The sequence below is a fragment of the Stenella coeruleoalba genome (assembly GCF_951394435.1).
Source record: "Stenella coeruleoalba genome assembly, chromosome: 7".
In the NCBI taxonomy this organism is placed as follows: Eukaryota; Metazoa; Chordata; class Mammalia; order Artiodactyla; family Delphinidae; genus Stenella; species Stenella coeruleoalba.
In genome coordinates, this window is record NC_137153.1 from 102540085 (window position 1) to 102822339 (window position 282255).

The 282255-nt window shown below is 49.7% G+C and overlaps 6 protein-coding genes across 19 annotated transcripts; 3 read left to right on the forward strand and 3 right to left on the reverse strand.

The window, feature by feature from the left end:
• The first annotated feature begins 3909 nt into the window (after positions 1-3909).
• Positions 3910-24470, forward strand: BSPRY (B-box and SPRY domain containing). Its single transcript, XM_079926531.1, has 6 exons — positions 3910-4337; positions 7531-7629; positions 12637-12867; positions 14012-14037; positions 21784-21908; positions 23091-24470. The coding sequence occupies exons 1-6, from the start codon at positions 4101-4103 to the stop codon at positions 23615-23617; spliced, it is 1245 nt and encodes a 414-aa protein (XP_079782657.1). The 5' UTR covers positions 3910-4100; the 3' UTR covers positions 23618-24470.
• Positions 24471-26225: 1755 nt separating this feature from the next.
• Positions 26226-28939, reverse strand: HDHD3 (haloacid dehalogenase like hydrolase domain containing 3). Its single transcript, XM_079926517.1, has 2 exons — positions 28797-28939; positions 26226-27313 (listed from the first exon to the last, which is right to left on the reverse strand). The coding sequence occupies exon 2, from the start codon at positions 27136-27138 to the stop codon at positions 26383-26385; it is 756 nt and encodes a 251-aa protein (XP_079782643.1). The 5' UTR covers positions 27139-27313; positions 28797-28939; the 3' UTR covers positions 26226-26382.
• Positions 28940-36720: 7781 nt separating this feature from the next.
• ALAD (aminolevulinate dehydratase) lies at positions 36721-47261 on the reverse strand. The gene is made up of 12 exons (XM_079926046.1): positions 47138-47261; positions 41782-41968; positions 40774-40824; positions 40199-40295; positions 39693-39828; positions 39502-39585; positions 39313-39401; positions 39036-39091; positions 38861-38948; positions 38686-38772; positions 38183-38312; positions 36721-37534 (listed from the first exon to the last, which is right to left on the reverse strand). The coding sequence occupies exons 2-12, from the start codon at positions 41892-41894 to the stop codon at positions 37476-37478; spliced, it is 990 nt and encodes a 329-aa protein (XP_079782172.1). The 5' UTR covers positions 41895-41968; positions 47138-47261; the 3' UTR covers positions 36721-37475.
• Positions 47262-53834: 6573 nt separating this feature from the next.
• On the reverse strand, positions 53835-55511 carry POLE3 (DNA polymerase epsilon 3, accessory subunit). The gene is made up of 4 exons (XM_079926242.1): positions 55301-55511; positions 55115-55200; positions 54643-54761; positions 53835-54370 (listed from the first exon to the last, which is right to left on the reverse strand). Exons 1-4 carry the CDS (start codon positions 55364-55366, stop codon positions 54198-54200), a joined length of 444 nt encoding a protein of 147 aa, XP_079782368.1. The 5' UTR covers positions 55367-55511; the 3' UTR covers positions 53835-54197.
• A 49-nt stretch (positions 55512-55560) lies between these two features.
• Positions 55561-74850, forward strand: LOC307188719 (uncharacterized protein C9orf43 homolog). 7 transcript variants are annotated; one of them, XM_079926233.1, is made up of 13 exons: positions 55561-55694; positions 58369-58568; positions 58672-58822; positions 62142-62199; positions 63772-63863; positions 65475-65541; positions 66298-66452; positions 67127-67277; positions 67657-67717; positions 67989-68047; positions 68491-68578; positions 70792-70871; positions 74730-74850. In XM_079926233.1, the coding sequence occupies exons 1-13, from the start codon at positions 55690-55692 to the stop codon at positions 74745-74747; spliced, it is 1185 nt and encodes a 394-aa protein (XP_079782359.1). In that variant the 5' UTR covers positions 55561-55689; the 3' UTR covers positions 74748-74850. The 7 variants fall into 7 exon arrangements, with proteins under 7 accessions (XP_079782359.1, XP_079782358.1, XP_079782360.1 ...); XM_079926232.1 differs by lacking the exon at positions 74730-74850 and adding an exon at positions 71800-71955; XM_079926234.1 differs by lacking the exon at positions 74730-74850 and adding an exon at positions 71800-71955 and having other exon boundaries at positions 68491-68551.
• A 13599-nt stretch (positions 74851-88449) lies between these two features.
• RGS3 (regulator of G protein signaling 3) lies at positions 88450-217609 on the forward strand. Of its 8 annotated transcripts, XM_079926692.1 has the most exons (23): positions 88450-88567; positions 104448-104498; positions 107155-107213; positions 108277-108371; positions 109346-109414; positions 117328-117388; positions 118583-118673; positions 119238-119293; positions 125730-125811; positions 126574-126679; positions 127464-127815; positions 128671-128710; positions 133887-134083; positions 136655-136738; positions 142012-142123; positions 148265-148308; positions 154107-154229; positions 200088-201053; positions 210451-210515; positions 214268-214369; positions 214736-214797; positions 215417-215583; positions 216658-217609. In XM_079926692.1, the coding sequence occupies exons 1-23, from the start codon at positions 88465-88467 to the stop codon at positions 216841-216843; spliced, it is 3273 nt and encodes a 1090-aa protein (XP_079782818.1). In that variant the 5' UTR covers positions 88450-88464; the 3' UTR covers positions 216844-217609. The 8 variants fall into 8 exon arrangements, with proteins under 8 accessions (XP_079782818.1, XP_079782811.1, XP_079782812.1 ...); XM_079926685.1 differs by lacking the exons at positions 88450-88567; positions 104448-104498; positions 107155-107213; ... (3 more) ...; positions 118583-118673; positions 119238-119293 and adding an exon at positions 121725-121798; XM_079926686.1 differs by lacking the exons at positions 88450-88567; positions 104448-104498; positions 107155-107213; ... (3 more) ...; positions 118583-118673; positions 119238-119293 and adding an exon at positions 121725-121798 and having other exon boundaries at positions 127464-127710.
• The last annotated feature ends 64646 nt before the right edge of the window (positions 217610-282255 follow it).

Here is a 282255-nt window from a genome sequence, read left to right on the forward strand (position 1 = left end):
AGGCAGTCAAGGGCTGGGTCTGCCATTAAAGAGCAGGCCTGCGGGAGAGTAAAGGCCGGGAATTGTCCTTTCCAATAGACTTTCCCAAATGTTCACTACTAAAAAGTTAAAAAGAACAAAAGACCAAAACCAAATGTCATAAGCAAGTGAAAAGTCATATTATAGAGCAGAATGTACAGATAATCCCAATTTTTAAAAAATAAATACGTTCCGGACTTCCCTGGTGGTGCAGTGGATAGGAATCCGCCTGCCAATGCAGGGGACATGGGGTTCGATCCCCGGTCCAGGAAGATCTCACATGCAGCAGAGCAACTAAGCCCGTGCGCCACAACTACTGAGCCTGAGCTCTAGAGCCTGTGAGCCACAACTACTGAGCCCACGTGCTACAACTACTGAAGACTGTGCACCTGGAGCCCATGCTCTGCAACAAGAGAAGCCACCGCAAGGAGAAGCCCGCGCACTGCAAAGAAGAGTAGTCCCTGCTCACCACAACTAGAGAAAGCCCACTCACAGCAACGAAGACCCAATGCAGCCCAAAATTAAATAAATAAATAAATACTTTCCCACCTATGTCATGTAGTAGGAGCTAATGAATATTTTATCATGTGTGAGGATCTGTAAATATACTGGTAGCACCGTTTCAGAATGTAAATTGTGTACGGTTCTTTGGTGAGGGGAGAGAGCAGAGTTCATGGTATAAAAGGAAATTTTGCCCTTGCTTGTCCCTCTGTATGGAAAGCTCCTTCCCCAGATATTCTCACAGTTTGCTTGCTGTCTTTATCTAGGGCACAGTTCCAGTGCCACACCTTCAAGAGACCTCCTCCATCATCCTTTCTAGATCAGCACCTCCGTCAAGCCCTCCTTCCTATATCATGTGAGTCTTTTTCGTAGCTCTTATCACTTAACAACATTATATTACATATCCATGTGTTTTATTTGTCCTGGAGAGTAGACTTTGTTCTTCTTTCCTATTGTATCCTCAGTGTCTTAAATATGGCCTGGCACATAGGTAGATGTGCAATAAATCTGTTGAATGACTAAAATGTAACAAAGGTGTCCATTCTTCTCTGTCCCCTGCTCACTGTGTCCTGTCTAGGCAAGCCCTAAAGTTCAAATTCAGCCCTCCCCCTCCCACCAAGGCTCCAGAGGTCACCTTAGAGCAGTAGCTTTCAAACATTTTTGATCATGACCCTCAGTATGAAATATATATTCAATCCCCAGTGCTCACTGAAACAACCAAAAAACCCTTACTATGAGCAATGTTTTCTGCTTCCTTTCATTCTTTTCTTTCCTTTCTTTCTTTCTTTCTTTCTCTTTCTTTCTTTCTTTCTTTCTTCCTTCCTTCCTTCCTTCCTTCCTCCCTTCTTTCTCTTTCTCTTTTTCTCTTTTTTTAAAAATAAATTTATTTATATTTTATTTTTGGCTGCGTTGGTTCTTCATTGCAACGAGTGGAGGCTACTCTTCGTTGCAGTGCACAGGCTTCTTATTGCGGTGGCTTCTCTTGTTGCAGAGCACGGGTTCTAGGCGTGCGGGCGTCAGTAGTTGTGGTGTGCCGTCTCAGTAGTTGTGGCTCACGGGCTCTAGAGTGCAGGCTCAGTAGTTGTGGCGCACGGGGTTAGTTGCTCCGCAGCACGTGGGATCTTCCCGGACCAGGGCTCAAACCCAAGTGCCCTGCATTGGCAGGCGGATTCTTAACCACTGTGCCACCAGGGCAGTCCTCTTTTTTTTTCTTTCTTGTCTCCACCGTCTTAGGGCAGTGTTTCTAGGAGCAGCCAGAGGGCACATTTGTAGCCTAGTCTCAGCACAACTGCCACAAATGCAGATTCCTGGGTCCATGACAGACCTGTGAATGAGAATCTTACTGGGAAGTCTGTATGCTTAACTACCCCTCTCCCCTGACCACTCCAGGTGATTCTGAAGTCTGATAAAGCTTGAGAGCCACCACTTGGGAGTTTATGAGTATCCTGAGGCTTCCCATGGGGACATATGTTGGGCAGGGCCTGATACACATTAAGGGAAGGGGCTGATCTTCCAGTTCCAGTCTAACTCAGCCCCTGAGTGCTGGAACACATGATTCTAATTTTATGAAAGTAAATTCATTCCCACCTAAGCCCCTTTCACTGTCTAGTCCCTCTGCCTGGGAGCACTTCTGGGGATTTTGTCCCTGCTTTCCTGCCTCCAGTCCTCCTAGGGCTACCACAGCTCTAAGGCCACACCCAATGAAGGGGCCCCACTTTCCCCAAGGACCTTAACCCCTTCTTCTCCCCCTGCTCTCCCCAGTCTCTTTTCCCTCCACACAAAATCACCTTCTGTTTTATGTTTAATAGCCCTCTGCTGCTTCAGCCCTTAGAATAACAACAAAAAATTCTAGCCACAATGTCTGGCTCATTTCCATCTCCATCCCCAGATGAGGGCAACACTGTTACAAGGACTTCACCCTTCCACTGGGATGCACTAGAAACTTCTTTTCATGCCAGGAACACTGCACCCCCTTAGCTGAAGAATCTCACACAATTTTCATCCTGAAAACTTGCTACAAGTATATTTACAGATCCTTACATGTATAATAAAACTTTTATTAGCCCCTAGGATATGCCATACACCCAAGCTAAGCACTTCGCAGATAAGAGCCCATTTAATTCTTGAAGCAGCTGTCAGGGATAGATACTATTATCACCCCCATTTTAGAGATGAGGAAACTGAGGCACTAAATAATCTGACCAAGTTCCCATAACTGTAAGTGGTGTAGATCTGGGGCTGAAGCTGTAGGCGCTGAGAGAAGGGAAGGATTCTCTTCTCTCTGTAGAGCTGTCGCTTAGAGGGGCCTCGGGGTTGAGGTGCCTGAGCTCCAACATGCAGCAGGATGTAGTGATGTGTTTCTTTAGCATTTCCTTCTTACAAGTGTCCAGTTTCTGAACTCAGAATACCCTCTGTCACCCGAGGCCTGGCCCCTTCTCCCTTTGGCTGAGTTCTCTCCTCAGCCCTCTGCCAAGACCTCCTAAAGTAGAGATTGGGGGCTGGGGAGCTGCACTCTCCCTGTATACCCAGGCAGACTGGTCTGGATCCCTCGCAAAGGGTTCTTTCTGGCTTTAGATTCCGTTATCAAATCCTAAGGAAAAAAGCCCCAGGACAGCTCAGGTATTATTAGCAGTAGTTCCTTCTGGGGATGGGTTTTTCATCCATGTGCTTATTTGCACATTCTATTTTCTTCAGTAAAGATGCATTACTTTTTTCAATACTAGTTAAAAAATTTTTTTCAAATTAAGAAAACTTGGATGTAAATACTTTGTGGAAATCAGCCTAACACAGATGTTCCTCCTTGGGCCTTGATATGCAATTTAAAAAGTATGAATCATATTACCACAAGTCAAACTGCCTGAGTTCCAATCACACTACTACCAAATAGTAACTCTGACCACCCCCCCCCCCCCGCCCCCGGCAAGATCCTAAATCTTCATAAAAATGGGGATCATAGTAGTACTTTCCTTGTACTATTAGCAGACTCTTAGCACTTGCAGCCACTGTCTGAGCTCCAGATACTGTTTTGTGTTTTAGTTCATTTAATCCTCAGCACAAGTCTGTGAGGTAGTTACCCACATAATGCCCGTTTTGCAAGTGAGACACTGGAGGGTACTGAGCCAGTAAGCAGCTAAATGGGATTTGAGCTCACACAGTCTGACACCAGAACCTACCTTTAAACAACTTGTTTAAAGTTGCCTGTCAAAAGGAGCTGTTGTATTACATGACGGAATGCTTGTAAAGCGCTTAGCAAAATCCTGGCACTTAATAAGTGCTCAATTAATAGTGCTCAGTTTCCTACAATCACATAATATTTTGTGTTTTATGTTTATTATAAAACAAACACACACAAAACGCGATTTAATTCAGCAAAAAATCTAAAAGACTGCTGAAGCGGGCGGGGTCTGTCCCGGGGTGGGGGCGGGGTGTGGGCGGACGCCCACCCGGCTGCACGAGCCCGGCAGGAGGGAGAGCCGCGGCCAGCGTGCCGGGCGCTCGGCGGGGCCCGGGGGCGGGGTCAGGGAGGCCCCGCCTAGCCGCCACCTGCGACAGGTGGAGCGCGCGGCGCCGGGCGCTCGGCCATGTCAGTGGAGAGTGCGGGGCAGGGGCCGTGGCCCGGGCCGGAGCAGGGGCCGGGGCCGGGGCCGGGGTCCGAGCCGGGGTCCGAGCCGGGGTCGCTCTGCCCCGAACACGGCCAGGCTCTGAGGTGGTTCTGCTGCTCTGAACGACGGCCCGTGTGCGTCGCCTGCGCGGGACTGGGCGGCCGCTGCCGGGGGCACCGCATCCGCCGGGCCGAGGAGCGCGCGGAAGAGCTGCGGGTGAGCTGACGTGGGAGCTGGTAGGCGGCGGGCTCCTCTGGAAGAAGGGGGCACCGGCGGGGAGGCGCTGGGCGAGACCCAGCGGGGACCCAGCAGCGGGTCCGGGAGTCCAGGCTCCGCAGTGGCACTGGCTGTAGAACGAGGCGGTTAAGGGTGTGGCTTCTGGAGTCCGGCTGACCTGAGTTCGATTCCCACCTCCATCAGGTCCTCCCTGTGAGTCTCGTAATCTCTGAGCCTCAGTGTCCTCACCTGTAGTTTGGGGGCATTTATTAGAGTTTTTGTGCGATGGGGCTGGCCTTGGGCAATAAAGGGCTTCACTGCTCCAGTTGCCTGGGACAAGATGTTCCCCAGCTTCCGCCCCGTTAGTAACTTGATAAAACTCGGCCCCTCCTCGCTCCTTTGCCCCTCGACTCAAAGCCCCTCCCCTCATCCACCCTTCAGCCTTCCTGGTAAGGTGGTTTCTTTTCCGTTTCAGGATTGGCCTGGACTGTACTTCAAGCCGATTTCACTTGGGTAAACGGAGGGGGCGGGGAAGATATCGGGAGGTTCCTACTGGAACCCTTCACCTAGGGTTTCTTTCTCCCCACCTCCACTTCCAGCTTGGCTCCAAGCTAGCCACCTTCCTGTCACCAACCTCCCCTGAGATTGGAGAGTCAAGTCACCATGGGGCTTCCTGCCTCCTTCCACCCCAGCTGTGGTCCCTGGGGGTTTCCTTGCAATTTGATTACCCTGCTTGATTCTCCCAACCTCTCCCTGGAGTTCTGCCCAGCTGTGAGGCCAGAGGGCTTAGACTGGACAGTAATAAACATACCTGACAGGGTGCTGGGACGAGGGATTCAGTTATTCAATGGCACCTGAAGGCTCCTGGTTGGTCCTACTTGTCACCACTTTCCCCATAGTGATAATGAAAATAAGCTTGGATAATGTGGTATAATGAACTTGCACAATGGATAGAGACTTTGCAAGTTCCAAAGCACTTAAATATCCGTTGCCTCATTCCAACCAGACCTTTGAAGCAGCGGCCCTACATTTTACAGATGGGGGAACGGAGGCCCAGAGAGGGGAGTAACTTTTTCAAGGTTCCTATTGTTCAGGGCCTGAACCAGGGGAGTCATTGACTAGGCCAGAGAAAACCACCTCTGCTTCAGTGGTTGGAGGGAGGAAGTGATGCTAATGGGAGTGAGAATTTAATAAAACCTTAAAAAAAAATGTTTCCATCAAGGCTGAATCTGAGTGGTAGGAGTGAAGGCTGGGCCAGGGTGGCAGGTCTGCTGCTTGTTTTGCAATGCACTCTGCCCTGGAGCAGGGCGCCTTCCCTGAATCCTGCTGAGCTCCTTAGCATATTCATCTTCTTTTCCTGGAGGGATATGTGTCTTGCCCTCTCTCCCTCCAATTTTGAGTAGACTGGCTTTTTTGCAGGCTTCCCGTCCCTCCAGCCAGCAAAGAAATTTTGCCCCAGGGCAGGATTGTTACTGAACTGGGCAAAATCAGCCCCAGTTCAACAACCTGCCTCTTACCTTCTGGATACCTGCCCTGTAGCTTTTCAGAAGCTAGTCTCAGTTCCCTCGGTCCTACGGTGTGTGGTGACCACAGCTTCCTTCCAGTCGACTCAGTTCTTTAACTGTGTATTTGGACCGGTGAAGTGTAAGACTGATTCCTAATTGTGGTTGGAAGGATTTGCAAGAGCTGCCTAGAAGAGACAGCTGAGTGGCCCTTTGGCAGATGGAACTGGGGCAATGCTCTCAGGGGAAATGGTGGAGGAACTGCCGCTTGGAAGGGCTCCAGTTGTTACCTGGAGAAATGGAGTAGCAAAGCAGGGGCCTGGCCATGTAACTTCTCTGTGAGCCTTGGCTTCTTCATTTCTAAAACTCTCCCCTGCTTTCATGGCCGATGCTCACAGCTTCGGGAGCTGTGAGCTGCTGAAACTCTTGTGACCAAGGAAGTGGGTGTTAGTCATTCAACAAATATTTATTCAGTGCCTTCCATGTATAGGAACTCTCTTCCAGGTCATAGGACATAGAGAACAAATCAAAGTCATGGTGCTTATGTGCCTGAGGTGGGGGGGTGGCAGATACCAAAAACGGTAAACAGACCCATGATATACAGTCAGAGAGTGAAAACTCAATGGAGAAAAATAAGCTAAGTAAGGGAATGGGGTGTGGGGATGGTCAGAGAAGGCTTCTGAAGAGGTAACATGGAGTCAGGGAGCAAGAAATATATGGGAGAAGACTGCTGGAGACAGAAGAAACAACAGGTGCAAAGGCACTGAGGTCAGGACAAATTTGGTGTGTTTATGGAATGGTTAGAAGGCCAGTGTGGGGGGTAGTAGGAGGTGACATTGGAGAGATATGCAGATATGCAGAGTCCCATCAGGTAGGGCCTTGTTGGCTAAGTTCTCACTGTGGGGGTATTGGAAAGCCATTGGAGGGTTTTGAGCTGGGATGAGACTTGATCTGATTTCCTTACCAAAGGTGGCAGTGGCCAATGGGAAGGGGGGGTGGGCGGTGGTCAAAAATAAAAGCCCAGTTAGGAGACTCTAACAGCAGTTCCTGTGAGAGATAAAGGTGATCTGGGTGGAATAGCAGAAGCAGAGGAGACCAGAAGTGGCCAGAGGAGAGACAGAATAATAAAGGGCCACCAGATTTAAGGATAAAGAGGGAAGTGGGGCCACAAAAGGTGATGATGGACAGTGAAAAGTGGTAAGACTAATGTATTGGTGACTCCATCTAAGCTGAATTGTTGGAATGGAGATTCCAGGGTACGTGATCTAGAAGGATGGGAAGTGGTGGGCAGGGTGCAGGATCCTTGAAATGAAGATTTTGGAAGTTGTATAGTTTTCAATAATGATGAGGTCTGAGATAATGACCGTGGGAGTGGGTGGCTGAGGTGGGGTAAGAGGAAAAAAGTCACTGGAATGGAGTGAATGGACCAGTGTGGATCAAGCTCGTGGGAAGCAGTCGCATAGCACAGGGAGATCAGCTCAGTGCTTTGTGACCACCTAGAGGGGTGGGATAGGGAGGGTGGGAGGGAGGGAGATGCAAGAGGGAAGAGATATGGGAACATATGTATATGTATAACCGATTCACTTTGTTATAAAGCAGAAACTAACACACCATTGTAAAGCAATTATACTCCAATAAAGATGTTTAAAAAAAAAGAAGAAAAGACACCATGGGTGTCATTTGTGTTGCAGAACAAGATTGTGGACCAGTGTGAGAGGCTGCAGTTACAGAGTGCTACCATCACCAAGTATGTGGCTGACATCCTGCCAGGGAAGAACCAGAGAGCAGTGGTAGGTAATTCTTCTGCTTTCCCTCCTCCTCTGGGCCCCCTCCTAGGATAAGACCTCAGCCTTAGGGGCTTGGACAAGTCTATGGTCCCTTCCCAACCTCACAGACTCATTGTACTGTTAGCAAAGTTGGATGCCCAGGAAGGATGGTTTCCCCTCTCTCTGAGCCTTGGTTTTGCCATCTGGGCAGAGTGGATTATTCCCAGCACATATTTGGTACAAAGACTCCGATAGAAGATGACTTGCTTCAGGTAAAGGATCAGGAAGGGTAGCATTCCCTTACCATCTTAATTATTTTGTGCTCAGCCCCAGTATTATAAAATAACCTGTGGATTTTACATTGCATATTCTTTATGACAATCTTATGCAGTAGATGGTAGTAACATCCCTGTTTTCAGATGGGGAAATGGGTCCCATAGAGTTTAAATGACTCACAGCCTCCTGCCAGAGTCAGTTCTCTGAGCTGGGTCTTCTGACGCTCAGCAGGTGATCCCTCTGCAACACCTCACTGCGGATCCTTTATTCAGTTGACTCATTGCCACTGCTACATCTTTACTCTCAAGTATGCCCTTCAAGGGCAGGGGCTGTGAATTTCTTCCTGCACATCCCTCCCTCATTCCCCCAAAGTACATGGAGCAGGCTTGGCACTGTTTTAGTATTGGGCTGGCCAAAAAGTTCATTCAGGCTTTGCCATACCATCTTACGGAAAAACCCAAATGAACTTTTAGGCCAACCTAATTAAAAAAAAAATGATTTTGATTGCAAGGAACAGAACCCAGTTGAACTGGCATAAGCGAAACAGAATTTCTTGCCCTGATACAAGAGTCTTTCAGAACCTAAAGGGGACCAGAACCAGGAACGAGGAAGCTGCTAGAAGTCTAGGCGGCTCTTCTGTGTACATCTCTGCTTTTCTCTGCACGACGATTTCTCCCTCTCTCACCCTCTTTTTCCTCAGTCTTTTTATTTTCTTGTCTTAAATGCACTGGCTAAGACCTCAGTACAATGTCAAATAGAAGCTTTTGTCGGGGAATACTTACAACATTTTGCCATTTATTTAATTATTTAACAAATCTCTGTGAGCACCTACCACACACCAAGCACTGTTGGTCTATGTGCTAGAGATTCCACAGTGAACAAAACATTCGAAAGTTTCTGTTTTCATGAAGCCTACATTCTAGTCAGGGGAGAGGGGTAATAACAAATAAAATATATGCTATATCAGAAGGTGATAAGTGCTATGGAGAAATATAACAGGAAGGGGGATTGGTCATGTTGAGGATGGGGGTTGTAACTGCATATGCTGTGATCAGGAATCACCTAGTTAAGAAGATTGATATTTGCACAGAATTTACGGGAGGTGAGGGAATGGATCATATATCTGGGAGAAGAGTGTTCCAAAACGGGGGAAAGGCAAGTGCAAAAGCCCTGAGGTGGGGGTGTACCTGGCAAGTTGGAGTAGCAGCCAGGAGGCCTATGAGGCTGAAGCAGAGTGATCCCACATGCCACAGGGCAATTAAGCCTGCGTGCCACAACTAGAGAGCCTGCGTGCCACAACTACTGAGCCCACGTGCCACAACTAAGACCTGACACAGCCAAATAAATAAATAAAAAGTGGAAACAACTTAAAAAAAAAAAAGCAGGGGTCCAAGGACTGAGCTCTAGGGCACTTCAACTTTTAACCATTGAGAAGATAGGAAGAGGCAAAGTAGACCAAGAAGTAGCAATCAATGAGCTAGGAGTAAAACTAAGAGTGTTGTGTCCCACAATAGGTTTCAAGGAGGTGGAGGAGATCATTGGTGTCAAATGTTGCAGAGAAATCAAGTCAGGTGAGAAATGAGAATGGACTATTTAGTAACATGCTCATCATTGGAGATCCTGACAAGAGGAGTTTTGTAGAGCATTGCCTTGAAAGTTTGATTAGCGTGGGTTTTAGAGAGGATAGGAGAAGAGCAATTTGGGATAGTTGGCCTAGATGACTCTTGAGGAACTTTGCTATAGAAGGGAGCTGAGAAATGGGATGATAGCGGAGGGGGATATGGGATCAAGAGGGTAATATGTTTGCTTTGGTTTTTTTTTTTTTTTTTTTTTTGTGGTACGTGGGCCTCTCACCATCGCGGCCTCTCCCGTTGTGGAGCACAGGCTCCAGACGCGCAGGCTCAGTGGCCATGGCTCATTTTATTTTACGTTTTCTATGCTTTTTTTCTTCCTTTCCTCCCTTCTGTTGAGTTAATCAACCCCTCCTCCCTCCTTTTTCCCTGTGCTAGCTTGAAAGTTATACCTTCTATTTACAGTCTATTTTCGGTCCCCTTAAGATTTTAACACAAATAAATAATGTCTAAAATGAATCAACCCGAATGATACAAGTACCATAAGAATGCTTTCAGTCAATAACCCCTCAGGTCTTACATGTCGTTGTCCAATATTTTAGTTAAAGTACATCTTTTAATAATTCCCTCATTCATAGGAAATTTTCCATTTTCATTTATTTATTTATTTAGGCTGCACCAAGTCTTTAGTTGTGGCATGTAGGATCCTTTGTTGCAGCACACAGAATCTTTAGTTGCAGCATGCAGGCTCATAGTTGCCACATGCGGGCTTCCCAGTTGTGGCTTGTGGGCTCCTTAGTTGCAGCATGCATGCGGGATCTAGTTCCCTGACCAGGAATGGAACCCAGGCCCCCTGCACTGGGAGCATGGAGTCTTCCCCTGGACCACCAGGGAAGTCCCAGAAGTTTTCCATTTTTGATCAGAGAGGTCTTTATTGTGCTCTAATTTTTGCATGATGGTTTAGATGAGTATAAGATTCTAAAGTAAATCACAAGCCCTATTCAGGGCACTAGTTGAGTCCTCAGCTCTTGATTACACCAGTTTTCAGTTTCCTCTCTACTTTTGGACTCCAGGGGATTTCCTTTCCCGAGCTGCCAGAGTAGCTTCACTTTTTTTTTTAAATTTTATTTATTTATTTATTGGCTGCATTGTGTCTTCGTTGCTGCGTGCGGGCTTTCTCTAGTTGCGGCAAGCGAGGCTACTCTTCACTGCGGTGCATGGGCTTCTCACTGCGGTGGCTTCTCTTGTTGCGGAGCATGGGCTCTAGGTGCGCAGGCTTCAGTAGTTTTGGCTCACGGGCTCTAGAGCTCAGGCTCAGTAGTTGTGGCACACAGGCTTAGTTGTTCCCCAGCATGTGGGATCTTCCCGGACCAGGGCTCGAACCCGTGTCCCCTGCATTCGCAGGCGGATTCTTAACCACTGTGCCACCAGGGAAGCCGTAGCTTCACTTTTTTTTTTTTTTTTTTCTTTTGCGGTACACGGGCCTCTCACTGCTGTGGCCTCTCCCGCTGCAGAGCACAGGCTCCGGACGCGCAGGCTCAGTGGCCATGGCTTATGGGCCCAGCCGCTCCGCGGCATGTGGGATCCTCCCGGACCGGGGCACGAACCCGTGTCCCCTGCATCGGCAGGCGGACTCTCAACCACTGCGCCACCAGGGAAGCCCCTGTAGCTTCACTTTTAAAAAGGATGTTTTGAGCTATTTTCCCAGCACTTCTGTGTTTTGTTCTGGGAGGGATTTTAGTTTATTCAGGCATATCTTTGGTGAGCAAAGTTTTCTTTTTTCTCTGCTATTTTTTTCTGGGAATGACTCAAGAAACATGTTGAAATTGACTGCAGGCTTCTTGTCTGGGAGTATCTGGTGCATATTGGGTCTGTCCTTGATCCTGATCACAAAGTACAAATGTGGCTGCAGAGACCCACCCATGGGAAAGGCACTGAAGTGGCATAGAGAGAAGAGCAATACCTAATGTAATCAAATATTTATGTGCTGGGCCTTGTTCTATTTACTTTATATGTATTAACTCATTTAATCCTCACAATAGCCTTATGAGGTTGGTACTATTATTATCCCCATTTGACATATTAGAAAACTGAGGCACAGGGAAGATAGTAATATGCTCAACGTTCCACAGATAGTAAGTGGAACAGCTAAGATTTAAACCCAGGCACTGTTTCTACAGCCTGATTTCCTAACCACTGCGTTATGTTGCCTCAAAAGAACACTGGAGTTGGAGTCTGAATCTCTGGGTTCACTTGGCCATTCAGTTAGCCACTCTCTCTTCTCCATTGGGCAAATTGTGGGTCTCAGTTTCTTCTGAAGCAGGTCTTCAGGGGCAGGGAATGAGGAGAGCTGCTGGCTACCTGTGACTTTCTGGCATGAAGGAAACAGTTCTGCTCTCACCTGTCTGGCAAGAGTGCAGGAGCTTCACGCAACAATGCCTTTGAGGAGGATTGGTTACCAGATGGCATTGGTACAGGGGAATAGTGTTGGACTGAGAGTCAACAGAACTGGGTTCTAGCCCCTGCTCTAGCCATTGGCTTGGCATGTGAGCACTACCAAGAGATTTTTTACTGGTTGGAAGGAACTTTCCCATTCAGTCATTCAGTAAATATTTGAGCACCTACTCTGTGCTAGATGCTGTGCTACCTGCTAGGGGACACATGTTAACTTCATTGACTTACAACTGATTTCAGCCCTCCTGCATGGAAGGTGAGAATTCTATCATGGAAGCAGTTAGAATGAACAGATTTGGGAAGTAATGAGCTTTTTGCCCTCAGCCATGGCCAGAGTATTAACTGGACTACTGTTGATGTGCATGCTGTTGATGGGGAAGACTTTTTAGTCCTTTCTGCTCTGCAATTCTATGACTCTCTGACCTTGGTCTCTTGACCTTGGGATTTCCAACTGTGAAAAGCAGGTGATTCCAGCTGATCTGTAAGTCCTGCCCAGCTCTTTCATTCTGTCATCTTAGCTCCATGAGATATGGCCTGGATGTCTGGATCTCAAAGTTCTTTACCCTAAACCACATTTGGGAAATCTTAGGGCTCGGATGGTTTAAGCACTGCCTTTACTGTACCCATGGCAGACATTGCTAATCAATCTCAGCACTCCTTCCGGCTGAGCCCAAGCCCTCCTAATCTTGACTGGGGCTCTGCCAGGACTCCTCATTTTACCTTTTGTCAGAGCACAGCCAGTGCGGCACGGGAACTGGTCATCCAGCGGCTGGGTCTGGTGAGGAGTCTGTGTGAGAGCGAGGAGCAGAGGCTGCTGGAACAGGTGCACGGTGAAGAGGAGCGGGCCCATCAGAGTATACTGACACAGCGAGTACACTGGGCCGAGGCACTGCAGAAGCTCGACACCATCCGCACCAGCCTGGTGGACATGCTCACCCATCTGGATGACCTCCAGCTGATTGTAAGTCAGGCAAGGGTGAAGACACAGCCAGTTGGCCAGACTCCCCCAAGGTCTGAAAACACCGAGAATGTTTATTGGTAGGAAGTAGGTGGAAAATGATAATTTGGAAAAGGGATGAGACAGGGCAATAGAACTATATGGATTTTTTTTTGCACTTGGTAATTGTTCTTTCAATAGTGAGCAAATATTTACTGAGTGCTTGCTGTATGCTAAGCATTGTGCTATGGGGTGGAGGTATAGGATACAGCTGTCAGCAACCCACAGCCTTATGGAAGAGACAAATGTATAGAACTGATAATTAGGATATGGAGGGATACGTGCTATGGTAGAGGGCACTACTGGGATGTGGGGCCCCTGCAGTCCAGCCTTGAGGGAGTGGTAGTCAGGGAAGGCTTCCTGAATTAAGCAACTTAGAAGCTGATGCCTGAAAGACAAGAGTCACAGCTTTATTAAAGGAAGTGGGGAGGATGAGAGAGACCAGAAGCTTGAAGAGAACACTGCACTGACAAGGGGTCCACTGCAAATACAGAGCTCATCCTCACTCCTAACACCCAGAAATTACCATGGCCAATATGCTGGTACATATCCTTTCAAAGTATTTTATATACCTATGCAGGTATCCGCAGTTCTAAGGTGGCAGTGCTCCATCTGAGTAGATGTGCCAAGCAGAGAAATGAGAATGTGGAACGACCAAGCTGTCCCGCTGCAGTTCAAGGGGGGCAGTTTCTGTGACTGTCCCAGATTGTGCGTTTATTTCATTACACAGCTTCCATGTGCCGAGCACATTCTGCCCCAAACCTTGGGACAGTCACAGTAGAAGATTCAGAAAGAGTCCTAGCCGTTGAGCCGGTGACAGGCTTGGTGGGGGATGAAATGTTGAGTAAATATGTGATTGTCCTGAAGTGTAGCTGAGGGAAACCCAGGATGCCATGGGACACAGGGGACAGAGGGGATCGCTGATGGGGGAGGTATGTGAAGAAGGATCCATAAAGTTTTGTGCGGGGTCTTAAAGAAGGAGTAGACGTTTGTATTCTAGAGTTTCTGTCCACGTGGAGCCCTCCATGCAAGTTGATTATATTTAAGTCTTGATGACTGCCTGCTGGGTTTCTGGTGCCAAGCCTGACTCTGCTTTCTTTTCTCACAGCAGAAGGAGCAGGAGATTTTTGAAAGGTGAGTATGGCCCCCGGTATTTGCTTGGGCAGTCACGGAAACCACGGCCTTAGGCCTCTACTTAGTCCATTGCCATCAGGCCCGCTGCTCCTGGGAGGAAGCTCATGGCGGGCAGCTGAGTACCTTCCCTGAAGCCAGGCTCAATGGACAAGGGTCTTCCTGCCCCTAGCTTGGAGAGCCACTTTAGACCCATGTGGAAGGGCAGTGAAATAAATAATGAGTCAGAGGCTTGCCATGGGCTTTCTTAAATATTATCCTATTAAAAAAACGTACAGTCACCCTGTGGAAGGGGTTTCCCACCCTCATCTACAGATGAGAACGCTGAGGCTCAAAGAGGGGAAGGGACTTGCCTAAGCCCCAGAGCTGGGGCTTGGACCCACACCTGACACCTGACCCAGTACTGTCTTCTCTACCTCACTTCCCCTTTCTCTGATGAAAGAATCTTTGAAATTTAAGTCTGCATTACCACTCAAAACTTCATTTTAATTATGCAATAATAAAAGAATTTCACCAGACCCTAACTGAGTTCTGAAAGGTTCTGAGATCCAAGAGCCTGAGGAAGTGACCAAGAGGGTGTAATTTTCCAGGCAAAGAAATTAAATTCTTACACTGTGTGTGTGAGATTTCAGAGCTCTACTTGGGGAGCACAGTCTATTCTTCTTTATTTTTATATTTAAGTTCAATAGCAATACATGTGCATGGGAGAAAGAAAAAATTTTTCACCAGTTTAAAACCATTTAAAATTAAAAATGTCTCCATCACCTCTTCCCAATCCTGTTCCCAGTGGTGATCAGTTTTAACAGTTAGATGTGTGTCTTGTAGGCTTTCCTGTGTTTAGTCATAGAAGAGTGTGTGGGATTCTGTTTTCCTCTTAAAATTTTTTTTTGAAAACGTAGATGGGATCGTTTTATACTTGTTTTATAACTTATCAGGCTATCTATCTTGGAATCTTTCCATATCAGTACATTTATATTTACCTCACTTTTTGGAAAGTCTTTGAACTATTCCACAGTACAGATGTTCCTAAATTTAATTTGCTATCTCCTTACAATCTTTCCATGCTTCTGCTAGTCTTCTCTTTCTCCTTTATCTTCATCATCTTCCTTTAACAGTCTGCCCTCAATACCAAGCTGATCTGATTTTTGAAAAAATGTTTTATCTTTATTTTTTGTTTTGAAACATTTTAAACTTACAGAAAAGTTGCCAAAATAGTATAATGAACTTAGAAATATTTTATTTATTTATCTATTTACTTTTGGCTGCTTTGGGTCTTCGTTGCTGCGTGCGGGCTCTCTCTAGTTATGGTGAGCGGGGGCTACTTTTCATTGTGGTGCACAGGCTTCTCATTGTGGTGGCTTCTCTTGTTGTGGAACATGGGCTCTAGGCGCACAGGCTTCAGTAGTTGTGGCACGAGGGCCTCAGTAGTTGTGGCTCATGGGCTCTAGAGCGCAGGCTCAGTAGTTGTGGCGCATGGGCTTAGTTGTTCCGTGGCATGTGGGATCTTCCCGGACCAGGGCTCGAACCTGTATCCCCTGCATTGGCAGGCGGATTCTTAACCACTGCGCCACCAGGGAAGCCCTGAACTTAGAAATATTAATTGATAATATTTGGCCACATTTGCTCTCTCTGTTTCTTATCTGTCTCTTTTTTCCTGTCTGTCATCCTGTCTGTCTGACTATCTATCTATCTAATGTATATATAAAACAACTTATTCTTTTCTGACCTATTTGAGAGTAAATTGCAGAAAGCACGACTTTTAATCCCTAAATACTTCAATGTGGATCTCCGAAGAACAGACCTTCTCTTACATAACCACAGCATACTTATTTATTTATTTAATTTTGGCTGCGCTGCACAGCTTGTGGGATTTTAGTTCCCCAACCAGGAATTGAACCCGGGCCCTCAGCAGTGAGAGCACGGAGTCCTAACCACTGGACCGCCAGGGAATTCCCCCACGGTGTACTTATTAAATTCAGGAAATCTCATGTTGATGTAATACTATTATCTAATATATAGTCTGTATTCAAATGTTGCCAGTTGTACTAAGAATGTTCTTAACAGTGTTTGGATTTTTTCCCTCTGATCCATCTGGTCTTTTTAAATCTGTAATTGTGCCTTAACCTTTTATTTTCTAAACACTTTTAAAGAGTCTAAGGACAGTTTTATAGAATATCTCGCAATTTGAGTTTATTTAATGTTATCTCATGATTAGATTCAGGTTATGCATTTTGAGCAGGAATATTTCATAAGTGATGTGTCCTCAGTCCATCATACCAGGGGACACATAATGTCATTTTGTCCCATTATCAGGGATATTAGGGTTTTTTTTTAATAAATGTATGTATTTTATTTATTTAATTTTGGCTGCGTTGGGTCTTCGTTGGCTGTACGCGGGCTTTCTCTAGTTGCGACTAGCCGGGGCTACTCTTTGTTGCGATGCACGACCTTCTCATTGCGGTGGCTTCTCTTGTTGCGGAGCACGGGCTCTAGGTGCACGGGCTTCAGTAGTTGTGGCACGTGGGCTCAGTAGTTGTGGCTCGCGGGCTCTAGGGCACAGGCTCAATAGTTGTGGCGCACGGGCTTAGCTGCTCTGCGGCATGTGGGATCTTCCTGGACCAGGGCTTGAACCTGTGTCCCCTGCATTGGCAGGCGGATTCTTAAACACTGCACCACCAGGGAAGCCCCAGGGATATTAATTTTTTTAATTGAAATATAATTGACATACAATATTATATTAGTTTTTTTTAATTGAAGTATAGTTGATATACAATATTATATGTTACAGGTGTACAATATAGTGACTCAATTTTTAAAGGTTATAATCCAGTTATAGTTATTATAAAATATTAACTATATTCCCTGTGTTGTACAATATATCCTTGTAGCTTTTTTTATACATAATGGTTTATAATTCTTAATCCTGTACCCCTATCTTGCCCATCCCTCCTTTCTTCTCCCCATTGATAAACACTAGTTCTCTATATCCCTGTATCTTTTTTGTTATAGTCACCAGTTTTTGTTTTTTAGATTCCACATATAAGTGATAGCATACAGTATTTGTCTGTTTGACTTATTGCATTGATCATAATACCCTCCAGGTCCATACATGTTGTTGCAAATTTCTTTTTTTTTATGGCTGAGTGGTATTCCATTGTATATATGTACCACATCTTCTTTATCCATTCATCTGTTGATGGACACTTAGGTAGCTTCCATATCTTGGCAATTGTAAATAATGCTGCTATGAACGTTGGGGCTCATCTATCTTTTTGAATTAGTGTTTTGGTTTTTGGGGGGTATATACCCAGGAATGGAATTGCTGGGTCATATAGTAGTTCTATTTTTAGTTTTTTGAGAAACCTCCATACTGTTTTCCACAGTGCCTGCACCAAGTTATATTCCCACCAACAGTGTATAAGAATTCCCTTTTCTCCACATCCTTGCCAACATTATTTGCATTCTTTTTTTTTTTTTTTTTTGCGGTATGCTGGCCTCTCACTGTTGTGGCCTCTCCCATTGCGGAGCACAGGCTCCGGACGCGCAGGCTCAGCGGCCATGGCTCACGGGCCCAGCCGCTCCGCAGCATGTGGGATCTTCCCGGACCAGGGCACGAACCCGTGTCCCCTGCATTGGCAGGTGGACTCTCAACCACTGCGCCACCAGGGAAGCCCCATTTGTTTTTATTTCCTTTGCTTTAGGAGATGGATCCAAAAAAATATTGCTACAATTTATGTCAAAGAGTGTTCTGCCTATGTTTTCCTCTAGGAGTTTTATGGTTTCCAGTCTTATATATAGGTCTTTAATACATTTTGAATTTATTTTTGTATATGGTGATAGAGAATGTTCTAATTTCATTCTTTTACATGTAGCTGTCCAGTTTTCCCAGCACCACTTATTAAAGAGACTGTTTTTTCTCCATTGTATCTTCTTGCCTCCTTCATCATGTGGGTTTATTTCTGAGCTCTCTGTTCTGTTCCATTGATCTATGTGTCTGTTTTTGTGCCAGTACCATACTGTTTCAATTACTGTAGCTCTGTAGTATAGTCTGAAGTCAGGAAGCATGATTCCTCCAGCTCTATTCTTCTTTCTCAAGATTGTTTTGGCTATTTGGGGTCTTTTGTGTTTCCATAAGAAATTTAAAATTATCCTAGTTCTGTGAAAAATGCCATTGGTATTTTGATAGGGATTGCATTGAATCTGTAGATTGCCTTGGGTAATATGGTCATTTTAACAATATTCTTCCAATTCAAAAACACAGTGTATCTTTCCATCTGTTTGTGTCATCTTCAATTTCTTTCATCAGTGTCTTATAGTTTTCTGAGTACAGGTCTTTTACCTCCTTAGGTAGGTTTATTCCTAGGTCTTTTATTCTTTTTTTTTTTTTGGTATTGTATTCTTTTTGATGTGATGGTAAATGGGATTGTTTCCTTAATTTCTCTTTCTGACAGTTCATTGTTAGTGTATGGAAATGCAACAGATTTCTCTATATTAATTTTGTATCCTGCAACTTTACCAGATTCACTGATGAGCTCTAGTAGTTTTTGGGTGGCATCTTGAGGATTTTCTATGTATAGTATCATGTCGTCTGCAAACAGTGACAGTTTTACTTCTTCCTTTCCAATTTGGATTCCTTTTTTTTTTTTTTTTTTTGCGGTACGCGGGCCTCTCACTGTTGTGGCCTCTCCCGTTGCGGAGCACAGGCTCCGGATGCGCAGGCTCAGCAGCCATGGCTCACGGGCCTAGACGCTCTGCGGCATGTGGAATCTTCCCAGACCAGGCCACGAACCCGTGTCCCCTGCATCGGCAGGCGGACTCTCAACAACTGCACCACCAGGGAAGCCCTGGATTCCTTTTATTTATTTATTTTGTTGCCTGATTGCTGTGTCTAGGACTTAGTTTGCTTGTTTATTCACTTATTTAGTATCAATATAGACTCACTGATTCTTATTTTATTCAGTGCATTATAATCTGTTAGTACTATTATTAATTTTGATCTTCAAAATCTCTCAGATTTGGCCAGTAGGAGCCCCTTCAAGCCAGATCTTGTGTCCTTTTGACAACTTCTCATCATTCTTTGAGTACTTTCTTGCTTTCTGGCACAAGAAGATATCCTAGGCTCAACGTGTTCTTTTCCTGCCTCAGCCTGGAATCAGCTAATTTCTCCAGGGTGTCTTGGGTTTTTTTAGTGGGGAATCGTATTTAAAAACCAAGATTGAACCATTAGGTGTGTTCATTGCTACTAATGCGTCATTGCTTCCAGGCCTTCCCAGTGGACAGCATACAGAGCTAGGGAGTGTGTGTGCATGTAACTTTTTTATTCCTGAGTTTGTATCATAACTTCTAATTCCAATCAAACACCACAGGATTTTTCCTTTCCGATATATTTATTCATCTGTTCAGTCCTGTGATACATGCAATGTTGTTTGAGAGTTGCTAAACCCATAGTATGATTGACAAACCTACTAGTAGAGTTCAAGATTTGCTTGTAGTCCTTTGTGCCTTTGTGTCCTTAGACTGGGGGTTCATACTCTCAAAGTAGAGTCGGCCCTCCATTTCCATGGTTTCCCCATTCATAGATTCAACCAAACATGGATTTGAATGTTTTTGAATCTGCAGATGGGGAACCTCGGATACAGAGAGCTTGACTATAAGGGACTTGAACACCCAATGGATTTTAGTATTTGTGGGGGGTCTGGAACCAGTCCCCCAGGATATGGAGGGATGACCGTACTGTTTTCAAAACCTGTTGTTTTGGCCCCCAAGGTTATTTCCACATCTGTGGCTGAGCTCAACCCTGGCCTGCCACGGCAGCAGGTCCCCCTGCACAGACTGGGTATACTGGTCCTGGCCAGGGCCCTGCTGTGTCCCAGCCCCATTTCACTCCCGCTCCTTTGGGGTCACGAGTTTTCTCTTCTGTACCATGAGGTACCTGGACCAGCTGTTTCTCTAGACTCTGGTGTCTACGACTGGCCTCAGATTTGCTCTGATGATGATTTAGCACGGCTGACTCCAGCTCCTATTTCCTCCTCACCTGTTGGCTGGGGATTCTCCAGAGCTAGCTTCAGTGCTTTGAGGAGATGGCAACAGAGCCTCTCTTGTCCTGACCACAAGGAGCCTTTGTAACCAAAGCCTGCTTTCAGCTTTTCTAGGGCTCTGTTAACCTCGCTCCTCCCAAGCCAGAGCAGTCAGTGTCAGTCTTAAAAAAAAGAGCTCACATCTATGAGGAGACATGCCCCACCCTCTCCCCCCATCCTCTGTTTATGGACAGAGCCACAAGATTTGGGGAAGAGAGTGTGTGCTGTCACTTCTCTGCTGCCTGAGCTCAAAGGCCATCTTTGGGATTAGAGACAGTGGGAACAAGAGAAGCCACTGCAATGAGAACCCCGCTTTTAATATATTTTCTACTAAAAATCAAGCTGTCAAGACAGGAAAATATTACTGGCTTTGTTATGACAAGGGAACAGGTAAGAATTGTGAATTCATAAAGGATGAAAACACAAGACATTGTTCTCATTATACATACAGTATACATAAGCTGATTAGCTGTGGACTATTAAAACATTTAAGACGTCACACACACATGTACATTGAAACAAGAAACACAGGACAATTTTAATCTTTGATATGTCATAACTACCAAGAGAAAGAACATCACTGATTTGAGTCTAATTGTTTTCCTGGCATACAATCATTATATAGGCCAGGCCTAAAGCATACTGTATATTGTTAAAGACATCTTTAGGCAAATATAAACATTCTCATTTGGGAGCTTTTTCTCCCTACCCAAACTGGCTTTCTCAGAAGCCAGTTCAGAGGTCTGTGAAGCCCTGTGGCGAACCCTCACTTTGCCCCACACCCCTTCAGATTTTACTTCAAGTCAGGGGAAGGATTATGTTGAATGGTGCCTGGATCCCAGCCTGGGTTTGTTCTGTTTTTGCATGGAGGCAACAGTTGAATCCAGGTCTTCTTTTTAGCTTGGGTGCTTTCTCTGAATCTCCATTCTTTCCTGTCAAATGGAATAACAACTGCCTCCCAGGTTATAGCAAAGATCATATGAGATTCTCTATAGAAAACAGCAAGCCCAGAGCCTGGCTGCTTAATAAATGGCAGTACTCCCCTCCTAAGCATCTTCTGTTCCCAAATCCCTTCCAACAAAACCCAGTCCCCCCTGTGAGCTGAATAGAGGTAGTTATTGGGAGCAAAGTGCTATGACTACTTTATGGTTGGGGTGATCACTGATAGTTCCTTCTTGCGTGACCCTTCGGGGCTGTTTGCATTTTAAGAGGAGAGGAATGGCTCTACCTTCTGACCACACCAGTAGATTTTGCTGCAATAGGTTTTGTAGGAAGGCAAAATTTTCTCCACGCAGGTCGGTGGAGCGGAAAGACTACGGCACAAGAGGCTCAGGTCCTCCTCCCAGTTCTGCTGCTAACTCACCAGAGACACTGGCAAGTTGCTTCCTCCATAGAACACACTGACTACAAGTTCTAATACTGGCACCAAGTATTTACCTCCCTGTAAACCGTGTGCCTTGCTGGAATTAAGGCTCCAGGGCATAGAGGGAATGCCCACCTTCTCTTTTGGCTCCACCCCCCTTTGGGGGCTCCTATGTGGGGCCTGGCTGCCATTCTTTGTGTCACCCTCGTGGGAAGAGGATTTGACTTCTGTCCCCATCCTGTATTGATCCAGATACATTTCCAGAACCTTCCTAAATCTCTTTTTTTTTTTTCTTTTTTCCTGCATAAGGACGGAGGAAGCAGAGGGCATTTTGGATCCCAAGGAGTCGGAAAAGTTAAACTTTAACGAGAAGTGCACTCGCAGCCCACTACTGACCCAGCTCTGGGCGACAGCTGTTCTCGGGTCCCTCTCAGGTTAGGAGCTGCTGGAGCCTGGCACCAGTTGGAGTAACTGGGCTTCTGTCTGTCTGGGGTTTGCTGCTGGGTCACAGTGGGGACTGGTGCATCTGGGATCTCAGGTTAAGCAACCAGTGATACTGGATGCAGGCTTGTCTATGGAGTCAAGGTTCTGGACAGGCCTGGGGCAGCTGGGCCAGGTCCTCCCTGTTTCCAGACCAGCCTGCTCTGTGCTTGGGTCTGGGATAAATCTTGTTCCTGGAAATTACGTCCTCCTTAAGTCCTGCCCTAGTGCAAGAGCTCAGTATTATTTCTTGGAAACCTAGTTTCTCTTTAAGAAGATATAATTGATGGGCAACTGGAGAGCATCTTGAGCGAGAATTGAGCTTCCCGGATTCGTCTCACTTACTAACTTAACATTGATCAGGCCAGCTAACATGGTCTCCTGCCTCCAGGAATTCCCCGAGTGGGAGGGTTCTCAAAGCAGGCTTCCCCCAAGCTAGATGGAAGCTCCCACACTGCCCGTTGTGGTATTTTCACAATTCACAGAAAGGTTAGGTTAATGGATTGAATTTTCCTCAGTTTTAATCCTCCCTCCCTGCACGTTATCCCTAAAACGTTAGTACAAGCTATAGCTCATCTCTAGATTCTGGTGTCCAGTAGTGCCTGATCTGCCAGCAGTCCCATTTAGGTAGTTGTAGGAAACTGCGTATCTGATGCTTCCAAGCCTCCAGGAACCGTGTCGCTAGGACAAGTCTGATCTGGAAACTGCAGATATGCCCAACTGGAATGCGGTATGATCAGTGTTAGATGCTAAATGTAGGAACAACATGCTGGGTCTTCATTTTGCCCCTGCCACCAACTTGGTGTGTGACCTCGGGCAACTCGCTTCTCCTCTCTGGGTCTTATATCTATCAAAGTTAACAGATGAGCGTCTTGGACTATTAATAACTACTGTGGTCATGGCCACAATTTATTGAGCACTTACTAATGCTCGGCACTTTACATGCATCATCTCATTTGATCCTCACATCCACCCTGTGGTAAGTCCTATTCTGATCCCCATTTTACAGATGAGGAATCTGAGGCTCAGAGAGTAAATGGCTTATCTGCCAGTGAGTGGTGAGGAAGCCCTTTGCTACGTGGCCAGGTTAGGGCTGAGGGTGGGCCTTGGGCAAGTCTGAGAATTCTTTCTGGCAGGCACGGAGGACGTGCGTATCAACGAGAGGACTGTCAGCCCCTTCCTGCAATTGTCAGATGATCAAAGGACCCTGACCTTCAACGCCAAGAAGTCCAAGACCTGTGCAGATGGCCCGGAGCGCTTTGACCACTGGCCCAATGCCCTGGCCACCACTTCCTTCCAGGCTGGGCTCCATGCCTGGACGGTGAACGTCGAGAACAGTTGTGCCTATAAGGTGGGTGTGGCCTTAGGCCAGCTGCCCCGCAAGGGTTCTGGCAGTGACTCTCGTCTGGGCTACAATGCCTTCTCCTGGGTCTTCTCCCGCTACGACCAGGAGTTCCGTTTCTCACACGATGGGCAGCATGAGCCCCTGGCACTGCTGCGCTGCCCAGCTCAGCTGGGGGTGCTGCTGGACTTGCAGGCACAGGAGCTGCTATTCTACGAGGCAGGCTCGGGCACGGTGCTCCACACCCACCACGCGTCCTTCCCTGGGCCCCTCTTCCCAGTCTTTGCTGTGGCTGACCAGACCATTTCCATCGTCCGCTGACCTTTAGCCATGGGGAGACCAGGTCTACCTCCCCACCACTCTTTCAGGCCATATTTCTACCCAGTGTCTTTTTCCCAGATGTTGCCTGTGCCCAATGGGCAGCTTTTAGGAGGGGTTCTGGGTACAACCATTAAAAGCCAGGTATCTGTGGGGAACCTGCTACTCCCTGGGCCTTGGTTTCCCAAATGCACTGTGCATCTGCCCCTCTGAGGGTGTCTTGTTCACCACTTTCTCTCTGGCATCCAGCATGGTACCTGGTGCATAGTAAGCGTGCGATAAATATTTGGCCAGCAAGTGGACGGATGGACGGATGGATGGTGGATGGATGGGTGGACGGACAGGTGACTGGATGCACGTGGTAGACTCTTCTGGAGCAGCACTGCCCCCAGTAGATGCCGTTCTCTGGCAGAAAAGCCTGTGGCTGAAGCTCGTCATCCCCTCAGTTCAGTGTTTCTCAGTCCTTTTCATGACACGGCATACAGAGGAAATATTTTTCTAGCACAAGGACAACCTGGAAGGGATTCAGAACTCCTGCCAGGCTGCTGTTGGCCAGAGGACTCCGGCCCGTAGGGCTGTGTCCTCACCCAGGTTTTGCATAGCCACTGGGAAGACTGAGGGGACCCTGTCTCCAGGTAGCCTGGCTGCGGCACACCCATCGGCAGGGCTCCAGCCAGCACCCACCCGTGGCAACAGGAATGAGCTTTGTCCCCAACTGCAGCTGATGTGTGCTCCCAACTAATGCCTTCTCTAACATAATGTGGGGACCAGGGTGAGGCCTTCAAGCCAGAAAGGGCTGAGGGAGTAAGAGGGCCAGCCTTAGGGAACATGTACATTATTAAAGGTTTTCAAAGACTGAAAATTTCTTCCATGTTCTTTGTTGGTAATTGGGCAAATCTCCCAGGTGCCAGCTCAGATCTTAGTGGTATGTTTGCTGGGAAAGGGATATTTTCCTCACCCCCATCCCCGTTCTCAGGTATAGGTGGGAGGCAGCTCAGCATACACAGCTGAAAGAGCCTGGAGACAGGGTTCTGTGCCCTGCATTGTGGGGACCAAGGGCAAGTCCTCTGAGGAGGTCACTTTAGAACAGTGGTCCTCCCATTTTGTTTCATCTGGGAACACAGTTCAAAGGCAATCTTACCTGCAACTTACCTATAAGGCTCTTGGGCTCAAAGATGGGGGCCAGAGGGCTTCCCTGGTGGCGCAGTGGTTGAGAGTCCGCCTGCCAATGCAGGGGACGTGGGTTCGTGCCCCGGTCCGGGAAGACCCCACATGCCACGGAGCGGCTGGGCCCGTGAGCCATGGCCGCTGAGCCTGTGTGTCCGGAGCCTGTGCTCCGCAACGGGAGAGGCCACAACAGTGAGAGGCCCGTGTACCACAAAAAAAACAGAAACAAAAACAAAGATGGGGGCCAGAGCCCTCCCCACTCTTCAGTTTGCTCAATAATTTACTTGAAACACCGGGTGGATCAAATCAACTTTTTCAGTTGACATGACTTCTGAGGCCCTTGCAGCTCTGAAACCACAGCTCATGACCCATCTCCTCACTGCCTGACAGTTGGGAATTAATGTTGGGTCACCTGGCCTCAGCACCAAGCCCTAGGAAGAGAGACCCACAAGAGGTTCGGCCAAGTCTGAGAAGAGCTTCCCTGCCTTTGCCTGGGCACAGTCTCTGCTCAAACCTGGGTCAAAGCCAATTTCTTCTACTTGGCACCCAAAGGCCCCCAGGACATGCTCCCCCAACCACCAGTCCAACTCCCCACAGCAGTCTTCAGTCCACAGTTTGTGGGCCCACTGCCAGGAATGCCCCTCTTGTCCCTCTGCCCATCTACGGGCCACCCCCAGCTCAGGGTCCACTCCAGAGTCCTCCCTGCCTGTTGGCACCAGAACATACACTGTGTATGCCTGTTTGTGTGCTTTTTACTTGTGGTACCCCCTGTGCCTGGCACTGGGCAAGGCACAGGTGTCCAGTAAATACGACGTAGAGAGGTGTGTGAAGGGGGAAAGGCAGGAAGAGACGTGGAATTTTAAAAGCCTAACCTACTTCAATCTCCAGTGATTCCCCCCATATTCCCTGCACTCCTGCCACCTCGTGTTCCAGTCCCTGTTCCCTGTGCTTTCCCACCCCCAAGCTATTCCTATGACTGGGGCGCCCTTCAGGACCGCCATCCTTAGGACACCTTCTCTGTTCTCCCTGGATCCCCACTGCATTATGCCTCGTGTGACATGGATCCCATTCTACTTGTAACCTCGCAGTCAAGCCAGTGGGCTTCGGAGTGAGACACGCCTAAATGAGAACTCCAGTACCCGCAGGTACTAAGCTCTGATCTCAAGCTTCTCAGCGGAGAGTCGCAGAGGCTTCAGGGCCTGAATGAAGGGCCCCAGGACCTCTGCTTCAACCCTAGCAGTTTCTCATTTTTCCTGATTTGCATGTTGGGGTTCCACATAAGCTCTCCCATGACGAAAGGCCCTGCTGCTAAAAAGAAAGTTTGAAAGTGTTGGTTTTGAAGCTAGTTGGGCCCTCATGAATCTTGTTGGAGGTGAGGGGGGACTCATCGTAGAAAATGGACACAGGTGTGAGGAATGAAGCATCTCAGAGACCAGGAGCTGGTTAGTGGCGCAGGGTTGAATGCCCCGCATTCACTGCTTTATAGTCGGAATGCATTATGGAGGCTGCGGGGGGTGGGGGGGGTGAAGGCCAGATCTCAGGGAAGGAAGGAGCTCCCTGTCTCCAGTGTCTGTTGGGCCTGACCGCTTCCCTCGCCAGGCTCAAAGCCCTGGGGGTGAGCCCTCCAGGCGGTCAAGGGCAGGCAGGAGATGGGACAGTGAGGGGAGGATGTGTTCTTGGGGTACAGAATCCTTGACCGCAGGGTCCAAAGGCTCAGGGCCAGCCACCAGGAAGCTGTGCATACCCACGGCCCGTGCTCCCTTGTAATCACATTGGTAACTGTCCCCAATGTGGGCTGCCACTGCCGGTTCCACCTGAGCAAGGCGCAAGGCCTCATGGAAAATGCGGGGATCAGGCTTGGGCCAGCCGGCAGCCTCGGAGGTCAGAACAAACTCGAAGTGTTCCTGCAGACCAAGACCCGCCAGGATGTCCTCCAGTCGTCGGTCAAAGTTGGAGACCACTGCCAGCCTCAGACCTCGTTTTCGGCACCCCCTCAGGGTGGCCTCAGCCCCCTCCAACACCTGCCAGGTGCGGGAACTGCTGAAGTCCTCGTACAACTGGTCAGCGATGGGGGCCACAGCCTGGGCATCCCGAATGCCTGCCTGGTGGAAGGTCTGCAGGATCACATCCAGCCACCACTGGCGGGAGGTGAGGCCACGGCTCAGGCCATAGCTGGGGAAGCTGTGGCTCTGAGCCCTATATGCCCGCCCGAAGGCCTGTCCCAGGGCCGCGGCCTCCACCTCCAGCCCGTGGGCCCGGGCCTTGGCGGCATATTCCTCCCCCACGGGGTGGCGGAGCCTGAGCAGCGTGTCCTTCACATCCCACGTCAGCAGTTGTAACTGGAGCCGACGCGCCATGGGTCTGCAGGAGGGGGGCCAGGCCACCCCACTTCCACCTCTGCCTCAGGTCCGGGGGCCTCTAGGGGAGGTGGAGCTGGACGGCACCGCGCCCAACAACCTGATGGTCTTCTCTTTCCAGGCTTCGTGGGTCAGATCTGCTGGCACTTAGGTAACGTCTTCACAGCAGAAGATCCTGGAGTGTGAGGGCAAGTGAGGTGGAAGTTCAGGCCTCGGAGTCTGAGACAGACTGGGTTCAAATTCAGACACTGCCAACTCACTGTGTGACCCTAAGAGTGTCACTCTCTGAAGCCCAGTCTCTTCATGTGTAAGAAGAGCACAGTGACTCAACCTCGTAAGACTGTTGGACTAAATGAGATTATCTGTTCACTCCACCTATTATGTGCTAGATGTTGGGAAAGGACAGATTTCTAGGCCTCATGGCATGCACAGGCATTAAAGAACAGAGGATACAGCTATCGGACAAAGAACTACATGAATACTTAAGCATAATGAAGACAGCATGTACCATGAGGAAGGATATCAATCCAGAAACCCGATTTAGTCTTTGTTGTCGGGGAACTTCCTAAGCAAGTGACGCGTCAGTGGAGATCTGAGAAAGCCTATTCAGGAAATGGAGATGATTAAATATTCCTGGCACTGGAAACAGCGAGTGCAAAGGCCCTGAGGCAGGGCAAGGAGTCTGGTGCTTTGGGTAGATAGGGGCCAGCTCAGGCAGGGCCTCGTAGGTCAGCTAAGGAAACAATTATTATGACTGCTATTACTATTGTTCGGAATATGAAAGACAGCAGAGTCTTTGCAGACCATCTGACCCACCCCTTGACTGTTCAGCCGGGAAAGACTGAGCCAGAGAGGGGCAGATATTCGCCTAAGGTCACAGGCAGCCAGCGGCACAGCCAGGACTAGAACCCAAACCTCCACATTCTCTGGCCAGTACTCCCTTCCACTGCTTAGACGTACTTGGATTAAAAAAAAAAAAAAAATCTGATTTTAGTGAACCTGTACAGCCCAGGACAAAAGGCAGGACAGAGCAGCCTGTTCCTACCTGTCTTAAAGCCTCTCTCAGCCCCAGATGATGACGCCTCCCTGGGTGGAGAGCCAGTGAAGGATTACTGACCCAGTGCACAGAAAACAAATTCCTCAGCCTAAAGTCTAGAGGCTGGACGCAGCTTCTTGCCCCAGACGGAACTGATTCCAGACATGCAACCTGTTCAGCTAAAACTTGAGGGACCAGAGTTCAGAGTGCTGCCAAGTTGTTGCTGAGGGACGGACTTGGCTGGTGAATCTGGGGACAAGCCCTAGAGGAAGTTTATCAAGGAAATGAATTTAAGTCAGTCTGGAACTTAGGGAGACCCGTCCAAAGACCCTCTCACTTTGCAGATAGGTAGACGGAGGCCCAGAGAGGGGCGGGAACTCGTCCAGAGTCACGCAGGGAGCCACTGGCATAGCTAAGACTAGAACAAAGGGCCCACAGCGTTTTCCATTTCTGGAAGCCGAAGTTGGGGCCTCCGGCTGCAGGCCTGAATTGCTCACTCTCCCTCCCCACCTCCAGGGTTCGGTGAGGCCAAAGTCCAGGTAGCCTTCTGCTAGAGCGACATCTCTACCCCTGCGGTATGCAGCGGAACCTCCCGCGCCAGTCCCCGGGGCACACGACCCACCTGCCTCGCGGGGAAGCCGGTCAAGAAAGAAGCCGCAGCCGCACGCCCGCTCGGGAAAGGGGGCAGCAGCTCAGCGGCGACCCTCTTCTCCCGTGTCCCAGCACTCCGCCGGCCTCCTCCGCCTGCCTCCTCCGCCTCGCCTCGCCCCGCCCCCTACGCCTCGCCTCGCCCCGCCCCTACGCTTCGCCCCGCCCCCTACGCTTCTCCCCGTCCCCTACGCCACGCCTCGCCCCGCCCCGCCCCCTCCACTTCTTTCGGTCCTCTCCGCTTGTTCCCGCTGCACCTTCGCCTTCCTCAACCCGGAGCTCTAGTCCCCGCTCACCGTGCTCCTTTGCCCTCCCCGTCCCTTCCGTGACCCTCTCTGCCCCTTCTGAAGACCCACTCCTCCTCCCAAGGATCCGGACACCGCCCCCCACTCCCCGGAGGTAACCAGCCTGATTTGGGAGGGGGGAATTTGGGTCCCGGTCTGGCTTGCTGAGTGCTGGGTAAACTTGGGCAAGGCGCTGCCCCTCTCTGGTCTGAGTTCCCCGTCGGTACTAGGAGGGAATTGCTTTCAGGTGGAAACCTGTCTTAACCCAAGACAATTTGCTGAGGGTAGAGTCCTCTGCAGTAACCTGCTGATTTATTTTTTCTTTTGATGAAAAAAAAGTTGTCGTTCATCTCAAAAACGTTTGAAAATACAAAGTGTACAAAGTGAAAAGCAAAAGCCCAACCTCATTCCTTCACTAACTGCTTATTGAACATCTACTCTGTGCCTGACCCTGTTCTTCACGGAGGATATAGCGAGAAATAAGACGGGGTTCCTGCCTTCATGCAACATGGCATGGCAGACAAAAATCAAGATTTCAGAAGTGGTAAGAGCTATGGAGGTAGAAAACAGTGGTTTCATGAGCAGTGACGAGGGACCTCTTTGGATGAACCAGTTAGGGGAGGAGCAAAAGATCTGAATGGCAGCCAGGTGAAGCTTAAGGACAAGTACAGCTGAGCAAGGGCAATGGCCTCCCCATTTCCCAACCACCTCCCAGGGATTGCTGCAGTTTTGGTTGTTATGCTATCAGACATTTTTCTAGGGCACACAAATATGCATGCAATCTTCTTTCTTCCTTCCCTCCACCCCCCCCCCCTTTTTTTTAAAAATAAAAACAACACATCCTTCTATATGCCAAGGCTGGTCTGTTCATTTCATTCAGAACTGCCTTACCCTCACTGGGCTCAGGCCTGTGAGGAAACACAAAGGTCAGAGTCTCAGACCTTGCCTGGCAAGGGAGAGCCTGACTCCAGTCCTTTCTTTCTCTGAGTAACTTTTTCAGCTGAGAAAAGGGAACCTTACATGTCACAGGAAAGCCAATGAGAGGTCCTGCTATTTTGAAACAAGCTTCTTTTTGATTTGTCAGTTCAAAAATGGGTCCACTTCCTGGGTATAGTTTCCTTCCTAAGGCAGATGACAAATTCCTAGGGGGTTTCATCCTGTGATCTACCCTGTGTGGACTCTGGCCTGGTGATTGCTCCTGGAGGGACCTGGCCTGTCACAATACTGGCTGCTGGCTTAGGTTATTTCTCTTTGAGAAACCAAGCTTCTTACATGAGGGCTTTTTCCTTGAGATTCTCATCCAAAAGCACTAAGTAAACCCAGGCTGGGCCCACCACACACACATCTCTCTCTCTTTAAAATTTCATTTAGGGAATTCCTCGGTGGTCCAGTGGTTAGGACTCCATGCTTGCCAAGGGTGCGGCTTCAATCCCTGGTCAGGGAAGATCCTGCAAGCTGCGTGGCGTGGCCAAAAAAAAAAAGAAAAAAAATCGAATTTCATTTACTTATTTTTTAACTTTTATTAAAATATACATAGAGAAAAGTGCAAAGAAGTGTATATGTCCTTGAATTTTTATGAAGTGAACATACCTATGCAGTCAGCACCAAGACCAAGAAAAAGAACATCTCCAGAACCCTGGTGTCCCTGTCCTCTCCAAGTCACTTACTCCCATGAAGGGGAACCACTACGCTGTCTTCTAAATTCATGGTTATACTTGTCTTTGAACTGTATCTAAATGGAATAATACAGCATGCACTCTTTTGTCTTGCTTCCTTTGCTCAAAATGTTAGTTGTAACATTCATCCATGTTGCTTTGAGTAGTTACAGGTCATTCATTCTCCTTCCTGTGATATTCCATTATATGAATACCCCACATTTTATTGTTGATGGGCATTTGGGTTATCTCCAGTTTTTGGTTATTACAAATATTAGAAAATGTTGCTATGGACATTCTTGCACACATCTTTTGGTCACATGTGTACACATTTCTGTTGGGTAAATCCCTAGATGTGGAATCACTAGGCTATACATATGTGTATGTCCAGTTTCAGTAGATGGGGCAAGTTTTCTAAAGTGGTTGTACCAGTCGTGTGAGATTCCACTTGCTCCACAGTCTCAAAAATTGGCATTGTTGGGCTTCCCTGGTGGGGCCGTGGTTAAGAATCCGCCTGCCAATGTAGGGGACACGGATTCGAGCCCTGGTCCAGGAAGATCCCACGTGCCGTGGAGCAACTAAGCCTGTGCACCACAACTACTGAGCCTGCGCTCTAGAGCCCGCGAGCCACAACTACTGAGCCCGCGTGCCACAACTACTGAAGCCCACGTACCCAGAGCCCGTGCTCCACAACAAGAGAAACCACTGCAATGAGAAGCCCGTGCACCACAATGAAGAGTAGCCCCCGCTCACCACAACTTCCGTGCACTGCAAGGAAGACCCAATGCAGCCAAAAATAAATAAATTAATTTTTTTTTTTTTTTTTTTTTTTGTGGTACGCGGGCCTCTCACTGTTGTGGGCTCTCCCGTTGTGGAGCACAGGCTCCGGACGCACAGGCTCAGCGGCCATGGCTCACGGGCCCAGCCACTCCGCGGCATGTGGGTTCTTCCCGGACCGGGGCACGAACCTGTGTCCCCTGCATTGGCAGGCGGACTCTCAACCACTGCGCCACCAGGGAAGCCCAAATAAATTAATTTTTAAAAAATTGGCATTGTCTATTTTTTAAAAAATTTTAGGCATTCTGATAGATGTATGGTGGTATCTCATTATGGTTTTAAGTTTAATTTCTCCGTTGACTAGTGAAGATAAAACCTTTTCATGTGTATTGGCCAAGTTTTCACTTAATTTACATGAATAACACATGAATATATCCTTGTTAGATAAAATACATGAATATAAAAATGCACTTCAAGCTAAGGTAATACATAAAAGGAGAAAGTCCCTCTAAAAGCAATCCCTCACCTCTACCCCTTGCAATCCCTCCCTGACTTTTGAGCACTGGGCTTGGAGTTAGGAGACCTATATCCAGCCTTGGTCTGCCACTGACTTGTGTGAATTTGGACAAGTCCCCTTTCTGAATCTGTCTCTCATCTATAGAATTAGAATGGTTACTTAGTAACCTAAGTGGTTACTTAGGTTACTAAGGACCTCTTTACTTTGATAGTCTGAGCACTGTTTCCGTGATTACAAGAAACTCCATGTGTTGGGAATGGCCATTTGCCTGCATATCCATTCTCTCCATCTTCCTTAGTAATTGAACCCCTGAGTTTTAGCTGAGTACAGGGCTGCCCCACCAGGCTCTGTTTTCCAGCCTCCCTTACACAACTAGGTGTGACCCTGTGACTAAGTTCAGACAAGGGCAGAATGGTGTGTACAACTTTCAGGTTGGGCCCTTGTAAAGAAGTGTCATGCCCTCTTGCCCTTCTCCTCTTTCACCTGACTGAAAAGAGGACCTGATGGTGGGAACTGGACGCTCCATCTATGATCACGAGATAGAAGCGGAGATGTGTTGAGGATGAAGAACGAGGCAGGAGCCGTGACCCACCACCCCATATAGCTGACATAGCCTGGACTACTTAGAGAGAAACGTATTTCCATCTTAAGTTACCGTTATTTTGGCTTTTGTTATAATTACTACACTTGAATCCTGACTAACACAGGGTGACGGGGGAATGACTTTCAATTGGGTGTCAGGGCAGGTTTCTTTGAGGACGTGACACTTAAACCAAGATTTTAACAATGAAAAGGAAACGGCCATACAGATTTTGGGGAAAGCATTCCTGGCAAAGGGGACGACCACAGGTGCAAAAGCCCTGAGATCCCACCAGCCTTCCGTGTAAGGAGGGAGACCTTGTCAATCATGGTGCCACATCTCCCATTCCATTGTTTATAGGGACTGAACGGAGAGGCTGGTTATGTGACCTGAGCAGAACCAATCAGAGACCTCCAGAGATTTGCTATGTGAATAATGGGATAGAAAGGATCTTTCTCTGGGATTAAGGACCATCTAAGGATCATGTGCTGTTAAGTGGCAAAAGCCCATTTTAGAATAAAGCCAAGCTGAGGCAAACACATCTGAGAGCTAGGAAGGGACAGAGGTCTCCAGGAGAGCCTTTGACCCTAGATCCAGCTACACTTGACCTTATTACAGCCCAATTATAGAAACCAATTACTTCCTTTTTTGTTACTGAATTAAGTTTCTGTCACTGGCAACCAAGAGTACCCAGAACAATGTAGAATATAGGGTGTTATAAGTCACAGGCCCTGATATGTGGAATTGGCCGGCAGAGTCCACATGGGGCATATAATAGGTCAGGACTCCCCCTTCCCAAGTTGGGAAATTGGTAGTAAAATGTTTGGTTAAAATGCCTGTTGTTTTGGGGGACCCTCAACCATAGGCCCACTGAGGTAGTTTTAGGGACCTTTTTTTTTTTTTTAAATAAATTTATTTATTTATTTTTGGCTGCTCTGGGTCTTCGTTGCTGCGCACGGGCTTTCTCTAGTTGCGGCAAGAGAGGGCTACTCTTCGTTGCGGTGCGCGGGCTACTCATTGCGGTGGCTTCTCTTGTTGCGGAGCACGGGCTCTAGGGCACGCGGGCTTCAGTGGTTGTGGCACGCGGGCTCAGTAGTTGTGGCTCAAGGGCTCTAGAGCACAGGCTCAGTAGTTGAGGTGCACAGGCTTAGTTGCTCCGCGGCATGTGGGATCTTCCTGGACCAGGGCTCGAACCCGTGTCCCCTGCATTGGCAGGTGGATTCTTAACCACTGTGCCGCCAGGGAAGCCCAGTTTTAGGGATCTTAGAGAAACAAAAAGTGAGGACGATGGAATGTGTCGGCTATTTGTGGTGGCCTTCAGGATGTCCCAGAGACAAGCTACCGTCCACGCTGGCACATCTGAGAGGGAAATAAAAAAATCAAATCTTGTTGAGAGAGGCCCTTAATGCTCACCAGATGCCTGGAAATCTGAGAATAAAATGCCTTGTTGATTGTTAAAAACTGAGTTCTCTGCCCAAAGATAAAATTACGACTAGCAAGAAGAAGGCACACAGCAGGAGACGGGGACTATGGAGGAGCCAGGCCCCCCAGGACCACCCAGATCCCTCCAGCTGCCTGCCTGGTCATTACTGCGTTTGTAGACAAAGCATAGAGGGGTGGGGGTGGAGCAGACAGTAGGCTGGTACCTCAGGTGCCGAGTCCTGACTCCAGAGGGTGCCACTCACATAGACCATGATGCCTGAAGGCAACCCCATTACTGGAACTACTAATAGCATAATGTTAGGGCCATAATTTTGTTAGTTTATTAGGAGGTGGTATGGCACAGTGGGTAAGGGTAGAGGCCTTGGAGTTGGGCTCTGTGAGTTCAAATCCCAGCTCTGCTGTTTTTGGTGACTGGGGTTCTAGACCCAGTTCCGCCACAAACTTGTTGAGTGGCCTTGGGAGAGTCACATAAACTCTGTCGATAGAGCTTCCTCATTGCAAACCCAAGCTCAATTTAGGATTCCCCTTCCAAGCTTTCCCACCTCAGTAAATGGCCTATCAGCCACCCAGGAGCTCAAGCCAGGTTCGTCCTTGACATCTAAACTACCTTCTAAATCCATTCCCTTCTCCATCCCCACCGTCACCACTCAGTCTAGGCCACATTTCTTATTTGCACTTTGCCACAGTGCTGTCAAAATGCTTTTATAAAATGCAAATCGAGAGCCACTCATTCCCCTGAGTAAAGCCTTCAGATGGCTTCCCTTTCTCCGGGAATCATGAGAAGGCTCTCCCTCTTCCTTCAGCATGGCTTCTGAACCCCGGCACGCTCTGGCCCTGGTGTCTCTCTGCTCAGTTCAGGCCTCTCTTCCCCATCCTTCCCTGTGTTCCAGCCACACCAGCCTTCCAGCTCATTTTAGCCCCAGGGTTCCCTCTGCCGGGAATGCCCTTCCCTAAACATGTCTCAGCTTGGTGGCTCGTTCTCCAGGTCTAGGTTTAAATATCAGACCCTAGGGGAAGTATTTTCTGATCTTCAAACCAGGTCAGGCCAGGTGTGGCCTTCACAGCACCTGTCACATCATTGGTAACAGGTCCGCCTCTTGGTTCTCCTCAGGAAGACTCATCATCACTCCACTCAAAGTTTACCCCTGGGGGCTCTCGACACGGTTATGTGCTCCCTGAGGGCTGTTTGTACCTAAAAGGCAGTGTCTATCTCCCATCTCCATGTGCCTAGAACAGAGCCAGGCCCCCATATGTGCTCGGCAATGATGAATGTAGGATGGCCTTGAAGGATGTTCCCTTCCACACTAACCAGAAATGAGCTCAGGGGCCAGGGGCCAGGAAGCCAAGAAACCAAGGTGGCGGAAGGGTCTGGTGTGGCCCAAGCCCTGAGGCCCATCAATGGCTGATCTCCCATGAATGTTTCAGGCCTCTAGGTGACTCTTCAAGTCCCAAAGGCTGAGGACAGAATGAGCTCAGATCTTCAGTTACGTCGGCCACAGCTCTGGGGAAAACTAGCAGGAGTTAGAGGGGAGCTGCTTCTGACTCATATAATTCCAAATTTTATAACATCCAAACTAACCTTGCTTTGACTCTAGAGTTGGGATTCTGTCACTTTGCAGACAGGCAGGTGGACTTACAAACTGGCACCTCCTTAGCTGGCCCTGATCCTTCACTGGGGGGAAACATTACGTCGCGTCACCCTCAGAATGAATGGAAACCAGCTGCCCAAGCCAGAAACCCATGAAGGCATCTGTTGCCTCCCATTCCCTCCCTCAATCCCCCCAATGTGAAAGCATCAGCAAAATCTTATTCTATCTCCAGAGTGTATTCTGAATATATTCTGCTTCCTTCTCTCTCCACTGCCACCACCCTGGTCCAGGCCACTGTCTTTGCTCCAGGGGGTCACCAACAGTCTCCCGACCAGGCTTTTTCTGGCTCACCCCTCCATTTTTTTTCTTTTTTTTGCTGTACGTGGGCCTCTTACTGTTGTGGCCTCTCCCGTTGCAGAGCACAGGCTCCAGACGCGCAGGCTCAGCGGCCATGGCTCACAGGCCCAGCCGCTCCGCGGCATGTGGGATCTTCCCGGACCGGGCACGAACCCGTGTCCCCTGCATCGGCAGGCGGACTCTCAACCACTGCGCCACGAGGGAGGCCCCTCACCCCTCCATTTTTTTCACAGGAGCAGAATGGGGGAAATTGGAACACATACAAGTCCTGGTGAAGATCCTTCAGATGGCTTTCTATCAGATGCAAAATAGAACCCAAGTTTCCTACAAGGTGCAGGATCTACCTTTCCAACCTCCAGTCCTGCAGCCCACCTTCCTCTTCCTCATCTGGCTCCCAGCGGCCCTGCCAAGCCCCTCCCACTGCAGGAGCCCGTGCACTCCGTCATTCTCGCAGCTTCTGGTGTCTGCTTCCCTCTGTCCTCTGTAAGGGTCTTTCCTTGTCCCTCAACCTCATGGAGGGCTTCTCAAGTGAGGCCCATCATCTGTTATTCTCTGTCTCAGACCCTTTCTTTCCCTAGAAGCACTATTACAATGTATAACTGCCTCGTCTGTTTTCTTGTTGTTTTCTGTCACCCCTGTTCTCCTTGTATAGATTCCACTCAGAGACAAGCTGAGGTCTGTCCTGCTATACCCCCAGGACCCAGCATTGTGTGTGGGCACAAAGCAGACCTTCTCAAAAAACACCTCTTCAGTAAAAATCCTTTTTGGTGGTGGCATCTCCAACCGTCAGGAACTCTCTCTTTGCTTCCGAATTTCTATCCTTAGGCAGTGTTCCTGCTTGTTAATGAACAATTCTTTTCTGCTCGTTAATGAGTAATTCTTCTCTGGGGTTATGGCTCAGAGAACAACAGGAGATCTCAGGCAGCCTGGCAAGCACTGGCCTGTGTGGGAATCGCCTTCCAGTGGAATCGCAGCAAATCTCAACTCTAAACCCAGGGTGTCAATCTAAGCCTCAGTCCCAGTGTGCCCAGCTCTGCTGCCAGAGGCCTCGAGCTTTCCAGAGCTTCTGAGGGTCCAAGATTCAACTGCCCTCCTTTTCCTTTAATGCTCCAAGCCTTCCTCCCAGGCCCCACTGAGCCAATGCCCCTGATTCCTGGTGGCTTTCAAGCTGAAGCCGCCCCTGAGGAAGGAGCTGGGGTGGCAGAGGTGAGCCTCAGGGTTGACCCAGGGGAGGGGTAGGGAAGCCTAGGAGAGCCCATGAGGATGTGGCTGTGAGTGGGGAGATGTGGCACTCTGGCAGAAACACCCAGGGCTTCTGGGTGCCTGCCAGCGCGTAAGCAGGAAGCGGGCACGAGCACACAGTTCCAAAAGCATCGTTTACTTTGGTTTTCACTTCTCCAAGGCTCAGGAGTTAAAAAGTTCTAGTTCTTGGGTCTTGCACGTTTTCTCCATCACTCCTTCAGCCACTGCAATAGCTGAGGCGTGTAGTAGGTGATGATGACGTCGGCACCTGTGTTGGGAGAGAAGCGGGAAGCAGGGGGAGGGCAGGGCGTCAGCTCGGGGAATACCTTCTGGGAGATGAGGGCCGGGGGTGGGAAGAAGGCTACCATGAAGAGGCACAGCCCACGGGTGTCACAACCTAAGCCTGAGTTCAGTTCTGGTGAGTCCTAGCTCTGTACGTTGTGTGACCTCGGGGAAGGCATTTTCTCCTTCTGGGCCTCAGTTTGCCAATGTATAAGACTGCACAGTGGGGGAAACAGGTAAGCTGTGAGTTCCCTCCCCACGCTGTATGCTTTACCAACAAAACCAGCTCCCATTTATGAAGTGACAAGCATACGCCAATTACACGTAGCATCTCATTTAATCCTCCTGACAACCACGCACCAGCTATCTTATCCCTAGTTCATAGGCAAGGACACTGAACTTAGAGAAGTGGCTGGGCCAAGGTCTCAAAACCAAAAAATAACAGAGGGCTCTGCGTACTTCACTGTTCCACATTCTGTCCTGCGGTTTCATGTCTTTTCCCCAGCCTGTCTAGATCTCTGGCATTTCCAGGCATGAGACTCCAGGCTGTCTCATGACTTTATTTCCCTATCTGGTCAAAGTGCCTATCAGTCCCTGCGGCACATGTCAAAAACTCCCACCCCTGCTTGCTCACCTGCTCTGCGGAAGGCAGTCATGACCTCCAGTACAGCAGCCTTGAGATCAAACGCTCCGGCCTGGGCTCCATGCCACAGCATGGCAAACTCTCCAGAAACGTGGTACACGGCGAGAGGGAGCTCAGGGTGCTGGGGAGAAGCAGCGGGGGGCAGGCAGGTTGAAGTGGGGGTGGGCATGCCTCTGGGAGTATCCCTTCCTCCCTGCTCAATGTGTGACCGTCTTGAGCCCCAAGCCCTGAGTCACTGCTGCTGCCGGCCTGGCCCATCCTCGAGCTGTTAAAGCAGAACTGTTCAAAGGCTCCTGCGAGCCCTGGCGCAGAGGCCCACAGTGGTTCCCGGGCGGGGACAGGGACGGGGGAGGGGGAGGGGGGTTGCTGGGGATTCCTGTTCCTGGGAAGACTGCTCAACTCCGAGATTCTGCAGTCCCTCGATCAAAGGACCCAGAATCTGTGGACACACTCTCATCTCCCCGAGCCCCCTCTGGCCTCTGCCCTGTGCTCACCTTGTTCTTTACCTCCCGCACGATGTCCAGGTAGGGCATTCCTGGCTTCACCATGAGCATGTCAGCTCCTTCCCGTACATCCCGGTCCTAAGGGATGAGTTACGGTGTGGGCAGTGCCTGGGAGGCGAGGTGACAGGGGGACAGGCCGGGTGGGGCTGGCGCTCTGGTCACTCACCACCGCGCGGAGGGCCAGGCCTCGTGCTCCGGGCGGCAGCTGGTAGCAGCGGCGATCTCCAAAAGCTGGGCTCGACTGAGCTGCGTCCCTGGGAATCAGAGACACCAGGGTGGGCTCCAGCTTTGGGTTAACGGGTCAGGGATTCAACAGCAGACCCCTGCCCATCCCCACTCACCGGAAAGGTCCATAGAAACAGGAAGCGAATTTGGCACTATAGCTCATCACTGATACCTATGGGCAGATAATAGGGGTCTCGGCTCAGCCAGCCCTCCAGATGTCCCAGGGTGAAGTGACAGGGAGAGAAAGGACCCAGGCCGGAAGTAGAGGTGTGTGTCCTAGTCCCACTGGAGCTCTGGGCCTTGCTTTCTCTGTGCGAGGTGCAGACACGGGGGCAGGTCTGGTCCAGGCTCTCTTACTTCCTCCCCACGTGCTGCCTGCGCCCCTGCCCCTACCCTGTTGCCAAAGCCATGTGCCATCAGAGCCTCCTTGATGGCTTCCACACGTCCGTCCATCATGTCCGACGGGGCCACCACCTGACATCCTAAAGGGCAGAGGGTGGCCTTCAGAACTCTGGGACCCTCCTATCCACCCTGCCACCTCCCCGACCCAGGGGTGCCCATTTCTGCTGGTGGCTCACTCACCTGCCTTGGCATAGGCCAGCGCCACCTCTGCCAGCCGCTGGCGGCTCTCCTCAGCTTGGAACGACCCATTCTCACTCAGAAGCCCTGCAGGACACACAGCTGGGTTTGGGGGAGCATCCTGGGCTTTGGCCCGTCTCCACCGCAGTGGGAGTGCTGGTGGCAGCAGGGCTGGTGGAAGGAGGGAAGCTCACCGCAGTGACCGTGGGAGGTGTAGGGGCACAGGCACACATCGCACGCCACCAGGAGGCTGGGGAAATTCTTGCGCAACAGACGGATGGCTTCGATAGTTGGGGAGTCCTCGGAGTCTGCCGCAGAGCCTCGCTCATCCTAGGGACAGAGGAAGGACAAAGCGGAAGGACAAAATCACAGGAAGCCTTTGGGAGGCACGGTGGCCAGCCACCAGGGCACAGCCCCGGCTCTGTCCTGTATCACCACGACAGCCCCTGGATGAGGAGGCACGGGGAGGACTGTTCCCACTTTGCAGAGGGAAACCTGACTTGACCATTCAGAGCTGCAGCCCTACTTAGCTTCCTGATCCTACATGGCTGCTGTTTCAAGGGCAGTGGCTGTGTCCGTTCACCGGTGGCCCCAGGGCCGGCACAAGGCTGGAGCGAGGGTGTGATCAGCGTGCAACCTCAGCTTATCCTCACGCAGCCTCCCCCTCCCCTTCCCTCTGACCCCTCCTCTGATCTGTCACCTTGGGAACTCTGCTGGGGACGCCGAAGACTAGGACACAGCGCAGGCCCTCCTCCACCAGGGGCTTCAGCATCTCTTCCAGCCGGTTCACACCATACCTGCATGGAGGGGCTGAAGTGAGGCAGGTCCCAGGCTAGGGTCCCCCCACGCCTCTGGCCTGCGCCTCTGTTAAGAGTCAAGGTGCACATGGCACCAGGAGGGCTCAAGCCTCACAGTACATGGAGAGGCAGGAATGCACCCACCAAACAGATGGGAAAACCGAGGCCCCACGTAGCAGAGCTATGGGATTCAGCTGTGGAAGGCCCCCTCAAGGTTCTGTTATTGACCTCCCATCTGAAGTTCAGTCCCTCCCATCTGAAGTTCTCTGCTGTGGCGCCTCTGGTGACAGGTAGCTCATTACTGACCGAGGCTGCCTCTTTTGTTGTGGAACAACTCTGCCCCCCGAGACAGTCCTTCTGAGCTGAAGTCAGCCTCTCTGGATCTTCTGCCTCCTGGGTCTGCTTCTGCTTCCTGTCACCTCCACCTGTGAAATTGCTCCCTCCATCATAACCCTGCCCTCCCCACTCCGTCTCCTACCTGGCCACTCCTGGGAGGCTGGCGATAGGCTGTTTGTCATCAGGAACATCCCTGCAAGAGCGGGGGATGGGCTATGGATTGGTAGCTGTGGGAAGGGCCAGTGGTGAGGGGGTGACTGGGAGAGATGGTTGGGAAACTCGGAAGGAATATGGAGGTGGAGATGGTGGGAGGAAGATGGGATCCAGTGTCTGGTTCCCCTGCCTGGCCAAGCCCAGGGCCTGAAATAATAATAGGAACAACAAGAATAACAGTGACAACAAGCAACTGTACTCAAAGAACAGTACTCCTAGGAAGGAGTCAAGTGGTTAAGAACTTGGACACTGAGATCAGAAGGTCCTTGCTTGCTATCCCAGCCACTTACTGACTGGGCGACCTTGGCCAAATGGTACTCTTTGAGCCTCAGGGCCTTCATCTGTATCCTGGGTCAGTTCATTCATTCATTCAACAAATATTTATTGAGCACTTATTATGTGTCAGGTACTGTTCTAGGCTCTGGCAACACAACAGTGAACAAAACAGACAAAAATCCCTGCCCTCGTGGAGATGACATTCTACGGGATAATATCCGTATTTTTCTCATATGAATACTGTCAGGGTGGAATGAGATAATATACATCGGTGCTTAGCATACTAGTACCTGGGACACAGTAAGCCCTCAATACGTATCAGCTGTGCTATCATGACTGATCATGACTGCCACCCCTGACATGTACACAGTACTTTACAGCCAACAAAACATCGTCTCGGCTTCTGTCTTGTTGCAAAAACTCAGGATGAAAAAGGCAAGGGTTGTTTTTATTTTCCAAATGGGAAGACTGTATTCTCTTCAAGGTTTGTTTTTTTCTTAATGGCTGTCCTTAACCCAGTAGGCCACTTCCAATACCTTGAGCTCCAAGCTGACGGCCCCACTTTATCCCCGCAACACAGACACCTGCTCTGTTCACGTGCATGCACACACACTCAACCCACCCGCTGCCGATCAGAGACCTGGCTCATTTGCGGACTCACGTGACAAAGATGGGGTAGATGAGGCTGGAGGCACTGAGGCTGGTGGTGGTTGCCTGCCAGGTCCGAAGTAGTGGGTGGAAGTAGCCGCTGTGCAGAACTGACTGGGGCTGCATGGTGGGCAGGGGGGACAGAGGGCAGCCGGGTGGCTGGAACTGAGGGCTCTTGGGGGTCTGTCTCGTGCTCAGCTCTGTGAGGGCGACGAGAGGCGCATGAGACGTGGTCCCTGGCACCGGGAGGTGGTCACATACCCGCAGAGTTTTCCAAATTCCTGCTTCCCCTGCTCTCTACCCCAGTGCTACTCCTAGTGGGGTTCACCAATCCCTGCCGGTGTGCACCAAGATAAACAGGCACTTTCATGAAACTTCAGAAACTTCCAGAGCAAGTTGAATCTAATAATATAAAATCTGGGTTTGTATTTTATTTGGTCTCTTTTTTTAAAACAACATGTCTCTATTAATTCATTTTCATTGCATTTTATCAAAGAATCAGTCTAGGATGGACTGGACATTACTATGAGAAGCCCTGATCTAGCCACCACTTAAACTTTGCCTATTCCATGAACAATGTCCATGGCCATGGCAGAAATTTTAGAAAAGTACAGATAAGCAAAAAGAGAAAAATTTCCTGTAATTCTACCTCTAGGGGAAAACTGTTAACCCCTTGGTACACGGACACACACTAAGAGGATTAAATCTCACCGTGCCGACAGACAGACATGCCTGTGGAGTGGCCATGGAGGCTGCTTTTCCAGCCCGAGAGCCTCCTGCCGCTCCCCAAGCACACTTGGCTGCGTTCCGCTCACCCTCTTTCCCTAGGGGGCTGGTGCTCTTTCCACAACTTGCCCATCCCCAAGTCCTACCAGGTTGTTCACCAGGCGGCCCCTCCTTCCCTCTCCCCTGCAGCATCTCTTCTTGCCCAGATCACAGTCTCTCTTATATACCAGTTCTCTGTGGCCTTATCTTATCTCGTCCCAGTAGGCGGAGCTTCTGCAGGGCAGGGTCCACACTTAGTTCACGTTTGCCTCCTGCACAGCACTCTGCCACACAGTAAATACATTTACCCACATGAAGTACAAGACAATATGCCCTAAATGCCAAATAAGGGGTGTAAGACGGAAGCTGGGGCATTAACGTTTGTTTCTTGAGCACCTACTATGTGCCAGGCCATGCTAGGCACTCGCACACATGATTTCTCATCCAGTTGGCACCGCAGTCCCAGGGGATCGGGCTGACTGAGCGCATCTCGGAGAGGCCGAGCCTACCATGAAGGAACCATGACTTCCAATGTGAGTTAGGAGGTCAGAAGCTTGTTGGAAGAAGACAGGACTAGAACTCGGTTTTGCAGGATGAGTGGGCTCGGCTTGGCAGAGGGAAAGGGGAGAATGTTCCCTCCGGAGGGGAAAGAAGGGGCCAGGAGGACGGGCTGTGGACTGCTCTGAGGACTGAAGAGGCAATCGAGGATGTGTGTTTGGAGGGGAGGGGCGGCCAGACCTAGGACGGGGAAGATTTCTGAGCAGGGGGCGGGGCAGGGGCCTGCTCAGAGCCTGGCTTTAGGAAGATAATTCTTGCATCCTGAGCAGAGCTGACTAGAAGCAGAGGAGGACAGAGGCTGTGGGGCGAGAGGGGTAGGGAGGAGGGGCCATCCTAAGGCGGCCAAGAGGCAGTCTCTTGGGGCGGATGCGCTAGCTTGCTTGACCTGGAGGGCAGCGGAGACAGGGACAGGCAGGAAGAGGGCGGGGGGAGGTGAGCTTGGAGAGAGAGGAGGTGGGGAGCTCCGTTTTAGACGCTTCCTTTTGGAGGTGCCTAACAGCCAAGTAGGGGGAAAACAAAGAGCCACCAATCTCTCCTTGTATGAATGGGACCTCAAGGCCCAGAGAGGGGCAGGGACTTACCCACGGCTGCACACTCTCTGGGCCTGGTGGGGGGTCCTTCAGTACACTGATGATGCCTTCCCCTCCCCCTGTCCTCCAGCCTCCCAGGCCCCTTGGCTCCCTCCCAACTAGCTCAGGGGCCTGTTTCATCTGATCCTCCTCCTTGGCGGGGTTGGGGTTATCAGGAGCCGCACAGGATCCACTCCACCACCACACCCCTGGGCCAGCCGCATCATCTGACCCAGGGGCAAGCCAGGCCTCCCCAAAGATGTCCCAACTCCCATATGAGCAATCATTTAGCAGATACAAAGTCCTGAGTGCCCATTTTGTGCAAGATTTTGCTCTTAGGTCTGCCAAGGATTAGCCCAGCTCAGAGAGGTTAAGTCACTTGCCCAAGACCACACAGCTAGTGACTGAGCCAGAATTTGAGTTTGTTGTAGACAATGAGTGCAGGGTTTTACCTACCATACCCCATACTACTGATAAACACTTGATTCAGTAGGCGTTGCTCTGCCTATACTATCTCTGCCTTGGGGAGATGGAGGGTATCAGAGAAAAATATACTGAGTGTATGTTGTGTGCTGGGCACTGCCCTAGGTACTTTACACATATATATTATCCCATTTAATTGCAGAGAATTGTTCTAACTTTTAATGATAAGGAGACGGAGGCTCAGAGAGGTTAACTGACTTGCTCAATGTCATTCTAGAGTCACATCATATTTTGAAGGTAGGTCTTTGGGTCTCTAACTCACTTTCCAGAGAACCTTTATAGCAGCAGGCCCCCAGCTTCTGGAATCCAAAGCTGCATTCCACTGGCTTCAAACCCACATTTACTTTAGAAGGCTGAGAAAGCGAATGCCTTCTGCTTATCAGAAGCGAAAGGGCAGGGCTGCCTAGGGGCCTTGCAGTCCAATTCACCCGGAGGAGACTGGGGGTTTGGGGATGGGGTTTAGAGAGTGGTGAGGGGGAGGCCTTACTAGGGCAGTTCCACTTTTATCTGTTTTTTTTTTTTTTAATTTTAGGATTCAGAGAGAGATTTGAGAAATGGGTATTAGTGCTGAAAAAAATAAAAAAGTTGAAAATCACCAACCCTGTTTAATCTTTTACATTCTGCTGTGGAAAGTAGGGCGCAGAAAGGAGACAGGAGTTATTTGACATCCACAGCGAGTCAGGTACAAAGCTGGGCTTGACCATGGGTCTCCTGGCTTCTACTCAAGGGCCTGTACCTGCCCCACAGGTAGTCATTCTGTTACATACGTGCTTAATAAACAAACATCTGTTTTTTTTGTTGTTGTTTGTTTTGCTGTGCCACGTGTCACCTTAGTTCCCCGAACAGGGATCGAACCCGTGCCCCCTGCAGTGGAAGCGTGGAGTCTTAACCACTGGACCGCCAGGGAAGCCCCAATAAACAAAGAACTGTGCAGTAGAACAACACCCCCTGAGCAACAGAGGTGCTTCTCTGTTTGCAGAGCCAAATCCAGGTGGAGGTTTTGCTTTGCCAAAAGTCCCTGAAAAATTGGAAGATGTTCACATACTTGGAAGGGGCACTTCTCCCAAATTAAGGGAGCCCGTAAGCCACAGCTTAAATCCTGTGACACCACACTGAAGACAAGGGTAAGTCACCATGGGATGCAGAACAGCTTAGCTTAACTGGAAGGCTGTAGCAGGCAGTGCAGAAAGAGTAATGTTTCAGGGTCAAACAGTCCCAGGTCTGCTCTGTGCTCTGTGTATGACTTTGGGCAAGGTTGCAGAATCTTCATTTCGTAATCTATGAAATGGGAATGATACTATCAAACTTGCAAAGCTGCAGAGAAAATCAGAGATAGTGAAGAGGTGCATGCCTGGCACAGTAGCCGCTCAGTAAATAGGCAGCTACTTTTACTATCATTAGGAGTAGAAGTGGGCTGACAAGACCTCCTGGAGTGGATCACAGCTGTGTCCTCTGCACCACACCCAGAAGGGAGAACTTTCACTCAAACCTGGATGGGCCACAGGGTCTCCCAGGATATCTGAGGTGGGGTCCTTGCCTTCCAGCAGCTTATGTGGTGAAGGAGAAATAGTCACCATACAGTTGCTACAGTAGAGGGGTGGACTATATGCTATAGGAGGGACCTGTGTCTCTGGGAATCAAGGATGGATGGCTTCATGGAACAGGCAACACTGAGGGATAAGTAAAATTTCAGATTGATTGTGAAAGTATCTCCTTCCTTAGAAGGTAACTTCTCCAACTTGGGAGTAACCTAAGCTGGGCCCTGAGAACTACCACCCGGAGGGGCTGAGAAGAGATGCAGGGCCTGATCCCCCCATGTTGTGCTCCACTGAGGATTCCAGAGGCTGTGGTCTTGGCACAGAGGGTTGTGAGCTGCTGCCAGCGATGGCAGGCTCTGCCACTTGCAGGGGAGGGCCAGCTAGGTAGAAGGTGGCCAGGGCTGAGAAATCCAAACCCCCAGAAGGGCCCAGGACAGCAGCTGTCAGGCAGTTCTGAAAAGGAGCCAACTGGCTACCTGTTTATTCAAACTGCATTTCCTGAATATCTACTCTGGGCCTGCCCCAGTGCTAGGAACAGGGATTAAAGAGAAGGAGACCCAGGCCTTGACTTGGCTTTGAAGAGCCCAAATCTCCTCTGGAGCTAAAGGAGAATCAGCCAGTTCCACAAATTCCTAGAACGTACTGACGAAGAGGTTCCTTAAAGCTTGCTGACTATATTATTGAAATGATGGTGATACTGGGCTGACATTGGTCCAAGATCCTGCAGGGGGTCAGTGGCAGATCTCGGGGAGGAATCCAGGTCTCCAGCAGAGAAGTCCTCAATGTCCACCATTACCCCTTGATACTTTAAGTATAGATTTCAAAGCTGCTTATCAGCGGAGCTGGGCTCCTGGAGAGCTCCGGGTGAAGGGGGTGAGGGAGGAAAGAGGCAGAACGGTGACTCCGGACCTGGCTGCAGATGGCAGCATGAGGGTTACGGGTGTGGGTTTTGGAGTCTGTAGATGTGGGTTCAAATCCTGTGTCTGTCACCTTCCAGCTGTCTGACCTCAGAATCCTCATCTGGTAAATAAGGACTTGAACAGACCTCAATGGGCTGTTGTTAAGACTGAATGGGCCAATGCATGTAACTTATGTACAATCCTAGCACAGAGCGGCTGTTATTGTTTGCACCTCCCTCCCCCATCCTGCGAGGCACCTCGGGCTCTCCACTGATGGAGACTACCCAAGCGGTCTCCAAGGGAATGGACCCCAGCCAGGAGACTCGGAGCCCAGACCCGGGTCCCCAAGGGCAACGGCCACGCAGAGACCTCAACCCCGCTGCAGCAGAACAATCTACCTCTAAGAGCCTAAATAGGAGTCCCAGAGTGACTCCGTCCCCGGCTGCACCGCCAGCGCTTGTGGATTACAGCAGAGTCTGGGTCTGGGGACGCAAGACTTTGATGCCACAGCCCCTGCCTCCAAGTCCGCCATCTCCCCGAGTCCAGTCCCCACTCACCTGCCTCCCTAAGGAATCTGAGACGCCACTCCCGCCAGCACTGCCGCGCGCTCTAGTCTCCCAGGGCCCACGTGGGGGCGGGGCGGCTCTCCCGGAAGCAGCTCCCTCTCTCACAGCCCGCCCCCTACCGCGTGCAGGCCATCCCCCCTGCGGGCACTTGGCCTGAGGTCGGCTCCGGTCGATGCCACGCCCACTGACGTCAGTAGGCCTGGCCAATCGGGTTGCCGAAAGGCTGAAGGGCCCGCCCCTCCCTACGCTGAGGTTCGCTCCTGAGCTGCGGAAGTCCCGGGGGAGCCCACTTGGGGGCGCAGGAGCGGCGCGGCAAGGGTGCTGCGTGTGAACCGGCCTCGAGGTTAGAGCCCTGAGGTGTTCTTTATAGCTCCTCTTTTCCCAGCCTAGCGCATACTTGGCACTGGTTGTTTATTGAAAGAATAATTAGATGTCAAGGACATTAAAACAACACCATAGTGCCTAACACAATAACAAAGTCCATTTTTGCGGACTGAGCATTTTAAAGTTGTTGAGTTCAGCACCAGGCTGCCCTCCAAGTTTTCAGAGAAAATTTATTCCAGCGTAATTTCTCAGGGCTTACTCACTCTGTACCATAGTTTGGGAGATGTGATGTGAAAGACATGGGCACTTTGGAAAGGCTCCAAGTCTGATAGGGGCATCAGACCTGTCTATTATGGGTACAATGAGAGATTTGACCAAAAGTCTGGGGGGGAAAGATGGGGCAGGAGGGCTCTGGTGAGGCTTATGGGGCTTGGGTGAACTGGTAGCATTAGATGAGTGAAATAGGGGTCAGGATCAATACCCTAGCAAATTAATTCCTTTTTCCCCCCCTAAATATTTACTTATTTATTAATTTGGCTGTGCCGGGTCTTAGTTGCTGCACGCGGGATCTTTAGTCGTGGCATGCGGGATCTTTAGTTGTGGCATGTGGGATCTAGTTCCCTGACCAGGGATCGAACCCAGGCCTCTTGCATTGGGAGTGTATTAACTGCTGGACCACCAGGGAAGTCCCAGGAAATCCTTTGTGAAAGTGAGAGGGGGATTATTGAAAAGTCGACTTTGAACTGTGAAGAATGTCAGAGGGTTGTATTACACTTATTCTCAGATTTTATTTCTCAAAATCTGTACCCCAAACCTGTTTTATACCGCCTTATACTCCAAGTCTAAGAGGCAGAGAGGCTTAATGCTAGGAAAATATGACACTGCTTAGTTCCCAGCTGATAGAGTTCTGATCTGTGTTCCAATAAGGAAGGTGGTGGAAAGAAAGTAATGCTTTTTTGTGCATTAAAGAGTTAGGGACAATACCATACATTTTACATTCACTTACCTAATTTTGATGACAACTATGTTACTATCCTCATTTTATAGACTGGGAAAATAATTGCCAGGAGATTAATTTGCCCCATGCCACACTGGGACTTCTCTTCATTGCCTGCGAACCATATTCCTTCAACTCACAGAGGTAATTACTATTTATTTTTTTCCCCAGTTTAGATCCCCTGCCCAGCAGGTCTTTCATAACACCTCTCCTGGACTTCCCTGGTGGTCCAGTAGTTAAGACTCCATGCTTCCAATGCAGGGGACATGGGTTCAATCCCTGGGCGGGGAAGTTCCGCATGCTACATGGCATGGCCAAAAACAACAACAACAAAATACCTCTCCTATCTCTGAGTTTATTGATAACTAAAAATAATTAGTACCATTGGATACCTCCAAGATCCCAAACAGGGTGGAAAACTTAAGAATGTTGCTGTTTGGTGTAATCTATTTTTCCCATGTCACTCTTATTCTTGACTGAGAGACCTGTTCCCACTTCTAGCACCCCCCCCCCTTTAAAATATAATTTTACCTTAATCTGTCACTCTTATCCATAAAAAGTATTGTGAATGCAACAACATGACTCTTAAATGTAACGCTGAGCAAAAGGAGTCAGACACAAGAGAACATATTGTATGAATTCATTTATATGAAGCACAAACCCAGGCAAAATTAACCTGTGCTGGAATTCAAGATAGCGACTACTACTGGGGAGATAGGAAGTGACTGGAAGGGAGATTGAAGGTTCTTCTTAGGGTGCTGGTCATGTTGTTTATTGATCTCAGTGTTACTTTCATGGATATGTTTAATTAATTAATTAATTAAATTTTTTTCTTGGCTGTACCTGTGCTGCTTGTGGTATCTTGGTTCCCCAACCAGGGATTGAACCCGGGCCCTTGGCAGTGAAAGTGTGGAGTCCTAACCTCTGGACCACCAGGGAATTCCTTCATAGATGTCTTTAGTTTGTGAAAATTTATCAACCTCTACTCTTATTTGCACCTTTTAGTATGTATATTCTACTTACTAAGTAAAAAGTAAAAAAAAAAAAACCCAAACTCCCACTTTATTGAGTGCCTTCCAGGTAGGTACATGGCACTGGGCTAAATGCTTGTGAAGAGCATAAAAAGAACCAGATATTAGTGGTTGCCAGGGGCAAGGGGAGGGAAGCATGGGGAATAACTGCTTGACTGGTATGAGGTTTTATTTTGGGGTGATGAACATGTTTTGGAACTAGATAGACGTGGTGGCTGTGAATGTGCTAAATGCCACCGAGTTGCTCGTTTTAAAATGGTTAATTTTGGGCTTCCCCATTGGTGCAGTGGTTAAGAATCTGCCTGCCAATGCAGGGGACACGGGTTCGACCCCTGGTCCGGGAAGATCCCACATGCCGCGGACCAACTAAGCCCATGCGCCACAAGTACTGAGCCTGCACTCTAGAGCTTACGAGCCACAACTACTGAGCCCGCGTGCCTAGAGCCCGTGCTCCGCAACAAGGGAAGCCATCACAATGAGAAGCCCGCGCACCACAACGAATAGTAGCCCCCGCTCACCACAACTAGAGAAAGCCTGCACGCAGCAACGAAGACCCAATGCAGCCAAAAATAAATAAATAACTTTATTAAAAAAAAGGTTAATTTTATGTTCTGTGAATTTTATCTCAATCAAAAAAGGAAATTGGTTAACCAAATTCAATATGGGTTTTTTCTTAGCTTTGACAAATGTACCATGGTTATGTAAGATTAACATGAGGGCAAATTGGGTGATGGTTATACTCTGCTACTTTTCTGTAAATCTAAAATTGTTCAAAAATAAAGTTTAGTTAACAAAAAAATAGAAGCAAGGCAGTGGACCACTGGAACGGAATCCCAGCTTTTATAAATTAGTGGTAAGTCACTTCTCTCTGATGAGCCTCAATTTCCCATCTGTGAAAATAGGAGATTTTTTGTAATTTTGCATGGGTAAGGATGGTAATCCTCCCACCCTCCAAATCCAAATCAGAATCTCTAAGCATGAAGGGCTGTGCTTAAAAACAGAGGAGAAACATTACCTTGGCCTAGTAAGGAAACGTCAAAATCCGGATACCACTACAGGATTGAGAGAGGTGTGGTTGGGAAAAACTGGCGGATGACCTCAAAGATTCTTCCCAGTCCTTGAATTCTATAGTTTTAAGTTATAGTCCCCACTCGCAGGAAACATGGTTTTTCTTAGGTAGTCATAGTTTGGTAAGAACTAGGGTTGTGTGGAAGAGTTCTTTGGGGGATTCATTCTTGACTGGGGTAGAAACATGTTACAGAAGGTCAGGTGAGCCCACCTTCAGCAGGCTTTGAATAACAACAGGCCTAGGTATGGATTTGACTTAACAGAAAGCAGTGAGGGACTGCAACACAGCAATGTTCCAGGAAGATCCACTTGGCAAGCAGTACACAGAGGAAGCTAAGGGAAGCAGAGATGAGGCAGGAAACTGAGCTCAAAGGAAGCCACAGAAGTCCAGATGGGACTTGAGGGCTTGGCTGTGTGGTGCTCATGGGAATTAAGAAACGATATGTTAAAAAAAGAAAAAAAAAGAAACGACATATTTCTAGGGACTTCCCTAGTCATCCAGTGGTTAAGACTCCATGCTACCACTGAAGGGGGCTCAGGTTCAACTGAGATCCCACATGCTGTGCAGCACGGCCAAAAAAGAAAAACCAATATATTTCTAGATATACGCCCCTATGTTCATCGTGGCACAGCATTCTTTACAATAGCCAAGATATGGAAACAACCTAAGTGCCCACCAACGAATGGATAATGAAGATGTGGTGTATATATACAATGGAATACTATTCAGCCATAAAAAAGATGAAACCCTGCCATTTGTGACAACATGAATGGACCTTGAGGTTATTATGCTAAGTGAAATAAGTCCTGTGGAGAAACACAAATACCGTATGATTTCACTCATATGTGCAACATAAAAAACTAAAACAAAACCCCAAATAAATTAACAAACCAAACCAAACCTACAGAGAACTGAGCAGCAGTTACCAGAGGGGGAGGGGCAAGGAGGAGGGAAAAATGGGTAAAGGGAATCAACAGTATGGTGATGAATGGAAAATAAAATTTTGGTGGGTAGCATGTTGTAGAGTATACAGAAGTAGAAACAGAATGTTGTACACAAGAAACCTATGTTATAAATCAATATTACATAAATTAAAAAATTACACAATTAGAAATGAATATATTAATATAGAATGAGCAAACTGAGGTTAAACTTGAACTATTTTGGTAATCCTTAAATAATATTCTTCTGCTCCAAAAGCAATCAAATACTTGGTAACAGTGCCTATGTCTAGTAGAAGCCACAGAGATTAGTCTTTATCACACAGAGTACAAATGTTATGCTGTGTATGTATCCAGACTTTACATTCTCCTTAGGCTACTATTATGAAAGAAAACAGATTATCTTCGACAAGATTATAAAAATGATTTCTTTCCTATTCTGAAGCTGCTCTGTTAATTCAAAGGGAAATGAAAATATGTATGGAAGAGAAAAACAAAAATAAAAACAAGGCCTTGCTGTGTACATGCCACTGTGCTAAAAGTCTTGTTATCTTTCAAAATTCTCCTTTTAAGGTAGGTATTAATACTGCCAATTTAGAGATGAAAAAACTGAAGTTCAGTGTATTTAAAAAAAAAATCATTTGTACAATAACCGACTATGAAGGACTCAGTGTATGCTGTTTTCCCAGAGACATATACTGTGACATGTAGAACTTGTAGAACTTGTAGAAATAGCATCAATATAAATTTCAAGGGAGAAATAAGAAATATATTGAATAGCTTTGTCTTTCATACAAATATAAATGTGAGAGACAGGAAAAAAAAAGAAGCGATGTTTCTGCTGTGGAGAAGGAAAAAGCCACTGGACCTAATGAGCGTTGGGCTTGTGTATCTATCTGTGAATTATGATTTGAAACAGTTACGTAATCTAGAGGTAATACAGTGTCATAGCTGAAATCATGGAGATATCAGCGGTGTTCCTTCATAGGATTTAAGAGTTAATACTTGAAAGCATTTAAAACAGTGCCAGGAACACAGCAGGGACTCAATAAATGTTTGGAGTTGTTGAGCATCTACCATGTATAGAACCAGCAGAGACATGGGAAGCTCTCACTGTGGTTGAAGAGCAGCAGCGCCCCTTCTTGTTAATGAGCAGCATCTGCTGGTCATCCAAGGTGACGCAGGATCCCATATTTATAAGGGTCTGGCTCAGTCCACACCCCAAGAACTGTATAGAGCATGATCAGTGGTCCTCCCCAAAAGCAAACTTACAAACAAGAAGGATTAAAGAGGAGTCATCACTTTTAACAAGAATTTTTATTTATACAAAGCATTATAATTTTCTCAATATTCTTCACTCATTTATCAACAAACTTTCCACTGTATTCATTTAACAAATTAACAGTGTCACACTACATTTCACTACCTTTCAACCTCCAAGCACTCAACTTAGAGACGAACAAAAAAGTGCTTGAAGCACCAAATGGAAAGAGGAGAAAACTAGGAAAGGTCAACAGAGATCCTTCAGAAGCAGTTAAAGGGGATGGCTTAGGGGAGGAATTAAGATTCCTGAGCACCATTAGATTTCCCTTATGGTTCAGAGAGGTTTACAAAATCATTTTTAAAAGACATGAGATTAGAACTAGGGAATCAGAGGAAACCACACTTTGGGATATTAAGCAGGTCATCCAAGTTCCTGGATTGGGAGAAGTGTGAAAAAGAGGGACAGAGAAAGTGGGAATGGGGAGCAGAGGAGAGGCAGAACAGAGACAGGAGGTGAGAAGCACAGAGGGAGAAAGTTGTGCCTAGAAGAAATAAAGTCTGGAACTTGTCATGAATTGGAATAATGAAAAGCCAAGTCACAAGTCTAGGAGATGGACTACAAGAAGAGAAAGCCTGGAATTTTATACCTTCCAGGAGGTGACAACAAATCCTGAAGCTGTACAGTCGCAGGCAGTGAGGTGCATTTAAGACTAAACCATCTGTTTTACAAGAGTTGGCAACCTTACTTGACTAATTCTACTCTGTTGATTTAAAAGCGTTATGCGCCGAGAACATAGCCACCCAAGCAGGTAACATGCCTATAGGCAATATAGAAGGGGTCCAAGCCAACTGAGTCTGTAGAAACCAAAATTCAGTTAATGTTACTGTCAAGTGAGGAAACAATAGAAAAGATTTCATTGTTCTCTCGAACCCTTATAGTAATTTCCTAAAGCTAAGCCATTCTGATCACCTGAAATAAGCTAGTATTGCCCAATACTGTACAATCAAATAGGCTGACCATGATCAAACCCCAATTTTTCCTGAGCCTTGGCTGCCTCTGTGATCTGGAACACAGTCGGCAGCATAGAAGTTATTATTACTTTTTTGGGGGGTGGGAGGGAACTGGGGATCAACAACCGCCTAACTATACGTGTAAGTAAACAAGATCAAATTGACCAATTAAATTAGCTGTTCAGAATCTCTCTTGCCAAAAAGTCATAACCTTGAGACTGATTAAGCAAAACAGGATTCCGCTACTCAGATGCTCCGAGTCTGGGAAGCGCTGGTTTTGATGATAATTCTGATGATAATTCAGTTTTTATTTCGATCTTCTGCCTAAGACTACTCTGCCCAGCACGAAAATGCTTCACACAAACGTGTACGGCGTTTCAGAGTGGTACCTTCCGAGCTACGTCTCCCCATCCTCTCAGTTGTCCACTTCCTCCTCTTCATTCTGTTCTTCTTCCTCCAGCCTCTCCTCATCTTCATCGTTGTCCTCATCCCTGCTCTTGTCTTGCTCTTCTGAATCTGTTTTTTTGTCTTTGTCCTTCTTCTTTTGCTCTGAAGCTTCCTTCTTGCCTTTTTGCTCCCTCCTGTAAGCTGTAAGGATGAAGGGGAGGGAGTTAGGAGGCAAGACTGAACCAGACTGCAGCAGCTAACTCCACTGCATAATTGGAAAAGCTGAGGCACAGAAGGAAAAATAACCCGCCCAGCACCACAAACAGTTATGCGGTGGTGCCTGCCATCGGAGTCGCATCCAATACTTTGCTTACCGGACTTAAAGGCACCCCAGCTGATAAAGGCTTAGGGCCAGGTGAGCAGATCATACAGGATGAACATCTACTTGGATGAGAAAACGAAAGGGCAGTTACCTTCCAGAGCTTCTTTTAACGGGGTCACGAACCGCTGAAACTCCATCTCCTCCATGGCGGAGAGCACATCGCTGGCATTCAGTGTCTTGCGTTTCCCTTTCATCGCAAAGTTGTTGGCACTGAAAGAAGAAAGATTAAGGGCTGTCAGATGCCCTCTTGCCGCGTACGGAGTGGGTGGGAAAAGGAGCACCCAGAAGTGGCACGAGAAAGCCTGCATGCACGGATTTTTGTGACACGGTAAGTCCCTCCCTTACCTGTACAAAAGGGTTAAAGCAAAGTTACTGTTTTCTTATTTTGTTTCAGAGATTGCAAGACCTGGACGAGGGCTCTGAACCTCCCTCCACTGAGGTAGAACATAATTCCTGGGGGTTGCGGGCTCCAGGCCACGAACTCCGAACCAGTGTGTGTGTGTGGGGGGGGTCTCTTTACGCCTTATGCCCAGCTAAGCTCTGCCTAGCTCTGTCCGCCTCACCAGGATGTGGCGTACAGCACGAAGACGCTGGCGGCGCGGGAGATGGCGCTCCGGGCCTCCTTGGAGATGCTGACACCGTCCGGGAGCTGTGAGAAAAGCGTGGGTGAGCAAAGCTACCGGTCCAGGACCTGTTTTCCCCTGCCCGCTCGTCCGCCCCTGGCCCGTCTGCCAGCCGGAGCTGCTCACCGCCTCCTTGATGATCCTGGTGATGACGGCATTGGGCAGGTTTAGGTCCTCGGGCCTCTCCGCCATTGCCGCGGCCGGGGCCCAGGCCTCGGACCTCCTCTTCAGGCAGCTACAGCGTCCGGACTTCCCGCGTCGACACGGTCTGACCCAACGAGGCTTCCGTCGCGCCCCGCGTTGCCCACACAGTGTCCCACAGTGCCCCGCGCGCCATAACCTTCCTCCTCCTCCAGCCCAGCTTCCGCCTCCAGTGGCTGGTGCTTCCGAGCTTTGCACGCTGCCATGGTTTTGGCTCGAGGGGGTTTCCGTCCGGCCTCACCGGCACCTGGCGTCCCTTCCCAGGCTCGTTTCTCTGCTTCACGCCACCACCGTCTCTGGAACTTGCTTAGCAAATGAAGTATGGCTCTCTGGGCTTCCGTCCCTTTCCCATAGTGCTCTGCGCTGCTGCCTGGCGACGTCGCAGCCTGGTGGCTAGCGTGGGAGACGGAGGCGTGGACTGAGCTGGTGGGGCGGGGCTCCTCCCGATGAGAGGCTGGGCCCGTCGTTCACTTCACCGCGGGTCGAAGAGTGGCGTTTTTCTGTGGGCTTCGGCCGCTTGGCTTCCGCTTTGGTTTCGCGGAAGCGCGGCCCTCCGAGGCTGCATTCTCCCACTTCCCTTTTCCGGAACGAAGCGGGAAATCTTTTTTCAATTCTGCCGGCGCAAATGGTCACCTCTAATGTTTTTAGCCCTCTCGACTTTGTAGTAATGGTATTAAGAAAAACTATTACCTAAAAATTTTTTTTAACGCTCACTACTTTGCCAGCACCGTGCTAGGGCTGGCGACATAGAGATGGGCATGACTAGACCTCGGGGCTCAATTCGGGCTGGTCAGGTAACAAAAGGGCAACACGCAGCCGGTTGTAAGAATAATGTAACATTATATTCTCATTGAAAAACAAACCCTCTTACAATTGTATTTGCTTTTTAGTTAATCGAATTGTTTATCGTGCATCTTTCCTAGTAAAAAAACATTTCCATGGTTTTGCAGTGGGTTTTTTAAAAAAATTATTTATTTATTTTTGGCTGCGTTGGGTCTTCATTGCTACACGTGGGCTTTCTCTAGTTGTGGTTCTCTTGTTGCGGAGTACGAGTGTGGGCTCTAGTGTGGGCGTCAGTAGTTGTGGCTCATGGACTCTAGAGCACAGGCTTAGTTGCTCTGCGGCATGTGAGACCTTCCCTGACCAGGGCTCGAACCCGTGTCCTCTGTATTGGCAGGCGGATCCTTAACCACTGCACCACCAGGGAAGTCCCTGCAGTGGCTTGTTGAGCTCTACCATTTTCCTATTACATTTGTAGCAATTGTCCTCACTCCCGCAAAGCAGAAACGCTTTTTTTTTTCTTGAAACCTGCTGTTTCAGGCCACCCATAGTTTTCCTGTTTTTGACAGTGACATGAACACGGAGAAATATTTCCCTATTATAAAAAAAAAAACAACAGCATATGAGATGATAAATGGCAACTGAAACTGCTTCAGTTAGAGATTATAGGGTTTGGTGGGAGAACTGTCCACTTGGCTAGAATACACCTGGTTTAAAGATGTCAGGAAGTGCTCAGCTCCAGCCAGTTGCTATCTAGTTGGAATTGGGCCCCTGTGTTGTTAGATATTTTAATTTTTAAGAGGAGCCAGCAATCTGGACATTATGGACTCTTTTCATCTCTGCGTAATGGCTCAAAGTGCAGGCCAAACAAAACAAATCATAGGCCAGGTGCAATCCCAGGCCAATAGTTTGCTATCTTTGGTATAAATTATAAGCACTTTAGAACAGGAACTTATTTTGTTCTTTATTGTTCTCTATGCCCATAACAGGTCTCCTCACATATTTGGTAGTCAATAAATGAGTAAAAGAAAAAAGAAATGGACACAGTCCTTAAAAAGTTATTAGGGATCAGGTGGTACTGATTGCCTAAAACATTTCTAGAGAGAGAAAGATAACATTTATTGAGCACCTGTTGTATACCATACATAAAAGTACATTATTTTATTTAATGCTTCTATGATGCTACTTAGGGATTTCCCCTTCCCTACTTTATATGAGGAAACAGGCTGAGGGAGGTGAAGTAACTTGCCCAAGAGCATACAGCCAGTAAGTGAAAAGCCAGTGGCTTCTGATGCAACTGTGGGTCGACTGATTTGCTGTTTGAGCAAACCCATTCATTTCTGGTGGGTATTTTAGCCGCCTGAGTGAGAACTGGAGCATACTGAAAATTGAAGCATCTCTTCCAAAAGTTTGAGCCATCTATAGCACTTCTGTGACTCAGCCGTCGCTCAGTATCCACAGAGGATTGGTTCCAGGAGCCCCTGTGTATAACAAAATCTGAGGATACTCAAGTGCTATGTACATTACTTATAATTTGATAAGGCTTTTTGGAGATGGTGGCATCTTCTCCCGAATGATTAATGAAGGGGAAAAGGAAAGGATGCTAATATTTATTTTGAACTATATGCCAGAACTTTTTTCCTCTCTCCCTTTTTTTTTTTGCGGTACGTGGGCCTCTCACTGTTGTGGCCTCTCCCGTTGCGGAGCACAGGCTCCGGACGCGCAGGGTTAGCGGCCATGGCTCACGGGCCCAGCCGCTGCGTGACATGTGGGATCTTCCCGGACTGGGCACGAACCCGTGTCCCCTGCATTGACAGGAGGACTCCCAACCACTGCGTCACCAGGGAAGCCCTATGCCAGAACTTTTAATGTCCATTAATTAATTGTTGTGGTGATCCTGTGAAATAGACTTATCCTCATTTTGCAGCTGAGGAGACTGAAGCGCAGATTGGTTAAATCTCAGGTCACTCAGTTATTAATTTAACTGGTCAGTTAGGAGACCTTCTGGAGTCAGTCTGAACCCAAACTCTTATCACTCTACTCCATGCTGAGATAATTTCATGCTTGCTTGTTACCCAACTCCTAATTATCCTGTGACCACCATTTATCTATATGGTTCAACAGAAATATTTCATGCTTTGAGTGCAAATTAATATCTGGACTGCATGGCTAATGTATAGTATTCCCTAATTATGTGGTGATTGTTTTTCCAGAGGGCTAGAAAGCTGCAAGATTGGCTTTTGTCCTAAACCATTTGTAGCTATGGACTTGCCAGATAAAAGCCAGTGGGATGAAACTACCTGTGACCTGGCTGTTTGTCAGCATCCACAATGCTGGGCAACTCTCCGCCGAATTGAGAGGGGCCACCCTCGAATTCTGGACTCCTCCCGCAAATCTCCTCCAGATGCTGAAGGTGAATTAACCATCCCTGTCTCCTTCCGTACAAGATCCTTGAATTGTTTCTGTTTGGCTCCCTTTTGACATGTTACCTGTTTTCCTCTGGTCTGGTCTTTCAGACAGACTCCCAGTGCTCACCATTGTAAACATCACAGATTCCTGCTTCCAGGCCAAGAGACTTGCTTGTGGTCATTCATCAGGATTTACCTTCCCCAAGGCTCACTCTTTATTGTCTCAACGTTCAAAGTTTTACTCCAAATTTCAACGCAGGTAAATTATCATGGAATCTTCCTTAAAGGGCTTATGACCTCAAAATTCTGGGTTAACTTCCTTTGCTCATGTAGTAGACTTTGAGAAAGCTAGATTAAAAACGAAACATTAATGGGAGTTCCCTGGTGGTCCACTGGTTAGGACTCGGCTCTTTCACTGCTGTGGCCCGGGTTCAATCCCTGGTCGGGGAGGTGAGATTCCTCAAGCTGCATGGCGTGGCAAAAAAAACCCAAACTCTCACTTAAAGGAGTGATGAATAGTTAGTGGGAAACAGAAAGAAAGTGTTCTTTTTTATTTTTTTTTTTAAATTATTTATTTATTTATGTTTGGCTGCATTGGGTCTTCGTTGCTATGCTCGGGCTTTTCTCTGGTTGCGTCGAGCAGGGCTACTCTTCGTTGTGGTGCATGGGCTTCTCATTGCGGTGGCTTCTCTTGTTGCAGAGCAGCATGGGCTCTAGGCACGCCGGCTTCAGTAGTTGTGGCACGTGGGCTCAGTAGTTGTGGCTTGTGGGCTCTAGAGTGCAGGGTCAGTAGTTGTGGTGCACGGGCTTAGTTGCTCCACGGCATGTGGGATCTTCCCGGACCAGGGCTCGAACCCGTGTCCCCTGCATTGGCAGGCAGATTCTTAACCACTGCACCACCAGGGAAGTCCAAGAAAGTATTCTTACTTGTCTTGTAGGAGTTGGTTAAAAGAGGGGAGAGTGTATTAGTTTTCTACGGTTACCATAAAAAATGTACTATAGACTGTGGGTTAAACAACAGAAATTTATTTTCTCACAGTCCTAGAGGATACAAGTCCAAGATTAAGGTATTGGCAGAGTTGTTTTCTTCTGAGCCCTCTCTCTTTGGCTTGTAGGTGGCCATCTTCTCCTTGTGTCTTAGCATTGTCTTCCTTCTGTGTGTGTCTGTGTACTGATCTCTTCCTACAAGCACACCAGTCATATTGGATTAGGGCCCACCTATATGACCTCATTTTACCTTAATTATCTCCTTAAAAACTCTATCTCCAAATATAGTCAAATTCTTTTTTTTTTTACTTTTTTTTGGCTGTGCTGGGTCTTAGTTGTGGCACACAGGATCTTCGTTGCAGCACACAGACTTGTTTAGTTGTGGCATGCGGACTCTTGGTTGCGGCATGCATGCGGGATCTAGTTCCCTGACCAGGGATCGAACCTGGGCCCCCTGCATTATGAGCTTGGAGTCTTACCCACTGGACCACAGGGAAGTCCCCAAATACAGTCACATTCTGAGATACTGGGGGTTAGGACTTCAACATAAGAATTTTGTGGAACACAATTCAGCTCATAACAGGGAGGATCTCATCAGCTTATGTGGGTCTTGAGAAAACTGTGTCCATATATGCTGTTTTTCTTATCTTTTATTTTTAGGTATGAAATTATTTGTAAGCTCTCGAAGGCAGAAGCAGTGGTTTCCTTTTGAATCTCCTGCAGAGTCTAGGCACCCAGTTAGAGCTTGCTGATGTTGGAAACTAAGGGACGTGTGTCTGTGGAAAACGTAGACTTAAAATTCAAAGGCCCTGTTGCCTGGAATCAAAACACTAATGGGGGCCCTTATAGTGGTTTCTTATTCCTGTTTGATTTAAGCAGCGCTTGATGATTTCTGTTAGGCTAAAAAGGTAGTATAGGAGAGGGTAGGACTACTTTCTGGTTTTCTAAGACTTGAACGCTGAGAAAATGGTGGCTTCTTGCAGTCAGGGCCTGTCAAAGCAGACTATGACATCATTTGCTTAGTTGCTCATTGAATTCAGAAATATATCTTAGTGGGGTCACTTTATTGTGTGCTGGGGGTATTATGGTAAACAAGATACGGTCTTTACCTCCAAGGGGCTTTCAGCCTAGTTGGGGAGACAAAGAACCATTCAGTGTGATGTGTGTGGTGAGAGGAGTGCCCCTTTGGTATGTGGAAGCACACAGGTAGGGCTCCTAGCCCAGGGCACTGTCTTCTGTACAGATGACATCTGTGCCTAGACCTGAAAGCAGAGCAGCCTAGTAAAGTGGGGCTTATAGGTGGGTAATGCATGGGAAGAGAGTTCTAGACTATAGCACATGCAAAGGCCTGGAGGCAAGAGGAAACTGTTTACATATCAGGAAAGTAGCTCATCGTGTCTAGAACAGAGAGCAGGAATGGTCAGAGATGAGGCTGGGGAGCTGGAGTAAAAAGTAGGGGCCTGTGTCTCAGAGGACTTGATAAATCAGGCCAAGGAGTCAGGTCTTTATCTTATACCTCTTTGCAATATTCATTCATTTATACATTTAACATGTTTTAAAAAAAATAAAATAGTAAATGATATGAAAATGTAAAGGGTTGATATTCTTTTTTTTACTGTGGTAAATATACATAACATAAAATTGACCATTTTAACTATTTTTTAAAAAAAATTATTTATTTTTGGTTGCATTGGGTCTTCGTTGCTGCGTGGTGTGTGGGCTTCTCACTGCGGTGGCTTCTAGTTGTGGCATGCGGGCTCAGTAGTTGTGGTGCACAGGCTTAGTTGCTCCGCGGCATGTGGGATCTTCCTGGACCAGGGCTTGAACCCATGTCCCCTGAATTGGCAGGTGGATTCTTAACCACTGCACCACCAGGGAAGCCCTTAACCATTTTTAAGTGTACAGTAGCATCAAGTACACTCAACAGTCTTGTGCAACTATTGCCACTATCCACTTCTAGAACTTTTTCATCATCTCAAACAGAAACTCTGTGCCCATTAAACAATAACTCCCCTTTCCCTCCTCCCTGTGGCCCCTGGTAATCTCTATTCAATTTTTTTGTCTCTATGCATTTGCCTATTCTAGGTACCTCATATAAGTGGAGTCATACAATGTTTGTCCTTTTGTGTCTAGCTTATTTCACCTTGCATAATGTTTTCAAGCTTCACTCCTGTTGTCACATTTTTCAGAATTTCATTCCTTTTTAAGGTTGAAAAATAGTCCATTGTATGTCTGTGCGCCACATTTTGTTTATTTACCGTGTTTTTGAACATCTACATCAAAGTAGCTTAATAAATTTTTATTGATGGTGATGTAACTATCTGTAGTTGGAGAGAGAAGCACATAGGCTATGAATTCAGTTTGATGCAACAAATAGTTGTGAAGTGTTTGCAATGTGCAATGTCTGGAAGCTGTTCCAGGAAAAACAAACAAAACTTAAGGCGATGCTGAGACCCTGCATTCATTTGGTAGGAATTAAGCCCAAGGGTTTCTGTATATAAGTAAGAGGCTTTTCCTCATAGCACTAATTTTATCATTCCAGTTAAGTCTTTTGTGACTCTGTTTCATGTTTGGAAACTCTCATTTTTTAGGCCTTGGAAGGATTTACCTGACAGAGACTTAATACACCGTACTAACAGATCTCCCAAAGTAAGTCACAGATTAAAAAAGGTACTTCCTCAGCATTTTCTCTTTACTAGTGGGAATAAAATATTTGCCTTTATTTAACATTCAGGATGACTATAATCTGAATAATGATGATGATCACTATCTAATATTGGGCCCTTACTGTGTGCTGGGCTCTGTGCTGATGCCTTTACATGTTACACTGTTTTTAGAAATCCCAGACACAGCAGGATTGATTTGTGGTAGTTTGGCATAGGTGAGAATTTCCTATGTCTGTCCTGCATAGAGCATGTTCAGCTACTAAGTAAACACTGTCATCTCATAACACAGGGACATTAGAATGCCGGGATGTCAGATCTAAAATAAGCCTCACGATCGTCTACACTCATGACTTTCAGAGTTTTTTAGCTATGACCTATGGTAAGAGATACACCTTACAACAAAATATCATGGAACAGTCTTTACCGTAACTATGAGTGATATACTCTGAAATTTTCTATCCTGTTCTATTTCACTTTAAAACAGTGTAGGCTGTGATTCACAAAATTTGATTTCGTGACCTATGAATAAGTTGCAACTGCAGTTTGAAGAATATTGCTATGGTCTATCTCATATATCTTACAGTTGAGGAAACTGAGGCCCAGATAGGAAGTGATTTGCTGAAGCACAGCTAGTTAGGAGAAGAGCTAAATTTTAAGAAGGAAAAAACCCTTCTACTTGTCTACAATAGAGATTTACTAGTTTTTGCAGTCCTACTGGATGCCTTATATTTCTCCCATAAGATCCTTCACTTTTCATGTGGTGGAGAGTGTAAGGGACCAAGAGAGGGTAGATGGGTTTGAAAAGATGAATGTACAAATCACTTACCTCTTTGACCTCTTCAGAATGAGAGGGTTAGATTCAATTAGTTTTAAGTTAATTGTCTAGGATAATACACGCGCATGGTTCTAAATTCAAAATGCATAAAAGGGTTTATGGTGCAAAAAAGGTCTTCTCTGTTCCCCCAAGCCAGTTAGTTCCTTTTCATGGGGACAGCCTTATTTTTAATAGTTTTTTTTTCCCTGCCTGAATCCTGCCAGAGGTATAGACTAGATGATTTATAAGATTTCCTTATAAATCTAGGATCCTAAATAGTGAAATGTGAAAAAATTTATGACTTTAACTTTTATGTAGATGCTTATAATTGTAGACAGGCTGTAAAAGTAGAAAACTTGCTTCTGCCTCTATCGGTTCTCTCCCTGCTCCCAGACTGTGTTGTTTTATCTGCAGGGGATCTAAGTCTCTGTAGTGCAGTGGGCAGAATGAGTAGTGTTCCCTTAGGTAAGCCCCAAGGTATCCTCCTATGAGGTGGGGTTGGGAGTTGCTAAGTGCTACCCTAATGTGGCAGGGAGACAGGGGACACTATACACTTACCAGTGCTCACTCTTGCAGAGTACCTTTACTGATACCTAGTTTCTCGGAGGAGCAGTATGAAGATATTTTGGGGATCGGAAATGTTTTTTTTCTTACCATCTTCTGAACCACCATACCTTTTGGTTAGCATGATGATTCAGTCCTTATCCTGGTACATACACAGGCTTTATATCTTTCTCTTAGCTATCAGTGCTAAATTTGAATGAGACACAACTTCCTTGTCCTCAAGATGTAGGAAATATGGATGTAATTTGGATCCCAGAGAAGCATATGAGGTGAGTATCATGTCGAGAACTTGGGAGTCTTCAACTCTTGTGTTCTACAAATGCCTATCGTCCTCTACAGACCTTCTCTCTGTGACTTTTTCTTTTCTTTTTTTAAAATTAATCAATTAATTAATTTTTGGCTGTGTTGGGTCTTCATTGCTGCATGTGGGTTTTCTCTAGTTGTGGTGAGCGGGGGCTGCTCTTCATTGCGGTGCGTGGGCTTCTCACTGTGATGGCTTCTCTTGTTGGGGAGCACTGGCTCTAGGGCACAGGCTCAGAAGTTGTGGCCCACGGGCTTAGTTGCTCCACGGCATGTGGGATCTTCCCGGACCAGGGATCGAACCCGTGCCCGCAGCATTGGCAGGCGGATTCTTAACCACTGCGCCACCAGGGAAGTCCTCTGTAACCTCGCTTTTAGCTACCTCATTGCAAGAAGCAGGAGGTCAAGCAGAGCAGAAGGCTATGGTCTCTTGTATTTGCCTCTTGCTACACTGGAATTCTTGTTAGTACACTTTGAGATTCATGCTTTGGGAGTTTCCTACATAAGATTCTACCTGACAGTAAATAGCATGAAGATAGGGCCCAATGTATTTGTGAGGTTTGATTAAGAAACAAATGCCTTCTGACTATCAGTTTTTCTTATTAGCCATCAGCAACTAGTAAAAAAGTTTTCAGTGAAGGCTGTGACTCTTTGGTGTCAACCCTAAGAACTAGCACACTGGTACAAAATAAATAGCATATATATAGAGCTTGTGTACAAAGCAAGCGTGATGAAGATCATCTGGCGAAGGTCCAAAGGCTTGCTAATATTGGCAATCATTGGAAGAAATTGGTTTTTCTTTCGTGACTGCTGAGGCTTTCAGATTCTTTTTGAGTGACTGTTTAGAGATGGTGAGACTTTATTTTCTTTAAAAAATTCCTGTGTATGCTTCTTTATATGCATTTTGTGTGTGAATATGTATGGTGTAAACAAGAAACCCCTAAGGATTTATTTCCTTACATGTAAAAGAAGCCCAGAGTTGGGTGGGCCAGGGCTAGTATGTCAGCTCCATGAGGTAACCAGAAGCCAGAGCTCCTTCTAGCTTTTTGGGTCGTCATCCTTAGCCCATGGCTTCCATCTTCTTAGGTGCTTTCTAGGGGCTTTCAAAGTCTAAGCTGACTGCTAGAGGTTCAGCCATCATATCTGTGCTCCAGGCAAGAAGGAGGAGGGAGATGACAAAGCCAAAAATATTTGAGCACCTCTGTGCTAAGCAGTGGAATTCAGTGGAGAACTAAATACTTTGTCCCTTCCTCCTGGAGTCTTATGGTGGTGGTGGGATTCAGACATTACAGACATTGCTGCACCTAAGTATATAATTACTAATTTGGATGAATACTATGAAAGTAAGTAACTGGATTGTATGAGAGAATGGTGGGGAACCTAGTTCAGATGTGAGGGCGAGGTGGGGGTGGGGTTCTTGTTTTTAGCAGCCTCTGGGAAGCAGGTACCCCTGGCTTCCCAGCCAGCTGTCTTAGAGTACTGGATGGAGGATGGAAATCTTCATGCTCATCATTCATACATATCCCTGATGTTTCTGTGTAAGATGTCTGGGAATAAGTTGTGGTTATTCTTATTTCAAGTCCAGCTGAGAAGAAGCATATTATTCGCAGCCAGGATGGGGAGATGAAAAGAAAGAAATCTACAGGGGTAAGTTTGCTGTTTTGGCCAAACCTTCATGATATTACTCCGCAGAATTTATTTTTGTTTTCCTTTCAGGTATCTTCCCCATCCCCCCATTCTCTCTTTAAATGAACAAAATCTGCCAAAGAAAACCCCTCTTAAGGAAGGAATAATTACCAAACCATCTTCTACTCCGAGACTCTTTCCCCCTACCTCCTCCTTGTAGGAAGGTAAAAGAACACCTTGAAGAGATGTTAGGAGGAACTGTTGGGTATTCAGAGGGAATTTTTGGTTGATTAAAAGCTAATTTTCATTGTGATGGGAATAGAATTTCAACAGACTAGAAGTTATAATGGACCTGTGCTTCTAATTCTAATTCTGCCATTTATTGGGTAAATGTAGCCTGGGGTAAGTCACAGAGCTGGCAGGTTGCTGTGTCCAGGAGAATAGTGTCTTGGCCCATTTTGTTTGTTGCTGAATCCCCAGCCCTAGCCCTATGCCTGGCACATAGTTGGCCAATAAGTATTTGTTCAGAACTTTTTGGGGGAAAAATGACACAAAACAGCTAATCCTCGTATTTTCTGAATTCAACAGTAGGATTGAAGAGCCAGATTGGGAAAAATGTGGTGGGTCTGGTAGCGTAGAGGAGGTGAGGATGCTGGAGTAGGTCTGGAAACAAGAGTTTCCCATGGCACCGTTGTACTGGGAAGCTGGAATGCTAATGGGACAAAGTGGCATTGAAGAGAGTGCTTCAGCGAGTTCTTTCCATCATTTCTCTTCCAGAAACACAAGTCATCTCGGGACACAGAAGCACAGTTGGGACTTCCAGGGATGATTGTGCCTCCTCCCTCCCCAGTACACTTGTTTGAAGAACTAAGTTCAGAACGTGTACCTTTATGGAAGCAGTATGACATGTTACCTCAGGATCTACTGAAGGAGTAAGTACCATGTAAGCCTGTGGGAGAACCAGAGCATCTTCTTTTTTTCAGAAGCTGAGAAGGGTCTAAGCAGTGCGCTCTTTCTGAGGAGGGAGGGGAGAAAACTGCCACCCTACTTGGTCACTGAGTTCTTGGACTTATCAGTGTGCAGTGATGACAGTAATCACCCCCATTTATTAAGTACACTTACATCTGCCAGGCCCTGTGCACACTGTGTATCTTCTCTCATTTAAACCTCCACCAGGAGGTAGACATGCTCTTCTTTCTGTAGATGAGTTACGGGTAAGTGGGAGGCAGAATGGATATGTGGTTTGGAGCGAGACAACCTTTGAATTTTGTATTGAAATTTACCGCCTTTGTGAATTTTGACTATTTAGTTAGCATCTTTCGTCTTCATTTTCCTCATTTGAAAAATGAGAATAATAATACCTGTCCTTAGGGTGTGGTAACGATTCAGAGGTATAAAACACATGAGCCTGACATATAGTAAACACTTAATCCATTCAGCTACAATTATCATACTTGCATCTCAAAGCCATTACCGAATGAGCACCTGTTGGTACAGCCTTTTAAGGCCCAGAGTGGACATGTCTTCACATTTGGAGCCTTTTCATCTCTTTCTCCTCAGCCAAGAAGAGCTGTTGCTGACTTTCTGCTGTCTCTGTTCCTTGCAGCCTCTTGCTGGATAAAGGGAAAACCATACCTTATCTGGAGATGCAGACACAGTTGGCCCTGATGAAAAAGAAACCTCCCCTGGAAAAGAGCCGAACTTACAGTGCCATTTCTGCTAAGATGCATTTATCTGTACGCTGCCTCACCCAGCAAGTAAGAGCTAGGGAACCTCAGAGGAAGAAGTCTGTATGCAAGTCCAAACTCATCTCTCCTCAAGGCTGGAGGAGTTAACATTCTATTTCTTCTTTCTCTTCTATCCTTCCACTCTGGATCCAGGCCCCATAGAAGGGCTGGGCTGTATGTAGGTGAAAGCAAATGTACAGGGAAAGGTTTTAGGAGAGCAGCGTTCTCTATTTCTTCTGCATTTTGCTTTCCACAACTTTCCCCTCTCCAGAGCCCCTGGTACAATGCTGCACACATTGGCTTCTCAAAAAATGTTTGTTGACTAGTTGGATGAATGCATTTGGGGATACATTTTGGGAAAGGGAAAGACCTACAGTAGAGATTTTCTTCTTCTTTTTTTTTTCTCTAGAGACCAGCATTGAGATACCCTGAACATTTGAAGAAACTATATTACAACCTGACAACAGAAGGTAGGTTTTTCTCGTGCTGCTAGATCTCCAGGTACCATTCGCCATCAGCCCACATTTCTTATACTTGATCTTGGTCCCATGTTTGTGGCCACAGTCTTATAGGGTCACATGTAGAACTCAGAAAACTGCAGCTTCAAAAAGCACCCACTCCCGGCTTGGTCCTGACCAGAGAGAGAGTGTCACCATTGGGTAGCAGAGCACAGCAAGCAGCCCCACGGAAGGGTGGGAGCTGTCAGGGAGAAGAGGATTGAGCTGGCTCTCTGGTCACCAGGTTACAGGAAGCAGCAGTGGCAGCAGCAGAGGAAGGTGAAGACAGCTACTGGGAAACAGGTAGAGTGGCAGCGAGGGGACCCCCAGGACCTGCTAGGATTTGAGCAAGTGGGTGATGCCTGGAGCAGGAAGGGATGTATGAGAGATGGGATTCTCCCTGGTGTCTGCTGGTTGTAGATGCAAAGTTCCTGTATGGTTATAGATACTAACTTCCTTCCTTTAAACCCTTTTTTTTCGGCGGTACGCGGGCCTCTCACTGTTGAGGCCTCTCCCGTTGTGGAGCACAGGCTCCGGACGCGCAGGCTCAGCGGCCATAGCTCACGGGCCTAGCCGCTCCACGGCATGTGGGATCTTCCCGGACCGGGGCACGAACCCGTGTCCCCTGCATCGGCAGGCAGACTCCCAACCACTGCGCCACCAGGGAAGCCCCCTTTAAACCCCTTTTGAAAAGGTTTCTTCACTTCCAAAAATCCTAATTCAGTTTCCCCTCATGTTGGTTTCAGGAGGCTAAAAAGAAATCCAAGAGTGAACCAGGGAGCCACAACGCCTCGCATAAACGTTCAGGTGCCATGGTTTATGACCCATGCTGTGGTAAGGAGAATGTATGGGTTTGGGAGTGACAGAATCCCAGGACCTAGCTGAGGACAGGAAAAGCTGAACATGTTTATCATTTGAGGACCTGCCTTTATCAGGCACTCGGAATTCCCCTTGGAATGCTTTGGTTTGGCTGGTCTACCATGTATCATCCTTCCATCAAATATTTACTAAGCAAGCGAGCTGGTCCAGGTGTCTGCTTCACATGGGGATTTGAGAGATGACCATGAACATGAGTCAGAGTCACTTTCCCCTCAGGTCCTACTTTAGTAAAGGCAGCGGTTTGAGGATGAAGAGCTAGCCCAGGTTATTGAAGAGAAGAGCCCTGAGGGCCCATGGCCAGTAAGGCAGGGAAGAGCCAGGGTCCCTCACCAGAGGGCCGTGAGAGTTCTAAGCAAGCAGAGTCAGCCGCTTCTCAGCCATAGGTTAAAGTCTCAGGAGGCTCACACTATCCAGCCCATCCAGCAGGCAGGGGCTAATTCTTGACAGGCGATCCTTTTCCTATGGTGTTCATGCCAGAGATAAGAGATTCCCCTTTTTGGAGTTCTTATCATGTCTGAGCTGAAGGATATACTTGCCCTGGTCCCTCTGACTTTTCTCAGCTTGAGTGCAGAATGGGAGGGAGGGAGAAAGAATCCCCCTAAACCTTGGAAGATTTTTCTGCCCTAAATAGACTGGACATTGCTGTCTGTAATGTGAAAATAACTGTTTAATCATCAGAATTCACTCTGCAACCCTGGGGCACTGAGGGCTCGGGTGAGATGTTTCCTGAGAAGGATGCTGTTCTTGGTTTATCTCCCATCCCACTGAGCTCTCTGATACCTAAAGTGTCTTCTAACATGAAGATCTAAGAAGGCTCCTGACCTTCACATGGGAGGTAGACAGAACTGGGGCAGAGGTACTTGTCCAAGGTTAGCCCTGCATCCAGGGTGATAACCAGTCCCCCGAGTTTCATTCTGGTGCCTCTGTTCCTCTTCCTGGTGCCTCTAATAGGAGCAGCTTTGCTTGGATGACTGGGGGCCCTTTGAATTGTGTTCTTAGAGCAGTGGCTTGTCTTCCTTGATCTGAGAAAGGCCTCATGAATGAGATGATTTTTTGTTTCTTTTTGTAAAAAATTTTTAAGCTGCACCATGTGGCATGCAGGATCTTAGTTCCCCAACCAGGGATCGAACCCGTGCCCCCTGCCCTAGGAGCATGGAGTCTTAACCACTGGACTGCCAGGGAAGTCCTGAGGTTATTCTTGCGTTGGATCTTGAATATGTGTGAGAGTTTTTCCAGTATGGACGAGAATTCCTGGAAACAGGAATAGGCTGGGTAAAGGCATCTTGGAGGAGCATGGCTGCAGGGAGAAGCATTGAGCAGTCTGACGTGGCTGTGGGGTCAGGTGTTTAAGGGAGAGAGGTAAATCAGGCCGAAGAGCCTGCTGAGATGTTTGATCTTTATCGTCGGTGATGCTCTACCTTAACGGTGCCCTGAAATCAATTGAGGAGCTTTTAAAAACCTAAAACCCAGGCTGCACCCCAGACCTGTCAAATCAGAGTTTCTGGTGTTAGTATCCAGGCCTCGGTGGTTTTTAGAATGCCCCAGTGCTTCCAGTGTGTGGCTAAGGTGAGGGCTAGTGCTGTTAGGGAGCCAACACAAGTGCCGAGCAAGGGAGGTCCTTGATTAGCGTTCCCTTTACCATCATACCTCTGCTGGCAGATTGGAAGATGTTCATTTAAAGCAAGGGAAACTGAGAAAGGAAAGAATAAGTGCATTTAGGGACTAGTTGGGGAAACATCTGATACAAAAGAATCATAGATCTAGAGTTTTTTTTTGGAGGGAGGATGTTCATTTTCAGAAGCCAATATAGGTACATAGGGATGGCACAAGAAAGTAAGAGCAGTATTCATAGACTGAAAAGGTAGACTTAGAGGTTCTTTTGCTACTATGATGTACAGGCACCTGCCCCTTAGGTTTCATGGAGGAATCCTGGATATTTCAATACAGACTTTATCTTAATCGCTAATTCTGTAATAGGTGTGGTCACAGTCCCAGGTCAACAGAATCACACGTAGAACTCAGAGGGCTTAACTCCCTTTTACCTGCCTCTAAGGTTCTGTATTGTCCTGGATGGGGAGTCACCTGTAGACTAGGGATCAACTAGAAGTCCAACAATGGGATATGAAATACCAATAAGAAGAGAATTGCATTGATTTTGTGGTCACTAGGTCACAGAACTCTACCAGGTCGGGAAAGTGACAAAAAACAGCAGCAGCAGATGAAGATAGAAGGCCCCACTTCGAAACAGGTGAGAGTGTCTGAGGGCCATTCTGCTAGGGCTGTTTCAGTTGTCTGTCACTGTATAACAAGCCACCCCAAAGCAGAACCATATTGGTTTGCTATTTCTCATGGTTTTGTGGGTTGACCGGACAGTTTTTCTGGTCTTGCTTAAGGTCACTCATGCAGCGGCATTCAGCTGGAGGCTGGGTTGGGGCTCTTGGCCAAACTGTCTTAGTTCTCTTCTATGAGGCCTCTCCATGTGGCTAGTTTGGGCTTCTTGACAGCATAGTAATCTCATGAAAGCACTTTCCTAGGGATGGGCCTGGAACTGGAGCAGTATCACTTCTGCCACATTTTATTTGTCAAAAAAATCACAAATCTAGTCCAGATTCAAGAGGAGAGGAAATCAACTCCATCTCTTGATGGAAAGAACAGCATGTGCATACAGGAACGGGAGGAATTCTTGGAATCCACCTTTGGAGGCAATCTACCCTTAGCTGACAGCTGGAAATGGGGGAAACTGGGCTCTGGCTTCATCTGGTCAGCCTGGAGGTCAAAGAATGCGTGGCACGAGCTTCTCTCTTCAGTCTCAGGAGGCGGCATTTTGTTCTGTCTTAGATATTAATTTCTCCAAGAAAAGCATCTTTTAGAAAAGCCCTTTGTTTCCTAAAGTCCTGATTCAAGTTTCCTTACACGTATGAATTTCAGGATTCCACAGAGAGACCACAGATGGACTGCACTAAGAAAAACCTGGATTCCTTCCCTGGTAGGCAGAGTAAGATACTAGGGTGGAGGAACCTTAGTAAGTGACTGAGGACAGGGAGAGCTGAACCTGTGCTGACCAGGATGGTTCAGAAGGGTCCTAAAGACATTCCAGCCCTTCCTTTGTCTCTTGATTTTTCACAGTTAGTTGGGAGAAGGCTACAGGTGCAATTAATGGCTGGGTCTTTTTTTAGGTCCTGAATTATCCACAATAGAATGCACTAACAAGGACATCAGGACTCAGATGGGGATTTTGCTGGAAGCCCAAGAGAGGACCCCAAACAGTACTTCTAGAACAGCTGGAACCCTGAGCTCAAACTGCTGAGGATTCTTCGGGACACTGATGAAGAGGATGAGGAGAACCAACCCTCTGGGGCACAGAGTGAAGAGTCTCTGGAGGCATAGGCGGAAGGCATCATGGGGCAGCCTTATTCCAGAGCAGGATGCTTGGATTCCTGAGGACAGTGACCTTGGACATAAGGGCCGGAAGGAGAGGGGACTTCTACTTCCTGGAGCCTCTACCGGGGTCTGACCTTAGGGATTCTGTTTGCTTCATTCACTTCTACTTGCTTCTAAAATAAGCGAGGGAGAAAAAGCCCCACCCCTTTCTAACTTAGACTCTTTCTCTTCCATTAGGGCCAGGATAATTTTAGTGATTAAATACAACTGCTGCTTATCAAAAGACTCATTTCTCTGTTTCTGGGTCACTTTTATCTCCTCTCTGAAACTGAAAAGTTTCTAGTTACAGGAAGATGAATTTGGCCTCTGGGAACCCCTACTGTGTTGCTTTTCCTCTTATTCCCTGGAAATGGTTTATTTTGAGGATGGCATCTGCATCATTATCAAATAACATTCATTGTGCTGTGTGGTATGTGTAGTATTCTTTGTGTGATAGAGGACTCATATTCACCTAAAAGAGTCTAAGGATCCAGTTCCTAAGTACTGAGTCTATGGGAAAATTTCAGTGATGTTCATAAAGACGCAGAATTTCAGAGTCTCAGGGTTGCTTGTACTTGGTTTTTGGAAGGATTTCTAAAAATGTTTTTGTCGTTAAACTTTTTAGTACAGAAAAATTTCAAAATTACGTAAAAGAGAATAATATAAGGAAACTCAGGATTTAAGTCGTGATGATTAGTACAGAGTTACCTTTTTTTTTTTTTTTTTTTGTGGTACATGGGCATCTCACTGTTGTGGCCTTAGATTTGGGTAATAAAAGCCTGGGCTCCATGCCCCATGAGTTGAGGTAAGGGCAGTTGGGGCCCCAGTATTCTCAGCAGCTCTACCCAAGGTAGAGCTTCCCTCCCACAGTTAGGGTCTGGGTGGAAGAAGAGAGACTCCGCCTATGGGCTGTACTCACAGAACTTAGTCTCAGCGACAGGTAGCTAGGGGCAGGATGAGAAATGATGACATTCTGTTCCTCCTGGAAAGTAGCCCTCTGACTTGGAACTAGGGAGTGAGGGAGCCCTGCATCCTTGGGCGCAGCAGTCTGGAGTCGAGTTGTCCCACTGAAGTGGGGGGAAAGGACGGGGGAGTGGGCCTAGGGTCACATACCGTAGACTCTTGCAGTTCTTACCGAGGTTTTGTAGATTTTCTTGAACAAGTGTTTCTTCATTTGTTGTGTGCACTTAGAGCCATTTCCAGAGACTTAAATAAATTAAAATAATTTTCATTAGTTTCACTGGAGAGCTGTTTGTGGAGCTCCTTGCACTGTGAGGCAAGAAGTGGAATTCTGGACTGGGCCTGTGAACTTTTTGTAAAGAGGAACTTACCCCTCATCAATTATTTGGTTACCCTAAGTACAGTTCGTACAAGAAAGGCAGATTAAATGTTCTACCTTTTTTTAACATTGTCTCAAAACAGACCAAATTAGAAAGCTAAAACTGCTGCCTGTCCATTCTTCATCTTTTCCAAGCCAAATCAAAATTATATGACATCATTTGTGTTACTAGACTGAACCATATTTAGCTGAATCTTCGTGATGAAAGGAATCCAAGAGGCATTATATAGGCTGTTTTTCTGAAAATAATTATTTCTCAAATGTACATTACATTGCAGAATGACTCCTGTGGGCTAACTTAAAAATTTACAACTTTTTCCACTTCTCCGTAGCCTACCCTTAGACCTGTCCTTCTGAGCAAACCGGATTTCCAATGGTCACTAGTGGGGTTGAGGATGGGCAGGGCTTAGCTTTAATTTGCTCATTTTATCTGAAGACTTAGAGAAGGTCTAACTATAGTAAATTTACTCTCAGAAATTGGAACATTCGTTTAAGTTGTGATGATTAGTACAGAGTTACCTGTTTTTTTTGTTTGTTTTTTGCGGTACGTGGGCCTCTCACTGTTGTGGCCTCTCCCGTTGCGGAGCACAGGCTCTGGACGCGCAGGCTCAGCGGCCATGGCTCACGGGCCCAGCCGCTCCGCGGCACGTGGGATCCTCCCGGACCGGGGCACGAACCCGCGTCCCCTGCATCGGCAGGCAGACTCTCAACCACTGTGCCACCAGGGAAGCCCCAGAGTTACCTTTTGAATCATGACATATTTTGAATGAGAAGATATTTGCTATCTGAATACTGGCCTTTGCTTCTATTTTCAAAGAGAGAAAAAATATTGTAGGCTGAAACTTGTTTCATCTTTGTTATGCCAGTCCCTCAAATTTGGATAATCATAAACAGAATTTAGGGAAATATCATCTACATACCACATTACAGTTTTCAAGGCACTTTATACCCACTATTTTTATTGGTTCTCTGGCCAACTCTATAGGTAGGTGTGGATTGTCTCTGTTTTATAGTTTAAGAAACTCAGGCTCAGAATAAAGGGCTGATGATAGCCCATTTGGAGCCTTTGGGTGAATTAGAAAAAAGGGACCCTTTAAGACACTTTACTACTACCTGCTAAAAATTATTTCAATGAATATACAAATCTACGGTGATTACAATTTGAGCAACACCAACACCCCTAGTGTTGGTCCACTGCACAACAGTACCTGGTGGCCTTGCTGGAGAGGTTAAGTAATTTGCCAGAAATCAAAGGCCAGCAAGTGAAGGGGGTTGGGCTTAGAACCTGAGTCCTTGTCTCTTCTACTGTGTTCTGATGCCTCTCTGATTCCCTCTCTTTATGCACAGCTGACAATCTTAATCTGAAAGGAAGGATGAGGCCCTGTAGAAAAGAATCGACTGATGGGGAGGAGCCCTCATGAACCCTTTGTTTCAGCCTCCCAATGTTCTGAGAGAGAAGGAGCCAGGTAACTGTTGCTAACTGCCGTTTCCCCACCATCTGGGCCATAGGAGTCAGGAGAATCGAGGCCTAATAGCCAGGAGGCTCCAGCCAGAATCGCTTGGAGATCTGCTCTACGCACTTGAGCAGACAGGAGGACTTAAGACTTGGTCTGTTTGAGTACTGTCTGGCGAGACTTTTGTTCCTAAGAAACTAGATTCTGTTTTGTTGTTGTTGTTGTTTTTATTTTCTACTTTCTGTGTGATCTCTACTAGGGATAGGCCACTTTATTTGCTCGCCTTGGTTTTCTGAGCATACTTCCCAATGACACCTGGCCCAGTTTGACCTGTGTGCAGAAGCAGAGTCAGTGAAAGCATCTTCAGACATTCTGTGCCCACACTCTCATCCTTGCAGAGCCAGCTGTCTTTTGTTTTGCTATTGGTCCTGACATCTGGGGTAACAGACTCTGTTCTTCATTGTTTTTGGATTACAGAAAGCTCCCTTTGGAGGGAGGGAGTCAGGGTTTTCATTCACCGTGGCAGTGACCCTTAAAAAAATCAGTGTATTCAAATGTGCCTAAAGGAATTGCTCGCTAAATTAAGGACAGAAATGCCTCTTGCTTTTAGATGAAAATGATTAGAGGTTCTTTGGAATCCAGAAGAATGTGGGAGAAAAAAATTATAAATTTTCAATTGCTATAAGGTACTAAGGTATGAAATTAATTTGCTCTTCTGTTTATACATTTATTTTAAAAATATTAAGTACTTATTATATGTTAGAGGATCAACCCCTAGATTATCTTGATAGAGAAAGGAAATGTTCTGGAGAGATGGTGGGGAGTCATTCATAGGAATATAGCTAGAAGTTTCACCGGAGCAAATGTTAAAGTTGTTTGAGACCACTAGGTGGTGATATTACATTATGAAAATGATATTCTTCTAAGACTGGAGGCCTCTGGTTGTTTCTGAGAGCGTCTGTATACACAGCCAAAGAGACTTCTTTGTGAGTAAATGGAGGAAAAGCTACATTTCACCCTTTACATAAGTGATCTAATTTAAGTGCTCAAGGGGACTGGAAGCTCCTGGAGGGATTGGGCTGTGTCTGTTGTGTCATGCTTATAGCCCCAACTTATAGCTCCAGCATGTAGTAGGCACTCAGTAAATGAATGAATGAATGAATGAATCAGCCTTTGAACAATTTAGATTCTCATTAGAAGAACAATTTCAAGAGTGTGGAAAATTCTGGAACATGCACAGAGGCCTAGGATTTGGGGAAGTTGGGGACTATTGATGGTCCTGACAGATCATCAGCTGGGCAGAGACTCAGGGAGGCAGCATTTGGGCAGGTAGAAGCATCAAAGGCTATCTGAGGCGCTTATATTGCTTTGTGTCTCCTAAATTTATCTTGATGAGATTTCCCCTGCTTAATATAGGGACGGTGTAAACCAACAAATTTGGATTTTTTTCTTGCATCTGTATTACTTCTAATGATGGCTCTGCCTTGGAAAGGATCTCCAAAAATAACTTACTCTTCTCTGCCTCTCATTCATTGGTACAGTTGTTCATTCAGTAATTTATTTATTGTTCATTCATTCAGTCCACAAATATTAATTGAGCACCTATTATGTGCAAAGCAATGGTCTAGGCTATGTGATCATCTCTGACCTTTTCCTATCATGGCCCCTTTGAGTTCAGGGAATCACCAAATCCTATTAGCTATAGAATCCAAATTTATGCTCCTCTCTGTTCCTTCTGCTCTTACCCTAGTCCAGGCCTCCATCTTCTTTCATCTGGGTCACTGCATCAACCCCTGCTCCCATTCATTCTCCCGTCTTTCCAATGTGCAAATATGGTCATGTTACTCCTTTCCTTAAAACTCTCCCTTGGGGACTTCCCTGGTGGCACAGTTGTTAAGAATCCGCCTGCCAATGCAGGGGACATGGATTCAATCCCTTGTCCGGGAAGATCCTACATGCTGTGGAGCAACTAAGCCCATGCACCACAACTACTGAGCCTGCGTGCCACAACTACTGAAGCCCACGCACCTAGAGCCTATGCTCCGCAACAAGAGAAGACACCACAATGAGAAGCCCACGCACTGCAACAAAGAGTATCCCCCGCTCGCCACAACTAGAGAAAGCCTGCGTGCAGCAAGAGGACCCAAAGCAGCCAAAAATAAATAAATAAATAAAATAATAAAAAAAAAACCTACCAAACAAAAAAACTCTTCCTTGCCCTCAGGGTCAAACCCAACCTCTTTTGCTTGTTTTACGAGCCTTACAAGATAGGGCTGTGACCTGGTTGGGCCCTACTTGTTTTCGGTAGCCCCAATTCCCTCAACTCTCACCTCCTTCTGTGCGCTACAGTCAGATTTTTTCTTTTGGTTCTTTTATTAAGCCCTGTCCTCTCTTACCTTCAGACTTTTTCTTCCCCCATACTCTTCCTTTAACCTATCAAATTCTTTTCTTCCTCCTTCTGCCTGGCGACTTTCTACTCATTCTTTAGATCTCAGCTTGTGTGTTATTATTTTGGGGAGCTTTTTCTGAGCACTGTCGTGGTGAGGTTCTGCTCTTTCCCCTTTCCTCTCATACCCTTTCCTCACAGCTCATCCGTTGCCACCCTCCACTGCCAGACTCTCAGTTCTATGACTGGCATCTGTCTTCACTGCGTATCTTTACCACCGGGTTGACTGCCTGGCACATTGTAAATGCTCAATAACATATGCTGAATGAGTGAATGAATAAAAAACACAGTGACATATCTCCTCCACTGGGGTACATTTAATGTAGCAGTGTGAGCTGAGTGGTACAAAGAAGGAGCTATAGTGGTAAGAAGGAAGGGGTACCTTGGGTACTCCCATCTGAGGCTGAATTAAGTTTTGGCAAGTGGAGATGTTTGTGGAGGTGGCCTTTAGGTAGAGGGAAGTGGGAAAAGTTTGGGGGATAGGCAAGGGGTGTAGCGTTCCTGTCTGGGAAGAGTGGAATGTAGGACTGGAGATAACTTGTGACTAGATAGTTTAGGGCCTTGAATGCCAGCCTGGAGAGAGTGGACTCTATCTGATAACACTGAGGGCTTTTGCACAGAGGAGTGATAGAACTAAATTAGTGCTTTAGAAAATGTTAATCTAATGGCAGTGAAACAAGAATTGGAGCGAGACCAGCTCTGTGTCGTAGGAGGCTGTCATAGAAGTCAAGATGGGAGGTGACCAGGGCCTGGATCATGTATGTGGCAGTAAGAATGGAGACAAAGGGAAGTTGTGCAGAGGAAGAATTAAGAAGCTGGAAAGTGGAAAGAAAGAGTGAGGGAGAGGGACGAGTTGAATTTTCAGCCTGACAGTGAGGTGCTGTCATCAGAAATTGTGAAGTTAAAAGGAAGAACCAGTTTAAGGGAAGATAAAGGAATTCATTCATCAAACCTTTCAGTGGAGTCCTGGCTATCTGTGCTTTTCACTTACAGAAATTCAGTCAGTGTGCGGGGCTCAAACATGGAGCACAAGTGTGAGGGAGTGACAGACTATCATGCAGCTGGCGGGGGCTGTTCTGGCTCTGCACTCAGTGAAAATACATCCCGGAGGGAGTGCAAGACAGAGAAGGTGAATTTTCTGTTCCCCTTTTGATTCACAATACAATGTGCGTTTTATGGGTGACTAAAGGCTTATTTGAGGGTAATTTTGACTATTCACAGTCTATACTTTATATGCCAATTTAGATCTGAATTCCCTGGCAAGATTTGCCTTTTTAAAATGTGTGCCAGACTAGGCTGGGCAGTAGCAGCTACTAAGAAGACACATCTCAGCCGCTGCATTAGAATTGTTCACAGTTAGCTGGGTAGAAAGATACGAAAGCAGACAATTAGGGCTACAGTCTAGGTGAGCTGTTGGGGGGAGGGCGGGTGCGGAGAGGAAGGAGATTTTTGGTTCGTGTGTCAAAGCAGAGGTGGCCCTGGGCCCTGGCGTTGCAGAGCGATCCAGGAGTCATCATCAGAACAGGTAGCTGAGAGTAAAAGTAGGAGTGGATGAGATCTCAGAGGGGGAGAATGTTGAGGAAGGAGGGAGACTGAAGGGCACAACTGGGTAGCATACTCTCACTAGGAGGCAGGAAGAGCCATAAAATAGAGGAATTTTCAGAGAAGTGGGAGGAAAACTAAGGCAAGGGGGATGAGGACTGAGAAGAGGCAAATGATATTCAGAATATGGAAGTCAGTGATGACCTCTGAGTGAACAGTTTCAGTAAGTGGTGGGAGCAGAAAAAGGCGTCCAAGGTGATTGGTAAGAATCTGGAAGCAAAAGGAATACATGCCACTGCTCTCAGTTACAGTTCCAGTAAAACCAACCTAGATATATTCCCTAGTTCCCAAGGAAGTTCTCTTGGAGAATGTTTGGGATCTCTAGATGCCATGACCTCTGTCCCTGTATGATCTGCTACTGTCCACTGGAAGACAGTTCATCATCACATTACATTGATCCAGAAAAAGGCTTTGGTCTACATAAGCTTTATATTCAAGCTTGAGTGTCATCCATCTGAGCCACAGATCTCAGCTGTGGTTGTTGCATTTTATACTAAATACATCCATATTATTTTCTTCCATAAGTAGAATCCACATTCCCACCTGACTGCAAAAGCTAAGTTGCTAATAGCTTCCCTGGAGTTTGCTTCTTGCAGTTACCTCATCAGAATTTAGACAAGGCAACATGTAACAATTTATTCCAGGATGCAGGGAGCTCTGGGTGTTTTTTTAAATTTAATTTAATTTTATTTTTGGCTGCATTGGGTCTTCTTTGCTGTGTGCAGGCTTTCTCTCGTTGCGCCGAGCGGGGCTACTCTTTGTTGCGGTGCGCGGGCTTCTCATTGCCGTGGCCTCTCGTTGTGGAGCACAGGCTCTAGGAGCGTGGGCTCAGTAGTTGTGGCATGTGGGCTCTAGAGTGCAGACTCAGTAGCTGTGGTGCATGGGCCCAGTTGCTCCGCGGCATATGGGATCTTCCTGGACCAGGGCTCGAACCCTTGTCCCCTGCATTGGCAGATGGATTCTTAACCACTGTGCTACCAGGGAAGCCCTCTGGGTGTTTTTTTTAGTTTTAATCATTTATTATCCTAGTTATAGTGTTCTTTTATTTTTTTAATTTTTAAAAAATTCTTTATTTTTTGCAGCATGAGAACAGTAACGGTTTTGATTCACTTTATTTACTTTTTTAAACATCTTTGTTGGAGTATAATTGCTTTACAATGGTGTGTTAGTTTCTGCTGTATAACAAATTGAATCAGCTGTACATATACCCCCATATCTCCTCCCTCCCACCCTCCCTATCCCACCGCTCTAGGTGGACACAAAGCACCGAGCTGATCTCCCTGTGCTATGTGGCTGCTTCCCACTAGCTACCTGTTCTACATTTGGTAGTATATATGTGTCAATGCCACTCTCTCGCTTCGTCCCAGCTTACCCTTCCCCCTCCCTGTGTCCTCAAGTCCATTCTCTACGTCTGTGTCTTTATTCCTGTCCTGCCCCAGGTTCTTCAGAACCTTTTTTTTTTTTTTTAGATTCCATATATATGTGTTAGCATACGGTATTTGTTTTTCTCTTTCTGACTTACTTCACTCTGTATGACAGTCTCTAGGTCCATCTATAGTGTTCTTTTAAAGAGAATTAAATAATAGGAAAAAACCCTCTTTTATATGTGCCCATATAGTTACCATTTCTGGTGTTCTCTTCATTCCTTTTGTAGATCAAGCTTTCCATATGATATTGTTTTCCTCCTGCCTGAAAGACTTTAGCACCTCTTGTAGTGCAGGTTTGTCGATGATGAATTCAATCAGCTTTTGTAAGTCTGAGAAAATCTTTATTTTCGCCTTCATTTTTAAAAGATGTTTTTGCTGGGTATAGAATTCTAGGTTGACAGTTTTTTTCTTTAAAGTTGTTGCTTCACTGTCTTCAGGTACATATTTTGGGTAAGTCCAATGTCATTCTTTTCTTTGTTTCTCTGTATATAATGTGGTTTTTTGCTGCTTTCAAGATTTTTCTCTTTGTCACTGGTTACTTAGAAAGCTTTTGATCTTTTTGGGTCTTGCTTTTAGGGTTTTTTAGATGAGAACAGAGCATCATTTAGTCTAGGGCTAATTATTCCCCACAACTGGGGTAAAACCCTTCTGAGTACCTACCCAATGCCCCATGAATTAGAAGGTCTTTCCACTCTGGCTGATGAGAATAAGAGCTAATCCTGGTCCTGTGAGAGCCTGGGAAAGATTATTCCCACTAGTTCTTTTTGGTGGTTCCTTCCCCAGCCTCAAGGTACTTTCCTGACACCTATGAGCTCATTAGCACTTAGTTGAAGATTTGAAGGGAGACCCTCTGCAGATCTTTGAAGCTCTCTGTGCAGCTCTTTCCTCTCTGATGCTCTATCCTGTGAACTCTAGCTGCCTTGAGGACTTGGAGTTGGTCTCTCCAGGCAAGGAGCTGCAGCAGTCGTACGGCTCACCTTGCTGGTTTTGTTTCCCAGGGATCACCGCCCTTTGTTGCTTGATGTCCAGTATCTTGAAAACTGTTGATTCATATATTTTGTCCAGTCTTTTAGTTGTTTCAGGTGAGAGGGAAAATCCAGTCCCTGGATTGGTCCAGTCCCAAGATGTTACTCCATCTTGGCAGGAGGCAGAAGTTTATATTGTTTTTGTTTTTTTTTTTTGATACGCGGGCCTCTCACTGTTGTGGTCTCTCCCATTGTGGAGCACAGGCTCCGGACGCGCAGGCTCAGCGGCCATGGCTAACGGGCCTAGCCGCTCTGCGGCATGTGGGATCTTCCCAGACCGGGGCACGAACCCGTGTCCCCTGCATCGGCAGGCGGACTCTCAACCACTGCGCCACCAGGGAAGCCCCTATATTGTTTTTTAAGTTTGGAAAACTTTTTGAGGGCCTCTGGAGCCCTTGACTATGCCAAGCCAAGCTGCTTGTTATCAGGTCAGGAAAACGGGTGCTTATTGAAGAGGCTAAAAGGGCTTCCAACATAACTACAAGGAAACTGAGCCATTCTAGAAGAGACAGGTGACTCTGCTTTTCTGTCAAGTCTTTGGCCCTTATCATTGGACTCAACTAACTATTTCACGTTCCTCTGGCAGTGAAGGTTTTGTTCTCTTCTATTTTGAAACAATATCTCTCAGCTTACTTGAAATCTTGAGTTTTTTTTTTTTCTTGGTTCCCACTTAGACACTATTTGTGTATTTAGGTCACCAAAGGCTTCTATAGCTGAGGCAAATTGAAGTTTCTCAGTGGTATTTACAGCAACCAGCACCTGCTCCTGTAGAGAACCACTAACCCAAGATACTGTGTTTTACCTTGAAGATTAATTGCAGACATACTTTTAAAAGGCAAATCCTTCATTTCAAGGGTGAAAAAAATACCACTTAACAAAACATTCCAGCTGGTTAAATTTAGGACAAGAAAAAAACCTGACCCAAGAATATTCTCTGGCTTTGAGCCCAGGGTATTTTTCCTTTTGGAGTGAATTTGGTACAGTTTCATTCATGTGGAGCTGTTGCCTCCCAGCATTTTATTCTGGGATGGAAGGTCAATAATGATTGTCTTGTTGCTAAATCCAATGGACACTTCTCAGTCATTAACCTCCTTGACCTCTCGACAGTGTTTGAGATTGTTGACTATTGTCTCTTTCTTAATACATTGCCTGGCTTTCCTTCTCCCTTTGTAGCCTTTCTTCCTCTACCTGTCTTTTCTGTTGGTATTCTTCTTGGTTCTTTCCTGAGCCTTCTTCTCACATTAAACATTCTATTTGGTATCTTTTATCCATGCCATGGCTTCACTGGGAATTCCTAAATCTATATTTTAGCCTAAGTATTTTTTCCTGTACTTATGTCCAGTGTATTCAACAGTTCACTTGACATATTCAGTTGGACAGCAAGTAAATAACTCAACCTTAGCAGGCTCAGAGGTGAGCTCATCAAGTCTCCCCTCAGTCCAGCCCTTCCTCTCATGTTCTCCATCTCTGTAAAGGTCACTTCTGAATAGCTAATTTCTCAAGCCAGGATTTCTTGCCTTTTACCTTCCAATCAACCACCAAGTCCTGTTGATTCTACCTTTTTCCATCCCTACTGCTACTACACTAGTGTATTTTTTAACCTGGGCCACTGGTAAAAACTTCACCTAACAGCACTTTTGGATTCCAACCCTCATGCCACCCCTCCACCTTCCCAATCCATTTTTTTAAAAAAATTATTTATTTATTATTTATTTTTGGCTGTGTTCGGTCTTTGTTGCTGCATGCGGGCTTTCTCTAGTTGTGGTGAGCGGGGGCTACTCTTCGTTGTGGTGTGCGGGCTTCTTATCGCGGTGACTTCTTTTGTTTTGGAGCATGGGTTCTAGGTGCTCAGGCTTCAGTAGTTGTGGCATGCGGGCTCTGTAGTTGTGGCACTCAGGCTCAGTAGTTGTGGCTCGTGAGCTCTAGAGCGCAGGCTCAGTAGTTGAGGCGCATGGGCTTAGTTGCTCCGCGGCATGTGGGATCTTCCCAGACCAGGGCTCGAACCCGTGTCCCTTGCATTGGCAGCTGGATTCCTTTGTTTTTTTTTTTTAAAGATACAAAAGATGTCTTTTATTTCTTCAATAAAGCCCTCCAGGTTCCCTGGTGGCGCAATGGTTAAGAATCTGCCTGCTGGGGCTTCCCTGGTGGCGCAGTGGTTGAGAGTCCGCCTGCCGATGCAGGGGACATGGGTTCATGCCCTGGTCCGGGAAGATCCCACATGCCGTGGAGCGGCTGGGCCCGTGAGCTGTGTCCGGGAAGATCCCACGTACTGCGGAGCAACTAAGCCTGTATGCCACAACTACTGAGCCTGTGCTCTAGAGCCTGCAAGCCACTACTACTGAAGCCCATGGGCCTAGAGCCCGTGCTCGACAATAAAAGAAGCCACTGCAGTGAGAAGCCCGCACATCGGTATGAAGAGCAGCCCCTGCTCAACGCAACTAGAGAAAGCCTGCACGCAGCAATGAAGACTCAACACAGCCATAAATAAATAAATAAATAAATAAAGCCCTCCAAAATTTACTCTCCCATCTTGTAAGGCCCACATTTTCTCCAAGGACAAAACCCACAGCCTTTGGCATTGCCTAATTTACTTTACCAAGTAATTAAAACCGTGAACCAAAGCTTGCTGCTTAACCCTTTCACTGCTGACCTTCCCCATATCCGGGGCGGGGAGGGGGCGTCGGGGGTGTGTGTGTGTGTGACAATGAAATGCAGAGAGGAGAGGCGAGACACACAGGATGTACTCATGAGATGCGGGAGCACCAGCGTTAACGGAAATAAAGCCAGCTTTGGATAGGGGGCTCAGAAAGTTAGTCCCGGATGTACTGGGACACGATGGGTCCCCTCCTCACACTACATCTCTGGGCTTTCCTCTCCTCTGCTGCAGGTATCAAACCAAGCACTGTTCTTCCAAGATGCCCTACCGGCCCAGGGGTCCAGGAGGCCATAGGTCTGGCCTCTGTGACATTCTGAATGCCTCCTAAGAACAGCAGTTTGACAACATAAATTATCCAGTGGCGTGGAGTCAGGCTCAGGCTGTATACCTCCACACTGCTCTTTATGGATCCCGCCCCGATTCCCCCCTGACCCCCCCACCCCCCTTCCTGCCACATTTGGAGCTAAAGACACCAGCATTTGTTATGACTTCTGCATAACGCAGTCATGGAAGCGGCCCCTTCAGGGTCTCTGGCTGTCCACTTCCTCTTGATCCTCCCCCACCCCTACAAAGTCCAGTCAACGCAGAAGAGATCATGCCTAGAGTTAAAAAGTGCAGTGTTTCTAAAGGGAAGAGAAACGTCACATAGAAAGTATTACAAAAAAGGATTAACTTTGTCAGCTGTCCACACACTATTAAGACCACATGCTTTATACAGCGGCAATGCAGTCAAGCCTACTTCTTCACTCAGCAGGCAGAGCTGGGAACAGGCCTCTCCGGCTCAGGAGGAGGCAGCTGAGGAAGACGGGGAGGCGCTAGGAGCTCTGCTGCTTCTGAAGTCTCCACTCCGAGGCGGCAGGGCGGGAGGATTCTTAACCACTGCGCCACAAAGGAAGTCCCCCCAATCCATTTTTTAATACTCTAGCCAGAGTGATCTTTCTAAAACACAAAACCTTTTGGGATAGCTCAAAATCTTTCAACGACTGCCCTACATTTAGGATAAAGCCCAAGCTCCTTTTAATAATATGTGAAGCCCTTCTTGCATATTCCTCCCTCCCTGCCATGTGTCCCATTGTTCCATTCCTCAAATGTATAAGCTTCTCTCATTATCTGGCCTTTGCATGTTTTGTTCTTTTTGCCTATAACCCCCTTCCTTCACCTCATTGGCTTGGCTAAATCATCCTTCAGGTCACTTTCTTTGAGAAGTCTTCTCTGACTTCCATTCTCATCTTGGTTGGCCCAGATCCCCAGGCTAAGTGAGATACTAATCTGTGTTTCTGCAGGTTGCCATGTTTCCTCCATTGTAACACTCATCCAGTCTTCCACCAGATTGTAAGCTCCGTCTTGTTCACTTCTTATGCTCAGCGTTCAGTGTAAGGCTCAGCACAGCATGGGTGCTTGGCTTAGTAAACATCTGTTGAATTGAATTTTAATGTGTTAGAAGCCATGGAGGTCTTAGTACTACTAGTTGAAGATTAGTGTGAAAGATGACATTCTATAGTGGTTCTTTGGCTGGATTCTTATTTCTCCACTGTTTATTTACTACCTTAGCAACCTGATTCATTTAACAACTCTGAAAAATTTAGTTGTCTTGTCTGTAAATACAAATGCTTGAACTTCCTGAAGGCAAATGGTGGGATGATTTTTTTCTTTTTCTGGTTGCTAGTATTTTATGTATTAGTCAATTACATTTCCTCTCTTGTGCAATGATTATTCATGTTCTTTGGTACATTTATTTTTTCTTACTGATTTGTAAGACTTCTTTGTACATATATACATATTTGCCATATATTTTGTAAATATTTTGCATTCATTTTTTAATTTAAAAATTTTTTATGACCATAGAAATACCATTTTTTTTAATTAAAAAAATTTTTTTTTCAACCATTAAAAGCTGTAAAATCCACTCTTAGCTTACTTGCTGTACAAAAGTAGGTGGCTGGCCAGATTGGCCTGTAGGCAGCGTTGCCAACTGCTGCACTAATATGTTCATGAAATCTGAGCTGTCTTTGCATTCCTGGAATATATACCATTTGAATGTATCATGAATATACTGCTGGATCTGATTTGCTAATATTTAGGAGGTTTGTGTCTATATTCATAAATCAGATTGGTCTAGCAGAGATTTCAAACTAGTTATAGGGCAGAGATATATTTTATTTGGCCTACATAATGTTTTTCAAAAATTTGAATGAATAGTCAATATTAAAAAATTGGGAGATGTCATATTAAAATTTAGACATTTCTAGCTTTTCTTTTAAAAAAGGAATGGGGCAAAACTGGGGGAATGTGGACCTAGTTTTTGTCACATTTTTAATAGGTCTTCTTTTATCTATGTTTTCTATTTCATTAACTTCTACTCTTATTTTTATCTTTGACCTTTGGTCTATAGTTTTCTGGTGCTAACCTTATCTGGTTTTTGTCTTTGCCTAGCCTTGTGTCCAGTACTGACAAATCTTCCAATTTTTTTTTTTTCTAGTTCTGAAACAGTTTTAAATTACATAGGCATTATCTGTTTCTTGAAGGTCTAATAGAATTGTCCTCTAAAACTGAGTCTTCTGTAATTTTGTCAGATAGATTTTTTATTTCCTTTTGTATTTTGTCTATGGTCAGTGATCTATTAAAAATTTCAAACTCTTGTATCAATTTTAGTAATTAATACTTTCTAGAAAAGCACCAATTTCCCCCCAGATTTTCAAATTTATAAATAAAGTTGCAATGGTTTTCTCTCATAATTTAAAGAATTACCTTTGTATCTTGGCTATCTTTCTCTTTCCTAAACTTGTTTATTTATAGTTTTCTTTGTTTTGCCAGAGTTCTGTGTTATTGGTCTTTTCAAAGGACCAGGCTATGGTTTTATTGTTGAAGTCTGTTTCTTAAAAATAAATTTCAACTTTAACCTTATTATTTCCTTTTAAAATTTTCATCTCAATTAGCTGTTCCATTTCTCTTTGAAATGACTTTAGTTTAAAGAATTTTGAACATCGTCTTGTTTTCTAAGTAAAATCATATTTCCCCTGAACTTTCTATTCTGTTCCATTGATCTGTTTATCTTCTTTCTACATTATTATAAGACTGTTTAACATCTGGTAGTCCTAGTCGCCTTTATTATTATTTTTCAAAATTGTTTTGGATATTGGGCCAGATGATATCTTAAAGGCATGAAGGTTCTTTGATAGCTAATGTAAAAATGCACCCAAATAAACCTCTTTAGTCCCTTGCCTCCAAACACAAGTAGTCCTTATTCTTCTTGAAACAGAGTCAGTCTTAAAAAATATAATCAATCAATCTTTGTATGTGGATGTGCTGTATGTATATAGTGCATTTAAGTGGGGTTTTTTTGGTGTGTGTGTATGTCTGTGTGTGTGTGTCTGTGTGCTTGTGTATGTGCATAGGATGCATGAAAATCTGTGGGGTGTGATTGTATATATATGTGAGGTGTGTATGTGGTGTGTTTATTTGTGTGTGGGCTGTATGTATATGGTATGTTTATGTATCTGGTGTATTCGTGAATGTATGTGGGAAGTGTTACGGTATGTGTGGGTGTGTGTGCAGAGTGTGTGTAGTGTTAATATTGTATGTGTAGTTTGTTTATGTATGTGTGGAGTGTGTGTGAGTGTTAGAGGGATACTGAGGCCCGTGACCAGGGGAGCTAGAGTGTTCAGGGCATGTCAGAAAGCCAGGCGTGGTCCTCAAACTCCCTTGTCTTTTTGGAGAAAGCAGGGCCATAAACCTCAACCCTTTCTGGATGTCTGCTGTAAACAGTAGTGTGGGTTAATGGGGCCAGTGTCTCCTGCAGTGCCACTGCCCAGGCTCCCGCTCACTTCTGTCCTCCCCTTCCTGAGAAAAGAGTGACCTGCCCCTTTAAGAGCAGGAAGCTTCTAGTGCTCTACTAAGTAAAGGGGCCTTAATGTTGGTGGTGAGGGTGGTGGAGGTGGTGCCACCACTGGAGTCAGATCACTATCAGAGTGGCACTGGGGTCCCCAACTGATGGGGCAGGAGGAGTCAGGAGGGAACCTGCAAGGCAGCAGGACCTTTGTCCCGAGTAGGGGTGAAGTGCCAAGTGCAGGCCTCAGTCTTTTCTGCCCCAGGCCACATACAGATAATGCAAGTCTACCCAGCTCTCCTGCTGGCTTCTACCCTCCTGAATGTGTATCTGCCGGTTGCTCACAGCTTCCTGAGTCCAAGGCGGTCTCCCTTAGTGCAGGTGCTACAGTGGTCCCTGAGCTGTGAAGGGGCCACTGTCACCTTGGGCACATCACTTTTCCCTTTGTGGGCCTCCCTTTGCTCAGACTCCTGAACATCATCCTTTCTAATTCCTACTGGGGTGGACCCCCCTTTCAGGGGGCATCCTCAGGCCATGCCTAACTCATGTTCCCATCTTGGTCCCGCAGGTCTACAGCACTTCCAGCCTCCGTGTCCTGTCTGAATCCTGTGGCTTGAGCCTGAGGTTGCCTGTTTTCCTTGGCTGGATGGAGTGGCAGAGCCGGGATACTTCCTTGCCCAGAAAGGATGCCTGGACTCAGACTTCCCCAGCCAGGAGAAGGATCAGGCCCGCTCAAGTCCAGGGTGCAGGTAAGTCTGTCTGTCACTGGGCTGGGGCCAAGGGAGCAGGCTTGCCCCTGCTAAGGGCAGTGCTCAAGGAGTTGGGGTGGGGGAACTGCAGAGCAGGGCTTCACAATGCGCCAGGATTTGAACAACCCACTGGCCTTTATGTGACTCATTTGCACTTGACCACTACTTTGTTGATTTCTGGGCTCCTTTTCCGGGTTCTGTTCCCCTCTGGTGGCCAGCTGGCCCTGTGGCATCTAGTTTCCTTACCTGCCTCAAGAAGGCAGGTCTGCTCCCTCCACCTGCCATTGGCCATGGGGCAGGAGTGGAGGCCAAGGAAGAACAGGAGGAGGATGGCCTTTGGGGCAGACCAGGCCTGGGTCCAAATTCCAGCCCTGCCCACCTTGGAAAAGTCACCTGCCCTCTCTGTGTGAGATTTACCAGGTTTATCCCTGGTAAATTGGGGCTAATACTTCTTAGGGTTACTGTGAAGATTAAATGAGAAGATGTGTGTAAATTGCCCAGCTCAGCCACTGGCACCTGGTACTCCATACATATAACTTTTCTCCCCACTTCCTTTCTTGCATCCCCCAACCTTGTCTTGAGTGGATCACTGAGCCACAGATATCCATTTGGCAACTGCCTACACTTCCTGTTTTTAGATTTACATAAGACCAGCAGCTTTCCCCGGCAGCAACAGAGAGTTGCAGAGCAGATGTCTTTGAAACTGCTCCCGGGAGGCATCCCATGAATGTTTGCCGACAAAGCAGCGCAGGGGCTGACCTTCCTTCCAGCTCTGCTTCCTCGCAACGAGCTCTGGAGATTGAAAGTGCCTGCCCCCTCCACATACTATACTGTGCATTTCTGTCCCTCAGGAGCTGGGGGCCTGTGCTCTTGTCTCATGGCACCAGGCTGCCCATGGGGGGCCATGAGGGGAGGAAGCTGCTCTGGTCTGGACCTGTGCCAGGCTGCTCTCATCCAAGAGAGGGCTCAAGAGAGAGATGGGCCAGGGTCAGGGAAGGGCCCTGCAGCTGGTGGGGGGTGGAGGTCCAAGGGTGGAGAACGTTTTCCCAAACCCCACCGCTTTGGGCCAGGAGGGTGCTCCCCTGCCCTTGCTTGGGTCCGGTGAGTACAGGTCTGAGCTTCAAAGCATGTTGCAAACCTAGCTAACTGCTGGCCTGGGGCAGCTGGGCGAGCAGGCCAAGCCCGCCGAGTGGGCGCGCCAGGAGCTGCGGGCCTGGTATGGGGCTGGCACCTGCAGCCCAGAGTGGCCCCCGAGCCCCGAGCCTCTGTGGAGCCGCCCATCCTGCCGGCTCCACGGGGAGGACCGCCGTCCCGGCAGCAGATGGGCCGCGGGCGCCTCCTCCCCTCGGCCGGTGGCGGCTCGGTCAGGTGGAAATCTCCGCATTCAAACCGGCGCGGGCCAATCAGGGCCTGGCGCGCCCGCAGGTTCAAACGCGCGCTGAAGCCGGCCTCCCGCGCCCGCCGCCTAGACACTGGCGCGGGGGCGGTGAACCTGCTGCCTCGGTTACTGGGAGCAACACAGACGCCTCGAGTTACAGGCACCCCGGCCCGGCGGGAGCGGGGCCATTGCCATGGAGCGCTCCCTGCACCGCGTCTCCCTCGGGAGCCGGCGCGCCCACCCGGGCTTGTCCTTCTACCTCACCACTTTTGGTAAGTGCCCGCGGCGGCTGCCGCCAGGGACTGCTTCACCCTGCCCGCAGCGCCCAGAGAGGGCAACCCCCTCGTGGTGGCAGGTGAGGCAGGGAGCAGCCATCCTTCTGTTTGGGGACATCTGCCTCCCGTGGTCGCGCAGGAGGGGCTCAGGGCACAGGCTCAGGCAGCTCAGGCCGCTCAAGCCGCTGGGCCCCACCTGCTGCCCGGCCACTGGTGCCGAGTGCAGTTGGTTGTGCCTCACTTGGCTGGAACAGTCGTGCCCCAGTTAATCTTTCAGGGATGGGGTTTGCCACCACTGAGCTTCCCATTAACAAGCAGCTCAGGGTTAAGTCAAGGTCTTGTTACTACATCTCCAGACCTCCTCAGTCCTCTTCCCTTTGGCTCAGGGACAGGACAGGTGCTGGGTCAGCCCCAATGGCCTTGGCTTCCTGTGGGCCCACCTTGGAGCGGCTGCAGCGCCACGGCTCCGGTGGATGCCTGACCTGCAGCAGAGATGGGAGAATTCTCCCCTCCAGGAGCTACTGCGCTCTCAGCAGGGTCCCAGGGCTGCCCTGGGGGCTTGAGGCGGAAAGAATTGGGCAGTAGGCTCCTGCTTCCAAGCCCCTAGATAGCAGGAGTGGGTTCCCCCAAATAATAGCTGGGCAGCAGCTGCCCCAATGGTCTGGGCAAACCTGGCCTTCCAAGTCCCCACAGTAAGATAAATAGCTGTGTCCTAGGATACAGCTCTTCCTAGCCCTTGTTTCCTCACTGGTTCTGCAACTCTCTGTGGGCAGGGAGTTATGTCTCCTCTCTGAAGACTTGAGATCCCGAGAGGAAGGTCTCCCAGTGAGCCAGCTGCAGAGTTGGTACCTGAGCTCAAGCCTTCTGAGATGACGTGTACAGCACATTAAAAAAAAACTTTTATACAATTTTCCTCATGAAAGTTGGGGCAGTTACTGCAACATAAGTGGACTTTGCCCACATTTCAAAGACAGAGCACCTAAGGAGTTGTGCCCTCCTTGGGGTTCCGGCTCTCCTACTCTCGGGCTTACCTCTATCAGCACGCTTGGCTCTTCACAACCTGCCTTCTTCTCTAGGGGCAGAGGGAGTAAAGGAAAAGCAGTGGCTTGGCCCCTAGAAATGGCCTGTGGTCTGGCATCCTGGAATTCACGGGTCCAGTTGGTAGAGGGTAACAAGAGTAATTAACTCAACACCGTTTATTGCATGTTTATCACGTGCCATGCCGTGTGCCAGGTGCTTTCCCTGCATCATCTCATTTAATCCTCCCAACCGGTGGAGGCAATCCTGTTAACCCCACGAGGATGTGGCATTCTACCAGATAGGAGAGGTTCCCGGGATGCTCTGAGCTGGTGGTACTGGAGTGGTCAGGAAAGAGTGGCGGAGAGCTGTGAGGCCTTGTTACCTTAGCCGTGTCCTGATTAAAAAGTAAAAAACGTTTCACTGTTTTTTCTCCTTATTATCACGGTAAGATGTATTCATTGTTGAAAACTTAGTGAAAAGAAGAAAGTGAAAATCACCTGTAATCTGACTCCCCAGAGGAGGCCATTGTTAACATGGTTTATATCCTTCCAGACTTATTTCTCTCTCTGTGTGTGTGTGTGTGTGTGTGTGTGTGTGTGTGTGTGTGTGTGTGTGTATTTGTGTGTGCCTAATTTTAACAAAATTGAGATTCTGCTGTATGTACAGCTTTGTAACCTGTTTTTTTTCCTTACTGGTATGATGTGACTATTTCCTTGTATCAGCCCATATTCTTGTACTGAGTTAATCTCCCTGCCAGATCTGGGAAGTTGGGGAGGGTCCAACCCAGCAGGGAGTGGATGACCTGCCCAGCCACGGCCTCAGGGCTGTGTTGGGTGGGTATCAGGGTGTGATGTGACCTGAGTGTGCACCGGGGCAGGCAGGAACCTGGTGGGGTGGGGAGCCTCCCGCTCCACGTATGCGGCCTCCTCTCAAATCTCTCCGTGGACTGACACTGGAAGAGTTCTCTCCTGCTTCCTTCATTAGCTCTGTTTCCTTGACAAATGCCGTCCCTCTTCCAGGCTGCTGATTTCTTTGTACACTGTGTGATCTTTGCTTTTCTGCTTGGGAATGAAGAGTTTTACCAGTAGTTTTCAAACGTGGCTAGTTATCAGAAGCACCTGGAGATCCCAGAGATCCTGGTTTAATAGGTCTGGGGTGCAGTCAAAGAATCTGTAATTTTAAGAAGTCACAGAAGTATTTTGTTGATGAGCCAGGTTTGGAAGCTATGGATTCAGAGTCAGTTGGCTATCAAGTATTCGGTTTTTGGCTATCAACTATTCAGTTTGATAGCCAACTTGGACTCCCTTAAAATGAAGGTCTTTGCTAAGTTTTCCTCAGTTCACTGGCTTTTCCCCAGCATGGCAGGTAGCCCCTGGCCTTCAGCAGTGGGCTTTGCTTTGCCCTGGTGGAACCAGAGGAAGCTGCTGCTTAACTGGTAGTTCCCTGAGCACAAATAGGTAAAGGGAGCTAAATTTCCAGCATCTCTGGAACTAAAAAGAAACAAAATTGTTTTGACCAGAATTTTTTTCAGGGAGAATACTGTATGGAATATGTCGTGATTTATGTATTTGTGTGTGTGTGTGTGTGTGTGTGTATGTGTGTGCATAAGTACAGCTCCTTGTCCCCCAATAAGGGGCACCTTCAAGTAACGTTAGTTGGCCATACATTATGTTGCCTTCTAAGGAGGTGGCCTGGCTTCAAGGGAGGGGGGTAAGTAAACTAGAGCTCGAACCCAACTACTCCAGAGGGATTTTATATTTATGAGAAATGGTATAATTTGAAGAAGCCATTACAGGTGCACATAAGTTTTTTTTCCTTCAGGATTATATATTTTAATTTTATTAGTATGTTTGTTAACTTAAAAAACAGCTTTTTTGAGATATAATTCACATACATACAATTCACTCATTTAAATTATACAATTAAATGGTTTTCAGTACATTCACAGAGTTGTGTAACCATTACCACAGTCAATTTTAGACCATTTTTATCACTTCAAAAAGAAACACTATACCCTTTAGTTTATTACCCCCAATTCCCAATCCCCTCTGTCCCCTAACTCTAAGCAATCACTAATTTACTTTCTGTCCTTATATACTTGCTTATCCTGGACATTTCATATAAATGGAATCCTATAATAGGTGGCCTTTTGTGACTGGCTTCTTTCAGTTAGCATAATGTTTACAAGGTTCATCCATGTTGTAGCATATATCAGTATTTCATTCATTTTTACAGCTGAGTAATATTCTATTGTATGGATATACCACATTTTGTTTATTAATTCATTGATGGACATCTGCGTTTTTTCTGTCTTTTGGCTATTATGAATATTGCTCAGCTATGAACACTGATACACAAGTTTTTGTGTGGACAAATGTTTTCAGTTCTCTTGGGTATACACCTAGGAGTGGAATTACTAGGTCAAATGGTAACTCTATGTTTAACTATTTGAGAAACTACGAAACTCTTTTCCAGAGTGGTTGCACCATTTTGCATTTCTGTCAGCAAGGCATGAGGGTTTTGCTTTCTCCACAACCTCACCAACACTTGCTATTATCTGACTTTTTTTTTTTTTGCGGTACGCGGGCCTCTCACTGTTGTGGCCTCTCCCGTTGCGGAGCACAGGCTCCGGATGCGCAGGCTCAGCAGCCATGGCTCACAGGCCTAGCCGCTCCGTGGCATGTGGGATCTTCCTGGACCGGGGCACGAACCCGTGTCCCCTGCATCGGCAGGCGGACTCTCAACCACTGCGCCACCAGGGAAGCCCAATCTGTGGGTTTTTTGATCCACTTTCTTGATAGTGTTCTATGAAGCTCAAATTTTTTTCATTTTGATGGAGTCCAATTAATCCATTTTTAATTTTGTTGCTGTGATTTTGGTGTCAAATCTCAGCATCTACTATCATATCCAAGGTCACAGAAATTTACTTCTATGTTTTCTTCTTAGAGTTTTATAGTTTTGAGGGCTTCCCTGGTGGCGCAGTGGTTAGGAGTCTGCCTGCCAATGCAGGGGACATAGGTTCGAGCCCTGGTCTGGGAAGATCCCACATGCTGCGGAGCAACTAAGCCCGTGCACCACAACTACTGACTGTACTCTAGAGCCCGCGAACCACAACTACTGAGCCCGCGCAGCACAACTACTGCAGCCTGCACACCTAGAGCCTGTGCTCCGCAACAAGAGAAGCCACAGCAATGAGAAGCCTGTGCACCACAACGAAGAGTAGCCCCCACTTGCCACAACTAGAGAAAGCCCGTGTGCAGCAACAAAGACCCAGTGCAGCCAAAAATAAATAAAATAAATAAATTTATAAAAAAAAAGAGTTGTATAGTTTTGACTCTTAGATTTAGGTCTTTGAGTTTGAGTTAAAAGCTTATTTTTAAAAAAAATTTTGAGTTAATTTTTGTGTATCGTGTGAGGAAAGGATCCAACTTCATTCACGTATATATGGTATCCAGTTGTCCTGGCATCGTTTATTGAAAATACTATTATATCGTCATTGGATGGTCTTGGCACCTATGTTGAAAATTAATTGACCATACATACATGAGTTTCTTTCTGGACTTTTAATTCTATTCCATTAATCTGTTTGTCTTTTCTTATGCCAGTATCACACTGTCTTGAAAACGGCTGCTTTGTAGTAAGTTTTGAAATTGGGAAGTGTGAGTCCTTCAATTTTGTTCTTCTTTTTCAAGATTGTTTTTACTACCTTGGGTTCCTTGATTTTCCATATGAATTTAGGCATAATATTTTATATAGAAAATATAAACCCAAGTTCATAAAAATGTTTGATAAGTATTTAAAGCATATCTTCTTGAAAGAATACCAACTTATTAGTTTGCCTGAGGCAACAGATAATTAACTTACCTGGGATTTGGTCCAGGGCCTGAATGTGGTGAGTGGTCATGGGAGAGAACAGCTTGCCTTTCCTCCAGGGTCTGAGCCAGGAGGTGATAGGCAGGCTGGACACGTTCTGAGGGCTGCAGGGAGCTGCGGCCATTCGGTGACCAACCCAACTCTCTTTAGAACGGTTATACCCAAATGAAAGCTGTGGGTAGCGGCTCTGCCTGTAAGCTCTAGAGAAAGTGCCTGGAATCTTGGGACACTAGAAGGAAGTCAGAAAGATGTGGTTCTGCAGGCAGAGTAGACTAAGGAATGTCGTTAATTTGGTGGGCATTTTCTTTGTTTTTCTATGTTTGTTGTGATAGTACAATATTAGCTGGGACCTGTCCCTCTCCTTTCTCTGCCTCTATAGAAGCCGCAGAGATAAAAAGTCCATTTTCTGTAGTGAGAATGAAGCTTGGGAACAGATGCCAGGCAGGATGATGTGTTGGGCAGTGTGAAGTCAGGCCCTGAACTTGAGGCCTGCGACATGTCCTGTCCCTGCCAGCTGCCCCTGGCTCGCCCGGCTGCTCTGAGCCCAGGACGATGGGGAAACCCATCCAACCATTTCTCAAAAGCTTGTCATTTGCTGGTCAGGGGCCTCAGCATTTATTGGCTTTCCTGTCATTTGGAGTCCATTTGCTTGGGAGCATTCAGAAATTCTCAGTCTGGCCTGTTGATAACCCTTTGTTTTCTTTTCCAGTTCTGCTCTCTCTGTTCTTTTTTAAAACACTTTTTATTATGAAATATAACACACATATAGAAAAGTGTCCCTCCAAATGATGTGCAGTTCAGTGATTTATTGTGAAGCAAATACTGTGTAACTTAAACTGGGGATTGGCTTCTGGATTGCCAATATCCGGAAGCCTCATGTGGTTTTTTTTGGGGTTTTTTTTTTTTTTTTTTTGCGGTGTGTGGGCCTCTCACCGTTGTGGCCTCTCCCGTTGTGGAGCACAGGCTCCAGACGCGCAGGCTCAGCGGCCATGGCTCATGGGCCCAGCCGCTCCACGGCACGTGGGATCTTCCCAGACCGGGTCACGAACCCGTGTCCCCTGCATCGGCAGGCGGACTCTCAACCACTGCGCCACCAGGGAAGCCCCAGAAGCCTCATGTTTGATACGTAAATTGTTTTTTTCTTTATCATTCCGTTCAAAATGTTTTCTAATTTTCGAGTAATTTCTTCTTGGATCCATGGGTTATTTGGAATTATATTTCTTAATTTCCAAATACTGGGGTTTTTAGTAGTTTTCTTGTTCCTTATTTTACCTTTACGCAGAGAACGTACTCTGCATTCATTCAGTCCTTTGATGGCTCGGCTTTTATAAATGTTCTGTGTGTACTTGAAAAGATCTGAAGTAGGTGGGTGTAGTGTGCTTTGCATATGTCAGGTTTAGGTGAAGTTTACTACTTATGCTGTTCATATATTCTATATCCTTGCTGATTTCTTCCCCCCCCCATCAGTTACTGAGAGAAGTGTGTTAAAATTCCTACTATGATTATAAATTTATGTATTTCTCATTATAGTTCTGTCACTTTTTTCCTTTATATATTTTGAAGCAATATTAAGAACATAAAAATTTAGAATCATTATCTTTCTGATGAGTTGAAACTCTTATTATTCTGGTCTTTTTTTATTGTTATGAAGTCTTCTCTTCATTTCTAGTGGAGACAGAGTCCACTTTTCCTGAGATTGACATAGATACCCAGCCTTCTTTTGGTTAATAATTGCTTGGCATATCTTTTTCCATCCTATTTCTTTCAATCTTTCTGTTTCTTTACATTTTAGGTGTGCTGTGTCTGTTACAAACGGCAGACACAGACTTGTTATTTTTTTCTTCTTAATGCAGACCTGGGATGATATCTTCTTTAGAAAGATCTTTATTTGTTTCTGTCAGGTGCTGGAGGTCACTAGCATCTGGGATAATCTTAATTCAATGTTAGGGACTCAGATTGAGGTGAGCTGCAGTCCCTTGAGGAACTGTGTCTGACCATGGTTTACTCTGTTCCTAAGGAGCAACCCTTTGGGGCTCCAACCCAAAATGTAGGGGTGCAGAAGGACCCCACTTCTTGGCAGGCCCTGGTCTCCAACTCCTGTTCCTCCAGCCCCAAGAGGCAGGCAGAAACTCTGCTCAGGCTATCAGACTTTGCTACCTCTGGAATTTGTAAATACCCCTAGGAGAAAATGAGCCCAGAAAAACAGTAAACTTAATTGCATGGACCTCCATCCCCCCAGATCCTGCTTCGTAGTTCCTCTCTATCTTGTTACATCTCCAAGAAGCTGCTTTTAAATATTTTGTCTAGTTTTTCTAGATTTCCTCAGTGCGTCTGTCATCCCAGGAATAGAAGTCCCCTACATATGTTTTCTAATTTTTCTGACTTGTTTTTTTTCTTTTTCTTCTTTCCTCCCTTCCTAGTGTCATTTCAGTGGGAATGCCTTCTATTTGCCAGGTACTTCACATATATTAGTTCCCACTTTTACAACAGCTCCATTAGGGCTGTATTATTATTATTCTTTCCATTGTACAGATGAGAAAACTGAGGATGTAGTGATTAAGGATCATCAGTGGTGGAACCAGGACCCAAACTAGGTCTTAATGATTCCAAAATGCTTTGCTTAGAGATACATGCTTCCTCTCTTGTGTTTTTCCTATTAGATTTGTTCTGCTGGAAAACTTCATTTGATAGAGAAAAAAATAATGAAAATGTAAAACATAATGAAAACAGGGGACTTCCCTGGTGGTCAGTGAGTAAGACTCCATGCACCCAATGCAAGAGACCTGGGTTTGATCCCTGGTTGGGGAACTAGATCCCACATGCATGCCGCAACTAAGAGTTCGCATGCCGCAACTAAGAAGACTGCATGCCGCAACTAAGAAGTCCGCATGCTGCAACAGATCCCACATGCTGCAACGAAGATTCTGTGCCGTAACTAAGACCCGGTGCAGCCAAAATAAATAAATAAATAAATATTTAAAAAGCATAATGAAAATAAATAATTGATTCCATTGTATGGCTCAAAGCTATTAGCAAGCACATAACAGGTGCTAATCATTATATAATAACATACTTAAATTTGGAGAAGCCTGTAATATGAAATGGATAAGGATGCTGAGTAATTTATAAAATGTGATAAAACTGACAATTCTGGAATTAAACTTATATGACTTTATAGATGTGATTAAATTACTATCATAAAACTTAAAGGAGAATTGGAAAAGGCAGGATAATGTGAATTTTCTATATATTATAGTATTGTACACAAATATGTATAAAAGAAAACCATTTGCTCTGTAGGTAAAGCATTTTCTTGAATGTGCTGGGCTGTCCTTGGGTTAATGTGGGACATTTCCAGATTTTGCAGTTTGGTGATAATGAGTATGGTTTAAATCTATCAAAATTCTTTATTAAGAAAAGGACGGACCTCAAAAACTGGGAGTCTTCTTTATCCTTAGTCATACTATGCTGATTTATCTTAGAACTGTATTTTCTTAACAATTTTTAAAATTGAAAAATTGCTTCAGAATTGAGATCAGATTTATGTCACACAATTGTGGAGGCAACATGGGTATGTGTTAGTTATCTACTGCTTCATAACAGGTGATCCCACTACCTATTGGCTTAAAAAACCAAACATTTTTTATCTCACTGTTTCTGTGAGTCAGGAGTTTGAGGATGGCTTAGCTGGGTGTTTTTGCTGAGGGTCTCTCACGTAGGTTGCAGTCAAGATGTTAGCAGACTCATGCTGGCAGTGCACTCTACTTCTGGAAGGAAAAACAGCTTGGGAAGCCACATGAATATGAGGTTTCACAGGAAGCAGAGAGTCAAATGAACAGGGTTGAATTGACCCATCATGATTTTTATTCCACCACGGCAGCCCCCTCCTCACTTTTGTTCTGCCAGCACTTACCATCAAAAGCCAGGGCCGCTTCTCCAAATGGAACTCAAGGTTCTCCCTCCTCCAAACAAAACACTTGAAATTCTACAGGGCTACATCCTAGGAGCTGTGTGGCTCCAGTTCCCCAGCACCGCTACCATTTCTCCCTTAGAGGCAGAGAGTGAAATGCATGAACAGGGCATAACTCTCTCTGAGTGTTAGCGGCTGGCCAGGCTCCATGTAGACCCAACCTCCTTTGTATGTTTGTCCCGTTATCATCCTCCTTCCTGTGGCTTTTAACACATGACAGCTCTTAAATGGGGAATTGTTTTTGGGGCGAATTGAGTTTGGGGATGACCGCTGCTCCGTGCTAGCCAGGCAAGTCCCTCATAAATGTAGTCTCCGCACACCTCTGGGTGGTGTGAGCTCCTTCTAGGACACATTCCTGCTGACCCCTGTGTTCAGCAGTGGTGTGCAGCCCTCATCTTCTTGCTTCATTTTCTGAGTAGGTCTCTTCCTGACTGTGTCCTTAGAGTCGGAGCTCATCTTCCTGTGGCCCTCTATTTAGGAAGGTCTGGCGGATTAAATTTCTTTAGCTGGCTTCTATAACGTTTTTCCCATGGTGTCCAGAGTCCGAAACCCCCAAGTCCTGTACCCAGCAGAACATGGTTTCGTTGCTTTCTCTGCACTTTCTGAAGCTCACTCTCATCTGGTGTTTTTCCTGCCATATGGGGCTCGTCTGTTCTCCCTTTACCTCTGGGCCCCCGCTCCCTGGTGACCTCCTGCAGCCTCTCTGGGCACCTGTCACCACCACCCTTTGCAGACAGAGTCGGTGCCCAACTGTAGCCCCATGGGAACTGGGGATGTGCCCTCTCCAGGGCTCCCAAACACCTGGTGAGGATGACTTCAGGCCCTCTAGCCTGAACTTCCTGCATATTCTCAGGCCACACCCTGAGCCTAGGGAGAAAGTAGGGATATTGACAAGACCACAGATTTGGGGGGCTTGATTAGCTGGTACCTAGACCAGCTGAAGCCCCCAGGGATTCAACCTGACTTCCCCTCCTCCTGGTGGTTCATTTCTCTAGACTTGAAGACATTTCTTGGAGCCCGCCCTCTCTTGGGCTTCCTCTTGGCTTCTCAAGCAAAGGGCAAACCTTGTCCTGTGTCTGATGGCTCTCTCTGCTCCTGGACCCCAGGGTTGCATTGGCAGATGCCATGGTGCATAGTTAGAGGGCTGTGAGTGTTCTGGAAAACCAGTTCAGTGCACAGGAAAGGTTTGGGCAGAGTTCTGGTCTCTAGTTCTGGCTCAGTCTACCCTGGTCCCTCTGGGCCCAGGGCAAGTCACCTTTCATCTCTGGGCAGGACTGTTCTGGCTACCGGGTGAGGAGGTTGGGCAAGGTGATTTCAGGAGTCTTAGACATTCGATGGAATGGACTAAAGGGGGGGACAGAGGGGACAGTCATGGCCAAGGGAAGGGTTCTCATTCTTCATCTTGCTGTCCCTCATCGGTGAGCCTGAGAATGGGCTGGGGTAGGGTGTGTACTGCCCTGGGGACTTGGAGCTTGGTCTGCTGGGTTTAGTTTCTCTGCTGTTACAGGGTGTAGGCGGGGCCTGGAAGAGGAGCTGCGTGGAGCTGTGCAGACTCATCTGATTTCTGAGTCAGTCTTCACCCCAGGCCCATCCTCTGCTCCAGCTCCACCCTTGAGCTTGCTCACGCCCCTGTCCTAGCCACTGGGCTCTGAGTTCCCTGAGGGTAGGCACTGTTCAGATCTGCCCTTCCTCCCTCAGGCCTTCGTGCAGGTGCCCGGCAGATGTTTGTCAAATGGAATTAGTGACCATTTGTGTCGGGAGATTTCTCGGTTCTGATTTCTGGGGAAGGGGATAGGTGTTGGGCAGCACGGTGGTTCCCACGGCTGTGGAAAGCCAGATGTGTTTGGGCCCGAGTCGGCTTTGCACTGGTAACAGTTTCAGAAAAAATGTGTTAAGTGTAGATGCCTTTGGGTCGATGAGATCCAGTCCATGGCTGCTGGCCCTGTTCATCTGTTTCCAGCCTCCTTCTCCCACCCCACGCTGGATCTGGGCCCAGGTTTTGTAGGAGGTTTCTCAGCTCTAGGGATCCCCAAAGTGGTAATTGCTCAGACCTTGAACTAATAATACCATGGATTCACCTGGCGCCTTTCATCCAAGGACCTCCTCGCCCTCCAGCATTATCTGATCCCCACACAGCTCAGAAAGTGTGATAACCCCTATTATTAGCTCCACCTCACAGCCGAGGACATTGTGGCTCTGAGAGAGGAGCGTAGTTGGGTCTGGGGCTGGAGCAGACCTCCTGGGCTTCTGAGATCAGTGTCCTGGGCAGGAGAGTGGCAGGGATTTCTGATGGGTGAAGAGCTGGACCAGGGTTTGCTGCAGCCTGAATTGCTTGGGACTGTAGATTAAACACCCCAGAGTATGAGGGGCAAGATCATAGTGGTTGGTGGACTGCTGTAGAGCTATGAGGCGTGGAGTTTCCCTCCTTTCCGTGCTATGCCTGCCCTTCTGCCAGCCAGCAACTAAGCACGAGCCCCAACCATCAGTCCCGTTTCACGGGGCATGTCCAGAGATGAACAGTTGGGATGACGAGGGGTGTCTAACTGTGCCATGAGGAATGCTGGAGGGACTTCAGACTTTGGTGTAAAGGAGAGAGCCCAGAGACTGCAGAGTGAGGTCCAGTCAATGAAAGGTACTGAGAGATCACTTTTGGCTCAATAAAGATGAAGCACGGAACAATCAGATCTATCTCAAAAGGGACAGGGCTCTCATTGTGGGAAGCGAGCTCCCCATCACTGGAGGTGATCAAGCAGAGGCAGATAACTTCTAGACAGTGTTGTCATGGATGGAACAGATGCAGGGCTTTCTGGATGATGTGCTGGTTTGCTGCAGGCTGGGAAGCCCTGCCCTTCCTCTGTGTCCACTGGGTAGATCCAGTTCAGTGGTTTCTTGAAGTTCTAGGAGGAGTCTATTGAATGGAGAGAAGATTTTTCCACGTGTCATTGAGGAGGAGGAGTGTGGTCCTAGCTCTCCTCTATCCATGCTGGAGAGCCACTGGGTGTCTGTGAGGATGACCTGATGTTCTGCTTTTTGTGTATTTTTATACATTTATTTATTTATTTTTGGCTGTGTTGGGTCTTCATTGCTGCACGTGGGCTTTCTCTGGTTGCGGTGAGCAGGGACTACTCTTCATTGCAGTACGTGGGCTTCTCATCGCAGTGGCTTCTCTTGTTGTGGAGCACCGGCTCTAGGTGCGCGGGCTTCAGTAGTTGTGGCACGTGGGCTCAGTAGTTGTGGCTCGCGGGCTCTAGAGCGCAGGCTCAGTAGTTGTGGTGCATGGGCTTAGTTGCTCCGCAGCATGTGGGATCTTCCCAGACCAGGGCTCCCACCCGTGTCCCCTGCATCGGCAGGTGGATTCTTAACCACTGTGCCACCAGGGAAGTCCCCCTCTTTCCTTCTTTATTTGTTTCCTCTTTATTTATTTTTTTTAAGTTTTGTTGAAATATAGTTGATTTACAATGTTGTGTTAATTTCTCCTGTATATATTTTTGCATATTTTTGCATTATGGTTTGTCACAGGATGTTGACTATAGTTCCCTGTGCTATACAGTAGGACCTTGTTGTTTATCCATCCTATATATAATCGTTTGCCTCTGCCAATCCCAAACTCCCATTCCTTCCCTCCCCTACCCCTGCTCCCCCTTGGCAACCAGAAGTCTGTTCTCTATGTCTCTGTGTTTCCTCTTTAGTTTATTTTTAATTATAAAAGTACTATAGGTCATGGATATATTTGTACTGTTACAACAACTACAATAGTGATAGATTGAGATTCCCCTTGACTTCCCTCCCTCCAACTCACAGTCTCTTCCCTAGAGGTGATCACTGTTTTTAATTTGACATCCTTTCAGAACACACACACACACAGCACACCACACACACAGAAATATATACCATCTGTATTGTTCTGCAATTTGCTTGTTCCACTTAAAAACATGTCTCAATAACGTTCCTATTCCAGGACTTATACTGCTCCCCCATTGTTTATATCAGCCCATAGTATCCCACAACACAGCTATAGTTCGTTCATTTAACCATTTTCATATGGATGGATTTTTCAGGTGTTTCCAATTTTTTCCAGTGCTGTGGTGCCAGCCTTTGTGCACACTTGAGTTTTTGTCTATCATAGTTACCTGGAAGTATAACTGCTAGGTTGAATGCTAAGGACATTTATATTTAATAGATATTGTCAGAAATTACCCTCCATTTACACTTCCTCCAGCGGGGTATGAGGGTATCTGTTTTCCTGCATCTTTACCAACATTTGACATTATCGTCTTTTAGATTATCTGCCAATCAGATTGGGGGAAGGTGGTATTTTATTGTTAATTTGCATGTCTCAGATCTCCGTGAAGTTGAGCATCTTTTTGCATGTTTATGGGCCATTTTGTCATCGCTCAATTTCCAATTCAATATCCTTTGCTTGTTTTTCTATTGTGTTGTCTCATAACTTTGTTTATGATATGTTTAATTGTAACAGACATTTTAAAAGTCTTATGGAGTCAGATTTATCTATCTTTTCCCTGTGGCCTCTGCTTTTTTGTGTTTTGCTTAAGAGGGCCATCTCCAAGCTTAGAAACATGTTCAGAGACCCTTCAGTGTGCTCTGGTCTAGCGCTCCTCAACCTTTAATGTGCATGCAACTTCCTGGGGATATTGTTAAACTGTAGCCCTGAATTCAGGAGGCCTGGGCCAGGGCTTGAGGTGCTGAATTTTTAACTATCTTCCACAAGCTTCTTGTGCTGCTGGTTCTTGGACCTCACTTTGAGTAGCAAGGCTCTAAGCCAAGGTCAGAGGAAGCCTCCTTAGCTTTTCTTTAGGGAGGTCAGGATTCTGTGGAATGACTGGGGGCAGTAGCATTGACTTCGAAGGATCTCTCTGCCCACAGCTGATCTCTTTCCTTTTGCTTTTCCCCAAACTCATTCATCGTGTGTCCTTGTATTGTTATTGCCTTCCCAGAACATAGCTAGCTGTCTGTCACAGCTGGAAAGCTTTGGCCAACCCCCCAGCATGGACTTCTGACTGAGACCCAGGATCCTTAACTCTCCAGTCTAGCCTCACTGAGATGTGGATGCAACAACTTTTCTGGCTGTCCAACAGTGAGAGCTCCCCAGCATTGACCTGGGCTGCTTTGTAAAGTAGTCAGCTCCCCATCACCTGGGGGAGTAAGGATGGAAATCAGTACCGCTGGAGGTACTGACGTGGTGAGGAGGCTTAACTAGGTGGTTTCTGAGCTCCCTTCCAACCCAGAGACTGTATGAATCTTTGAATCGCTTCACAGGAACAGAAGCACATTCCCGTCAACGTCACTCCATTTTTCACCTGGCAAGGAAATGAGGTGAAGCTGTCTCTCTTGTCGTTTCCTCAGGTCAGCTGAAGCTGTCCATCGATGCCCAGGACCGGGTTCTGCTGCTCCACAGTGAGTATGGCTGTGTGCCGGGCTCACCGGGGAAGGTTGGGCTACTTGGCCTCCCGCGTGGAGCCAGGGCCGGGTGGAGGTATTACCATGGCCAAGGCTACTTTTCCATCTTTGTAGAGTGTCCTGCTATGTGTCTGTTGAAAACAAGTGTGTATTCACTTGGGACTCCTAGAGACATTTCCCTGGTCCTGCTCCGATGCAGGTGGAGTCCACAGCAGGCTGGAGCTGTCCCTGGGCACCTCAGCATCCTCCTTGGCCCCAGTGGAGAGGGGCCACAGGAGAGCTTCCCTGTCCTTCCTCTCATCTTCCTTCCTTCCTTTCTTCTCTCTTTCTCTTTTTCTCATCCATTCATTCGTTCATTGATGGCAGTGTCACGGTTAAGGTCGCCACCTTTGGAACCAGACTGCTCGTGTCTGAATCCCAGCTCTGATACTTTCTTGCCAAGTGACCTTAAACAAGCTTAGTTTCTCATCTGCTGGATGGCAATAAAAGTACCTATCTTATGGGATGTGACAAGGATTAAAGGAGTCAATATTAGTAAAGTGCTTAGGACAGCGCCCAGCATGTGGTAAACCCTATATTAGTATTTGTTAAATAAGATAGAAAACCATAAATTCCAAAAATAGTGATTGAGCATTGGCCCTGTGCCAGGGGCTGGGGACACCAAGGAGAAGCATCCACCTCTGTCTGGGTGGCGCTGATAGGATGGCAGGAAGGCTTGGCAGAGGGGGCGATGCCCACACTCCATCCTGAAGGAGGACCGAGCCTGAGCCGGGCAGAGGGGAGCAGGAGGGCCGGGCACTTCACGTCGGGGGAGCTGCAGGTGCGAAGGCCTGGGGTCAGAGAGAGCACGACGCCCTTGAGGACTGTCTAACGTGCCCACGGCGCAGCACAGGAGTGGGTGCAGGGGTGAGCTGGGACCGGGCCATGAAGGTCTGATGTGCCACCCAGAGGATTTTATACTTTACCTGCCATTTATCCATTTGTTTATCCTTCTGTCCAGCACACAAATAGTTACTGGGCTTCTTTCGTGGCCGGCTCTTCTGTTTGGCCCAGCAGGCCCTGCCTGTCTCTCCAGCCTCCCTGGCTCTTGCTGTTCAAGGCACCCTCCGCCCCCTGTTCTGTCCGGTTTTGTGCCCTCCTCGCCCCCCAGTGCATCACGCTTGCTTATGCCCCTGCCTTCGCACCCCCTGTTCCTTGTGTCTGAGCCTGCCTTCTGTTTGAACTCCTTTTGAAGAATACGTCTCCCTTCCTCTGATTTCGTAAGAAATATGCCTGCCTTAATCTCATTAAGACTCAGGAAGGAAGGCTCATTTTGGCTCATTTTTTCCCCTCCAGGAATCACCCCCTGACCCACCTGCAGGGCTGAGTTGGTTGCTTCCTCCTCTGTGTCCTCATCACAGTCCTGACTACACTGTGTCACCCTGGTGTGTCCAGGATCTGTCTCCTTCAGTAGACGGCGAGTGTAGCGAGGGTGGGGACCATGTCTGCCTCAACTCCATGGCGGGGACAGGTAGACCAAGGGCTTCATCAGGCCTGGATCCCGCCCTCAAGAACCACACCCACAGGAAGGTCTCACGCAGGAACAGTTGCTAGGACACCAGGCAGAGGAGACCAGCAAGTGCCTGGGTCCTCCAGTCTTGGCCTTGGGGGGCCCAAGGTGAACTTCCCAAGGACCGGCAGAGGGGGGTTCTTTGCCTGCCAGAGCCTGACTCCAGCTGTGCAAACAGTTTTTGCCAAGTGCATCTTAGCCTCCCCCGGTCCATTCGTCCTGCACAGTTTGCTTTGGCTTCACCCCAGTCTTAGGCCCTTCATCACTTTCAGCCTGTTCCCCTCTCTCCTTTGGCTTCCCAGGCCTCATGCCTCAGACTACAGGGGCTCCGTCTGAGCCAAGCCCTAGGGCTCAATTAAAACGGAACAGAAAAGAAAATAGAAAAGAGGCTCAGCTTCTGTTAGGTCCACTGTCTGCTTTCTACAGACCTCAGGCAAACAAGCCACACTTGCTTTCGTGGCCAGACCTGCACCCCGCACCCCCCCATCCCTTGCCTTTATTTATTCTTGTTTTCTTTAGCAAACCTTTCTTGAGCAGTTACCTTGCCGGGCACTCTACTAAGCACCTTAGACACATGATCTCGTTTAATCTGCACAACTACCACGTGAAGTGGATATTATTATCAGTAACCCATTATTATCGCTGACCCATTACAAAATGGCAGATTCAGTCTCCTGGTGAAGCAACTTGCTCTGGCTCACGTGACTATGTCCTGCAACTTGGCCCTTCCATCCCAGGAGGCAGTCTTGTACGGTGGAAGGAGCACTGGACTGGGAGTCAAGAGACAGGGATCTAAACCAAGCTCTGTCATTCGCATTGCTCTGTGACTTTGGGCACGTTTCTTACTGTCTTTGGATGCCCCTCATAGCCTCATCGTCGCCATTAAATGAGGGGTTGGACTCCATAAACTTTACATTCCCTTTCAGGGAGTCAGGGAATTGAAAGCATCCTATCATGCCTCGGTGAAGGTGCTGCCTGAGTGTGGGAGATGGTGGGAGTGGGCTAGACCAGAGAGGGGTTAATATCAGTGGTTGGTATGTAGCTTAAGAGCCTGGTAACGATCCTTCCCACCCACCCACCCCAACATTTTAATTCTCTGTTTAGTCATAGAAGGCAAAGGCCTGGTGAGCAAGGAGCCTGGCGTCTGTGATTCCTACGTGAAGGTATGTGATGAGCTGGAGGTGGGGTGGGGCGTGGTGAGGGACCACATCACCGGACTGAGTCCCAAGCTCCCAGCACACCTGTGGGCCTCAGGTCATTCGAGGTGGCAGCTGCGGTTACATCATTTGGTCAGTAGGCGTTTATTAAGCCTAGTGACGAGGCCCTGAGCTGACCCCCTTCCCTTAGCCCGGCTTGGTCTCTAGGGCTTCCTGCAAGCTCTGGAATCTTATGGGTGACCTTGTGCGTCACCCCATAGGTGAGCACTGTGAGCGTGTGGTTGACGGAAATCCACAGGCAATCGCAAGCCCTCTGGTGAAAAGCAGCATCTTCACCCCTCCCTTCCTCAAAACTAGAGGCAGCGTGGCAGTTTGGGTGGTGGGGTAGAGGGAGTGTCTCTGAGGGCTGCAGGATCCGTCCGAAAGGAGCCCTTGCAGTGAAGACAGAGGCCCCATAGGGGCAGGGGGCCTACTTCCAGCCGGAGCCAAAGGCCAGGCGCCTCCCAGAGTGTGGCAGCCGGATGTCAGGTGCAGGCCTTGGTGCACCGCTCTGCCTTCTTCCCGAAGCCGCCAGGCTGCTCAGAGGCCCCTGTGGGCTGGGACAAGGTCAGGAGCGGGGTGGGAACCTGCGGCGGGGGATGCATGGCACTAGGACGAGAGCGTGGGTGGGGGGCCTTGGCAGAGGCTGGCCTGGAGCCTCCTGGGAAGGGAGCACTCAGCAGCTGCTGGGAACTTAGAAGTGAAGAGGCCTTGTGCTTTGGGGGAACCTCTCTGCTTGGAGGAAGAGCAGAGATGGTCAAGTTGCACCCCATCTCTGCCTGGGCCTGGTGCTGCCTCCTGGGTACCACCCCTATGAGGCCCTGTCCTGGCATCTGACTGCAGTGCCTCCAGCCCAGGGCTCCTCCTTCTTTCCTGGCATTTGATTGAGGACTCCACTCTGTCCGCTGCAGAAGCTGATTTGAAGAACACTTGGGAAGCCTTTAGCTTGGAGATGTGCAGAGTCAGCCACTGGGGTTAGGTGATTCCATGGCTCTGAGATCGGCTAACCCTTACTTTTCTCCAATTCAAGATTTCTTTGGTCCCCGAAGATAATCGACTACGCTGTCAGAAGACGCAGACCATTCCAGACAGCAGAGACCCAGTCTTCCACGAGCACTTCTTCCTGTAAGAGTCTGGAGCAGCTGGGCCCTCGAGAGCAGAGGGAAGGAGTGTTTATCTGGAAACAGCTCTGTTTGCCAAATCTAGAATCAGATCTAAGCAGAAAAACAGTGACTTCTAAAGGATATCTTTGCCTTCTCATTTACTTGTGTCCTTGCCTCCCTGGCACCTGGCCCAGCAGCAAGGTCCACAGTGATACGGTATCATGTGGCTGGTTCTCATAACTAAAATGTCCAGCCTGAGACTGGCAGCCCCTGAAAAAAGTAGGCAATTTCCCACTGTGCCTCAGGACAAACCTTCTCCTTTAGCAGAAGGAATTTTCCAAGCTGAGGGATGTTTTGCCTCCCCTCCCGACTGTCCCCAACTTGCTAACCTTTCTGAGTCTTGGCTTCCTTATTTGTAAAATGGGGCTAATAACGTAGCAACCTCAGAGAGTGGAGGTGTAAATGAAACAGTATAACACAGAGTGTCAGGTGTTATTGTTATTATTTCTTCCCCTCATCCCTGAACTCTGGGACCAATGGGAAGGTAATGGATATTTTGTATTTTCCTATTAGTGAAAACTAATCATATTTTGTTATTTTCCTTACTACACAAGGTAATTTTGCTTATTGTAGAAAAATAGAAAATATAGGCAAACAAGAAGAAGAAGAGAGAAAACACTCCAAGTCCTGCTACTCACTGATACGTTCTGTGGTATTTCTTTTCAGATCTTCGAATTTGTGTGGGTGTGTGTTTCCAAAGATGGCATTGTTCTATAGTATCGTGTTGTAACCTCCTTTTCATCCCTAACAATGTAATGTAAACTCTTTCATGAATGTAAATACTCATCTCCCACACTATTTGTGCTGTAGTTTATTTAACCAGATCCTATGGTTGGTATTCAGGTTATTTCCAAAATTTGCCCTGATGCTGGACTCCGTGGGTCTGGACTGGAGCTCGGCCCTGCTAACACACTGACTGTCTGGTTTGCTTTGCAGTCCTGTCCAAGAGGAAGACGAACAGAAGCGCCTTCTGGTCACAGTGTGGAACAGGGCAGGTGACTCCAGGTGAGGGGAACTGCTGAGCTGGAGGGGAGATCCTGCTCTGGGCTCATGGGTGGCAGCCAGGTGGCCAGCATACAGAAGGGGCTCAGTTAGTGCTTGTTGGATAAATGAATGGTGGTGGCTAAGTTTGAGAGGCTGCCGCTCCCCTGAGTCCCCGTCACTCCAGGTGATGCCAAGGATCGTGTTACCAACGTGCATTTGCTGAGCCCTTGGTATCAACAAGACGCTGTGTTGGCCACTGGGATGCCAACCAGCCTACATGTGGCTTCTGCTCTCAAGGCACCTACTTTCAGAAGAGGACACCAGGCTCTGCATGGAGGCAAATTACAGTCACAATACGCACAGGATCAGTCCCACAGGAGCAGAAGCTGCATGAAAAATGGGTCCATTTCTCTCTTAGTCACCACTGTACCCAGTGCCTAGCACGTAGATGTTTGGTGATTATTGGCTGAAGGAATAAAGGAACAAAATGAGTAATAGGACAGTAAGTGTGGGAAGAAGGAGAGTTCATCATGGGCTGAGGCGACCGAGGAAGGCTTCGTTGCAAAAAGTGGGACTTTGAACTTGGGGCAGAGCTCAAGAATAAGACAAGGAGAGTAGGCTGGAAAGGGCATTGCAGGCAGGAGCACAGCACGAGCAAAGGCAAAGAGGCAGGAACACGTGCGGGGGGCTCAGGCTGCCATGAGGAGGCCAGTTTAGGAGGTGCAGAGTTTTGTGTAGGAGAAACCTAACAGATTTCAGGCAGCCCAGGACGCAGGAGGCGGATGTGGTCGTTAGTAATGGCGGCCAGTACAGAGCAAGGGAAGAGTGCTGGGTGGTGAGGGTGAGAATCAGCTGCTAAGGGAAGGGAATGGAAGTGGGTGAGAGCACTTGACTGCATGGCCTGCTGTGAGCAGCAGGGCCTCATTCAGCTGGTTCAGCCCGAGAAATCTGGGAGACTCTGTGGCCAGTAACATTTGTCCAATAATCGTAGAACAGAATGGTGACCGGAAAAGGGCCTAGGTGAATGAAAGTCAGCTCAGCTCACCAGCTTAGACCCAGAAAATATTTTTGGGCTCAGTGCTTTTTGGTACCCTAAATCTGATAGCTAGTATGCTTTTAAAGTTGAGCCTTCCTCAACTTTCATAATGAAAGATTTGTCTTTCAATAGAGTATCATTTACTGATACTTTATCGTTTACTGATATCGTAAACAAGAGCAATCGTTTACTGGGTGTTGACCACAAGCCAGGGTTTAACAGTGCATTATCTCATTTAGTTCTTAAAGCAACTCTAAGGAAAGTGTGTTTTTGTCTTACGTTTTCAGAAAAGGAAACTGAAGCTAAGAAAGGGAGTTACTCGCCTAAGTTCGCATGGCCAGGGAACAGTAGGGGCAAGACGGGAACCCAGGTATTTAGACCCTAGAGTCTTCAGTCTCAACCAGTAGAGTACAGAGGGCAGGGCAGGAGTGGAGAGGGATCTGCAAACTCATTGGTGTTGCCGGAGGGTCAATTACAAAGTAGGGAGTGACTGGAGGTAAGATGAAGAGGCTGGCATAAACCACATCGGATCATTCTGTAGGGTTTCTTTGGAGTGTGAATTTTCTCAGAAGGGCCAGTAGTTCTCAGTCCTGGCTATGCATCAGAATCACCTGGGATGCTGGTGAGGAACATAGGTTCCCAGGGAACACATCAGATTGATTAAGTCCGAATTTTCACGGGCAGGGCCTAGGAATCTGCACTTACCCAAGTTCTCAGGGTGACTCTCATGCAGCCAGCTTGGTGTTTGGGAATCTGGTGACGGGGAGATACTGAAGGGTGTTGAGCAGGTGAGTGACAGGTGTGTATTCTAGATCTATCACTCTGGTAGGTCTTTTGGAGGTTGGAGAGGAGCTGGGAGATTCTTGTGGTGACTCTGTGAGAGAGATGATGTAGGGATAGAGACGAGGGAAACAGACCCAGGATATATTTAGGAGCTTAAACCAATAGTACTTAGCGGTGATCTGGCTGTGAGAGCAGTGGGAGAAGTCAAGGATAACTCCTGGGTAGCTGGTGACGTCTTCAGCTAAGCCAGAGTGTACCGGAGGGGAAGGGGGAGCAGCTGTGGATACGGTGAGATGGAGGTGCCTGGAGGGCAGCCAGCTGAGAGCTGTGTTGGAGGGTTGCCTTTGCTGACCTGGAGCTCAGGGGAGAGAGAGGTCTGTGGAGATGTGGGAGCCGTGCCCGCCAAGGTGGTGGGTGAAATTTTGAGCAGGTGAGACCACCCAGGAAGACAGTAGGTGCCAAGGACGAAGGGTCAGAATCCAGCCTTGAAGGGATGGGCACAGGAAGGGAAAGCCCTGAAGGAGACAGAGGAGGAATGGCGGAGAGACAGAAGGACGCCTGGCGAGCCTTCTGGACGGAGGCAGACACCAAACTGGGAGTTGCCGCTCCCTCTGCTGTGACCACTCTCCTGCGAGAGCACAGTGAGCCAGGCGGAGCCTGCTGGAGAAGGGGCAGCAGTGCACTTGGCGGTTTTTGGAAAAGAAAGTGAGGCCGGGGAAAGTGAGTCAGCGCCCAGTGAGGCAGCGTGACAGAGGCAGTGTCTCTGCTTGTTGCCTATTTTGGGAAAGTGAGATTCCTTATTAAACAAAACAGGCAAACTCGTGGTCACAGTCCCAACCCGAAGCTCAAGAGGGACAGAGCAGGCTCAGGCAGACCTGCTTTCCCAACAGATGGCCCTGCCCAAGGTGCCAGCACCGCAGTGACCGGCTCAGCAGGTGGGAAGCATAGTATTGATCCATCCCTGAATGAGAAGGCCTCTGAGCTGGAGGAGACAGACAGGGCGCTTGCTGTGTGTTGCACACTGTCCTGGGTACTCTGTGCCGAACACTCTCAGATCAAATTGTGCTACTCCGAAGGACGGACATGCAACTTCACAACATGAAGGACAATTACAGAAGGAAGGAAACAAACATTTATGAACTCTTCTCTGTGCCAAGCACTTTACATACATTATCTCAGTTAATCCTCACAGCGACCCTGAGAGGTAGGAATTATTACTGTCTCTCTCTTCAGAGAAGAGAAAACTGAGATTTACGAAGGCTAAGGAGCTTGCCCAAGGTTATATGATACCTCATATTTATTAATCACTTAATGTCCACTAAGTGTGTGGACATTAAGCATATTCCATGCATTTTCTAATTTAATCCTCACAACACCATGTAAAGTAGGCATTATTGATGTCTCTCTTTTACAGGCACAGAGAGGTTAAGTAACTTGCCCAAGGTAACACAGACAGCACATGGTGAAAACAAGATGCAAATCCAGGTAGCCTGGTGCCAAACCACATTATAGTACACTTGACCAGCTCACCCAGGTGATAAAGGGCTCCAAAGCCATACCCTTTCTGTGTCAGTACACTTGTGCCTCAGGCCTCAGGCTACCTCTCATAGCATTTATAATGTAGTTTTATATAAATCATCCAGCTGAATATGTGGCAGTTACATTGTTTTAAAAAAATTATTTATTTATTTATTTAGGCTGCGCTGGGTCTTAGCTGCGGCACACGGGATCTTTGTTGCCACGTGTGGGCTCTTCGTTGCAGGATGAGGGATCTTTAGTTGTGGCACGCAGGCTCTTTTAGTTGTGGCATGTGGGCTCTTTTAGTTGCAGCATGCGGGCTTTAGTTGCGCCGTGCGGGATCTAGTTCTCTGACCAGGGATCGAACCCCTGCCCCCTGCATTGGGAGCACAGTCTTAACTACTGGACTGCCAGGGAAGTGTCCCGTCAGTTAGGAAATGAAAAGGGGGCATCTGTTTCATGAATTCTCATGATCCTTCCAGTTATGGCTGTAAGTTTGTATTAGAGAAGCAAGATGATCTACAAGGAAGTTCGGGGGGTGCTGGCTGATTTCAGCTCACACAGTGGTTTCAGCTCTTGGTGGGAGCTGAGGAGAACCAGGCCTCAGAGCAGTAGACTTTGGCTTGGCTCCAGCTCGCTATGAGACTGTGGGTAGGTCCCTTCCCTGCTCTGGGCCTCATTTTCTTCACCTGTAAAATGCAGTGATCTCAAAGATTTCTTTTGGCTTGCAGGTTCTGTGAGTTTTTAAGAAATTATAGACATTTTCAAACATATGCAAAGTTAGAAAATAGTATGTAATAAACCCTCACATACTCATAGCCCAGCTTCATCCGTTATCAATATATGGCCAATTTTATTTCATTTATGCCCTCACCCACTTTCCCCTCCTCCAGTGGATTATTTTAAAGCAAATCCCAGACATCATCTCATCTCAGCTATATAAATCTCTAAAAGATGGCTTAAGAAAACAACCACAATGCCATTATCACATTTAAAAATTAGCAGTAACTCCTTAATATCACTGATTATGGAACTGAACTACTTAAAAGTTTTGTTTGATGATATGGTAGAAGCCAAACTGAAGCTTCTAGTGTCAATCATAGTGTTTTCAGAACTTGTGGTCAGAGAACAATCTTAGAGGGAATTGTAACGTTATGCACCAAGTTAAAAAACCCCCAAAACACACACAGCATGTGTTGAAAAGCGTAATCTTTTATGCTAATAGTAATTACGCACATGGAGAGGCTGCTTGCTGTGTGTCGCACGCTATCCTGGGTACTCTGTGCTCTTTCCTTTAAACTATTTTATAAAAAACCTCAGTGCCAAGTGCAGTGCCATAAAGTTAGAAAGCTTGTGACCAGAGGTGGGGACTGAGCTTAAGGAAAGAAAAAATGATCGGAAAAATATTGTGCGATTTAAGCCATCAAATTAAAAATAAATTGAGATTAAATGGGAGAAGTCTGTAACAGAAATAGTTTAAGCCCCTGAGAGAGAGAATTAAAGTGCATTCCCTTAAAATAATGCATTTTCATTTTGTAGCGGGTCTCCTACCCTGTGCTCAAAAGTAACCTGAGCCAAGTACAGCCATCCCTCTGTGTCCATGGGGGATTTGTTCCAGGACCCCTGTGGATACCAAAATCCACGGGTGCCCAAGTCCCTTTGTATAAAGTGGTGCAGTGTAGTCGGCCCTCCGTACCCATGGGTTCCGCATCCTTTCATATGGAGGGCTGGCTGTACTATTGCCCTTGAATGTTCCATGAAGCCTTACCTCTGAGCCTTTGTACCAGCTGTTGCCTTTGCCTGAAATGCTCTTCCTTTCCTTCTCTTTGGCTTAACTCTTTAGGCCTTCTTTGAGCATCTCAGTCCTAAACTACCTCTTGCCTCTCTAAGCTTTCAGCATTTGTTGCCTGTACTGTTCATCTCTCAGTCTCACTCTGTCTAGTGACATCCCTTGTATTGCTGTCTTGAACTGGTATTTAAATTCCTGAATGTTTGTCTTGTTTCCTTAATGCTGCAGCTCCTTGCCCAGTGCCTGCCAACGTGGGCATGATGGATTCATCCGTTTGTCAAGGCTTCACTGAGCTTAGGGTTTGGCATTCAGAAGTGCCCAAGGCTTGGCCCCTGAGACTTTGTGCCTAGAGAAATTTCAGGCGGTGTCCCAAGTTTATTACCTGACCAGTGTATTACCGTGTACTCAGGCTGCATGTAGAAAAAGTCTTTCTTCTTCCAAAGGTTTTCAAAAACAGGCTTCAGAAGTAGCTAATTGAAGAACACTTAGAGGTTCCTGCTTATGGACATTAACTGTGACCATTTGCTTGGCCTAAATTATCATGAAATCATTGGAGGCCCCTTAGCAGGAAGCAAAGCTCACGGGAGGCTATTAACCGTTTAGTATTCTCTAAGCACCAGGGGGTGAAATTTTCCACTTACTGAAGAGCAGGGAGAGGCAGCCTTTATTACAGCTAAAGCATCCTGCCTGGAGCTTTAGAAAGTTACAGCCATACTCAGTGTGAAAGAAAAGTGTACAGCAAGGCGGTGTGGGCACCTAGATACCAGCTGGGTTGCTTTTGAATGTGTTGACACACACAATTAAATCAGTGACGAGGACTCTGGCAAAGTCTTGACAGGGCTTTTCTGGGATGTCAGCTCAGGTCAGTGTCTGCCACTCATGTTGGTCACTGCAGCTGCCCCTCCATTAGTGCTGACTTGGCCACTTGCCAGGAGGGAGGAGTATTTGTTTTTGGTGCTGGGTGGGCAGGTGGATGTGGAAGGGTCGCTTTAATGGAGTGACTCCACTGTTCTCTATCGGTAGATGGTTAATATGGCCTGGTATGATGGGAGGGGGCAAAGAAGGAGAAGAGAGCAGGTGCAGCCCGGGCTGCAGGAAAGCAGGGGCAGGAAGAGAGAGCTGGGGGCGGGGGTGGTAGCAGAGTGAGAGTAGCTGGGGAGACATGGCCTGGTGCAGAGTGTGCATCTGTGGGGGAGGGGTACCAGCTTTGAGAATCCATCCCCAGCATTCTGCATCCCTGGCCCTCAATCGGCTTGGCTCCCGGCAAGAAGCCAGTTTTGTTTTGCTTGGGACTGTCAGGCGGTAGGCTGCCACCCTTTCTGGAGAATCCAAACAAAATGTATTAATAAAGTTGTTGTACACTACCGGTCCTCGACTGGGGCAGGCACGGGTGGGTGCCCTGTAGGATCCCCTGGATAGCTTTCTCCAGACCCCCATGCGCAGACCCCACCTTGGACATACTGAGTCTGGATCTCAGGAGCAGGCTCTGGGGCACAGGACTTGGACAGGCTCTTCAGGGTGTTCTGTGGACTTGTTCAGGCCCCCTTAGACCGGGCTCCTACGGGGCACATCTCCAGGGAGTTAGTTCACTACCCATCTCGGCAGCTCATTACATCCTTGGCTTTGATATGGTGCCTTCCCCAGAACATGCTGAATCCCTCGTCTGTGTGGGTCCCTCACATATTGAAGTCAACCATCAGGGTTCTGCTCCAGTCTTAATACCCATGTTGTTTCTTGATTAATAGCTATTAAGCCAATCTCTGAAGAGGCCTGAGTTGGCGATATGCTAAGAGAGAAGAGGTAGGAAAAAAAAAAAAAAACAAAAGCAACTCTAGTGTTAGGGTAGAGAAAGGTGTGGTAGAATAGAAGTACTTTCAAATACATTTATACTACTTTTTTTTTTTCTGATTTCTTAAAGTAGTGCTTGTTCCCAGTGAAAATTTAAAAACAGTAAAAACCCAAAGGAGAAAAGAATAACCTTTCTATTCCTACCTGCCAGATACACCCATTGTTAATATTTTGGTGGACATCCTTTTCATTAAACTATAGATTTGTAAACTTGCTTTTATCTCAAAATAGCAATATTATTTTTGGCATTTCATTAATATTCATCTATGCCATCACTGTTGGAAGCTGCCAGGTATCAATCAGTCCCTCAGTGTTGCACACTGGAACTCAATGATGGACATGTTTCAGGAGCTTTGAATTAACCCTTAGTCAAGTAGGACCCAAATGAACTCAGCCTGTCTGCACATGAGTCCTGACCCTGGCTCGTGTGTACTGGCCCACTGGCAGCCAGGTCAGGGTGGTCTTGGCAACTTTTGTGTGTCAGGTTGGTTTGGACCTTGACCTGGAACTGTCCAAGCACTGCCCAGGCCTTGCCTGGACCTAAGACAAAGCTTCTTGAGCTTGAGGTCCCATAACTTTTCTCCTGGATTGAGCATCACCAGCAGACGTGGGAGCTGAGATTCCCGTTGGGGACTGGCTCTTCAGACCTACCAGCACCAGAACAGTTCAAACCTCCGAGGTAACTCTGAGCTTCTGTGGTTGGCTTCCCATGGAACTCTACTACTAATGAGTCCTGTGACCTTGGCAAGGGGATCAACTCAGCCTCAGTTTTTTCCTCTGTGAAGTGGAGAGAATAGCTCCAGCCTCACTCACAAAGTTGGAAAGATCAAATGAGACAATGCAGGTAAAAGTGCTTCGTAAACCACAGTGCATCAGGCAAACCTATGTTACACTTGACAATCGACCTCCCGATGTGGTGCAATGAAAAGGTGCTCACTCGAGCTTCTCTTGTTCTCCCAGACAGAGTGGACTCATCGGCTGCATGAGCTTCGGGGTGAAGTCCCTCCTGACTCCGGACAAGGTGGGTCCTAGGGAAGCTTCTGGCAGGGTCAGACCACCTAGGCCAGGGCTGGTACAGGCAGAGGCCTTTGTCTGGAAGCCCTGCGGCGGGGCTTCAGTGAGATGGTGCCCCACTGAGACAGTGCCCCCAGGCCTGATAACAACACTGTTACCGGTGTGACCAAGGGTCTGGGTTCCTGCCTTGGCTCATTCTTGTCAGAGACCAGTTGTTAGGCGGCTCCAAGTCTTCCCAGAAGGCTCTAGGTCTGGTGTCTTCCCTTAAGGACACAGGCAGGTCCCTCAGAGCTCAGAGCACTCTCTGCCCTGGAGGATGAGGGACGGGTGCTTCTCGTGGTCTGTTCCAGGGGTTGCCTTGACGTTGTTTGCCAGGTCTCAGGTTTCTGGGCCTAGCAGGTGCTCAGGGATGGAGTGAGCATCCTCTGTGGAGCTTTTCTTCAGGCTGGGTGAGGACTCTGGGACCTAGAGGCCCCTCCGTCTGGGTGGCCAGACCCTTACGCAGCTCTGCTTGGATGGCGCTCCCCGCGTTGGAGGCTTTTGAGCAGGGGAGGGATGTGCACCTCTTGCATATCCCTGGAGATGTCCTGGTGGCCTGCTGCAAGGAGTTGCCAGGTGGCCCTGCCACCCAGCTCTGTGTCCTGGAAGTGAAGTCTGGGGTAGGTGGCTGAGGACCCTTTATCCTACATGTGGGTCCCAACTATCTTGTCTTGACTGCAGTCTTGGCCTTATTCCCTCTTGGGAGAAGATGTCTGCCCCTGGGGACTGCTCAGGGGCCTCAGGATGCCTGCTTTCTGGCCTCTCCCTCCCTCCCTCCCTCCCTTCCTCCCTCCCTTCCTCCCTTCCTTCTGTTCTGTCAACATTTATTGGGCTCCTGCTGTGTACCAGGCACAGTGCTAGGCACATCAAGGAACCTGTGCACAGCCTAGTGGGGGAGGCAAGCCTGTGAGTAGACTTGTTCTCCAGGGACAAGAGGCGTGGGAAGTCGGCAGAGGGGAGGATCATCTCTGCCTGGAGCATCAAGGAGGGCTTCCTGGAGGTGGGAAGCGAGGGTTCGGGGAAGGGAGGCTGGAGTGTGTGTGTCTGCAGAGACGCTGCTCCTGAGGAGGCTGTCCAGCTGCTGCTTTTTGACGGGGACTGGTGGCTGCCTGACCTGTGCCCTCTGTCTCCTCTGAGCATGTCACGCCTTCTCTTGTGACAGGAGACCAGCGGCTGGTACTACCTGCTGGGAGAGGACCTGGGCCGGACCAAGCACCTGAAGGTGGCCAGGCGGAGACTGCGGCCCCTGAGAGGTGCATGCCCACCACCTTCAGTTCTGCCCAGACATGCCGACCCCCAGGGCTCCCCCCACTCCACTGTGTAGTAGCCTCAGTCCCTGTGTTTTGTGGCATGTGTCACCCTAGGCTGCCATCAGACCCTGGGTCCAGGGACTTCTCACGAGTGCTTGCTAGAATGCAGCCTGCAGGCAGCCTCATGCCCATGACTCCTTTATTTATCTAGCTCATGGAGGGCTGGGCTTTTGGACCTTCCCATGTGGCCATTCCTCAGGGTCCGTGGTCTCAGGATCCCCTCTGGGCTGCCTGGCTGACCTTGGGGCGCCCACCTCTGCAGACAGGCCATGTGGGCCCTGCTGTGGGTCCTGAGGATTCTCCCCTTCTGCTCTGTCTTTCCCATGCACCCATCTGTCTCCTGAGCCCCTGCCTGGCCCGAGCCTGGGCATTCTCACATCCTGGGGGCCAGCAGTGACCTTGTCCTCCACATGGGCCTGGCACCCTGGCCTCATCCTCTGGGTGGTCTGTGGAACGGGCACTTAGATGCCAGCAGAAACTTTCTGACTCTGCTCTGTCACCTTCCAGACCCTTTGTTGAGACTGTTGGGAGGTGAGGACACCGAGAACAGGGAGAAACTCAAGGTAGGTGGGGACAACCTGGGCAGGACTGACGGGCCCTGAGCACTGCTCTGGGCTCTAACCTGCTTCTGGTCAGTCCCTTGGCCCAGGAGACCCCTAAACAGGGCAGCACTCGGTGACTGAGACTCAGATTCACTTGGTGCTTGGAAACTCAGCAAGTTGTGCATTTTTAAGAGGTTATTTCTGGTGCTTTTCTCGGGTTACTCAAGCTTGGGGCAGGAGTGGGGAGAGAGCCGGGCCCCGGCCCCTGGAAATAGAGGAGTCTGGGTTGTACTGACTTTTGGTCTCTTGAAGCCGAGTCCTCCCTTTCCTGCAGGCCCCCTCAGGCCCCTTGCCTCCCCTGCCACTGTGGCCCAATTCCCCTTCCGGTTTGGCCCCCTTGATATCAGGGAGCAGCTGTGAGTCTGAGCCCGAGACCGATGGGTCCTCACTTCATTAGGGCTTTGAAGCTAGAGAGGAACCTTCCTGTAGGGATTTTGGGGAATTCATCCAAATTTGTCCCTTTGCAGGCCATGGCAGGTGATCTCTGCTTTTCTCTAACCACTAAGGGAGGGAGAAACAAGCCCCCAGTGCTGAGTAGCCCCTCGGTTGTTATCTAACATGACCCTCACTCCCACCTCTGAGGTGGTTGTTACTACCCATTTCACAGATGAGTGAGACTTGTAAGGTTCAGAGATGTTAGGTCCCTCTCTGTGGTCACACAGCCAGCAAATATGCCTTCTGGTATGGCTGTCTCCTGCAAGTGGCCTAGTTGGGAAGATACGACAGTGATATTTTCCATGATAATATATGACACTTAGGTGTATTATTAGCTACAAGACATTTCCCCTTTCATTCACTCAAGTCATTCACTCATTCATTCATTAAGTATTTATTGAACGTCTACGTGGGCTAGGCCTTGTGCCGGGTGCCAGGATACAGCTGTCAAAGATCCCTGCCCTCACAGAGCGTACAGGCTAGGGCTGCACTGCCCATTATGGCAGCCGCTAGCCACCGGTGGCTACTGAGCATTCGAAATTGTGGCTAGTATGAACGAGGACCTGAATTTTAAATTTTATTTTAAAATTTATATTGCACCTGTGTCTAATCACTACCATATTGGATAGTACAGCATTAGAGTAACTTGCTGGATCTCTGTTTTCCGTGGCTTCATTACAAGTTTAAAAGCTTTCTTCCAGCTTCAGTGGGGGAGCTGCAAAGGCCTTTCTCCCTCTCTGTGTACATGCCGAGCACAGAGAGGACAGTGACCAGGGAGTCTCCCTGGGGATTTGTGAGAAGTGCCCGGACATCGACACTGCAGGTTTCTAGGTGGCCTGGGAGAGTCCTCCTTCGTGCCGGGCTCTGCACACAGGCCCTGACCTCTGGGGCCGTTGTTCTGAGGGCGTTTGATTTTCCTCGGCTTGCACACGCAGAGATGTCCGTAGGGCTCAGCAAGGTGTGGGCGATCGTCAGAGACTTGGTTAGAGCAGGGGGAGAATCTCAAGAGGTGACCTGTTCAACTCCCTCTTCGTGTGCTTGGAGGGATGGAGGCTTAGAAACCTGGGTGGCCTGACCACTGTCACAGTAACGAGAGCTGGGCTGGACCAAGGGACAGTCTCTGGCATGAAGGATGTGAGTGGCTGGGTAGTTTTCCTCAGGGGCTCTGAGGTTGGTGGAAGGGGCTCTAGGCTCACCAGGCGCTGCTCTACAAGGCAGGAATCAAGACTGGGGCTCTGGTCCCAGCTCCACCCCACCCTGCTGTGTGATCTCAACTGCTCAAGACCCCCACTTCTTCACCAGTAAAAAGAGGATGCTGGATTATCTAGTGATTGGAAATCCCTTCCCAACTTGACTTTATGGTCTGTCATCAGATCCTTCAAGCAGCCCACATACATGGATGAGGAAACTGACTTTTAAGTAGCTTCTGAGTGGCAGGCAAACTCCAGATGTTTTGTATTCCCTGTCTTGACGTGGGATGTCTGTGGGAGCAAAGCATCCTTAGGTTCTTAGGCTGAGTTAGTTCCCTGCATTTGTACCAGGGATCCTGGGATTTGCAGGGGGAGGCGGCGTTGTTACAGAGTGGGCCGTGTTTTCTGCCTGGGTTCTCCTCCAGCCAGGGGTGTTTGTGAGAACACTGGAATCACAAAGTGGCCCATGGCGGAGAATGCAGCCAGAACAAAGGCGCCCTCTCCCCGCCGGGGCCCGGGGAATACTAACTAGTTGACAGGAATTTTAATATAAAACTCTCCCTCTTCCTTGTCATTCGGAGGTTTCAGGAAGCCTTCGGGCTTATCGTGCAGAGGCACACAGCACAGACAGGGCTTGGGGAGGTGAGAGGTGATTTCCTGCCATTCTTCTGCGGGGCGGGCTTCCCAGGGCGGTCATGCCAGGCTGACGGGGCGCAGTGCGGGCTCCCACTGCTGGGGGGGAGAGCCGGGTTTTCATGGGGCGGCAGTCGAGGCAGGACCCGCAGCCATGAACCGCTTCAATGGGCTCTGCAAGGTGTGTTCGGAGCGCCGCTACCGCCAGGTGGGTGCTTGGCCCCTTGGGGGGCGCATGGGGTGTCATTGGGGGTCAGGGGTGAGGGCTCACCGAGCAGGACTTGTCTTCCCACAAGGCCTTTCTTGCCTCCTCCTGGCCCCTTGCAGGTTCATTGTGATCTGGGGGGGAGGATAGAGGCAGGAACTGGCCCCAAGGTGGCCTTTACCTGCCGCCCCTCTTTAGGGGCAGACGAGGCCAGCTCTTCGCCATCCTAACCACTGACTGGGTGGTGTCCATGGTGAGATTATCTAGTTGATTTTCTGTCATTTTTATTTGGGAGGCGTGTGGGTTAAAAAGAGCATCCCAAGCCTGAGTTTGTAAGTGGCGAGGCTGCTGAGCAGCTGGATTTGTGTTTTTTTGCTAACTTTCCCTACTTCTGATGGGACGGCAGTGCCTGTCCTGTGTTGTGTAGGTGTGATTGTGTTCTAGCGTGTGTTGGTGTGTGCTTGTGAGCGAGGTAGGATGTGTCTGCGTATATGTGCGCACACACGATTTTCCTCCCGGGTGGCTGTGATGCCTTGAAGTGGGTCCGGAGTCCTCTGACTCCAGAGCCCAACTTCACGGAGAGGGCTTGGCCGTCGGCCTCCAGTCTCAGGACGTGGGGCAGAGTGGGAGTGATGATCCCTTAGCCCCCAAGACTCTTCTGGAACTGTGAGGGACATTTTTTTTTCTTATAAAAAGGGCATGGTGTCAGACAGGGTGAAGGCAAGGGATGTCCAGATTTTGGGAATGTCCAAGCTGATGGGACTCTGGAATGGTTCTGATTTTAAAAGTATAGAAAAATCCCTCTGTGTTTTAATGACCAGCCTGGAATCTGGGTCCTGAACTCCTTCAAACTGGCAGACTTAGGTCTCAGGGAGATGCTCAGAGGGGCCTCCTGCACCGTGAGTGGGACACGTGTGTTCTCTCTCCAGTCCCCAGCTCTCAGGGCCCTCCCGCACTCCTGGAGCCTGCAGAGGCGCCCCTGTGACGCTGGCAACTGGATGACGGGGTGGTGAGGCACAGAGGGCACTGGATGGGAGGTCGAGAAGTCCTCGGTCACTTGGGACTACAGGCCTGAGGACCGGGACCCTCTGGCAGTCACAGTAGGACCAGGCATGAGTGCGGTCCGGGCCTGGGGCTCTGGGACTCAAGTTCAAGACGGATCCCCTGCTAGAAAGTAGTGCGGGGTTGAGAGCACCAGCTTTGTGCCGGACCCGGGCTCACATCCAGCTCTGCCCTTCTTGAGGTCTGACTCTTGTGCATGGCAGTTTACCTCCCTGAGCCTCAGTCTTCCTGTCAGTGGAATAGGGTGATAATGTGACGATGCTGTGAAAGTAAATGGAATATGTATGAAGTGCCTGGTGCAGGGGTTTCAATAACTATGGCATTTAGGGATTGGGATTGGAGTCTAGCATTACAGAGGGTCGGAAATCAAGCAGGAGGGCAGAAGTGAGATGCTGGCATGGGTGAGATCTGAGAGCAGTAGCAGTTCCTGCACTGGACAGGAAAGAGCAAGAAGCACCCCAGGAAGGATGGCCTCTGCCAGGAGTCGCTGAGGTCCCAGAGATAGGGCAGGGCTGCTTCCCTTGTCTCTTGACCCTGAGGCCTGAGGTCAGAGAGGAGGGCTGAGAGCTTACTTGCTTCAGGCCTCAGTTTCCTTCTCTGTAAAATGGGCATACTGAAACTAGCCCTGCATTCCCTCAGGGCTGCAGTGATGATCAGGTTCTTTGGACATTGTCCTCTCAACGTGGTCGTGGTCACGATGGACAGAGCATAATTCTGCTTCCTTTATGCAGTCCCACCCCCTCACACTGAGCAGGAGAGGGGCTTGCTTCCCAACACCGTCTCCTCTTCCCCTCTTCCCAGCCCCCAGCTGGCCTGGACTGTTGTCTGGACTGGCTCTGCTTAGCCTGGTGCCCAGGAAGGCAGAGGGGTCTCCTGTCCACAGTCCCACCTGGATGCGGGGAACAGGCTGTTTTCTGGAGCACCCTCCTTCTCTCCAGATTCAGCTTTGGGGCCAGTCCCCAAACTGTTAGCCCTGGGTGCTGGGACTGGTTTTCCAGAGCCGCACCCCAGGCAGGAGGGGCCGTGGCTCTTGGTGGTGTAGGACTGGGGAAGTGCTAGCAAAATGCTCGCATCCCAGCTTCTGCCTGGGTTGAGGGTGGGCTGTGAGGTCCCTAAAATCCCTGCTGGTTGCATGGAGTGGACTGGGCTCCTGTCATCGTCCCTTGGCCTCAGTCTGGGCTTTCCGCGCTCACTCCAGAGTTTGTTTTTCTTTCTTTCTTTCCATTTTTTTTCTCTTCCTGTCTTAGCTGTGTGTTTTCCCAGAATTCTTATGGGAACAGGGTATTTTCCTGCCCCCCCCGCCCCTTCCCCTTGTCTGTCAGATTTCCTGTTTTACAAACTCGCTTTGAATCCAGGCCCAGGGCTGGTGGGAAGCAGAGCCTCAGGGGCCTCCCCAGCAGCATCCAAGGGCCTGGGTCACCCCAGGCTCCCCGGCCCCCCCTTTCCCATGCCTGGCCTTTGGGACAGCTGGCAGGTGAATGCCGGGCACCCAGCCTGGAAGAGGTAACCCCTAAAGGAAGGAGACAGCAGTCTCCTAACGAGGCGGTGGCCCTTGACCTCTCTCAGGGCTGCTGAGCTGGCTTCTTCCTCAGCCTGCCTGGGGTGCCCTACCCCATGCTGCACCGGGGCCCACGCCACATCCAGGGCGCCAGACCCCTTTTCTGACTTCAACTGCCTTAGTCTGTTGCTCTCATACACCTGCTCTGAGCAGCCTGGAATTGCTCTTTGAGTGGACAGGGGCTGGGCTTTCTGCACCCCTCCCAAAGCCTAACTGGGGGTGCACAGAGAGGGCATGCAGCAAGGTAGAACTGAACTGAGCTAGCAGACCGCGCCGCCCCCTGCCAGCTTTCCGCTGCTGGTGGGAGGCTGCAGCGCTGTCCTCACTAGCGGAGCAGTTGCTGGTTCCTGCCGTGCTCCAGGCCTGTCATCTAAAGTCAAAGCACAAAGGACTCTTCCCAGCACCATCCTCACGTTTTGCTGTACTGCTTAACATGACCTGCTTTGCTTTCTAGAGATCAGTGTACCCTCATGCTCCTCTGGGAGCCAGAGACCAAGGCCTCATGACCTGGTACCTCAGCAGAGCCTGGCATGCAGTAGGAGCTCAATAATTGCATGTTGCTTTGAAAAGAGCATCCAGGTGGCAGGGCCCTTTCAGGGGACTTCTGAAAGTAGGGGTTGCGCACCTGCCACGCACACAGGCTGCAGCAGGCACAGTGAGGTCATTGGCTAGTTCAGGTTCAGCCAGGAAGCCTATCTGTGCCCTCACTTGCCCCCTCACCCGGGAGCCCTCACTGATACCTTGAGGCCCTGGCAGTGGACGGCCCTGAGACCCCTAGCACGTGTCCCCTGCCCCTTGGCCTGAGGTGGTGAGTGTGTGCATCCCTGTCTTGCCTCCCCTGTGCTCTGGGAGGGCAGCCAACAGGCCAGCTTTGTCTCTGGGCCCTCAGCATGGGGCCAGCCTTGGGCTGACGCTCCATGAACCCCTGGGGAAAGGAGGAGGGGACCGAGCAGGCAGTGGGTCACAGGTGAGGTGGAGACGTGCAGTGCAGTGGGCCCTTGGGTAAAGGGCTAGGCCACATGTCTGCCAGGGCTGAGGAAGGCGAGATTCAGCCTTCCAAGGCTCGGTCTGGGCCCTTCCACATGGGCCTGGCTTACCTCCTGAGCTCCCAGCCTTCCTGCTTGGCCCACAACCCAGTGCTCAAGATGCCTGGGCCAAGATAGGGACAGCGAGGGGCCGGCCAGCCTCCTTCTTGGCTCCAGCAGCCTTGGAGAGGAAGGTGGCTCTGGGGTGGGGACTGTGTTCTTCACGACCTTGGAGCAGAGGCAGCAGCCTCATGGCTTCTGGGAGTAACTGGGCAGGGCTGTGTCCTAGATTACCATCCCGAGGGGGAAGGACGGCTTCGGCTTCACCATCTGCTGCGACTCTCCGGTCCGAGTCCAGGCCGTGGATTCCGGTGAGTGAGTGTCTCGGGTGATGCCAGCCCGAGGCTTTGCAAACAAGATGTTGGAACTGAAAGGGGAGCCCTAAACTGGAGCAAAGTGTCCTGGTTTTTCAAAACGAGAAGAATAATATTTTTAAATCACCACAGATGAAAGTGAGGTCTATGAAAATACACCTACTCTTTTTTTTTTGTTGTTTTTAATCAAAATGAAAATAGATTTTTATATTTTGTTTCCCAATCATTTCAAACAGGAACTAAACCTATATTTTCAGTAATGGCTGCATGGGAAAATGAGAGTCATTTATGAACTCGATTTGGAAGCAGTATTTTATCCTATTCCAGCCTGATTAGCACTTAAAAATAGTCATTCCCTCCCTATTTTTCACAAAGAAAAGACTTCTAGTCACAGAGTGAGCATCCAAAGTGGAGAAGCTGGGACATGGTGATCTGGGTGCTCCCATTGCCTGTGAGCCTGGCAGCAAGGAAGGGTTCTCAAGGGGCGGGAGGCCCTGGGCAGGGAGGGGGGCCTGGCGGGGAGGTGGACAGCAGAGAGAGGTCAGCCAGTACTGGGTATGCGGGCAGGGAGGAAGTGAGGGCAAAGGGGAGCCTCCCTTCAAGGTCCCCGAGAGCCCCCGAGGTTGGCCCCTCATTGACAGGTGAAGAAACAGAGGGGAGCGGTCCTTGTCCAAGGTCACTGGAAGCAAAGGACCCCGGGGCTTTTGAGGGGGCTGTGGGCTTCAGGAGCCCTTGAGTGGCTTTTCTTTGTCCCTGCAGGGGGCCCGGCAGAGCGGGCAGGGCTGCAGCAGCTGGACACGGTGCTGCAGCTGAACGAGAGGCCCGTGGAGCACTGGAAATGCGTGGAGCTGGCACACGAGATCCGGTGACAGGGGCGGCGGGCAGCCCGGGGCCTCGGGCTGGGGCGCACCTCCCCTCCCCTCCCCAGACCTGGGCACACGCCTCGCCCGTCCCTCCTTCCCAGCCGTGAGCAATTCACTTTGCTCCTTGGGGAATCAGTTTCTTGGCCTGAAATTGGAAGGTTCAGGTTCTGAGCGATTTTGGATCCCAGAGCAGACAGCGGGGAAGAAGCTCTCAAACAGACCCTGTGGTTCGTGGTGCAGCTCCAGGGGGTCGCTCTCTACTTTAGCTCATTAGTTCTGCTACCTCAGAGCTAAGCCCTTGGTTTCCTAAGGATGCGTAGATGTTGCGAACGTTTTCAATTGCACAATTAAACAGTTATTCTTTAAATTTTGGGGTCTCCTAAATTTCGACCCTCTGGGTTAAAGCCCTTGTGGCCCATTTTAGGTTTGCTTCTGGAATGACCGGATGAGGGGTTGTACACAGGCCGTGGCTTGCCTGCTCCTCCTTGATAACACTTTGTGTCCAGGAGGCACGTCGCTAGTTGAGTTTGGTCTTCTTTCTCGTTTACTTGGCCTTGGCCTCAGTGTCCTTCCCAGCCTCTGCCAGTCAACTAGAGTCGACCTAAGGGACCCCTTTGCTGTCTCTACTTCAGATGGCCTCTGCATCCCTTCCTGTTCTGGCACTGGGGCTTCCCTGCCCTCTTCCCCTCTCTTCCTCTCTGCCCCCACAGGCCCCTACCATGGCTGACTTTGGTCTCCCCCAGACTCAACTTCCCTTTGTGACTCCCCGCCTCCTCCAACTTCCAGGAGCTGCCCCAGCGAGATCATCCTGCTTGTGTGGCGTATGGTCCCCCAGGTCAAGCCGGGGCCAGATGGCGGGGTCCTGCGGCGCGCGTCCTGCAAGTCGACCCATGACCTCCAGTCGCCCCCCAACAAGCGGGAGAAGAACTGCACCCACGGGGCCCAGGCACGGCCAGAGCAGCGCCACAGCTGTCACCTGGTGTGTGACAGCTCGGATGGGCTGCTGCTCGGTGGCTGGGAGCGCTACACTGAGGTGACCAAGCGCGGGGGCCAGCACACCCTGCCTGCACTGTCCCGTGCCACTGCCCCCGCCGACCCCAACTACATCATCCTGGCCCCGCTGAACCCTGGGAGCCAGGTATGGACAGCTGGTTCCGGGGAGGTGAAGGGCATGGGTCCCTGAGTGAGGCCAGGAAGATGCGAAGACTCAAAGTTGTGTTGTGAGGAGCCTGCCAGGGGCTTGGAGTGGGGAGCAGGGAAGTGGACTATGTGTTAGCTCCAGCCTCTGTAGGGCTGTCCTGTTGGGCTGTCCCCGGCAGAGACAGCAGGTGGGTCTTTGTGGCCTCAGGGCACAGATCCAGGACCATGGGAGGTCACACGGTAGAAGATTTCACCTCAAAAGAAGGAAGAGCTTTCTGCCAGTCTGCACTTACCCTCAGCGGAATGGGCTGCGTGGTAGGCAGCAAGCCCGTCGTAGGAGCTGTAAGATGGAGTAATGGAATGTCAGCGTGTGTGCCCCAAAATATCGGTCCCAGGAGATACTCTGGGAAGAAAGTTTCTTGATGTCAAATGAGTTTGAGAAACACCTTATACTCTCTTCCTCTTCTGGGAGATTCCCAATGCATATTAGCCTATTTGAGGCTCTGAGGGCATCTGCAGTGAAGAAGGTGGTTTACCCTTGTTTAACCGAGCATTTCTCAAACTCCCCTGACGGTGCACCCTTTGTGGCGGAGTTGTTAGCGTCCCAAGTGCCAGTGTTTCACAGAACACACTTCAAGGGGTTAGACTTGATGACAGCTAAAGCCTCGTTCAACTCGAACATTCTAGATTCTGTGATCCCTCCAGGCCCCCCTCTCAGCTCGTTAGCGGGACTGCTGTTTTGCCCTCGTGCCCTGAGGTGCTCCCCTCCTGTCCCCAGGCCAGGGCTGAGCAGCCTGCCTGGTGGTCTGCCCCGTTCCTGGGGCTGAGGTAGTTCTATGTCTTTCCCTCGCAGCTGCTGCGGCCTGTGTACCAGGAGGATGCCATCCCCGAAGGTGAGTCTCTCCTCTGCTGCTGTGCCCTCTGAGCCCCGGAGAGATGGCGAGGTTAGCTGCGAGGCTGGGCCCCACCTCCTCCTCTGAGTTGGGAGACCTTCCCAACAGAGTCAAGATCCCCCCCCCATTTTGACACAGAGTCTGTCTCCTCTTGGGACCTTTTTCTTCCTCACTGAACCAGTGTCTTTCTTCCTTGGACCCTGAACTGAGGAGGAAGAGAGGGCATCTTCCCAGAGCAGTCTAACAGATGGTGTTCAGGACTCAGGCATTCAGCTGAGATTCAACCAACGTTACTGAGCAACCAATATATGTAAGGTGCTGTAGGCACTGTGGTCAGGCCAGCTCGGGAGGGAGGCACGGAACTTGGAGCTGGGAGGTTCCAAATTGGAGTTGTATGAGTTTGAGCAACTCATGTCCCCTCACTGAGCCTCAGTTTCTTTATCTATAAAACGGGGCTGATAATTCCCACTTCAGAGGGTGTTGGGAGGATTGAAGGAGATAATGGTTTTGAGTGGCAGCCTATTTGCTGAGTGATGTTACACAGAAGTTAGCTGTCTTTGAAGTGCACAGATGGCTCTGCTGTTTGAAGGGATTTTTCTCCTTTGTCCTTCAAATCCTGACCTTAGTTTTTAAGGGCCAGGGAGAGAAGCTGGGCTCAAAACCAGTTCCTTCTCCCAGGAAACCTGAGGTATCAGTGTTGCTGCTGGAGTTGGCTGGGCATTCCTTTAGGCCCTCTCTGCGCTGGCCTGAGTCTAGCTGGCTGGAGTCCAGGTGGTATCTGGAAGGTTGAGACCAACCTTGCCTGGTGGTCCATGGTGCTGACCTTGGGTATGCTTGAGCCCTTCCTTCTTTGACCTCCTTCTTTGTGAATGGCCTTTTCCCAACCACTTGCAGACTTGCTTCCTTGCTGTCCCCCTCTGTCAGTAGCATGAAGACGACGCTTGCTTAGAGCAGGTGCCCTTTGGAGGGAAAAGGGCTCCCATCAGGCTCAGAGTTGCAGATGGAAGCCATCTTTGTTCTCTCCAGGCTGGGGCATTTGGGTGTTAGGGCTTGGTCTGTTGGAAATGAATCTGTGTTCCTTCCGGAGAAAAGTCTGATGGAGATTCAACACTGAGTTTTAAAAAAGCTTTTAGTTGCCGCATCAGGTTAGAGTGGAGATGTCACTGCTAAATGGTGACCCCATTAAGGGCAGGGCCTAGGCCTGCTCACCTCCGTGTGTCTGATGCTGGTCCCAGGGTCTGACAGACAGCAGGTACGCAACAGAATTTTATTGGAGTGACTGACTGAAGGGGAGTGACTCTGGTTGCCTCCAAGGTTTGCAGACTGCTCATGGGAGAAGGGAGCTGGAGAGATGTGTGGGTTGAGGCAGGCTGGTGTGGTTCCTTTTCGGCCGAGAGATGCCTCTTGGTGTCCTCCCCTCTGTCCACGTTTTGGTTCCCCTCTGAGAATACAGTACTTAGTAAACCAAGAAGGGCAGAGTCACGCAGGCTGTGGGAGAGGGACAAGCGAGGAAATGATGCTGCTGTTAATAACAGTGGTAACTTTTGAATGCGTTATATTAAGAACTTGACCTGACTTCATTCATTCTTTTTTTAAAATTTATTTATTTATTTAATATTTATTTTTGGCTGTGTTGGGTCTTCGTTTCTTTGCGAGGGCTTTCTCCAGTTGCGGCGAGCAGGGGCCACTCTTCATCGCGGTGCGCGGGCCTCTCACTGATGTGGCCTCTCCCGTTGCGGAGCACCGGCTCCGGACGCGCAGGCTCAGCGGCCATGGCTCACGGGCCCAGCCGCTCCGCGGCATGTGGGATCTTCCCGGACCGGGGCACGAACCCGTGTCCCCTGCACTGGCAGGTGGATTCCTAACCACTGCGCCACCAGAGGAGCCCTGACTTCATCTATTCTTCACGATGATAATTATTTTGGTATCCAAGGACATCTTTGCTCTTTACCAGGGATCAAATATTCCTAGCTCCTGGTCCGTGGGTTCAGAGGAAGGGGTGGAATTCAGGGTACAGATCTTCCCTTAAACGCACTCAGGGTTCTCCAGAGGCTAAAGCTGTCGCCAGGGTGACGACTTCTGTCTCCTCCTCTGGCTGGGCTGCTCGGCCTCCTTGCAGGAGGGTGGGTGGGTTGAGCCAACCTGAATAGAATGGGGTCTGGTGCCCTTCTGGGGCCTGTGGTGCCTACCCGCCTGTCGTCGGCATGATCTCCAGGGCTGCGGGTGCCCTTGGCATTGTCCCTTGCCCTGTGAAAGCAGCCCAGCCTCAGATTCGCCACGGCCGGGGGACGGATGGCTGCCAAGGCTCACCTCGGAAGCCGGAGCAAAGCCGAGTAATTACTGTTTGGTCAGTGAAGCAGGTGTTTAAGGGGTGATATGGGGGTTTAGACCAGAGGGTGTAAGCGGTAGCAGGTGGGAAGTTAAGGAGTTTGCCGTCGCAGAGCTCAGTAGCTGGGTTATAACTTGGACTGTTTTTTAAAAAAAATACTTCAAAAAATCAGTTTTGGAAAATCAAGCCCACTTGCTACACACTATCCAGGGTATGTGGAGATGGGGCACGAGGGCATGCCACATAGGTTGGGTTGATTCCGCTTTGTACCAGTTACTGACCAGATGACCTTGGGCAAGTCCCTCAGTCACTCCAGGCCTCAGTTGCCTTGTCTATAAAATGGGGCTGCTTCCCACCTGAAGGCAAAGGTGTATGTCAAGTGGCTTATTCATGACTCTCTAGGCCCAAGGCAAAGATTCTGTGACAGCCCTATGCAGCTGGGCTAGGGCAGGGAAGAAGTGGATTCCTTTAAAGGTCAGACTGGGGGCGGGCAAAGAAGTGGATTCCTTTAAAGGTCAGACTGGGGGCGGGCAGATTTGGGCATTAGCAAACAGCCCCCTTTGTTAAGTTTGGTCTACTTTGCCTTGCTTGTCGGTCCTGTGTGGTTTTGCCTTCTCTGGTCTAGGCTCGGTTGTGTTAAATTAGACTGTCTAGTTCCAGACTGACCCTTTGATCCCCGTTCGTGGTAAAGCTTGTGGCGCAGCAGCCCTGTCCTAATGCCAGCCCTGACGGGTGGATTATTTGTTGGCTTGGGTTTATAATCCTCGTGCCCTCACACCCTGGTACCATTCACCAAACCCTTTCCCATCGGGTCTCTCGTGTGCGCCCTCACCTGCCCTGGGGCAGGCAAGGCAGCAGTCTGTATTATCTCTGCTTTGCAGTGGAGAAAACTCTGGCTCAGAGGGGGAAGGAACCTGGTCAGGGTTATTACACAGCCAGTCTCGGAGGAGGCCAGTGCTCAAGTTCAGGTGTCTTGTCCAACTCAAATCCAGTGCAGAGCTTGAGAGCCAGGATGGGTTCTTTCAGCAAAGGGGCCAGTGCCTGGCAGCACAGAGCCCTCTGGGGCGGACGTCCGGGGCCAGAGCAGACGAGGAGCTGGGTAGGTACTTCCATGCATCTGCCCCCCGCCCCTGTCCTGGGCGCACGCTCTTTTTACTCTTCTCTAAGTGACTCCCTGAAGAAGCAGGAAGTGGTTTAGGTTATTATGGTTCGAGTGCTGCCCCAGGATACTGCTGTGATCAGTGGTCACTTGTGTGTGTGGGTTGACTTGTTTTTCTTACCCTGCTCGGTGAGAAGGGGCAGGGGGTGGGTAGAGGAGGAAAGTGTGAAACCTTCCGAACTGAGTTTTTCCCCTGAGGCTGTGGACCACGCGTTGGTGGGGAGCTTCCCCGAGATGTAGTTGGGGTCAGGCCACCTGTTCACCCCCAGGCTGCCAGGACTGGGGGTGGCGGAAGGAGACCTGGGCCCCCGTGGACTGCACATTCAGGTCAGGGAGGGCTGATCAGTTGCCCACCTGACAGCAGGGACCCTCGGAGGGGGCCCAGGTGTGTGCAGAGTCTGAATGCCCTGGAGTTTATCTCCTACCTGCTTGTGTCCAAGAATTCCTGACTTTTTAGCTACTCTGTGTTTTGCTCTTCTGCCCATTGGATGAGACATGATAAAGATCTGTATGCCACCCCTTGTTCAGTATGAGGGTGTGTGTCCTGCTGTGGCACCTTATAGAGGGACTCCCTGCAGCTCTCTGCTCTCTTTCCTGGGGGTGATTCATTCTCTCTCTCTCTCTCTCTCTCTCTCTCTCTCTCTCTCTCTCTTCTCTCTCTCTCTCTCCCCCTTTTCTGATGAGAATAGTTTGTGAGTTGATAGCCAAGCCGGGGAATACCTCCTGGCTGCGATGAAGCCTAGGATTCCCAGAGTCCCTGGAGTATCTGATTAACTCGCTTTCCCAAGTGGAGAAATCACAACAACAAAACCACAATAAGTTAGCAGCTCACTTTTACCGCGCACTTACCAGGTACCAGGCATTATTCTAGGGGCTTTACTTGGAGTGTCTCATTTAATCCTCACAGCAACCCCATGAGCTTGGTACTATAATTGCAGTGAGGAAACCAAGACTCTGAGGGGCGAAGTGAGTTTCTGGTGGTCACCAAGCTGGGTAGCAGAGGAGTGGGATTTGGGTGCAGCCCTCTGGCTCAGAACGGGTGCTCTTCCCCGGGAACTGGAGTGGCAGGTGCCACTCCCTATTCCGGACTGACTCAGTGAGCCAGGCCGCTCCAGCTCCCTTGGCTAGTAGAAGGCAGACACCCATACATCCTGAGAAAGCCCACTGTCTCTGCTATCACTGCAGAGACATGACCTCCAGTCCCTTTGTTCAAGGGACCTGGGAGGCAATGAAACGGGCCAGCAGTGTTGGGTGTGCGCAGGGAGCAGTGGGGATGGGGACAAGGGGGACCACACGTGCTCTGCCACCCAGGACGCTCCATCTGATTGCTTGTTTGACGTGGGACTGTGGGCCCGGTGAGGTCAGATCTTCTGATTTTTCGAATCTGAGAGATTTTCTGATTTTTAAATGTACGAGGCCAAACCGATAGGTCTGGTTCAGGTCCTGGTGACCTGAACCTGTCCTTGCCCTGGAGTTGTGGGTTTACACGGTAGTATCTCTCACAGAGTGTGAGGAGATTCCTTCTGAGGCCTCCCTGTCCTCTCAGCACCTTGCTCAGGGCCCGGCGCATGGTAGCCGCTGTTGTTAATGGCTGTTAATGGACTGAGACCATGTTCCCTGTTTCGGCAGAGGCCTGCCTCTGCAGGGGGCGTAGAAATGCCTCACGGTCCCCCATCTCTGTTCCACAGAATCAGGGAGTCCCAGCAAAGGGAAGTCTTACACGGGCCTGGGGAAGAAGTGTCGGCTGATGAAGACGGTGCAGACCATGAAGGGCCATGGGAACTACCAGAATTGCCCGGTCATGAGGCCGCATGCCCCACACTCAAGCTATGGCACCTACGTCACCCTGGCCCCCAAGGTCCTGGTGTTCCCCATCTTTGTTCAGGTGAGCTGATGACCGACCCCAAGGGCTCCCTCTGGAGGAGGTGAGAAAGAATAGGGTCCTTCACCCCGGGACTCAGAGATGGTACCTCGTTCCAGGTCTGAGGACCCCCTTTTGGGAAAGACAAATAGCTTTAGGGGCTCAGGATTCCGGTGGTTATACTGAGGGAGCAGAGGTTTCCAGGAGGAGGAACAGGAGAGTGGGAGCAGGGAAGCTCGGCGACAAGCGGGTCCCCCCTCCCCCCTCCCCTCCCCTCCCCCTCCCCCTCCCCTCCCCTCCCCCTCCCCTCCCACTCCCCTCCCGTTCCCCCTCCCCCTTCCCTCCCCTTTCTCTGGGGCCATTGCAGACACGCTACAGCTGCTGGTTGTATTGTCACAGGGCCTGTGTGCTGAGGGTTCTGCTTCCTGGCTCCTCCAGTGCTTTGTTGTTTGGAGATGACCAAGGGAGAGAGCCTCGAGGTCTGGCATCTTGTCTGGCCATCAGACATCTTAGCAAACATGTCTGGCCAGTACTAGCTGGTGGCCTGAGATTATTTAGATCTCCCTTCCCCTGCTTTTCTCTCTTTTTCCTTCTCTTCCTCCCCATTTCCAAACCTTTATTTATTCTATCACCCAGATATAACCAATGTGAGCATTTAGATATCTTTCCTGTGCATATACATATTTTAGAAAAAACCCAGACAGATCTTATTGTACATTTTATATCCTGTTGCCTTTTTTAAACAAGAATTGCAGCATGAACATTTCCTACATCATTAAATACTCTTTGAGACTGTGTCTTGTAGCGATTGGACACTACTATGTGGATGTACCATATTTATTTAAGCAGTTCTCTATTCTGTTCAGACACTTGTGTTATGTCTACTCTTTTGCTATTGTAAATAACTCTGTGATGAAGATCCTCATGCGTGAATTGCCTCTCAGATTATTTTCCTTGGGGGAGATTCCAAGAAGCAAAATGACTGGGCTATGGGTCATAAACATCTTAAAGGCTCTTGATGCGTATTTTGACAAATTGCTTTCCAGAGACACTCTTAGTTTATCCTCTCATCAGCAACCTAGAGGGGACATGGCCCCAAGAGCTTCATTTCTGACCATGCCTGCCTTCTCTGGTCTCCCTGGCGACCCATTCCAGGCCTGTCACTGGCCAGTGGATCTTAGAACTCATACGTTTATAGGACGCTCACAACGCAACTCTGGCAGGTGATGCGCCTCTCCCCAGACAACTCTGTGGGTCTGCCCTTTGCCTTTCTCTTGGTCTCTTCTCTTTCTCGGGATGTAACCACAAAGGTCTTGGAATCCACGGAACTTATTTTTTATTTTTAAATTTTTACAAAAAAAATTAAAAATTAGTTTTTAAAAGTTATAAAAAACTTTTGAGTTGTAAAATATATAAACCAAAAATGGCATAACACTTAAATGCAGAGTTTAACGGGTAATTATAAAGCGGATATCGACTAAGAGAAAGGACTAGACCATTGCCACCACTCCAGAGGCTGTGTATCTCTCCTCCTGATTACGATGCCCCCTCCCCCCGAGACATACCCACTAGCATGACTTTATGATAATCATTTCCTAGCTTTTCTTTAGCTTTACCACCTATATGTGCTTTCCTAAATGACTTCTTTTTGAATATTGCTTAATGAAACCATATCTCATATCTTCTTTGGGCCTTGCTTCTTTTGCCTCACGTTACTTGTAAGATCCATCTTGGTTGTTGTGAGTGGTTGACCTTTGTTTCGTTATCGTTCTTCCAGCACCTTGCTTGGTGTCAGAAGCCATGTTATAAATGTGCATTCACGAGGATAAGCCCTGCTGGGTAGTCCAGGGCTGAGGGAGGTTGCTTCAGGCTGTGCGGGGGCAGGGCTCCACCGTGGGTATGGGGCAGGGTCATGTGGTGGGGTGAGAGGTTTGGCTGACTTGGTCCCTGGGAACTGACAGCTGAGAAGGACTCAGTTAACTCAAGTGTGTTATGAATGTAGAGCAGGGACTGGCCTGGCCTTGAAGGGACTCAGGTGACCAAATCCGGCATGAGGCTCTCAGAATACTGCCAGAGGCGTCCTGAGAGCCTGGGCCTGACAGCATGAACAGGACAGATGGGGGAATGTGGGGGCCGGGAGCGCCCAGGAGCTCGGTGCAGTGGGGGAGCTGGGGCGGGCTCGGGTGGTAGGGTCGGGGGCAGGGAGGATGGCAAAGGCCGACCATGTGGTTGGACTCCTGCAGCTGGTGTGTGAGGGCGGGTGGGGAAGGTAGCAGCAGCAGTTCCGCCCAGGATGAGCGTCTCTGTCTTTCTGTTTCTGTCTGTGTATGAGGGGGTGTGTGGGCTCTTGGGGTGTTGGGGCAGGGCTAGCGGTCTTCAGTCTTCTGTGGCTGGCTTTGGCAGGCTGCCTCCCCCTCCCCTTCCCCTCCCCTCCCTCCCCTCCCCCTCCAATCCCTTCCCTCCCCCTCCCCCTCCCCTCCCTCCCCTCCCCTTCCCTTCACCTCCCCCTCCCCTCCCTTCCCCTCCCCCTCCCCTCCCCCTCCCTCTCCCCCGCATTGCCACCAGGCTTCTTTGAACTGTCCTCTTTGTTTTCAGCCTTTAGATCTCTGTAACCCTGCCCGGACCCTCCTGTTGTCGGAGGAGCTGCTGCTGTATGAGGGGAGAAACAAGGCTGCCGAGGTAAGACACTCACATTTCCTGGGTGGGGTTTCTGGTGGGCTTCATCGGCCATCCTCCAGGCCCCTAACTTTCCTCTCTTCCTGATGGTCTCAGAATTGTACAATTGGGGTAGAAAAGACCGGAAAAGGCCTCCATGCCCTCTTTACCAAATGGCTACCCAGCTTTTGTTGGTATATTCCCAGTGATAGGGAACTTGCCACCTCTCAAAGCCATAGAGTGCATCTTTGATGGTTACAGAGCTTTCCCAACACCTAATGACGTTCCACTGTTTCTCCCATCTTCCTCTAAGGAGCAGGAGAGATGGCATTTCACCCCAGCTGTGAGGAATGACTTTGTGGGTGAGAAGATAAAGCTGTTAGCCAAAGAGAATTTTAGAAGAGCACCCGTTACCTGGGTTTTTGGGTGTATATTAACCCAAATCCAAAATCTTCTTCTGAGGGATAAGTCTGTGATCTCTCTTCGGGCTCTAGCTCTGCCAACAGAGACCTGGGTGTGTGGGTCATGCTGCTTTTCCTGGGAGCTGGCCCCGGCTTATCTCTAACTGGGGGGATTTCACTCGCCCACACCATCCCCAGAGCTGGCCAGGTTCCGGCTCAGTCTCATGAGTTTAAATCTACTTGGGAACAGAAGTTGGAGCTCTGGGGTCTGACTGGGCTACCTGGGAGCCTTGAGGAGAGGGTAGGGGGCTTGCCTCCAATCAGGCCCTGATTCAGAGCTGGCAGTGTGGCTTGGCTGGGTTGAGTGACAGCTTGGGGTGGTGGAAAGATCAGGAAACTTGGAGGCAGAAGGCATGTAGCCAGCTCTTGCTCCGCGGCTGGTTCACTTACAACTTCTTCCTTCTTCCTCAGTCTTCCCATCGGAACAGTGGGGTGTGTGTGTGTTTGAGGCAGCAAGGGCAGGGTCTGAGGTCAGCTGATCTCTAAGGGCCCTTTCAGCCTCAGCATTCCAGGACATTTTGTGTAGTCGTGACTAAAGCAGGCTGCTTTTGTTTTGTTTGTGGAACAAGCAGACCAGAACTCATATTTTCCAAATGAGCGTTGTCTTTCAGGGGCGCTCCCTGGGGAGACTGCAGGATTATTTCTACCACACTGGCATTGCTTACCACATTTCTGGACCTCCTCTTCAGGAACTTTCTTAAGAACCTTGGCATAACTTCTGAATTGCCTCTGTGGGAGTAAAACTTCATCTGTTGCGGGGGATTTGGGTTTTAGGAACGAGAAGTCCTTTGGAGCTATGCTTGGTGAATAAGTGTGTGGTGGAGCTCAGTCAGGTAGCCAAAGGTCAGAAACTGAGGTGTGTGGCTATAAACCCACAAGACTCAGAAGGAGGCGGTTAGGAATGGCAGCCACTGTGGGGTACATTCATATGTCTCAAGGTGCTCTTTTCTTCCCCTACTCACTCACCATTAAACCTGCAAACCTTGAGCACTTCTTATTTATCCTCACTGTGCAAGTTTTCCATTCTTGATCCCAGTTAACTCTCACAGCTTCCCGAGGAGAGGCACGTTTGCCCCTACTCAGTAGATGAGGAAACTGAGGCTCGAGTGAGATTTACTAGGACCTGAGGGTCTCAAGACTCCTAAGAGATGGAGCCATGATTAGCACTTGGGATCTCTCTGGCTCAGCAGTTCTTTCCAGGATCCCATGCTGGCTCTGGTGTGTTTGTTTAAAAACAAACTAACAAACATAAGCTGAAGCCAGGGCCTGATGATAGTTAAAATCTGTCCAAAAGCTCTTTGCCTAGTGGGCCTTTGGAGCCCTAGAACTAAGAGACCCCTTTTGACGGTTGAAAGAAATGATTTGAACACAAGGAAAAATAATACATTTCTTTTTCTTGAAATATGATAGGAAGCAAATATGTGGCTGTTAGTAGCCTGTCGTGTTATTCAGGCCAAAAATATAAACCAATTCAAGAGGGGTTTGGCGAAGTTCAGAGAATCGCATCGTGGCTGGGCCCTCAGGAGCCGTCCATTCTAATTGCTTCCCTGTAACTTTCCAGCTGATTGTTCTCCATCCAGCCTCTTCTTGAGTCTGCTGAGGGAGCCCTCCCGGCAGTGGTTCTATTACCAGAGAGCCCTAAATTGTAGAAAGTTGCTCGACAGAAATCTTTGTTCATGGAATGTTCCCCCTTGGCTTGGTGTCCCTTCTCTTCTCTGGGCATGCTCCGTGAGCTGATCCAATCCCACACCGTGAACTGCCCTCATCACACGCCCTCCCGGAAGTCACCAACTTGATTAACGTGCCCTGAGATCAAATCAGCGTTTTGGTACAGACTCATTTCTACATTCAAAGAATGGTTACTGAGCATCTACGATGGAGCCAGGCCCTGTGCTGGAGGTTCCAGGAGTCCTATGGGGCACAAGAGAGACATGCCCTCACTTTACACACTGACTCATTAAGTTTACCGTTTGCTGGGTCACCAAGGCCTTTGCTGCAAACCCTGCCCTCAGGCAAGATTCCTCCGAGGAAGCTTGGTTAGGACCACGTGGGATTAGTGGTGCTTCAAGTCTCAAGGATTTCCTAACCAAGCGATTCCTCGACTCTTGAGCCTTTGGGAAAACAAATGTGTCCTTGGAACAAGTGTGGGGAAGACAGCTGGCGGCCCCCAGGGCCTGCTGTGGGAAGCAGAAGGTAACTGGGCTGTGGAGATGGGCGTCACTGCACTGCAGGCTGCTGTGGCTCTGCGGGGAGCAAGGCCTGCAGGGTGCTGGTGAGACGGGAGAGGGGCCCACCTGCCCTCCTCTGGCACCCTCGCCTCTCTGCCCTGTCTCCCGCTGTGCAGCAGCTCTGTCCTTTCCCTGACCCGGCTTTTGGGGAAATTCTTCGTTCAGGCCTTAATCACTTCCTGTCTAGACCACATTCTCAGCTCTGGGAATCTGGGCCAGAGCAGCGACCTGGGTCTTTTCTCACCTTGCTGGTACCTCTTCTCCACTTGCCATCCATCCAGCCCTCTCTGGGCCTGCGTTGTTTTTTGAATTTTTAGGCTCCTGACAGACTATCTCCTCTGACCCTTCCCCTGCCAGCTTCCCTGTGGGTCCAGAGACCACTTCCTGGTTTCCACTGAGTGGGTCAGGGGACCCTGAGGGTTTGTCTTGTGCTTGCCTAGTGTAGAGCTTTCTCCTTTCCACTCACTGGACGTTGAAGTCTTCTCCTCAGACAACCAACCCCTAAACTCCTTCTGAACTCTGAGATCATTTTCTTCCCTTCCCTTAACTTCATGTTTCTGTCTCCTTTGTGCCTCTTTTTTGGTCCCTGCTTGGATTCTTTCACATTCAGGGACAGGACAACTGTAGGCACATTGCTACCTCACCATATTGTGAGAGCTTTGCGGTCATCCAGACCTGGGCAATGGTCTCTGGCTGTGTAGCCTTGGACAGGTCACTTAACCTCTCGGTGCTGTAGGGTCCTCACCTATACATGAGGGCAATGATGTTAGTTACAAGTGAGGATCCACTGAGCAGAAAGTAAGTGCTCAGTAAATGGAGGCTTCTGTGGACTATGTTGGGTCAGGGCTGTGACGGGAAGGGGTTTGGAGAGAGTCACTGCCAGCATGCCTTCCAGCCCAGGGTTCAGGAGCCCTTGTGTTTGGTCCCCGTTAGATAAGCCAGAGCCCCTGAATGCCTCCTGCTCAAGAATGCCCCCTACCGTCTCTGTGGCCCAGATTCCCTCAAACCTCTGTGTGCCACGTAGTCCTTTGAAAAACATTTATGTATTTTTAAATTATAAAAGTAACAGATTCTCATTGCAAACTAATGCAAATTAAACAGAAACGTATAAAGTCAAGTCCCATTCCCCACAGTGAAGACTGTGATGAGTATTTTAGACGTTAAAAAATGTATAAATACAGACAGGTTTACAGTTTGGTTTTACGAAGTTGGATTATACGCTAGCTATTTTTTGGACATTGCACTATTGTGATTTATGATGGACAGATTTCCATTTCTGCCCACATGGCTCTACTTTCTTCTTTCAATAGTTGCATAAAATTCTCCCACATGAAGGTAGCATAATTTAGTTTATCCATCCTCTCTTAATGGGTGTTTATGTTCTTTTTTAAAATTACAAAATTTTGTAATGCTGAGAACATCCCTACATGTTCATATTTCTATGTCCTTGTAAGTATTTCTATAGGCTAGAGTCATAGAGGTGGAGTTGTTAGGTCATCTTCAACAGTCTGACAGCTAAATGTCAACGTGTTGGCTTTTTAAACTTCGTCAACAATCCAGCACACACTCACTGTGGCCCTTCGTGGTGCATGCCAGCCTTCCAGCGGACTCTTCTTACCCCAGATGAGATGAAATGTCAGATTTTGACACCTCCAAGGGAATTCCACAAAATTAATAATATTTTGTTTTCTTCGGAGAATCTGAAATAGGGTTTTTATTGCTTTTGACTAAAGGCCACCGCAGGATTTACAAAACAAAGACCAGTGTAATCTTTACTGGCATTAGAGGATCAAGTGGATTTTTTTTTAGCATAAAAATATGCTGAGCATGCCTGATGGTTTACCTATAATGTCTAAAAATATCTTTCTCCTTTATTTTTGGAGCAGCTAGTGTATGAAAGAGATAAAAGTTCTGTGCTTGTCTGTGTTGGAGCATAAGTAACTGGCTTTTTCTTGAACTGACTGTGCATGAACGCAGTTAAAATTATCTACAAGGAATTTGGTAAGGATACTCACATTGCATGATGCTTCAAATTCACTGTCTACACAGACCTTGTGAAAGAAGCCTGTAGGGAGCTGGGCAGGGACGTTCCCCCCCGTTTGCACAGATGAAAAAAAACTGAGGCAGAAGGGATTCAGCAGACTTAACCAAGTTTTCATGGCTACTTAGTGGGACAGGTGCCTCGACTTCTGACTCCAAGCCCAGTGCTCTTTCAGCCGGACATTTAGAGGAGAATGCAAGCAAATGTGGCACGTCCTGCAGCTCAAGGGTGGCTCCAAGCCAAGGGCACTGGGCTGGAGATTCCAGAGGCGTTTGGTCAGAGAGGTGGGCCTGTGGGATGTCGGGCTGTTGAGAGGCTGGCAGAGGCCGTCAGGAGGCATGGAGAATGAGGATGAGGGCTGATTTTTGTTCTGTTATTTTTTCCTACTGTGAGGAGTAGCAAAAGGGTAGCCTTGACTGCAGGTCAGGTCTCGGGCCATGCTGAGCATCTGCTCCTGGTTATGCCCGAGATGATGGAGACGCGTTACCTGGACTCCCAGGGGAGGCTGTGGCTTCTGGCCTCTGGGACAGCAGAACAGCGAGCTCTGTTTGCTCTCTCCCTGTGCAGGTGACGCTGTTTGCCTACTCTGACCTGCTGCTCTTCACCAAGGAGGATGAGCCAGGCCGCTGCAACGTCCTGAGGAACCCCCTCTACCTCCAGAGCGTGAAGCTGCAGGAAGGTGAGTGCATGCCCGAGATGCCCTGGGCTCCCTCTGCACTCTCTCTGAGGCCTGCTCTGGGCAGCATGGATGGGCTGTGTGCCCCTAGGTCTGGTTCTCAGACACTGGCGTTCCAGTCTAGGCTGGCAGGCCCCTGTACACCCTGAGCTTTGCTGGGAGGCTTCTGCTCCAGTGAGGTCTCAGGGAGGCTTGGGAGTGGAGTGGGAAAAGCGCTGGCTTCAGACAGACCTGTGTTCAAATCTTGGCTCTGCCCCTCACTACCTGTGTGACCTCAGGCAAGTTCCTCAACCTCTCTGAGCCTGTTTCCTCATGCGTAAGTGAGGACACCAATAGTATCTCAGAAGGTTTTTGTGAAGATTAAATTAGGTCGTTTATGCAAAATGGCTGGCCCACACTGTGTGCCCAGGCAACACATCCGGGACATGAGCACGTGGGAGGGTGAAGTGAGTCTCTACCCCACACTTGCCACGGTGCCCTCCCCTCCACTCGGGAATGGGAAACCAGCGGGAGTATCTGTCGAGTGGTTTGGTTTGGCGCCTGAGGTCTCTGCTGAAAGGGGCTCAATTTCCTCTCCCAGATTATGAAAACAACACCAGACCTGTTTGAGCATGGGTGACAGGGGCAGGGAGGAAAATATTACCCAGTGAAAGAATTCTGTTTTGACGGGTTTTGCTCCAGGAAAACTTCCTGCCTGTTTGCAAACCCGGCCTGCGTGCTCGGTGCCCCCGCTGTTCTTCCTCCTTAGAAACCCAGGGCGTGTGAGAACCTCCATTCTCGCAACCCCACAGGAAGTCGCTTACAACTTCTCCTTCTCTGCCTCTGGCTTTCTCCTGCCCACTGCCCACTGCAGCCACTGAGGGGAAAAAGCAAGTCACCTTGCTTGGGGCCAGCCTCTCCTACAGGGTGGGCTGGGCCTGACCAAGGTCATGGGGAGGAACAGCCCTCTGAGCAAGTTCAGCTGAGATCCTGGCATTCCAAGGAGCCCCCCATTACCTGCGGGAGCGGGGTGGGCGAGAGCTACAGTGACTCTGCCCTTGGCTTCCCTGCTGCCCTGCCCCTCTCTCTGTCCCTCACGCCCAGCTTCCCCTACACACCCATTCTCCCGTCCCTCCCACCCCTCTGCACACACATGCACTCACACGCCTGCCCACCCCCAGCTCCCACTATCTAGGACCCAGTCATATTTGAGGGGTGCTGGTGGGGGGCTGTGCTTGGTAATACAGGCTGATTGATTATAACCATCACACAAGTCAGGCTCATCACACAAGTCTGGGGCCTGCAAGCCCAGGACCCTGGGCAGCTCAGCCTCCTGCTGAAAGGAGGGAGGGGGAAGAGGGCTTTCAAACTGGCTGAGCGTTGGGTGCGGGTTGGGAGCCACAGGGCAGAGGAAGAGCCGAGGGCAGTAGCTGGGGGCGTGAGGCCCTGGGCCGGCTTTGCTGCTGACGTGTGGTGTGGCTTCAGCTGCTCCTTTCTCCCTTTTCTGGGCTGTGGTTTTTCTGACTGTGAAGCCAGGTTTGGGCAGTCCAGCGTGTTCCCTCCCAGACCTGACGTGCCCACATGGACCCCGAGGTTGCTCTGAGAAGCTGGACAGTGCTCATTTGTCTGGTCCCCACCCCTAGCCCGGGTGCGGGGAGCCCGCTGGGAATTGGTTGGAGCTTCCCCTCCTGGAGGCCCCAACCTAAGGCTTGAAGTGAGAGGCAGGGTAAGCACCATCCTCCCCTGGGTGGCGGCTGGTCAGGGTGGGTGGCGTGAGGCCTTGGGGCGTGGCAGAGAAACCGCCCGCGTGCCAGGTTGCATGTGAGCGCCAGCCTGTGCGGGCATGGCCTCCTGGGGCTGGAGACTGTGGGTGGCCAAGACCAGCACTGCTCAGGAGAGATGACCACGGCCCTTGGAGCCTATTGGGTTGGCACGTGAGGGGGTGTGTGTGTGTGTGTGTGCGCGCGCGCGCGCCTGTCCTGGCTGGCCGGGCCGTTGTTCTGGTGCGAACTGTCTTGCCTTTCTCCAGCAGTGTCAGTCAGCAAACACAGCGAGTGTGGCTTTCCATGGAGCCAGGGAGCTGCTGGGAGCGAAGGCAATGGCTCAGAGACACTGAGCACTCAAGGTGCACATTCCAATGCTTAGATGTCTTTTCAGGCACTTGTGGGGAGCCCTTGCCCCGCTCCCTGAGGCAGCCTTGGGGGTCCCAGGGTTTGCAGAAGTCCGGTGGCCACCTCTCCAGCTGTCGGAGTTGGAGCCGCAGGACCCGGTGTCCTGAGTCCTGGCGCCCGCACTCCTGCCCGCCTCCCCGCACCCCCAGAGACTCGCTGCAGCAGCACTGGCCTGAGCGAGGCTTTTAAGAGATGCATTTGGGGCCTCAGCTGGAGCTCCTCTTGGCAGGATGGTCTCTGATTAACATTGCTCATGACTCCTAAGGTTTCTTGTCTCTTTCAAATCAACATGTGCGGAAAGTTCAGTTTGAGGCAGAGAAGATGTTGAACAAGGAGCACACCCAGCCTTTCCTGCAGGCTGGGGCTGGCGAGGGCAGTTCTCTGGCCGAGGAGGATCTGCCCCACCCAGGGACCAAGGACTCCCTTGTGTGACATGCCTGATGCGTGCTTGGCTCTGCTGGCCAAGCCTACTCCCAGGGCTGGGCATGGGCACAGAGTATCGTGGATGCCCAATGACTGTTGGGTGAATGAGTGTAGGACCCAAGGGAGATGGGAAGCATGGCCTCAGCTTGGGGGCTGGGGTGCACTCCTCCCTCAGGGCTCCCGGCTGGTGGCCACTTAAACCTTGCCCGCCCTCCTCCTGCCCAGCTTCCCCCGAGCTTCAGCAAGGCTGAATGGCAGTGTAATGGGAACAGGCGGAGAGCTGGCGCTAACAACTGGGACATCTCCGGTCAGCCGGGGCCCATTGTGGTCTCTTCCTGCCTCTGCCGCCCACTGGCTTTGCTGTTCTTTGTGTTTCTGCCTCCCGGGTGGCCAGTATCCCACCCACAGTGTGTCTTCCTGACCTGCTGTGGTCTCTCAGGATGGCCTGGAAATGTCCAGCTGATTCTTGGGTTCACCATCCACCCTGAGGAGCCCAGGCGCCCCATCTTGGAAACTCAGCTGCTTAGGTCCAGGCTGCTGGTACACTTGGAGTTAAATTTAGTCGGTTGACATATTCTGAGCACCTCCTCAGAGCCCACCTCAGTGCTGGCCGCCAGGGTGAGAGCAGAGGAAGAGACGCACATACATTCCCACCTCCGGAGCGCATGGCCAGGTGAAATGACAGATGAGTAAACCGGGAGAGGGACAGAAGTGTGACATAGTGGTCAGAGCACAGGCTTTGGAGGCAGGCAGTCCTGGGTTCAAGTCTCAGCTCTGTCACTTGCCCACTGCATGCCTTCTGCAAGTTGTTTTCCTTCCCTGGGCCTCAGTTTCTGCATCTGGAAAACGGGGACAACAGCCCTCCTGGCCTGTCTCACAGGTGGGGAGGACTTGGTAACTGGTTGATTTGGGGATCTCAGACCAGGCCTGAGAGGGCTCTGGGAAAATGGCAGAGGGGCCAGACTTGGGCCGGGAAGCCACCTCTGGGCTCCCCCCAGCCCATGACTGGGGATCACCCTTGCATAGCCCATGGTCCATGGCCCACATTCCTTGATGGGAAAGAGGGTTCACCCAGGAACCAAATGGCTCCTTGTTAAATTTCAAAATGGTGAAAGTGGTTGGAGGGTTGGATGGAAAGCCCGAATGTGTGCTGCCTCACTGTCCCTTTTCCTTTACACCTGCCCCCGTTTCCACGCTCTGGAAAGTCCAGAGCCCAGTCCAGTGTTTTGGAAGGATTTCCGGCGGAGCTGAGGTTTCTCTCCTGGGTCAGCCACGCTGCAGCCTCCTTTTCTGCAGCTGCCGCTCCTTACAGGCACCCTTGGCTCCTGAGCCTTGCTGTCCTTCTTTATGAGGCTCTGAGCCATGCTGAGCGCTGCCCCCATTCTGTCCTCTTCCCATAGTGCTGCCAGCACAAGGCCATGACGGGGAGCAGATTTCAGTGAAGGTGTGCAGTAACGCAGGGGTGCGATGGTGGGGTGTCACGGCACAGAAAAGTTTCAAGGCGATCCGTCAGCGATCCCTCGTCACTGGGAATATGTCCTAGGCTGCATCCCCCAACCTTGGCCTCCTGTCTCCCTGAGGCTCCCATCTGCCTGGCTTTCCACTCCCTTCTAGAACCTCTTCTCTCACTGGCAGCTTCTAAAACCCAAAATTCTGTTATTTTCTTACACAGATCTTTTTGTTTCTCCCTTGGCACTAAAGTCCGCTTCTGGAAAGTCAAGGAAACGTCCCAGTGTGTTTTCTTAAACAAAAGAAGCCACCTCCCCTTGTCTCCACCCTCAGCAATGCAAGGAACTGGCAGAAGCTTTGAAATTAGAGGTTTCTTAAACACGATGGACTTCTTAGGCAGGGCTGCCCCCTGCCCCCCAACCCATCTCTAGGTGGGGAGAAGCAGAAGGATTTATTCTAATTCCAAAGCAAACCCCCATTTACTTATGAGCTATTTTCATCTAGCTCTGGCTGACATCCCTGGCCTTAGGGATAGATTTGCCCAGGAAACTGCCCATATGCTTGCTCCGAGGGGGCCTGGCCTCCACCCACGTGAGGACCTCACTCACTACTTTTCTTAGGAATAGGCTTGACCCACCGTCTCTGTTTTTCCCTTGCCGCCTCTACTTTGTAAGGCATTTTGACAATTTCTTTGATTCAGGTGTATGTTGAGGGTTCTGCGTTGAGCCCAGCACTAGTCCTGTTTCCTTGAGGGGACAGGTGCCTGGGTAGGGCCTACGTGGTGGGCATTTGAGAGGCAGGTGTGTAGTGGTTCGGAGCGTGAGTTCTGGGACCAGGCTTCCCGGGTGTAAATCTGGGTTCTTCCCCCTTCTACCTGAGGCATGTTACTCACCCCCTGTGCCTCAGTTTTCTCACATGAATCATGGATGATAATAACCCCTGCCTCATAGGGGTTGTTGTGAGTGTCGAGTTTATGCACATGAAACATTTGGCGCTGTGGTTGGCACACAGCACTGGGTACTCTAAACCCCTATGGCAGTTTAAGTGTTTGCCGTTATATGTGCTGTATGATTGCTTCCCTCAAAAAGGATGACCTGCCTGGTGAGGTCGAATGCTTGAAATACAGGAAGTTCCTAACCAGCCCTGGCCTGTGCTCAGATGAGTGGCGCACGGGGAGTGCTGCCAGGTTCCGAGGAGCAGCCTGCAGCAGTCAGGGAAGGCCACCTGGAGGAGGAGGCGGGGCTACCTCACAGTCGCCATCCCTTGAGCACAACTTGTGCTTCTGCATCTCCATGCCTTTGCCCATGCTGTTCCCACCTCCCAGAGTGCCCTCTCTTCCCACCTTGAGTTCAAGCTCAGAAGAGTCCCCCTTTTGTCAGGAAGCCTTCCCTGACAGCTGTGGGTCATCTCTTGGCTCTTGTGTTTCTGCAGCAGGCTGACCAAATCATCTTCCGCCTTAGGGTAGGTATCCCGCCTCAGCTTCTCTGCTGGAGGAGCGGGGAGTGGCCAACAGGCCCTCCCAGCTGCCTCCCAGGTGGAGAGGGTTTGGTGAGTGTTTGAGTTTGGGATTCTAGACCAGGGGTGAGAAGGCTTTAGGAAAACACACTGAGGGGTTGGGCCTGGGCTGGGAAGCCATCTCCGGGCTCCACCCAGCCCGTGATTGGGGATCCCCCTGCATAGCCCATGCATTCCTGGGTGGCTCCTTGTTGAATTTCAAAATGGCAAAGGCAGTTGGAGTGTTTAAAAGAAAACCCAAGTGTGTGCTGCCTCCGTGTCCCTCACTGCAGGGGACACGGAAAGGAAGAGGCCTCCTGGGATGGATGACAACTCCCTGTACCCCACTGCTTGATGCCCAGAGGGTGCTCCTGGCTACCTCTCATAGGGTGAGAGCTCAGTATTCCTTGGGTCAGGCTGACCTGCAGGCAAAGGCCTTACATCTGTATCTCAACCTAATTAGATATTAAGTGGGCTTTCCTCCAGAGATTTCCCTGCCCCTTTCTTCTTCTTTTTACAGGAAGTACCACACACAGCCCTCTGGGTGAGACAGCTGGCTGTGCTTAAGCAAACAGTTGAGACTCTGTAACCAGTTCTAAAGCAAGTCTTACTTTTTGTTCCCTCAAAGGTTCTTCAGAAGACCTGAAATTCTGTGTGCTGTATCTAGCAGAGGTGAGTCCTTCCCCCTGAATCTGAAGAGAGAGATCTGTGTCCTGGTGCTTGAAGGAAGATGTTGGGCCGGGTTCTAGTGCAGGTTCTGATGCTGCCTCCACACCAACTCCTGCAGGGGTTCCGGGCAGGTCCAGAGTGGCAGTGTCCTGCTCTGTGGAATGGGAACAGCAACCCCTGCCCCTGTGTCTCTTACCTCTGTGTAGAAGAGCAGTGGACATGAAGGCGCTTAGAGGGGACAGAAGGACACTGTGGTCTCCTGCTTAGGACTTCCTGGTCTCCAGCCCCTGCAGGGGGTCACAGTGAGGGTGTGGCCTGAGAGCCAGGCAACACCCTATTCACTTGGTAGTCCTTCCTCTATAGAGCGCCCTGATTCTTGTGCCCACCTCTTTCCTCCTCTCTTTCTAGAAGGTACCACCTATGTCCCCTCCTGCAGGGTCTTGTCAATGTTTCAGAAGGCCTGAAGGTAACTGTACCTTTACCTGGGCCAGATGATACAGGTGAAAGAAACCATCTAGCGTCTGTGTTTTGGGCTGGAGTGACGCCCACTCAGTGTGATTGATGTTCCTTAGTTCCTTAAGACTGGTTACCTCAGTCTGATGAGAAGCTCAGCTAGACAGTGTGCCTTTGCTGAGCAAAATGGGGGCACACAGCTGATTGCTTGACATGGTTCGGGAAATAAAATATCATTACCAGGGGTTTAATCAAAGAGGGCCTTGGTGATGAAAAAGTTGAGAGCCACTGATCCATACAAATTTTTTCAATTTTCAGCAAATTTTCTAATCCCAGCCTTGTACCTCTGCTCATATGAATCTGCTACCAGTTCCAGGCAGGGTTTATTAGACCCATTCCTTCCCTCTGCTTCTGCTCGTCTGTCTTACTCAGTAACAGTCCTGGGAAACTGCCTATTCCGTGGGAGAATCTACACTGGCCACACGTTATGGGTGAGGCCTGGTCTACACTGGCTGGCCAAGAGGAGTACACCATTTTGGGAAGGAATTTGCATGTTGTTTGTGATTGGAAAATCATTCCTTCAGTTCCTGGCTAAGATAGGAGGTGCAGGGCTTCAGGTGAGTCCCTTGGGTGAACACAGACCCCTGAGGACAAGACAGTTGATGAGAAGTTAGCTTCAGGGGACAGCAGGGAATCCAAAGGACAGTGGACCTTGTTGGAGCTGAGCCGGGGACCCTGGCAGCCTAGAATGGCCACTCGAGGTCCAAGAAGGCATTGATGTCCTCCCCTGTGTCAGCATATCCCCACCGGGCACAGGAAGTAGCTGGTGGAGACCCTTCAGGGCGGCGTGAGTTCATTTCCCCGGAGCCGAGCGAGCAGCTTAGGAGAAGCTGTGAGGCAGGCTGGGAAGAGTCAGAGCATTTACCTCCCCAGCCTCACCCATCTGGATTCCAGTTCTCTGCAGCGGGGCCTGAAATGAGACTCCAGGTTCTTTAATGCCAAGACAGCTTCCTGCCAGGCTGGGGTTATTTTTCCCAGAGAAAAACACTTCTGCTCCTTGGTTTCCAGGGAGTTGTGACCTCCTACCCCTCCAAAGATTGATGAAGGGATATTGATCTGGGACCTTTTATTTCAGTAAAGTGTCAGGTGATCTGACCCCAAGGGGCTGGGTGTTTGAAGATCACAGGCAGCTAGAAGCCCCTCTGTTCTCTTAATGGGCTGCTCTTTACGAGAGGCATGTCTGTATCACAGGGAAGACAAGATCCCTGCTTGCCCTGTGGCCTGGAATAGGCTTGACAACAGTGGTTTTGGAACTCATGGGGAACCCCAGACTCATGTCTTAGTTGGAACTCCCAGCAAGTGGTTTCTCTTCATTGCCTAACATGCAGGTAGTGTCCAGAGAAGAACCAGGGCAGGGCAAGAGAGTCAGGATTTGGGGACAGCTTTCCACTCTGCATTGGGAAAGCCCCAACTGCCTGGGGGGCAGCAGCTCTGATTGTTCCCCAGCAGTAGGTCCTGGTTAGTTATCAAGTGGGTGGGATTGTTCTGAGCAGTCCTTGGCCCTGGGGCCTCTATTTCCCTGGACAGGTGTCCCTCAGCCCCTACAAATCCATGGGAGAGATGCAGCCCACAACTGGCTGTACCAGGGGTGTCGGGTCAAAGGCCACACAGGTCAGGGACCATCCGCTAACTTGGAATTTGATCCTGGCTCCATTAATTTAAGAGTTTGCTCTTTGGGGTTAGGAAGACCTAGATTGGAATCTTGGCCCTGCCAAGATTGAGCAAGTCACATACTCATCTCTGAAACAAGGCTGAGGAGTCCTACCTTGTAAGGTTGTTGTAATGATTAAATGAGATCCAGTAAGATACTGTGTCCAAGGCACTTAGCGCAGAACCTGCCACACGGTTAGTGCTCGATAAATGGTAGCTATTATTTCTGTCAGCTTCCTAACAGGCGGAGAGCTTTTCATATTCAGTTACTCTCCATTAGAGACATCACCAATGATTTATTGATCCTTTAAAATAAAAGCTAAGAGGAAGATCTCACATTTTTTGTAATGTACGTATACTGTTAAACAAATGAGGCAAGATCCAAGGCTCTAGAGGAGGCGGAAGACAGACTTTGAATCCCTCCTCTCCTGAGACCTCCTGGGGCTGCTGACTTCACCTCTCTGAGCCTTAGTTTTCTCATCTGAAAAACGGTAACAGCTGTGTTTTTCCTTCCTCCCTATGTCATTGGGTCACTGAGAGAATTGAATAAAATGAGAGAACATCTGTCACAGCAAGTGAGCAAACATAAATTGTAGTAGAAGAGGTTTTAGGTTTTTGTTTGTTCGTTTGTTTTTTCGGTACTCGGGCCTCTCACTGTTGTGGCCTCTCCCGTTGCGGAGCACAAGCTCCGGATGCGCAGGCTCAGCGGCCATGGCTCACGGGCCCAGCCGCTCCGCGGCACGTGGGATCTTCCCAGACCGGGGCACGAACCCGTGTCCCCTGCATCGGCAGGCGGACTCTCAACCACTGCGCCACCAGGGAAGCCCCGAGGTTTTAGTTTTTACAAGGATAATATTAATTCAGGAACAAGGAGGTTGAGGCAAGATGGGGGTTTTAAAGAAGGCAAGGGGAGCCATGTTTCTAGTTGGATTTGGGGATGCTCATGTTTGAATGCAGAGGTCTGGGCCCATTGCTGTCGCGTCTGGCGGGCTCTGTGCTTAGCTAACCACGCTGCAGTCAAGGAAGCCCTGCCTCTGAGTGAGTTTCGTGAGGATGCTTTCAGGGCAGCTTACAACCTTGACCTTGGAGCCTGATATTTGAGGGCACGGTGTCTAACAGTGTTGAAACTGATGAGTGGGATCACAGAGTGGACCAAGAGAGACGGTTCACATGCAGGGACAGCCAGGCAGACAGTGGGGGCCCCTGATTTAGACAGACTTAGGCAGATGGGAATTCAGCCTCCCTGGAGGGAGCTGTCTCCATGCTCCCTCTCTTGGCCAGGCCAGCCTCCAAAGCTTCAGGCAACACTTAGAGAGGAGCCTTGAGAGCAAGGCCTTCCCCCAAATGTGTGCCCGTCTAAAACAGCCAGCCCTACCCCCCAGCCAGGCCTAGGGTTAGGTCCTTGGTGCCTCGGATGCCTTCTCGAGATCATGGATGGGAGGGTGCTTTTAAAATCGATACTTAGATCAAGGGAATTATTATTAAGGCAGAATCCTGCTTCAGAACAGAAAGAGAGGAGGAAGTTGGGGCTCAGGAAGATAAAGGCAGAGGCAGGCCTGGGAGGCTCGGGCCAGGACCAGATTTGTGGAGTGATGGCCTTTCCAAGCGGGAAGGGACCACAGTCCCTGCCCCAACTCTCCCCTCGCAGGGGCAACACAATGAGACAGGGAGCAGAGGGCCCTCTAGTCAGCTCCTGCCCCACCTGGTTTCTCCCTGGAGCATCTTGGGGTCTTTGCTGGGTGTGTCCTTCCCCTGCAGTGGGCTGGGGGTTCCGGGAAGTGGTGGGAATCGGTTATTAAGTGGGAGGATTGCCTCACCACATCCACTCAGTTCCCTGAAACCAAGAGGTGGGGCTTTCTTCCCTCTCTCCTCTGATGCTTTTAGGAAGAACAGCTTCTGAGCACTTTGGGGCTGGAAAGGAATGGCTGGCACCCTGGGAACACTTAGCATGGGGTGTGGCCCTTCCCTGAAGGGGAGCATCCCTGAGGGTTGGGTTTGATGGCAGGTAGACTATGTCCCCAAATGCTGTTAGATGATGCTGATAACCACCCCAGCTCAGAGCCCTTGCATTTGCTGTTCCTTCTGCCTGGAACAGTTTCTCCCTAGCACTTTCCTGGCTGGCTCTTTCTCGTTCAGCCTTTGCTGGAGTGCGGCCCCTTCAGAATGGCCTTCTCCGTCTGTCAGGCTCAGATAGGACCTCTCCCTTTTGGCCTTTCCACAATTTGTAATTACACTGTTTAATTGTTTATTGGTTTATTGTCTCTGCCCCCATCCTGAGGGCAAGAACTCAGTCTCTCTTATCTCCCTCTTCACCCCCAGGGCCTACTACAGTCCCTGACACACAATAGGTGCTCAATAAATATTTCTTAAACAAATGAAGTACTAATAACAACAATAGCTGCTGTTTATTGAGGCCTGGGTTATTGCTTGCCCTCCCAATAGCTCTGGGAGGTAGGTGATATCACTGTCATTCCCATTTTACAGGCTTTCCTGAGGTGACAGCTAGGAAGTGGCAAAGCTGGGATTCAAACCAGGCCTGTCCAACTGCAAAACAAGGAAGGACTGCGTAGAAACACTGTCTTTTTCTCTGTTCCAATCCATCCGGCTCACGCTCTTAGCTCCTTGGATGAGTTAATCTAATCGCAGTCCTGTGGGGTTATAATCAGATTCCAGCGGAGACAGAAAGAGCTAGCCATCCCCTCCTCAGAGCGTCCTGGAGAGGATAACACTGGGCATGCTGTCCCGCCCCTCCCCGCCCCCAGCACATTCTGACTCCTTCGGGGCGGGGCCGACTCCCTGGGTCCCAGCCGCTCCCCGGTGCCTGTAAGCTGGCCTGGATTTGACCTCATCCCGGAAGTCCCTCCAGGGAGCCAGAGCTTACTGAGGCCTTCACTTGCCAAGCACTGCACTAGGCCCGGCTGAAAAAAGCCTTCCTAGAGGGAGTTTCTAGTCTAGTTGGGGAGACAAGACTGCAGCATTTAACAAGGTTAAATAGCAAAGTGAGATTTAAATGACAGCAGTGGTAGAGACTTGCACTCAGTTGAGCTGAACAGTCATTGATCAGACCCAGCTCACGTGTCAGGCAGTAGTGGGGCTGTACGAGGCCACACAATTGCTCCCCAAGGACTTTCCAAAGGGACCGAGTCGCTGTTTGGGCACCCATCTAACCTTGGCCTTGTGATCAGATGAGTGTGCTGAGGTGGGGGAGAGGGGTTCTGTGAGCCCGGGGAGGGGTCCTGGCTCCGTAGAGCATCAGAGGGGCGGAGACCTTGGCCCTCTGGGTTCCCCACGTGCTCCCCCAGCTGCTGCCTTGTGCTGCCTGTCCCCGGGGGTGACCTCACCATCACAGTCGGTGGCTCTCCACAGAACTCCACTGTGTTGGGAACCACTGCCTCCCTCCTTTCCCCCAACCCATGGGCACACGGCTTGCCAGCTGGCCCCTGAGCCAGCTTCCCTGCTCGTCTGGCTGCCTCGATGTCACCGGGGATTAGTGTGCATTTGTGGCTTTTAGCGGTCACTCCCCTCCCTGCTGCAGCCTCACCCTCTGGAGCCCAGGGATGTGCTTGGACTTGGTCCTGGGAGCCCCTGAACCAGGGAGCAGCGCTGACTGCCGCTCTCTCTGTTTCCCCTGACATCAGAAGGCAGAGTGCTTATTCACCTTGGAAGCTCACTCGCACGAGCAGAAGAAGAGAGTGTGCTGGTGCCTGTCGGAGAACATTGCGAAGCAGCAACAGCTGGCGGCTCCGTCCCCTGAGAGCAAGGTAAGGGCCTCGCTGGTGGCCACAGCCCTGGCTGCCTGGCTCCCCCTCGGCCCGCCTGCACCCTTGAGCCTCCAAATTGAGCTTGGGACCAGCCCTGGCTTAGGACTTGGATCTGGGCAGCAAGCTCTTGGCAAGGAGGCCTGTGCTCGAACGACTCTCCCCCTTGGCGTGTCACTGGATCTGCTGAGTGAGTTTGACGGTGCTCAGGGAGAGCGACAGAGCCAGATGGAGCACGACCCATCAATTCTCGGTTCTGTTCTCTAGTTTGCCGACGGCAAGGTCTAGTTCGGGCCGGCCTCCCGGCTGCTGCCTGGCATGCGGCCCCCCTCTGCTATTGGGTGTAGGTCGTGCCCAGGGACGGTGAGCTCACTGGTGTTTAACACTGGCCCGAAGCAGACATAGTTGGGAGGAGACGTTTGCGGCAGAAGCCGTGCTGGTTCGATGCAGGCCACGGCCGGGTGGAGCCAAGTGGAGTTTTCTGGGGACTGGGAGCCGGCCGGCTGGAGCATCAGGGAAGATTAGAGACTCCCAGCTGAAGCTGATCTGGGGCAGGCACCCCCTCGGCTGGTCCCGTGCCTGTGGAGGGCGTTGGGATCGGAGCTGGACTACAGCCTTCCCCTTGGTCCCCCGGATGCCAGGCCGAGGCACAGTTGTATTCCCCCATTTGTGAGCCACTCAGGTCCCTTCTCTTGCTGAACGTGTTGGCCGTGTTGGGATTTGGTCTGATTTGCTGCAGAGGGAGCCGTGGTGGTTGGTTGGCCGGAACCAGGGAGAAGAGGGTAAAGGAAAGCGAGCGCCAGCTGGTCAACTCGCAGGCCTCGTGCTTCTTCCTGCTGCGTTGAGGGCCGCCCTGCGCGCCATGCACACGTAGCCCAACGGGGCAGTGGGGCAGGCTGCTGAGGACGGGAGGTGGGGAAGAGGCTGCTGCGCAGCCCCTGCTGGTGGGGTGGTGGCGGACGGCAGCTCCTCAAATAGCGCGTGTCTGAGAATTATGTGATCTCAGACTCGACAGTTATCTTGTTTTACACTTGCCAGGGGCAAGAATAACTGTGATGAGGGAGGACAGCGGGCACAGCATGGACTTCCGAGTCACATTCTGCTGCTGGCTGGCGGGTGACCTTGGGCAAGTCACTGTACTACTCTGTGCCTTGGTGTCCCCATCTGGGGCTAGTAGTTTCTCCTCCAAAGGGTTGTTGTGCAAATTAAATGAGACAGTGCGTACACAGTTCATAGCACAGTGCCTGGTATTCAGTAGGTGCTCTTGCTATGCTGGCTGGTTCCCAGTCTCAGCTTCTACTCCTCAACAGAGACTTGCCAAGGCTGTAGGCTGCCTGGCCCCCTTGATCCTGGGTCGGTCACAATCAGAGACCAGGCCACTTCCTCCTCACTGGGGTGGCCGCTGGGATGTGGCACGCGTGCACTGGTGTTCCTCAGTTTTCTTGTGTTTTAGGCTTAGCTCCTCCTGATCTGGGGAAGAAGTTCTTTCTGCCTCAGCTTCAGAGTTTGCCGGCTCTGGAGAGTGTTGGCAACAGCCTTCTCAACGCCCTGGGGAGTCTCTCCACCTTCAGTTGGGGGGTGAGGGGGACAATTTGAGTGACTGAAGGTAGGCTGGGTTTCTGGCGCTGGTTGCCGCAGGGCTGCGGCTTCGCTGACTGACCCTTGAAGGGCCCGAGGGTTTGGGGCCTGGCTTCCGGGCCATGCCAAGATATATGGGCAGCCCGGGCAGGCAACAGCTGGATGCGTCTTCAAATCAAAACTCTTTAAACGTGTGCTTAATGGAGAAGCTCTGTGTTGGGCGTGAGGAGGGAAAAGACGGAGGGCCTGACCGCTGGGACGGCCTCAGGATTGCCCCCTCACCTGGGAGCGGGCCCTGCCCAGCTGTCACACCCCACTTGGCCCACGCTCCTTGAAAGGCACTTAGTAACCACTTTTTGTTAGGCAGGCCCCTTGGGGAGGATGCCCAACCTTCCCTACCCCCATCACACCCACTGGAAGAGTCATAGCAGCTCATTCCTTCTAGTCGCTTGCAGCAAGCTTCCTGAGAGAAGTTCCCGTAAATAGGATTTTCTCCAGCCCCGTATGGTTCCAGGAGTGCTTCAGCAAAAAACAAAACCTTAACCACCGGGCCCAGGTGGCTGTCCAACCGGCACAGGCCATCCACCTGCACTCAGCTCCATCAGGTCCTGGCTGCCTCCGAGGTGACCGTGAACCTCCTTGCCAAGGGCTGGGCCACAGCCCTTTTACTAGGCTTGCTGTCCTCCAGGGGAGAGAGAAGAGGGAAGGCCAAGCAGACCTTGGACACTGGCTTCTTGCTTTGGTCAAGCAGAACACTTCTGCCTGAAATCTGTTTTGAGCCCTCACTGAGGAGCGTGCCTTTTTTTTTTTTAATGCCTTTTCGTTGTTCTGAGACTGTTCCGCCTTCTGCTGCAGAATGGAAACCGATGCCTAAGCCACTCCTTGTCTGCCCAACTCCAGTGCCTCTCTGGGGAAAGAGGGCTTTGCAAGGCAGCTCCCCAAACTCCTGTGCTGCCACTTCTCAACCCTGTTCCTTTCAGCGGTGTTTGCTGACACTTGGAATGTGGGATTCTTCAAACATCTCAAAAAATGCAAAAGTTCTTCCCCAATTTGCAAAACATGATAAATGTGATATGCCCTGAACATGAAATGCTTCTGGGGAAAGACAGAGGGAATTGGAGGAAGATGGATTCAAACAAAGGACAGTAGAGAGGCAGGTGTGCCACTCCCTGCTGTGTGACCTTTGGCAACCGCTTCCCGCCATGGCGGTCCCATCTATGCATTGGTCAGGTGGCTCTTCGCAGCTCTTCAAGCTTTGTGATTCTCATGAAAGTTGAGGACCTAGAGTCGTCCAGTTATCCAAGATTTCTGTATAACTTGATTGCCTGTGAAGTGCGCTGCCCTTAGGGGCCAGGTCTACTCCCCTCCTGTCGGGGGAGAGGGGCAGACATAGGCTTTCTGTGCTGTGTCTGAGGTGCCTGTGACCTTGGGTTGCAGTGTTGGGGTCCCGGCTGGGGCAAGGACACAGCGAGGCAGGCAGCAGCCGACTGCATCCCGTCTCTGGGGCTCCACTGCCTTTCTCCGGCTCACTCCTGGCTGACCATGGCAGGTGGAAGGCTGCTGCAGGTGGGCCTGCGTGCTCCCTCTTTCTGTAGAAGTAAGTGGCCGGCTTCCTCTCCTCTCCCAGCTTCCTTTTTCTCACCACCCCGTTCTTCCTCATCAGCATTCTGCCCCGTTTCTTGCTTCATCGTCTATCCCTGGAGGGAAACTACCTGTCTTCTTTCACCTGGGACAACTTCTACTAAACTCCCTGCCATGGGGAACGCTGCCATGCTGCTAATGTAGAATAACTCACAGATGGTCCTACCTGTGACTGTTAAGGCTAAGCTAATAGGGAGAGATAAATGCATATTGTGTTGGTTATTCAATCAAATATAGAAATAAATGCCTGCTCTGGGCCAGACACTAGTTTAGGTCCTTTATGGGGGCGGGCGGAGGGCTCTTGGCTGTACATTCATTGTCAGTGAACCTCCACGAGCTCCCACCACATGCACAGCGCTGGCCTGGGCAATGGACCTTTCTCGGGGTGCACCCTGAGCTCAGTGCTGGGAATGCACGGGTGAATCTGTCATATTCTTTCCTTGGGAAATTGCGGTCCAGCAGTGGAGACCGATCTGCCCACAGACAGTTCAAAAATAAACATAGCGAGTGATATGGGAGGCGTGAGCTCTTACCGCTCTGTGACCTCAGGTGAGGCACCGAGGCTCTCTGAGACTCAAGATTTTCATTAGTAAAGTAGATGGATGAACAGGGTTCTCGTGAGGATTAGACTCATGTAATGCGCTTAGCAAAGTGGCACACCAGAAGAACTCTGTGAATTATTATTATTATTAAAGTTATGTCTATATAGGAAGATTTGTCTAGTGACCTTGTTTATTGAAGCTGAATGCTGCCGCTTTGAGCACATGTGACGACTGCTCCATGTCACTTCCTGGTAGCCACCTGCTGTATTCCTGGGACCAGGCAGGGAAACTGAGGCCTCCTGGGTGTGCCCTGGCTGTAAGACTTCTCCCAGGTGTGATACCAAGGTGCGTGCCACCTCGTCATCTCCACTAGGGCGGCTAGAGATGGGGCCCTGGAGATGCCAGGGTCTATCTGAGCACCGTAGAAAGCAGCAGGGGCAGGTCCTGGAGTCAGGCAGCCCTGGCCCGAGTCGACAGCGAGCTAATTCCAGTTCTGTCTGGTTCCACAGAAACTGCACCCTTATGGCTCTCTCCAGCAGGAGATGGGGCCGGCCAACTCAACCAATGCTACCCAGGATAGAAGCTTTACCTCATCAGGACAGACTCTGATTGGCTGAGCAAACCCAAGGGCAGGACTCTGCTTCTGGCAACTTAACTCTTTCTTGGGCATCCCTTACCACACAGTAACCTCACCTCAACTGGACCCAAAACGGAGGACCAAGATGGTGGGCCTAGGGTCATCTGAAGGGAGTGGCCCCACGGGTGTGTGGACTGGCGTCAGAAGGACCACAGTGGTGTGAGAGGCCCTGTGGGCAGATGCAGACTGGCTCAGAAAGTCCCAAATGGAGAAGACCCAGAAGCTTATTCCCTACAAGGAAGAAGGAGGTGAAATAGCATCTGGGCTACCGGTGGTTCCAGTGCCTGCCTCAGGGGCAGCAGGAGAAGTTGGGAGAGGTCAGCCCTGATGGAGAACAATGCCAGGATCCGCTGCTGCCAGAAGATATCTCCACCCATTCACTCATTTTTCATCTGAACTCATGCGTTCATTCCTTCATTCATCAGATATTTTTAGGGCGTCTACTTTATGCCAGGTTCTGGGCTAGGAGCTGGAGATACTATGGAGAACGAGAGGGACATGGTCTCTGCGCTTATCAAGGTTTCAGTCTCAGTAGGGGAGAGAGCATTACATAAACACCAACACACACACACGGGGTTACACACTGTGATCATCTATGGAGGAAAAGAAAGGATTCCTTTAAGAGAGAATATTATTAGAGATTGCTGTGTGTGGGTGTGGGGTGGGAGAGGGGAAGAGCATAACCTTTAAGCCAAGGAAGGAGTTAGCCAGTCAAGGACTTTGGAAAGGATTTTCCAGACAGATGGAGCAGCCTGCGAAGAGTACCTGAGCTAGCAAGGAGCAGGATGTGCTGGAGGAACGGAGCCCAGGCCGCTGGAGCTGGAGCTTAGTGAGGGGGAAGACCAAGTAGGTGGGGGCCAGATCGTACAGGGCTTTGGTGGTTAATGTATTGACTGCATTTGAGACACAGTGGGAAGCCATTGAAGGCTTTTGAGAAAGGGAGTCACAGACTCTCAGGGACATTTCTAGACGATGAGAGAACCCAAGGAGGGGCCCAAGTGGGTGTGAGGAGATCAGTTTTTTTTTTGAGGGGGGGTCCCTTCAGTCCTCCAGGTGATGGGTGATGGTGGCCCGTCCTGGATGATGTCTGGGGAGGCGAGTATGTGAATGCCCAGACCCTCGGGTAGGGGAGGCTCTGCGATGAGAAGAGAGAGTTTCCTGTCCCTCCACTGCTCTCACCCTCATCCTCCACTGTGTCTCACTCTTTCAGCGGATGCATGTAAGGATGGGGCCTTCCTCACAGAGCCCCCTCCTGGTGAGGCCTGGGTAGGGACCAGTGCTGAGTTCTGAGAATGTCCCTGGGAGTTGGGAGTTATGGGTGCTTCAGCTGGCCAAGGTGGTCAAGTTCACAGCCCCCCAGCCTCAGCAGGGGTGGCCTGTGCTGTCCCTCCATCCTGTGAACACAGCCCTCTGGAAACTGACTGGGTTTGCTTTCTGCAGAGCTCCTGAGGGTCGGGGACTGGGGCTAAGGGAGGCTCAGCACACTTAGAGGAGGCCGTCCTGCCATGAGGCTGACAAAGGCCTACGTGGGGGCAGCGATTAGAGCGCAGCCTGCTCACTGCTGCTGCATCTTCTGGTGCAGCCCAGCGTTGGGCAGCTTTCACACCCTTCTCTAACTGCGCAGACATAGCTCACACACAAAGGGTATGTGTAGGATCAGGGTCATTTGCATAGAAAGGGGGTCAGAGAGGCTGGACTTCAGTTTAGAGAAGTCCCCTTGGAGCTTGGACACTCCGTGTTGTGTCTTTTAAGAGCTTCTCCGTGTCTTTAGAGAGGGGTCTTGTGCCCTGGTGAGTTTGCTCAGCTGCTTTGGCTACTTGACCCCTAAGAAGGGTGGCCCAGAAGAGAATTTGCCCCTTACCTCCCACGGATCACCCCTCCTCCCAGCCTAGGAAAGATCAGACACGTCGCATCAGTAATCTAACAGGGGATCAGCCCAGTGTCCTGCCCAGCAGGGGAATAGCCTGGGCCTGAAGTGGGACAAGTGATCTGCAGTGTCTATCAGCCGAGACTCCGCCTGCAGGGTTAATTCTGAGCGGCTGAGCAGCTGAGTCTGCACAGACACAAGCTGCACCATGACTTCATTTGATTCCCTTTTACAAAATGACATTAAGGGGAGTGTGAGGCGCAGGAGAATTGCCTGTCTGGGAAGACAGCGAGCTTTTCTCTCCCGGACCTGGGGACCTACCTCTGTCCACCAGACAGGTGCAGAGGACGGGGGAGCTCTGGCAGCAGGGAAACGGAGACTCGGAACACGGCACTTAGCCCTGGGGACGGCACTTTCCTCTGGCTTGTCCCAACAAGCTGCTGAGTGGAGCGGAAGCTCCCGTCAGGGTCCTAGACCTGGCTGGCTGCTGGGAAAGCAGACATCAGCTCCTGGAGGGCCCTGGACCCATCTTCCCAGTGACTGTTGTGAGCCACAGCGCCATTGCTGCTCTGCCTCTCAAATCGATGAGACAATTAATTTGGCTCCACGGGCTCGAGAAGATGAAATATGACCGGGTGGCCACTGCTCCTCAGAGGCCCAGTCCATCCCAGACGTCCAGGATGATGAACGCATCGAAATCGCATTTGAGAGTCATAATCACGGGAAACATGGCCGAGCCCCTCCCTCCACATAAATCACGCTAAGAAGCTCACACAATGGTCTCTTTCCTGATGGGCCAATTGTCTTGGTGTGTGTCTCGGGGCGAGCTGGGAGCATGGGAGCACAACCATTTATTGTTGAAAAGGCCATCTGTGCGATTTGAATACAAAGTGATTCTTTAAGTTCCCCACACATCCTTTGATCCCATTTTTTTGTTTTCTTATTGTCTCAGGCTCTGGGTCTGTTGAAACTCCCAGTCTCTCCTGGAAGCAGTCATGCTCTGGTCTCTGCCGCCTGGGTCCTTTGGCCCTTTGGGAGTTGGAACCTGTCGGAAATAATGATGACATTTATTTATGTATGCCTTTTTTTTTTTATTATTCTTTAGTTTAAATTCTTGTTTCATAAATTCTGCCACCAAAGCCTGAATTTCTCATACACGGCACCAAGAGCGTTCTGCAGATTGAAGGTGTGGGCAATTTCACAATGTGGGAGGGCTGCCCACAGCGAGAGCACGGGCTTCAGAGATGGCAACTGGGATCCCCAGGCATTATCTCCCTTAGGCCTCCCAGCAGCCTTGTTCTATGGATGGAAGGAACTAAGACTCAGAGAAGTTAAGTGATTTATCCAAGGTCACATAACTGGTAAGAGACCGAGCTAGTCCTCAAGCCAAGGCCTTGCAACCTAATCCGTTGCTCTTTCCAAATGAAAGGTTTGCCTCTTAGGAGTGGAAGTAAGAGAAATCAATCATCTCCTCCAGGAAGAGCCAGGAGGAAGATATCCTGCATGCAGAAATCGTGGCCCTTTAAGCTCTAGACGGGATGCTTTAGGACTAATAAAAATGAGATGCCTTATTCTCTACACAGTGGAGAATAAACTTTGAGTTCATATGGCCCAGGGGTGGCCCAGGCTGACAAGATGAATAGCTTCACACAAGATTTAAGAGGTCTGATGTGAAAGACAAGGTGGAAGTCCTGAAGACAGGCTCTCAGCAGCACTGGGATGGTGGGGTTACCCCATCCCCCTTTTGAGTCTGGCATTCAAGAGGACCAGCAGCACAGTCTTGGGGTACCTGGCCGCAATGAACAGCGGCCGAAGGCAGAAAGGGATGGCTCAGGTTCAGGCCCAGATGCACTGAGCATGAGTACAGGAAGGAGGCCTTTGACCTCTGCCCTGTTGAGGGTGAGGAGAGAGCCTACTCCAGGTTTTGGGCCCAGATTTTGCCAGTTGACTGACTTGGAATCTCAACCCTAAGTAACTGGGTGTCAAATGGACTAGATTTCAGATATTCTCCACCCGCCGCCACCCCCCCCAACCCACCCACCCCCGCCAAACACCTGTTTTCCAGTCTCTCCAGCTCTCCGCCCTCCCCTCCTCGCTGCCCGTCTGGCTGCGGAGAGACTGCCTTCTTCCCACCTTCCTCTTGGCCTCAGTCATCTTCCTATCTTTTTTTGTTCTTAAGGAAGATAGCACAACCTTACCCTCTATCTTGTCTTGACCTCATCTTTCTTCAAGCCTTTCTCTGCATAGGGCCACTGTCCTCCAAACTGTTCCCAGATCCTTGGTTTAAGAGTAGAATAATAACAGTAGGTAATTTATAAGTGAGCGCTTAGGCCGTGAACCTGGAGCAATGCCAGGCTCTTCACCTACATCGTCTCTTTAATCCTCACTGCAGCTTCGTGAGGTTCTTTGTGCTCCTTACACATTTACTCTCATTATACCCAATTGATATAGGTAAGGACGCTGAGTCTTTGAGAAGAAACTTGCCCAAGGTCACACAGCCAGTGGGTGGCTTGGATTGGAACCTGGGTGCCCAGCTCCAGAGCACTGGCTTTGGATTGCTCTGCTCTCCTGCTTTTCAGCAGTCACGGACCATCCAAGCTGGGAGGGGTGGGGAAGCTGAGCAGTCGCACTTCCCGCTCCAAGACCATCGTGGGAGGCCATGGTCCCAGCCTGCTTCTTAAGGCTCGCCCTCTGTCCTCCTGCTTTGTGCCCACAGCTCGGCCGTATTGGATTATTTTCCTTCTCTGAATTCCCCACGCGTGTTCGTGTGTAGGCTATTTCTTCTGCCTGATGCCGCCTGCCCTCCTCTGCTGTTCCTGACACATACAGCCCTCAGCCTTCAAGCCTCCCCTGAGACACCTTTCTCAGACGTGCATCCGAAGTCACCGCTTCCCCCTCTGTATTCCACAGTATTTTGTTCATCTTTAGCACAGTGAGTTAGGCAGGTATGTCTCACCTGCAAGACCGTGAGCTCCTTGGGAGCCAGTGGAGGTCAAAGTTTATTTCTTGCTGATTCTATTACTGCCTGGTCCTTGGTAGGTGCTCAGGAGATGTTGTAGAATTGGATTGGGCCATGCAGTTCAAGCCTCTCACGTTTTGGAATCTAGACGAGGAAACTGAGGCTCAAAAAGGGGAAGTGACCTGGCCAGGTTCATGGGACAAGGTAGTGGCAGAGCCAGGACTAGAACTCGGGTCTCCTGCCTTTCTTGGCTCAGAGCTTTTTCCATTGCACCTCGGCTTTGTAAGACCAGAGCCTGGATCCCCACTTGATCTTAAGCAATCTAATCTGGCCAGACTCACTTCAGGGTTATAGATGCCACCATATCCACACTGACTTCTGGGCATCCTCAGAGGGAAGGAGACCCTTCTGAGACCCAGAACTGCTCCTATGGTTCTCTTCCCTGGGTTTGTGGAGCTCCCTTCTCACTGAGCTCCTTGCCTTCAGAGAAAACCAGAGTAGGATTCTGAAGATCTTGGTTCAAATACTGATTTTGCTTGTAATTCACTGAGTGACTTTGGGCAAATTACTTCACTTCTCTGATCATTTGTTTCTTTACCACGAAAAATGAGGGAGTTGAATTTAGGTGATCTCCAGGAGTCATCCTCAAAGCCTCAGGACTCTAATAACAGGTTAAAAGAAAAAAGAAATCAGACATTTTGGTCTTCACATTGAAACAAGAGTGTATGTGTGTGAATATATGCAAATGTTGTACGTGGTTAATATTCATCATGTACTTGAGACAAATAAGTATAAGTATGAACCTTATACAGGAAGGGGTCCTCATCACAGGCACTCAGACTGTAAGCACAGCCCTGCTCCCTCCCACCCAAATGTGCCTCCTTCAGGCTCCCCCCCCCAGGGAAAGTGGCAAGGAGCTTTCAAACCTAGAATCTTCCCCTGGCCCTTCTTTTTTCCTGCTCACTGAACTCTTGTTTTAACTTCACATATACAGGTATACACTTAGGTTCTTTAATCGGACTCCTGGTCTATGGCATAAAGCTAACTTTCAGTGGAAGTAGTGAGAATCTGTGTGCAGTGCCTTTAGTTTCCAGCGTGGTCAGAAGTCTCCTTCAGACTCTTCCCCAGAAGTTGCCACAGACTTTTTCATTGCCTTTAATGTATATCTTCTTTTGCTCAAACACTACTCAGGGTAAATTTTCTAAAACAGTGTCTTTTAAACGTTAGTCGTTTTCCATTTTGGTTAAATTCTATCACAATATAGGTTTCTGCTGTTTCTCCTCGTGGGAGAAAAGTAAGTGTTCAGTAGGCTAGCCTAGGAAGCTGACCACCATTTATAACACAATTTTCAATGGGAAAATGCATTCTGAGACCCATCATCAACTCTCAGATGATTTGGGAATACAGCTCAACACACACCACAAAGCAGAGGATATAATATTTGTTTCACGAGTGACTAGAATTTTGATAGAACCACAGAATCTTTGAGTGTGGAACTGAAAAGCCTCCTCCCTCCCTCACCAGGATCAATCGATTAACAAGCTGATTTGTAGAAACCAAGACCAAGAGAGGGGCAAGAACTTGGCCAGGGGCACATAGTTGGTGCCAGAGCTGGAACTAGGACCCACCGCTCAGCGCTCCCCTTCCGCGGCCTTTGAAGAGTCTGCCAGGTTGGGGACGGGGCGGGGCACAGACTGTCCTAGAGACGCTTGTCATCTCACTCGGCTGTGTTGTCATTAGAAAAAGTAAGTCATCACTTTGGGCTGTCTAATGGAAATAGTGAGAAATAGCCCTGCTAATGGTGTGGGGAGAGGTTGTCTAGTCGGCTGGCTTGTCTATAAATTCCCCACGCGTTCTTGCTGGAGCAGAATGAATGGGGCTGCTGTGTTTTACCTGGAGCTCTGAGTAGGGCAGGGCTGGCGGAGACGCTCCCAGTTCTAAAAATAGTAGTGGGATTGGAGCTGAGGGGAAGAGGAAGGGGCTCCTTCGGGAGCTGGGTGGGACGCCTCACCCCCTTCCTCTTCCTGCTGGGCCCTCTGTGAGGAAGCGCCGTGGATTCAGAGAATTTAGATCTGGGAGGGTCCTGGAGCCACCAGCCGTCACGGCCCCTCCTCACACAGAAGAGGAGACCCTGGAGGCCCGCAGTAGGGAAAGGACTCCGTCCCCAGCCCAGGGGGAAGGTCCCAGATGGCAGGCTGTTTTCCTCCTGCTTTTAGCAAGGCGGCAGCAGGCCGGGCGAGGTTTTCTCTCCCTGCCACTGGGAGCGCACAGGGCCTGGGAACTCCTGGGGCCGGATGTGGTTAGGCTTCCTGAATGTCGCCCAGCAGGCGAGGAGTCCCTGGCTAGTCTGCCCTGAGCCCTGACCTCAGCCAACTGGCCTGCCAGCGCCACGCCTTCCCCTTGCCGTTGTCCCCACCCTTGCTGATTTGTCCTTCTGTCGCCCCCTAGACTGTGTGCAGGGAGGGAGGACCAGGGCCCGCATAGAACCAGCCTGCAGGACAGAGGGCCTAGTGCCTTGGGACCTTTCTCTGCCCATCCCCAGGAACAAGCAGGGGCAGCTAAGGTAGAGGCAGGGGCCTGATTCAGAGGTAGGCAGGCCAGGGGTCAAATCCCAGCTCTGCTTCTCACTAGCTGTGGGATTACTGGCACGTTACCTAGCCTCTGTCAAATGAGACAAGGACATCTCTCTCACAGGGTTCTCCTCAGGAGTAAGGGGAATGGTCTGTGCAAAGTGCCTGGTATGTAGTAGGTACAGACAGCCCTCCGTATCTGCGGGTTCCGCTTCCACAGATTTAACCAACCGCAGATAGGAAAAAAAACCCAAAAACATTCCAGAAAGTTCCAAAAAGCAAAACTTGAATTTGCTGAGCTGGTGACTATTTACATAGTATTTCCGTCGTACAACTAGTTACATGGCATTTACATTGTATTAGTATTGTAGGTAATCTAGAGATGATTGAAAGTATATGGGAGGGATGTGTGTAGGTTCTATGCAAACACTATGCCAGTTCATATAAGTGACTTGAGCATCCCTGGATTTTGGTATCTGCTGGAGGTCCTGGAACCACCCACCTCCCACCACACAGGATACCAAGGGACGACTGTGCTTAGTGGCAGCTGCTATTGCTAGATCAAGCGTGAACATGTGCTTGACTCTGCAGCCCCCTTCCTTGGCCCTCCACCCATGAGGGCATGGCAGGTGTGGGGTTTTTTGTTTTATGAATGCAGTTGACTTTTGTTATATTGTTACAAAAGTAATTCATGTTTATTATGAAGAAAACATTTAGTACAGTTGAAACAGGAGAAGGAAATGTTCACCCTTCATCCCAACACCCAGAGATAACCACTGTTAACATTTTGGGGTGTATCCTGTCAGGCATTTGTTTATACACACATATACGTTTGTGTGTATAAACAAATTGCAAATTGGGGTTGCCCATGCACACAGTTTTCTGAGTTGCTTTTTTCCATTTAACAATGTAGTGTATCCACGTTTCCATGTCAATAAATGTGCTTCTACAACATCATTTTTAGTGCCTATAGAGTATTTCATTGTGTAGATGAAACAGGTTTTATTTTTAAAAATCTTCAGTAGGTCAACATTTAGGTTGTTGCCAATATTTCATTGTTACAAAAACCTGAGATAAAAATCTTTATAGCTATATCCCCAGCATCCAGTGTACATCTTTGACCCACCACAAATACTTGTTGATAAATGAACGTTTTGTTAGAATAAATTCCTGCTACTAGAATTTCCAGATGAAAGGGTATATATTTGTAAAAAAGGCTCTTGATACCTATTGCCAAATTACTCTCCAGAATGATTGTACCAATTTATAATCCCAGTTAAGATTGACCAATTCATCCTGCTTTGCCCCAGACTCTCCCTTTTTAACATGAAAAATCTTGCTTCCTGGGAAACCCCTCAGTCCCAAGCAAATTGATACAGTCTGGGTAAGAGACCATTTCCCCACACACTCGCCAACACTGTGCATTGTTACATTTTTTAGGAGGTTCATTTCTTTGAGTACTAGAGATGTTGGATGTTTACATGCCTTTCAGTTATTTACGTTACCTCTTTTGTGAGTAGCTTGTTCAGATCTTTTGCCCATTTTTCTGTTGGGCTGTTTATAGTTTATTAATTCACAAGAGCTCTTTATAAAATAAGGATATCTGTATATTAACCTTTTATTTTTTTAAACTATAGATGTTTCTGATTTATGGGTAGTCATATCTGTAAATTGCTTTGGTGGCAGCTTTATTGAAGTATTATTCACAAATCATACAATTTATCCATTTAAAGTGTACAACTCAATGGTTTTTTAGTATATTTACGGACTCGTGCAACCATCACCACAGTCAATTTTAGAACATTTTCATTATTTCCAAAAGAAACCATACCCTTTAGCTATCACCCACCCATTCCCCCATCTCCTCCAGACCTACACAACCACTAATCCACTTTCTGTCTCTATAGATTTGTTCTAGACATTTCCTATAAATGGAATCATGTAATATTAAGTCTTTTATGACTGGCTTCCTTCATTTAGCGTGAGGTTTTCAAGGTTTATCCATGTTGCAGCATGTATCAGGACCTTATTCCTCTTATGGTGGAATAATATTCCATTGTACGGCTATACCACATTTTATTTATTCAGTCATCTGTTGATGAATCTTTGGGTTGTTTCCACCTTTGGACTATTATGAATAATGCTGCCGTAAATGTTTGTGTACAAGTTTTTGTGTGGACGTATGTTTTCATTTCTTTTGAGTATATACATAGGAGTAGAATTCCTGGATCAAATGGTAACTCTTTTGAACTTTCTGAGGAGCTGCTAGAATCTTTTCCAAAGTAGCTTCATGATTTTACCTTCCCACCATCAGCGTACAAGTATTCCGATTTCTCCACATTCTCTCTAACACTTATTTTCCTGTTTTTTTAAAACCATAGCCATCCTAGTGGTTGTGAAATAGCATCTCATGGTGGTTTTGAATTGTGTTTTTCTGATGACTAATATCATATTTATAAATTTAAAAAAATATTATTTTGCCCTTAGTGTTGTGGTATCCACCCCAGGGTTATACAATATTCACTTCCCCCCACACCTTGAACTTTATGGTTTTATTTTTCAACTTTTAACATTCAGTCTATCTGGAATTTACTTTGGTATATGGTGTGAGCAAAAATGCTTTTCATTCTTTCCAAACAGTTATTTGCTCCAGTGCTTTCACATTATGTTAGGATAAGTATCCTCTCATTACACTTTTTAAAAAAGAATCCTTTTCTCACATATTTGTTCTTTTATTTTTTTTAACATCTTTATTGGAGTATAATTGCTTTACGTTGGTGTGTTAGTTTCTGCTTTATAACAAAGTGAATCAGTTATATGTCTACGTATGTCCCCATATCTCTTCCTTCTTGCATCTCCCTCCCTCCCACCCTCCCTATCCCACCCTTCTAGGTGGTCACAAAGCACCGAGCTCATCTCCCTGTGCTATGCAGCTGCTTCCCACTAGCTATCTATTTTACATTTGGTAGTGTATATATGTCCATGCCTCTCTTTCGCTTTCTCACAGCTTACCCTTCCCCCTCCCCATATCCTCAAGTCCATTCTCTAGTAGGTCTGTGTCTTTATTCCTGTCTTACCCCTAGGTTCTTCATGACATTTTTTTTTTAATTCCATATATATGTGTTAGTATACGGTATTTGTCTTTCTCTTTCTGACTTACTTCACTCTGTATGATAGACTCTAGGTCTATCCACCTCATTACAAATAGCTCGATTTCGTTTCCTCTTATGGCTGAGTTGTATTCCATTGTATACATGTGCCACATCTTTATCCATTCATCCGATGATGGACACTTAGGTTGTCTCCATCTCCAGGTTATTGTAAATAGAGCTGCAATGAACATTTTGGTACATGACTCTTTTTGAATTATGGTTTTCTCAGGGTACATGACCAGTAGTGGGATTGCTGGGTCATATGGTAGTTCTATTTGTAGTTTTTTAAGGAACCTCCATACTGTTCTCCGTAGTGGCTGTATCAATTTACATTCCCACCAGCATTGCAAGAGGGTTCCCTTTTCTCCACACCCTCTCCAGCATTTATTGTTTGTAGATTTTTTGATGATGGCCATTCTGACTGATGTGAGATGATATCTCATTGTAGTTTTGATTTGCATTTCTCTAATGATTAATGAATATTTGTTCTTTTAAATGCAATTCAATATAATTTTATTAAGTCCCCACCTCCTCCCTGCCTCTCCCCACCAAATCTCATTGAGATTTGCATTGTAATTACATTTAAAAATATACATCAAAAAGGGGAGTTTTGAAGTCTATACAACACTGTCTTCCCATCCAGCAATAGAATTATGTCTCTTCATTTATGCAAATCTTCTTTTAAGATTTCTGAAGTAAAGTTTTGAAAAAAAAATTTCCATACTGGTCTTGCACATTTGTTGTTAAACTTATTTGAGGAAATTGAAAAATTTTATTTATATTACAAATGGGAATATTTATTTATTTGCATTACATATATTCCTTGATATACTTGTACAAAACTTGTACAAATATATCCTAAACATTGCTGAGCTGAATAAAATAAAGAAAATCTCCCATTCTCCAAGCCCTTTCCCCATTGATAGCCACTGCTGTAAGTTTGGTGTGTTCCTCCAAGTATTTTTTCCATACACATAAACTTAGTATATCATATAAACCTTTCACATCAGTCTTAAAGTTCTCCCTCTTTCTTTTTACTTAAAAAAATTTGTAAATTAATTTTTATTGGAGTATAGTTGATTTACAATGCTGTGTTAGTTTCTGCTGTACAGAAAAGTGAATCAGTTATACATATACATCTATCCCCTCTTTTTTAGATTTCCTTCCCATTTAGGTCACCACAGAGCACTGAGTAGAGTTCCCTGAGCTATGCAGTAGGTTCTCATTAGTTATCTCATTAGTTATCTATTTTATACATAGTAGTGTATATATGTCAATCCCAGTCTCCCAGTTCATCCCACCCCCAACCCCCTTGGTATCCATAAGTTCTCTACATCTGTGTCTCTATTTCTGCTTTGCAAATAAGTTCATCTGTATCATTTTTCTAGGTTCCACATATAAGCAATAGTATATATGACATTTGTCTTCCTCTTTCTGACTTACTTCACCCTGTATGACAGTCTCTAGATCTATCCATATCTCTGCAAATGGCACTGTTTTGTTCCTTTTTAGGGCTGAGTAATATTCCATTGTATATATGTAGCACATCTTCTTTATCCATTCCTCTGTTGTTGGACGTTTAGGTTGCTTCCATGTCCTGGCTATTGTAAATAGTGCTTCAATGAACATTGGAGTGTATGTATCTTTTTGAATTATGTTTTTCTCTGGGTATATGACCAGGAGTGGGATTGCTGGGTCATATGGTAATTGTATTTTTAGTGTTTTGAGGAACGTCTATACTGTTCTCCATAGTGGCTGTATATAATTATTTGATTATTAGTGAGGTTGGGCTTCTTCTTACATTTATTAGCCATTTATATTTCTTCTTCGGCTCATCAGTTCATATCATTTGCCCAGTTTTCTACTGGGGCATTTGTTTTATTTGTAATATTAGAATATTAACCGTTTGCTTATTATGTAGGTTACAAATATTTTTTCCAGTTTATTATTTATCTTTTAACTTTATTTATAGTATCTTTTATCATTCAGAAGTTAACATTTTTTAATAATCAAATATTTTTGTAGTCAAGTCTGTTTTTTGAGGGTAGGGGGCTATACTTTCTGAGGCCTTTTCCTCTCCAAAATTATAACGAATATTCTTCTGTATACTTTTCCAGTACTTTTAACCTTTTATGTTTTACATTCATATTTATTTTATTTTATTTTTTGCAGTATGCGGGCCTCTCACTGTTGTGGCCTCTCCCGTTGTGGAGCACAGGCTCCAGAAGCGCAGGCTCAGCAGCCTTGGCTCATGGGCCTAGCCGTTCCGCGGCATGTGGGATCTTCCCGGACTGGGGCACGAACCCATATCCCCTGCATTGGCAGGCGGACTCTCAACCACTGTGCCACCAGGGAAGCCCTACATTCATATTTTTAATTCATCTGCACTTTATCTAGTGCCTGGTGTCAGATGGAACTCTCACTAATTTTTTCCCCAAGTGGTTGACCAATTTTTCCAAACCTATTTTTTTTTAAATGAAAGCTTCTTTCTTTCTTTCTTTCTTTCTTTCTTTCTTTCTTTCTTTCTTTCTTTCTTTCTTTCTTTCTTTCTTTCTTTCTTTCTTTCTTCCTTCCTTCCTTCCTTCCTTCCTTCCTTCTTTCCTTCCTTCGTTCCTTCCTTCGTTCCTTCCTTCCTTCCTTCCTTCGTTCCTTCCTTTCGTTTTCGTTTCTGTGCGAGGGCTTTCTCTAGTTGCAGCGAGTGGGGGCCACTCTTCATCGCAGTGCGCGGGCCTCTCACTGTCACGGCTTCTCGTTGCAGAGCACAACCTCCAGATGCGCAGGCTCAGTAGTTGTGGCTCACGGGCCTAGTTGCTCCGCGGCATGTGGGATCTTCCCAGACCAGGGCTCGAACCCATGTCGCCTGCATTGGCAGGCAGATTCTTAACCACTGCACCACCAGGGAAGCCCCAAACCTATTTTTTTGAGTTATCCTTCCTTTACTCATTTATCATAGACCAAATTTCCACACATTGGTGGGTTGATTTTTGAATTCGCTTGTTTCCCTCATTTATTCGTCTATTTCTACATCATACTGAGACTTAATCACTGTAGCTTCATAATATGTTTTAGTAGTATTAAACATCCCAAGGCTAACTTCTCATTATTCTTCTGTAAAATTTCCTCTGAAGTTACACACCCTAATTCTAGGCTGCTGGTGATTTTACCCATATCTCTTTAACCAACGTATTTCAATATCAAGAATGACACCCCCAAAACCTACAAACAATAAATGCTGGAGAGGATGTGGAGAAGAGGGAACCCTCTTGCACTGTTGGTGGGAATGTAAATTGATACAGCCACTATGGAGAACAGATGGAAGTTCCTTAAAAAACTACAAATAGAACTACCATACGACCCAGCAATCCCACTACTGAGCATATACCCTGAGAAAACCATAATTCAAAAAGAGTCATGGGGCTTCCCTGGTGGCGCAGTCGTTGAGAGTCCGCCTGCTGATGCAGGGGACACGGGGTTTGTGCCCCGGTCCGGGAAGATCCCACATGCCGCGGAGCGGCTGGGCCTGTGAGCCATGGCCGCTGAGCCTGTGCGTCCGGAGCCTGTGCTCCGCAACTGGAGAGGCCACAGCAGTGAGAGGCCCACATACCGCAAAAAAAAAAAAAAAAAAAAAAAAGAGTCATGTACCAAAATGGTCATTGCAGCTCTATTTACAATAGCCAGGACATGGAAGCAACCTAAGTGTCCATCAACAGATGAATGGATAAAGAAGATGTGGCACATATATACAATGGGATATTACTCAGCCATAAAAAGAAACGAAACTGAGTTATTTGTAGTGAGGTGGATGGACCTAGAGTCAGTCATACAGAGTGAAGTAAGTCAGAAAGAGAAAAACAAATACCATATGCTAACACATATATATGGAATCTAAATAAAATAAAATGGTTCTGAAGAACCTAGGGGGCAAGACAGGAATAAAGACACAGACTTAGAGAATGGACTTGAGGACACGGGGAGGGGGAAGGGTAAGCTGGGTCGAAGTGAGAGAGTGGCATGGACATACATACACTACCAGATGTAAAATAGATAGCTAGTGGGAAGCAGCTGCATAGCACAGGGAGATCAGCTCGGTGCTTTGTGACCGCCTGGAGGGGTGGAATAGGGAGGGTGGGAGGGAGACGCAAGAAGGAGGAGATATGGGGATATATGTTTATGTATAGCTGATTTACTTTGTTATAAAGCAGAAATAACACACCATTGTAAAGCAATTATACTCCAATAAAGATGTTAAAAAAAAAAAGAATGACACCAGATCTATAACAGCATGTCCTCATGTCCTACAACCCATAATAAGCTGGCCCATACTTCTCTTTGCTCTTCTCCATGACTCCTAGGTATTGCTGAAATCATCTGAAATTTTATTTCTGATTGTTATTATTCTTAAACATTAGTTCTATTGCATTTTGAGAATCATTTACTTAAAATTGCATTTAACTTATCAATTATGTCATCTGTAGTTAAGTGTATAAATGTTTCTGGCTTCATTGCTTGCCAGTGTCTTGTATCCCACAGCATCTTTTTCTTGACTTCTAGATTTTGATTCATTTTGGTTTGGAGAGCTTTCTTGAGTAAATTTTTCAGAAAGGATCTGTGGGTGGCATACTTTCTTAGTCTTTGTAAGTCTGAAAATATTTGCCCTCATGTTTGAGTCATCTTTTGCCTGAGTAGTGAATTCTAGGTTAATAGTCCTTCTCCCCCAGAAACCTGAGAGAAAGGCTCTATTGTCCCAGCATTTGGTGGTGTAAGAAGTGCAGTACTCACTTGATTTGCTAAAGTTTCTTTATGGAAGCAAGCAGGATTTCTCTTTCTAGTCTTTGGAATTTAGAAATTTCCCCAGATTATTTCTAGTTGTTTGCTCTCTTTTGGTAATTTTTCCTGGTACTAACTAGGTAAGCCTTTTTGGTCTGAAGACCCAAGTCTTCCCTTAGTTCAAGGAAATTTTTTACTGATTTTTGGAATAATTTATTTTCTATGTTTTAAAATTTCCTCTTTTTGGATTTCCTACTACAAATAATAATAATAATACCACCTAATATTTATCAAATGTACTTTCCTTCTGCTGTAATATGCAATCTGCTTAACACTGTTGTTATTATTCCCATTTTATAGGTGAAGAAACAAAGGAACAGAGAGGTTAAATAGACTGTACAAGGTCTCACAGCTAGGAGGTATAGTCCATGATCCAAACCCAGGCATCTGGCTTCAGAACCTGTGTTCTTAGCTACTGAGCTATACTCCCTGCCTGTCAGAACCAACCTCCAGACTTGACCCTGACCCTGACCTCGATACCCTTCAGTGCAAATTTGAGTGTTGACAGCTAGGGACTCTATAAGCAGTAGGAGAAAACATAGGGGTGCTAGAATGAAGGAGCCGAAAGAGATTGAGAAACTGAGGACCAGAGAGGAGCAGAGATCATCAGAGGTTCTCCAGTGAATTCGGAATTGGGAATTTTCCCCTCCCCCCTTTTCCCTCTGTTCAGCCGTGCTCTTCAGGCCTCATCTCTGTCCCTGGTACTACTGCATGGTCTCCTGGTGGATCTCCTGGTTCCTACTCCTGTTCCGTTAGTCACCCTCTAAACAGCAGCCAAGATGATTCTTCCTATAAAGCAGACCCGGTCACCTTCTCACCGCTGAATATTTGTTGAATGACTGCATGAATGAAAAAATAATTCCAGAGTACCTACTGTATGTCAGACACTGTGCTAAGCACTGGCGATTCAGGACACATTAGGCAAGAATCTTCCAGCTGCAAGTGACAAGAATCCAACTCAAATTAGCTTCAGGCAAGAAATGGAATTTATTGGATTTAGGAGGGTAGCCTCCAGGCATAGCTGGATTCGAGACCTTGAGCAATGTCACCAAGAGCTGGCTTCACCCGCTCTATCTCTTGGCTCTACCTGCTTATGTGTTGGCTCACTCCCTTAGTGATGGAAGATAGTTGCCAGAAATACCAGGATGAAGGCCTTACAGTTTGACTCCCTCAATCATTTCAGCAATAATCCTGGGTCTGAGTCTTATTGGTTCAAGCTGGACCATGTGCCTATCCCAGTCACTGAAGACAATAGGATGGGATAAAGTGATTGGCTGTGGCCTGGGTCACATGGCCATCCCTGGAGTGGGAGATGGGTCAGTTCCACGTGAATCACCTGGTTTGAGAGTGGGGGAAGGACGGGTGGTTCCTCAGATGGCAAAGAAGCACAGATAGAAGCTGGCCAGGCAAATGTCCTCTACTTTGTGGTTCATCAACCAACATAGTTCTCATCTCCATAGGGCTAATTACTAGTCTAGTGTGGTAGAGGACAATTGGAGGAAAGACACACCCCAACCAAGTATGAACAATATATAATGAAAAGATGACATTTGTGACAGAAGGCCCGGTGAGGGCACCTACTGGGAGGATCTGGTCAGGGATGTGAGGCAAGGGGCAGGAGCTGGGATGTAGGAAGGATCACTCTAGGTGAGGACCTTAAGGCAGACCAGTGTGCGTGGGGGCATGAGGGAGGGGAAAAGGAAGCACGAGGTGAGCTGGAGGAGTGTTCAGGGTCCGAGAGGCCGTGTAAGGAGTCTGAACTTTATCCTGGGGCGCTGGGAGCTCTGTGTTTGATGTGTGTCATAGAAAGCTCACAGCCTTGTTGATGAGAATGGCATAGAGGATGGCAAGGCGAGAGGCAGGGAGCAGTTAGGAGGCTGTTGCCCTCACCCTGGGAAGAGGTGCTGGTGCCTTGGACTAGGGTGCAGGGAGCAGGGATCGAGAGGTGAGAGATCCACATGATGTGGAGGGTGTGGGATCTGTGAGATCTGGTGAGTAGGTGGATGGGGGGAGAGTTTGGGATAGGGATGACGCCCATGAGTCTGGTTCAGGCAAACAGGCGATTGGTGGTGCCGTTTTCTGAGCTGGCAGCAGTGGAGAGGGAAACATTTGGGTGACAGGATCATGAGTCCCGCTGTAGGTGTGACTGCTATGTTAGAGGCCTAGTTAGTGAGTTCTCGTGGAAACAAGGACATTTTTGACCAGGGCTTCTTAAATCACCTGCGGTGAAGAGCCTTATACTTTTGTTAAAACACACACTGTATATGATATCTCATGCTGGTTTGACAGCACCCGAACTAGCCTTATAAGTATTCAATCAGACCCGTCCATTGTCTTGCACTTGGATGTCATGGCAATGTCAAGTTGCTACAGAAGTTTCCAAACACTCTTGATTTTGCTGCTTATCTTGTTGTAAACCAGTAACAAGCAGTTCATGGACCAGTGCATCCTGCAGACCACATGCTGGGTGGCACTGATCTCGTCCAACCCTAGCACCCATTTTAGAGACAGGGAAATTAAGGCCCAAGGAGGGGACTGGCCTTGCCCCAGGTCCTGCAGAAAACAGCAGCAAAGCCAGCATTTCAGTCCAGTCTTTCATCTGCTGACCCTCTGTTTTGGTGACCCGGCCTTACGCCCAACAGTCCAAGCAAGGGGTGAACTCGGGGGAGTCCGGGGGTGAACTGCATTTAGCGGCCAAGGTCACAGGGCTGACCTCCACATCTGTGCCGAACACTTCTCAGGAACTCCAGTAGTCAAGACGGCCTGACCCTGGAGCTGGCACAAGCACATTGGGTCGAGGATTGCTCCCAAGAGCCTGAAATCCCAGGCCAGTGAGTGGCTGGTTGGACCGGGGCCAGGAAAGGAGATGGTCGTGGCTCTTGGCCATCCTGTGCCACTGCAGCGCCCAAGGTCAGGATGATGCTTGGTGGCTGTGATGCGTGCCCCAGGCCAGCGACGGTTCTCAGGACCAGCTCTCCGGGGGGACTTTTGTCTACTGGCTTTTGCTGCACGTGGGCTTCCCCTGGCTGTCGTTGGGAGATGCAGTTCCCATGAGCAGATTGGGGATTGCCCCTGCTGCCTGAAGTTGCTGAGGAAGAGACACATGTGAAGGGCGGAGACATTTGGGGAACATGAATTAGGGCGGGAATACAGCTTAAGAGCATACACCTTGGTGCCATGCTGCCTATCTTGCCATTGCCTTTGCCATGCAACCTTTCTGTACCTTAGTTTTCCCATCTGTAGGATGGGGATGATGATAGTAGCCTGTTGCTCAATAAATGTTAGTGATTGTCAGCTATTAGTAGAACTGGGCACCATGTTAGGCTCTCATCTATTAGACCCTCAACAGATATTTTCACATTTAACATTACTCTTTTTTCTTTTTTTAAATACATTTATTTATTTATGGCTGCGTTGGGTCTTCATTGCTGCACGTGGGCTTCCTCTAGTTGCAGTGAGCAGGGGCTACTCTTCGTTGCGGTGCACGGGCTTCTCATTGCAGTGGCTTCTCTTGTTGCGGAGCACAGGCTCTAGGTGTGCGGGCTTCCATAGTTGTGGCTCGTGGGCTCTAGAGTGCAGGCTCAGTAGTTGTGGTGCACGGACTTAGTTGCTCCTCAGCATGTGGATCTTCCCGGACCAGGGCTCAAACCCGTGTCCCCTGCAGTGGCAGGTGGATTCTTAACCACTGCGCCACCAGGAAAGTCCTAACATTACTCTTTTCACCAACCCACTCAAGGTCAATTCTGTCCTTTGACAGATGATAGCAGCAACAATGACAACACAGCAACAGGCCCTCCATATGCACTATCTCATTTAGTCTTCCGCAGGGCCCATTGAGGCAGATGGTAATAGCCCCATTTTACAGATGTGGAAACCGAGACTCAGAGACATTAAAGCGACTTGCCGAAGATGACTCACACTCAGATTCTTTTAGGCTGCAAAGTCTGTGCTCTTTCTAAATACCACTGACAGAACCTAATCCTTTAGTGAGAGGACCTTGTGGGGCCTGGGACTGACTCTTGAAGGGGAGGAGTGAAACTGGGGCGCTACTGGACACCCATCTCTGGCCTCATTTTAGGGATGGAAGACTGAGACCAGTAAGGGGGAAGGGACCTGCCCTGGGTTCTGCAGACTACAGGCCAAAACTCTCCCTGGGTTTGAACCTGAGGATGGATGCCTGCTCTGTGCTACTCACCTGCACTCCACTTGCAGCACGTGCCCCCAGGAAGAGCCAGGAGCACGCCCTTAGCAAGCGGTGGGAGACTGTGTCCCTTGCCCTGCTGTTAGGGTCATAGAGGCCAGAACATGGCAGGACAGTTCCTGATTAAGCATCAGCACCAGGGTCAGCTGTGCCCACCCTCCAAGTCAGATCCCAGGAGCAGGCTGCTTCCCTGCCTGTGTCCATAGTTCCGAGTACAGGCTCCAGCACATAATAGGGATTCAGTAGTTATTGAAATAACCAATAAATGTTTCTTGGCCCACTCTTCTGTGGGGATGGCATTTCTGCATGGAGACTATAGACCCCAAAACCAAGGCTGTAAGACCCAATGGGTCTTAGGCCCAGAACTTCCTAAGTGGGTTAGCAGAGTCAAAGCTTGGGCTGGAGGGGCATCTGCAGATACTTCCACAGTTCCCCTGGGCCGCCAGGGCCTTTGCCCTCTTCTGCAACAGGGTGGGGCAGGGGCAGGGCTCTGTAGACGTCGGGGCCAGTGTGTCCCGGCCCTGGCTTTCATTACCCCCATCACCCAAGCACAGGCCTGGCCCTTTCATTGTCCAAGGCAGTGAACGCCTGAGCAGCCGCTGGTGGGGGCTGGGGGTGGTCTTAGCCTGTCATAAGCTCTGGAATTCCTGGGACCACATCTCCCTGGCTTTGTGCCCAGTTTCTGCCATAGTGGCGTAACTCTCCTCCCCACCCTGGAATAAAATCCCAGTGGACTTTGGATCAGAAGCCAGGACAGGGAAGCTCATTAAATAGCTTTTGGCAGGTACCCTCCTTTTTCTGAGGAGGGTATTGCCAAGGGTCAGTCTCCCCCAGGTGGAATCTGCGCGGGGAAGGAAGGTGGGTGGGTTTCCGTCTGTGCAGGGTTCATGATGGGGTCTTGCGAACACAATTCCGAGCGGACCAGGCTTAACACAGTGGAGGCAGTGAGGGAAGACAGATGGAGCCTTGCTGCGGTGCAGCTGCAGGGAACGGCCTTTCCGGGGTGTCTGGGCTGTATCTTGCTGCTGCTGCATCTCCCTGGAGCCTTGGGCTCTGCCTGGGGGTGCTGCTTCTCTTAAAATGGGAGGTGCACATACACTGGCTCCCTGCTAACCCTCCCTGGTCCTAGCTCTGGAAGCTGCTGCCAGCTTGCCTGAACAGTGAGACGTTTGCCTGCATGGCTGGGCTGTATAGCCAACTGACTTCTCAGTATGTAGCTGGAGGGCTCTGTTCCATGGCCGCCCTGTGCAGTGGTGCAGGGCACAGCGGATAGTGGATTGGGTTTGATCTGTAGCTGTGCACTTACTGGTGACCTTGAGCAGCTTTCATTATCTCTCCGCCTCTGTTTAACTATCTGTAAAATGGGGACAGTAGACATCATATCTGATAGGGTTATGAAGATTTCATGAGTCAGTAATTGGGAAGTGCTCTGAACAGTGCTGACACGTACCGTCAAATAAGTGTTTGTTAAATAAAATATGGAGATCAATAAATGGGGCCCAGGCTCTGAGGGCCCAGGTGCTGATCCTGTGGCCTGTGGGCCACCTGGATCTTGCTGTTCCCTAGATCCCAAGTCCTCCTGTACTGAATAGCACCATCATTTACATAGGTCTGAGAAGCATTGGGGTGCAACAGAAGGAGCACTGGACTGGCAGTTAGCAAGCTCTGGTCCCAGCCCTGCCTCTCAGTTGCTCTGTTTCCTTGGGAAAGTCACTAACCCTCTCTGGGCCTCAGTTTCTCTGGCTGTAAATAGGGAATATTTATAGAGTGAAAGATCTCCAAGGACCCTTTTGGCTTAGATAGCCTGACTGACAGTGACTCTCCCGTCCTGCCCCAGGCTGTACACTGGGAGGGTCCACATGCTTTGTTGATTTGTGTCTGGAGCTATGGAGAGGCAGTGGGCAGTGGCCGCCTGGGCTCCCCAGGCACTAGATGCTCTCCTAGCCTGGCCTGGCCTGCTTCTGGGCCTCAGGACACTGAAGTGCTGTGCCCTTTCCTCACTGTCCTTGTGGTCCAGAGTACTGATGAATGCATTCTGGATCTGTTCTGGACTCAGTGCCCTGGGTTGGCAGGGCTGCTCTGGCACAGTGTCTAATGATGGGCTGGCTAGTCTGACTGTGAGCCTGATGTCTGTCTCCATCACTAAGCTGTCGGCTTGGCGAGTGCAGGGCCCCTTTCTGCCTGTTCTCCACCGCATCCCCAGGGCCCAGCACAGAACCTGGCACGTAGTTGGTGCTCCGAAACTGTTTGTTGATTGAGAGGTGAAGACTCAGCTGAACTCATAGACTTCTCTCATCTCAAGGAACCTTATATTCAGGCTCTCCACCCTAAGGAATCTTATCCTAAGCACCAGAAATTCCGCCCTGGGAACCATCAGCCTCCCATTGGAACTGGCCATCTCCTGAGACTCACCTCCTTAGTTTCCCAGGACAAGAATGGGCCCTGTTTCCCAGGAACCTGCAGGATGAGAGCCTTCCAATCTGGAGGGTTCTTGGGCCCTGCAAGGACTGCCTTGGCTCTGCCCCCAGGGACAAGGCAAAGTGTTGATTGGAGTGGGAAGTGCCCAGCTCAGATGAGGGCTGTTCCAAGTTGACCCTAATAAAGGATGTTTTCTTATGTCAGCATGCGTGAACATGCTGGTATGTGTGAGAGAGACAGGAATAGAGAGTCAGAGACAGGGTCAAGGAGGCAGGCAGAGATAGACATTCAGAGACTTTGAGCCTAGTACAGGGAGACTAAGAGGCAGAGGGACAGCACTTCAGCCTAGGGTGGCCGAGGCAGGGTGAGGTGGGAAAGGAGGATAGGGGCTCCTCCTGCCCCATTTTTTTCTGGGCTGACATCCAGTTTGCCTGCCACTTGGGTGGTAAGCATGTTCAGGTTGGAACTGGTTATGGGACAGACACCCCTGACCTGAGCCCCAGGCGCAGCCCAGGGTGTGTTTGTTGAAATCAGACAACCAACTGCAGCAGCCGTAGCCTCAGCATCAAACAGCTTTGCGCTGGCAGGACAGCTTCCTGTGGGGCTGCACGGTGGTTTCGAGTGGGCGCCCTGGAGCTGGACCTACCGGTCTTCAGATCCTACTGGTCTTCAAACAGCAAGCTGTGGGCAGCTTCCACTACCATTCCCTACGCTGGATTCTTCATCTGCAGATAGCGTAATACCAGTACCTGCCTCACAAGGTGCCGATGAGGAGTAAATGAATTAACGAAGGCCGAACTCTCGAAATGGTGCCTGGCCCGGGATCGCTGAATCCTCTGTTAACCCCTCAGGTGGGTAGGTCAAGGGTTGTCAGCCCCATTTTACAGATGAGGAAATCCAGGCTCAGAGATGGGCAGGGACTTGCTCAGCGCACCCAGTCAACCAGGGCTGGAGCTGGGACCTGAGCTGGGGACCCTTGCCTCCCAGTCCAGTGCTCTTCCTCTGCCCCCGCGGTCCCTCTGTTAGGGACCTCTCCTTCACTTGTGATCCTGACTCTTGGGCTGTTGTAACATGCTTCTCGCAGCCACCGTCGCGGGGGGAGGAAGCCCCAAGCTCTCTGTCCCTCTCTGCTTGCCCGGATTTGGCACACAGAAGTGCTAAACAAAAACATGCGTGTTGGACTGCGCTGATGGTGCTGCTGGGAGATGACTGAAGCAGCCGCTCCCCCGGCCCCCGGGGGCGGTGGCATTCTTGGAGTCAGTGCCGGTCGGTCGCAGGACCCTGGGTTAAATTGCAGCCACCCACTGGGACGAGAGCAATGTGGGGGTGGGAGGGCGCCGGGAGGTTTCCATGATTGGCTCCGTCCTGGTCCTGCCGGAGAGCCGGAGCTGCGGCCAGTGGGGTCGCGCTGCCCCAGCTGGGGGAGCCCTTGGGATGTGTGTGGGGAACAGCCGGCTGGGAATCCCAGTGCCAGGGAATGCTGCTGTGAGCCATAGATGCCTCTCCCTCCAGAGCGGCACTCCGGGGGGGCCAGCCCCGGGCCTGGGGACTGATGGCAGGGGAGCCAGGGCTGGTGCGTGTGAGCCTGTAACCCAGGAGCCGTCCGGGCCCCTCGCAGGCTGAAGGACGGGGTGGCCGAGGACTCTTCCTCGAGACATCCCGGGCTCCTTTTCAGATGAAAGTGTCTTGGGAAATTACAGAGTTTTCTATCTGATGGAAGAAAGAAGTCCAACCTCTCTCCAGAGTGGCAGCAGCGGGCTGGACAGGGTGTGTGTTTTGGAAGCGCGCTGGAGGAAGAGGAAGAGGAGGCGGGACGAGTGATGCAAGGGTTTGAAAAAGCCACCTAGATGTGGGAGGGGAACCTGGTCATTTGGTTCGGCTTTTCCCGGCAGGTATCGCGCCCCTGGGGACCTTGGGTAAGTCCATGAATAGCCCTGCTGACACAAAGGAGCTCTGTCTGCGGAAGGCAGCCGCTTGACGCGCCACCAGGAGCTGCCACAGCTGCCCGCCCGTCCGCCCGCCCGCCGGCGGGCGGGCGGAGCTGGGCGGAGACCCGCGCGGGCGGGCGGGCTGGCAGCAGCGGCATCCAGGAGTCCCCGGGTCCCTGCCGGAGTGTGCTGGGTAGGTGCCTCGGTGCCAGGGTGTGTGTATGGCGGGCGGGGGGCTCTTGTCCAGGGCACCCCGTGCCCCTGTTTCTATTGTTTCTTCCCCAGGGCAGCCATTGGTAGGCATGTTGCAACCAAACCATGTGTGTCCTGCTCTGAGATAGCTGTGTGTGTGTGTGTGTGTGTGTGTGTGTGTGTGTGTGCGCGCGCGCGCGCGCGCGCGCGCTTGTCTGTCTGTCTGTCTCGGGGTGGGTGGGAGGGAGCCTGCAGGGCTAGGGGCATGCTTCCGCTGTGTGCTGCTCCCACTTCAAGGCTGGTCAGCTGGCTTTTCTTTCTGAGGGAAATGAATGTTTGGTGAGCAGTAGTCCGGCCACTGCATAGGGAGGGAACGCTCAGCCAGCGCTGCTGGCGATCTTGTCAGGGATGCTGACCACACACGAGGCACTAGGATGGCTGTTCTTGCCTAGTTCCGTGAGGGGAAGGAGGTGGTCTCAGGGGCTGGACTGGGGGTGGGGTCGCAGCTGATCCTTGCGGCTTCGGCTGTTATGTTCACTGGAAGTACAAGCAGAGATGCTCTGCCTCCTGAGCCTCTTGGGAAAGGTCTTGCACCTGCCCCTTTGGCTCCTGCTGAGACCCGTAAGTAAGGAAGGGGATAATTGTTAGGGACCTGCTCACCCCACAGAGCAAGCCGCTGTAAGCAGACAGAGGCCAATTCTTTTATCAACTTGGAGGCCTCACATCTCTATGCTTGTCCTGGGGTGTCCAAGAAGAACCCTCGTGCCCTGGGACCTCAGGGCTGAGGAAAGCCCAGGTCCAGAGAGGGGAGGGGCTGTGCCCACGTTCACACAGCAGATCTCTGGCCAGGACCAGGATGGAGGACGTCTGTCTCCTGGAACAGTGAGGACAGGATATGTGGGTGCCGTTACCCTGTGCTCAGCTCTGAATGTGGCGTTCCTGGCTTGAGATGCCTAGCTAAGTACAGGGCCACTGGGCCTCTCACCAAAAACTTGCAGCATCTTGCTGCCCTCAGGCCTCACGGCTGGGGGCTATCTGGCTCCCCTCTCGAGGTGGCTGGAGTGGGTATATCTCCTGGAAGGAAGGAGCTGCACTGTCTGACCCGCCAGGGCCCGCAGCATCCCAGCCAGGGCACTGCGGCCATAGTCAAAGTTTCCACCAGGGCCGCTTGAGTCCTCCACGCCCAGCCAAGGGGCACCTCCCCTCTTCGCCAGCCCTAGCATGTGGCAAGGCTTAGCCCAGGGCGGGCCCTTCAGGGAGCGAAGTTCCACAGCAGGGCCTGCTCCAGGCCCGGGCTGGCATCTGCTGCAGCAGGGGGATGGTGAAGATGGGGGCAGCTGAGGTGAGTGACCCCCTGTTGGGGAGTCTCTTTGAACCAGAGATCGTCGATGGGGCTTCTGATTATAAGTATCTGGTATCAGTGAAACCACCCCAGCCCCTAGCCTTCTTGCCTTTGCACGTGCTGTTCCCGCTGCCTGGAAAGCCCATCTCTTCTCTTCTCTCCAGGTCTTAATCCTACCCAGACTTCCATGACTAGAGCAAATACTGCAGTTGGAATCTGTCTGTCCCTTGGTGGTGGTACCCACTGTGGTTGCTTCATGTCTTATTCATGTAGGATTTGAGCCTTACTCATCCCTTGGTCCCAAGGGCCCAGCCTGGGACCTGGGGCATGATAGGAAAGGGCTCAGATGGGTTTCCTTGAGGACAAGCTCTGACGTCCAAGTCAGCTCTTTCTACCCATCTCCTAGCTCTGCCTGGCAGACAGGGGGCACTACCAGCTTGAGGCCTGGCGAGGAGTCCCTCTGGAAGGGTCCTAGTTTCTGCATGGCAGGGTTGCTTCTACAGAGCCACGGGTTGGGGGATGGGATTTTTGATAGGAGACAAGGCAGGGAGAACCTTGGCTTCAGCCTGGCGGAGGCCACAGGGAAAGCTGGGCTGGGATCGTGCTGGGCTGGGTGGTGTGGTGTCCATCCCATGGCCTGGGCCACAGAGGGTGGGAGGGGCAGCCCCAGCTAGTTTGAATGCAGTGCTCCTGGTCCTTTGCACAGACTGCAGCAGCTTGGAGCTCAGATTGGGCCCTGTTGGGATGGTGCCAACCAGGGTGGTGGATTGGAGGGTTGGGGGAGCGTGCGGTTCTCAGCCAGTGGTCTGCCTGGCTCCCCCAGAAGAGGCGCAGCTGAGGAGGGAATGCCCACGCCCCGCTGGGTTCCTAGGGGCGCTGAGAGCCTCTTCCTGTTCAGTCTCCCAAGGCCCTAGAATAGCTGAGTCTGTTTGCCTTCTGGACAGATACGGGACTGAGGCAGGAAAGGAAGGATTTGCCTGAGGTTATATGCGACTCAGCAGCACGGCAGGGACAAGAACCCAGGTCTCCGGGTCCCCCCCGCCAGGTTTCTCTCCGTCACACCAGCTGGATGACTCAGAGTACTTGGCTTTCACCTTGATGCTCCCTTTTTGGGGACTCCCTTAGTGACACATTCCTTTCCAGGACTGTCGCATTTACTAGCTAGAGCCCGGCTCTCCTCTGAAAAAGCAGCGCGTGCAGGTAAAGAAAGCCCTGGCCTGGCCAACAGGCTGGACACTGAGGCACAGGCTGGTCCCTGCTCACTGGATGATCTCAGGCAAATCTGCTTTTTTCTCTGGCTCAGTTTCCCCTTTGGAGCAACCAGGGACTGGACCAGGTATTGCCTGGCCCCTTCCAGGCATCCAGAGAATCTTCCATTCTCTGCAGACGCTCTCCTCTTCCTGGGTTCCGAGAGTCATTGGTCAAGGCCAGGGTCCGGCTTCCCAGGGAAGTGGCCCCCTACCTGTTCCTCAGGCCCTTCTGGTCAGAAGCCTTCTCTTGCAAGCTGGAGCCTGGGCCGAGGCTGGGAGGTTTGTTGTTGTTTGTGGAGCCAGGCCGTTTCCAAGATGTCATTGCTCAGGGAAAACCGTCATTCCTCCGAGGAATAAAGAGGCTGCTTACGGCTCAGCCTGGAGAGGCTGGAGCCGCTCACGGCAGGCCAGCCAGGCTCGGCCCCCGGGAGTCGCCACCTTTGCCTGAACAACCAGCTGGTGGGGGCAGGATTGGGAAAGGGGTGCTGGGGCCACAAGCCGCTTGAGAAATTGGAGCTTCCAGGCACGGAGGAGAGGAGAAGGGGTCCCAGGAGACCCTCTTCCTCTGGCAGTGGGCCGAGGTCATCACTCCAGACGTGTGGAGAGTTGCCAGGTGTGCCCTCTGCTCCAGATGGCCTTGGGCTTCTCCCCTCTCCCTCTGCCACGGGCTGGCCTGCCCGCACCTGGCACTGGGGCTCAGGCTGCTGCCGGAAAACTGTCAGCGGCTCCCAACTTAGAAAGGTGGGGAGTGCAGGAAGTTATTTGGAACTGGGCGCGCTCTCCCCTACGTAGCCAGGGCTCTCTGTGGCGTCCTTGGTTATCTCTTGGTGGGGTTAACCTCGGGCTGATAGCAGAACTCACACACTCGGGGCAGGGTGGCAGAGGGTGGGAGGCATGGGGAAAGGCAGAGGAAGAGCTGGGCAGAGCCTCTGGGAGCCAAATGGCTGGCCACAACCTTGAAAAAAGGCTGGAGGCAGCCACGGGGAGAACACTGGAATGGAAGGTGGCGTGCCTGTCCCACTCCTCTAGTCAAGGGTTGTAACTGTGTCCGCGCAGAGCTCCAAAACCTTCACTGCTCACACCTCGATTAATGAAGTTCCCAGTTGATTCAAACAGCGGCTCTGTAATTGCTTTCTCTGCCTGTCTCCCTCTCTTCCCTCCACATGTGTCTAACACCCACTATGTACAGTGCACTGGCCAGGTACTGGAGGTATAGGTCCAATCTTTAATCTAGTGCCAGGGATGGGCGTGTAATGGATGGTAACAAGACAGCTTTGACAGGGAGACTCGTGGAGAGGGAACCCTGGGGAAGCTTCCAACCCAGCCCGGGAGACCCTGCAGGAGGTGAGACTGAATCCGGATGCACAGATGCTTGTCCATCGAAGGAGGAGATCTCCATCCCAGTCTGCCCACCCCACTAGGGTGTAGACATGATTCCTGCCTGACCATAGAGATTGCCTATGTGTGTCCATCCACATGCTGCGACTTATCGCAGTGGTGGCCGAATAATGTTGTATGCAGGTGCATGGGCTCTGGACTTGAGGGCAGGCTCTCCCTCTCTACAGTTGGGTGCCCTTGGGTAAGACACAGAAACTCTCGGTGCCTGCATTTCCTCAAGCAGGGGCCCAACCTCACTGGGGTGATGAGATGAGGTGTGTACGCAGAGGGCTGCGTGCGTGCTGACACTGAGGCATGGGGGCAGCGGGGGTACCCCTGGCACATTCCCTTACTGGTGGCTGTCATTGAATGGGATGATGTGGGTGAAGTGAGGTGTTCGGCATAGAGTCTGACACTGAGGCATGGGGGCAGCGGGGCTACCCCTGGCACCTTCCCTTACTGGTGGCTGTCATTGAATGGGATGATGTGGGTGAAGTGAGGTGTTCGGCATGGAGTCTGACACTGAGCGGGCATTTGCTGAATGGGAGGGGGCACAGCAGCTTTGGGGCTGGGAGGGAAGAATCAGCTGGAATGTGCTATCAGGCCCTAGGATGAGGGCTTTTATTTGCTTTTGAAATAAACTTTTATATTGAAATGTAAAAGACAGCAAGGGTAGAAGTATGTAGCCAATGAATTTTCACAAAGTGAATAAACTCTCCAGGTCAAGAAACAGAACATTCTAGTACCCTGGGAACCTACCCCGCCCCTGGCCGCGCCCCACCCCTCAGTCACTGCCACCTCAAAGGGTAACCCTTTTCTTGCCTTCTCTCACTGAGTAGTGCTGCCTGTTTTTGAATTTTGTATTCGTGGAATCATTGAGTATGTATTCTTCTATGTTGACTTCTTTGGATCAGCATTTTGATGGTGAATCCTTCAGTATTATTGTACTCAGTTTTATTCCGTTCACCCCCACTGTGTGTGGTATTTCACTGTGTGAATATAGGTGCCCCAATTTATCCATCCTATCATTGATGGACATTTGGGTTGTTGCCAGTTGGAGGTTATCATGAATAGTACTACTATGAATATTCTCATACATGTCTTTTGATGCACTGTAATATACTTTTCTGTTGGGTAAATACCTAAGGTTTACAATTGCTCAGTCATAAAGTTGTATATAATTAGCTTTAGTAGATTCCACTGTATAATTTTCTTTTTTTTAACATCTTTATTGGAGTATAATTGCTTTACAGTGGTGTGTTAGTTTCTGTTTCATAACAGTGAATCAGTTATGCAAACCCACATGTCCCCATATCTCTTCCCTCTTGCATCTCCCTCCCTCCCACCCTGCCTATCCCACCCCTCTAGGTGGTCACAAAGCACCGAGCTGATCTCCCTGTGCTATGCGGCTGCTTCCCACTAGCTATCTATTTTACATTTGGTAGTGTATATATGTCCATGCCACTGTCTCACTTTGTCCCAGCTTACCCTTCCCCCTCCCCATATTCTCAAGTCCATTCTCTAGTAGGTCTGCATCTTTATTCCCGTCTTGCCCCTAGGCTCTTCTGATCTTTTTTTTTTTTTTTAGATTCCATATATATGTATGTATGCATACGGTATTTGTTTTTCTCTTTCTGACTTACTTCACTCTGTATGACAGTCTCTAGGTCCATCCATCTCACTACAAATAACTCAGTTTCGTTCCTTTTTATGACTGAGGAATATTCCATCGTATATATGTGCCACATCTTCTTTATCCATTCATCTGTCGATGGACACTTAGGTTGCTTCCATGTCCTGGCTATTGTAAATACAGCTGCAATGAACATTGTGGTGCATGACTCTTTTGGAATTATGGTTTTCTCAGGGTCTATGCCCAGTAGTGGGATTGCTAGGTCATATGGTAGTTCTATTTTTAGTTTTTTAAGGAACCTCCACACTGTTCTCCATAGTGGCTGTATCAGTTTACATTCCCACCCACAGTGCTAGAGGGTTCCCTTTTCTCCACACCCTCTCCACCATTTATTGTTTGTAGAATTTTTGATGATGGCCATTCTGACTGGTGTGAGGTGATACCTCATTGTAGTTTTGATTTGCATTTCTCTAATGATTAGTGATGTTGAGCATCCTTTCATGTGTTTGTTGGCAATCTGTATATCTTCTTTGGAGAAATGTCTAATTAGGTCTTCTGCCCATTTTTGGATTGGGTTGTTTGATATTGAGCTGCATGAGTTGCTTGTATGTTTTGGAGATTAATCCTTTGTCAGTTGCTTCATTTGCAAATATTTTCTCCCATTCTGAGGCCACTGTATGATTTTCTCAAGCGTGACAACAATACACCCTTTTCAGGCAGCATAGGAGAGCACCTGTTGCTTCACGTCCTCACCAACAGAATTGGCATTAGCTATTGTGATATCTGATTGTGGGTTTAATTTGCATTTCCTTGGTGACTAATGAGGTTTAGCACCTTTTCGTATGTTGATTGGCCGTTTGGATCATCTCTTTGTGAAGTGCCTGTTCAAGTCTTTTCTCCAGTTTTCTATTGGATCCTCTTATTGATTTGAGGGAGCTTAAAAAATATTCTGGATATGTGTTCATTGTTGGATATGCACATTGCAAATATCTCCTCCCACTCAGTGGCTTGCCTTTTCACTCTTTTCTGAAGAATAGAAGTTCTTCATTTTAACGCAGCCAACTTGTCACTCTTTGTCTCTGTGGAGAATGCTAATTGAACCCTGTTTCTTTGCCTATTACAAGGTTGTAGATATTCTGTTGTGTTGTCTTCTGGATGTTTTATTGTTTTATGTTTCATATTTAGCTCTGAAATCCACCTGAAATAGATTCTTACGTAGGATGGACGTAGAGGTCAAGACTCATTTCCTCTGGGTGGATATCCAATTTATTCAAAAGATCATCCTTTCTCACTGTCGGTCCCTATCACCTTTGTCAGAAATCAAGGGGCAATAGGGTGAGCTGAGTTTTGAAGGATGTGTAGGAGTTCACCAGGTGGACAGAGGAGGGGAGAGGGTTCTGGGAGGAAGTACAGTGAGCACAGATTTAGAGGTGCCTGAGAGGAGCGTGCTTGGGGAACTCCCAACAGTTCAGCCTGGCTGGAGGGAAGAGGGGAGAAGTGGTGTGGTGGAGAGGCCGATTGGCAGGGACAGGACACACAGGGGAAGGAGCTGGGACACCAGAGCGTTGCGGTGGATTTAAGCTGTGGGGCAGTATAGTCAGGTTCGTATAAGAGAGATGAGAGACGGTCCCATGACAGGAGGATGAGTTTGGAGCCTGCTGTCAACCCAGACAAACCCAGCCTTGACATCCCCCTCAGCAGAGACAGAGCCTGTCTTCTTCAGAGAAGCAGTGGCAGAGGTAGCAGTGTGCCTGGGGCCTTGGAGGGTGGCCTTTGGCTGCAGGTTTGCGGCTGAGTCCAGTGGCCAGATATACATTCCAGTGTCCTTGAGTGGAAAAGCTTCCCGCCACTCCAACCCCAGCCGCCACCCAGTGCCACCAGCACTGCAGGCCCTGAAGGAGGAATAGTTTAGGAACTGGAGCAGACGGACAAGGTTGGGGTGGGGGGGGTGGATCTCTGGAAAGGGGGTGCTTTCTGCTTCTCCCGCCCTTGATGCACCCACAAGGATCCCGGCCTCACCTTGGGCCCTGAGAACAGACCCTTCCAGGCTGGCTGAGATTCAGAGCTGGACAGACCTCCTCCAGGAGAGAGCGGCCTAGAGAGGGGAGTCGCTTGGCCCGGAGCCCCGCAGTGGGCCATACTTACCCAGCTTGGCTACCCACCAGCCTCCAGGGCCTTTGGGATGGGCCTCAGTTTTCTCCCCTGAAACGTACAGATAATAATAGTGCCCCCACCCTAGGGCTGTGGCCCGAATATGTCAAGTGCCTTCTCCTGGAGTGGATGCAGGGGAAGGGACTGGTGATGATGATGATGATTACAGGAATTGCAAATGTTTAATGAGTACCCACTACGTGCCAGGCCCCTCTATCTGGATGGTCTCCCAACAGTATCATGGTCTGGGTACTTGCTACTTCTGTCGCCATTTCACAGATCAGAAAATTGAGCCTTGAAGAGGTTAAGCAGCGTGCTCAAGGGCGCCGAGCTAGGCGGTGGCAGGGCCAGGATTTGAACCTGGATTTGTATGTCTCCAGACCCCTGTTCTTCACCAGCAATAGGCTTCCCTCCTCCACCCCTGGCTCTGAAAGTGCTCCCCGTTATCCGAGCTGTTGCTTGCAATTAAGCCTGAGATTTTGGGCTTGGTCTCCGGTGCCTGACATGGCGGAGAGTCGAGAGGAAGGTCTTGGCCATGGGCTGAGCACTGCTGTGCCCCAGGTCCTGCCTCCTGCCCCCTGTCACGGCATCCCTGCGAGAGAGGCATCGCTGACTCGGTCACACGGTTAGGAAGTGGGATTCAACGCAGGCCTGCCTGATTCCCAGTCCCGGTCTCCTGCTCACAGTGCTACGTGTGCCCTTCCCTGAGGTCCTCCTAGCTTGGCAGAGCTTTCGTGTTTGAGCAGCCTAGTGTAGAACATCGTAGAGAAACCACGCGCTTCTGACTCTCCCGCCCATGAAGGGGTCCCCGGGCGGGAGGTGGTTTGGGAGGGTCACCAGGTGTATGTAATTCCGTAGCAGTCCTGCCCTCACCCGGCGAGTCAGACACCTGCCCCTCAGTCGCCACTAATCTGGGGTAAGAGCAGGGACCCTGCATCCACTATTGCTCACCACTGCCTAGCACAGTGCCTAGGCCCTGGTGGGAGCTTGGTAAGGTCTTCTGAAGACAGAGAGGGAGGGAGAGAGGAAGGGCAGTGAAGGGGGCAGGAAAGAAGATCATGGGGCAGGAGAAGGAGCAGGGCTTTAGGGCCAGCAGACCATGTTTACATTCTGAGTCCTCTGCTTACTCAGTTTTTGAAGTTGTGTAACTTACTTAACTTTTCTGAGTCCCAGATTCCTTATTTGTAAAATGGGGCCAGTTTTGCTACCGACCTCATAATGTTGCTAGACATGAGAAAGTGTAGGTAAAGCAACTGTTGCAGTGCCTACTGTCTAGTAGATGCTCAATTAATGCTTTCTCTCTTCCCCTCTCCACCCATCTTTTTCACTGTTTTCTGTTTCCACCATCTCTAGCTCCACCTTCCTTATCTTTACAGCACTAAGTAAACTTCGCTTTCAGGGTAAAGTTCGAATTCCTTAACATAGCCATGCTTCTGCTCCGTGGAACCACCTGCACTTCCTCAAATATTCCATGCTGTCTCTGGCTTTGGCCTGGATACCCTCTCCCATCCCTTTCCCAACCTCCTCCAAGAGCCATCCCAGTCTTTCCTGCTGTCTCTGTGCTTCCATAGCCCCTTGGGGTGGTGGTGGGTCGGTGGGAGATTGACATGGGCCCCTGACCTGGTTCTCTCACCCGGAGACCCAGTGCCTTCGGGGAAAGACATGTGTCTTGCCACCGTTTGTCTCTGGTGCCCCACACAGGCCCTGGCACAGGACTGGGGCTCTGTAGGTATTTGCTGAGTATCTCTGGGGGTTGGGGTGGGGGTGAGTAAACCAGGGACACAATCCTAATGAGCCAGAGCAGAACCTGACTGGGGCCATGACAGCAGTGCAGGCCAGGCATTGGCAGGAGAGCAGAGAGCCCCCTAGCCAGGGTATCCCAGGGAGCATTTAACTGGGCTGCAGGAGATGGGCAGGAAGTAGACTTCAGAAGGTTGAGATAATAAGGAAATGAGCCAGTGCACGTGCACACATCTGGATCAGGGAGAGAAAGAGGGTGTCAGGTGGGAAGGGAGTGGTGGTGGAACTCACAGGAGAACTGGATCTTGAGCAGAGAGCCCCAGGGTGGGGTAGGAGAGGCCCATGGGGCCGCGCTCGCTTTCTGACGGAGGCATCAGTCACCACAGGGACAGGAAGAGACTGGGGAAACTTCTGTTCTCCACTCGCGTGGCTTTCAGATGAGCATAAGGCCGGAGGTGTAGAAGGGGTCTTTGGGGCGGCGGGGTTGGGGGCAGAGACTGCGAGTCCAGGCCCCCCACGCACACGGAAGACCCGAGAAGAGAAGGGGCTTGGCGAGGTGGTGACGGGGGGGCACAGTACTGGAAACCCAGCCCTTGGGAGCTGCTTCCCCTGCCTGGTGAGAAGCTGGTCATCCAGGAGGGTGGTGGGCATCTCAGCAGGCTCCGAAGGCCAGGCCTGAGGGCGTGTTCTTCTGACGTAGCCAGGTGACATTGCCAAGGGTAGGGAAGGTTTCTAAGAGGGCTCCCTGTCTTCTCACTCCTCAGGGCTTCCTCTTCCCTGCATGCTGGTGAGCTGCTTCTCCTCTGTGCCGCAGTACTGCTTTCAGTACAATGGGTATGCTCCCTGCTCTGGTGCGTTGCCTGCCTTCCTGAGCCCCTGACAGATCAGTGAGTTGTTGTGTGATTCTCTAGGGACAGAGAATTTTCAGTCTGCAGTCAAATTCCTCCTCCTTCCACTCTCTCCTCCCGCAGTTGGGCCTCTCTGCATAGGGAGCGTGAACGGGTAGCTGACTCTAGCAGGCTTGTCAGCTGCCCAGCCTGGACCAGGGGCTGCCGAGGTCCTGCCTCTTGCACATGGGCTCCATTACAGAGGAAGTGCCGTGTACTGGAACTGGTACCAAACTAGGTTCTGGTCTGGATTCTAGTCCCGATTCTGTTGTGTGACCTTGGGCATATCGCCTCCCTTCCCTGGGCTTTAGTCACCTTGTCTGTTAATGGAGGCAGCTCCCGGAATTTTCTGGGGAGTCAAAAAAAGGTCAAGATGCCTGGGCCCTACTTTTGGGGACTCTTATCCAGTAGGTCTGGCACTGGGCCCAGATATAGATCTTTTTTAAATGTTCCACAGGTGATTCTAAAGTATATCTCTCTGTTGAGAACCGACAGTCTGGATCAGTACTTTGCAAACTTGAATATGCAAATGAGTCACCTGGGATCTTGGTTAAATGTGGGTTCTGATCCAATAAGTGTGGACTGAGGCCCGAGATTCTGTATTTCATAGGACTGCTGCTGCTGCCGCTGCTTCACGCATCCCACTTTGAGTAGTAAGAATCTAGACGGTCTGTGAAGTTTATTGCATTGCCCATTCACTCGTCCATCCATTCGTTCATTCATGCATCATCAACGCGTAAAATGGGGAGCGGGGAGAGGTGAGGCTAGAGGGAGAGACAAAGCCCAGCGTCTTCCAGGGCTACAGAATTGGGCTTTATTGGGAGGGCAGTGGGGAGCCACGTCAAGGTTTTAAGCCGAGGAGTGACAGGGTCAGATTTGCATCTAGAAGGCTCCTCTGACAGGGCACAGAGAAGCAGCAGAGGGGCGTGGACCACGGCGGGGAGGTCAGCATCGATCCCAGTGCTAGATGTCACGGTCTTGAGGCAGGTGGTGGTAGGTGGAGACGGTGAGAGGGGATTCTTTTCTTTCTTTTTAATCAACTTTATTTTTCAGAGTAGTTTTAGGAACTGAGAGGAAAGTACAGAGAGTTCCCAATACTTCCTGTCCCTGCACGCACATAACCTCCCCCAGTGGAAAGATTCTTTCGATTTTACGAGAGATCATCAAGGAGGATTTGGTGATTGGCCGTGGGGTGGCAGTGAGGAGAGAACGATACCCAGGTCTCTGGTTCGGGCAGGTGGTGGCATCATTGATACAGAGACTCCGAGAGGAGGAATGGACTTGGGGGAAGGTCAGGAGTTCAGTTTGGGGTCATTGACTTGGGAGCACTGGTGGGATATCTGGAAGGAGGTATCCATGTCCGTGCCTGGGCTCCAGCCACACGGGTGTCCTCTCTGTCCCCCAGGGTGCTCGCCTTCCTGGCTCGGGACCTTTGCCTGTGCTGTTTGCTCCCTCGTGAGCTCGTCCCCGCCCACTGAGCAGATTTTAGCCTTAGTGTCCTTCCACAGGGTGGCCCTTCCCACACGCCCCTTTATTCTCTCACGGGACCTTACGTTTTCCTTCACTATGGATCAGTGTTTTTCAAACTGTTTCTGTGGGTGATGACTTGGTTCATGCCAGGCCTTCCTCTCCAGCCTGTAAGCTCCATCAGGACAGGGATCACGTCTTTCTTATTCTTGTATCCACAGAGCCTAGAACATTCTGAGAAAGGACAGGTCTGGGCTAGCAGCGGGGACTGGGTGTTGTCCATGACCAGATGGTACAGATGGTACTTGTTGCCTGGGGAGTTGGATGAGTGCTCGAGGGAGCGTGCGGGCCTGAGGTGAGAGGGGGCTGGAGCAGTTTCCAGTGAACAGGACACATGCCGAGAGGCCCGCGATGCAGCGGAGAAGGGGGGTCATCGGCTAGTCGGAGGAAACCCAGGGAAGGAAATGTCAAAGCGGGCCGTGCTGCGCTGGTTGCGGCTGCCGCCTGCGGAGTGCTCGTGTACCAGCACGGTGCCGAGCTCTGGGTGTACATCACTCCTCGCACAGCATCCTGTGTTACGGCTAAGGAAACTGGGGCCCAGAGAGGTTACGCCCGAGGTCACCTAGCCAGTAAGTGTGAAGTGGGCAACAGTATCCAGAGCTCTCCCCACTGTAAGGTGCTGCCTCCGTTCTCCTGGACTTTGCCAAACTTGTTGCAGTGGGGCGGGGAAGGAGGACAGCCTGGAGGCCCCTGTGGCAGGGCGGTGGCTTCAGCCTCTGGGTGTCAAGAAGCCAGGCCTGAGGAGCTGACTGAGGCTGGGCAGGGGTTCCTGGAAGCCGGCATCGAGCCAGAGACCCAGAGGCATGCCAAACTTGAAGGAGCAACCCCGTCTCAAAAGGCAAGCCTGGCGGTCAAATGGCCGTGTGGGAATTCTAGTAGCCTCTCTCCCTTTCTCCGACGACTTTCCATTTCACAGAGCACTTTCCTGTCCTTTCTCAGGCTTGGTCCCCAGAAGTGATAGTCTGGGATCACACAGCTAGCAAATGACGGGGTCAGGATTCCAGCCCAGGTCTTCCGGCATTATGTCCAGGGCTCTTTCTGAAAATCCTTTGTAAGGGCCACCCTGAGATGGAGGGAAACGCCAGTTCACCCCCTACCCCCTGACCTCCACCAGCCCGGCCCAGCCCAGCCCAGTGCAGGAAGTGGTTTCTGAGGGCAGTTGAGGAGCGCGGCATCTGTGGTAGATGTGATGAGTCATCTCAGAGTGCGAGCTGCAGGTTGACTCTGGGGTCAGCCGACCCGGCTCCACGCTTAGTAGTTGTGTGACATTGGGCAAGTTATTTTCAGCAGCCTGCCACCACCCTCAACCCCAATAGCAGGTGGGGGTCTAGGGCCCAGGGGACATAGCTGGTGTGAGCAGGCCTCTGGATGTCACACCTGTCACCCTTCCCCAGCCCGTGCCGAGCCCTGGATTGCGCTGGGGAGAGGATTTGATTATGTCGTAAACAGAAGCTCCATTTAGAGGGCCTGGTTCATTTCCTGAGTGCTTCTAGCAGGCGAGACATGCACAGAATTAGCCCTGGTCCAGCCAAGCCAAAGAAGTGATGGATGGGAGAGATACACGCTCCCCGCAGAAGAGGGGCAGCTGCATGGAGCGCTCGGACCCGGGGCCCTGGGCCAGCAGGCTGGTCTCTGGGGCGCCTTGGCCGGAGGGCTGGCTTCTTGTCACTCCAAGCTGCTGTAACAGCTGCCTAACTGGGTGTCCCCAGCTGCCTGCACTTTCTCCATGAGAGCGCTCACCACACTCATTAAGACCAATTGTCTAACCTCTGTTTTTCTGCTCAGCTGAGGGCAGGGACTGTGTCTGACTTGTCCTCTGCTATCCCCATCCTCACCCCAGGGCCTAACTCAGTACTTGGAGAATGAATGACTGCGTGTATGCATGCCAGGTCCCCGTCCTCACGCCACACCTGCTCACACCACCCAGGGCAGCTCCACGTAGTACGGCTCTGCCCGTGTCTTTCCCTCGCTCGCAGGACGATCCCACGCCCGGCATCCATTCTGTACTATGGCTCTCATCTTTATTTCTTTTCCTGTCCTAATTCTCCCACTTGCCACCCTCTCCCCCAAGGTTTCAGAGGCCCCTTCCCCCCCAGGTACCCGATGCCGCCCTAGCTTTCCCAGGAACACAGGCCTGACCACAGCGGCTCAGGTGCTCACACAAGCCCCATCCAGGAGCACAGGATGGAACCGATGAGCTCTGGTCCTTGTTTGCCAGTGTCTGCCCTGTGGCAGATGGGCCTGGGGGAGGGGCCTCCAGCAGTGCTCACAGCCTGCTCCCCTCCCTCTAGACCCCTGGGGCCCCAAACCCTTCTGTGTAGGGTCCAAGGAAGTGGGGAGAGACCGTTGGCCGTGAGGCAGGAGTTCTAATACTGAACCAGCCTCGGATTTCTTAGGTAATTTCCTTAGCCCCTGGGACCTCAGTTTCCCTATCTCTAAGATAAGCCTAGACTAATAATAGCTCCCACTTTATCAGATGCTTCTCTGGGGCTGGGCCCTGTGAAGAACACTAACTCAGTCCTGTGAGTCTGGTGTGATATCGTGGCTCTGTTCCAGGTAAGGAAACAGGGCTGGGCTCGGAGAAGTCGGGAGGCTTGGCCATTTTCTTGCGCGGCTGGGAAATGACACCGCTGGAATCAAAACCCAAGTCCACCTCGGGCAGTCTGAGCAGGAACGGCCAGGCGCTCTGAGAGCCCTCGGTCCTGGGTGGTTTCTCAGCGTGCCTGGGGCGGGGCCTCTCTGGGGACAGAGGCACTTCCCCTCCTGGCTTTGTTTGGCTTGGCCTCGCTTTAGGGCAGGATTGGCAGAGGCAGGCTGACTTGCATTTCTGGTTTTGGGTCTGTTGCTGCACTTTCCCTAGGGGCGAGGTGCGGGGGCAGGCTCAGCGCAGTCACTGCTGGTACAGGCCTGAGCCCCCACCCCCACCCCCCAGGAAAGGGGAAGTGCAGCCTGCTCCCCTCTCAGGGCCCAGTGCCAGGCCCCAAGGGCACCGATTGCTGCTTCCCTAGTCCATCCTTCCAGACGGAGGGGTCTGGCGGTGGGTGGGGGCGGGGGGTGAGAGAACGTAGGGCACCAGGGAGCTGGCTGCCGGAGTTTGTTCTTCTTGAGGGAGAAGGCTCCCTGGTGGGTGGGAGACGACCAGGGGACTGGGCTGCTCTGGGGACTGAGATCCGAAGTGGGCTTGGGAAGAAGGAGCCAGAGGCCAGGCTTTAGCCCCAGCTTAGCCCTGGGTTTTTTGTTTGTTTGTTTGTTTGTTTGTTTTTAGCCTTGGGTTTATGGGCGCCTTGGGGCAAGTCCCTAGGTCACTGTCCAGGCTGGGCCCTCTGTCTTCCTGTCAGTGCAGTGGAGGGTCTCTCTGACCCCCTGGGAACAAACTAAGGTTCCCAGATGAGATTCCTGGATTGGGGCTCCTGGCATCACAATTGCCAGCTTCGACTCTGGGAGTTTGACCGTCTGTTTCCAGGGGTCCATGGGAAAGATGTGTCACTGTTTGAGGTTCGTGGCCGTTGTTTTAATCACCATGACTACCACCACCATCATCTCATTTCAGAGCTTTGGACTTTTTATAGTCTACTCTCCTGGTGTGTCACTTGGGTACATTGTTTATCCCATTTCATAGGTGGAGAGCCTGAGGCCCAGAGGGTTTAGGGACTGGCTTATCCTGGCCCCGTTGTGTGATTCTAGGTTGGCCCCTGCTCCTTTCTGGGCCTCAGCCTCCCCATCTGTGCAGTGGACATTTGGGGTCGCTGAAGTTCCAGGGTCTGAGGCAATGAGGTCCAAGGGGTTCCTGGGTGGAGCTGTCTTCATCCTGGAGCTGCAGGCAGGATTTCCAGGGAAGGAAGTCCTCCTGGTGAGTGGGCACCTGTCTTTGGCTGTGCCTAGGAACCAGACCCTGGCCAGATGGTCCTAGAGTCCTCTGAGGCTTCCCCTCCTGGCTCAGCAACTCTCTCTGCACCCCACCGCCCAGGGTGGTGGATGGGCAGAAGCTTTCACTGTCATCCTCCCAGACGATGCTCTTACCCACACCAGGCTTTCACATCCGCTCTGCTGCTCCCAGACGACACTGTGACCTCTGACACGTGTGTGCAGCACCCTGCAGCTGCCCCAACCTGTGGCTGGGCCACTTATTCCCAGATGTGAGGCCTGGTTGGTCCAGGGCTTAAAAGAATTCCCAGCTGCCGGCACAGCCTTTCAGTCTCTGGCAGCTGTGCAGTGGTGCATAAGTTGCTGCTCTCTGGGCTCATCTTCCTCATCGATCAAATGGGCATTTGTGGTCTTTACAGTAAGACCTCTTAACATATGTGCTGAGGTATTTAGCCCTGAAATCTTCCACCTCTGCGTGTGTGTGTGTGCGTGCGTGTGCGTGTGCGTGTGCGTGTGCGTGCGTAACTGTATAGTTCCCAGGGATGTGTGGCATCTTTCTCTTTCATTAGTTCTAGGTGCTGTGGCCTCTTCATAGACGAAACCCGGGCTCTGAGTAGTTCTAGGTCCTTAACTGTGATGAGGGACCCAACCTAGCCCAGGCCTGACTGACTTTCCCGTGTGGCTATGACACCGAGACACCCCTGACTTTCTCTGAGCCCCAGGCTTCCTGTGAGATAGCTGCTTTTCACACTCCATCAAGGGCACCATTTTTCCCTTTGCAAATGAAATCTGCAGGAACCCAGCAAAAACTCCAAGGGTTCTGAGGGTTGTGTGTGAGGCAGGAAATGCTTCCTTTTTTGGATGTGGAACTTCTGAGGTTCCTCCAAACACAGTTTCAAAAGCACCGGGTGGATGATCCCTCAGTGAGGTTCCATGTGTCTGTGACGTATGTCTAGTCCAGGTGTGAGCAAATATTTTGAAGTTCTGGTTTTATTCCAGTTTATTAGTTTCAGAAAGATCTAAACATTCAGAGCAAGTTCTAATTTGAATGACTCCCTAAGATTTTTTAAAGCCTTTGGTTCAGGTAGAAGATACTCTTTGGCTGGGTCCAGGATTCTCCCACTTGGTGATTGCTCTGGCTTGGGGCTTGGTTTGATTCTGGCCCGTGAAGGCAAAGGCTGTCTGGCTCCTCATTTATTCACAGAGTGACTTACTCACAGAGGGACCATGACATTTCCCTTAGAGGGCCACTGGGAAGATTACATAAGAGGGGTTTGCTCTGCCGTGGCCCCTGGCATATGGTAGGAGCCAGATAATGGTAACTAGCCTCTCCCTCTTCTCCCGTAAATGACCAACCATGTTTTGATGGATCAGAAGTTTCCAGCAAGGAAATGAGGGTGGGAGCCCACATTCAGTTACGCCAAAGGGACTGTCAGGTTTCCGTGTGGCACGTTGGCTTTCACAGTGTAGAGTGTGGGGTTCGGGTCAGGGCTTGATTTTGTTTCAATCTCTGTGACATTGGCTTGTGCACAGTGGCCTCCACTTGTGAGCCCTCCTCATTTTCTCTTTATTTCACAGATGTTTGAGACAGAGGCAGATGAGAAGAGGGAGATGCCCTTGGAAAGGAAGGGGCCGGGTGCTGAGGACCCCTCACCCAGCAAGGACCCCTCTCGTGGCCAGGATCCTCCTCCAGGACAAGACCTTCCACCCAAAGAGGACTCCTCTTCCAGCCAGGAACCCTCTGCTGGCCCAGAATCACCAACCAGCAAAGACTCACCTTCCTGCAAAGAATCCCCTCCGGGCCAGGAACCCTTGCCAAGCAAGGACTCCTCACCATGCCAGGAACACCCTACGGCCCCAGCCTTCTCTCCATGCCAGGACCTTCCTGCTGGGCAAGAACTCTCTCCCAGCCAAGACCCTCTAATCAGCAAACACCTCCCTGACATCCAGGAGCCCCCTGCCCAGGACCTTTTGCCCCGTCAAGACCTGCCTGCGAGCCAGGACCCCCTGGCAGCTGAGCCCCTTGCTAAGGAGACCACGAGCTCTGGGGACCCACCGGCAGCCACAGGAGACTCGCCTATGGCCTCCAGGCCAAACTTCGTGATCCCCGAGGTCCGGCTGGATAGCACCTACAGTCAGAAGGCAGGGGCAGAGGGGGGCAGCTCGGGTGATGAGGAAGATGCAGAAGAGGCTGAGGAGGGCGAGGAGGGAGAGGAGGACGAGGACGAGGACACAAGTGATGACAACTATGGAGAGCGTGGTGAGGCCAAGCGCAGCAGCATGATCGAGACGGGCCAGGGTGCGGAGGGAGGCCTCTCGCTGCGCGTGCAGAACTCGCTGCGGCGCCGGACGCACAGCGAGGGCAGCCTGCTGCAGGAGGCCCGCGGGCCCTGCTTCGCCTCCGACACTACCTTGCACTGCTCAGATGGAGAGGGCACTGCGTCCACCTGGGCCATGCCTTCGCCCCGCACCCTCAAGAAGGAACTGGGCCGCAATGGTGGCTCAATGCACCACCTTTCTGTCTTCTTCACAGGACACAGGAAGGTAAGGGGGCCAAGGGTGAAGGGGGAGTGGGTACATGACAGCGTGGGGTGGAGGGAGCGTGCGTCCAGGAGCTGCAGGGAATGAGCCTTTGCTTTGTCCCACCTCTGTTCTTCTCTCAGCCTTCCAATGAGCCTTCCACCCATTTGACAGAGGATAAAACTGAGGGCCAGAGGGACCAAGAAGGCAGAACCTGGACTTAAACCCAGGACTTTATGACTCCAGATATTCTTACAGCTCCGTTGTACTGGGGAAACCCACAGAAAGTAGAGCAGGTATATTTGGATCTAAAAGATCCAACATCATAACTGGAGAAATAGTTATAATTTACACTTGGTCCAGGCCTAGCCAGACTAGAAATCTATCAGCCAACAAGCATGACAACACATATTTCCTCTGTGCTGGCATTATCCTAAGCGATTTACAGGAACTCATTAACTCTCACAACAGCCCTGTGAGGTAGACACTGTTGTGAGGAAACTGAGGCACTGGGAGGTTATGTGATTTGCACCGGGTCGCACGATTTATAAAAGTCTGAATCAGAACTAGAATGTGGCTCCAGGGCTGGAGCTCTTAACCACTGTGCCCTTTGCCTCTTGCAAATGTTTAGAAATAGATGAGTAAGTGTTGATTGATTTCCTGCTGTGGGCCAGGCCCTGTGCTCTGTGCCACAGCAGGGGCCACAGAAGTGTGTGAGGCTGATCTCAGCCCATGAGGAATGCTGCTGCTGTGTGGGCCCCGAAGGTGGCCTAACAGTGAAAAGATTGCATCACGGCCTTGAAGCCCGTTAGCCAGCTTGAGCCTGGGCTCTGTCCCTTACTCACTGTGTGGCCTTGGGTGAGTCACTCAGCTCTTCTGAGCCTTAGTGTCTTCTCTGAAAAGCAGAGATGAATAGCACTCACATCCCATGGTGGTTGAGGGTGAACCCAAAGAGCCCAGTGCCTGACGACATTCGTGCAGGCGCCAGGCGAGTGCTGTGGAGGTGCTCACAGCCAGTGTGGTGCAAGGTGTTGTTATGACAACTGTTGTGAGGCCAGGCAGGTGCAGATTCAGGGAGGAGAGACCCCAGGGCCTAGGGGCACGAGGGAAGGCTTCTGGCAAAAGATGCTCCTCAGTCTGGCCTTGAAGGTTGGGCAGGTTTAGAATAAACAAAGAGGATGACATAGGCATTCTGTGAAAGACCATGACCTGGACAAAACTGTCTGTAGAAGTCAGTTTAGCTAGAACAAGGGATTTCTACAGTGCAGGGATGGTAGATGGGTGGCACTCATTCTGCCATTTCTGACTCCAAACCCATGGCAGACATGACTAATGGATTCCAGCACATTTCCCCACCAAGTTGGGACATGGCCTCAGAAACCTTCTTAGCTTCTCAGCCACTAGCAATAAGGCCTCTGGGCATGTGGGAGGACACCTTCTGCTGAAAGGTGGCTGGGCTGGAAGGGCCGGTTGGGGCCCTCTAGAAAAGGGCCTTAAACTTTGTGTCCAGGAATTGGAACTAAATCCCAAAGGAATGGGGACTGGGTCTGTTTCCTCATCTGTAAGCACTTTGATGTGCTCCAAAATCACCAGGGGAATAGGTTATTTACTTATTTATTTTTTAACATCTTTATTGGAGTATAATTGCTTTACAATGGTGTGTTAGTTTCTGCTTTATAACAAAGTGAATCAGCTATACATATATCCCCATATCCCCTCCCTCTTGCGTCTCCCTCCCACCCTCCCCATCCCACCCCTCTAGATGGTCACAAAGCACTGAGCTGATCTCCCTGTGCTATGCGGCTGCTTCCCACTAGCTATCTGTTTTACATTTGGTAGTGTATATATGTCCATGCCACTCTCTCACTTTGTCCCAGCTTACCCTTCCCCCTCCCCGTGTCCTCAAGTCCATTCTCTATGTCTGTGTCTTTATTACTGTCCTACCCCTAGGTTCTTCATACAGTATTCGTTTTTCTCTTTCTGACTTACTTCACTCTGTATGACAAACTCTAGGTCCATCCACCTCACTACAAATAACTCAATTTCGTTTCTTTTTATGTAATATTGGAGTAATATTCCATTGTATATACGTGCCACATCTTGTTTATCCATTCGTCTGTCAGTGGACACTTAGGTTGTTTCCATGTCCTGGCTATTGTAAATAGAGCTGCAGTGAACATTGTGGTACATGACTTTTTGAATTATGGTTTTCTCAGGGTATATGCCCAGCAGTGGGATTGCTGGGTCATATGGTAGTTCTATTTTTAGTTTTTTAAGGAACCTCCATACTGTTCTCCATAGTGGCTATATCAGTTTACATTCCCACCAGCAGTGCAAGAGGGTTCCCTTTTCTCCACACCCTTTCCAGCATTTATTGTTTGTAGAATTTTTGATGATGGCCATTCTGACTGGTGTGAGGTGATACCTCATTGTGGTTTTTTTTTTTTTTTGCGGTACGCGGGCCACTCACTGCTGTGGCCTCTCCCGTTGTGGAGCACAGGCTCCGGACGCACAGGTTTAGCGGCCATAGCTCACGGGCCCAGCCGGCTCCGCAGCATGTGGGATCTTCCCAGACCGGGGCATGAACCCGTGTCCCCTGCATCGGCAGGCAGACTCCCAACCACTGCGCCACCAGGGAAGCCCTCATTGTGGTTTTGATTTGCATTTATCTAATGATTAGTGATGTTGAACATTCTTTCATGTGTTTGTTGGCAATCTGTTTATCTTCTTTGGGGAACAGGTTATTAAGAAATAGATTTCTAAGTCCCCCTACCCCAGAATCTGGAATCAGATTTTCTGGAATCAGAATTTCCAGGGGGCGGTGCCCAGGCCTTGCATTTTATTATTTTTTTTGCCACGCTGCGAGGCTTACAGGATCTTTTTTAATAAATTTATTTATTCATTTATTTTGGCTGCGTTGGGTCTTCGTTGCTGTGTGCAGGCTTTCTCTAGTTGCAGCAAGCAGGGGCTACTCTTGTTGCGGTGCACAGGCTTCTCACTGTGGTGGCTTCTCTTGTTGCGGGGCACGGGCTCTAGGCTCCTGGACTTCAGTAGTTGCAGCATGCAGGCTCAGTAGTTGTGGCTCGCAGGCTCTAGAGCGCAGGCTCTGTAGTCATGGCACATGGGCTTAGTTGCTCCAGGGCATGTGAGATCTTCCGAGACCAGGGCTCAAACCCGTGTCCCCTGCATTGGCAGGCAGATTCTTAACCACTGCGCCACCAGGGAAGTCCCAGACCTTGCATTTTAAACAAGCCCCTCAGGGATTGGAACGTTCCCCATAGTTTGAGTATCACCATCTTAGTCCATTTCTTGAGGCAGCTTCTATAGGAAAGAGTCCAGACCTCTGTCCTACTGAGGTGAGGCTTCAGGCTGACTCAGACCAGGCCTGGACACTCTCCTCTGGAGGACGGCTGAAGTCTAAGGGCTTGCCGCCTACCTTGGGCCTCCCAATTTCAGTGCCCCTACCAGACCCTTCCAAGTTATGTCCCCTGGCCCCCTTGCTACAATACAAATATTTACAGACAGGTAAATTCATGTACATTCTCATGTACATTTCTAGTTCCCTAAATCCGCTGATCTCAGCTCCTGTTTGGGGGCAGATACTTCCACCTGGTAGTCCAGCAGGCCTGGGCCAGCTCTCTCCTGTCTCAGCTTCCTCCTTTGGGTGCCGAAGGTTCCCACTGGCATCCTTGCCTCCCCCACCCTCTTTTGGCCTGTAGCTTCCTTTCTTGGGCTTGAGTAACTAAGCTGGCAGGGACCTCAGAGGCTGCCACTAGCCCCTTGGTGGCTACCCTTCCACATGGCTTCTGCTTGCCAGGCCTCAAGTCCCTCATCATCGTTCATATCCTGCTCCCTCCAGACAGCCAACTTCAGTAAGAAGCTAACCCTTGTCAGGGGGAAGTGAAGTCTAGGCTGGACAGGTACCCTGGTCTCCCTCCACCCCTCACTGGCAGTGGGCCTTGGGCAAGTCCCTGCCCTTCTCTGTCCCTCAGTTTCCTCATCAGTAACATAGGTATTATCAGAAAATAGTATTGATACCTCCTTCATAGCGTTGCTGGGAAGATTAAAGAGCCTGCCTCGGGTAAAGCGTTCAGGGCAGTGTCTGGCACTCAGCACCTGCTAGGTGCTCCATAAATGGGAATCGTGGTGATGATGATGGTGATGAAGGGGGGGAGCGGGAGGAGGATCGCAGGAGTAGTAACGGTTCTCCCAGCATTCACTAGGCGCCTCCAGCTCCCCGTTCTAGCCTTCACAGCACTGCCGCGAGCTGGGACCAGCTGTACTCATCTTACAGTGGGGAGCCTGAGGCCTAGGGAGAAGGGTTTGTCCCAGGCCACGTGATGATGGAGCTGGACAGTGGCCTCACCCTGTCCAGTTGTCTCTGGCTCTACCCCAGACTCTGCACACCTCTTGCTGGTGAGGGGCAGGGTGTGGGGTGATGGCAGCCGGGGGAGGCGACGGGTTTTCCTGTGACTTCCATCTTCCTGGCTTGGGCCTGGCTTTCCAGGGGGTGGTCCATGGATGCCAACAGATCACAGTTTCCAGGCAAGAGGTGAAGAGGAGAGGGATGAGGTCTTCAGGCTGTGGAATCAGACGGGCTACATCCATGTTTCAACTCTGTTTCCTTCCTCCTGGTCCTGAGACCTAGGCCAAGTTACGTTTTTTTTCTCTGAGCTTTAGTTTTCTCTTATAAAATGGGAATGCTAAGTCTTCACGGAGTTGTCCCAGGGCTTCAAGAAGATTGCAGCGTGTTGACAGCTCTGTGCCCACAGTAGTGATCCTGTCATAGAATGAGACCCAGGAAGGCCAGACAGAGCTGGCGTGGCCTCGGGCCTGTCATTGTGCTGCTGTGTGGCTAAGCTGAGGCTGGCCAGAGCGCATGCTGCCTATCACAGGGGTGACAGTCCTTGTTACTCCTCGCCTCACCTGTCATTCCTCCCTCTTGTACACTGAGTGATTTCTGCTGTGTATAGGACTGTCTGAACCAGACAGACCTGAGAGATGGTCCACTCGGCCACGATCATCTTATGGATGGGCTGCCTGAGGTCTAGAGAGGAAAAGATCCCCCAGGCTTTTCCTGCGGGTCATCCCCTGAAGCCGGCCCCTTGTGCTGGGTTGAGTTGTCTCACAGTGCCCTCTGCTGCCAGACCCCCGCCTTGCCGGCTGCTCCCTGGAGGTCTGGCAGAGCAGATCCACGGGCCTGTGTCTGTCCTTTTCCTGGAAGCCGGGGGAGCTCCAAGAGTATCTGTGTCTCAGCCCACGCCGCCGCCGTTGAATTTCACCCCAGCCTGGCCTGGCTTGGCCCAGGATCACGGGTCGTGCTTTGACAGTGAGGAGAAGAGGCTGTGGCCCCTCCCTCCCTCCTGCAGGAAACTGGCTCGGGCAGAGGCTGTCAGCCGAGGGTGCCAGCCCTGCTGCACTAAGCTTACCACCTAGGCTGCAGGTCAGACAAGAGGTGCCTTCCAGCTCCAAGACGTGATAATACCTTCTAGCCTCCTATTTTTAAAAAGCCTAAAGGACTGTTTCCTCTGTCGAAACAAATAAGTGTAGAGTTTAGCTCCAGTGTTTCTACAAGGTTCCTTGGGGTCTGCCAGGATAGTCTGGGTCAGAGAGAGCAGCCAGGCTGGCCAGGTGGCCCCAGAAGTCAGATCAGGACCAATAGGAGAAATCAGGTGAGGCCCTGCTCACGGAAGAGCCCTCAGTCATGGGTGGGCTCTGGAGCCAGACCTGAAATTCTCTGCCGCTGGCCAGCTCGGAGAGCCCAGGCAAGTTACTGGACTCCTCTGGGCCTCAGTTTCCTCAGCTGTAAACTGGGGGAAATAAACAGCAAATAGCCCTTAGAATTGTTGAGAAGGTTAAATTACAGTATGATGTGGCACCTTAGCACGCTGCCTGGCATAGAGTCAGTAACAGCAATAACCACCGTAGCTTATAGTCATTGAGCACTTCCAGTACCGGGCACTTTCACACGTGTTCATTAATCCTCATAACGGCCCTATGAGGTAGGTCCAATTATTGTCCTCATCTTACAAGTAAAGAAACTGAGGCACAGAGAAGGGATGTAATTTGGCTAAGGTCAATTAGCTAATAAGTGACTGAGCTAGGATTCCAATCCAGGCAGTTTAGTTTTTTATTATTATTGTTTTTTAAATTAAATTTATTTTATCTTTGGCTGTGTTGGGTCTTCGTTGCTGCACGTGGGCTTTCTCTATTTGTGGCGAGCGGGGGCTTCTCTTCTTTGCGGTGCGGGGGCTTCTCATTGCGGTGGTTTCTCTTGTTGCAGAGCACAGGCTTTAGGCACGAGGGCTTCAGTGGTTGTGGCACATGGGCTCAGTAGTTGCGGCTTGCGGGCTCAAATGCTCCACGGCATGTGGGATCTTCCTGGACCAGGGCTCGAACCTGTGACCCCTGCGTTGACAGGTGGATTCTTAACCACTGCGCCACCAGGGAAGCCCCTCAAATCCAGGCAGTTTAGCATTTAACTCTTAACCATGACTGTTATTATAGTTATAATTACAATATGAATTATAATTATTCTTCCAGTCCCTGGAGGTGGCCGGGGGGCTGGGCAGGCTCCAGGGATTTCTGTCTGGAGTGAAGGGAGGGCTGAGTGGTTCTGGGTTCGCCTCCATTCGCCTTTCAGCAGGGAGGGCCATGGAGCAGAGCAGGCAGTGGGGAGCAGATGGGAAGGAGAGGCCCCTTTGCGTGCTGGGCCCTGGGCAGGCCTCGCTGCAGCTCTTGGAGACAGGAGGCTTGGGAGCCACTCTGAGGCTGGAAGTCAGAACCCTGACTCTCTGTCTCAGTTTCTTCTCTTCCTGGCACACAGCACCCCTTGGTGTGTGGGTTTCGCTAGCCGCTTTGGGGGCCGACTCCCAGGGCCAGAGTTCCCTGGCCCCTCTGTCAGGCTGATTGGTGACGGCCCGACCCTGGAGATGACCCCCTCCCAGCAGTGGAAGGAAGAGCCCATTTCCCAGCAGTGCAGAGGCTGGGGGTGCCGGGCGGGGCGGGAGTGGTCCCCAGGCCCATTGTGTGGGGCCGATAAAGTGCGGAAGCTGAGGTTAAATGGGAGGAAGCCCAGTGCTGGCGGCCCTTTCCCACGGATGGGGGCTTCAGGCACGGCCCAGCCAGCCCAGCACAACTGTGACCTGTGTGTGTGGGGTGACAGTGACAGCGTCCACTGGGCTGTGAATGCTGGCGGTCCCCAATTACTGAGGGCGCCCTGTGTGCCAGGTTGGGCCTTGGGGGCCCAGCCTTTATCCTGGTGAATCTCTCAACAGCCGGTTGGGTGGCCGTCACCATGCCTCTGCTAGAGCTAAAGAAGCTGAAGCTGAGAGGCCAGGAAACGTCTCCAAAGTCAGTGGCAGCAGGATCTATACCCAGGCCTGGCTGCAAGCTGTAGATCCGGAATCCCACACCACAGATGGGCGTGTGCCTGTGAGTGCACGTACACACGTGTTTACAACCTTGGTAGGGCAGCGTTCTCAGGAAGGAGGCAGCATTTCCCCTGAGTCTTTCATTGAAGACATTCAAAATGTGCCCCATCCTCTGCATTTAACTAGCAGCGTCCTCTCGCGGAGAAACATAGGCCCTGAATTCAGACAGACCTAGATTCCAGCTGTCACTTAAAGGCTGTCACTTAACTCCTTGGGCAGGTGACTTAACTTCTCTGAGGTTCTGTTTACTTTATGGACTGACTCTGAAGATTAATGAGATAGTGTCTGGATAATGCCCATTCTGAGGTCTGGCCTATAGCATGAGCTCCATGAATGAAGCTGTAATTCATTCATCCATCCATCCATCCGCGGGTGGTTGCACCACTGAGGCTGGTAGCTCCCCCTGCTGGCTATATCTGGATTAAGGCCACTTTTCTTGCCAGAATTGAGAACGCAGTATTTTAAGGTTTAGCCCATCTCCTTTATTTTACAAATGAGGAAACTGAGGCCCAGGGTATGGGTCATGAGGAGTCCAAGCTGCGATTCACATCTGGGGGCCTTCTGTCTTATCTTAGGACATAGTGTCCAAGCCCAGCCTACCCTTAGCTCTACCTCCTCCAATATCTCAGAGCATTTCCTGTACTCCCGCTCTGGAGTGGCACTGTGGAGGCCCTGGTTTCCCCTGGAGGAGGCTGGGCACACACAGGCAGGGCGACAGAGGGCGGGCGGCCCCAGTAGAGCTGGTGGGAGCCTGGAGTGGTCTGGAGGAGGCGAGGAGTAGCAGACTGGGAGGAGGTAGAGACTGGGCAGAAGAGGAGAGAGTGTTCCAGGAAGGGGGCACAGCACAGGAAAAGGCAAGCAGGTGGGGGTGGGCTCAATGGAGCCCCGGGGAATAAAGTTGCAGGCCTTGGATCAAGCAGTGAGGCCTTCAAGACACATCATTCCCAGCCTGCTTTCCCTCTCCCTTGATTCATTCATTCATTTAACAAGTATTTCTTGAGCTCCTAACGTATACCAGGCCCAGTCAAGGTGACCTAGACAGAGGTGAAGGCAGACAGAGCCCCTGCTCTGGGGAACTCACAGTCCAGTAGAGGAGACAGATTTGGAAGAGGCCATGTTGGTTATAGTGGGGACCTCACAAGGGGTGAAGGGGGCACACCCTTGGTCTAGGGGCCAAGGAGGTCTTCCCAGGTGAGGAGGCATTTAAGCAGCTTACCCGAGGTCAGGTCTTTCCTGAGGCTGGGTCTTAGGAGGAAAGGGAGGTGGAGAGTCATAAAAGCATCCCTCATGGAAGGAACAGCACATGCAAAGCCCGAGGTGAGGGGACCGGGCTGTGAAGACTTTCCTCTGACTAGAGGGCAGTTTGAAGAGGTTGCTGGAGTAGGGGTCGGGCTCTCCAGAGAGATAACCAAAGAAGTTGTAACTGAGGTTATCCTAAGATGGTAGACCCTGCATGTCATGTCAGGGAGTTTGGACATTATCTCGAGGGTACTCGGGAACCATGGAAAGCTTTAAGGCAAGAGAGGTGCTCTCCTGCGTGATAATTTACTTAACACACTGCTGACCAATCCCAGGTCTCTTTAAAACCTCAGAATCCTGAGTTGGTTAGTCATTATGATCTCCATTTTGAAATTAAAAGCACCAGAGGCTCAGAGAGGGACAGCAATTGGCTAAGTCACACAGTAGAATCTTCACAGAAGCTTCCTCTCTGGCCTGCCCTACTGCCATGAATGCTGTGTTTCTGGTTTCTCCCGCACAAGTTGTGTATCAGGAGGAGACTGCTTTGGGTGGAGGCTCTGCTAAGCCAGCCACACTCCATGGACAGACTGCTCCCTGTAGTGGGGTCTCCCCCCCTCCCCTCTTCTTCAAGGGGTGGGAGCATGGAGGTGGGAGTGGTTTGTAGGAGCTGCTGGATCCCTGAGCCTCTCTTTGCTCAGGCAGCAGCCCCTGGGTACCCAGACTGCAACGTGTCTGTGTTTTCTCTGCAGATGAGCGGGGCTGACACAGCTGGGGACGATGATGATGCCTCCCGGAAGAGAAAGAGCAAAAACTTGTACGTTGGAAAGATCCCTTGTTCTCACCCTAGTGATCGGGGCGGGCGGGTGGGGGGCGCTCCCTGCACCCCGCTTCGTCCTCTGCCCTCTGGCTTATTCCCCATGCCCAGTGGCCTAGGGGTAGAGGTGGAGAGAAGGGGCTGAACCCAGTCCTGCCCGAGACAGACACCCGTGAACAACGGGGTCTTGGGACTTAGCAGCGGCCCCAGGGTAAGGTCACCAGGATCCTAACCACCCAGCACTGCCCTCAGCATCCACTCAGAGTGAGGCAAGGTGCTGATTTAGTATCTGGAAGCCACAGGGAGCCAAGCAGAAGCAACCAACCAAGCGGCCCTGGCCCTGTCCAGCTGCTAAGCCAGGCAGTGGCCAAGTGGCCACGACAAGTTCTTTGCTCCCTCTGAGCAAGGGCTGACAGATGGTCATGGGATTCCCCTTTCTCCTCTCGAGCTCTTGCATGCTAGCAGTCTTGGGCGTTGCCAGAAGGGGGTGCTGCTGGCTCAGAGAGCTGATGCGGTACCTTCCTGGCCACTCCCCTCTCCCCCCTACCCCGCTCCCGCGACCATTTATACTTTCGATTCGATTCGGAGGTTAGAGGTGCTCATTCATTAACAGAGCGTGAGTGGTTTCTTCTCGGGTCTCTTTGTACCTCGGGCCCTGGAGACTGCGGGGGGGGGGGGGGCAGGGATGGGAGGAGGCAGTGAGGCACCTGGTGGCCCACAGAGGGAACCCCCTCCCTCCAGGTCCTGTAGTGCCCACCATTATGCACCAGTTGGGCCGGGGTGTGGTGTGTGTGTGTGTGTGTGTGTGTGTGTGTGTGTGTGTGTGTGTGTGTGTGTGTGTGTGTGTGTGTGTGTGTGTGTGTGTGTGTGTGTAGAAACTCTTTCCCCAGCTTCCCCTGCCCTCTCCAGTTTCCTGCAGCAACTGTAGGCTTCTCTCACTCTGCAGCCAGGAGCAGTCACACTTTCTAGGGAAGGTAAAATGCACAAACAAAAATAATTCTTTGCACCAACCATCCGGTCCAGGCAGCATCAGAGCTGCCGTGGGTGGTGCTCCCGGGGGTGGAGCAGTGGAGGGCAGCAGAGGGTGGACATCCAGGGTGCTGGAGCTGCCCTGTTGCACCAACTCTAGCCTTCTTTCAAAGTGGGCACTGCCTTTTGACTGCCTGAAGTTCACATTCTTAAAAGCTTAGTCAAGGACTCTTAGAATCTGGGATGATAATAAAAATAACTCATGTTTATTGTGCTAGGCACTATTCTGTGTGCATTACATATATTATCTAATTTAACCTTTACCATAATTTTTATTTTACATTTCTTTTTTCTTATTTACTCTATTTTGCAGGTGAGTAAACTGAGGCAGAAAGAGGTTAAGTTACTTGTCCAAGGTCACAAAGCAAGGAAGTGGTAGAGTTGAGATCTGAAACCTGGCATGTTGGCTCTAAAAGTATATATAAATATACATATATTTTAAATTTTATTTATTTATTCAGAGCCTGTTATAATTAATTAATTAATTATTTTTTTGGTCTCGCCGTGCTGCTTATGGGATCTTAGTTCCCTGACCAGGGATTTAACCCAGGCCCCCTGCAGTGGAAGCATGGAGTCCTAACCACTGGACCACCAGGGAATTCCCATGGAGCCTGTTATTTTTAAGCTTGGCGCAGAACACCCTGCAGGAGGTCCACAGCACCCCAGCTAAGTAGCCTTTGAGCTTCTAGTGACAGGAGTCCATTCCCCAGAGGGCACTCATTCCATCTTTTCATGGCTCTGATTGGAGGAAAGTGTTCCTTTAGCTTCCTCTTGTGGGTCTCTGTTCTGCTCTCTGGGTCCACATGGGGACACATGAGGCACCTCTGAGCTCTGCCATCCTTTCCTGAGTTGCCCGTGTGGACTTCCGAGGACCTCTCCAGCTGTGCCCTGCAGCTGTGAGTCTGCCCAGCTGTGCATGTGGGAGGAAAGGCTTGTCTGGGCAGGGGCTTCAGCCTCCTCCAGCCACAGGGAAACACAGTGGTCTCTGAGCCAGCAAGGAGCCCAGGTGGATGGCGGCAGCCTGCAGGCTGGACCTCAGGCAAGCTTCTGCTCCCTGGGAGCGGGCCAGGAGCAGGGCCTCTGAGACAGAGCACTGTGCCGCGGGAAGCCAGGCTCTCTCACTCCTAGCCACGCCAGGGCTCTCCGAGGGCCTTGATCCTCACCAGAGGGCTGCCAGTCCCTGGACTCCTTGGCCTTATCTCATTGGCTTGGAAGCTGCTAGAGCGGGATCCCAATCTCTAATCAGCTGTCCCAGACCCTCAGGACAAGTATGAATTGGGCCTGAGCACTTTTGCCCCAGGCCCTGCGCTAAAGCTTTCTGTGCATTTTCTCCTTGCCTCAAAACAACCCCGTCAGATGGTAGGTACTATTATCACCTGTGTTTAACAGATGAGAAAATTTGACATTCAGAGAGGTTAGGTAACTTGACAAAGGGCACACAGTTGGTAACTGCTGGAGCTGGGATTTGAACCCAAGACTGTCTTGCTGCAGCACTGTGGCTTTTAACCTCCACCCTGGACCACTTTCCTTCATTAAACAGGGTGTCCCATAGGTCTTAGTGCCCTTTGAAGCTTGAATAACTTCAGAAGTATGCTCCCAACTTATAAAACACATTTGAAAGTTCAATTATTCAAATTTCTTTTACACTTATTTAGCTTTGTGATTTTGATAACACATTTTTAATTTTACGCATTTAATTTTTGGTTAAGTCAGCATTTTTCATCTGTAATCAGAAGAACAGAGATCAAAAATTAAAACAAAAAATGTATTACTCAAAAGTCATAAGGCTAAATATGCAGGAAAAAATTAATTCCTTTCAAATGACGTTTTTGAGAGTTTACAGGATTTGTACTTTTGACGTTATTCAAGCTTAAAACTACTGAAACTTTGTGGGACATTCTGCATGTTCATGGATGGATGTATCCAAAGCCAATGACAGGCTGAGCTGTCTTCTGGCAGGAACTATTCTCTAGGAGGTGCCCAGAGTAGGGCTCTAGGGACCAGGGGGAGGCTAACATGAGCATGAGACACTTAACCCCTTTCTCGCCAGCAGCTTGCCCAGGGCTGAAATCTGCCTGGGGGAATGGCAGGGCTAAAAATGGTTCTTGGCTAAAAATAGCCAGTCCTGCCACCCAGGTGGGCAGAGCCTCCCCCTCCCTCCTGCCTTCCCTCCCAGCAATTTGCTGACTTGTTTTCTCCTCCTTCCCAGGGAGCTGCCATGGCAACGGGGAGGCCAGTCACATATAATGGGTCTGGCTTCCTGCCTGGGCGGGCCCCAGAGGCCGCCCCTTACAGACACATGCCCCTTTCACAGGCTCCCTCTCAGGGTTGGCCAGGAGGGATATTTTTTTTCTGCTCCGGCCCTGGTCCCTCCCATTTCCTGGCTCCTCCTGTCTGAGTCCCAGCCCAGCCTGTGCCTGGGAGTCCAGTCCTCCAGCTGGAATCCCAGCGAGCGCTCGGCTACAGCCCGCACCGTTGCTGCCTGGGACTCGGGTTGGGAACAGGAGCCTAGGGTGCTCCCAGCAGACCGTCCCAGGCAACAAGGTGGGGGGCCCTACAGCGATGCTCCGAGGCATGTACCTCACGCGGAACGGGAACCTCCAGAGGCGGCACACCATGAAGGAGTAGGTGCCCCTCACCCCAGCCTTCACCCTCCGGACCCCGAATTTGCGGTGGCCGAGTGTGCCAGGCTGACCGACCCCGTTTTCTGCTTCTGTCTCCAGAGCCAAGGACATGAAGAACAAGCTGGGCATCTTCAGGCGGCGGAACGAATCCCCTGGGGCCCAGCCAGCGGGCAAGGCAGACAAAGTGACGAAGTCATTCAAGTAGGTCCTCTCTGGCCCCCCTGGGCCCCCCTCAGACACTTACTGGTCCCCGTGGGAGCAGGGCTAGCAGTGGGGTTAGGAGAGAAGGCTGTTGGCTTGATCCGGCTCTGGGGCGATGCAGGCTCTCGTAGTGGGAGCCTGGTACCCGGCATAAGCAGCCCTCATGGGGAGATGCTGTCCTGGGAAGGATGACCAGGGAGGGGCAGAGGTGGGGATAGAAGTGATGCCGGCCCCAAGAAAGGGGGTGGGCCCCCTCCTGGGCTCCCCAACCGGGCTAAGCTACTTTGTGGGCCAAGGCAGCTGACAGAGGTCACCCAGCCCTAGCCGCCCCGCTTCCCTCACTGTGCCCCTTGCCTCACCCCTCAGGCCCACCTCAGAGGAAGCACTCAAGTGGGGCGAGTCCTTGGAGAAGCTGCTGGTCCACAAATGTAAGTGGGGGCCAGCTGGCCTGTTCCCTCCCTGTGTCTCTCCCCCCTCCTCCTTTCCTCCTCTCCCAGGCCCAGAGAGTGCGTCTGGCTCTGCAGAGGTTACCTTTCCCTTTTCCCTGGGCCCAGTTAGGTGTCCCTACCATTGGGAAAGGCCGAGGCCCTTGGGCTGGCCTTGGAGCCGGCTCCTGCCAGCCCCTCCCTGTCCATGGGAGCTGGCACTGCCTGCCAGAGGCCGTTGGGACCTGTGTGCTCAGACCCATATTCCCAGAATAACAATAAACATTTCCATGTACTGAGGGCTTACACTGGGCCAAATGCGCCTGCCATCTCGTGGGTGGGAACCCCTCATCCTCACAGGGCTCCAGGAAATAAGGCTGATGATCCCCATTTGACAGATGAGGAAACTGAGGCACAGATGGGGAGTGACCTGGCCAAGGCCCACAAAGAGGCAATGGCAGTGGTGGGACCATATCCCAGGGTTCCTGGCTCTCATGAGTGGGTCAGTTTACTAAGATCCCAGCAGCTGCACCTGAGAGGCCCCAGGAGGGTAAGCTGGGGGGCCTGAGGACAGGAGGGGCTGGTTTGGCCTCTCACCCCAGGATCTGGGCTTCTCCTACAGATGGGCTAGCGGTGTTCCAAGCCTTCCTCCGCACTGAGTTTAGCGAGGAGAACCTGGAATTCTGGCTGGCATGCGAGGACTTCAAGAAGGTCAAGTCACAGTCCAAGATGGCGGCCAAGGCCAAGAAGATCTTTGCTGAGTACATCGCGATCCAGGCGTGCAAGGAGGTGGGGCTTTGCGCTGGGCCCTCGGGCCCCCATCCCCATGCCCATGGGGTGCCTGGAAGCCTCAGAGAGGAGCTCGGGAAGGGAAAGGGCCAGAGTGACTCTAGGGACCATGTGCCAGGTTGAAGAGGAAGCAGGCTGGGGCCCCGGGAAGAGCGGAATCCTGACTGATAACAGAAATGGCCACTGTCGACGTGCTGCTGGGTGCCAGGCACGTGCTAAGCCCTTCACGTATGAGCTCTCACATTTAACCCTCATGACAACGTGTAAACTAAGTTTTAATATTATTTTCATTTTAAAAATGAGGAGACAGTCTCAGAGAGCCTCACAGGTATTGGGTGCTTCCTGTGTGCCAGCTGTGTCTGTTTAATATGGACGATCATGCTTAATTTTCACAACTCTTTGAGGAGTGTACTATTATTTTTAATTTTTAAAATTAATTTTATTTATTTATTTATTGGCTGCGTTGGGTCTTTGTTGCGGTGCGCAGGCTTCTTATTGCGGTGGCTTCTCTTGTTGTGGAGCACGGGCTCTAGGCCCGTGGGCTTCAGTGGTTGCAGCATGCAGGCTCAGTAGTTGCGGCACGTGGGCTCTAGGACGCATGGGCTTCAGTAGTTGTGGTGCAGAGGCTTAGTTGCTCCGCGGCATGTAGGATCTTCCCGGACCAGGGATCAAACCCGTGTCCCCTACGTTGGCAGGCGGATTCTTAACCACTGCGCCACCAGGGAAGTCTGAGGAACGTACTGTTGCGCTACCCTATACATGAGACGTTTGAGGCTCAGAGCGCTTAAGTGATTCGCTTAAGGCCACACACCTAGGTGTGGCACTACTGGGATTTGAACTTGGGCAGCCTGACCCTAGATGCAGTGATTTCGGGCCCTATAAACTCTACTACCCCTACAGTAAGTGACCGAGCCAAGACTCGATTCCGCTAACCTGCGGGCCTCCCGTCTGAACCTTAAGATGTGGAGCAGAAGGGCTTGGGGGTGAGAGGCTGGGCAGGTCCTGTCCTGGCGCCTGGCCCCTAGGAGCAGCTTCTTGCAGGCAGCCTTGACCATGTCCCCCTCTGCCTCCCAGGTAAACCTGGACTCGTACACACGGGAGCACACCAAGGACAACCTGCAGAGCGTCACGCGGGGCTGCTTCGATCTGGCGCAGAAGCGCATCTTCGGGCTCATGGAGAAGGACTCGTACCCACGCTTCCTCCGCTCAGACCTCTACCTGGACCTCATTAACCAGAAGAAGATGAGTCCCCCGCTTTAGGGGCCACTGGGGTAGAGCTCAGCGTTCACACCAGGCGGGCTGGGCCCCTCCCCACCTGCCTCCCTACCCCCTGCGACAGAGGAGGCAAGTGAGCCCCCAGAGGCTGTGTCCGGACAGACAGACGGACATTTGGATGAGAGGCCTGGACCAAGAGAGGCCCAGGCCGCTGGAGGAGTAGAGGGACTGGCCCCGTTGGGCCCCCACTGCCCTGGTACGAGGGGGCCCAAGGGCCCTGGCAGGTTAGGGGCCCTGGCTGAGCCAGACCTGGAGCTGCTGCTTCCTGCTGCGGAGACTTCGCAATGACCAAGTTCCTTAAAGAACTGGTTGATGGGCAGGGGGGCCGAGGCCTGGGCCCTGGGGCTCTCCGGGGTGGGGGGGGGGTCACTCAGACTCACAGCTCAGACCCCCGCCTTGAGTTTTATTTATTTAAGCAGCAGTCGGATGCTTGGCACCTCGTCCTGTAATAGGAAACCTTTGCCTCATCAGTTTTCCTAATTTACAAGTGCAATATTTTAACCAACGCCTTGTGAAAAGCCACCTTGCGAAGAAGGTGGGCACCATTTTCCAGTTTCAGGGGATCTGCTGGTCCCGAGCCCCAGTGGCGGGTAGCTGGGCCTGCTGGACTGACAAGGCCCAGAGGGGCGGGGGCTGCAGTCTGACCTCACACCAAAATCCAGCACCCCTGAGTGAGAGGTCCCCCGGGGCCTCTGGGAAAGCATGGCACCCTCAGACCACACAGCGGCCGAGTTCAGGAGCAAATAAAAGCCCTGTGTTATTTTTTGTTCTTGACCCTTTCTGTGTGTTCCTGGTTTCAAGGCTTCCCGGGGTGACTGGGGCTGGGACGGTTGCTGGGTGGGCTGTCAATCCAGCTGCTTCTCCTCTCTTGCCATCCCTGACAACCGCCTCCTCTGTGCCAGGTGCTCTGCCAGGCTTGTTCTACTTACCATCTCATCTTCACTGCGAGCCTGGGAGGTGGGGGTTATCCCCGTTTTACACATGAGGCAGGTGAAGCCCAGGCAGGTAAGGTGACTTGTCCAAGGTCACACAGCCGGCAAGTGGCAGAGACAGGGTTCAGCCTAAGCCCACCTGGCTGCAAAGCCTGCTCTCTGGATTGTCGTCCTCTACCAGCTACTGGATGGAGTCCTAGCTGGGCTGCTAACTGGCTCCGTGACCTTCAGCAAGTTCCTTCACTTCTCTGCCCTGCCACACCCTGAGATTCTAGTGGAACTTTCAGGTAGCACAGGGATGATTGGTGGAGGTGGATGGGGCCAGAATCTCAGGCAGGTTGGCAGCTGCAGGCAGGCAGGCTCATGGAGGCCTTTAGGACAGAGGAAGAGCTGGGGAGGTCGGGCTGGGGGGTAGGGTTCCCAGAGAGTCCCTCTGTGGCCCTGGGGGAGACTTCCCCCTCTGTGCCTAACAGGAGATACAAATTTAGGAAAGGCCTTGTTCGAAGCCACAGTTCAGAGGAGGCCCTGGACCCTCTCACTTAGAGGGGTAGAAGAGAGCCCGGCCAAGCTGATGCAACAGCTGCCCCCGATGCCCACACGTTCCACCTGCCAGGGTCCGGAGGCAGGGACCAGGGTGTGGCCTGGGGCGGGGACTGGCTCAGCTGGGCTGACTTAGATGAAGGCAGACCGAGTGGGTGCAGGAGGGGCTGGGCCCCATCTCCTTGGAGCTTGTTGCCTGCGTGGGGTCTTGGGTTCAGGTCTGCCCACCGGGACTTGGAGATGCAAAGGATACGGGGCTGTGCAGCCACGCTCCTCCCTGCCTTCCCTTGCTGGTCTCCCTGAGCAAGGCCAGCCCCAGGTTCCCCCCTGTAGAAGGAGAGCATCAGAAACGGTGGTCTCTGGGGCCAGGCATACAGTAGGTGCTTAATAGGTGTTACAGCCTTTTCCCCTAGCACCAGCGTGGGAGCTTCTCCAGGAGTGGGGCTGGATCTTCTTCCAGGCACCAAGGGCCTGGCGGTGGACCTGGCCGTTGAGCCCTGTTTGGCTTTGTAAATGGTGAAGGGCTTTCTCACGGCAGAGCTGCCAGTGCCTCAATGACTCTGGAAGGACGGGGGACAGAGATGTGCTCCTCGATCAGACTGAGAGAACCTCTCAGGTGTCCAAGCCTGAGATTTGGGGACCTAACAGCTGGAAAAAGCAAGACCCACAGAGGACTGCAACACAACTGTTCCCTAAAATGGTAGCAGCAGAGCTGACGTCAGTGCCTGGGATTTCCGGGTCCCAGCCCGCCTGGCCTCGCTGTGGCATCCTCTGCTTGGAGGAGACACTGGGCCATCGAGGAGACTCACCTTCCCCTTTCTTTAGGTTCCAGGGATTCAGCCTTGGGCCAGGCCCTCCACCTCCCCATTCCCAAGTTACCATGGAAACCACCATCCAGGAGAACCAAGTCAGGCAGATGGAATTCCCATTTCGGAAGGCCCCACTGCCTGGTTTCCATTACTCACACATGGGGCCCTTGGCCTCCGAGCTGCTCTGGCTACACTGAACAGCTGGAGAGCAGCCTGGAAAGGCGCCTTGATCCGCCTGCCCTCCCCCCGCCTGGGCTCCTGGGGGCCTTAGGCACAGCCCTCGCCGCCTTAGGCCGCAATCCCCTTACCTGTGTGTTACCTGGACTGCTCCCCATTTCTTCTTTCATACGTGAGGGAGGAGCAGGCCCCTCGGTCTCCATCTAGGAATCCAGGCTGGTGGATGTGGGATCTGGGAGCTGTGAGGTCATCATGTCCAGCTCCCTTCCCAACTCACAGATGGGAAGACCGAAGCAGAGGTAGGGAAACAGCACTGTGTAAAGGTGCAAGGCCCAGGCCCTGGAGTCAGGCTCTAGGATTCAGCCCCTGGTTTCACCACTTACTACTAGCTACAAATCTTTGGGGAAAAAAAAAGCCTTGTAGCCTCTCTGCCTCAGTTTTCTCATCTATAAATTGTGCATATTGGCAACTACCTCAGAGTCACAGTGGCTCAGCGAGGTTGTTTGCAGCAAGTTTAGCTCAGTGCTTGGCACAGGGACGTGCTCCTCCAACACGAGAGGCCGTCAGCCACATCATTTTCAGGGTCACGGGGAGGTGGCAAAGCTCATTCTCTACCCTGATTAGTGGACAGGGAGCCTTTAGTCTCAGACCCCAGATCCCTGTCCTTCCAGGAATGGTTTTGCTGGAGGACAAAGCCAGCCTGTTCCGGGGAGTAAGTTAGAAACAGTCTGTCCCTGAACCACTGCCCAGTCTTGGCCTGGCTGCGAGCAGTTGGGGTCAGCTGGCAAATATGGTGTGAAGGGTGGAAAGGGGAGAGGGCACAGTGATGCCACTTGGTTGGATGCCAGTGGGAGGAGATTCAGCCCTGGCCTGCCTGTGGCAACTTCAGCCATTGCTTTATGGACCAGTCAAGTCCCTCATGCTCTTGGCCTCTTGGCCTGGCTGGGGGCAGATATGGCCTCCCAGACTCTCCAGCATGGAAGAGACCATCTGGATCCAACTGCTGCCTGGTGCTTGGGTCCCTTCTTGGGTTTCTACTTGCATCCCTCCTGTGATGGGGAGCTTAATACCTCCTGAGGCAGCTCAGGAGGGCCTGGGAGCCTCTTGGGGGTTCTAGAGTTCTTCCCTGGTGAAGTTGGGATCCTGGGGTGGGGTGGGGCAATGGATGCAGGTCAGCAGTAGCCCCCGTAGGCTTCCTGCCCAGGCAGCCCCCCACAGGCTTGCCCAGTTCTCCCACTCCGCTCCTCCCTTCTCCCACCAGACTCCCCCGAGCCCCCTACCCCCACCTCCCTGCCTTGCTCCCCCTGGACCCTTTGCCTAATGTCTCCTCCCTGCATCCCTCCCGCTGACATCCTACCCTAGAAAGTCTCCGATTCACCTCTCTTCCTGCCGAAGCCTGCCCTTAGCCCCTGCCTCTCCCTCAGTGCTCTCAGGCCCTCAAGCAACAGACCCTGGGCCTCAGAGAAGACGCTCCTGTGCTGTTGTTTTCCTTATAATCTGCAACATCTGTGAAACATCTGGCTTTGCCTGTCCTCTCCCTGGCTGGGTCAGGCAGGAGGGAAGGGGGTACCCTGGGCCCCCTGCTGCCGGGGGACCGCTCCCTTGGGTTGGAGGAGACAAGGGGGTGTGGGGGGGGGCGCGGAGGGGGTTGAGGAAGAGCCGTGGGGCTGATCTGGGCCTGCTCAGCACGATGGGAGTGAAGGCGTAGCTGGGGCTGGGAGAGGGCAGTGCCAGGTTGCAGATAAAAGTGAGTGATGCTGTGGCCGCACACCAAGGGCATTCCATGCCTCCTCTCCACCAGGCCTCACACCAGGCCTGGAGAGGCTCTGAGTATTGTTTTCATTTTACAAGTGAGAAAGTTAAGGTTCAGAGAAAGTGGACAAGTATGTGGTGGCTGAGTAGGAACTGGGACCCCAACCCTAACTCCCAGGCAGCCTCGCCTCCAGGCAGCCTGAGAGATTTGCTGGCTTGGTTCGGGGGCCCTTAACTCAGATTCTCCTTGGCTCGAGGGCAGAGCTTTTCTCAGGAAGGTCGACGAACGGTGGGAGCTTAAGTGTGTGGGGATATCTGGTCCTGAATGTCAGCTCTCAGTAGAGCTGTGTGAGAAGTTGCTTTACCTTTCCGACACTCAGTCATCTCATCTATAAAATGGGAATGATAATCCCACCTCATGGGACTCCCGTGGACTCAGTGAGATAATGAATATGTGTAAACCCTCAGCACAGGGTCGGCCACGGAGGGTGGCCCACGTCGGGGTGGAGGGAGGGAGGGAGGCCTGGGGCTGCGACCGAGGGATCCAAGAGGTGAGGTCAGGCCCAGCCCCACCAGCTGTGCAGGGGGAAGGGGCCCCACCTCTACTCCACAGCCAGTTTTTAACTAGATGGCTAGTGACTCAAAACAAGGGCAAGGCCCCAAGAGGATGGCGTTGGGCCCCAGGCCCCAGTGGGCTCAGCAGAGTCCTACCTGCCGTTTCAGGGGCAACTGAATAGCACGGATTCTGCCAGGCAGCTGCCCTACCTCCAGATCTGTCCCCAGCTCTCCAGTGGCCTTGGATGAGGCCCCTCCCCTCTCCTGTTGTTTTCTTCTGGTTTTCCTCCTGTCTGAGGACCTTCCGAAGGGGCATGTGAGGGCTGGGATTCAGGCCATGTGTGTTGGTGTATGTGGGAGGTGTGTGTGTGTGTGTGTGTTAGGATTCTAAAAACAGGGTTTAGCCACTTTCCCAGAAGACTGGAGGGGCCGGCTTGGATGGAGCAGTCTATTGACCACTGGTCCCTGAGTCTCCATGGGTTCACACCCCTTGGGACAATGCCCTCCACATCCTCTAGCCAGGCTGGGCTGAGGAAGGATCTGCTGGTTATTTATGCTCCTTCCCTTGAGGTAAGGTCCACGCCCCACCCTGCCTCTGCCACACACACACTGAGCCCAGGTCAGAGCAGTCCCCGCAAGGAGTGCTCTGACTCTGACACCTTGGGCTGTATTTGCGTTTCCCTCTCAAGTGTTCTCGCAGGAGGACTGGCCCCATCCCTGGAGCCGGCCATTGCAACGCAGTGGAGAGCAGTGACCTGGAGCGTGGGCTTTGGAGGCTGACAGACCTGGTTTGAGTTCAGGCTCAGATGCTTATTTGCTGTATGACCTCAGGCAAGTCACCTAATCTCTGAGCCACTGTGTCCTCATTTATAAAGAGGGGGTAATCATAGTTCCCACTAATAGGGTTGTTGTGAAGGATAAAAGCAGCCTGTGAGCTCTCTGCATACAGCCCTTCTGCTCTGCTTTCGGGTCCTTGAACGCACCATGCTCCCTTCCACCTCAGGGCCTTTGTATGTGCGTTTCCCTCTGCCTAGAACACTCTTTCCCTTCTCCCGTACTTGCTAATGATAAGACAATAATAATAGCTAACATTTATTGAGCACTTAATATTTGCCAGGCAGTGTGCTAAGTATTTGACTGACACTTTCTTATTTTATGCGCACAGCAACCCCATGAGTTAAGAGCCAGTGTTATTAACCACTACAGTGTAGTGTCCTGAGGATGGATTCTGGAGCCCAGCTCTTCCACTCATTTGTGTGACCTGGGGCAAGTTGCTTCACCTTCTGGGCCTCAGTTTACCCATCTGTATTTGGGGATAGGAATAGCACTCGTACCATAAGGTAGCTGTAATGAGAATTAAAAGGGTTAACACCTGTAAAGTACTTAGAGCAGTGCCTCGCACATTGTAAATCCTATATAAGTGTTTAATTAAATAAAACCCTATTTCTCAGACAAGAAAACTGAGGCACAGAGAGGTTGTGCCTTGCTCAAGGTTACATGCTGACAAGAGGGGGATGGTTTTTGAACTCAGGCTGACTGGGTCCAAGCCCATGCTTTTAAGCACTAAGCTGTATTCCTATCCTCTCTTCCCCTAGAGGGCAGATTAGGTGTCACTTCCTCAGGGAAGCCTTCCCTGATAGCCCTGACTGGAGGAGGGCCCTGCTTCCTGCTCACAAAGTGCCTTGTGCCTCTCTTTCATGGCCCTTGTTATAGATGGTAATTACTTATACATATGCGTTCACTTCATTGCTGTCTTTTCCTCTCAACTATAAAGCCTTTGAGGGTAGGGGCCACGTCTGTGCCTCTTCTTACTGTTTTCCCAGCATTATTACATTGCCTGACACATAGTAAGTGCTCAATAAATACTTATTCAATGGATGGGAGGCATATAGTAGTCCTTAGCATGGTTAGTAGTTACACAAAATAAACTCATGAAAACAGGTAAGAAGCTACTGTATAAGTAAAGATTGTGTTCTGTTGTGAGCGACAGAAAACATAAGATAGAAGTTTGTAGCCTCTCTCGCATAAAGGAAATTGATATATACCAGGGCTAGTATGGCATCTCCATGACCATCAGGAACCTAATTCCTTCTCCTTGGTTACTTTGCCCTCCTCATATTGGAACTTCCACTTCATGTGCACAATGGCTGCTTGGGTTCCAGCCATCACTTCTGCATGTGGGAAGAGTGAAGGGGTAAGAAAGAGAGGGCAAAAGGTGGATGTCAATTACTTCTTAGAGAAGGCTCCCATATGACGCTTTCCTTTATATCACATTGGTCAGGGCTTGGTCACAGGGCCGCACTTCATTACAAGAGAGGCTGGAACATGTAGTCTGAATCCAGATAGCCATATGACCAGATAAAAACCAGAGGTTCTATTACTTTGGGGTAACAGAAGGGTAGAGTGGATGTTGGGGAACAACTAGGTGTCTCTGCCACAGTCACCAGTGACAGACATCCATCCTCTTAGGGCAGTGGAGAGGAGACATGGCAAGCGGGCATGTACTAGCCAGCTATTGTCTTACTAATGCTGAAAACCAAATTGCTCCAAAGCTCGGTAGCTTAAAACAACAATCATTTATTCTCCCTTATGCTTCAACAAGTCAGCTAGAGTCAACTGATCCAGGAGGAGCTGGGCTGGACTTGGCTCTTCACTATGGGTTGGGCTCGGCTCTGCTCCATGCGCCCCTCCCCACCCCCACCCCGCGAAGGGTCAGCGCCTACCTGGGGCAAGTTCTCACTGACATGAAAGCGGGTTTTGTTTTTCAATTTTCAATTTTGAAATAATTATGTACTCACAGGAAATTGTGCAAAGATAGTACAGAGAGGTCCCATGTGCCCTTCACCTAGTTTCTCCCAACAATTACATCTTACTTAATTATAGTACAATATCGAAACCAGAATCTGACATTGGTACTGTGTGTGTGTATAGTTCTGTGTCATTTTATCACATGTGTAGATTATGCGACCACGACCACAGTCAAGATTCAGAACCATTTCACCACAAAGGTCTCCCTCAATATCCCTTTATAGTCACACTCATCCTCCACTTCCACCATCCCTAACTCCTGGCAACCACTAATCTGCTCTCCATCTCTATAATTTTGTCATTTTAAGAATGTTATATAAATGGAATCACACAGTATGTGACCTTTTGAGATTGTCTTTTCCACTCACCATAATACCCTTGAGATCCACACGAGCTCTCGTGTATGTCAATAGTTCAATCCTGTTTATTGCCGAGTTGAGTAGTGTTCCTTGGTGTGGAAGCACAGTAGTTTGTTTAACCATTCACTTACTGAGGGACATTTTGGTTGTTTCCAATTTGGGGCTATTACATATAAAGTGCCTATGAACAATCGTGTAGGGACTTCTGTGTGCACACAAGTTTTCATTTCTCTGGGATAAATGTCCAGGAGTGCCACTGCTGGGTCATATGGTTTGAGTATAGGTTTAATATTTAAGAAGCTGCTAAACTACCTCTGACTAGATGACTGTGAGAGATCTCTGCATCCTTGCCAGCATGTAATGTTGCCCCTATGTTTTATTTTAGCTGTTAATAGGTATGTAATGCTATCTCACCCAGGCCTTAATTTGCATTTCCCTAATGGCTAACTATATTGGACATCTTTTCACGTACTTATTGCCGCCTGTATATCCTCTGGTGAGATGTCTTTTGCCCATTTTCTAATCAGAATGTTTGCTTTTTTACTGTTTTGAGAGCACTTTACGTGTTCTGTGTATGAATCCTTTGTGAGATATGTGATTTGCAAATAATTTCGCTCCATCTGTAGCTTCTTTTCATTCTCCTAATAGCATGTTTTTCAAAGCAAAAGCTTTGGATTTTGATCAAGTCCAAGTTACCAGTTTTTTTTGTTTATGGTTCATGCTTTTGGTGGTATATCTAGGAACTTTTCACCAAGCCCTAGGTCCTGAAGATTCTCTCCAACGTTTTCTTCTAAAAATTTTGTAGTTTTACATTTAAATTCTATGATCCTTTTGAGTTAGTTCTTGTATAACATGTGAGATTTAGGTTGAAGTTGATTTTTTGCCTAAGGACGTCCAGTTGCTCCAGCATCATTTGTTGAAAAGAATATCGTTCATCCACTGATTTTTATTTTTTTAATAACAGCATTATTGGGATATAATCACATATACAATTCACCTATTTAAAGTATACAACTCAATGGTTTTTAGTATATTCACAGAGTTGTACAACCGTCACCACAATCAATTTTAGAACATTTTCATCATCCCCTAAAAAATCTCCACACCTATTAGGAGTCACTCCCGCCCTCGCACCCCTTCTCACTCAGCCCCGGGCAATCATGAACCTCCTTTCTGTCTCTACAGATTTGCCTATTCTGGACATTTTATATAAATGGAATCATACAATATGCGGTCTTTTCTGTCTGGCTTCTCTCACTTAGCGTAATGTTTTCAAGTTCATTGTCTTGTAGCATGGATCAGTACTTCATTCTTTTTTATGGCCTGATGATATTCCATTGTATATATCACATTCCAAATATCAAATATCACACACTATACCACATTTTATTTATCTATTCACCAGCTGAGGGACATTGGGGTTGTTTCCACATTTTGGCTATTATGAATAATGTTGCTATGAACATTCATGTACAAGTTTTTGTGTGGAAATATGTCTTCCATTCTCTCGGGTATATACCTAGATTTGGAGTCATAAACTCTTATGTTTAAAATTTTGAGGAACTGCCAGACTACCATTGTACGTTCTCACCAGCAGTGTATGAGGGTTCCAATCTCTCCACATCTTTACCAAGATTTGTTGTAATTTCTTTTATAGCCATCCTATCATTGAATTCCTTTTGCATCTTTGTCAAAATCAGTTGGCCATACTCGTATGAGTCTATTTCTAGATTCTCTATTCTGTTTCATTGATTCATGTTTCTATCCTTCCATCAATGCCACATAGTCTTGATTACGGTAGCTATATGTCTTAAAATCAGGTAGAGTAATTCTTCCCACTTTATTCTTTTTCAGAATTGTGGTAGGTTATCCTAGTTCCTTTATCTATCTGTATAAATTTTAGGATAATCTTGCCTCATCTACAAAAAGTCTTCCTGAGATTTTGATAGTAATTGTGTTAAACGTGTATTTCAGTCTGTGGAGAACTGGTATCTTTGCTATGTTGAATATTGCAATCCATGAGCATGGTATGTCTCTTCATTTATTTAAATCTTCTTTGATTTCTTTTGTCAGCATTTTGTAGTTTTCAGCATACAAGTCCCGTACATGTTTTGTTAGATTTACACCTATGTATTTCATTCCTTTTTGGTGATTGTAAATGATATTATATTTCAGTTTCCCCATGTTCATAGCTAGCACATAGAAATACAATGGATTTTTGTACCTTGATCTTGTAACTTGTGACCTTGCTGAACTTACTTAATAGTTCTAGGAGTTTTTCTTGGTAGATACCTTGAATTTTTCTATATAGACAATCATGTCATCTGCAAATGGGGACAGTTTTATTTTTTCCCTTCTGATCTGTATGCCATTTATTTCCCTTTCTTGATTTATTGGACTTCAGTCTTTACCAACAAATATGATATCAGCTGTAGGTTTTTTGCAGGTGTTATTTATTCATTTAGGAAGCTGTTTTATTTATATAGCATGTTCATTTGCGTATATTTATATGTACATATATATTTATATTGGAAGTTAATTTATTTATATAGGAAGTTGCCCTCTATTCCTAATTTTTGAGATTAAAAAATAATATTGGGAGGACTTCTGTATATTTTTTTATTTTTTAATAAATTTATTTATTTTTGGCTGCGTCGGGTCTTTGTTGCTGTGCACGGGCTTTCTCTAGTTGCGGCGAGCGGGGGCTACTCTTCGTTGCAGTATGCGGGCTTCTCACTGTGGTAGCTTCTCTTGTTGTGGAGCATGGCTCTAGGTGCGCGGGCTTCAGTAGTTGTGGCACGTGGGTTCAGTAGTTGTGGCTCACGGCTCTAGAGCTCAGGCTCAGTAGTTGTGGCGCACAGCTAAGTTGTGGCTTAGTTGCTCCTCGGCATGTGGGATCTTCCCGGACCAGGGCTCGAACCCGTGTCCCCTGCATTGGCACGTGGATTCCTAACCACTGCGCCACCAGGGAAGTCCCTTGACAATTGTTACCATGAGCGGATGTTGAATTTTGTTAAACAGGTTTTTTAAAAAATCAATTGATATGATCATATGACTACTTCTTTAGCCTGTGAATGTGGTGGGTTACACTGATTGATTTTTGAACCAATCAAATATTGAACCAGCTTTGCATCCCTGGTATAAACTTCATTTGGTAATGGTGTATAATTTTTAAAGTATGATGATGTGTTCTATTTGCTAATGTTTTGTTAAGGATTTTTGCATCATATACATGAGGGATATTGGTGTGTAGTTTTCTTTCTTTGTATTATCTTCGTTTGGTTTGGGTATCAAGTTAATACCAGCTTCCTAAAATAAATTGGGAAGTGCTCCCTCCTTTTCTATTTTCCAAAAGAGATTGTGTAGAATTGGTATTAACTTTTCTTTCAGGTGCAAGTGTATTTTAAGTCTCTGTTTGAAACTTGTCTGCTAATATCCCATTGGCCAAAACAAGTCACAGGGCTGTGCCTTATGTCAAGGGTGGGGAAGAATGATCTACCTTCTGTATATTTCACCAGAACTAAGCTCTTCGCTCCAGGCTGCAGGCACCCACAGACCAGTGCAGGCTGGGCTTTTCTAGAACCCATGTCTGTCTGACTGGGCCCTCCCGGGAAGGACTTTTGAAGATGCTGTCTGTATAATACTGATACGCTTGAGTTAAGCACAGCATATCCATCAAGCTCCCAACGTACAAGCGCTACAAGGCCTTCCTTACTGAATAGTCAGTGATCCAATTCCCAGACTCTGAGTTTAAAGGATAGGATTTAATCTACTCAATTAGGTTGATTTTCATTTTTCCAACAATTTCATTCACCAGCCTCAGGGTGACTACTATGTTTATGTCCATGGGGGGGGGGCTCAGAAAAGTTTAGAACCTGGCCCCCAAAGACCTCTCCAGCCTCATTACCCTCACACTCCATCTCCAGCCTTGTCCCTGCCCACGCATACACACCAGGTAGACTCATTTGCACCCCGGGGTCTTTGCACACGCTGCCCTCTGCCTGGAACATGGTTCCCGCCATCTCTTCACATGGCCATCTCCTCCTCAACCTTTGAGACTCAGCTCAGGGGGTGTGTCCTCCAGGAACACTTTGCTGACTTCCCAAGTCTGGAGGAGGGCTCTTCTCTGGGCCGTCCCAGCACTGCGCTCCAGTGACCCTATCCTGGACTTGCCTCTTCACTTGTCCCTTTCTCCCCTGGACTGTGAGCCCCTGCAGGGCTAGAACTGAGTGGCTGTCTGGGTCCCCAGCACCCAGCCTGGGGCCCAGCCCAGAGCAGGCTCTCGGAAGCTGAGAGTTGAAGACCTGAATGGCTGCAGGCTTGGCGTTCACAGCCCACAGGCAGAGCCTCCGGAGTCCGCCTAATGATACGTCACCGGTGAGAAACCCCCTTCCTGAGGCCTGGAGGGGTGTGCTATAGGCACCTCTCTCTGTCCTCGCCAGCCCTCTGCTCCTCCCTCAGGGCTGTGACTATCCCTTAGGGAGGAGAACTCAGAGGAGACCCTGGAAGTGAAGGCATCCAGTGCACCTGCCCCAGGCAAGGCGTGGCCTTGAAGGTCAGGAAAGCCTTGCCTGGCATTCAGGGATCTGCTCCACTGAGCCTGAGCTTCCCTTTGAGCCTCCCTTCCTGCTCTCCCAAATAGACTTCCCGGAGCCTCTCACTGTTCTGTTCAGCCTCATCCCTCCCCCTTGCTTCTGCTGTTCCTGCCACCTGGATGCCTTTCCCTGTTTCTCTTTGCTTTGCCTGTTCTTCCAGGCCCTTCCTCCCAGCCCACCGCAAGCCAAGTCTGCAAGTCTGCACTGAGCCTCTGCCCTTTGGGAATTAGAGCCGGCCTCAAATTTTCCACGAAATATTTTGTGGGTGTGAGTTTGGACCTCCCTGAGGGTGAGCTGGGAGGTGGCCAAGTTGGACTTCACCCAGAGTAGTGGCCAGGAAGAGGGGGGCAGCTCCTGATCCCCGGAGGGAGATAAGCAGCTGGACCCCAGCACTCCGGTGGGGCTATTTTTAGCGGCTGGTTCCTGGCGGGCCTGGAGTGGTTTGGGCCTGGAGGGAGAACAATGGGCCACTGAGGCCAGGCGGAGGGCGAATGACAGGGCTCAGAGGCAGGGGAACAGGGGTTGTCTGCCCCCCATGCCGACCGGCAGGAAAAGCTTCTAGGGCAAGGTATTTGTCAGACTTCCTGCAGAGCCAGGTGCGGGGCCAGCTGGGTGATTCCAGAAGCCCGTCCTCATGAGCACCACCACCACCATTTCTTGAGGACTTTCTGTGGGCCGGACACCATGCTAAGCATGAGGCGTGCCGTCTCCCCTTTCTCAGCCTCGTCGTATAGACGTGGAAACTGAGGCCCGGCTCAGAGAGGTCAGTAACTTACTCACACACAGCAATGAAGAGAAGCAGTAGAGATTCAAACCCAGGTCCTCTCTGTCTCTCCCTCCAGAGGATGGGACGCTGCAGAGCCTTCCACTCCCAGCCCTCCTCGTCTCAGACCCTCCCTGGGCCCCGTGGGCTTTCCTGCCTAGTGGCTCTGACTCCATGAATGACCTTGCGCACGTCACTCGCCTTCCTCGGGCCTCAGTTTACTCATCTGTAAAATGGAGGGGAGCCTTTCTCTCAGGGCTGTTGAGGGCTGAAACAGAGGCCAGGTGGGTGCGCCACAGGTGGGCACAAAGGAGGGAGGAGACATGCATTTTCGGCCTCTCCACTTGCCAGCATTTGCTGACTGAAGGAACCCGTGGACCATAGTTCTGTTTATCTCGGGAGGTGTTCGCCCAGGAAATGCCCTCCAAACCTCTCAGGGTCTGGTGGGTACAGGAGGGACAGGTCAGCTCTGTCCAGTGCTTTTGGGGAATTCACAGTCTGAAAGGGGAGACAGGCCCATGAACAGGCGATGAGAGCACAATGAGAGAGGCATCAAAACATCTGTGTCGGCTTCCTTGGGCTGCCCTAAGAGACTGGGAGAGTTTACCCAACAAAAATTTGTTTTCTCACAGTTCTGGAAGCCAGAAGTCCAAGGTCAAGGTGTCAGCAGGGTTGTTTCTCCTGGGCTTGCAGACAGCAGCAGCCCTCTCCCCTTGTCTTCGCACGGTCTTCCCTCTCTGTGCGTCTGGGTCTAAATTTCCTCTTCTGATAAGGACACTGGTACTACTGGATTCGGACCCACCCTGATGACCTCATTTTAACTTCATCACCTCTTCAAAGGCCCTGTCGGCAAACACAGTCACATCCTGAGGTCCTGGGGGTTAGGACTTCAATATAGGAATGTGGGGAGGCACAGTTCAGCCCAGAGCAATGGCCATGTGAAATAACCGATGCAGATGCTTTGCACATCGGCAGAGAGTGAATCTGTCTCAGGTGCGGCCCCGCCGGGGTCTCCAAGGAGCCAACCAGACAGAGTTCTTCATCATAACAGGAAAAGGGGGAGGGGCTCTGAGTGGGGAGAGGGAGGAATTGCCAGAACCCTCCCAGAGGTCAGGTTCCCCCCCAACCCCCTCCAGCTGGTGAGACATTCTCTGGGGTGAGGGGTGGTTGACAAATTCCTGAGAATTACGCTGCCTGACGCTGAATGTCGACTGAATGTTGTTTTGTTCTCAGCACTGGAATTGCTCTCTGCTGTCTCCAAAACATCCGTAAACTCTGTTTTCCAAATTGACTCTGCACTGCAAGGCCTTTGGGATAAAGTGGGAGTAAGGTGCCTGCAGCTGGGATAGAGGGCAGCCGTAGCGCTGAGAGCAAGGACCGATGAGTTGACATAAGACCTACCGAAATCCATGGGGACTGGGGGGAGGACATGCCAGGCTGCTGGGTGGGGACCGAAGTTACCTAGACAGGACGGCAGCGATAGGAGGATTGGGGGCCACCAGGCAGCTCTACTTGGGAAGAAGGCACCTACACTGGCCTGGAGGGGTGGGCATCAAGGAAGGCTTCCTGGAGGAGGTGAAGACTAAGGGGGGTCTTTAAGTGTGAGTCAGAAATTGCCAGAGGAGAGCAATGACATCTCAAGCGCAGAATCCTGGGGGGACATAAGCCTGGTGTCTCTGCCGACTCTGGATCACGTCTTGCTAAGCAGTCCCCTGTGGGCCAAGCCCGGACTAAGCTCTTCTCACAGGTAACAAAACCAGGTGGCCATGTGGGACTGGCTGTAGCTAGTGTGAGGGGGTGCAAGGTGAAGAGGTGCAGGAGAGAGAATAGCGGGTGCTGGCCAGACCGAGAGGGCCTGGAATGCTGGGTGGCATAAAGGACTTTATGCCAATGGAGCAGAGGAGGGTCAAGTGAGATGTCTGATGGCGGTGGCCGGTGTAGGGGTAGACACAGAGTGGAGAACAGGACCATGGAACTCAGAGTGAGGCAGCCAAGAGGTCACAGAGGGCCACTCCAGGCCCGGTGGTTGGTGTGGCCGCCCAGTGGCATCTTGATAACTGGCCCGCCTGATCCAGGGAGGACTCCATGGTGGCTTTCCAAGAACTGCTGTTTCTCTTTCTTCTGCAGCTTCTCCTGGGGCCAGGAGGGGAGGGACCTTTGGACTGGTCAAGCCCCGCTATAAGTCGTTCTGACCAGGGCAGCCGGGGATGGGGACAGGACACGTGTCCGTCAAGCATCTCCCTGTGCCAGGCCTCTGTCAAGCGCTTCACACACCCACATGCGGTCCCCAACTACCCCAGGAGGCAGCCGTTGTTATCCGCATTTTACAGACGAGGAAACTGAGGCTCAGGGAGGGAGGAGGACTTGCCCAAGGCCTCTAGGCTGCGAAGGCCTCGAATCTGGGACTTTCAGCCAGAAAAGCCCAGCTCCCTTCGGCCCCAGCTGGGCTGCCTCAGTTTCTAAGAAGTAGGGGGTGAGTCTCTAGCAGTTCTTGCTGCCTGGGGATAGAGGGGCTACATGGGTATGAGGGTGCCTGGCCTGGCTGAGCTGCCAGAGAAGGATGGAGAGGTGGTCGGGGAAAGGCCCATCCAATGTCCACCCACTCCTGGCGCCAATTCTGGGCCTACACCTCTGCAGACATGAAAGAAGAGGCTGTGGCTCTCATGGAGCTAAAAGCTCACAAGTGTGCAAGTCGCTCCTGATTCCCCTGCCTGATCCCCAAAGTCAAGAGCCTGCCTTCCTGTCTCCAGGGACTTCCTCTCTCCTCCTGGCTGCCAGGGGCCTGCCTTTACTTCTGTTTCCCCCTGAGCCTGTTTCCTCCTCTGATAAAATGGGGTAATCATGCTCCTTTGATGGGTGGGTGTGAGAGGGAAACGAGGCCATGTTTGTAGAGAGCCCAGCTCCCTGAGTGCCTGCTCTGGGCACAGTTGCCGGGACCGCTGTGGGCTTTGCTTGTTGGCTCTGGAACTGAAGGCCAGCCCACTGTGGGGAGGAGGTAGGAGGCTGGGCTCCGGCTCCTACTCTCTGGGTAACACTGGGCTGCAGGCTTCTCTGAACTTGAGCTGTATTGCCTCCATCTCTTTGGACTGGGGGTTTTAGGATTGGGTGTCACCAGGGGCAGAGTTTAGTTCGGATGTTAGGTGGGGAGTAAGTTCGTAACCTCGCCCCTTTCCTTTCAGCTGCTTTCTCTGTGTGTTGTGCTTTCCCTAACAAATTGCCCTGGAAAGATCTCGAAAAGGTGTCATTTTGAAAAGTGTGCCAGGGGAACCCCTCCCCAGCATAGTCCCCCTTCCAGATGTGCTTCTGGCCTGATCACAGCATCAAATACACACAATACACGCAAAATGTATCAAACACACACATCACACACACACCTCCCCTCCCTATACAGCACACATCAAACACATCACACACACACCACACAAACCATACCACAAATATACACACTACACATGAACATACAAACAGCACATACACAGCACACATACACACCCTCCACCACGCATGTCACACACATAGACCATATTCACACACATCAAACACACACATACATCAGCAGAACTCCAGTGCATTTAGCATCTTTTTTTTTTTCTTTCTCTTTTTTGCGGTACGCGGGCCTCTCACTGTTGTGGCCTCTCCCGTTGCGGAGCACAGGCTCCGGACGCGCAGGCTCAGCGGCCATGGCTCACGGGCCCAGCCGCTCCGCGGCATGTGGGATCTTCCCGGACCGGGGCACGAACCCGTGCCCCCTGCATCGGCAGGCGGACTCTCAACCACTGCGCCACCAGGGAAGCCCATTTAGCATCTTTTGATTGAGAAAATGCATTTCAACAAAAGCTCTATGAGTTCAGCGATGCTTTGAAATGGTTTGTATTTCGTTCATCCTGACAGTATCTTCAGACAATTGAAAACCAGCCATTGAAAGATGCATCAACACATCCTTCATTCTGGTCCCAGTTCCTATGGATCCAGGCAGCCCAGTGGGAACGCTGCACACCCCAGGCTCTGGGGTGTAAGCGCGGGGACCCCTGGTTCAGCCACAATTCAGTCACCCTCCTTCAGTGGGATTTTGGGTCTCTCTTGCTCCGCTACTGTCCTTCGTCTGAGGCATGGCTTCCCTCTCTCCACATCACGGGCTCAAGGCTGTGCGCATGTGTGCGTGAGTGCTGCCGTGTCTATGAGCTCATAAGCCACTGTCCTGCAGAATCCTCCTTCAGAGAAACTTCCCCGCCAGCTCCACCCAGAAGGCAGAGCAGATGGAAAATTGGAGCAAGCCCCCATCTTGGGTCAGGGAAGAAAATATTCTTTTTTCCCCTTCTCTCTAAAAATATGCCCAGGCCTTTTTTGAGCCTTGATGCAATAAAAACCAGCTGTGGCTCAGAACAGCCCCTGCAGCCTTTGCCTAGGGAGAAGGAAAACCAAAACAGCCACTGGAGGTGGGGTCAATGGCTGTGTCCAGGCGCCAGGCCCAGAAGCCAGCCACCTCCCACCTGGAATTGGGTCTCCAACGGGCACGGAAGCGTCCCTGTCTGTTTGTCCTGGTGTGGGCTCAGGGAACCAGGGATCACTTAGCCCTTCCTCTTTTAATGCTTGGGGCTGAGGATGGGAAGATGACAAGAGGTGGGTGTGACTTGGAGTCTGCTCCCAGCTACCTCCCCATCTCCTGGAGGAGACAGATGGGCACTTGAGTTACCCAGAGCCAACCTAAGGGAGTCTTCTGGTAGCCCAGAGGAGAAGCGGCTGTGTCCGATTTGGGGAGAAGGAAAGTTTCCTAGAGCATGTGACATTTGGATGGCCTTAAAGGAAGGAGGCAAGCAAAGGTGTTCTAGGAGGAGGGACCAGAATCAGCAAAGACCTGGAGATGGGCCAGTGGTTACTGTGTGGTGACCAGAATGTAAGGCAAAGGTGGGGGAACACAGGGAGATCAGCCTGGGGAGGTAGATTGGGACCTTATGCTAGGTGTTCTGTGGGGTGATAGGGAGCCATGGAAGGTGCTTGAGCAGAGGAGGGACTTGTCTAGAGGGGGCGCTGCTTGGAGGATATTTGGAGGGGAAGTCTGGTTGCGTAATTGGAGTTGAGGCTTCGTTGGGGAGTCCCTTAAAGAGGGAGCTGAATCTTCTAACTGGACTTCCTGGTACCCTGCCCATCCCAGGGCACAGACCCCTCTGGAGGAGAGTATGGAGAGGTGCTAGGGATTTGGAGCCAGGAGATCTGGCTTCTAGCTCTGACTCTGATATAGATTCATGTTTCCTTGAATAGATCCTTGTCCTTCCTAGACCTCTGCTTTCCCACCTGCACAAAGGGACTGTGAAGTTTTTCCCTTTCCCTGGAATATCAGTGCTGGGCGGGCTTATGATGCCCTGAGGGACAGATAGGGAAGAGGTTGCCCACAGGCCCCCAGCATGGCAGCTGGAGGGGGACCCAGGCACCCAGGCTCCCGGGTTCCAGGCTCTGGAGGAGGGCTTCCTGGTGTGGATTTGTGGCTTTGGGGGTCCACGGGGTCTGGCTCCTGTCCCCAGAAAGCTGCCACCCCCGGCAGCCCTGCAGCAGGTAAGAGGCCTGGGCTAGGGTCGGGGCTCAGGGGACTGCCCTCCCCTCCTGGGGAAAGAGCTTCAAACGGTGCCAAACAGGGACCCTCGTGTCATTGCGTCCCATTTCCTTCATCAGCAACCCCATGAGGATGGGTCTGTCACCCTTTTGCAGAAGACAAAACCGAGGCTCCAGAGGTGGACCGACCTTCCCCCAGACTCGCAGCAGATACAGAGCAGAGCTAGGATCTGAGCCCTTGTCTGTCTGCTGTGGGCTGCTCTGCCACGGGACCCTCTCCTTCCTCCCGCCCCCTGTTCCCCCAGCCAGGCTCAAGGTCCTGCTCACCGTCGGATCTCAGGGCCCCAGCTAGGCACACAGTGGGTGCTCAGGAAGTGCTTGTGGGCCGGATGGTTGCATGGCTAGATGGATGGATGGCCTGGGGAGAAAACACAGGCTGGGCCAGCACCTCTTCATCCAAAGCGCTTTCCTGGGCAGGAGAGATGCCCCTCTTTAGGCAGCCCCAACGCGACGGCCCTTCGACATCTCGCAGTTCCCATGCAGCGACCAAGGGAGGACTGCTCTCCCTCGCCCTCCATGCCCAGGCCAGCAAGGTGAGTGGACACCAGGGCAGACACTTGGTGGTGGTCAGTAGTTACCTCAAGGCTGCTGAGGCTGCTAAGAGTGGTTGAGGACCCCTGAAAAATTAGAAGATCAGCTAAAAGTCTGTTGGTTGCAGGCCATGCTGTTTCCTGGACCAACTCTCCCATTGGCCCTGGGTGACCCCTGACCGCAGTGTTTTCTGGAGCTTCTGAGCTGTGCCAGCTGCCTGGCAGCAGCAGCCCCTGGAGGCGGGTGCCTCCTGGCACCGTGGGAGGTCTGCCATCCTCCTGGCCTGGGCTCCTCACAGAAGCCCCCCAGCCAGCACAGAATCCCCACCTTCCTCTGTCTTAGCCGGGACCCCTCCCACCTGCCAAGACTTGCGTTTGTCTTGATACCCACCCCTCTCGCCTCCTCTGCAGCTTCTCGGAGACCCACGGCAACCTGGAGTCCCGGAGAAATAATAACGATAAAGCCAACGAGAGTTTCAGTACATGTCATAGAGCACCGAGTACCAGGAGCTGCGCTAAATTCGCTATTCCTTTTCATCCTCACAGTAAGCCTGAGAGCCAGCTAACTGTGCAGACTCCTCGCGAGAAACACGTGGCCCAATCCAAGGATTTGTTCGGTGGGTCTCAACCTTGTGTGCACATTGGAATCATCAGGGAGGCATCAAAACTCTGGTGCTCGAGTCCTACCTGAAGGGGGTGTGATTTAGTTGGTCTGGGGTGTTGACCTGGGCTTTGGAATTTTTTAAAGATCCCAGAAGAGTCTAATGTACAGACCAGCATGGGAACCAACAGTTTTCATGAGGAGAGTTTAGTGAAGGGACTTTTTTTTTCAAAGAGCTTTACTGAGGTGTGGTAAACACACACTAAACCCCACATATTTAAAATATATACTTTGATAAGTTTGTTTCTTTTTTCTACCATCAACCATTTCTAAGCGAACAGTTCAGTAATGCTAAGTATATTCACATCGTTGTGCAATGAACCTCCAGAAATTTTTCATCTTGCAAAAATGAAATTCTGTGCCCGTTAAGCAACTTCTCTCCATTTCCCACCCCCTCTTCCCCTGGCAACCATCGCTCTGCTTTCTGTCTCTGTGACTTTACCTGTTCTAGGCACCCCATGTAAGCGGAATCATACAGCATTTGTCTTCTTGTGACTGGTTTATTTCACTTACCATGATGTCTTCAAGGTCCATCCATGCGTGTCCGAATTTCCTTCCTCTTAAGACTGAATAAGATTCCATTGTATGTTTACACCACATTTTGCTTATTTGTTCATCTACGAATGGACGCTTGGGATGCTTCCACGTTTTGGCTACCGTGAATAATGCTGCTATGAACATGGGTGTACAAATATTTCTCTGAGAAATTGCTTTCAATTCTTTGGGATATATACCCAGAGGTGGGATTGCTGGATCATACGGTAACTCTATTTTGAATTTTTTGAGGAACTACCGTACTGTTTTCCATAGTGGATGTACCATTTTACATTCCCATTTAATAGTGCACAAAGTTTCCAAATTCTCCACATCCTCACCAGCACTTGTTATTTTCTGTTTCTGTTTTTTTTTTTTTTTTTTTTGCGGTATGCGGGCCTCTCACTGTTGTGGCCTCTCCCGCTGCGGAGCACAGGCTCCGGACGCGCGGGCTCAGCGGCCATGGCTCACGGGCTCAGCCGCTCCGCGGCATGTGGGATCTTCCCGGACCGGGGCACGAACCCGTGTCCCCTACATCGGCAGGCGGACTCGCAACCACTGCGCCACCAGGGAAGTCCGGTGATTCTGTTCTTGATGGAGGTGGGAGCAGGAAGGGAACTGTCATCGGCTAAAGACACCCAGCTCTGCCGAGCTCTGCCCCACCTGGGGTCGTAACCTGGGCTTGTTCTGGAGCCACCAAATCCTAGAGCTGAAAGAGGCCCTCCAGGCTCTCTCTCTTCTTTGTCTAGAAGAAGCAGCTGAGGCCCTGTCCTCATGGCTGGGCCTAGAGCCCAGCCTTCCTGACTGTGGTCCCTGGGCTCCTCCAGGGTAGCTGAGCCCACTCTGCTCATCAGAGCTGCTCTTTACGGCTCCCTCACCTCCTGGGGACCCACAGGTGGAAAGATGCTGGATTGTGGGTCATTCCCGTCCATGCATCACAGCAGGCTCCCCTGGGCTGCTATTTCCAGCACTCAGCGGGTTCAGGATGTTCTACCAAACTCCAGACCAAGAAAGAAATTGGGTTGGTGGGTGAGACCGGTGCCCGGTCCTGCAGGAAGAGAGTCTGTTTTCAAACACTTTGGTGGCCGCCGTGGCCTCTGTGTGGCCCAGTTGGGCAGGGTGGCCACTTGCCTCTTCTTCCAGCCCCCAGCCCTGGGCTCCTGTGTGTAGGGGGGACTCCCTTGTGCACCTGCAGCCCAGAGGCCTCCTGAGACTTGAGCTGGAAGAGTCACAGGGTCTTGGACTCTCCCAACAGGAAGGGCTCCTGGCAACACCCAGGTCTGGTCTCTCACTGTAGAGATGGGAGGACTGAAGTCCAGAGAAGTTGAGGAACTTGTCCGGGGTTATCCTGAGATGCATGAAGTTGCTGGATGCCAGCGCTGCTGGTGGTTGGCGCGCTCCGAGCCCTTTCTTCACCCCCCCCTTCCCCGGAGCTCTGCTCGGCAACCACCCGCTACTTGCATTTTTGCAAAGTGATGTCATCTGCAGATAATGGTTTTTCCGTTTCTGGTGGAGCAGGAGTTCCAGATATTGCGCTTTGGGGGAGGGGCTCAGAAGAGCTGATTGTCTACCCCTCAGGCATGGGGGGGTGCTGGGTAGACCCCCTCAATCCTCCCATAGCCACGTCTAAGCTGCCGAAGGCAGACCCGTGGTCTCAGGCCTCCTGGTCTCCCAAGTCCTGAATGACCAAAACTGTGAGAGCCCCAGAGAGGGGCCTCCCTACCTCTTCCTTGTACAGATGGGAGTCTGAGGCCCAGAGAGGGCAGGGCCTTGCCCAAGCTCACACAGCATTTTGAGGCAAACCTGGACTCACACCCAGACTTCTAACATCCTGAGCCACTTGCGCGTAGTTCAAGGTCTCCCAACCTCAGCACTATTGACATTTTGGGCAAGGGGTGAGGGGCGGTTGTCCTATGTGTTGTGGGATGTTTAGCAGCGTCTCTGGCCCCCACCCACTAGATGCCAGTTACCCTCGTCCCCCAAGCTGTGACAACCAAAAACGCGGCCAGCTATTGCCAAATGTCCCTTCCCACCCCCAGGAGAGCAAAATTGTCCTCTTTTGAAAACCACTGTCATAACTGTGGTACCTGGCAGCAGGCTTTTATTCCACCACCCTCCATTTTTAGATTTTTTGGGGGGGTGGGTGGTGGTGGTGTAAGAGGAGACGCTGGGGAAAATTCCTTTTGTCCCCAGGAAGAAAGTAACCCTCCACCTCCGGAGTCCTTTAGCCACCACTGTTGACAGGAGAGGGTTCTTGAATCCGAAGCCCAAAAGGCGCTTTGTCTAAGGACCCGACTCCACGCGAGACACCTTCAGGACGTTAAGGCAGCACTGGAGGGGGCTGCGAGGGGCTGGCCAGGGTCCAGGACCTCCTCCTGGCTGGGAACACTGCTTCCTCTGATCACTTTTCTTGGAGCAAAACTGCCGATTTATTTTCTTGGGGAAATAAAAATAAATGCTGGCTTTTGTAATCCCATCCCCAATCCCATCTGGAAAAATCGGTCTCATGGAGCTTGGCTGCCCGAACTCTGAGGGCTGTGTCTGGCAGAACCTGGAGTCACGATGGCCGCTTGAACATCGGAACAGGCACAGCTGACATTTCCTTTCCTGTTACAAGTTTCCTTGGAATGTTAGCAGCCCCGGGAGGCAGTCCGTGGGTAGGCGGAATCTGGTGGAAAGGAGCCCTGGACAGGCCAGAGGCCAGCTCAGCTTCTGACGTGCTGTGTGACTTCAAGTCTTAGTTCTTTTCCTCTCTGGGCCTTGACTTCCCCATCTGTGAATTGGGACGAGGAGTGTTTCTCAGCGTGTGATCCATGGACCACATGTATCAGAATCACTTAGGGAATGTGTTTAAGATTCCTCCCCCAGATGTCCTAAAGTTTTATGAGCTTCCAATTGATCTCAATGTGCTTACTTTTGGGGATCCACTTTGGGACCCACTGCCCCAAAGACCCAAGGGATTTTCCCTCCGAGTCTTAAATTTGAACACATGACAGTTTTGCACGGTCTCCTTTTCCCCCTTATAACCACGTACGAGGGTCTCGCCTAAGGCAAGAGGGTAAAATTATGTAGTGGTTCGGCACTGGACATCGCTCCTGAAAATCATCTGCTTTCAAGCTCTTGGCAAGGTCCCTGAGGTCCTCCATCCAACTGAAGTCACTGTTAAGGCACTTTATTCCTACAATGATGAAACTCTAGCTGCTAGTTATAGAGTTTGGTTTCAAAATTGTTCCATTTATTATTTTCATTGGATTGGCTTGTAAACCCTTATATAGTCATACATCAATTATAACTGCATTATTCCATAAGAATGCATTTTCCAGACGTGGTTTATTCCTTCTGTGAAAAACTAAAAAATAATGTTTTTTCTTCCTTTTTATATTTAATGGAAGTCTTTCATAATGTGTTACCTATTTATACCATCTTAAATGGAGTCAGGGAACATAAATTTGGTTTTTTTTTTTTGCTTTTAAAATTTCATTTATTTAGTATCAAGGGACATATGTCCACATTAACAATTTCTGACCATACAATGAAAGTACTAATATTAGCTAGCGTTGACCATTGTTCCAAGAGCTTTACATTCACCACAATGTAAAGCTTCACAATAATCCTCCAAAGAAGGCAGTGTTGGTATTGTTCTCATTTTGCAGATGAGGAAACAGAGGCTCAGACTGAAAAAACATGGGCAAGGTCAAACAACTAGGATGGGGGGAAGTCAGGATTTGAACCTGGGTAATCCAGCTCCAGTGTGTTAACCATTGAGGGAACATAATTTTACTCTTTCTTGATGCCCAAGGGCTGTCACTGTGAGCTTCAACTATAGTATGCACGATGCTTGTATAGACTCCTAAATTGTGCAGTTGCTTGGCCGGGCCACAAAAAGTCACCCAAGATGCTAAATCTCTGTGTTTGTTTTTAAATTTTTTCTTTTGCTTTTATGTTTATGTTTTAAAACATTTCTTCTTCACAGCATGGTCATGATGATGCCCTCTAGTGGAAAACCAATAACCCATGTGTGTTAAAATTGTTTGTATTGTTAGAGTTGATAAGCAACAAATGAGAAGATTCTCAGGTGAGTTAAGGGCATGAACTTTTTACTTTTATTTTGGCAGCTGGGAGATGGGGGTAGCTTTTTCTTTGTAATTTAAAGCCCAGTTCCAGATGCCTCTGATAGTTTTCTGGATCAATGAGGAGTTCGTGTAGATAAATAACGAATTTACATTCCAGGTGTATTTGTTTTGCTTCTGAATTAGAGATACTTTGATTTCTTCCTTATCCACACCCTGTTCTTGGAGCAGCTGCTCCACCCCTAGCCTATGACACATGACCCAGCTCACTGGCCCACTTGATCTCGCTTGGGCCACTCAGATTCTCTGGCCAGGAGATTTGCAACTAGGATTCAACACTGGAAAAAGTCACCTGTGGGGAGCTGAGCTTGTAGGCCACGGGACTCAGGGACTGAGACCATCATGGGGAGCTGCTCACTTGGGTCATGGGCAAGTCCAGAGTGAGCCCAGAAGCTAGGCTGTGGAAATCCCCTGAGCAGAGACGCAGGGTGTGAGATATCTGTGTGTGTGTGTGTGTGTGTGTGTGTGTGTGTGGTAGTGGTGGTGAAGCACACAAGGCCCTGAAAGGGGGGCTTGCTCCGGTCATGTCACAGAAAACCAGGGCCCTGACAGAGCCCCGGCCTCTCTCTGCATCTGGGAGACTGAGACCTTGGGAGAGGCAGAGACTGACCCAAGGTCACCTAGAGGGGATGTGGCTAAGGTGGACTTGAACTCTGCAATGCTTGTTCTGCTTTCGTATCTGGGCAACTTGTTCAGAGGATGGACAGACCATGTCTCCCCTGTCTCTTCTGCCACATTCTCTTCTGCTGGGAATCTGAGGACGAGGCAGATGTCGGCATGGCATGATTTGCTCCAAATGTCTCCCCAACAGCTGGTTACAGTATCTACAATCCCACCATCTTCCGTTTCCAGAAGTAGCCCTGGGCAAGTGCACACCATGCATCTTGTTCACAGGAGAGATTACTTAATGATTTGAAAAGCCCAGGGTAAGGAAACTCACACTTATTGAAACCTCAGGCAACTTATACCCAGCCCACAGCCTTAGGAAGGTAGCCCAATCGCTCCCATTTTACAGGGGAGGAAGCTGAGGCTCAGAGACGTGAGGTGACTTGCCCAGGGTCACACAGCAAGTCAGGAGCAGGACTCAAATCTGCTTCCAGAGCCCAGGCTCCCTGCTCGAAAGAGCACAGGTACTGAGTTCTGGAGCCAAGGATAGGCTGAGGTGTCGGGCAGGTTATGAGGTGAACTTGTCTCACAGAATGATTCAGTAGAAATTGTCTGGGCCTCGGAATTAGAGCCATCTGACTCCATAACTTTGGACTCCTTTCTGGGCCTCAATTCCCTCACCTCCAAAGGGGGGTAAGACTGGGTGTTCCCTGTGATCCCAGAGAACTCTGTGGGCTAAGAGTGGGACTAGGCTCTGGAGGCTGAATCGGAGAGACCTAGAGGCAGTAGCTGACAGAGTGCCCATGGTCCAGATTCCAAGGGACTGGACAGTAAGAGCATGGATGCTGGAGCTCAACAGCCTGGCTTCAAATCCCCCTGCTCCACCCACTACTACCATGTGGACTCAAGGAGGTTAAATTAATGGCTCCAGCCTCAGTTTCCTCATCTATAAAATGGGGATAATAATAGTATCTACCCCATAGTAAGGATTAAATAGGTTAATACACGTTCAGTCAGAGCAGCACTTGGCAGTAGGAAGTTTTCGAGGTGTGTTAATTCTCGCTTCCACGCCACACACCCACACTCTTGCGGGTTAGAAGGTTTAAACTTCCAGTCCTGCTGAACATCGACCTCCTCCCAGATGTGGTGGCAGCCCTGGGATGCAGCAGCTGGTCCCCGTGGGCCTGTTTCCTGGTCAGAGTGAGTCCATGATCACTCAGATGTGACACATGGCCTGGCCACTCCCACTGGGACCGCAGGCAGCCAGTCCTGGGCTAAAAATAGTGTTTTTATGAATGGAGCCAGGCAGGGCTGTCCTGGGACCCACAATTAGCCCTTGTGTTAAAACCCAGTCTCTGACTCTCTGGCCCTGACCCTCAGCCCTGCCTCTTCTGTGCTGCTGCTTGGGGGAGATTACTCAGGGTTAGGGGGAGTCTGTGTGGTCACGGAGGGGCCTTGGGGAGGGGAGGAGTGCAGTGGTGGGTCCTCTAACAGGTAAGGGGTCCAATTTCTCTGTAACTTTGAGATGTAGGAAGGAAAATCTCCCTTGATATTGAGGAAATGGAAGTTTTCAGAGTTCACAGCCAGGGGGGTATACAGTCAAATTTGGGCTCCGGATTGGTGTCCCGGCCCCAAGTCTCTTCCCCTCCACCTGCTGCTGCCACGGCACGGCCCACTGGGGAGGGATCCTGACTGGGGTGAGGGCTGGCCTGAGCAGGCTTTCCTCTCTCCCTGAGGGAAGGTGTGGTCGTCTCGTGAGGATCAGGGTCAGCCAGGAGGGTCCAGCTCAGTGAGCAGCAGAAGCAGAGCCGAAGCTGAGCTGTAGGCGACCCGGCGGAGCGTGAGGAGGGCCAGGCCCGGAGCGGGCAGGCGGAGCAGCAGGTCCCGGCCCGCGGGAAGCCGAGGCGGGCGTCTGTGTGGCGTGACCTGGGCGCGGCTGGCAGCGGGGAGCCTGTAAGAGGCAGGGTAGGAGCTCAGGGCCCCCAATGGGGATGAAGCCTGGCCATGCCACGGCCCTGCTAAGGGTCCTTGCAGGGCTCCGTACTGCTTGGTCATCTGTCCCGCACTAGACTGTGAGCTTTCTGAGGGCCCAGAGCTTTAGAATAAGTGAGCAGGGCTCGCTTCGGCAGCACATATACTAAAATCGGAACGATACAGAGACGATTAGCATGGCCCCTGCGCAAGGATGACACGCAAATTCGTGAAGCGTTCCATATTTTTTAAAGCAATTATACTCCAATAAATATGTTAAAAAAAAAAAAAAGAATAAGTGAGCAGACGGGACTTTTGGTCCGGGACCCCAGACAACACTGACCTTTCCTAGAGAAGGACTGGGGGCCCTGAGGGGGATGGAGAAGGACGAAGGTCCGACTTAGTCTGCTCAGGGACTTCTTCGGCCCCTTGTCAAGGAGGACACTCAGAACTCAGAAAACACTGTCCCCTCCCCTGACCCTCAGGGATAGCCATGCCCAAAGAGGGGTGGCCACAGCCCCTGGCCGGAGAAAAATCAAGAGATAAAGTTGGCGGCCGTGCTCTTTCCAAGTTCCTCAAGTTCGATTCCGCGTTGGCCCAAAGCGGGTTTGGGGTGGGGAGGTGGCTTTTAGAATGTGGGGAGTAGAGGCCTTTGGAACTTCGAGAACCTTGGAAACTTTCGAACTTTCAGCATCTTTAGAAGTCTTCAAATCTTGGAAATCTTAGAACCGTTGGAATCTTAAAATCTGGAGCACTTTTAAGATCTTGGACTCTTGACATTCTGGAATGTAGAGGGATTGGAACTGGGGGGTTCTTCTTCTGTTTTCCTTTTGGCCATGCCGCACGGCTTGTGGGATCTTAGTTCACCAACCAGGGATCAAACCTGGGCCCTCAGGAGTGAAATCACGGAGTCCTAACCACTGGACCGCCAGGGTGTTCCCAAACTGGGACGTTCTGATCTTGGAGTGGAAAGTGACTTTTTGGTGTAGGGATGGACACTCGCCCGCAGACCTGATCCCTCTCTTCCCACCTGTCCTCGGAGCCCAGTGTTTCAAATATCCTGGTCTTGTCCAGCTTTTCATTTAAGATTTTAAAAATAAAAATGTATTGATCATCTTAAATTTTTGATGTTGTGTTTCTTAAACAAATGATGACAATATTTATTGCCTAATTGGGTTTTTAAGATTCCAGATTTTTTTTTTTTTTAAGATGATTGTTGCCTCTCGTGTCACCAATTCACCAAACATTCATGCTGGAATGGGGCGTAGAGATCACCTACTTTTTCAGATGGGGAAACTGAGGCCCAGTGGGGGTGGGGGATTTGTTCAGGGTCCTCTGGTGACTCAGAGTCAGATCTGGGCTTCTTGGCTCCTGCATCCGAGCTCTACCCACCACCTCCCTTTGTGCCCACCCAGCTCCCCTGTTCTTGGTAGCTGCCCCATCCGCTCGGGCCGAGGATTTTCCATGCTTTCCCATAGCTTTCTTCCACGTCCAAGTTTCCTCTCTACAAGATGGGGCCAGGGATTCCTGAGCCAGGTTGAGGCCCACGTGCCTGGAACGTGAGATGCATGTAAAGAGCAGAGACCCTGCCAGATCACCTCCAGCGATCAGGGTACACCAGGAAATGAGGGAAACAGCAACTCCACTGCAGCTCAGCCAGGGCTCTGGAGTCTGGAAAGCTCTTTGGAGAACTGGTTGTTTGGATCCGGGTCCTTCGTCTCCTGCAGTAGCCTGCGCTGGTGCCCGCCCGTGGAGGCTTCTCAGCCCCTCTCTGCCTCTTCCTCCACCGACCACTGTCCCCTACTGCATCCTCTCCGTCTCAGTGTTTCTGTTTCTTTGTGGCCTCTGCCTCCTCATAGTTTCTCCTGCCTATGGCTCCCGTGAGCGCACACCCTCTGCAGCCCCAGAGTTCCTCTTTCCTTCGTGTATCTCGGCTTTGGCGGTCACTCCCAACTTCTCAGCTTACACTCAATGTCCCCCTACGAGAGGACTTGATTGGTTTGGAAGTCCCCACTAGGACAGGCCCTGGATTAAATGGACTCTCATACACGGGCTCTGATTCTTTGACACCAACTGGTGTCCAGCAATTCAATTTCACACTAACTCGCCGAGTTAGTGCAGAACCCACAGGTTTAGGGCTCAGTCCCTCAAGACTCTGTCCACTTCAGGTGCCAGTCACGAGTCCCAGGGACAACCTGGGATTGAGGCTGTGAATTCTGGGGTTCTCACAACCCCCTTCTCAGGTTCCATAATTTGGTAGAACAACTCACAAAACTCGGGAACATGCTTTACTATTACCGGTTTATTATAAAGGCTACAACTCAGAAGCAGCCAACTGGAAAAGGATGAACTATGGCGGGGACGGGGAGGGGAGCGGGATTTCACAGAGTATCCGGCCCTCTTAGGGCACACCACCCTCCCAGCAAGTCCATTTATTCACCAACCAAGAAGCTCTCCAAACTCTGTTGTTTAGGAGGGTTTTATTCAAGTTTCATTATATCGGCATGATAGACTTAATCCTTGGCCATTGGTGATTGAATTCAATCTCCAGCCTCTCTCCCCTCCCAGGAGGTTGAAGTGGGGGTGAGGACAGCCAGCCCCATCCTAAACCTATCTAGGGTCTCCCCATGGGTCATCTCATTAGCATACAAAAGACAACAAATTTCAAGGGATTTAGGACCTCTGGGCCAGGAAGCAGTGACTACGACCAAATATTACCTTTTTTATTATACCATACTGACCACTTCTCCGGCCACTTGCCAACTTCAAGATTGGCTGCTCTTGGGTCAAACACCCACTTTGGTCCAGGCAGCCCTGGCCAAGGTGGAAGGATGGCTCAGAGTAGTGTGTGGTGGCCCATGTGTAAGCTGCTCAGGCTGGGAATGGACATGGCAGGTGACAGAAGCATCTGGGCGACTGGGGGTTACTCAGCCTGGCTGCACAAGACCAGGATATTTGAAACACTGGGCTCCGAGGACAGGTGGGAAGAGAGGGATCAGGTCTGCGGGCGAGTGTCCATCTCTACACCAAAAAGGCATTTTCCACTCCAAGATCAGAACGTCCCAGTTTGGGAACACCCTGGCGGTCCAGTGGTTAGGACTCCGTGATTTCACTCCTGAGGGCCCAGGTTTGATCCCTGGTCGGTGAACTAAGATCCCACAAGCCGCGCGTCATGGCCAAAAAGAAAAAAAAAGGAAAACAGAAGAAGAACCCCCCAGTTCCAATCCTCTACATTCCAGAATGTCAAGAGTCCAAGATCTTAAAAGTGCTCCAGATTTTAAGATTCCAACGGTTCTAAGATTTCCAAGATTTGAAGACTTCTAAAGATGCTGAAAGTTCGAAAGTTTCCAAGGTTCTCGAAGTTCCAAAGGCCTCTACTCCCCACATTCTAAAAGCCACCTCCCCACCCCAAACCCGCTTTGGGCCAACGCGGAATCGAACTTGAGGAACTTGGAAAGAGCACGGCCGCCAACTTTATCTCTTGATTTTTCTCCGGCCAGGGGCTGTGGCCACCCCTCTTTGGGCATGGCTATCCCTGAGGGTCAGGGGAGGGGACAGTGTTTTCTGAGTTCTGAGTGTCCTCCTTGACAAGGGGCCGAAGAAGTCCCTGAGCAGACTAAGTCGGACCTTCGTCCTTCTCCATCCCCCTCAGGGCCCCCAGTCCTTCTCTAGGAAAGGTCAGTGTTGTCTGGGGTCCCGGACCAAAAGTCCCGTCTGCTCACTTATTCTTTTTTTTTTTTTAACATATTTATTGGAGTATAATTGCTTTAAAAAATATGGAACGCTTCACGAATTTGCGTGTCATCCTTGCGCAGGGGCCATGCTAATCGTCTCTGTATCGTTCCGATTTTAGTATATGTGCTGCCGAAGCGAGCCCTGCTCACTTATTCTAAAGCTCTGGGCCCTCAGAAAGCTCACAGTCTAGTGCGGGACAGATGACCAAGCAGTACGGAGCCCTGCAAGGACCCTTAGCAGGGCCGTGGCATGGCCAGGCTTCATCCCCGTTGGGGGCCCTGAGCTCCTACCCTGCCTCTTACAGGCTCCCCGCTGCCAGCCGCGCCCAGGTCACGCCACACAGACGCCCGCCTCGGCTTCCCGCGGGCCGGGACCTGCTGCTCCGCCTGCCCGCTCCGGGCCTGGCCCTCCTCACGCTCCGCCGGGTCGCCTACAGCTCAGCTTCGGCTCTGCTTCTGCTGCTCACTGAGCTGGACCCTCCTGGCTGACCCTGATCCTCACGAGACGACCACACCTTCCCTCAGGGAGAGAGGAAAGCCTGCTCAGGCCAGCCCTCACCCCAGTCAGGATCCCTCCCCAGTGGGCCGTGCCGTGGCAGCAGCAGGTGGAGGGGAAGAGACTTGGGGCCGGGACACCAATCCGGAGCCCAAACAGTTGTCTGCGTATTTAGCCATCCCACAGCTGGCTGTCAATCAGTCCAGTCCCTCCTCCTTCCACTTGGATCCCTTCCAACTCACCCCCTCTTCCCTCTTGCCTTGTGTCTACCCAGACACTCAGGTCTACAGTTAGTCGCTGAAATAGGCAAAGCCTTTTCCCATCTCAAGGGATTCACACATGCTGTTCCCTCTGCCTGGAGTGCCCTTCCCTGCCTCCATCCTGCCCCTGGCTAACTCCCCCTCCTGGGGCCTTGCCTGGCCTCCTGCTCTGAATGACAGGCTCCTCTCACATGTGTCCCCTGAACTTTTCCTTAATAATACTCATCAGTCTTTGTAGTGATAAACTGCTTTGCATGATTGTTTAGCAAATCACTAGACCGTATGCTTCAGGAAGGCAGGCGTCGGATCTGTTTTGTTCAGCACCCACGTAGAATAGGCCTGGCTTAGTAGATAGCTGTTGAATGAAAGAATGAAATTGCATCAGAGATAATTACGATATACAAAGGCTTATATATCTGCATGAATTAGAAAAATAGAAACAACTTGAATATTCAATAGTAGCCAATTAAAAAATACATTATAGTAGTGTACCATGGAATTTACACAGCCACTAAAATCACAGTTTAAAAGCATATTCATACCCAACATGATTAGTCATTAGGGAAACGCAAATCAAAACCACAACGGCTATAATTTAAAAAAAAGGAAAATAACCAGTGTTGGTGAGGATGTGGAGAAATTGGAATCCTCATACGTTGTTGATGGGAATGTAAAATGGTGTCGCCACTGTGGAAAACAGCCTGGCAGTTCCTCAAAAAGCTAAATATAGAATTACCATAACCCAGCAATCCTACTCCTACGTATATATCCAAGAGAAATGAAAACATTTGTCCAGACAAAACTTGGTAGTATACAGATGCTCATAGCAGCATTATTCATAATATCCCAGAAGTGGAAACAACCCAAATGTCGATCAGCTAATGAGGAGACAAACAAAATGTGGCATATCCTTACGATAAAACACTATTCAGCCCTAGAAAGGAAGTACTGTTATATGCTATAACATGGATGAAACTTGAAAACATTATGCTAAGTGAAAGAAGCCAGACATAATTCTATTCATATGATTCCATTTATGTGACTTATACAGAAAGGAAAGTCCATAGATAGAAAGTAGATTAGTGGTTGTCAGGAGATAGGGGAAAGGGGAGAACTGGGACTAACCACTAGTAGGTCAGTTTCTTTCTGGGATGACGGAAATGTTCTGGAATGAGATAGTGGTGATAGCTGTACGACATAGTGAAGATAGTAAAAACCACTGAACAGCACACCTTAAAATGGTGGATTTTATGTATGTGAATTTATCTCAAAAAATTAATTAAGAGTATATTCCGTGATAGAGGAGAGAACTCATGATGTATCACAGGGAGACCACAGGGTACTTAATCTAGCTACAGAGTCTACTATGGTCAGTATATACCACAATTTCTAAAAATTATTAGAGAAAGAGAGAGAGTGGTATGTACAGATACACAGCCACAAACTTAGATATGTAAGAAATGTCATGTTTGCCTCAATTTTTCAAGCGGACCAGTGGGAAATTCAGTCTCATTTGGGGGCTCCTTTCCTCTCCCCTCTGTCCACACTAGCAAGAGGGCCCCAACCCCGGCTTCCTTGGGGATGGGGGTTGGAGAAGTTGGGGGTGTCTGGGATTCAGCCTCCCTAGACATCCTCACAGCCATCCCCTCCAGGCCCTGCCTCTTTCCCAATTGGGAAGCCCTTCCCTCTCTACTCTCCCTTCCCCTCCCCTCTCCCTCCCCCTTCCTCCTCGCTGTTCTTAAAGCCACAGCCCTCCCCCCACCATACCCCAAGAACACTTAGGAAGAACTCCTCAGGTGAGCTCAGACATCCTCAGAAGGTGGAAGCAGAGATTTTCTTTAGGAAGCTCTGCCACTCGGCTCTGAAAAAGTACCTTCCCCTGGTCTCTCGCCAGGGATACTGTGGTAACCAAGCTACCTCCTACAGTGGAGAAGGGGGGCAGAGGCGATGCAGACGGAAAAACAAATTATCCTGCTATATATGTGAACAGAAAACAAGACTTTACATTTTTACAGCATTTGTCTCTGGGGGCAGAACAAGGGGGAATTTTCGTTATTCTTCTTTATGCTTGTTTGAATTTTCTACAATGAACATATATTACTTTATCGATTTAAAATAGGATTTAAAAATCCTACCACCCACCATCTAAAAAAACCCAAACTTTCCTCTCCACAAAGCCAGGTCCTTTTTAGTCCTTCCTCCTTCCCTGGCCAGTTACAATCAGAGTGGAAGCGATGCTAAAACGGCCCTCTTCACCCCGGTTCAGACAATAGCAAAGCCCTCAGGGGCTGAGCAAGGTCGCTGAAATTTGCAAGAAAATGACAGAGAATGCCATGACCCTTGAATGTCAGACACTGAGAAAAGGGAAGGGGAGAGAGGATTTGTGGGAAATTTCTTTGAAGAAAGCTTTTGTGTGGGGGGTGGGCTACGAGGGGGCCCAGGGTGTGAGAGGCCTGCCACCTCCTTCACTTTAATGAAGAGAGCTTGACACATGATCCCTGAAGGTGGGGGACACTGGGGACTGGGGAAAGCTCAAGGGGCCTCTGTCAGGGGAGAGGATGACCGTCATGCCAGAGGGTGTTTCCTGAGGCCCATGTGGGCAAGGAGAACTGATAGGCGGCCTGTCCAGTACCTGCCTAAGAGAATATTCTGGAAGAGGGCGGGGTCTGGGGAGGGCTCTGTGTGGGAGGGCAGAGGGAGAGCACTGGCCCCCTGGGAGCCTCAGACACCCCCGTGAATCTACCCACAAGAACGATGGCTTCAGGCTCAGAGAGCATCAAGCCAGCTCACCACGGAACCAGCGAGCTCAGAACTTTCCCCATCCTCCCTTTAGCTCTCTTCCTTCCCTACTGCTCGAAGCCTGGCTGGGTAGAAATGGCAGCCTGGACTATGGGGTACAGGGCTGGGGAGAGAAGAAGCTGACCTCTGCCCCTTTTTCTGGACCAGAACATTCTACATGGTCTGGGCATTCTCATGATTGTCTCAGAAGGACTGTCCTTACCTCAGACTGAGTGGAAAAGTTTCCCCTCCCCTGAGTCATCCCACTGACTGCATTTTAAAGAGAGTGAGATGCAAAAATCAAGTTGTGGTTTTTTTTTTTTTTTGGTTGCTCTGGGTCTTAGTTGTAGCTCGTGGGCTTCTTAGTTGTAGCTCGTGGGCTCCTTAGTTGCAGCAGGCATGTGGGATCTAGTTCCCTGATCAGGGATCAAACCTGGGCCCCCTGCATTGGGAGCGTGGAGTTTTAACAACTGTGCCACCAGGGAAGTCCCGAGTTGTGGGTGTTTTTTTTGTTTGTTTGTTTGTTTTTAAGGGTTTGTGATTATCAGCTTTTATACTTTTGGTTGCAGTATATGTAAATTGATTTTTTTGAGATATATATATTTTTATTAATTTTTACTGGAATATAGTTGCTTTACAATGTTGTGTTAGTTTCTGCTGTACAGCAAAGAGAGTCAGTTATACATATACATCTATCCTCTCTTTTTTAGATTCCCTTCCCAAAGGTCACCACAGAGCATTGAGTAGAGTTCCCTGTGCTATACAGTAGGTTCTCATCCGTTACCTATTTTCAAGTTGTGTTTTTAATTACATCACAATCTGACTTCTTCAACTTGCTAGTTCCAATAGCATTATTTTCAGCAGTCGCTTTGAGCCAGGCATGGAGCTACTAACAAAAGTAAGTGCCCTTCTAGCCTCAGAATAATCCTAGAGGCAGGCACTGCCCTCCTAATGATCCCAAAGGAGAAACTGAAGCCTGGAGCAGTTAGAGGACATGTCCTCTGTCCCACAGCAGGTATGTGGCAGATCTGAGGGTCTCTGTGACACCCTGTCTGGGCTGACCAGCCTCATCTGTGAAATGGAGATGCAGTGGGCTACCTTGCAGGGTCACCACAAGGATTCATTCAGAGGTGAGTGGAGGTACCATAGCAGGAGGTGCAGTAAAGTCACACCCTTTTGGGGCCTACCCTCTGCCCCGTCCCCCAGGTCTGTGTCTCTAGGTGGGACCAGAGCTGTGTGTTTAGCCTGGTGGGTCCTCGCATCTGGAAAGCATAGCTTTGCGGGCACATATTGGCTTTTGGATTCTGGAACCCCCCGTCTGTCCCCCATCCTCCATCTCCAGGCAGTTGACAGCAGGAATCCCACAGCCAGGCTGGCGGGGAGGTGAGGACGGGGGAGTCCAGGCTGTGGGAAGGACGGCTGCCTCTCCTGAGAGCTGCCAGGGTGAGGTCTGGCTGGCTTCCCCTCTCTCAGGCCAGAGCCCCTGCTAACCTCACTTGATGTCGATGTTTCTGGTTTACTGGGAGCCAGGCAGTACCCGTGAGTCCTCAGCATGTGAGAGGCTGAGGTTTTCTCTGCTGCTGTCTGCCTGACACCCTGCTGGCCCTTCCAGAGGGGCCAAGGAATTGGGTTTGCAGAGATCTGGAGCAGGAGGAAATGAGGCACCCCGTGCCCCGCTCCTGGCCTGGGGGCAGAATGGCCTCAGCCTCCACAGTGGGGCAGCGAGGGGGCAAGGACTCCTGGGCCAGACCCTCCTTCTGGAGGCAGGAGTTCTGTGTTCTGGCCTCGTTTACTGTGTGACCTCAGGCAGGGCTGTCCGCCTCTCTCAGCCTTGTGAGCTCAGGTGTACGTAGGGGAAGAAAAGTAATGTTCCCTCTACCCTTCTGAGTTCTTAGCTAAGACCCCTGTAATAAAAGACATTAACAAGAGATAAACAGAAGTTTATGAACATGTATCCCTCGTGAACACATGGGCCAGAGCCAGGAAGAGTCACTCCCTGAGATGGCCTAGAATTCAGGCTGAAGCACCATCTTAATAGGGAAAGGGGTAGGAGGATGCAGATCTCTTAGGGTGGAGGAAATGATTTTTAGGAAAGGTGAATGGGCTCCTAGAAGAATAGATGGGAAGCGTGATAGTGTAAGAGGGAAGAGCAAAATCTGACTCCATGTTGGATCTGTTTCTTTGACTTTAACCTTTGCTTTTGTTATTAGAATCACACATAATGGCCTGCCTCAGGGAACCCTGCCCCTCTGCCTGAATGTTAAACTAAAGAGCCTTTGTTCAGCTCACGGTCTGACCCCGCCCACCTGTAAATGGCTGCAGAAAAGAAGAAATGAACACATTCCCTCCCCAATGCTGGCCAAGCCAGGCAAAACTAATGGCCTTTTTACTTTACTTCCTCAACTCCTCCCCGTCTCTGTTCTAGAAAAGAAACCGTCATCCAGACGCTGATAAGAAGGTTTTTGGGGGACACTAGTCCGCCATCTTCTTGGTCTGCTGGCTTTCCGAACAAAGTCGCTATTCCTTGCCTCAACACCTTGTGTCCCAATTTATTGGCCTGTCATGTGGCGAGCAGACAGGCCAATAAATTAGGTTTGTGATGAAGCTTGTGTGGGTGTGGCATCGATGTCTAGTCTCTACTGTGTCTAGATTCAATTCCCCTGGTTGACGACACTCCAGGGGAGGAGATCGATGACCACTGAGTTCCTTTTGGAGGCTCTATCTGGAGGCAGATACAGAGAGTTCAGAGGAAGCCTTTCCTTGCATTTGCTGCTGTTTAAGTGCCTACAACTCACAGTAATCGATTTACCAAAGAGACATATATTGGGGTGGTACATTCTGTTACCCTTCACCAAGAAAGAGGGAAGTAGTTCTGCGCTGTGTGTGTGTGTGTGTGAGTGTACGTTTACATGCTGTGTGCTTGTGCGTGAGTAGGAGTGAGAGCTATGGGGCTTTGGAAACGTGGGGGGAGAATTTTCGGTTGTCACAATGATGGACGTGGGGAGCTATTGACATATAGTGCTGCAAAGCCAGGAATCATAAACGTCCTGCTCTGCACAGGACCGTCCCATGCCGTGAGGGCTGTTTGTATCTCATAGAAATTCTAGGCAAGATAACTTCCAAGGTCTGGAACTTTTGATGGTTTGGGATTATTATTGGGAAAAAAAAACGCTTGTTGCTACTTAACCTGAGGAAGAATTTCCTTGCGCTGTTATGGTTATGGAGCCAAAGAATGAAGACACGTCAAAGGTCCCCTTGCCCTGGAAAAGGGTGGGTCTAGTTAACTGGAAAGCCCCTTGATGGGGGTGACTCCGGGAAGGTTTGGGATGAAGGGCTGGAGGCGGCCGAGTTCCCATCCCTGACACACTGGAGTTGGGTGCAGGGGGAGGGGGTGTGATGGGGAGGAGAGAGGAGACCCTCGTGTGTGGAGTGCTGGGCCCTTGAGGGCGGGATTCCTATGATGCAAACTGAACAGGGAAAAATTCTTGGAGGCGTGGGGTTGGGGAGAAAAGGATGCTTAAAAATGGCAAAGTCTGGGCTTCCCTGGTGGCGCAGTGGTTGAGAGTCCGCCTGCCGATGCAGGGGACACAGGTTCGTGCCCCGGTCCGGGAAGATCCCACATGCCGTGGAGCGGCTGGGCCCGTGAGCCATGGCCGCTGAGCCTGCGCGTCCGGAGCCTGTGCTCCGCAATGGGAGAGGCCACAACAGTGAGAGGCCCGCGTACCACAAAAAAAAAAAAAAAAAAAAAGGCAAGGTCAGATGTCCAGTATAAAGTTGTGTTCCACAGTGTAAACATTTTCCCACATCCCATCTTCAGTTAGATCTAGGGCACACCCACAGATGCCTTGGGGGAAGGAGTTTTTCCTGGCCGTTGAGGAAGGGGCTGAGTGTTGCATCTCAGTAGAGGCACAAGAAACTGAGAGAGAATGCTTCTGGGGATACTGAACGATCCACACTGAATCAGCTCTGAGACGTTTGGAAGCAGAGAGTCTACAAGCAGGCGAAAGCCTCATGCTGAAATCTGGGAGAGGGCTTTAGGCTGGAGTGAGAGATTCCTGGCAATCCAGTAATTATAGCCCTAATGCTGACGAGCATTTACTGAACGCTTACCGTCAGCAGGTTTGAAGAGGCATGTATTACAGCGGTTAAATAAGCAGTTCCCAGTTGGGGTTACCTGGGTCTAAATCCCGGCCTCTATTATTTCATCGGTCCAAATCGATTACATAATATAACCCACATGAGGCGCGGAGCACCGTCCATGACATACATTTCTCAGTAGAATCAGTGGTTATCGTGACAATGGTCACTGCTCCGTTATCTCCAGGGGCGGGGAGACTGCAGCTGACATTCAGGTTTCCCTATGTCCTCTCATTTAATTCTCACATCATTTCCATGAGGCAAATGCTTTATTCCCCATTGTACAGATGGAGAAATGTAGGCTCGGAGAGGTGAAGCCACTTTCCCTGAGGCCACATAGCTAGCAAGCACTGGAGTCCGGGTTGGAACTCAGGTCTCTCTGACCCCATAGCCCTGTTCCTTGTGCTCCTCCAGGCAGCCTCCGGGATTGTCTAGCAGTGGGGGGAGGTGCCTTGATAGATCATGAGCTCCCTGTCAACAGGCACTGGAAGAGGGTTTTTTGCTCTGGGCAGGAGAGCAGATGATTTCTGGCTCTAGGACTCAACGCTGTGACTCAGTTTTAGGCTCTGGGAAGGGTTGTGGGAATTGCTCGTGAGCTTCCAGGCCTGGTCACAAGGTTTGAGAGCCAGGGTGTGCTAAGAAGGCCCGCAGACCCAGGAGGCCACTGTGCTGCCCTTAGCACATATGGAGCTGGTGTGAGTGTGTGTCCACGATAAACGGACACAGTTTTGTTTTCTTCACCAAGAGTGCGGCCCTGCTGGTGTGGTCACCCCACAAGGAGTCGTCTGCACTCTGGGTCGCAGGTGGTGACACAGGATATGGGCACAAAATTCCAGGAAGAATGACAGGAGGCTTGGTGACCACTGTGTCCCTGACATTCGTTATGCAGAAAGTCTAACCCTTCTGTTCTCCTGGGCTGGGAACACTGCCTCAGGAGACAGTGGGCATGAGAGCCCCACGGGTGGATCCAGAGGCCTGGGAGCAGAAGACAGTGAGTCAGGACCAGCTGTGCCACCAACCCAGTGGGGGACCTTTGCTTCCCCCATCCAAACAAGAAGGGGCCTGGGCCAGTCTCCTGGGCAGTGGGGAGGGTCCTGGATGTCTGACTTGACATCCTTGGAATTCCCCAAGCTGGGAAGGCTCAGGAGTATTCCCCTAAAAGGCTTGGTTGGGGAATGACTAGCCCAAAGAAGCATTATTGCATCAAAGAAAAGGAAAGCAATTCGATGCAGAAATTTCCTGTAGGAAAGGTAGCAGGAACATTCCCGGGTTGGGAGTGGGGATGGGGGCTACTTTCTTCCTGCTTAGGGCATGTGACCGCTCCAGGGGAAAAAGAACAGCTGCTCCCACCTCAGGACACAGTGTGAGAAAATGGGTTGGAATTATAGCAAGAGGGATTAAGGCTAGACACTTAGTTCAACCAGATAAAGCATTCACTTGGATCGTTTACTCTGAGAGGGATTCAGTCTGAAGTTGTAAACAGGTTTAACAAGGCTTAGAGAAATGGAGAAGTATGGGAAAGGTAAGTTTTCAAATCAACAATGGAGTTTTAGTATCGGCCATATTCCTGGTACTGTGCTGGGTGTGTTGGCAATGGGTACGTGGTCCTTATTCCCCAGAAACTTGTAGCACATTGCTAGAAGAAAGAGCCTGAAAACCAGTCAAAAGCTAAACAAACAAACAAACAAAAAAAATCAAAGTTCAAATCCAGGATGTAATATTTATTGAGCACTTGCTGGGCGCTAAGCCCTTTGCATTCACGAGATCATGGAATGAATGAAAAAAATAACCCTATTTTGTGGAGGGAGAAGTGGGCTCAGAGAGGTTTCATCCCGTGCCTGGGGCCACACAGCTGTTACGCGGCAGAACTGCCTTTCTTCAGTGTGCCACATATTCCCACACTAGATGCCCAAGCTGGGGACCTTTCTCATTCCTTCTCTGTGCCAGGTGCTGTGGCACATGGTGGGGGTCCTGGGGACAACAGGCCAGCCCCCATCCTTATGGGTTTACCCTCTATGGCTGGTTCAGAGGAGGAATTCTTGCTACGGAAATTTGGTATCTGCAGACCCATTCCAGAGGCATTCAAGGCAGTGAGAAGCCCAGGCAGGGGTGCAGGGGCTCAAGGAAGGTGGGATAGGAGAGGTCACCAGGAGATCAAGGCTTTCTGTGGGACGGTGGTCAGGCTAGGTGAGGACAGATGTCCCTAACTCTAGGGTTAGTCACGAAGGGGAGGTCACCGTGGATGGAGAACTTCCAGGAGCCCCTGGCTGTAGCACCTGGATTTCCAGCATCCCAGGCATATAGCGAACACTGCCCTTGGAGACAGGATGGGAAGGTGGTTAGGGGCACAGGTTTTGGAATTGGGCAGATCTGGACTCAGCCTAGTTCTAGCTCTGTGTGACCCTGAACAAGTTACTTGCCCTCTCTGAGGCTCAGTTTCCCCAACTGTTAAACAAAAATACTTTCCTGGCAAGGGTTGGCCCAGTGCTTGGCACGTTATAAGCCCCCCATCCATGGGGGCTGCTATCATTCAGTTATGATTGGGCAATTCTTGCCTCTGCTTGCTTTCTGGTCTCAGTTTCCCAGATAACAGGATGTCTCCTGAGCAGCTCTGAGAGGCCAGGGCTCTGTCAGAGACTCTAGGCAGGGGCTGACCAGAGCCTGGTCCCCACGGAGATCAAATTTCCAGCCCCTCAGTGGAGCCAAGTAAACACAGGGGAGACAGCGAGGCTCCCTCAGCTGCCCACTAACAACCAGATTCCTGAAGCCACCGCAGCCGCAGCTGCTCTCTCTGATTGCGTCTGGCTCCAGTGTCCCCAGGCCCTGCTTCTGTCACCCTCATGAGACCCTGGGGTTTAGGGTACGGGTGTGGAAGAGGCGCTGCAAGCCAGTTTCGTGGTGTCGGTGGCGGCCAGTGTGTCAGCTGCTTCCAGGTGCAGATGGCTTGTCTCTCGAAGTTTTCCTTTCCAGATCCCTCCTTCCTCTGTTGGTGATTTCATGGACCACTAAAGCTGCTGACAGATGAGATAGAGTGCAGGATGCTAGGAAAACTCCCTCCCCCAGCCCTGCAACAGCTGCACCCCCATTCATCCAGGCCAAGGTCAGTGGCCCCAGTTTTACAACCTCTAAATCCTTCTTCTATTCTCTGACTTTTTACTTTCCAAGAGAAATCAGCATGTATTTACTGAGCACATCTATGTACTAGGCATATGTAGCAAAATCCCAGTCTTTAAGGATTTTATCATTTCTTCCTGGTGAACTCCTATCCGCCCTCAAAGCCCAGTTCAAATATCCTCTTCCATTTCTCCATGCTATTCATCTCATGCCACTTCCTCAGTGGTTCTCTGCACGTGGTCATGTGAGCTTTTCAGCAGCTCTTTGGGGCCAAGCTTCCTCCCACTTGAGAACTTTCACTGGTGCTGCCCGCTCCGATCTCACCATTCCCGAACAAACCATATTCACTCTTCAGAACCTAGGACCCCTGGCCTTTACCCCCAAGGGGTATAAAGATGCCCAAGATCCCCAAGGGGTTCTGTCAGTTAAACATTTACAGTGTGCTATTTGATTCCTGTCTGTCTCCCTCCCTGGACTATAAATTCCACGGGGGCAGGGAGTGTGTCTTGTCTTTGTTTACTTTTGTCATCTTGGGTCTGGTATGTGGAGGACTCTCAGTATGCATCTGCTGAATGGACCCGCTCTTCCATGAAGTCTTCCCTGATTTCCTCAGGCACTGTTTCTCTCCTGTCTTCATGTTTCTCATCACTTTCTTTCTTGTCTTACTTTGTTTATTCTGGAATATTTATACATATAGAAAAGTGCACAAAATATGTGTACAGTTTAACAAATAATTTTAAAGCAAACACCCACTTAACTCCCACCCAGGTAGAGATATAGAACACAATCAGCAAGCAGAACTCCCTGTGTGCCTTTCTCTTCCCACTAGAGTTAGCCATGACCCTAAGTTTTGATCACTTCTTGCTTTATTTTATAGTTTTGTTACTACAAAGGCATTCCTAAACCACAGAGTTTCATTTTGCCCACGTTTTGGAACTTTATGTGCACAGAATCATACTGCACATATTTTTGTGTGGGCTTGGCTTCTTTGGCTCAATATTATGTTTGCGAAGCTCGTCCACATTGGGGTGTATAATTGCAGTGCATTAACTTTCTCTGAGTACAGTTTTTTATCATATGACATCATTTATTTATTCATTCTTCTGCCAATGGACATTTTAACTGTGCTTCTATAAACTTTCCTTTTTGTTTTCTGTAGCAGATGAGCACTCAAGTTTCAGGCTATATACCTAGGACTGGAATTGCTGGGTCATAGGAGATGCATTACATCAATTGTATGAAATAATGCCAACTGTTTTCTAAAGTGTTTGTACCAACTTATCCTCTCGTAGCAGTGAATGAGAGTTCCCATTGCTTCACATCTTTGTGAACACTTGTCATTGCCAGATTTTTAATCTTTGTCAATCTAGTGGGTATGTTATTGCATCTCATGATTTAAATTTGCATTTCTCTCATTACCAGTCAGCTTGAACACCTTTTCTCATTGTTATTAGCCATTTGGATTTTCTGGGGGAGGTGTCTTTTCAAGTCATTTATCCCTTCTTTTTCTCATTCGATTGTGGGAATTTACTCTGGAAATGGGTTCTTTGTCGGATATGTGTTGTCGATATTCTCTCCCACCCTTATCTTTTCACTCCTTTAATTGCATTTTGGGGGGTTCAGACATTTTAAGATTTAACGTATCAAATTTATCAAACTTTTCCTTTATGTTTAGTGCTTTTTGAGAAGGCCTTCCCTAGCCTGGGCTCATAATATCTTTTCAAAGTTTTATAGTTGCTTTTCATATTTAGGTCTGCAATCTACATGGCATTTTTTTGTTTGGTATGGTGTGAGATAGTGGTCAAGGTTCATTTTTTCCTCCCATATGGCAATCCCTAAACAGCATCATTTATTGTAAACACTGTCCTTTCCTCACCACATCATCTTTGTCTTCAGTCAAGTGTCCATCTATGTGTGGGGCTGTTTCTGTATTTCGTTCCATCAGACTGTGTGTCCATTCTTGTACCAACATCACACTTTACAGCAGCTTGACTTTTCTGTATTATAGCTTTATACAAGTCTTGACAGCTGGTAGAGCAACTCCTTCAACTTATATCAATATTTTCTTTGAGTATCTTGTTCTTTTCAAGTTCTGTATACATTTTAGAATCAGCCTTTCAGGAGGGAGACGCAAAAGGGAGGAGATATGGGGATATATGTATATGTATAGCTGATTCACTTTGTTATACAGCAGAAACTTAACACCATTGCAAAGCAATTATACTCCAATAAAGATGTTAAAAAAAATAGAATCAGCCTTTCAAGTTCTGCTAACACACACACACAAACACACACACACACACACCCCTCTGTTCATCCCTGAACTTTCTGTATCCATTCTTCACAGCACTTAGCACTGGATTATAGATGTTTATGCGTCTATCTCCCCATCCAGACTGTAAGTGTTGCTCAGGGCAGGGACGATGATTTCACTTCATTCTTTATGAAATTGAAGAATTTCCTTCTATTTCTAGTTTGCTGAGAGCTTTAAATAATGAATGAGTATTGAATTTTGTCCATTTTTATCTGAATTTATTGAGATAGTCATGTGGCTCTTCTCCTTTATTCTGTCAATATTGTGAATAATATTAATTAATTTTCAAATGTTAAACCACCTTTGCATTCCTGGGATAAATGTACTTGGTCATTTTATGCATTGCTGTGTTCAATTTGTTCAAATTTTGTATAAAATTTAGAGGATTTTTCCTCTCTGTTTATGAGGGATATTGTTCTGTAATTCCTCCCACCCTCCCTTCCTCTCTCCCTTTCTCTTTCTTTCTTTCTTTCTTTCCTTCTTTCAACTTGTATTGTCTCTGATTTTGGTATCATGGAATGATGGGTATCACAGAATGAGCTGGGATATTCCTCCTCCTATATTCTTTTAAAAAGTTTGTGTAAGATTGGTGTTATTTCTGCTTTAAATATTTGATAGAATTCAGCAGTGAAGTCATCTGGGTTTGGAGTTTTATTTGTGTGAAACTTAATTACAAATCTAATTCTTTAATAGATATAGGACTATACAGATCTTCTATTTTTTTTTTTTTGAGTTAGTTTTGGTAATTTATGTCCTTCAAGAAATTTGCCCATTTAATCTAAATTTTCAGATTTATTAACATAATACTGTTTGTATTATCCCATATTGTGCTGTTAGGATTTATAGCGATGCTCCTTCTGCTTTCTTAATATTGGTAATTGTGTCTTCGTTCTTTTTTCTCTTGATCAATCTGGTTAGAAGTTTATTAATTTTATTAATTTTTCCCCAATAAACATCTTTTGATCTTATTGACTTATTCTATTCTATTGTTTTTTCTCTTATGGTTCACTGATTTCTGTTCCCTAGTATTCCCTCCCTTTTTCTTCCTTTGGGTTTATTTGTTCTTCTTTTTCAAGCTTCATCAAGTAGAAGCTTAGATTATTGATTTGAAACCTATCTTTTTTCTAATATAAACATTTGAAGCTATAAATTTCCCTTTAAGCACTTTTTAAGCTGCATCCCACTCATTTTAGCCCCTTCCCTGGGCTTCAATTTACCCCGAATGCCTACTTCACAGGCTTGGTGACCAGCGCCTGCTTTGCAAAGGGGAGAACTCCATAAATGGCCTCTTCACTTCCACTGTTGTTCCTTCCAATTCATTTCCCCAGGACGGCCAGAGGGAAGTTTACCATGTTCTTACAACCTTCCACTGGCTCCCTCTCTACTCAGAAAGATATCCAAGCCCCTATCAAGACCCTGCATGATCTGGCTCCCATCCACCTCCTGGATCTCATTTTCTCTCTCCTGTCTGGTCCCTCACTGCATTCCAACTGTGCTGGCCTTCTTTTTTGTTTCTCGCAACCCATGAAGCTCTTTCTTGCCTCTGAGCCTTTTTAAATGCCATTCTCATTGTCTGGAATGCTTTCCCCCGTATCAGTTAACAAACCATCCCCAAACATAGTAACTTAAAACAACAATCATTCATGATTTCTTAGGAGGCAGTGAGTCAGCCAATAGCTCTGATGGTCTGGTTGGGGCTTGGTTGACCTTGGTTGGGGCCACTAATACATCTTGGGTCACTGGTGGGTTGGGTAGTGGCTCTGCTGATCTTGGCTGGGGTCCCTTACATGTGGGTGATCCGAAGGCTGTTGGCTGGTCTAGCCTGGCCTTGGCTGCCATGGCTGAGACAACTTGGCTCTCATCCACGTGCCTCTCTCATCTCTCCAGTAGGCTTGCTGGGGGTGAAGGCAGGAGTCCACCGGAAGGTAGACTCCGGCAAGCATGTTTTCCAGCCTCTGTGTAGGTCAGGTCTCCTAATAGCCTATTGGAAAAGCGAGTCCATGGCCAAGCCCAGATTCAAGGGTGGGGAAATAGACTCTGCATCTTTAGTGGGACGAACTGCAAGGTCACAGGACCTTGCAAAGGAGAAACGTGGGAGCATCTTCATCCCTGCCCCCTCTTTCTACCTAGTACCTTCTCACGCTCTATCTCCTCCTTGAAGAAGTCTTCTCTGACCATCCTGGGGGCAACAGTCGTCACCCAGTTTTTCTCAGTCACAGTCCTGGTTTGCTTCCTTCACAGTCCTCAGCTGTAATTCTTTCTCATGTGTGTGTGTGTGTGTGTGTGTGTGTGTGTGTGTTTCCCATGGCCTGGAAGGGGAGCAGGGACCACGTCTGTGTGCCCTTTGTGTCCCCAGGCTCAGCCCAGGGCCTGGCACAATGTAAGTGCTCCGCAAATATTCGTGCACTGCCTCAGGGCAGTCAGTCCCCTTCCCTGGGTTGCCAAGTCCCAGGAGTGGGGCCTTACAGAAAACAGCTCCCGCACTCAACCTGGGTGCCGAGTCTGCCTTTGGCGTTCGAAATGAGGCTCACAAGTCCGGCTGACCTGGTGGTCACTCCCTGGCTGGAAAGTCACACTCCTTGCTTAGAAGGGCAGGCCATCCTGCCCCCAGGGACTCGTAGGCCTTGCTCTACTGTCCTTCATTCTTAAACTAGATTTAAAACCCCACCTTGTGGAGTGAGGACCTCTGGAGTTTCAGAACTGGAAGGTCAGACCCTGTGGGTCCTGGTCCCCTGTGGGTTTGAGGCCACAGTGACTGCTTGGCGGGACATCATAGGACCAAGCCTGCCTCTGACCCCCGGGTCTGATTCAACCCATCAAATCCCCATGGGACTTCCAGCTCTGTCCCTCTACGTTGTAGCCATAGGGACATTCAGAAGCCTGCCCAGCTCACCATTTGGGGCAATATATTGGAAGTGAGATATTGAACTGGACCTTCTTCATTCTCTCCAACATTAATTTTAATAATAGTGTAGCATTCTCCCCTTATCTGCCGTTTTGCTTTCCACGGTTTTAGTTACCTGTGGTCAACCATGGTCCAAAAATATTAAATGGAAATTCCAGAAATAAACAATTCATCTGTTTTAAGTTGCACACTGTTCTAAGTAGCGTGATGAAATAATCTACCCCCATCCATCTTTGTCCTGCCTGGGACGTGAATCACCCCTTTACCTGCCTGTTAGCCACCTCTTGGTTATCAGATCAGCTGCTGAATTCAAGGGACTCTTACTTTACTTAATAAAGGCCCCAAACCTCAAGAGTAGCGATGCCGCCGGCAATTCGGATCTGCCGAAGAGAAGCCGTAAAGTGCTTCCTGTAAGTAAAAAGGTGAAAATTCTCAACATAGTAAGAAAAAAAAAATCATATGCTGAGGTTGCTGAGATCTACTAAGAACCAACCTATTCGTGAAATTGTGAAGAAGGAATAAGAAATTCTTGCCAGTTTTGCTGGTGTACCTCAAACTGTAAAATTAGGGCCACAGTGCATGATCGATGCTTGGTGAAGATGGAAAAGGCGTTCAATTTATAAAATATTTTGAAAGAGAGAGACCATATTCACGTAACTTTTATTACTGTATGTTGTTATAATTGGTCTATTTTATTATTAATGACTGCTGCTAATCTCTTACTGTGCCCAACTTATAAATTAAACTTTATTTATAAATAAATACATATTTATTTATTTATTTATTTATTGGGGTGTATATATATATATATATATGGGGTATATATATATATGGGGTGTATATAGGGTTCGGTACTATTTGTGATTTCAAGCATCTACTAGGGTCTTGGAACCCATCCCCTGTGGATAAGGGCGGGGGGCTACTATAATAGTAGTAAAATAGTAACTACAGTGTCCTTGGCATGTACAGTGTGTAAGATACTTTGCATAGCTTGGCTCATTCAAGTCTCACAATGACTGTGTGGCTGGTAACATTTCAGACCCATTTGACAGGTGGGGAACCAGAGCACGTCGGAGTGTGTCTGAGGTTGCAAAGTACAGATTTGAATTCAGGTCTGTCTATCGCTGGAGCCAGTGACCTCGTCCACCACCAGGCCCCAGCTGCCCCTCTGTCTCCCCTCCAGCACCCAGGGCCTGGAGCAGACCTCTGGCTCTTGCCCTCCCTCCCCGCCCCTTAGCCCCTGCAGGGTCTGTGCCTGAGTAAACCACCCAAGGCCTCTTAGCATCTCCTCTTCCCCACTAGCTCACCCTCTGGTCACTCAGCTACCGCCCAGCTGGCCCCTGGGTCTGGCTGCTGCTCCAGGGCAGGGAGGGCCCTGTGGGAACTGGAAGGGCCGCCCTGTCAGGGGCCTTTGTCTCTTCCTTAATTGGGTCCCACCGTCTCTCCAGTCCCTGAGAGCCATGAAGCCACGGGCCAAGTCCTCGGCAGAGTGGCAGGCGGAGGATGCTGAGTGGAAGCAGATGTGCCTGGGCCGCTTCTGGACCACTGCCAGAGGAGCCTTCGGGCCTGGGAGGATGCTGGGACGCTAGCGCTGGGGGAGGGCTGGGCTCAGAAGGAAGCTGCCTCAGAGCGGAATATTTTAATCTGTTCAATTTGAGAACAAAAGCAAGCCTTCATTTTTGTGTTCTAAGCCAAAGGTAATTAGAGAGGGAGCCCGACCTCTGGTGTGTCTTACGGATGGGGAAACTGAGGTCCAGGGCAGGGATTTACCCCAGGTCACCTCGTCCTTTGTGAACTCTGACATGCTATACAAATTAGGGTGGTGATTGGGGTCCCCAGCCTTCCAGTGGCAAGGGACTCATGGGCATCTTTCTTGTGTGGCCTGAGCGACACAAGAGATACCCCTGACCTTCTAGGAAAGGGAAGGTAGCCAGTGTCCACATGTTCGGTCAGGTGAACTTCTGCGCCAAGACCACAATGGGCTCCTTAACCACTTACTGGCAAACAGACCCATCTCCCCAGGGGAAAGAGTGTTTGCCTTACTTCAGTGACCCAGTTCCTGGGGTATTTTGAGAGAGACAGCTCTGAACTAGGAATGGAAACCCTGGGTTCAAGCCCTGAGACTGTCTCTGATGCGCTGTGTGAACTTGAGCAAGCTGCTTCTCCTCTCTGGGCCTCAGTTTTTTCCATCGGAAAAATGGGATAAGAGTAAACTAAGGTCTTCTGTGCAGCAGAGAGTATATTTTGAAAATCTGGCCCCTTGTTCATTTCTTGTGAGCTTCCAAAATCAGTGCTTTGCAATAGGAAGAGCAGTAGTCTCACTCCCTGGAAGGGAATTGAGAGTTCAGAGTGGTGAAGTGACTTGCTCAATGACACACAGCATCTGTGAAGCAACGCTGTGGGGTTGGATGGAGGTTTCTTGGTTTCTAGTTCTGTGGTCATCTCCTCCTCAGGAGACCCACTACCTTCTTCCAGACCACATGGGGACAGCAGCTCTGGGGTCCTCTACTACCTATCATGGAAAAGCTGAAAATGATGGTAAGGGCCACAGCATTGAAGCTGGCTTCACCTTCCTATCAGAAGGGGCTTCAGAGCCTCGACACGGTGCCTGGCCCAAGAACCTCCTCAGCATCCCCTTTGGAGAGTGAGGTCAGCAAGCCTCTGCTGGGATAGCTCCTGGCTGCCTTGGACAAGGTTAGCCCCGACTGTGAGAAAACGTCCCCCACCTGGGCTGAGACCTGACTCCTTATCAAGGTCTTGCCTGCCCTCCCTGCCCTGCACAGCCATACACAGGCTGCTCGTGAGCCTGGGGAGATCCAGCAGACCCTGGAAATGCGCCCCTCTGCTGCTGCCTTGTTCTGAGGGCCTCGCCGTCTGCTCACCTGGCTCGCATTGCAGAAGCGCCCCTACCCTGAGCCCGTGGCTGCCTCGCCCAAGCAGCTGGGAGCTGGCCTCTCTCTGCCCCTGGCAACACCAGAGGGGCTCCTGGCCCTGCCAGCTCTTCTGCGGGACCCTCATGGGGGAAGGGCCCAGACTCCAGGGACAGGCCAGCAGGAAGACTCAGCGGTCTGGAAGTCAGGACATCTGAGTCTGTGAAACATTTCTGCCAGTAACGTGCCGGGTAATCTTGGGTGGGTTGTTTTCCTTCTCCCGGTCTTAGTTTTCTCATCCATAGAATGGGGATGGTCATAATCCCTGACCAGCAGGGCCCACAGGGTTTGTATAAAACCCAATGCGGGGGCGGGGTTAGAAGTGAAACCTTTGCAGACAGAAGCACTGGACATAGGTGAGGGCTGTGCAGAGCGACATCATCTCACCCGGCGGTGATTCTGGACAAATCTGAGCCTCTCCGCTCCCTTCTGCAGTCGTGGGCGCGTCCTCAGGCAGGTGTACAGGTCACCTTAAGTTGCCTGCTTCACACCCATCACAAACCGCTGGGTCCTGGGGCTGTACCAGGGAGAGGGGGACAAGGCCGTGGGATCAGTAGGGTAGGAAGGATATTCTCTGTTGATAGCAATTCAGAACATTTTTAACATGTTGAAACAAACATGGATATATTATGGAACAGAAGGAGAATTTGGCTCGCGTTTTGAAGATAAAACACAAGCTGAGGAGACTTCAAGGCAATGGCAGGCTTTGCCTTGCTTGGCTCTATCCCTCTCCCCACCCTCCTGCTGGTGCGTGTTCCACTCTCCTGTAGAAGAGAAACTTGAGGGAGAAACTATGTGGCCCTGGGACCGCCCAAGTCAACCCAACTGATGGAATTTCTGATTAATACCCCTCAGACCCCTTCCTCCATCAAATTCCACTCTTCTAAAAAAAATTTTTTTTTAATACTATTTATTTATTTTTATTTTTGGCTGCATTGGGTCTTTGTTGCTGTGCACAGGCCCTCTCCAGCTGCGGCGAGTCGGGGCTACTCTTCCTTGTGGTGCGCGGGCTTCTCTTGTTGCAGAGCACGGGCTCTAGGTGCGCGGGCTTCAGTAGTTGTGGCATGTGGGCTCTAGAGCGCAGGCTCAGTAGTTGTGGTGCACGGGCTTAGTTGCTCCGCGGCATGTGGGATCTTCCCGGACCAGGGCTTGAACCTGTGTCCCTGCATCGGCAGGAGGATTCTTAACCGCTGCACCACCAAGGAAGTCCTCCACTCTTCTTATTTATTATAAACATGCCATTCAGAAGTCTTGGTTAAATACCTGAGCTCATTTCCGTCCCTTAGAAGTGAGCTCAGACATTTGTTGTTTAACAAAGAAAGAAATATGGTAGTTGTTGTCACCGTCATCATCACCATCATCATCATCATTGCCATCATCACTGTCTTGCACAGGCAGGTATTAGACTTTGCTTTTCTGAAAAGGCCAGACTTGAGCAGCGCTGCTGTCACCTGGAAAGGCGGAAGCTCGAAGAGACTGAGCTCCGCAGACATCCACAGGCACACGGATCCCCTAGGGGCCTTGCTGGAATGCAAATTCCGACTCAGAGACCCGAGTTTCCAGTAATCTCCCAGGTGAGAGATGCTGCTGGTCCTAGGGCCACCCCTGGGCCCCACGGCCAGTTGGGGCTGAAGTTGTGGCTGGCCCCAGCCTCCTCCCCTGCAGCAGCCTGCCTACCCTCCTTCCTCCTGCCGTTCAGCGTGACCTCGAAAGCACTGGGTGGCCCGGGACAGGCTCAGATGACGCCACACCCAAAAGGACCAGGCCTGCTCTATCTGTCTGCTTGAAGAATTAGGAAATTAACATAGCGTAACCTCCAACGTGGTAAGCGAGGCAGGCAGGAACCATGGAGGCATGCTAAGAGCACAGGGTGAAAGTTCTTGGGGAACAGGATATTTACAGTCTTGAAGCATCCCCCCAAAGATTACTTGTTAACGTTAGAGGGGAGCATGTTTTGCTGCTGGAGGGGCCTGGCTGTCACCACCTCCACGGGGCCCTCAGGCTGGGCCCCGGCCATGGTGAGATGGGTTGACGGCCTGTGCCGCCCTTGATGGAAACATTTGGCCTGAAGCTGACGTGGGAGCCTCGTGGGACACTCTGCAGGACATCTGGTCAGGGTTCCTCAAAGGGGCTAGTACCATGAGGAACGGAGTTGGGGAGACGCAGCTGCCCAATGCCACACATGACGCTTCACTGGATCCTGGATCGGGAAGAATAAACAAATGGGAGTGTGGATGTCGTGTTGGGTGATTTGTCTAAAGAGTGTTGATTATCTTTGGTGTGGGGTTGTGTGGGAGAAGTGTGCCCTTGTTCCTGGGAGAGGCACGGTGAAGGGTTTGGGGATGAAGTATCATGAGGCCCCATCTTACCTTTGGATGGTTTGGTTAACATGAGATGTGTGTGTCTATGGAGAGCGAGAGACAGAGAGAGACAGAGACAGAGACAGAGAGAGGAGGAGGGAGAGGTGACCCGGGTACGGCAAGACGTTAATAGTTGGTGGATCTCCATGAAGGGTATGCTTGCAACTCTTCAGTGGGTTAGAAACGTTTCGAAATTTAAAAAAATGCAAATAATCATAAAAGAAGAAAGTCACCAAAAAGCCATACATCTTTACTGAAATCTCTCTAAGAGACATAAAGGCAGGACTTACATGACAGAAAAATGTCTTAAACACCCTCTTCACCCATCCACCACTCAAAATCTCACTTATTATGGAAGCTGCTCCTCATAAAATCCCCTTTTCTCTCTTTTTAAATCCCCCTTTTCAAAGGTTAGATGACTGGGTGTGGAGTCTTACTCTGGCATTTACATACTGTGTGGCCTTGGCCAAATTGCTTGAACCTGCCTGTGCCTCAGTTTCCTCATCTGTAAAATGGGGACGGGGGATATTGGTACCTACCTGCAGCGTTGTCATGGGGATTAAATGTTATCGTAGTGCCCAGGGAGCACACGGCTGATAGCAAGAGCTCAGTAAATGACGTGACCGCCCATGGCAGGTTGTCCATGGCCTTTTGGGGATGCTCAGCTAAGTGAGGGCTGGCTCCATGGTGGCTTCGCAGGTGTCTCTGACTGTCCATCCCACGGTGGGCAGCGGATATGAGGGCTTCTCAGACCAGATCACATGGGATGATTGCGCAGAACCGCCAGTTGGAGGTTGGGCCTTGCCACGTGCCTCACTGTGACCACCAGGTGGCGGCATTTAATGGCAGACGCTCCTCTTTCCCTGTGCTCTCTTCCCATGTTGAAATGCAGGGGCCACGCTGAGCCAGCTTGAGGTCCTGCTGCACCTATGGTGGACTTTGTATGAGCAAGAAATACATCTTTGTGTGTGTGTGTTTTTTTTGTTTTTTTGGCGGTACGCGGGCCTCTCACTGTTGCGGCTCTTCCCGTTGCGGAGCACAGGCTCTGGACGCGCAGGCTCAGCGGCCATGGCTCACGGGCCCAGCCGCTCCGCGGCACATGGGATCTTCCCGGACCGGGGCACGAACCCGTGTCCCCTGCATCTGCAGGCGGACTCAACCACTGTGCCACCAGGGAGGCCCACATCTTTGTGGTTTTAAGCCTCTTGGATGTAGAAGTTGTTTTGTTTCCAGTACAACCTTATCTATCCCTTCTGATAAAACTGGTTTGCCCTGTCCCCGGCTCAGTCTCCCTGGAATGTTCATCTAGAGGAAGGTCAGTCTTAACTGGACCTTCCCAAGCGTCTCTGACTCCCGGCCAGTGTTCTTACCCTGTTAGAAGCCTCCAAGCTCAGTTCTGCAGCCCCCAGCAGTCCCTTTGCCTTGGCCGAGGACCCCTGAAACATGATCACAGAGAGGGCAGCCTCGTTTCCCCAAATATAGGCTCTTATCAGTCCCATCTGCTGCAGGACATTTGGTCATTGTCTTAGTCTAGACATCAGAATTAAAATCTCTTATCAGCTCGTATACTGGGGAAGTTGGGTCAGGCAGTATCAGGGCCAAAATTCCTCTGCTTCCAGCACAGCTGCTGCTGCAGCTGAACAGAGATGAAGCTTATTGGAAGGGAAACCAGGGATGAGGGAAGGAGCCTTGGACGGAGAGCCAGAAAGCCTGGGCTCCAGCCCTGGCTCTGCTTTTCATTGTGTAATCTCAAGGAGTCTCTTCCTTTCTTTGGGCCAACGATTAGATGGATTCCTGCCTAAGGGTCTTGCACAGGTTATTCCTTTTGCCTGAGCGCTCTCACCATCTCCTTCCCCTGACACCTGCTTAACTCTTGTGGGCCATCACATCTCAGCCTGAAGCACAGGGTCACTGTGTTCCATGCATTGTGTTTCATGGTCACAGCCTTAGAGCACACACTTGTTTGCTTTAATTACTTTAATTAAAGTAATTAATTACTTGTTCAGAGACTGCCTCCCCACTAGGCTCTGAGCTCTAGGAAAGTGACAATCTGTGATTCCATCGGTTTGGCTAAGGAATGAGTGATGTGTGTGGATCTGACCTGTGAGAGCTTCCCTGGCAGCCTGGGCGTGGAGGGATGGAGGGTGGTGTTTCAAGGTGCCCAGCCCACCCCTCCCAGGAGTTGCAGGAGGGTCCCAGTCTTCCAGCTCCCTTGGCAAGGGTTAAGCGTGGCCTAAGTGACTGGGTCCTGTGCTGCACCCTGGTGTCCACCTCTAAGATTACAGTCCCAGACCCTCTCCTCTGTGGAGGAAACTGGGTGCTTTCCCTGCCTTGCTGTGTGCATTCATGGAGGTCTGTTCGTTTATTTGAAAAATATTTATTGAGTACCTATTATTTGCCAGGCACTTTCCTAGGAGCTGGTGCCTCACTGCTGAACTTTCTTCCCTCACGGAGCTTACATTTAGGTCTGTGATGGGGAAGGAAGACAGTAAAAAAATAAACACACAGAATTGTGTGGGTGTACACGTGTATGCATGTATGTGTTTGTGTGTATGTGTTTATGTACACGTGTGCATATACGTGCGTGTATTTGTGTGTGTATGTGGACAGCATGTTGGTGGCCCAGATGTTAACTGACTTGTCCAAGGTCACAGAGATGCTACTGGATTTGAACCCAGTTGTAACGATCATAGCTCATAATTGCATAACCCTAACTTCCTGCCATGTGCCGAAGTCAGTGTTCTTTACATATGTGTTAATTTGTTTTATTCTCACAACAACCCTATTGTTATCCCATTTTGCAGATGGGGAAACAAAGCACAGAGAGGCTAGATAATTTGTCCAAGGTCACTTAGCTGCTAAATAATGGTGGAAACAGGACTTGAACCCAGGCACTTTGGCTCCAGAGCCCATCTTCTTAACACTGTGCTACACAAACTCTGAGGGTTTTGACATCCAGGGCTTCAGTGATGGTGACCACAAACCCAGTGCCACCCTCTCCTCCCACCCCAGCCAAGAAGGATCAGAAGAGCCCATCCCGGCCCATCCTCTGTCTCCAAAACATCCAAGATGGCTGAGTAGCCTGTGACCCACGACCCACGAGACGGCGGGGAAGAGAGGGTGTCGCGGATGGTCCCTGCTCTCAGGGAGCCTGATGGGCTGGCTCTGGGAGCAGAACCAACCCTGCTGAGCTATGAGGTAAGGAGCTCAGGTGCAGAGAACAGGGAAGGCTTCTTGGAGGAGGTGAGGGCTGGGCTGGGCCTAGAAAATTGAGTAGGACTCAGATGTACATTTCCAAGAGGGAATGGGGTGAGCTGAGGCTCGGAGGGAGGAAGCATGAAGCCGCCCACGGGCTCTGAGCTTCAGGGCTTGCCCGCCAGGCCAAGGAGCTGGACCGCCTGTGGGCTGGGGGCCCTCAAGAGGAAGGACAGGGTCAGGTCTGGGCTTTGGAGGAGCCTCTGGCTGCAGAGTGGCGGGTGGGCTGGGGGTTTCCCTGAAAGAGGGGTCTCCCTGAAAGAGGGAGCCTCTTGCAGGCGTCCAGGCGAGAGGGACAGGGACAGCCAGGGGAGAGAGATGAAGGGCTCACAGAGGCTGAAGCCATGGTGAGTTTTGGGATGACCTGGCCTGCCCCCCTCCTCCCACCTCTCTGACTTCCTTTCCTCCAGTTTCCCCCCACTCACTCTACTCTTTGCTCTTGCTTTATTAAAGAAAAATTATTCTGACACTTGTTAAAATGGTAAAGACTTTGTTCAAGACTATTGCAGTAGGGGAGAGGGACTGAGCCCAACTCTGAGTGCAGCAAAGACAGCTGGGGACTCCTAAGCAAGGAGCAGAATGAGGGGTCGGTGGACAGAAAGTTACTAAGAGCAGGCTTCAAGGGTAGGGAGGTGCTTGCTAGACTGGCCTAACAGGATTCTGCTAAAGGCAGGCCAAGGACTTGGATGTCAAGGGTAGGGGGATTCTTGCTAGATGGACTTAGGATCCTTTGCTAAAAAACGTCTTCAAATATGTGGCCAGGCACACACGCACATACACAGACATATACACATGTGCCTACACACACAAGAACTCATACACATACACACACCCACACATACGTATACACACGTGTACACAGATGCACACAGGTGCACACAATGCATACGTGAGCACACACACACAGGATATATACACAGACATTGTACGTATACATAAGTGCACACGCGCACACACAGGCACATACACATGCACTTCTGACACCCTGACTCTGACCCCTTCCTCTGGCCACAGCGCCATGCTAGGGTGCCTTGGGTATCTGTGGACTCAGACCTGAATGGGTGACCACAATGATACTCTGCTGCCACCTGGTGGCCACTTCTCAGATAGCAGCAGATAGGAGGCTCAGGCCTTTCCCTGGTTCCAGTCCCTAGGAAGCCCCGAGACCCAGTCCTGGGAGACTCTTAGCTGCCCCAGAGCCTTGCCCACCCCGGAGCACTTGCTTTTGCCAATTGCTGTGGGTGATTCGTGGAGCCTGGAGCAGGGTGATGACCCAACTCTCACTGTTACCCTCGAATCCTCTTCATGCCCCTTCACCTCCAGGCCTCCAGGCTGCCCTCTGCTTAGGGCACCCCACACCCCATCTCCCCCAACTGCTCTGTGAGCCCTTTGGGGGCAGAGACTGTTGTGCTCATCTCCGGATCTGAGGACCTCAAGTGGCCTCTGGAACAGACAAGTGCTGGGTGAGCAGGGGAGGGAGGCGGAAGGAAGGAAGGGGGAAAAGATGGGCTCGATAAACTGTGACCCACCCCAAGAGACAAAGGATCCAAGTTTTAACAAGGAGAGAGAACAAAAGCCTGAGATTTTTTCACAATCATTTTATCTTGCTCTAAGTTATTACTTGCTTTCTGATATTTTTATCAGAAATAAATGCTCATCTCTAAATGCTCCCCAAAGGCAAAAGTTATTGGATGTGACCTATGTCTGTCACCTCCATGGAAGAGGAGCCACTTAAGCTGTAATGGGGGAGGGGTGATCTTTGCAAGGGAACGTTTGAAACAGTGAGAGAAACCTCCCTAGTTGGGGGCTGAGAACTCAGTGCAGGCAACATCTGATGACTATTTGATATGATTCTGAGTAGGTAATAGAAGGAACTTTGTGGAAAACCCCTTTCAACTGATGTCTGTCTCTTGGAGCTCTGAACTGTCTCTCACTACCTTTTAAAGAGAAGCATTTAGGTCTTTTTAAAGTCTGGCAAGAAGAAGGGCATCTTCTTTGATATTTGGCCAAGAATTAATTTAAAAATGTTATTGGGGGCTTCCCTGGTGGCGCAGTGGTTGAGAGTCCGCCTGCCGATGCAGGGGACACGGGTTCGTGCCGCGGTCCGGGAAGATCCCACATGCCGTGGAGCGGCTGGGCCCGTGAGCCATGGCCACTGAGCCTGCGCGTCTGGAGCCTCTGTTCCACAACGGGAGAGGCCACAGCAGTGAGAGGCCCGTGTACCGCAAAAAAAAAAAAAAAATGTTATTTGAACACCCATTATGCACCAGTTCCAAGGTGCTGGGAGAGAGTCATGAATGATGCAGACAGAATTCCTGCCTTCACGGGGCTTACATTACAGAAGGGGAGACAGAGAGTAATCAACAGAGATGTGTGAAATCCTGCCAGGTGATGATGAGGACATGAAGAAAAATATAGCAGGGTGAGGGGACAGAGAGTGACAAGGGCACGGTTTTAGGTACATGGCCTAAAAGAGGCCTTTCTGAGGTGACACGTATGAATCCACCTAAAACAAGTGAGCAAAGAAGGCGGGACGCTTTGATGTAGACCCTGAATAAAATATTTTGATTGTTTTAATTCTTAAAAATTACACAGGTAATTTAGGTTTATTACACACAATTTTGAAAGTACAGGTAAACAAACAAAAAAAAGTGCTCATAATCGCTTTACCTGCAGGTATACACACGCCTGGAGTGGGGACTCCTCTAGGTGTCTACATTGGATACAATTTAAGACTGAATTACCCTGTCTCTGAGAAACGTACTTTGGACCAACTGTGTGGTTGTCTTTTTTAAGCCAAGGACCAACAGTGCCCTGGGTGTTCCTGTCTTACATGGGTTTCCTGGAGTCATTTATGTCATCTGGCCCCCACGCGACTCTGAATTGGTGACTCCTGCTGTGTCCTGGCCTTTCCACAAGAGGCGGGCATCAGGAAAGCGGCAGACACGTGTTATGGGAAGACTGCAACCCAGGCAAATGTAAGAGGTGGTTGGGTTGAAAGGACTGACTGTGGCCACTTCAATTCTCGAACCAGTCAGAGAGATGGCCAGGCAATTCTCCAGAAGAGAAACTGGATCGCTCCCAAATAAATGTGTGAAGGAGTGTTCAGATTCATCTGAAGTCCAGGAAGTGCGCATTAAAACAAGTCACTCTGCCATACAGCAGAGTGTATGTAAATCAACTATACTTCAATAAATAAAAACAAAAAACCAAAACAACAATACTACCCGTCTGATGAGCAAGATAGCAAGTTGGATGGTACCAAGTGTAGGAGCAAATGTGGGAAACAGCCACGATGCGTCAGCAGTGGAGGGTTATCCATACAAATAGAACATTCTCCATTCTGGAGAACAATCTAAAACCGGCAACCCCACTCCTTGATTTATAGCCTGGAGAAAATCTCATCCAGGAGAGCGTGCTTTGGGAGAAACGGGAAACAGGAAGCACTGCAGGTGTCCATCCCTACGAGAAGGAATGAAGCAACATGGAGGAAACCCGTTCTGGGATGCCACTGGCAAACCACAGCAACCGAGGAGATGGACGGACGGCACGTTGGAATGGATCTAAAACAGGGTTAAGTGAACAAATAACGAACAGCACAAGGTCTATAGTGCAGCACCATCTGGGTACATGTTAGCGCCTATCATTTGGACATTTAGAATTGCATAGACAATTCTGTTTGGTCTCCATCCCATTCCCCCTGGTCCCCATTACGAAGTTGCCTTTTCTACCTGGATACTTTCTAGGATTTCTCCTTTTTTTTTTTTTTCCTCCTTTGAAAATTTTGCTGTAGCGTTGCTTACAATGTCCTGGGTCCTTTTGCTCCGTACACACAGTTCTTTTTGCAGCTCAGAAGAGTTTCTTTGTGTTGCTTCTTTGATTCTAGAGTTTGTTTCATTTGTTCTGGTTTCTCACTCATGGACACCATTTTTTTTCATTTCTCTGCTGTCTCTTCTTCCCCATTTTTCTAAAATGATATTATCAATTGTAATTTTTATTTACTTGTCTTTTTCTTCTGTGTTCTTCTCTGAACCACCAATTCAACTATCTGTGGCATCAGTTCCAATGTTCACTGCCACCAGTATGGCTTGGGTCCTGCCACTGTGTTTCTAGTTTCCTTGCCGACTCCCCTTGTCTCACCCACCTCCTCTGCATCTCATCTTGTTGCTTTCTGCAGGCTCCACACCTTCTTAGGCTCTAGGAAGATGTCTGAAATGACTCGTAGTGGGTCATTTCTGGAGGTTTATTAACCTCCTGGACACGGCCCCATATCTCCTGTACAATAGTTTTTTTCATGACTTCCATGTTGGGGGTTGTTTTTTGGTTTTTTTCCTTTTTGCTTACCCTCAAGTGAAGCCAGAAAACAGATCTGCTCTCTTTTCACTGGGTTGGTGATCTACTCCTCCAGTCCTTCAGCAGGAGGGCAAGTTGATGTTTGCAGATACCAGCTGTCAACTTTAATAATATCCTAGCCAGTTATTTTACTAACAAATGGGAGTTTATTCAGGAATAGCTAGAGGAATTGTAAAACTGGCAGGTGTGAACAATGGCAGACCACAGGCAAATCCAGCGAACAAGGCAGGGAACTTGCTTTTATAGGGAAAAGGGGAGAGTTGAGAGGGGCTGTAATAACCAAAGTTTCCATTGGAGGAAACTGAGAGTCCATAGTATGGAGGTTTCTCATTGGTTGGACCACTATGGTCTCTGATTGGCTGGGCTACCTTTGGGCAGAGGGGCGCTTTCTTCTTCTTGCTGCTACATCTCCCTTCCTGTGGGAGATGTAGGCATAGGTGGCTTCTTGTTTGGAGTAAATGACAGAGCATGACTGCAGGGTGAGAGCTCCCAGGCCTGTCCCGACTCCAGTTTTAGCTGAGGTTTCTTTAATTCCACACAAATTTCTTGTTTCTAGCGAATTTTCACAGTTTCTTTGTGTTTCTTCTCCCTTCTGTTGTCTGCTTCTCTATCATCCTGAGCGATGTTGGATGACAGAATTGTCCCTGTCCCCCAACTGCCCCCCACTGCCACGGGCACTTTCTCATGCCTCCCACTGCTGCCCTGCACAGGACTCGTCCTCTGGGAAGCACCGCATTGTTGCCAACCCTGTCCTCTTTCTTCAACTTCTGCGCAACGTCTGAAGGTAAGAGAGGACAGCTACCAGAGTCCTGGTTGGCACAGGCCTTGGGTCGGGGAATAGAGGGTAGGAAAGCTGTGAAGCATCTTCCTGTCTTTCTCATCCAGATGGTTCTTTGCATTGGGAACCTATAAAGCGGTCTTTTAAAAACCCAAACTGAATCATGTGACTCCCTCCTTAAAGCAATTGATCCCCTCCCCATTGCCCTCCTGTTAGAGTCCGAGTTCCTTAATAGGCTTCACAGTTCTCCCTAATCTCCTCATGGCCTCCTCTCAAGCCTTAGTTCCCCTCACTGCCCTTGAACTTCATGTGGCGTCCTGAGCCCTCCACGCTCTCCACAGACCCCTGTGCCTTTACACAAGCTGCTCCCTTGGCGGCAATGGCCTTACCCTCCCCACCCCATCTCTACCTGGAGCTGACTAATAAGATGGGGCTCAGACACATCTCCTGTAGGAACCCAGCTCTGATGTTCCTGATAGATGAGGTCCCCCAACTCCCACCCTGTGCTGCGCTCTTTCATCCAGTCATTCCTCACACATATCCTGGATCCAATTTAGCTTCAGACACTCTGGCATCCCTTCTTACACTGTCCTGTGGGGAACAGAGCTCATTCACTGTGTCCCCAGGGCCCAGCAGTCCGTAACTCATTCAATGCTGGCAAAACTTAAGGAGCCCACACTACCGTCACAAACCTGAACCATGCTTCCACTAGAGGGCAGCACTACACAAATGTCACCTTGAGACCCAGTTCCAACAGTAGGTGGTACCGGGCTTCGGGGAAGGGCAGTCAGAAGGGCCCACAGCCTCCAGCCGGGCAGCTCCAGAATGTCCCAGGCTTCTGACCGAGGTCCTTTAGCTATGCCCTTGGCCTGTCCCAGGACCACACATCCTATCTAGTTCAATTTTGTTAAGAACGTTTTAGAATCCAGGAAAGCATATGAGGGCCAAGGAAAGGGAGGGAGGGGCCTTCTCCCGGTGGAGGAGAAGGTGGAGGAAAAGGCTCGGACTAAACCTTCAAGGGCTGTGTTTAGGAAATGCAAGGGTGGAACTAATATCATGCAATTGGACATTTACTAAACTATTCCTTTTTGGTTTAGCATTAAAAACCAAAACCAAAACCAAAACCTCATTACCTAAATTGCTTTAGAAATCTGGAAAGACCTATGCATAATCTCTCTTTCCAAAGATAGAAACTCAATCCCCCTCTGCTGTTGGGAACAGAATATAAAAATAATCACCAGCTTTGGGGTCTGAATGCCACCTCGATGGAGAGGAGGTTGGCTGTAGGCGGGCAGTGCCAGCCCTGCAAGGTAAGGTGGGCAGAAATTAGCATCCCAAACTGCCCTCTGCAAAATTGTCATTTAACCCGTTTAAAAAAAGATATTCCCAAGCAGGCTGCTTATGATGGCCTCAGAGCTGATGTGGAAGCCGCCAAATGTGTGTATTTGTGGAGTTGTAAGTAGGTCAGATATTTCTGTCGCTAATTATTACTTGTGAAAAAATATGTCGTGAGCTTGCCGCAGGGAGAGAATATCGAAAGCAGCATTGATCTTTGGAAACTCCAGCCAGATTTATCCGTACAGGGCTGGCATCCCGAGGACTCTGTCGAAAGAGGAGGAAATGTCCTAAATCCAGGTCCACAGGGGGCAGTTGCAGGAACTCCAGCAGGAAGTTGGGAAACCTGGGTCCTAGCCTTTGATTTTCACTTCCCTCTCCTGGGCTTCAGTTTTCTCATTGGGTTAGATTTTTATATTTTATATAAAATATATATTTTATATTCAGTGCAAATGTTGTCTGATGCCATGACCTCCTTGGTGGAAAGTCATTTTCTGGGGACCTGGGCTTTCCCTTCTGTTTAAGGGATAAATTTTCCTGTTCTGGGAGACTTAGGCAAGGAATCAGTTCAGAAGTGAGATAAAATTTTTTGGCATTGAATATTAGCAGGAAATTTTGCTGCACTTGGATCAGACTCATGTGCCTAAATATTTGCTGAGTGTTGAATATGTGTTGGACATTGTGGCAGGCGTGTTGGGCACACAAATGCATGTGACTCTGCCCACTCTGTATATCTAGGATTGGTGGCTCCTTCTTACTGAGTTTCAGAGGGTGAGATGATTTGTCCAAGGTTACACAATAGGAAGTAGCAGAGTAGGGATTCAAACCCAGCTTCTCGCTTCAGTATCCTAAACCAGCCCCCATAGCTATGCTTGAGTGAGTGGTTAGGAGGGCAAAGATAACCCCTCCCCTTCTCCTAGATGTGAAGTCTGGATACCAGGGCAAGATGCTGCTCTAATTAGTTTTATATTACAGGCTCTGAGACTTGTCAATGCTTTATGCAAAGTTATGCAGATTATGCAAATCAGGGGTGGCTCTGGTTATGTTGTTACCAGTGCATCACCTGTGATTTTCTGATCTGCAAAGTTCTGCCTGCAGAGCTTCCTGGTAGCATGGGCAGTGGGAGGGGCCCTGGGCTGCTTTCCACAAAGTCACACGTGCTCTCAAGTCCCCTATAAGAGTTGTGTCCAGGAGTTGGAATGTAAACGCCCTTGCCATACAGACAGTATTAACCCCAAATATTTGGGCAGGAATGAATTTAGTGGATCTGAAAAGTTCTTGTTTTCGTTTTTAAATAGGTGGGCCTGTTTCCTTGCCTTCAAAATGGGTAAGTTGGTCTCAGTGATATTTAAGGTCCTGAGATAACTACGAGTCTTCAGAATCCTGTGTCAAGGCTTCTGGAAAGGACAATCCGCTCTCTTTCTCTTCAATACTCTGCTTATGAGGCTTCTGCCCCTACCTCTCTCCTGCACTCCTCACCACCACCCCTTGTTCACACTCCCCCTGCAAGCTATTTGGCCCTCTTAAACCTGCTGTGCATTTTTTTTTTTTTTTGCCTCCCATGCTTTGCAGGTGCTGTTTCTGGTTTTTTTTTTGCCTCCCATGCTTTGCAGGTGCTGCTTCTGGTTTTTTTTTTTTTTGCCTCCCATGCTTTGCAGGTGCTGTTTCTGGTTTTTTTTTTTTTTTGCCTCCCATGCTTTGCAGGTGCTGTTTCTGTGCCCTGGAATCTTTCTCTCTCTTCTCCAATGTCTAACTCCTTCTCTTCCTTCATGGGCCAGCTGAGATGTCACCTCCTCCTGCCCTGAACCCCAGGCAAGACCAGGCAGCCTCATCCCCAGTCCTCTTGGACCTAGCTGGCTAGCCGGGAGGTAGCAAGCCCAGGAGGTGGTCAGCACACTGGGGACAGAGACCCCAGGCACGTGGCCCAAGACTGTCAAAGTCGTCATGCCTCGATATTTAAAGAATTAACAAATCAAAGAATAAATGCATCCACTCATTTTAGTTTAGAATTGTCCAGAGGAAGAAGTTACAATGAACTCCCCCTACCTAGCTTGTGACTTTAGACTAAAAATAGGTGTAGGGACACCAGGCTCCTCTAACTCCCTAATATGAATTTTAATTTTTAATAACTTGAGAAATCAGTGAACTATACCTATGGGAAAATGATGAGGAATCAGCCACATAAGTTAATGAAAAGTATGCGTTCACATTATCTAACTATATTACGTGTGAATAATAATTAATTATAGATTCTACATGCGGTCTTGTCTTTGAGAATTCAATGTGAGAGAATTGAAAAAGTCATTCATCACCCCCCTGTGCTCCACCCCAGGCCATAACATAAAAAGCAGTGGCCAAAGAATTTTCCATAATTTATGAAAATCATCATCTTAGAGAAAAAGTAACTCTCGGTAGGAGCATAATAACTGGGAAGAAGAAGCTGCATCAGGTATGGCTGTTAACGCCGTTGTAATCACCTGACCACCCTTCCCTTTCTCCCCTGCATTTATTCATTCTCCCGTTCCCGCACACCACTCTGTGGTGTACAGAGAGGTGGTCTAGCCAGTGGATATGAACGTGAACTCTAGAGCCAGATTGTTTGAGTTCAAAGCCAAGCTCATCTACTTTGCAGCTGTGTGGTCTTAGGCAAGTTGCTTAACTTCTCTGTTCCCCACTTTCCTTACATATAAAATGAAGATAATAATAGCTCCTGTTGCATAGGGCTGGGGTGTGTGTGTGTGTGTGTGTGTGTGCAAGTGTAGTAAATAAGCCAGTATACATAAAGTGCTTGGCACAGAGCCTAAGCACCCAATAAACACTAAGTCTGGTTGCGAGCCTGACATTAATACTGGGTGCCGCTTGAGATGGACTGAGTTTCTGTCCTTGAAGAGTTTGCTGACGGGTGAGGGAAACAGACTGTAAATAAGCGAGATTACAGGTTGTGTGTGTTACATATGGAATGAGGAGGGTGCTATGATAGGAAGTGATAGGGTGCTATCGTAGGGCTTCTCACATAAGGGGGACAGGGCCAGTTCTCTGAGGAGGTGACATTCTGGTCAAGATCTGAAGGGTAAGAAGAAGCTGGGGTAGTGAAGTGTCAGGGCAGAAGGTTTCAGGTCTTGGCTTGTGTGCTATTATCTACTGGGGCTTCCCTTTTCCTGTTTCCGTTTTTTAAAGTGTGGACCTGCCGTATCAGCTATTAAGACAGACCACAGAGCCACAGTGATAAGAACACTGCTGTAGAGGATATAGAAAAGTTGGTAGGTAGTGGCACAGACTTGATCATAGTTTTTGCTAACGAGGTGCCACGAGACAATGG

Excerpts from the sequence above, each read along its gene's own strand:
- BSPRY (XM_079926531.1), top strand. The coding sequence starts at position 4,101 with ATGTCAGTGGAGAGTGCGGGGCAGGGGCCGTGGCCCGGGCCGGAGCAG. Across the intron at positions 4,338-7,530 it reads AGCGCGCGGAAGAGCTGCGG|AACAAGATTGTGGACCAGTG; the intron begins GTGAGCTGACGT and ends TTTGTGTTGCAG. Across the intron at positions 12,868-14,011 it reads TGGATGACCTCCAGCTGATT|CAGAAGGAGCAGGAGATTTT; the intron begins GTAAGTCAGGCA and ends CTTTTCTCACAG.
- POLE3 (XM_079926242.1), bottom strand. The coding sequence starts at position 55,366 with ATGGCGGAGAGGCCCGAGGACCTAAACCTGCCCAATGCCGTCATCACC. Across the intron at positions 55,201-55,300 it reads CCAGGATCATCAAGGAGGCG|CTCCCGGACGGTGTCAGCAT; the intron begins GTGAGCAGCTCC and ends CTTTTCTCACAG. Across the intron at positions 54,762-55,114 it reads GTGCTGTACGCCACATCCTG|TGCCAACAACTTTGCGATGA; the intron begins GTGAGGCGGACA and ends TTCTTCTTTCAG.
- LOC307188719 (XM_079926232.1), top strand. Across the intron at positions 67,718-67,988 it reads TTACAACCTGACAACAGAAG|GTTACAGGAAGCAGCAGTGG; the intron begins GTAGGTTTTTCT and ends TCTGGTCACCAG. Across the intron at positions 68,048-68,490 it reads AGACAGCTACTGGGAAACAG|GAGGCTAAAAAGAAATCCAA; the intron begins GTAGAGTGGCAG and ends TGTTGGTTTCAG.
- HDHD3 (XM_079926517.1), bottom strand. The coding sequence starts at position 27,138 with ATGGCGCGTCGGCTCCAGTTACAACTGCTGACGTGGGATGTGAAGGAC.
- ALAD (XM_079926046.1), bottom strand. The coding sequence starts at position 41,894 with ATGCAGCCCCAGTCAGTTCTGCACAGCGGCTACTTCCACCCACTACTT. Across the intron at positions 39,402-39,501 it reads GCTGGCCTATGCCAAGGCAG|GATGTCAGGTGGTGGCCCCG; the intron begins GTGAGTGAGCCA and ends TCTGCCCTTTAG. Across the intron at positions 38,313-38,685 it reads TGCGGGAGGTAAAGAACAAG|CACCCTGAGCTCCCTCTCGC; the intron begins GTGAGCACAGGG and ends GCTTCTCCCCAG.
- RGS3 (XM_079926692.1), top strand. The coding sequence starts at position 88,465 with ATGGAGTGGCAGAGCCGGGATACTTCCTTGCCCAGAAAGGATGCCTGG. Across the intron at positions 127,816-128,670 it reads CGCTGAACCCTGGGAGCCAG|CTGCTGCGGCCTGTGTACCA; the intron begins GTATGGACAGCT and ends TTTCCCTCGCAG. Across the intron at positions 210,516-214,267 it reads AAGAGAAAGAGCAAAAACTT|AGCCAAGGACATGAAGAACA; the intron begins GTACGTTGGAAA and ends TTCTGTCTCCAG.